Consider the following 277,568-nt stretch of genomic DNA (forward strand, 5'->3'; position numbering starts at 1 on the left):
CGCGTATATAATGTTATATCATAATAGTTTTAATACCGACAATACCATCTCCGTATTCAAGCCCGTTAGGATTCATGGCGACAGAATATTATGGATGCTGGTGTGAAATTTAACACGTGTTTTATATCGTAGATTCGTGATGAAAATGTTTCTTAGGTTTTAAGGAACGAAATCATATAGCACGCGAAACGATAACAAAGCTATTCAAATGCGACAATGCAAGTGCGGCCTAATACAACAAAAACAGCATTATTGTATCTACCTATAATTATATATGGAGCTCGATCGTACGAATTCCAATACGATACATCATTCGAAATTAATGAAATTATCTGTCTGTATGTACACGCCGCGTATTATGAGGTTAACGCATAACTATTCATTTTTTAACGATATTTTATAACGCACATAATAATATACTATATAGCAGTACCATTTACACCAAAACGTATTTTCATCTACGTGATATTTTCGATATTTTGCCGGAGAACAGAGATAATATCTAATAACATAATACCCATATAAATACGTCTGCATACGACGTGTTATGCACTAACCATAACGGATTTACTATACACACACACACATATTTATAATAATATCAACGCGACATTATAAATGTACCTATAATAATGTACAACAATATAGCTCGTTTTTCCATTTAAATATATATTTTACCTACTGGTAAATTGTCGTGCTGATCGTAGTATTATTATCTTTCGATACAATAAAATGTGTTAGATTTGCGTTTATTCGTATACCTATACATACTATTATAATATATAGGCTCGTGATAAAAATAAATAGTATAAGTATATATATATTTCAAAACCGTCAACACAAGGCCAAATATTTGATTTCGGCGGAGGTCATAAATCAATAATATAATTGTTTTTTTTTCTTCAAAATTATACACAGAATTGTGTTTTATCAATCTAAAATAAATGTACATTTTAAATATTTTGCCGATGGATGTGAGGCGATGGACCCCTGGATCTTCACCCGCAATCAATAGACGTGTCCTTATCACACAAGGCCCTAAAACAGAATGTACCTACATAATTGATTTGATTAATTAATTAATATATATATATATATTAATCGATTTGAAATATTATTCCCGTATAATCGCAATGATAATTTTGTACACTTTGAATTTTTTCGTAATTATATTATTGTTCATTAACGTGTATTATATACATAGGCCGAAAATTTCTTTCGACATATTGTTCTGCACTTTTACTCTGGGTGAAACTATAATGGGTTTGTTATCATCGGTTTCACGAGAAACTTGAAACACTTATTAATTTATTATATAACTGACTAAAATACTAAATATAAAGGCATATAATTCTCTTATACAACTATACCAGCGCGAATATAGGTGAAATCATTTAAGCAAATTTTATAACCTTGAAAGCGTACAAACAATTTTATAAACCATGTAATAATCACATCGATGTTGATTCTATTCCACTACACTGTTATTACAGTAATACGATATAGAAATTACTGTATTGCATCGAAATCTAAGCGAAAAATCAGTTGGCTAATGTAATTTCTTAAGAAGAATAAATTATACATATAAAGTCCGTGTTTATATATACGTACATAGAAATACATAACAGTAAAATGTGATAATAACAATTATTGTAGAACAAAATATGCAGTTTCATTATCGAACAATCGCGCTGTAACGTTTCAGCTTATTCCTAGATCACAGTTGTCTAACAAAACGTTAAGTATTATAGAACATGCTATTTTATATTGATAGAATAAAGACCGAATAATGTTTTACATTTGAAAACTACTCGATGAAATCGGCAATGACGTTTACCCGTACTACGCTATAGTAAGTACCTAGTCGTTATAAAATCAGTTTTATTTTATTTTCAATTAGATAAGTTTATTATTTTAGTGATTCTCACAAAATATCGAACAATATTGGAGTAACCAGAAATTAAAATAATAACAATATTACATAAATGAAAATAATATTTACATATTTGAACGATTTATATTTGCATTTTTATTTAATAAAAGTATATTTCACTGCCATACATAATGTAACTGCAAATAACATAAAACATTAAAAACCATCTTCTCAAATTTTTAAACTATACATTATTAATGTAATTAATGTATTAACATACATTGTTCTGTTTTTTTATAATTTTTTTTGTTAGTGTGATTTAATATAAAATATTAATTTTCTAATTTTCTTTAGAATGTAAAAACATATTGTAAACATTTTAATATAGCACATCGCTCATTGCATAATTATCATGCAATATACAAAATTAATAATACAACCCATAAATTATTTATAATAAAAAACTGTTAACTTAAAAATATACACTCAGCGTACAGAAGACATATATAAGTCATTTGACTAGTGACTAGTACCTAAATTTAATTAAATAATCAAATATGATTTCAATTATTTTTTTAAAATTTTTTAAATTAGTGTTGAAAAGTGTATACAATAAATGAGTTTAAATCATTGAATAACTTTTAAACAAATATTTTTTCTATTAAAACGTAGACAACAAAACCTCTTCCAAGATTCTTGTATCGATGCTTAAAGTTGTGTGTGACATACATAGACCGACTTTGATTTTCCATAACATCCTATTTTGTCAATGGCTTGTCACTCAAAGTAAACTTTTATCAGTTATATATCAGATAAAAAGAGTAAGGTAGATAATTTTCACAATATTGTATGGGTAATAGTAGACAAATCAAAACTGGATAAGTAAAAATAAAAATAATATTATATTCAAAAATATTGGGTTAACGGGTTATGCTTGAATATACTTAGGTAAATTTTATATTAAACTAAAAAAAAAACGACTTAAATATAATAATTGATATTTTTCCTTTCTAAATAAACTATAAGAGTTGTGTAAACATAAAAAATTTAAAATAATAACTTCAGAAAAAACAATGCAAAAAAAATGTTTTATAATATATAATTTTTATACATCTGAGATAATAATGTATAGAAATTTAACTTTGGTTTAATAATAAATGTATGAAATAAAATAGGTTAAACGTTTTTGAATAAAATACTTATACGCAGTTATTTCTAAATAACTTACGAAACATACTCTTATTTCCAATACAAACATTTTTTTAAGTACCGAATTACTATTTAATTACTATATTTTATAACTCGCATTGAAAGTTAGTTTTATTTTAATTCGAATAATTATAAATTAACTAGAGTTTAGTATCTAGCAATAACGAACACGACAATAATATACGTATATAATATAACAGATAATGTAAATACGTAACGATTGCTCCGAGATCGCATTATACTCCGCTCGAGTACGAAAACTTAACTACTGTGAAATGTATTTTGTAAATCAATGAATATATTTTATTATCATATAATACGATTCGTTTTTACCTCGTAGACGTGGCGTATATTGTCTCGACGTTTAATGGTTACATCTACCAGACAGACGGTAATTAAATAATATACTATATACATTGCAGTACAATATCGAACATCACGTCATGAATTACATTTTATTTACATAAGTCACATTTTAACGAACTTTTTATTCCGAATACTGCGCATGAAATAATTAAAATTGGCTTGTTTTTATGATGAACAGTATATAATATTATAATCTAGGTGTCTTTGAGTATTGTGGTTAAATATTGCTTTTAAACAGATTTCCATTGTTATAATATGGTATAAATGTTATGATTTTTAAATATACTTGAGGACCATTTTTTTATTATTCTTATACTTAAAATTCTTATTTATACAGTAGAGTCCTTTTTTTTACTATCAGTCGTAAATTATCAAGGAATTGATTTTTTTTTTCTTAATATACTTTTTTCTAAATTGATTTTTAAGCAACTCACTGCGCAAAAAACTGTTACATTTATGTTAAAACACAAGAAACTATAGGTATCTTCTGAGTTCATACTAATAATTAATGGTTCATGATAGTATATGAAGATTATGATGAATTAAATATTACTACAGTACTTAATTTATTAATTTGGATAAAAGAATATGAGCATGTATGTATTATGTGGGTTATTATAAATGCATTAATGAAAATAGTCAAAATATGTAAACATTATTCTAGTGTAATAATAAGTACTAGACTAAATAGTAAATATTAAATTTATACTTTTTATTTCAGACGAGTGAAAACCATTTAAAGTTTTACAAAATTATAGTTATAATCATTTGATTGTAAGCTATTCAAAAAATGTTGTTGATCTGCAATCTCGAGATTACACTTAAATAATATAATGTATTGATTACATCTTAAAATTAAAATACTTCGAAAAATACACGAAACTACATCTAAGCTTCTACGTCGTCATTTTATTGAAACATTGTGGAGATCAGTAAGTTAACCTTTAAGATACTTTATTGAAGTTTGTAATAGATATTAAAAATGTTTATTGTGTCCATATTTAAACATTTGTAGTTTAAAAATAATTGAATTATTTTTATTATTAAAAAGTTTTAAATATGCAAATAAGTGATGAAATAATGCATTTCTGTGTATATTACTATAATTTTTAATTTTCAGATTACCATACTAAATTAGATCACCTGTTACATGAATGCCCTCTCGTGATAGTATTTAAAAGGTATATAAAATACAAATTTTTTTTTAAATAAAATATAATATTAAAATGTTCTTAAAAAAATAAAAAAATCATCAGAATTTTGGGAAATACGTTATTAAAGAATAAAAAAGGTAAACATGCCTGTATTTTGATTATTTTATTGTTAGGTTAAGTATATTTTATGAAGAACAGAATTAACGTGATAGAGCCTCGTCTTTGAATAGCCCCTGCCTCCAAACCCGTTTAATATATTATATTATTATACTTAATTATTTAATGTACTATAAAAACGATAATTTTTTTTTATTCTTGACTTTGAAAATTATCATCTAAGCTCTTTATAAATATATATATTTATATATTATATAGTATAATATATATAATTTAAAAAATATTTTTAAAGCATGTTTCATAATATTTATCTATACTTATCTATAGATAAGTACTACTCTACTTATTTACCTATTATATAAATATAATATTACAATAATCTAGAAACGTGGTTACATTATATTAATAAGTATTTTTTAGTAGTATCAGTATTCAGTACCTACTGATTAACAATCAACATTTATTATTATTTATTTATTAAAAATGTTTTTAAGTTTTTATTATTTAGGACTTAGCTAGCTGTTAATATACATTTTGTTATACATTCATTGTTTTAATATTAATAATATTTAACAAAAAAATGAATCAAGAATTCTGTATAAAACCATCTTAATGATACAGAATAAAAAACAAGTTATTTGCATTTAAATATTAAACAGAACCTTTGATTTTTTTTCCAACAGGAAGTGTGTATTTAATTATAAATGCTTTTTTTCTGTTGTTATTTTTAATTATAGTAAATATGTTTTTTTCGTAAAGAAAATTTTATAATAATGGAATTGGATAAGATGATTTTTTTTTTAATGTACTGATAAAAAAAATCTAACCATGAAACTCAGAATAAACATAACTCATAATCCGTGCCTGATAATATATGATAAGAAAAATAATATTTTCAAATGGTCTTGATGTAATTTCTGCATCACACAAATTATGGAAATTATCATAAGTATAAAAAGTAGTAATAAAAACAATGGGTAAATTGTTAATTAAAAATAATAATTATATACGTAAATACATCAAGACTCACTCAAAAAAAAATTATAACGTTAAAACTTTTTTATAGCTAAATATTATGCATAAAAATGATATTATTTTTGTAATATTTTTTTCGGATCCATTTTTCCAATAACAAATATACATATCTAGGTATCATTTATATTTTATTTATTCATTTTAAATTACGATTTGTAGAACTAGTACAGAATATGTTATAAATTATTCGCCATAAGTAGAGTAATATAGTATTTATAGGAACATTTTAAAATAAAATACTTATCTAATGAATAATTGATGTATTAATTGTATTGTATTATACCTAATAACTAATAAAAATAAATAAACTAATATTATTTCGTCACCTTTTGAACAAAATTTAGTTTATTATACTATTATACTAAAAATAAAATCACATTTAAATAATCGTCATCAAAAAAAAATTCCGATTACTGTCTTATGAAATGCAATAAAGTACATAAGTACGTTTAAAAGGAAGTTGTACTTGCTGCGTTATCTCTGCAGTGACTCTGTCCTATTAATATATGCTTAACATAGTTAAAACTGTTTTTTCACGGGATGACTTTACTTCCTCGATATTTATAACAGAATTCCCAAAATTTTAGTTGGAAGAATTGTATCTGTATCGTAGCGTTTTAATTTTTTTATAACATGAATACAATTAAAGCAAGTTATCGACTTGAAAACTTAAGGTATTTTCAGGGTTTTTTTTCATTTATCTAGTTATTCAAAATATATGGTTATTACTATCAAAAAATTAAAAAACAACTATAGAGATAAAATTCTTGCAAATGCGATTTATAATTTTGGTAATTCTCATACAAACATATTATAGTGGGATTAAAGTCATCTAGCGCAAAACATTTTTTAACTATACATGTTATGCTTGAATGAGACGGAGACAACACAAACATATGAGTGTAGCGCCCTCGTCAATTTTCTGGACGATCGATTTCGGTTCATAAAAAACTATCAACACGGTAAGTATAAATACTCGCGAGTAGAATAATTGTTATAATTATGCATCTTTTATAGGTATGCTCTTCGTCTAAGGCACTACGCATATTATTATTAATATACTGAGTGTGTGATCTTCATAAATCGTCTATAGCAAACGATATAGGTAATATGCTTACTGTTTGGTTCTTATTTGATCGTAGATTACACGAAATGCGTAGACATCAACAACAGAATAACGAATTAACACAGATATACGTGTGCACGTAGTATTAATAAAATATTATTATGTTAAAGACAGTTTACCGTTCGACTCGGTGACTTAATATCTTCCTCTACCGGTTACATATAAGTACCACACAACCACACATATAATGCGTATTGTAAAATCACTTTGATCTCTAAATCGCAAACATCGTAATACGCGTATGATATTCTATAAAGGTAGAGTCGACTCGTAATTAATTTGCATATTATATACCTGCAGCGTTTCACACACACACAAGCCACTGAACTCGTTAAATACTCGAGGGATATCGTACGACGTATATATAATAAATAATAATATTTACGCGTGCAATAATAATAATGTTATTGTGGTGTTCTTTTGATTTCTGCAGACACTCCGAACCGTCGACGCTAAGTCAGAAATATCTCCGCGAACAACAAACGAATTACCTGTATGCATATTTAATAACAGTATCGCGTGTGGGTGGCGAGGCGAGTCTTTCGATAGTGTTTAATGTTTCCCAGCTTTGATCGTATCATAAGGTCGTATATTACTATAATAATTGTATAAATGATACATGTGCAGCATTAGAGTTCGACTTTTCGATATAAAATATTTATTTCTCGGTGATCGCGGTGGTTATTAATTGAACGAAAAATATATAAAACTTAGGACGCGATCGTAAGAAAAGAGATCGGTTATATTTGATTTTTCATTGAAAAAAATCAAATCGTATAATTTATTGCGAAAATAAAAATCCATGTTTTCAATTTTTTTTTCTCCATTATATTCATAATATGACCAAAATGTATAATATGATAATATACATTATATACCATCCGTAATGTTGGTGAATAGTATTGGACTTTAAAATAAAGGATTGCCAAGTGAAGTAGATTATAACTATAACTCAATCACAAAAATGTGTAATCAAACTTCATATTTTATAGTGTCTAACAGTATCTACAATATTTTGTATGTTTTTGATTTATCAACGATTAGCAATTATGAATTTTCAGAGTTACGAATATTTAATTTATTTAACTTATGTTGTATCTAGCTCATTTTTTATTTTATTTCTAAGGTCTTAGAATAAATATACGACATACCTCTGATTGCGATCACACTTAGCTATACATGCGATGTGTATAATATATTCTGATTTTTGTATTTGTATTATGTAATTTTAGAGACCAAATTCTAAGATTTTTTTTTTTAATATACTAACTGAGAGAATAGGTAATTTATGAATATTCGATAGGTACTTTACATCATACTTATCCTACTATCATTGAGTTTACTATTTGTTTTATATTTAGGTTGCACCTACTATTAGATACACAAAGATAAGTATAACACTTGTCACAGGTTTTCCCGGATTTTATAACAAATTATCACACTTAAAATAATATTTGTACAATGACATGAAAATTAAAATTTCAAATACTTAAAAAGTTATACGAATTAAACTACCTCTAATTAATGCATTAAGCCCTAAGTATTTTAATAACTATATTAACTATTATATTATTTGTTTATAATTTATATATACAAGAAATGTGAGTGTACTGTTTTAATTAATACCTATTTTCAAAAATTACTACATCAATTTTTACGAAAGAATCATAATTTTTTTTTTAAGGATATCAAAAAGGTTTAGAGAATTGTTTGAAGTACGTCTGATTGCATTTAACTTTTTTATCGATTATATATAATTTAAACTACTATAATCTCAAGGGTTGACTTCAGTAATTCTTGAAAGATATATATTCATTCTCCCAAATGTGTAATAACTTCGTTTTTACATTATAATTGTATTATCATAAATTAATTTTAATAATATTAACATACGAATTTTAAAAACATTCAAATAAATACATTATAATAAATAATTATATAAATCAATTTCTTTAATGTGAACTATAACTATAGTTGATATAAGTAATAATAAAATAGAAAACCATTGGTTAAATTAATAAAACTAACCCAACCATAGGTACATTAAAATTGTATTTACATAATTATATGAATATAAAATATAATGTACAAATAAAATACATATTTTATTCGGGTATAGGTTACTGGTACATAATGTTAACTTGGGAGAGTGAAATAACTAATTAAAACAATTGGCAGATTTTATCACCAGCTACACTGACACCGACCTTTCCGTGAACTGGGGTACATTAAAACCAAAATATAACAAGAAGGTACTGTACTATATTTTATTAATTGTATATTGTTCATTTTTCTCGAAGAAGTTAGGTAATACCAACACATTTTTTGTGCATACTGTATAATATTTAATTTAATTATAGAGCTCATTCCGTTATTCGTTTTAGTTTTTTTGATTTTATCGGTGATTGATTTTAAGATGTTATATAGCTATCATAGTATTATAATATACACTTAATTAAATTTGTATGCAAATTACCGAATTAAGAGTAAAAGTGACGATTTTAAGACTAAAATAAGAAGGATTTAATTAGGAATACCAAAATATCATACCGGTTTAATTAAAACGTTGCAAATTTTAATCCGTAAACATATTATAATATATTTTGACTTGTGAGAGTGATATGTAAATAAGTAGGTAAGTGCATTTTGTCGTGCGCGCAAGATTCCTAAAGTTTATAGTTAATTAAATTATAAACAGTTCATTTTAGAAGATTGTGCCTATAATACTTGGATTTAACTTAAATATACTACTGTTAATTATAACCACTAATTATTTGGAAGTAGATAGTACAAAAAACTCGTCTCGATTTATACATACAGATAGGTTTCATCTTTTAATAAATGCATTTTTTTAGATTATGATTTTAAATGTTTTGAATTAAACTTAAAGATTAGATTTTTTAATTTTTAATACCATTTAAGGAGTATTTCATTTCGATATGAACTTTGTTTTTTAAACGAAAACCAATCTTGTTTTGCAGAGAAATGTTCAACAAATTAATTTATTTTTATTTTTATTTTTTTTTTGTTGAAAATATTGGTACTTTTATATTGTAATTCAAATTAGTTAATTTTAAATAATTGAACTTAAATATTAAGAATAATAGTAATTATTAATGGTTTTACTATTATATAAAATAGATGTTTTAACATTCTTTATAATTTAAAAATTCTAATATATTAATATTATTACTTTAATTTAAAATCATAATATATTTAAACTATTAATAGTATCATGAGCAATTATTGTAACCTTATAAAAAGTACATACAATTTAATAATTAAAAAGCTACTCATTTAAATATTTAAAATTATTTGACACAATGATCTGCCTAACTATTATTAGAAAAGAAATAAAATCATGAATAGGGCTCGGATTTTAAAGCATATGTTTCTTTTTTTGTATATGAGATAGAACTTTAATTTTTTTACATAAATTTGTTTCGCGCCATTCTGATTCCAAATAAACCAATTTATTTTTACTTTATTTCAATTATTCTAGCTGTACATTTTTATATGTTTATTATTCTATTGTAATAAATAAAAATAATTAAAAAAAATGTAAAAACCCTGAATGCGGATAATGAATTATTATTGTTTTCGTTATCGGGTTGTTTATTAAGATATGTATATTAAACTTTAGATTATCGATTTACAAATTATAGCTTGCAGTACTTATACGGTCAGTATGTCTGCAACATCAATATCGATCGTTTCAAAAATTATTGATTTAATGTTGTAATTTGAAATCTCTTGTGAGATGTATGCACCAATCACTTCAGTTGATATTGAGAGTTCGTTTTCTACGTATAAAAATATTCTATCGGACAATAGTCAGTTTCACTACTGGAAATCTAGGTAAATACATGGTAATTAATTATTTTTTAAATTTAAATTAATATTTCAAATTTTTTTATTCATTTTTATAACTAGTTCATGTTAATTTTTGATCAAGCTTAGTTTACTTTTCTTTATTTTTAAAAAATTTCTTTATTTTTAAAAAATGTGCTTTTTTAGTTGCTAATTATGCTAAAAAAATCCGAGCCTTAATCATAACCAATGACTTTTTAATTTCAAGGAATTCAAAAAATAATTTTATTTAAGGTTATACATTATTTACTTGTTTGTAATAATTCATTTTAATGAATTATATCAGAATATCAACTCATAACAAATCACAAGTGCACCGAAAAAAATTTCAAATAAACCCTCAACAAAACACATTTATTCATTAAAAAAAAAATAATACATCTACTTACTTAATAATTTAAAAAATCAAAATTTTAAATAAAATGGATGAGAAAATGAGATGGCTCTGCTTGGAAAATCACTCTACTATATCACTGGTTTTTCACGTGGAAATCATTATCCAAGGTTTTAATTAATTATTCTCCCTCCTCACGAGTCATACTACATGAGACAAATATAATTAAGGTCAGTACCTAATATTGAATATCAATACAATATTATACTGTTTGACATTTATATGTTTGTAGTTTGTTGAATAAAAAAATGCACAGCGTTTAATGGTGTACATTATATTAAAAAAGTGCATAGAATTTCTGAAGCTATACAAATATAGCTAATATATATCTATATGTTTTTGCGTTACTTTTATTACTTACATTATTATTTCATGGTCTCGAAGTCTTATTTTTACATCGCTATATAAATGCACACACACTCCAGTTTATATCAATAGAATTCGTAAAATATTAGGTACTAACCGTAAAATGTATAATGAACAGATCTGAATACGTATTTGGTGAAAACGTTTTTAGAACTTGTGACTCCGAGAACAATTATTTAACGATGTGATTTCCTCCTAAAAGGTCAACAGTTATTTTCTGAAAAATTATTATAATTCTTTTGACAGACCGATTTTTTTCTTTTTATACTTCCGTTTTCCATCATAGTCATAACAAAGCAATTCCCTTTAAGCAATAAAAACATATAATATATTATAATATATTACACGTTATTGAAAATTCGACGAAAGTACATTACATTCATTAAAAAAATCTGACGTAAATGTATATTATATTATTATGTGCTATTCTAACGACAGTTACAATACATATTGTTAATTTCTTTAAAAAGTTTCTATTATTTTTAATAAGAAATTTATATTTTATTTTCTTACGCGTAATATTTTGCATTGAAGTTATATAGTATTCAAATATGGTTTTATAGTTTCAAGTACGAATGACATACTCTATAACTATATGGTTTTTCGTCGAAATGTTTTAGTTCTGTACGTATGTATTAAATAAATATTTTTCTACAAATCATAAAGTAAAAGATATTTTAATATATGTTAATGGGTTGTTGTAGAATAACAGGGGTGTAGAAAAAAGAATATCGAAGTTTACTATAACCGCCAATTTCTCAGTTTCCTATGATCCCATCATAAATTATCATAAAAAATATAATAGATTTATAGTATCATTATAGTACGAATATAGTTATTTTATTTTTTTCAATAATTTTTTTTCGTATAATATTATTGCTTATTTTTAGTATAGCGTTCATTATATTATATTATGCAAGCTTTGCAGCACAGTAATAGTTGTACCTTTATAATATATCAATTAGTTAAATGCATACTATTATATGATCATGATCTATGGTTAAATGTATACTTTACAATATTCTTTTGTTGTTTTCAATTGTAATTGGTTACATATTTGCGGTTGATAAGAGGATGTTTTTGTTTTCACTTCACACTTAACCATACTCAATTATACACGTCATTTAGGTACATATTATAGTCTTGAGATCGACTGTGACCGTGATAAATTAGTGCAGTATTGTCGTATTGACACACATATTATTCGTTTATGAACCATAAACGGTAAACAATAAAACACGTTGACCTAGTTTACATAATTTGAACGAACAGTGGATTTAAATATACTTTCGAGTAAAATTTAAACGGTACAAATCAAACTGTTATTATTAATTAGTCGCGTACAATAGCGTGTTTACCAATTAATACGATTTGCGTCTAAATAACGTCTAGCTCGACTTTAAGTCTTTAAAAGGGACCTAGTTACCACTCTCGGACGATACGTTTTTTTAGACATACGTTATTCTATATTATATTGTATTGCGCGTATCTTTATTTTTTAGTCATTAACAAAAATGTATATTACAATATTAAAATAATAATTGCTAATATGTATTAGGATGTATAGGTATATTCTTGTAATAATAATAATATTATACATGACCTAAAATCGTTTATGTGCTTTTAGCGTATAATGATAAACCACGTATTATGTACTAATGCACTTAAAATTTTAAATAATATGATTGGGTACGACACTTATAAAGTATTCACTTTCATTGAATAAAAATAATTTTACAATTATTATAATTTATTTTTGTTTCTTAAATTCTAAATTGGTCTACACATTTACGTTTTATTTTTTTATTGGGTATTGAAATGTACGACTAATTTCATCTTTGTTTTGAAGCTCAAAAATTATGTGCAATTAACCATGATACTATATGATAATCGTTTACACTACAACATAAAAGAGTGGTAGAAAAAAATAACAATGGATTGATCCCAAGAAAACCTAATGATGATTTGATAAATTACTTTTCATTTATTCGAGTACTAATAATAAAACAATTTTTAAATCACCACTCTCGATTAAGTTTCAAACACTTTCTATCCCTTCTACTTATAGATATATCACTACTATTCTCACTATTTCTCATATTGAAAATGCTTGGTAAAATTATTATTCACCGTTGCACACGTAGACTTTATTATTATTATTATAAAACTTAATGTCCTTTAATTTTTGTTTAGAAATTAAAAAAAAAATACATATCGAATCACCTGTTATTGTGAAGAATCAGTCAATCACTGCAGTCTCTCGTGTACCGTTATAAACTTACTAGGGTTGTAAAATTTATGTCTCCAATCACTTTTTAGTCTTTCTCTTTCGAAAGACTATTAAATTTTTTTTTCTTTTTACACCAATTTCTCATACATATCAATGCTCTATTATCTGCCGTCATATCACACATTCTAATTTAATCCATTCTAACTATAACCTTCGTAATTTAAAATATATAATAATTAATAACTATATGGACATATACTTGTCATACATGACTGCCATCTCTAATCTACGTGTTCACTCTAATAGATAATTATTATTGAAGCATATTAATTTATTATTAATATTTCATTAAAAAAAAAAAATACATACAATGTACAATAATTGTAAGTTTCTATAATACTAACTATACAGTGTTTAGTATACACTTTTCTTATTCATGATCGTGGTAAATTATATTCTGTCATTGAACATGAAATATGAAGGATAATCGTTTTGTGTGTTTTTTTTTAATTGTAATGACATATCATTGTACATGTCAAACCTGATGATAATTATTAGACTGTTGTTTTTATTGGAATGTTGAGAAATGCATATTACCTAAATTGATTTTCGACGATAAATACACTATAATATACTTATCGTATTCTGTTTGCATCTTAATTCATCGTGTTGTGCAAATATTGAAGTAACATATATTATAATATATATTACACAGTTTTGAATACAATCTGAATTCATACCAGTATAGTAATGCCATTTGTATACTTAACTGTTTGTAGTCAAAAACAATTCACCTTCGAGTAATTTTCAATTAACAGATTATAATAATTATATTGTACACAGTAATAATTACTAACCATCAGCGTCGGAATCAAATTGGATATAATAATTAAATACTGTTTTTGTACCTAAAATAGTACAATATAATATAATATGCTTAGTTTTACCCAAAATCCACAGTCATTACATTTACATTCTCATCGTTTGTAATTAAATCTTTACTCATAATCGTCTCTTTATCTGAGTACAATACAATGTTATACGGAAGTTGATGCTGTATTATGTTCTATTTTGCAATTACATCGTACTTGTTTACAAAAGATCGTTTACGTTATTTTGTTCCGGTGCAATTATTATTAAAACGATTTGATTCAATTCAAATACATTCTACGATACTATAGGTATTTAAATTGATAAAAATATCCATTAACGCAGTGCAATTGTAGTACTTTTATTGTCTATCAATCGTTAGTTCTACTCATATTATCTATTACTTATATCAAAAAATTCTTTAAATATAAGTTAAAATAGTATAAAAATAATTTTGAACAATTGTCTAAAAAAATATAATATAATTATAATTGAAATAACATTTTGTTTAGAGATAAACTGAAGACATCTAGATTTTTTTTTCTGTTACCTAGGGGCATTAAAAAATTGCATGGAGAATTTAATAGGTTTATAATTTAAAAATTGAAGAATAATAAAAATATTGTACATAAATTAAACATATTATATAAACATATATACAAACATTGCATGTATCAGTTAAACACTAAGTAAAATTATATACTGTTATTTCCATTTCATGTTATTGTTAAGCAATATTATACAAGCTGCAGCTTTAAAATAAAATAAAAACATTTTATAATAATTATTACGGGCTGAGTTCTTATAATATTATTATTTAGTTCATTATTTTTATGTTAGAAGTAATGGGGTTCCTGTTGTTGAACTCGAATCTTTACATTCGTCCTCCGTTGTTTTTACAGGATTTTGGAGACATTAGAACAGCGGGGAAAAAATTTATCTTTTAAGATAATTTCGATTTTGATGTACCAATATGGTATATAAATGTAGGAATATACGTGCTCTGTATAATACGTACATTTCCATATTTATTAAAAAAAGCGTAACTTTTGAAATTACAATGCGTTGTTTTCATTTGTAATAAAGCAATATCAAAACATTATTATCATAAATAAATAAAGTCTGTGACTAAGGATAATGATATTTACTGGCTAAATTTATAATTTCTCACGAAAACTCACGTAACGGTCGCGCACGTACCTACCTGTGTAATATATATATATATCATATATATTGTATATATTACCATCGTATAGGCCTCTGCGGCGTTATAACGAAATCAAGTAACTCGAATAATGAGTTTGGTCGTGTTTTTGGTATTCCGAGTGTACGATTATTATTTACAGAAAATCCATCTCGAAGATATAGCATAATAGAATAATATTATATTCATCCTGCGCACCGCATCGACATTGTTATTTATGAAATCTCGGGCCACCATTATTCCTCTGTGGACTGTAGTATACCGCGGTTATATACCTACAGTGAATTGTATATAAACATATTATTATAGACTAGCGTTTCCATTTTCACGAGGGGCATCACAATAGAAATATACGACGTATACCAAAACTTTATCGTATTGAGCGAATTTTTTAATTTAATAGAGCCCACGGTAAAGTCCGATATTAGCGATGATCATTGGAGGAAATATAATATAATTGTTTTATTATTTTATGAAATAAATAATGATATAGGTACATGCGTATACATTATAGGAACTCATTAGAGTTGAAAATAACTTAACTATATTAAGTATGCATATGATTATATAATCACAACTTTCGTAAGTCAAATGCCGAATTTTATTATTGGTTTGGTAAAAATCACCCTATTTTTTCAAAAACCATAAATATTTTTTGTTCTTATAATTTAAGAATTTGCAAACTAAAACTTCCGTTGTTTGCATAATGATAAATTGATAATATTATGTCTTAGATTTAATATAATATGATTGTTAGCATGTACAACTTTTATATTCAATACAATATGTAAAATTTCACTAGACAACCTCAACCAGAACCAAAACCGTGTCTGAAATTATTAGAAATGACAATTCATTTAACTTTTTACTTAATCAAAACGTGGCAATTAAAAAAAAATTGAGTTATGTTATCATTTTATAAAGTGATTATACGAGCACAGGATACCGCTAATCACTTGGCAAAATATTCAATTTTTCCAGCTAACTAATAAATAAATAAATTATGATATTATTATATTATAGTATATCAATGCTATACTATCATCGCATAAACGAAATAATCGATACCGCGTACGAAATAGGTAACTCTAGACAGTTCATTGTAGTATTGCGTATAAGATATTATACAAACAACAGAATTTAATATTATATTGTAGCATATTATTTCTTTGCCGGATACAATATGAATTCTGCCACATTATTATATTTCGTGAAAACCGGCACAGCGCGGCGCCGGAATAATATAAAAATTCAGAACACGCGTTCGATGACCAAACATCGCATATTGTTATTATTATATGATCATATTATTATGTATTAAGCCGAGACACATACAAAGATGTGTGTTTACCTTCCATCAGATATCATAGCATTCGTAGCACTCGGTATGAATAGCAACAGGTGGCAATTGTTGCGATCTCCACTGTGCGGCGGAATGATCAGAAAACTTCTTGGAAATTCGTTTCACGTGCCGATACACCATTGTCGTAGTACTATATTAAGATACCGTGCTACTTGTGTGTGATTTACACATAGGTTTGTTGTGGCTTTGAGCACTCGACGAATCCTTTTAAGTTTCAAAAAATAAATAATGACCGATCGTCAAAATGTCCTGAACAAAAAACATCTCTTGCAAAAATATCTTTTTTTTGTGAAAATATAATATAATCAACAATTTCCAATTACTGATCACAGTGTGAAATTTCTTTGATAATATAATACTGAACGATCGTTTAAAGTGATATTCATTTCTATTTTCTTCTAAATAAAATATATTATAGATGTTTATTTAAATGTTAATTCAATTTTTTTTTTTTATTTGTTAACAAACTTATGTTTTTGAATCGTTTAAATTTAAATTTATCAATAAGAACCAACAAACGGTATAATAATGATTTATTAAATACCTAAAAGATGTTCTTATTCTTATATATATAATTGTTTTATTAAAACCTATTGCAATATCTATGATTTTCAATTTATATTAATGTATTAAATTAATTTAATTTTGTATAATGGCAATAATAAACAACTAAACAACTCACCGTACCATTTTTTCTAATACTTATTTTCATGAACTTAAAAAATGTAAACGATTAAATATTTAGTGACTTATAGATTATGAGGTTTTGGGGATAAATACCACAGTTCACACCCGAAGGACAAAACAATAAAAATAAATCACTTTTGAAATAGTTAGAATGAAAAATAATAAATATACACTTCATGAAAATTTCTATGTGTGCTTAAATTTTAGTATTTATAATACTAAAATAATTTAATAATAATAATTTAATTCCTTATTCATTTTTTAAATGTTTTAAAAGATGTTTTGGCGTAGTACAATTATAGTTTGAAAGGTCAATACATTTTATAGTTTAATTAGTGTAAGACTTACTTTTTTTTTTTTTACAGAGAAGACTTGACGCTTAGCTATCCATAAATTGTAATTACTAAATATCAGCAGATGAAATTTTTGTTGAACTATCAAACAAAAAGCGAAGTTTGAAATTTTTATTATAATATAATAATATAAAATATTTAATATGTCTATTTGCTTAATTATTTTATATAGGTGAGTTTTTAAATTTTTTTTTTTTAATAAAAGTACTATTAAAAGTATTTAAGTATGATATGTGTGAACTGAGTTACTGAACTCTGAATATTTTTTTCTGTGGAGTTTAATAGAACTTATTGGTTTCGGTGAAATACTCCAATTAACATGTTTATAACTTAATGCCCCCCCCCCCTCACAATAAGATATTGGTGCGTACTGTAAATGATGAAATATAAGTAAATTTACTGACGGGAGTTGAATTTGAAACCCTATTTTTAACTTAAAACATGTATCTTATGTTTAATAATAAAAATGCAAATTCATTTTCAAAACTATGACTATCACTAAACGTAATATTATAACGTCATTTAATCTATATCATAAATACTTTTTAATATTTGCACACTAAATATATACCTATATTGTTTATTATTGAATGGCAATCTATCTCTAATAACCTAAAATGTATGGTTTATAGTACAACTGCTTTGCGAGCATTCTAAATAAAATGTATATTATTGATGTAAACAATAACATAATCATATTATATTTTGGTCTGAGTTTGACTCACCAAGCGACTTACAAAGACTCTGTATACCACATACTCGTATGTATACATAGGTATTATTTTAGGCACCATATCCTGTAATAAATAAAATGTGAATCATTTTCAATTAATAAACTAAACACATTTAATAGAAATAAAAATTATTTTCTTTGGCCTAATATTGTATTTTTGAATTTTTTATAACAAATTAAAATATTATCTTATACTTGTAATACTAACATTTTTAATCATGAACTAAAATCAATATAATATTTACTAATATATATTTTATTTTGATAATTTATAATACAAATACGTAAATTGATATATTTGCAATAATGTGCATTTGATCCATTGCAAATAATAATAATAATATATTATTAGTTTTGATTAATTTAGATAACTAGTTTAACGTATAACCAGGTTTATAGAAATTTATTTAGATTTGTTTGCAATCTTACAACTAAAGCAAAATCAAAATAAGATTTAACTAAATAAAAAAAAAAAAATTTATTTATTTTTTGTTTTTATATGATTTATTAAAACCGATGTTATTGTATAGCAATCACTCATTGTCTGTAATAAAAAAAAAAAAATAATAATAATAATGTATTATTATTTTCACAAAATTCAATAAAAAATATATTATTGCAATTCATAAAATACCGTTATAATTATATCAAATATTTACATTATTACCTATATTATTATACAAACTACAAGGATGTGCAGTATATATTTATTTTACAACTTGAGCTTGGTAATTCAATCCAAACTTCCTTACATGTTTTTTTTATAAGCAATTCAAACAAAATATAGCACTTAAATTATATGAACATTTTTTAACATAATTACATTCTCTAAATACTTATAATATTGTGTTTTTTTATTAAATTTAAACTAACATAAAATTAGTAATTATTTTAAACAATAATTTAGGGATTATAATTAAAAAATTCTAGTTCTATTCAACTGGAATTTATAATATTAGTTCTATAATAATTAAACTATTACTTACTTTAAAAAACATTTCCAAGTTTACAATTTTCGTTCTAGTAAATTTTAACTTAATGTGGTTAGCGTTATTCATTTCCATTGTTAATAATATCAATTTTTTACACCTCATACACATTTCGGTCCAATTACTGCTGTATAATGCGAATATTACTGAATCTTTCTTTAATAAAAAAAAAAAAAGTTAAAATACAAAAAAATTTCACTACCTATGAACTTTTAAACTAATGATAACTCATTAAGCAAAATTATTTTTACGTGCATATTAAATATTAAATTATTAAAAAAAAATGTATAATAATTAATAATTCTTAATTGTTCAATCATACTTTTATTAACAATACAAATTTAACTTATCAAGAATATTATCATTTCATTGATTCTCTTCGTTTATTCTAATAAAATAATAATTCTTAAAACATACAAACTAAATTAACAAAATAAAATATAATGTATTTCAAATTACTTGATTGTGTAAAAGTCCAAATAAATAACACTCCATATATATTTGATACGATAGTGAAGGAATTAAGAAAATCATTTTTTTTACTATAATATCTGAAACTACAAATCTATCATCGTTGGAGAAACTCTGAAATAATTTTAAACCAAATATTATTTTCTAAATTTAAGTTCAAGAATTCTTCACAACCGTCAACTTCAATAAATTTAATATTATATTTATTTTTTTTTTTATAGGTATATATTTTATATAGTAACCATTAAGATTAAGAAAATTCATGTAAAAAAATTTTGTTTCATAATTTGATAGTACCACACTAGCATAATATTATAAGTGCACTTATTGTTTCAAGGTAATTTGAAAAAATGCAAAGATGCATGTAAGAACTGCAGTTTGTTTGATAAAATTTGTAAAATACACTATGAAAGAGCAAATATAATTTCTTTGATGTATTAATAGCATCATTGGATATCAATGTTAACTTATAATAATTGAATCCATCAAAATAATTATATAAATTAATATTTATATTTGTATACCTAATATTAAATTTTTATAACAATTATAATCAAATATAAGTATTACGTAATATTTTACCATTATAAAAATAAACCAAAGAATGATGAGTGTAATTGACGAGACAAAAATTTGTAACAACATTGCAAGTTCAAATAAAGATAAAAGATTTTCGTATTTCCTGAAAAAAAAAACAGTCTCAATTCATTAATATATAAATAATATAAAAATAGGGTGATTTGATAACCGTTCTGCTATAATACCTAAGTACTTACAATGGAATTTACCTCGTAATTGAATAAGTCACTGCAATGTATGTGTTTAATTTTAGTTTAGTGATATATGATTGTATACGAAAAACAACTAAAGCCGCTATATTATTAAGTATATTCTTATGATAATATATTTATATTACTATTGATAATATGATAAGTTGAATTAATTTTTACTGAAAAATTAATTTTTTTTCATTATTAATATTTACTTATTATGATAGTATGCATCTACGAATAATAAGATAATAATAAGATGTTTAAAAAGTTTAGAAAGAGAATTTTTTTTAGAAATAATTTTTTAGTATCTCTTTGTTTAAACAATACTATTGTTCATATTATGCATAACATATATATTTTATAATATGTAATATGTTGCCTTACTCATATAATCCTTAGTATGAACACTAAATAGATACCTAATGATAATTTTCATGCTTATTATTTAGTTAATTAAGAATTATCTTTCAATTGAAATATTATAATATTTCATGATAATTTAATAAAAGAAAAATTAACTTTTACTTTATAACTGCTTGATGATCCAATACAATTGTTTTTAATTCGTCATAATACATCGAAACACGTTCCTTAAATACATTTTTTCTTTCATCTGTGTAATCTAAAAGTTAACAAAAAAATGTTTACCGTTCACAAAATGACAACACAAATTATATAAATATATAATATATATATAAGTAATTACTATTCAATAATTAGGTATGATAGATGTAGACTATAGTACGAGTATATTATATACCCGATAGTCTTATATAGTACTAGTCAGTGTCAGATCTAGAAAATTTGACGCCCGGGGCTAAAAAAAATTTAGCGCCCTTACATAGTATTAGTGTACGGGTTGACGGTTGTCAACACTTAAGAGCACCCTTATATCAACAGAACTCTAACCCGTGTCCCCCTCTAGATCCGTCACTATAGTACTAGTACTAGTAAATAGTGAGTACTATGTATATTATTATTAAATAAAAATAAAAGCTCCATTGGTTTTTATTTGGAAAATTAACAATTAACATAGGTACCTATCTACTTGGTTGTATGAGAACCTTATCTATTGAGTTGTAAGTTATGTTTTAAAAAAAAATATTAAATATTTAAATGTTCCAGCAAATCCCACCAAACAATTACATGTTACAATCAGTAATAAATAAAAATCAAAAAAAAAAAAAAATGTGTAATTAAAATATAACCATTTTAATCATTTTTTTATAGTCGTACCAGGGTATATTATAAGGCACTATTGTGCATTGTTTGAGAAAATTTGTTGCACTGTCGGAAATACATTTTTATGTTGTTGCTAATGTTAAAAGTTGTAACGATAATATTATGGGTGAGAAGGTTAGTGAAATGGTGTGTATTTTAGTGAAATGATTTTCAAATTTAAATATTACATGTTAAATTATTTTACCAGTTGTAGGTACCTATGTATTATTTTAAAGATTATTTTTCGGAAGTTGATTACCTTATCGGTACTTGCTTACGCCGAACATAGACATAGTTCCCATGTACTTGTAAGTTTTATATACATTATTTATGCGTTATAAATATAACATTAAAATAGATAGCGGGCCTTGGTTTCTTTCAAATCGATTCCAGTAATTTCACCAATAATTATTTTACAAATCGTTGGCTTTCTACTCGTTGTACCTACTGGTATATCTTATTCATATTTGAAGTACAATATTAGTTTGAAATTGTACTTATAATATCTAGCATTCTAGCGTAGTGTTTATATTATTCAAATGTACAGATTACAGGCACATTTTGATAAGTACCAATATATCCTATATGGCTATATAGTATATTATATGTGAAATGTACGTACAGTTTTTGTCAAATGATCCAATTGGATTTTAATCATTTATTTGACTTTTATATTTTTCATATTTCATAGTAAGCTGCAATAATAATACATTTTTTGGTCGATATATATTCATTTTTGCAACATTTATTAGTTATATTGTTATAAAATTATGTTTTTAATATATTTTTATAAAGAATTACGTTTTATTAGAGTTAAGAGTAGATTTATAAATGTGACCTATGACAGAGGGGTAGAGGGAATTTAATGCGTTGTTGACAAAAATCCTTAGAATAGACCCTGACTCGTGCTATCAAATCTAATTAGTAATTACCAATTTATAATATATATTTATGATTTAAGTATTAAAACAATAGTACCGATGTGTATGAAATTAAACATATTTCATACACCAGACACCTACGTGTTTTACATATTAATAAATAATACATAGTGTTTTTTTACACATAAAATAACAATAAATTATTTATAGAAAGTATAGCTAAATGTTTAAATAATACAAAACGTTTGATTTTTATATGATTTGAAATAGATATTTAGTCAAATGCCTAAGCGGATAGTGAAATCGCATAGAAATTAAATCCTTTAACTGTACGCCTGATTTGACTATACATGCCTACGACATAGGATACAATGTCGATGACGTGTCGTACATTTGCATACGAAGGGTTTAAAAATAAATTAACTCGGTGTACTTTAAACTTTCTACGGTGACTAAATCAAGTTAACGCGTAGGTATCACTATATTATATATTCGCCGTACAATATAATACGTACCCGAAAATTCGTGCTCGCCAATCGGGGACCGACGAGGATCGTCGCCAAACGGTTTATCGTGTCCGAACGATTCAAACTCACAGCCGACCAATTGCATCTGACAGCACGTGGCGAAGCACATCGTGATCAGAAGTATATCGAATATGAGGAACAACATGGTCAGCAAGACGGCGGTCGCCGCCTCGACGAAGAAAAACGTATTGTAGTGCGCGTTGTACGTCGAGTCGGACACGGCGAAATAGAAATTCATGACGTTCTGGTGATAGTAGCCGACCGATCCGTCGTGGTTTTTTACCAGGATCACGTCTTCGCGGAACGCCAGGGAACCGGCCATGTAAAAGACCAGCGACGTCAAGTATATGACGGTAACCGCGGTCGTGAACCGCACCGAACGCTCTCGCCAACGGTCCAGCGTCCGCGTGTTCCGGTAACCGAACGACGTGAAACCGTACCGGGTGATCGACAGACAGTCCCAAATGTCGGTGGAGCGGTAGACGACGATCCACATCTTGAAGAACACGAACAGCCAGGTTTCCGCTTTCCAAAAATAATCTATGCTTATGGGCATGTTGTCCTTCCAGTAGTAAATACCGCTGACGTTCATCATCGTCGCGATGACGCCCAAGTACAGCACTATGAATGTCAAGGCGATGTGGTAGACGTTCTTGCCCCGATATCTCGCGGTTCCGGGATCGAACATTTGGTATAAGCCAACGCGTTTCGCCAACCAAATGTTGAAAACGTGCTTATTCTCTTCCCGGAAGTCCATATCGGAATAATAGTTATACCGATGCAGAACAAGTAACGATTTAAGAATAGGTACCTGCTACGTCATACATGTTTTTCGGCCGTCTGTCGACAAGTATAACAATATAAGTACTTATGTATTACTTTTAATTTAATTTTTTTTTTTTTTTATGTACATGATATAGATATCTAAACATACGTTTAAAGAAAATTATCTTTTCCTCGTTACATATTAAATATATAGGTAGGTATACACACATCATGGTCATAACAAGGACTCGGATTTTAAAACGTATGCTTTTTTTTTTATCTAAATTCTAAAAAATCTAATTTGTATACTGCATAAATTCGTTTCACGTAATTTTAATTCTCAATAAACCAATTTATTTTCCATTTTTTTTTTATGTAAATGCTTTTTTTGAATTATTACAGCTGTGAAATAAAAAATATGTTTATTATGCTATTGTAATAAAAAAAAAAAAATTAAAAAGAAATGTAAAAACCCAGAATGTGGATAATGGATTATTATTGTTTTCGTTATCGGCTTGTTTATTAAATGTATATTAAACCTATAGATTATTGATCTACATATTATAGCCTGCAGAACCTATACGGTCAGTATGCCCGTAACATCGATATCGATCGTTTCAAAATTTAAGATTTAATGTAGTGATTTGAAACTTCTTGTATGAATCCGATCACTTCAGTTGATATTCAGAATTCGTTTTCTGCGTATAAAAATATTCTGTCGGACAACAGATTCAGTTTCACTACTGAAAATCTAGAGAAATACATGGTAATTAATTCTTTTTTAATTTAAATTTAATATTTCAAATTTTTTTTATTCATTTTTATAACTAGTTCATGTTAATTTTTAATCATGATTTTTTAGTTGCTTATTATGCTTTAAAATCCGAGTCCTAGCCATAACTATAAAAAATATTTTAAATTCTAATCAAATTATCATAAACACTAATTTGTGTATGTTTTATTACAAAAAAAACTTACACAAAGTTGGTGTGCGTAATATCGTACACCTAAAGGTATTCATTTAGGTTGTTCGCCGCTTAATACGTGAAATGGACTAAGGAAGTACATTTATTTTATAGATATTTTCTCGATTGGTTAATATTATTAATTATTCATAACGGTTATATACGGTTACATTTTAATTGTTAATCAATTAATAACTACTTATCATATATTGTTATGTTGTATTTATACACTCCCCAACGTTAAATTTTTTGTCAGCCGTGTATTATACCATCACATATATATATATATATATATTATGCAACTGCAACTGCAACTTAAATACAGTACTAATGCATATATATGTGTATTTAATAAGCGTTTTCCCTGCGATGCACCTATCATAATTCACTGTAGTATGCATAACGATTGCGTGTAGAAAGTAGGTCAGGGATAATATTATGATCGTTTCCCTCGGCCCTCACGGCCACACCCATATACTATATTATGTGACACTGACCAGCACCCACATAGTATATTATTTAATTATTATTATTATTATAGTATTGTAAATTCGCACCAAATGCGAACGGATGACCTGCTGCAGAGCTTCGACGACAACTTGTAAGTTACATCCTCGAGGTTTAATCAAACGGCCGGCGCACAATTCGTTATCTCCATCCCGGTCGTGCGCTATTATCGTCATCAACGTCATAATTCTTTTTTCTCGTCGTATTCTTCTTCTTCTTCTACTTAACATTATTAAATATCAATTCGTTGTACGTATTATGTAATATTATTTTACGGCACGACTCTGCGACGCCAGCTCATCTTCCCTTTTGTCTGCTCGCCATCGCATTGTATCATTATATTATATACTTTGGTAACGTAATGACGACCATCTATGTCTCTATTCTATATATATATATGATTGAGCGGTATATGTGAACTACTCGTAATACGATATTAACGCCGAACAATAGTCGGCACAAGCTCTTAATTGAAGTAAATGTGTGTGTGTGTGTGTGTGTGTGTGTGACACGTGTCCAGTCCGCGTAGAATGACTTCTATATTATTACATAGCCTTCTGCTGTGGTGGTATTATACTATGTACTTAAAATCGGTTGGAAATCGGAATTACCGCGTATTATTTGGTATCTGATATCTACCCCGTTGACGAGACCCATGCGGTGCGTTAACACTGAACAGACATCATGTATAGAGTGGTAAAGCAAATCTACCCCACGAGTGATTCTTATTTTTTGTATTCGTGATTTTTTTTTCACCCTCCCCGATAACACGTCATTATTATAAGACTTTATAGCGTGTATACACAACGTATCTCTGTATGATGACATTTAAATTTCTCCCAAAAGACCAACCGCTATTGAAATTGCCCTTTTTTTCTTTACTATCGTATCGGTTACATAGTCCAGTTTCAATGATTTGCTGTCGGAATAACGATTTTTAAACATATGCAATAATTATGCGTATGTACCATATCCTATAGTAATATCGCAGTCTTTGCAGTTCTATAGACATGATACACGATTTCGATGTAAATTTCCGCCGCAATAACACTACCTAAATGTAATCGTGTGGAGATCATCGTGTAAGTGCTGGGAATGAGCAATATCAGAGTGTAATTCCGGTTACCAAAATATTTGGCGCGTTGCACCACCAGCACCACACGCCGACCCACCGATTCAAATTGTATGTTTAATATATCTATAACAGTAATAGCGCTCAACTAAAACTATAAAAAAAAATAATAATAACAATATATGCCATACAATTTGGGAGTTTATTCGCCGTAAAAATATGAATATAATAATAGTTTTAGCCTTCTTGGTTTAACACAGTATAGAAATAATATAAAATCTCTGCGACCTTTCTGGTCCAACAACTAAAATTGTTTAATAAATTAATAAATTGCCTATTTGACACAACTAATATACACAAATAATAATAAAACATCAATAATATTACAAGAATTCACAATAATGTCGGTGCACTACTGGCCAGTTAAGTTGTCACCTACAGTACCTATATATACAATATGCACGACTTGTGACATAGATGATAATAATTAATAATAAAATGGTATAAACGTGGCGATCAGCTTACACATAATACGTATAACATAAACAGCGACGATTTTCGTACGCAAAATATGAAATATATAAATATAATATAAATAATTCAACGGCGATTTTCGCACACGGTTCGGTAATCTAAAATAGTGTATATCATTTATTTTTTTTATTATAAAACGACATAAATTTATAATAATTAATAATCAAATGAGCGTGTCACGCATGCGCATGTGTGAGACGGGTCGACGACAAATTACAATTAATACAGACCTCACACCCATATCTTTTAGACTTAGTTGATGGTATAAGGATGGTTTGCGGAGCAGTTACATTCCCATATATAAGTCGTAAGAAATGATAATAAATATAATAATAATATATATAATATAATACGTATATACATAAATGTTAACATAATAATAATTCGTAACACATAACATATATTATCTTAAGTTCGATTATAAATATCGTAGATAATAATTGATAATAAATTAAATAATAACATTGCTGCTATATTCATCACCGGTTGATGCCACTTATGATATAAGTGCCATATAATAATATAGTAACATTGTGTCGATAATGTTTTTTTTTTTTTTTTGAAACACTACATAATTATTAAACCGCACTACCGTTGACGGAAGTCAAAAAACTCGAGTCGTAGACCATAATATCATAATAATTGGTAAGACAAACCCGAAAACATATTATACCCAGTAGCACAGTGTATTATATATATTATAGTACCCATACTTACCGTATTATAACCACAATATTTTAGCGACTTGATTTACCTCACGTCCTCGATTTCGATTCGAATCGTGTTATTTACACTCAATCGTATTATATTCTTGTGCACGCGTAGGTGCGATAAGTCGCTAGGTACATGCAAATTTCTCAACGATTCCGCCCGGTAAAAATAAAAAAAATATACATAAATATTTCAAATATGCATTCGGGTGTTTAGATATGGTAGATATATTTTATATAAAAACGGGTTAGGTTAGGTTAGGTTTAGTCATTTTGCACATTTTGTGCACAATATGACACTGTAACACCAACACTGTAACGATACAAATTCAATGGCGATAAAGCATATATTTTACACACTGATTAGATTTTCTAAATGATAACTCCCCTTACCAGCTCACCGCCTTAAAACATATTATACTCCGTCAATTCGCATAATGTGTTCGACGTTCGTCGTTAATTTAATCAATCAATTATTATAAACATTGATTAGCTTTAAGTATAAATATAATTCAACTATATAGATGGATCCCATGTGCTGTGTCGAAATTGCCACGAATAATGATACGATAAATACAGTTGGGGGCCGATACGCTTTTTTTGGAGGGGGAGGGTAAAATTTCGATATCATTTTTATTGATAAAATATAGTAGATTAAAGTGTTTGAAAGCCTGTCGGTATTTCATATAATGTTTCGTCCCTTAATATAATATCACACGCTTGTTTGAACTAATAGTTTTTCAATAATTTTTACGGACTTGGTTTATGTGCAGGCAAAATCGCGTATTCTATATGTGTGTGTGTGCCGGATTTTGTAAATATTTACTTGATTTTTGTTTGCTTTTAATATGTGTTGATGTTTGAATTTCCTGGCCCGATGCTGTGGAGAAAATGTTACCCCGAGGCTCTAATTCTTTGGCTACGTGCGGAACTGCCCGTTGGGAGTTATTGATTTTACGACGATACTGTTTATTTCTTCGGCAAACACTCCTATACGTGCAGTATACGGTGACATTAAATTTGCTCCGATCATTGGACGGCGCACAGCAAGCGTATATAGTCAATCAATCGGCAATTTATTGCAATGTACACAGTGTGATACTGTAATGTACATAATATATATATATAAATATTGGCCACGTGCTCTTCAGAACTATAATATTTAACAATAAAACATATTAAAAATAACCTATTATTATTATTATTAAAGTAATTGAATCAAAACTTATTCCGAATTCGGGTAGACTATTAAATATATTTTACATTTTTTTTCGTTTTAAGCACAATTCGCAACGGTCGGTATTAACTTGTTGAAGATTTAATTTCAAGTTAAATAATTTTTTCGTTTTACAATATTTTCATTAGCTAGTCAAGTAATTAAATCAAAACAACTTAAAAACAATTTAAAATAAATAGTTATAAGGGGCGGGAGAAGGGGATGCTAAGCTAGTTAAATTCAGAAAACATCTACATACCTATTATATTCTGCAAAAAAAAAAAAGAAATAATGTAATTATTTTTTTCTGGGGGTGGATAGTTGTTATTAACTTAGTTATTACATCACTATCGAATATATAATATGTAGCAACAACATGATTTTACTCAACCACAGCCAAAATGTCTATCCCTAACAATAACATTTATTAAAGTTCACTATTTCTCGATTTCCGTTTTCATTTCATCACAATAAATTGTACTCGATTTTCATTAAGCACCTATATTTTACCAAACCTAACTTGGACCTTAAGGTAATGAATTTATAAATGTTTTAGTATATTTTACAATATGTAGGCAATGTACCACGTATTATAAATCGAATTCGTTGCCTAAAAAATGAAAATGAAAATTTTTGTTTTAATCAAAAACTAGTAAACTTGAGTAAATTTAAAAACAGTTTTTAATACAAAACAGTAATTAATTATTATGAGTGTTTTACTTAGTTATTTATAACTAATTTAAAATAAGATTTTTTTTTTAAATGTACAGTAACGTGGAAGAAGTTATGAATGAGTATTATATAAAACATTTAAAATTGTTGATCCGGTAAAGAAATAAAAAACTGAGAAAATTAACAAAATTGTTTTCTAAGAATTTCGTACGAAATATATATATTATATTATGATGTATAATGTATAGTATAATGTCCTTCACATTGTTCCGAGGACCAAGACTAATGATTTAATTGTTCCAACCTTTCAATTATTATTATTATTGTGTATGATGCATCTGTGTAGGTGTTTATCAGTAATAATATTATTGTTAATTATAATATAATATTATAATTATTAAAATAATTACAATGCACAGTTGCGGGTAGAAAGAATTGTTACACGGAAATCAACGAGTCACGGGGTTTATAGGTATGACGTCGCATGAGTATATTAATATAATATTCATATCGAAACAATCATTAAACTTATTTTATATCGTTTTATTATTGAACATCAAAATTAAAACTATAAACCTATTATTATATGCAAGTATCTTGATAGAAGTCACACACAACCACACAACTGTGGTCTAAAATATAATAATATTCTAATTACGATAATCGTCAATATTACAGGTAAAAAAAAGTTTCTTTATTATTGATTACAGTGATTACACGATAGACTAATAAAAAAGAATGAATCATTTTATCTTATCCATTTAGTTTTACTCAAAATTCGGAATCAACATTTAAAAACACCAAACTGTTTTTTTTTTTATTTCTTAATCATAATTTTCCCATTGTCTGGGATTCTATATATTTCAATACGTTTATATTAATATTTTTAAATACGTGTTAAAGTTTCATTTACGGACTAAATAAATGAATATAGAAATAATAATTATTTATATCAGTAGTAAACTTTTCATCAATTATTTTATTCTTACTTTTTTTCTGACTTTTTCCAAACCCACATCAGACGTAAGCAATCGCTTTTAGGTAAATACAATATTTATTTTAGTTTAAAAAGTTTTGAAAATCGGACACGCTTCTAGAAAAATACGCCACCGTTATCGCATTATATACGTCTTAAACATAATGTAATACGTACTAACCTTTATTTTGTTTAAAACCGAGACAAAAACATGAAAAAATAAAAGAATGATATAAGCACTCAAATTTTGGCCGATAAGTAATAAGTACCTACCATACTTATGTTATTATATTATTGTATTGTGCGTAGAAAAACACCGCCAACAAATCGGCTTATAATTCTCGACAAAAAACGACAAAAACACGATGTTAAGAGTATTATTTCAACCCCCGCCCACTACTAAAATGTATGCGAAGAGACCTTCGGCGACGACGAACAATGCGAAACGGCGACGAGGTAGTTCCATACAATATTTATAATAAGTAGCGACAATTCTACAACGTTATGCGCAATTATAAGTAATATTATATAGCGTTCGGGTCGCAATATCTCATTAACATATTATACACCTAAGTACGCGCGCACGAACGATTACAAGCAATAACCTTTGCGCACGAGTAAATGCTTCGCACGAGTATTTGACACGTATCTTTAATACACGCGCAAAGCCGGTGTACGCGACAATAATTACAATATAATTGCAGAAGACAGGACCCAAGCGAAAACTGTCCCTTCCTTTGTGCTCGGTCGCTTCGAGGAACACAAAGTGTAGCCGAAAATGTTTTCCGGAGCGAGTTTCCTCTCAGTCAATAATAATACGACTGTTGTAATAATAACGACAAAAAAAAAATGTATACAGAGACGTTTTAATCCGTCCGCCCGACCTCGAGCAGCTGCTTCCCCGGTACATAATGTATAATACCTACCTACGTTTCTTTTCGGTAAATATATAATATTATAATACGTCAAATCGACTAAAATTGCACAGACATTCGAACAACAACAATACCATTACCGAGAAAAAATCGTAACCATCGTTATTTTCATCGCGGAGCCACCGGACAAAAAAAAATATTAAAGCTCCTTCAATCACCGACGAGACTCGCGGAGAGAAAGCATTTTGTTTGGAAAAACTTTTGTGCCGTAAACTCTCATAAAAAAAATATAAAATGACTTATTAATATTTTACTTAGGTTTGATTATAAGTAAAATGAGCGTAAAAGCGTTTTTTTAAGTTAACCGGAAAAAACTAAAATTCGGAAACAGAAGGGAAAAAATCACTTTAATTTCCTACAGTTGTGTATGAGTGGTGACTCGTTCATTACCATAAAGTATATCATATGTAAATGCCGTGATGTACTCTGTAGTTTAATTAAAAGAGACAAATAAATCTGTAACTATGATTAGTAGTTTTTTTTTTAAGTCAAATTTGATAAACATTTATATTTTAAAACTAGATGAACAATATTGAAAATATTTATCTTCAATATTCTAAAGAAAAAAATATGTTGGCCTTTTGTGTGATAATTATGGTAGTAATTAAGGCGTATGTTATTAGGCAAATAGTGGGCGTGCTTTAATAGTTTTTTCGATAGGTATAGGAATCGTCTAAATTTTTATATGTTGTCACGAAGCGTCATTTGTATAATAATGTCAACTCATAAAATATACAAATTATGAATACCATGTGTATTATGTATTACGTTATGAATTTTTACAAAAATATTATTACGTTTTATTTTTAAAAAAAAAGAAAAGAAAAAAGAAAGTAAAATTGGTCGTGAATATCCTAAAAAGGGAATGAAAATAATTTACATTACGCGCACAGTTTAAACAATTGTGAATGTACTTAAAACAACAATAGTAATAATAATTCGGTTGATTCACGTGTAATAACTTATATGTACCTACCCACTATATTTTTTCGGTATTTTTTCAATTAAATATTTTTTTTTTACAGCTATCGGTCTTTTTATTTTTGTTGAAGTGATTCTGGCAGTAAATTTCTTTCGTGCTTTTTTGGCGAGAATATATAATAATTTTCGACCTGTTGAAACGCCTATGTATTTATTTCGTCAAAGGTAAAAAGTAACGAGATTTCCTTTGAGAAAACCGAAAAACTCACCGTAGTTATTCCTAAAAGCAATCTGTTTTTCCATTATACGAGTTCAACGAATGTATATTTTTTAAGATTCTTTTTCATTCAATATATTATAGACTTTTGACATTTTATTGGAAAAGCAACCAAAAACGGTAGGTATATCGTTATTCTTTTTGCGGGTAAAAAGTTACATTAGCTTTTTAGATTTTTGAGAAACAAATCTAAGAAAACGTATACATTTATAATGCCGCATCACAGTTCTTATTATAGTGTACAAAATATAATATAGTGAGCAGCGCCTAGTAATAAATAGTGATGACAAAATCAGAAAACATATTATATTATACTTGCAGTATATATGTATAAAGTCTCTGTATATGAATAAACATATTTTACGAACGAACACTAATTAAAAATGCAACACATGCGTGTTTCGATTACACTAATTGTTGTTAAACTCACAAATTATTTACATTTTGGTGAACATTATGTTACGAGTATAATAATATATACTGTTTTATAGATATGTATACGTACTTAATAATGTTTCCCCCAAAATAATAAAAAAAAAAAAAAATCCGATAAGAATGTACATTGTACAATTATACCTACATTTACCGCCGCATCCGGGTTTTTTTTTTCTTGACAAACGAATAATATACAATCGGTAAAATTTTACGAATGTCACTTTGTCTAATTAATTTTAGATTAAGAAAGTTTGTGGGGCCCATAAGAAAAACGCAGTGCGCTTCGTTCTTAAAACATTTTTTTTTTTCATTGACACGACTAAGATTTGTATAATCTATTATGAATAGTACCAGTATTGCAGTCTGTTGGTATTTCGAAATAAAACTAAAACCGGTACAGAAACAAAAAAAAAATAAAAAAAAATAATAAACCATCAATATAGGTAATACCTTTATTTGTATAAATTATAATACTCCGTCAAGTTTTCTATCATTGACCACACGGCTAATAAGGTTTAGTTATAGTATATAAGTACAGACAGACAGATACTCAAATTTATATTTCATTCAATCACAACTATAGAACTATAGAAATTTTAAATAAGCTTTGATTATATCGTAAAAATAAGAATATAACTAATTATTGTCAATAAATGATTGACCCGTCCCATTATTCAGACAATCTTCTAGAGTCTAGACCACTAGTTGTACTAACTCTTTTATACCAGACTCGTATTATTTTTTCGGATTTACGTTTTTAGTACTGTAACGCTGTACGAATAACACAATATATTAATATATGTACAATTTTGTAATAGAATAAATTTTATGAAAATTCTTCGAATAGATAACTTGCGTATTATTGAAACATATCTTATTATTACTATACCTACTTACAGTTACAATCAATATGTGTACAAATCACTGTTTTTTAAAATCGACTAGTAAATTAATAAAAAATCTCGTAATTTATATCTTAACAATAGGCTAAAATATTTCTAAATGTTGAAAGCGTTAATAAACGGTACATTTCACAATGGATTGGGATGTATTGTAATAATTATATTTTTATGTCGTATTTCGATGATTAATAATACGATTTTAGAAGTTTTTGAGCATCGACCCAATATCTCCGAGGCTACGGTTTTAAAATCCCGAATTTAATTACACATAGTAAATACATCAGATCGGCACATATACGACGTTTTTAATCAAAAAAAAAAAAAAAAAAAAAAAAGAAGAAGAAAAGTGATCCGGATATAAGTTTGCCGCTGGTCGTCGTGTGGTTTTCGGGATTTTCTTCGGGTCCGTAACACGCGCGGAGGCATTATCAGATCAGTATACGAGATTTCGAACCAATAACGAGATTAACCTATACCGACCGGAATTACACGCTGGTCGAGAAAATATCTCCCGGAGCCATACAATTTCCGGCCGTTCCGAAATCAATTTATCCGGAAGCTACAACAGAAGTGCGCGATCAATCACCATTATAGTATGTACCATCAATATCATTCTACTATATACGAGTAGGTCTCGTATACTATACTTACGGATTGGGTGGGCTTATCCAATCATCACGTTATTACATTTCAAATAAAACACACGACGACGATCTGTTTAAAAATGTATAAATATTTTTTTTAGCCGTAAGGTTAATAATTACAAAAATGCCGTGTACATGCCTGGCTATACTTAAAAAAAAAAAAACAAATTATTTTTTAGCAACCTTCGGTGGTTTGACGTTTGTTTGAATTCGTTTAATTAAATGTAACTGCGGCAAGAATAACTCCGCCGTGCTACTGTATCGATAACTTTTTTTAACGAGGTTTCGAAAAAAACGCTGTTTCTTAAAACAAAATAAAGTAGGTAATATAATATTAATTCTGTACATTATGAAAAAAAAAACATAGAAATAATAAATATTAATGCATTTTATATTATATTTGCACTGCCGAGTATATTAATATTATTTTTCGTTGTCGAAGAAATTTTAATATAGGTGCCTACAACATCAAAATAATTGAACAAATAAAAAATAATAATTATAACAGATTAATCATGTCGCTAAAACAGAAAATAATATCGAATCAAGTCAATATACGTATAAACCAGCAATAACTTCAAAAGAGTTATCATTAGGTACATAATATTATTGTAAATAATGAAAACCATCATCGATTTTCAAATGCAATATATATTTATATTCATTATGCACATAAAGAGATAGCTCTGAAGTTCATTGCTATACCGGCGAAATTGGTATATTTTTTTTTTTTATCAAAAACGTCATGTCACGTTTGAAATTAATGTCACGTCATCCGGAAGGAAATTCGGTGATATAATGCCTATACATAGCAGCAGGTGGTCTATATATTATATGTTATACATATATACGGTAAAAGAAAATATACATGAAACATGAGGAGACTTAAGGTTTATACGTACGATGTGAGGTTACATGGATATACGTTGCTGACGACTAATAATAGGGAATCAAACGAATTCCCTCGGGACATTATTTTATTCGGCCTTAGGACATTTCGCACCCCAAATAAAATTGCATTTAAAGCCTGTGAACATAACACTCTATAGACGTACCTAATATATATAAACGTAGGCCAAGCCGACTCCGACGTACCATAAATCTCGAACCGGGATTCGTATGTGTATAAATAATTATGTGAGTAAATTATTAGACTCGAGTCGAATCTGCCCTTAAACTGACGTCACGACGGGAAACAAAGAAAACGAGAACGTTTTTAGGATATTAAAAAAACTTCTTTTCTCACTTTCTATCTTGATACTGATTTTCGTTATTTATCTTTTGAATCATAAGTATTAACGTTTCGAATTGACGATTTCAAACTAGTCGAGTTCGTTACACTGTATATAAATATGACTTATAGATATTATAAATGTTAATCTCGATTGAATATCATTATGTTGTATTAAGTATTATAATAAATGTATAATATTAAGTTACATAATAAAGATTGGACCAGTCTATTACAATAAGATGTAAATCGAAGATTTTAATACTATGAATTATGATGTTTCGTTTTATAGTGTACTAAACTTATCGATATAATGACATATTATAATATTAAGTACAAATTGATAATTTTTTAATATCCAAATGGTTTTACGGCATTCGTATACAAATACAAACTTAAAATATAATATTGCTTTTATCTAATATTTAATCTTCAAAAACAAAAAAAGAAGTTATACCGTCGTTGTATTATTAAGCTAATTGGTTTTTACTTACAAAATTTATATACACGAAATGATTTTCTCCCGTAGCAATCGTCCGATGATTTTCTTACTTAGTATAATCTATTCATTAAAATCAATCTAACATTTAATCATCTATATTTATTCATGCATTGGAAGACTTAATACTAGTGTGTTATAAAAACTGGTTTAAAATCCTACTCAAAAACGCTTTTAACATTCGATTTATAAACACGATGAAAAAAAGATAAAGAACATAATAACACATTTTAAGTTTATTTCATTTCAGATTTCTACATAATAAAACTTGTATCAAGTTGAATAAATGCATAAAAATTGTTTTTAAAATATCGGTGAGATATATATTCATACGAATATGAAACGTAGTTTTCAATTTCATATTTGTTTATTTATTTATATTGGGCCATTTATTGTTAAATTTATCCAAAACTACGAGTAATTGGTTTCAGTTTAGCTTTTTTTTAAACATTGAGAAATTTTCAATTTACTTCGAGTATATTTATATGGTATCAAATATCAATTATAGGTACGGTACATTATTATAAGTGAAACAGTAATAATTTATTTTCATCACTGAAAATATTACATCAATATTTACTTTGGTTGTACGTAGCCGATACGATGTAATTTATTATAATAATTTCATATTAATGTAAATGTTTGCAAATGTTTGTTGATTAAAAACCCTATAAATGTAAATGGTCGAATAACGTTGTTAACGAAAAAGCTTTGAAAAAAAAAATGTCCCACGATCAGAGTGTAAATTAAAAACTTATAAAACGAGACTTTATTTAATAATACTTCGTTTATTTATTGATACGTAATATATATTCCGTATGATTTGAGTTCATGATGGATGGAACGCATAAATGCGAATAATAATAATCATACACACGCGTGTTCGTGGTAATAATAATCAAGTGATTCACATATTACACACATATAACAGGGTCAGCAATTTTACAAATATTCGAAAAATATTTAATAACCTCATCGTATCATATCGATTATGTCATACAGCATAATAAATTATGACATGATAAGAGTTTTACGTTTTTTTAATTATTTCTCGGCGAATATATCATCGGTATATATCCTACACACACACCCCAATAGATAAGTACTCTTGTGTAACGTAGACCACGTGCGATACGTATAACGCTATTGTAAATAAAAATCGGTTTAAGATCGTAATGTGGTTTGAAAACTCTCGATGTGCTATTCTATTTCTTGATATTTTATTCGTAGTTTAATATTGTAAAATGTTGTCAAAGTGGCCCACTCCTTTCACCGATCAGGAATAAAACACTTAACAATCAATATTGCTATCAATCTATATCGTTTAGAAGGTCCCCCGGCACTCGATTACTGATCTTCAACACTGCAGTGTTTAAAAATACTTGGCTCGCGATTACAATAATTATAGGAGTAAAAACGATAATCGTCAGGGTCTTAACCGAGTTCGTATGTCACGGGAAATACGGTTTGGTGCTGACGACGAAAACTGTGAATAAAATAATTATTCTGCTATCAAAATTTTTTTATTAACGAGATTTTGGAGATGGATTGCGACCCGGTATACTATACTCCAGCCATGGATTGCCTTATTATATTCGTATAATATAAATAATAATGGTTATCTAACAACACTTATTAAAATATATTCATTTTTTTTTTCTTGACTTAATTACTAATTACATTATTATTATTTCCTGGACTGTGCGGAAATGACGGTTCGTGTATAATATACTTATTAAACCTGCTTCCACACTCGACCGTGCAGCACTATTTCACTATTTCTAACCTAACTCACTCTTGCCCAGCTCTCAAACTGGTCCAACGCCGGATTCTCCCTGTGGCTATCAATAAATCCACTTCCTAAATGCCTACGTTACGATTATTTCTCAATTCTCTCGGAATCTTAAAAAAAAGTATAATCTCCGGCATGTAAAAAATACATACATAAATCAAGATACGTAACAGTTTTAACAAAAAATGGTTTTCATTTTTCAATTTTTTTTTGTATTTATTAGAAATTATTTCTCGAAAGACCCAACCCTCACACGCGGTTATTGTATTGGTTAATGCCTTAATGGTGATTACTTGCTGTTCCGAAAATTCAAAATTCCTAATGGTCCACCAGTGAGTTCTACAATAAAATAGTCAATGATAATATCGTGTACTTGTTGATGAACAACTTAAAATCAAAAGAGATCTTCTCGGGGCTCAGTTTATCGATATCGTGTTCGGAGATTCATTATTGTAAATTAAAAGTGCCCAAAAACCTAAAAAAAAGCTCAAACTATGTTTAGTGTAATACGAGATATCATCGTGCCCGTAAGAGCTTCAAATAAGTACGGTTTTTATAGATACAAATGCGACCCGATCAAAATAGTCGACGGTGCAATAATCATACATTCCGGCTGTTAAGTGTACACGAGGTGGCATTTGTCTCGAAAACGGTTTTTTGAACAACCGACGTGTCCGTTTGGTGCAGAATCGCGCGATCAGAGGAGGACGCTGTACCAGCAAACTGATTTCTCCGAGTGTAGACGACTAGCGCGAGATCGGTTGTTTTTTTTTTTTTTGCTAGACCGCGACTTTGCTTATCGATTTTACGTCTGTGAAAGAAGTTCATTCTTCCGTCAGCTACTCAGCTATACCAATATATACTCGATCGGACTCGAATCGGAAAACGGAATTGAACGTTACGAGAGCATATTATAATAACATACGATTACAGCTGATATTATATAATATTATTGTAACGTCGGTTGACCTACAAAGGCGATGTCGCTTATTTTTAATAAAAATACACACAACACACAGTATAATGTCACACACGCACACACACACACACACACACACACATGTACCTACACTCGTACACGTAATATCGTTTACAGTGCGTTTATTACGTATTATCACTACATTATATTACGCGTATTAGATAATACGCGGGCGGGCGAGCTGCACGACAACAATAATGATAATAATAATTATAATATTATATATATAGCGCCTACGACGACGTGGTGGTAACAACAATAATAATAATAATAATCTGACGGCGTAACCTTACCGGTCGGCGCCGTCCGTTCAAGGCTGCGCTCGCGTGTGTGTGCGCGCGTGTTCTCCTCCGCGGCCGCGTTATCGCGCGCGCTAACGCGTTTCCAACAGTCGCGCGACGGCCGGCCCGAGCGTATATAACACCGGTGCCGCCGATCCCGTGCGCCCGTGGTCCGCTTCGTCTCGTCCTCTCGTCACGTAATCCGCGTCTCAGCCGCCGCCGCCGATTCCGTAGACGAGATCGTACCTGTACCGCCGGGACGAACCGACTCGTGCGCCGACCGCCGACCGACTTTACGCCGAACAACCGTTTTTTGAAAATTGTATACGATCGTCGTACGACCCGACCGTATAATCGAACGCGATTAATATAATATATATTGTAAAACTTCGTCGTCATCGATCGGTCAGACTCAGTATTATAGTGCAAACGAACGCGAGATGCTCCCGACCGTCGCAGCCGCCCTGTTGATCGCCGCCGTCCAGGTCGTTCAAGTCGCCGGCGCCTACACACCGTGGGTCAGTATATGACGTTATTACGCGACGACGTAGTGTACCTACTTTTGGTTTATGCGCACTTTTTTTTTTTTATTATTATTTATGTACTCCGCCGTTTCTTTTTCTCTCGATAAATCATTACGATCCGTTCGTTACACGCGATAATAATATTATAATATACTGTACGATAAATAATATTACTTATGTTGATTGCGAATACTGCAGTGACGGGGAAAGCACTCGGCAGTGCCCACCTGACTGTTTCATCTGTTGGATTTCTGTACGGCGAGGCTCTCTCGGGTACCGGAATTAGAACTGGGACCTAGCCCAACCGCCTCCGACCTGTGAACGGATATTATTATTTTATCGATAGACGACTTTGCTGCAATACTCCTTTGGTGGATCCAATATAATATTTACCTTTTTTATTTACTCAAGTACCTAATAACAATTGAATTATTAGTAGTCATAGTAGGCTCGTTTTCGTGATTATTTCCTTAAAAACAGTGAATTAATTATAATTTTGGACGATAATGTCATTATCTAGTGACGTTTATGACCAATAACACGATTAGGTATTAGAAACATCGTTATAATGCACCCGAATAAGTTGTTATCAGGTTTTGATACACGCTAACTTGTAAATAATATAAACAAATGACATTAAAAACTACACGGTTGATCGTTTTCTAACGTGCAAAAATATACGCTAGTGTTTAAATAAAGCTATTTTTATAGAGACAATTGAGTATATAAATATATAAAATACAACTTTTTACAACGCATGTCAACCAAGCGTTTTTAAATGCAATTTAAATATTGTACTAAAACTTAAAACATTTAATATTTTACTTTGATCTATTAAAACGACTTTTATTTGATCTTACGTTTTAGATATGAAGTTGATATACTTACTCCAATATTTTGTTTTACTAATTAAAAAATATACTTATAAACATCGCTATTTATGAAATCTTTATCTGCAATTTTAATAACCGGAACTGTTTGTTTTTTTTTAGAACCATTTGAAACCTATTGTGAAAAAATCATAAATTTTTCAATTCCTAATCTCTAGTTCACGGATGATTCTGGGGAAAATGTTACGGGAATAGAGTAGATTAATTAACTGGTTTTGATGACGGATTAACTTTAAATTAAATAAAAAATATAATATACTAGAGGTACTTAATGGGATTTAGTTGATTTTAGATAGAGCTCCATATCAGAGAACGCTTTGTAAAACTACACCGTGGTTGGTCTGATAATGGTTGTTTTTTTTTTAATTTAGTATTTATTAACTATTGTTGGATAGCTTAGATTGGAAAATTGGGCAGGTAGCGAATATTCAGATTGAGTGAACTTATTTTTTCCTGAGGTGACGGGTTTCGAAAGACGATTTTTTTCCACATTGACGAATCGCCAAATCAGTGTACCTATGCGCTATTCAAATTCGACCATTTCGAAATCACCTGTTGCGCGGCCGCGGGCCGGGTCCGTAGCGTGTTAATAGTACTGCAGCAGTATAACATGATAATAATATAATATTATGACATTATAACGATCGCGACCTCGGCGAGCATTTTTAAGGTCCTCCCCGGGAGTCGTATGCATGCGGCCGGTGTGCTGAAAATTAAATAATATTAAAATTTATCGAATTGATTTACGTTTCGTGCGTTTTGTTTTCAGGATCATTTATTCGACTACCGAGATGAACAGGTGCCTGACGAACGGCCGACCAAATATTGCGCGGCGTGTGGTAAATATGATATAACAATAAAAACCGACACTAATCGCGAGTACAGACATTATATTGTTAAAAGATATGTATTATATTATATTATTATGTACGAGTATAAGCACTTGAGTTTCTGGATGCAAAGTTCATTTCTTAATATATTTTTTTTTACATTGCTTTACGTTATTTTGGATTTTTTAAAACAAACATTCTCAGCTTGATAGATGTAAGCGATATGGGGTCTATAATGATTCGAAAATTTAGTAATTTATATCAATCTATCAACATTTATAAAAAAAAATGTATTGGTCAATTACTAGATCCAATATCAAATCGAATTTATATTTTTATAAAACCATTTTTTTAGAATATTATAATCATTATCCTTAATAATAAATAATAATTTTAGTATTTGAAGAAATACTTTTTCGAATTTTGAATTAAATGCAACACAATATTTAAAAAAAACCATATTTTCACTAAATAATTTACAGTAGAAAAGAAGTTTTCTGAAAATGCATTGTTAAAAGAAAAAACAAAGATGCTCGATGAATTACTCCGCTCCATTTAAAACTATTTTTATTGAGTAAACACTAGCTACGCAGAATAACATGAAAATCACGTCGTGAAGGAAAAACACACGTCATATTTACGCATTGTTTTTCTGTACACAAGTAGGGCGAAACATAAAAGGCTATACCGACGGTCTTATCTCCTGAAGCGTTGAAACATTTCGATAATAGTTCAGCTGTTTCGGACAATAATTGTGTTTGTTTTTAAACGGATGGCTCTTAAGGCTATAACTAAGTACGCAAAACCATATCATACACGCGACGCACTCCGGATGACGTGAACCCGACGGTCCTGAGTAGATACACTTACGTATAAACAATAAAAAGAAAATAATCCTAGTGTTGTTTTCGTTTCCATTTGGTAAATAATATTATTTTAGTCCTTCTCCCTTACCCGCCTCAGCTGCAATCACGACCCATTAAAGCAAATTTGTTATTTTTTCGACCGAAAGGAAAGAACAAAATAATATATCATCTCGTATACATATAATGTTTAATGTATATGTATACATAGTATATAAAATATTGTCCCCTTAAACCTCCGAAACAGACCGAAAATCGATTTACGACACGCCGTCACCGGCACGTGTCATTCTGTTTTCGCTGCAAATCGACGTTTCGCGCGTTACGATAACACCGCGGCGCAATCGAACGAGTAGCGTTCAAAATCGAATTTCGTACACATCGCAGTTTAATTGACCCGAACGGCGGCCATATACGTAAATATTATATACCGATAACCTTAACCTAGATACGATTTTCGAAAAATTATTCGCCTGTCTGTCGTACGTTTTTCGTAAATTATTATTTATAGGCCCTTCGAATTTCCAAACGTCCCGCGTCAGCACTAGTAGTGGGTAATAGTAACCAGTAGGAGATACCTACCTACTATGTTTTTTATTAATTTTGTTTTTTAATACTAATTTCAATCGTTAGCTATGGACGTACATGATTTTCTAAGGCTTTATAAGCTTTATGCATTACAACACTATTGTATATTAATATGATTTTATCATTAGAGTAGAATTTAGTAAAAAATACGAATAATTTGACAAGCTTCGTTATACTAGTTTTGCTTCAATTTTTCACGAATATAATTCGCAATTTTCCACCATGTATAATCATCTAATTTCGGAACGTTTAAAAATATAATATGATATGCACAATATTTAACTTTTATTTTACAATTTAACCAGATAATATATTTTATAAATTTAAACTATATACAATATGTGTAGGTGTTATTAAGCGGAGCCAAATAATTTTAGACACGAATTCGTTATTCCTTAACACGCCTATATTTTTAATTGAATTCGTGTCAAGTTCTAAACTTAAAGTATTATTCATTTATTCTTTTTAATGCCCTATTATTATAACTTTTTTTTTTGTTTTAACAAAAGATTTTTTGGACGTGTAAATGTTTCATTAATTATAATGAGAATCCACACCAAATCTTCTTAACCCCTCAGGTCTTCAATGATCACGTTTTGAAATATTCTTACGCTCAATGTTGATTTTTGTCATTTGCCGTTTAAGTTAATTATACTAAGTAATATCATAGCGTACTTACTATAAAGGATTAAATAACGGTAAATCGTTCCTAATCGCGATTTATCGAGTTCACGGAATATATATATATATATACATATATATATATATATGTAATAATGATAATATAATACATCTAACTATAAGCAATAATAATTGTACATAATCCTTTGTTGCGCGTAGTTATGAGCAACGATGTTATGGCTAGGCGGCATACATCACTACCATTATAATTACGATGATACTATGTGTACTATAATACCTACTTATGTGTACATATAAGCTTTCGGTTATTAATTATACGTCGTTAATCAGTGTAGGTACCGATTAAATACGCGTTGCTACTGTCGATGTAATATCGTTTAAAATCGATTTAAGAATTTTCATTATCGAACTACATATACACACACAAATGCGTTATATGTTTGTGTATACGCGTATACGGATAACTAACCATGTTGGATCTATCAGGCACCAAAACAGCAAACACTAACCAGTAGACGACTTTCAACTCTTAAACTTCAAACTTTTCACTTCGAAAAACAAATGTAATTACCAAACGGTAATACCTTGTACTACATCGAACTAAAATGTTCACAACTTTCATCTTCACTGATATTTATAATTTTATAAACTTTGTCATAATACGCTGTTTTCCAATATCGATTTATTTAGAATTTATCATATAGCAATACATTACAATGATTTAAACATTTTTATTTTATTTACTTTTTGAAATATCTTTTGAATTCATGCATTAAATTAATATTTTGTCAAAAGAGGTGAGTTCCTAAAGAATTCGCCCCCCCTCCCCCAAACACCCTTTCACTTAATCCAGGCTTCACAATTAATCTTTTATCTAATAATTGCTTTATTATTTAACTTCAATTGAGATATACTATTGAATCGACATTTAATTCAGTAGGTATTACTACGCATATTGACTTTAGGATATTTTGTTACATTAGACTGTGTTTAATAATTAATATTATAAAATATCATAATGCGTGTAAAGTATAAAAGGACAGATCGCGCGTAAAAGAACGAATCACTATATTATATACCTACTAATATTAACGAATGTTCTGTCCAGACACGGGTCACGGTTAAGTACCGAAAAATTGTTGCTATAAATAAAAACAGCTATTGACTTGAAATATATTTCAATATTGAAATATTGCAGTGTTTGATTTATGAACATTTTATCGTCGTAAATAACAGTGATCGTCATTACGATTAATGTAAAACGTTTATGCGGAGGTAACTTTCTTCGATCGACTTATTAATCAATAAACGGTATTTCACAAACGACGACATTTAATATTTAAATATGAATAGAGAGCGAAGACATATTATAATATAATATATATATATATATATATAGTTTAGGAAATAATTTACGTATGAAAAAGAAACACGAAATCTCGTCAGTTGTCGCTGCACCTTTCCAGTGGCATAATATTTAACTGCGCGTTCCATTTTCAGTCGTACATGCCACATTAATCGCGCATTGTAACGTTAATTTTAACGACTCCTCTAAATTTTCGAATACATTTGTACAGAAACGAGCATAGTTTTAACCACATATCATAAAGCACGTCATCGGTCGCGTATTACACATTACATATTATTCTTATTATTTTATGTCGTACACGACGATAACATATTTTACGTCGTACATAGTTATGCTAAACCGTTTTGTTTTCGGCAACTGCAACAAAATGTTTACCTATTTTACATATGTGGAGCTTGTCTACATTACCCGTACCAACTAAATATTGTCTGTTATACGGTGTATCAGTACATAACTCGAGAGCTATCCGTGAACATTCAGATTTTATTAATAATTCGATATTTTTATACCCGTTCGACGGCTTTTATCAAAAAAAAAAAAAAAAAATGCACAAATCGCAAATACTCTAAAATGTTTAGTAAGTGACCAAAAATTCGAAAATTCGGAGCTTGAATCAACAAACACACATAGCTGTTAACGATTAAAAATAATCATAATATTATTACACACGCATAACAGTTTAGTAGGTATTAAAATATTACCGTTGATAGATTATGACGTTAGTTCGGAATCATCCGTCACGGAATCCCGACCAAAAAGGGAAATTCGAGGAAACGTTGTGTGTACTACTTAACTGCTCGTAGATTCGCCAAACGATATCATGTCTGGTAATGTCTGGTAATGGTTAGCACCGTTTTCGTTTTAATTGATGGTTTTTTGGGGGGAATTTATCGTGCTTCCGTATAACTACGATCGCTATGATCTCTGTGTACACGCTATACTACGATCTTCCGGAAACACGGCTGTAGATTACTCTGTTAATTATATCACATTATTAAATTATTATTCAGACACGAAATATGTACAATGATGTAAGTGTAAACTTATAAGTATAGCAGTGAGCAGATAATAGTGGATTTCCATTATGAAAAATGTACGAGCGTGAACACTGTACTAATAATCGTAGCCTATATAGGTAGACATTATCTTTGCCATACAACATATACCTACACAATTATAATAGCTCGACGACTTATCATAAAATTCATATATTCGTGATCAATTTCGTAAAAAAAAACCTAATGGTATCCAACAATAGAAATGAACAGATGCACCAGTTATGACACATTGAAAAGGACCTGATAAAAAGTTTCATATTAATTAAAATTAAGACGAATGTATAAATGAGGTTTGTTGTATAACTAAATATTATAGAGTCATTTATGATAACTTAAAATCTAGCTCGTGGACGAGTAACATATTATTTTCTAACACAACATTGAACTTATTACGTCACAAATGCATTTTAGCCGTGTAATAATGTGTTGTGTAAACCGACGTGATCATTTTCAACATAGTTAATCGCTGTTTTTCTTATAGCTAGTATACCTAAATATAATAATTATGTGACATTTTATGTTTATATAGTAGCGAATCATTAATTTTGTAAAAACAAAAAAACGAACGCAAGACGCGTTAAAAAAAACAAAAATCACCGTATATGCAATATAATTTACAATATAATATTACAGCAAAGTTATAGGCGACTACATTAATATGTTTATATTAATTATAATACCGTCTGATTGTGATTTCGTTTTCGATTTATAGATAAGCCATGTGGGACCCAACCGGAACGGAGGTCGGCTTTCGCGAAAATCGTTAACGGCAAAGACACTCGGGAAAACGAATTCGGTTGGGCGGCTACGTTGGCCCGTCGCGGTCAGTTCTATTGCGGCGGCACGCTCATCACCAAGAAGCACGTGCTCACCGCCGCCCATTGCGTCGAGAAGTGAGTACCAAGTGCACAGTGCCATTTACATGCCAATATTATAGCGTATAAGTCACAACTTTGTTAAATCTATCGTGTACAAAACACGATTACGTTTTTAGCACTATAATAATTTATCTGATATTACCTCATTTAATCTATCCTATAGGTTAGGTTAATACATGTAAAAATATATACTTTTAATCGGAGGATTCGTATAGTCTGATATATTTTATCGAATCACGATGCGATTTATTACAATTTACGTCTCGTTTTTCCAGTTTCAGCCCTAAAGATCTAACCGTGACCATCGGTGAACACGACCGGAAAGTCGACACCGGTCGCAAGTCCGTGCACCACGTGGCCCATATACACCGGCATCAAGACTTCCGGCTAAGCACATTCGACAACGACATCGCCATCATAGAACTTCGTGAAGCCGCGTCCATCAACAATCCGTGGGTGCGCGTCGCGTGCTTACCCAAGTCCGGTGAGTGTCTTTACCAAATAGGCAATTATATTACATAATGTATACTAGTCACGTGCGACGTGATTTACCTTTATATATATACTGAACTAAATGAAATGTTTCCACGCGCAGCTGAAACGTCATACGAAGGTATCAAGGGCACAGTGATCGGATGGGGCAGATTGGGCGAGCGCAAAAAATCATCCAACATCTTGCAGAAAGTCGACGTACCGATCATATCGAACGCGGACTGCAAGGAAATGGGATATTCACCAGAGAAGATCACCGGTAACATGATATGCGCTGGATATAGGGAAGGACAACAAGACGCCTGTCAGGTATATAAACCGTATTAATTCGATAATAACATTTCCGATGAAATTTTTTTTTCGCGAAAACTTGGAACTCCATGCCCGTGAAAATGTTATTATTAAATACCTAGTATAAGTAAATCGAGTAAATTTATTATTGTTTTTTTCAGGGTGATAGTGGCGGACCTATGCACAGACGTGTAGATTCTTCTGATATCATGGAAGTCATTGGTATGCATAATAATATACATAATAGTTATGATACGTAATCGTGCTATATTTATAATATATTAATCTATCGAGTAAATCTCTTTCTGTACACAGGAATCGTGTCTTGGGGCAAAGGATGTGCCAGAGAAAACTATCCAGGAGTGTATACCAGAGTGGCCAATTACCTGGACTGGATTATGGATCATACAGGAGACGAATGCATCTGTGGAGCCGAAAGTTCCTGAAACCGTTTCTTCGTTACCTCATCTACTTCACCGCTTATACATTTGAATATACCACACTTAAAAATATTATAATTATAATTATAATTATTATATTATTATTATTATTATTATTATTACTCTCATGTGCATAATTAAGTATAAATCTAAACGTATATTATATTTATATAATGTTACTGCATAGCTTATAATTTTTATTAACCACCGAATATGATTAACTACATTTTAATATATTGTTATGTATTACATACTATAATATATATTATATATATATTTACGATGTAAATTACGTAAAGTCTAGTCAACACACAGCTGTATAATTATATATTATATATATATATATAAATATTGAATTTTAGATAGCATTAATTATAATACGATGATTTTAACATTGTTCTATATTATTATATGTATGTTATACAATATACCTTATATCTTTATACCTACTACTATAATAACCGTATGCGTCAAAAGCCAGTTTCCGGTATCGGTTGGTTGCGCAGACGCCTGCAGCGCCATTATTACTCCGAATATGAGACCGTGACAACCGAGCCGTTTTATTCTTTAATATCATATATTGTTATATAGCCGCGTTTCCGCGGCGATAACAAACTCTAAACGGTGTAATTAAAAGCATTAATTGTTATATGCGCGCATAGGTTAAATCCTCAAACCAGAGTGAAATATGTTTAATCCGGAATAATTAGTGGTCGTACAAAAAAAAGTTATACTTATGCCTACAATTTAAAAATCAGGTGAAACGTAATCTGCACTCATCACGTCAAATTTCTGTGATATATCCGATGTCTCATTGATCGCTCGAAACGTATAGCGCGTCAAGTCCGTTTGTTCGGATAAAACGGAACGTATATAATATAGTAATATATTACTATTACACGTGTATCGAATATTATCCACACATATTAAACACGGTTTTACGGATCACTATGATTGTTTTTGATTTATAAAATATCAAATCGTTTTGTACATAATGATTATGATATAACGCTCATTATAGATTGTCGGCCGTATTTTTGTTAGACGTGTGCGAGCGATGTTCGCTTTCGAGCGACGGCGTAAACAAACTATATACGTATATTATATTTATTATTCGTCTTTAGCTGATGTATCGAATTCGGAAACAGATTACTCACGTGGTTTTCTTGCTCAATGTAATAAACGTCGTGCAACGTGTTAAGTCTTGTTTATAGTTCGACTACGTTATAATATTTATATTATACGCGTTCGCCGCGAAACGTTAAGTGTTTTTTTATTTGATACTCGACGCACACATACACTCATCATTGTTCCGAGTCCCCGTCACCCAGCACGTCACCGCCATAGAATATTCGTCCTATGATAATGGTAATAAAGCTGTCTTATCGTTCCATCTCGTTTAAAATAATATGTGAAGTGTAAACGAGCCGCGCCCTACCGTCGTCTGCCTCCCGATATCGTTGTAATAATATAATATAGTACTATTACTTACGTATCGGAAGTGGTATTTTCACGTGATTATAATTTACATATTATCATCCGCACGAGTACCTAATAGTGTTATAGACGTACCTACGTGTATAACTATAAATTATAATATAATAATGTCATTAGAAATCGAAGGCGTTTTATTCCACGATACTATTGTCTTACTCGCGACAACGCGTATAGAACGTCGCATATCTCTCAACGAAAGTGTATTATTGTGCGCGAAACTATTGTAGATGATGTCGACGTGTATTGTTAGCAATTCGACAATCGTCGCTCAGATCGAATCTCCTAAAACGTGCAGATTCCTACTGTATTATGTAATAAATAGTGCTAAAACATAACCGTACAGACATTTGTTCGTTTGTGACTATTCATTTTATGTGATTCTACAGCCGGAAGATTATTGCACCTAGTAATTTTAAAACTAAGCTTAAATATTATTGGACACGTCCTTCAGTAAATTTCTAAAAAAAAAGAAAATTTCTGATTTTTACTAGGATATAGGTATAGATGGAAATACGTGTTCGCGGGTATTACGCGTAATTATGATTTTACAGAAGCGAAAATTGTTGTGTAAATTTTAAAACTTACAGTACATGCAGTTTCTTGCGGCATTCGGCAGGGGACCATCACGATATTTAAATATCGACCATACCAAAATCCAGTGTTTGACGCTAAATGTCTCGTCCAGGTATTTCGTGGAGAAAAGATATTATCATCTGAAATTATTCAAAAAATTGTTTTTTTAAATAAATTGTATTAAATAGTATTAGGCAGGGATCAACTTGTTAACAGTATAATATTTAAATAACATAAACTAGAGTACAAATAACCAGCAAGGTATGATAACAATAAATTATAGTACACTTGTATTGTAAGAAAAAATTAAAATATATTTAATTAATAGTTTTAATAAAACTTTATTAGAAGAATAAAATTATGGAATGGTAGATTTGATATTGTACATTACTTGGAAGTCGAACCAAAAAATATAATATGTTCGCATATTTCAGATGGCGTTATAGATAGGCTATTTCACTACACCACTGCAATGGGTTAATTTTTTCAGTATCTTACAGGAATGATAGTGATCTAATAAAATACTTACGGATAGATCAACAATCGAGTGTGAAGAACCCAAAAACTTTGTTCCTTAAATTTTTCGGTAACATTTAGTAATTTTACTATTTAGTAGTATATACTAAATATATATATATTATACATAGATTATCTACCTTATTTATTTAACCATATTATATAATGTATATTATTGTATATTTAAAAATCTAAAAACTTATGATTTAGTATCTTATTAATTTAGTTATATTCACAAAAATCAAATTCTTTCGTTAAAATATATTCTCAGTAAATAATATGATTTTAATTCTGCTTGATAAAACTTGCTTAAACCTTTGCTCTTTATAAAATTCATTTGGTTATGTAAAAAAGTTTTATTTATAGCTATATTAGCTATATAGCCTTATATTATTTTCATATTTTTTATTTGTTCTTAATATTTAAGTTATTTAATGTAAGAATAAAATAATAAAATCGATTATTATTAAAATAAAACGTTTGTATTAATTACAATGAATATACTACCTTTTCTTACATGTTCCTAAAGTTATAGCTATTATGCGTACCTATCTTTATTTCAATTATTTCAAAAAGGGAATATAATAAGTTACACAATAAATGACCTGAATACACTAAAATTTAAGTTCTTTTATGATTATTGTAAGCTAAACTTATAAAAAATCTTGTATTACATTTTCAACTCTTAGCTACCTATACAAACATTTTTTTATGAATTATACCTACAAAATAATTTGCAAATATTCATAATTTTGACGAATTTTCGTCAAAATTTGAACTTCAAATGCTAATAAAAATTGTGCCTATGTATTCTTATAATTTTTTAATCACTATAAGAATAACATATGAGGAACTTTGTATAAAATTTTCAAGTACTTTGATTGCGCCAAAAAAATTTTATCGACACTTCAAAAAAAAATTTTCAGAAAAATTGAAAATTTCAGTTGTCTATAAATAGCTCAAAAAAACTCAAAATATTTTGAAAATTAAATCGTGTAAGGAATATGCCAATCTAAATAACTGGTAAAATTTTCAAGTATCTACTACTTATACTTTTTGAATAATAACAAATATTTAAAATCGTTATCGTTAAGCGATTTCGTAAAAAATTAAAATTCAAACGCACTTAACATTTTTCCTATAATGATATTTCGAGTTTTCTCTAAAGCTGCTTGAAGAAAAACCTATGGAAAACTTAGTGTTGTATTTTTAATCCTTAGTTATAAACACAAACAGTTTTATGAATTTTCAACTTCAAAATTACTTGCAAATTTTCGCGTTTTTGACAGATTTTGTAAAAATTTGAACTATAAACGCTTATAAAAAAAAAATTGAGACTAACGATTTTTAATTTTTTTTAGCTACAATAAGAACAACTCATAAGGAACCTTGTATTAAATTTTCAAGTTTTTTTGGTCATCCAAAATTTTTTTATCTACACTTCAAAAAAAAATTCGCATAAAAAACAAAAATTTTAGTGGTCTATAAATAACTCAAAAAAGTCAAAATTTTTTTAAAAATTTAACTGTAAATAGATAACACAAATATAAACATTTGGTGAAAATTTCAAGTACTTATAGTGATTATTTTTTGAATTACAATTATATAAAAAAATCGATTCGGTCGAAAACTGGTTTTGCGTAAAAAATGTTTGTTTTTCTCGATTTTTTTGAAAGCTGTTGGAAAATATTTACTTTTTACCTCTATAATGCACCAAGGATATTCACTTTTCCATCGGAAACCACCCCCGAAGTTTGAAATTGAAGCATTTTTTCGACAAGTTATGCTTTAAACAGACACAAAAACAAAAACAAAAAAAAGCGGGCAAGTGGGTACCGTTCTGCTGTACATTAGGGGGTGGGGTGGATCTCGGACTAGGGTAGGTTAAATTTAAATGTAATGATAGTTATCATTGTATACGAAAAACGATTCTGAACGAAGATGATTTGTCAGCCTAGGATATAATTTCCAGTGGTTAGTGAAAAAGGTGGTTTATGTTTTAATGACCTGAATACACTAAAATTTAAGTTCTTTTATAATTATTGTGAGCTAAACTTATAAAAAATCTTGTATTAAATTTTAAACTCTTAGCTACCAATACAAACATTTTTATGAATTATACCTACAAAATAATTTGCAAATATTCATAATTTTGACAAATTTTTGTCAAAATTTGAACTTCAAATGCTAATTAAAAAAGAATTGTGCCTATGTATTCTTATAATTTTTTTATCACTATAAGAATAACATATGAGGAACTTTGTATAAAATTTTCAAGTATTTTGATTGGGCCAAAAAAATTTTATCGGCACTTCAAAAAAAAATGTTCAGAAAAATTGAAAATTTCAATTTTCTATAAATAGTTTAAAAAAAACTCAAAATTCTTTAAAAATTTAACTGTTTACGGAAAGCGCTAATATAAACATTTGGTGAAAATTTCAAGTATTTACATCGATTAGTTTTTGAGTAATAGCAAAATAAAAAATTCGATTTTGACGTAAACTGATTTTGCGTAAAAAATCCCGTTTTTCCCTCATTTTTTGGGGGTTTTTCTCGATTCATTTCAAAAATATTGATTATTTTTAACTTTTGACCCCCCAAAGTACCAACTAGATTCAATTTCCTTTTCAAAGAGGGGCTGAAATATAATATTACTGAATTTGTATACCAACATGTAGTCAACAATTTCATGGTTGTGGCCTTACACTACTATAAGTGGTGCTACTAACATTCAAATGTTTTTATTATATATTTCTTTTTGGTGACATTCATAATTTTGTTTTAGATCTGTGATTGCGACTTGTGTTAAGGTAATTTTCAAATTGATTCTTTTATAATATTATATACTCTAATTATCAGCTAATTTTGTATTTTGTTTTTTTTGGTTGACAGAGGAAGCAGTTGTTGTTGTTATTTTTTTTTTTTAACTTTTAGTATTAAGGTTTTTTGTAGCTGTAAGTTTATTTTTATTTATTATTTTTGTCCTATATATAGATATATATATTTTTTTTTTTCATAAAATGGGACATCCGAGTAAACGTACACAAAATAAAAAAGAAGCAATACAAATATCACGCGAAAACATTGTTCTTAAAGAGGATAAATTTAAAAAATAATTAAGCCGTGCGTCTGATGATATTGTTGCTTCAAATCAAAGAAAATTGTTAAATTTAAAAAGTACAATAAAGCGATTGAAAGACCAAGTTTTAAAGAAAGTTAATCAAATCGCCAGTCGTAAGAGCATGTTGAAACGACTGCAAGATCCGGATATTAAAAAAGCAAACCAGATCACCAGTCGTAAGAGCATGTTGAAACGACTGCAAGATTCGGATATTAAAAAAGCCAACCAGATTGCTAGTGTGAAGAACAGATTGAAACGAATGGAAAATCCAGTTTTCAAAACAACATATCAAATTCCAAATGTTCGAAACATTAGAAAGCGAAGATTACCATCAGATAGTAGCCTATGTCAAAATGTATCTACTAAAAAGAAAACACCAAATTCAATATCTTATAAAAAACGAGCTCAAAATCAAAGGTAACGTTATCAATGTTCCAATAGATCTGACTAAGACTACATCTATTTTGCCAAGGCGTGCCGAAAATTTAGCTGCAGTTAAGATGATGAAGGTAAAATTAAAAAGAAAATCGTGTTTTAAACAACATTATCTTTATCAAAATGTCAGACCATCATAAGTAGTATCAGCATTGAATGATATGATTAAAAAACCTCTATATATAGATGCTGAAATAGACAAAGATTGGCTGGCGCATGTGTCAGAAACAACAAAAAGTTTGGAAAACAGCTCAGATCACGAAAGTAAAGAAACAGACGATGGAGACACAAATATTGAACCAATCAATTCGGGATCAATAGACACGATGATTGAAAACTGTAATTTTGTTTCTTTTGCACTAGGCGAAGGCATGAAACCGGTATCTATTCTTATTGATGACCATGCAGAGGAAAAAGCTTTTCCTGATTTATTTGGTGGGCATCCATGTACAAATAAATCACCTTTAAAAAATTACTCAAAAGTAGTAAGGTCTGAATTGCTGAACGTAGATCGAAGGTTTGCATCAGACTCATCTAACTTGTTTTTTAAATGCAAAGTATTAGTTCAAAAACTAATTACAAGCAATGTGCAAATTGTTTTACGAAAAACAAAAAAGGAAACACAACTGCGAATGACGTAGCAAATCCAGCTGTTCTAAACAAAATTATAGATAACGATTAAGGATATTACACAACGTACAAAATTCACCTTCATATCTTGCAGCGATGAGAAAAAATGTTTTTGCCATGGTGCGTCAAGATGGTCAACCGACATTATTCTTAACATTTAGCCCTAGTGAATTAACTTGGACTGATTTGTTAAAGATTTTGTATAAACTGCGTTACTCCAAAACGTTGTCTAATGATACTGTCCTAACTTATGCACAAAAATCAGATTTAATTCGACGAGACCCAGTTGTTTGTGCTACTTATTTTGATCATAGGTGTAAAGCACTTTTTAAATTGATCAAGTCCAAAAATGTTATTTTCAAAGAACACAGTGTGAAAATTTTTTTTTATCGTGTCGAATATCAACATAGAAATAGTCCACGTGTACACATGTTATTGTGGTTAGACAATGCACCTGTTTTCGACCCAGCCAAACCAGAAACTTTTGGTGCATGTGTAACACTTATCATCAAATACATTACGTGTATGGTAGACGACGGCAGTCAGGCCCACGAGTATTTGCATAAAAATACTCATAGCCATACACACACTTGTTACAGAACTGACAAAGACAAACAAATGAAAAAGTGTCGCTTTAACATACCATATCCGCCAATGAATGAAACCTGTATATTGACTCCGCTAACTGAAGACATAAGTTATCCGATCACAAGAAAAATTAGTACACTACAATATGAAAAACTTCTGCAATACCTCAGGGACTTCAAGGACAGTGATTCATCTTCAGATCCATCATTAGAAGACATTTTACAAAAATTGTCAATTAAAGATGTTAATGAATATAAATCCATTATTCAAACTGTTATCAGACGGCCAACAGTTTTTCTAAAACGTACAATAAAACAACGAATGGTTTCTGGATTCAGTGAAGAATTATTTCCGTTATGGCAATCTAACATGGATATACAGTTCATATTGGATGTTTATTCTTGTATTAGATATGTAATCGAGTATATTAGAAAAAGCCAACGTGGAATATCAAAACTAATGAGAGACATTGTCGAAAATCTTAATTCTTCTACTGATTTATCGGTTAAAGAACAATTGAAAAAGATAGCGTCAACTTTTTCAGGGAGTCAGGAAATTTCTGCACAGGAAGCAGTGTACACTTGATTAGGTATGAAGCAATGAATACTTCATCTGGGTATATATTTATAAACACTAGCCATCCTGATAAAAGAACTCGAATGTTGAAACCAATGACAGTTAGAGGAGAAATGGATCCAAAGTCTGATGACATTTTTTTTGACGGTCTCAATGAATAGGTACTATTTATGTAGACCACACAGTCTTCAAAATGTAACTTTAGCAGAATTTGGCTCCAATTATGAAGTTCGCGGTAAAAAAAAACCAGCTAACAACAGTTCTGATTCTGACACTGATAATGAACCTAATACCACTTATCCGATTGACTCCACTCTAATCGGAAAACCAAACAAGTATATACATAAACGTAAAATCAAAAAAATCATACGGTATGTTAGGTTTAATGTGGATAAAAATGAACAAGACTTTCACAGAGAAAATATTATGTTATTTTTACCATGGCGCAATGAAAAAACCGATTTGTTAGATATTAACTGTAAACAAGTGTATGAAACAAATATTGATCAAATAAAAAAGTTGTACCAACAGTTTAATAAAGTAGAAGAAACCCAATTAGACGATAATGAAATCCAAATAGAAGGAGAACAAGGCCGTAACAACAATCAGCTTGTAGACGATAAAGATTGGGTACCAGACGATGTACTAATAAACGATGTTGGAGATTATATTGAAAACACCAATACATTAGATGTAGATTCACCTAAAGATGGTGGTAAGATAATAGTGCACCTGATAGACAATGAACAGTTTAAAGACTTAATCGGATGTCTAAACGACGGTCAACGCCAACTCTTATAATCATACAACTAATGTTATAAGAAGTCAATTGTGGGGGAAAGGTCATCCTGCGATGAAGGTATTTGTCACTGGACCAGCGGGAGCTAGAAAGTCAATGCTTATACGAGCATTAGCACAATCTGTAATTCGGGTAGCAAATCTTAGACCAGATATAGATGATCTGTCACTTCCTCCCGTATTGATGAAATTTCCATGGTTGGCATAAAAACACTGGGATACATTGATCAACGATTGAGGTTTATATTAAGAATAAATAAACCATTTGGTGACATAAATGTAATAGTGTTTGGCGATTTCTTTCAATTAGCACCGGTATTAGCAACACCATTGTACAATAGTTTTGAAGAAATATTGTCTAAATTTCCAAGTGCTGTAGAAATGTTATCGATTAAATCTATTTGGGATACATTCAAGTTTTATGAGTTGACTGAAATAATGCGCCAAAAAGATGACAAACAATTTGCAATAATGTTAAAAAAGTTGGCCAGAGGACAGTTGGAGGAAGCTGATGTGAAATATTTCCAAAATCTTATAACCCACCTAGACATTACTTTTCAACCACAAGTAATGCATCTTTGGGCTACTAATTACGAAGTCGACGAAATGAACAGGAGAGTGCTTAACTCTATGAATCAAGTTAGTTTCATATCCGAAGCCATTGATACGTCTGCGAAACGATCAGATATTGAATCTGCCAAGAAACTGCCACGACAAAAGACTATGGGTTTAGCTTTAAGGTTAGGTTAAGGTTAGGCTAAATACATGGTGATAGCAAACATTTCAACCGAAGACGGCATAGTGAACGGTGTAATCGGAGAACTCATGCAAATAAACAAAGGACAGACTGCAGGAGGTAAAGAAGTTGCAAAAAGAGTTTGGATCAAATTTGATGAGCCAGATGTGGGGTCACTAACCAGACAGAAGATAAAAAACAAACTAAAACCCGAAGGCGAACACACAGATGATATGTGCAAGTGGACACCAATTGAAATTGTAAAACTAGAAATTCAACTTGGTAATGCAGAGCACCATAAAGTAACTAGAATGCTATTGCCCATAGTGGAAGCTTTGGCATTGACAGTACACAAAAGTCAAGGTGCCACATATCAACCTATAGCATTTCATATACCTTAAAAACTCTTGAAGTGCAATATGTTATAAGTAGAATGTAGTCGAGCAACTTCGACTCAAGGTTTGCGTATAGACTACTTTCTTGCAAAGCCACCAAAACCTTCTGCAAAAGTTGAACATGAAATGTGCAGACTTAGGACACCAAGTTGTGCTCTTATTCCACACTTTTCTAAAATTATGACACACAACACGCCACTCTCCTGCATGTCACACAATATAAGGTCCTTAAAAAAATATGAAGCTCACATTAATGCGGATATCGTTCTTTTACAATCTAAAAAAATGTTCTTCTAAGAAACTGGTTCAAAATCAACTGACACATATACCATTAAGAACCATACTGAATGCTGTAGAATAGACAGTATACATGAAAATGGTAAAAGTGGTTCAATTTGTTTTGTTGGAGAATCCATTAATCATAAAGAAATAACCTGCAGCACAACATTGCTTCAAGATCAAAAGAAAAACACACACTTAGAAGCAATTGAAGTTATCATTGAAAATATTACCTATATTTTATTTATTTTATTTATTTATATATATATATATATATATATATATAATATATACTAATTAACGCCAAACGGCTTTTATAAAAGTATGGATAAAGATACAAAATAGAGTATTATGGATAACAAAAATAAGTAAATATAGTAATAATTTGTGTGTTAAAATTAAAAGCTAACGTGATGTGTGAGTCTAGGTACGAAATTATTGTTTTTTATTAAATATGGACATCATTCTTGTTATAGGTGCGTTTTTTGCAAAATTGCTTCGGCCTAAAGGTACATAAAAAAAATCTTTATTACGGGTAATACCAGGGATACGAATGCTTAGTCGTTCCAATAAACGAGGTGCGTCTATCTTGCCATCAATCAGTGATTGAATAAAATGACAACTATAAGTGATGTGACGTTCAGAAAGTGACTTAAATTTAAAACAAATAATTAATTCTACTATAGTCATGAGGAGGGTGCGTAACATTGAGGCTATGTCCTGCGAAACTTAGGAAGCGGTTTTGGACTCTATCTAGTCTCTGCATGTTATTCATTGTGTAAAGAGACCAGACGTCAGCTCCGTACTCCAAGAGCGATCTTATATGGGAGTTGTAGAGTACAGAAAGGCATTTCGGGTTATCAAAGTTTGAAAAATGTCTTCTAATAAAGCCGAGTACACGTAGCGCTTTACCAGCAACAGAGTCAATATGTGGTCTAAAGTCTAGTGATGGAACATAAGTAAAACCGAGATCTTTTACTTGATTAACGCGTTCAAGTGGTTGCCCGTTTAAACAGTAATCAAAATCGAGAAATCTCCGAGAACGGTGGAAAGACATAATTTTGCATTTGTTTGTGTTCAGAGATAATCCGAAAATATTGCACCAATTTGCAAATTTGTCTAAAACATTCTGTAGGATAACACAATCTCCTATAGATGAAATAGAATAGAAGATTTTCGCATCATCTGCAAAGAGCAATGCCCGACCCGGTGTGATTATAGAGAAGACGTTATTGATGAAGATAAATAATAAGGGACCTAAATGGCTACCTTGTGGAACCCCAGATAACACTCGATAGTTTTTGGATGATGTGTTAAAAAGGTGAATAAATTGATAGCGATCGTGTAAGTATGAAGTTAGCCAGGATAAGAAGGGTTCTCCAACGCCAAGTCTGTCTAACGTATAAATTAAGGTACCATGATCAATCGAGTCAAACGCTTTTGAGAAATCCGTATAAATTACGTCGACTTGCTGCTTTCGCTCAAATGATTCATACACGTATGAAGTAAAATCAACAGCGCTTGTAATCGTCGATCGTCCGGGGAAAAACCCATGTTGGTCAACTGAAATTATTGAATTAAATTGTTTATCAATACGTTTTAATACTATGGACTCAAAAAGTTTACCTAGGAAAGGCAAGCCCGAAATTGGTCTGTAGTTCTGAACGTCAGCTGGATTCCCAGATTTCAAGATTGGAGTGACCCGACTTATTTTCCAAATGGAGGGGAAGGAACCTTCTATTAATGATTTGTTGAAAATTAAACAAATAGGCAAAGCAAGAATATCTTTACAATGATATAAAAATGATACTGCGATACCATCTGGCCCTGAGCCTCGGGTTGATTGTAAGGATTCAAGGGCTGTGTGGACTTCAGTAATGGTGACTGAGATTTTTGATGGAAGAAATGAAAATTCATTAGCGGCATATAGATTCGAGAGAGAATTAGGGATTGTACGTGGTTGAGAGTAGACAGAAGAAAAGTATATGGCAAATAGATTTGCAGCTTGGTCCCCAGAGGCCTTTAAATCACCAAGATGAACTTCTTTGGGAATTGAGGGACCACCTTGAATTTTGCGAACATGTTGCCAGAATATCTTGGGATTGTGACTCAGCTTTAGTTGGATGTTATGTAAATGAAGTCTGTATAGCCGTTTTGATTCAAGCTTACAACGTGCACGCAAGGATGAAAAATTATTATAAAGATTAGCACCACCAAGATTTTTATATAGTTTATGAGCCCGTTTTTTTTTAATTAGAAGATTCTTTAAGCTGGCTGAGACCCAAGATGGAAATGTTGATTTATGGTATGTTCGAAGTGGTACCCATTTCGAAATCGTATCCAACAGTAACTTTTGTGATAAATTGGCTAACTCGTTAGCATTCAAATTTAAATCATCCCATTTCGTGGATACTAGGTCCTTAAGTATATTTTCATAGTCAGCTTTTTTAAAATCACGATACATATGTAGTGGGTCACGCATGGGCATAGCTGATAAACATGGAAAAGTTATAGATAGTGGGGGGTGATGAAGATCGAATGGGATTAGAGTATCAGGGGAAAGAGATACTTGGGCAGCACTATTGCTGGAAAAAACTAAGTCGAGAAGGGAACCATTAGCATTGGGGACATTGTTTTTTTGTTCCCAATGAAGTAGGCTGTATTGATCTCCTATTAGACGAACTTTATCAGTGATTTGGCCACAATATTCAAGACCGGAAATACTATTTGTCCAAATTACATTCGGTAAATTAAAGTCTCCACAGACCATACCAAGATCAAAATTATTAGACTGCCATATTTGATCCATGGACATTGTGTGAGATTCATATTGAACTGTCTCTGACCCGGGAGGAAGATAAATACTACAAATAAGAATGGAAGTTTTGCCTAATGAAATTGAAACAAATAACTGTTCTACATTAACACATGGTGGGATAATGAACGTTGGTTGAAATTTATTTTTTATGGCAATTAAAGTGCCTCCTCCAAGTAATTTGTCGCTGGTATCCTTACACCTATCGCATCTAAAAATGGTGTACCCTGTAAGGCCCAACTCAGCATCCGTAATATCACTAGTAAGCCATGTTTCAGTTAAAATAAAAATATCGTAAGATAGTAATACAAAGTTAGTGTGGACTGTGGAGGGAGTGTAATTTCGTACGTAAACCACGAACATTTTGGTAATACAATTTCAAGCAATTATTTGCAGGATTGAGTACTAACTTTGAATTCGAACATTGATTTTTAGTATTAAATTTAATTTTAAAATTAATAAATTCAGAAAGAAATGATTTAAGACTAGAATTAACTTTACAACAAAATATACAATTATGCTTAAGGTTATTATGATCATGCAAGCCTAATGGTAGAAAGTAAGATGAAGATGATGACATTGACTTGTCCCCTTTGAGACCATCAACGGCTAAGTATGATTGGCAGGATGATGAGGCGGGGCAATCCGGTTTTTTGAAGTTTCTGATGCTATTTTGGGCGTCCCGTTATGAAACTTGATCCGTAGATTAGCTTCACCATTTTTAACACGCCGGTCAAGTTCAAAATGGCATGAACGCAAAAGTTTGCGTTGTAAAAGAGTCTTATCACTTCCTATTCGAAAACCATTCGGAAAAATTGTGCCAGAACGCTTAAGAGCATTGAATTTAGATAAAAGGTTGGTTGCTGCTTCATTAGAATCAAATATAATTTTTATTGGACGAGCTGAATCGGAAGGTGCTTTCCCGAGGCGAACTAATTTTGTATTGAGTGGAATGACATCACCAATAGCTTTTAAAATATCGGTAATAGTCGATCTATCATAGGAAATTCGCTGAGCGATAGCTCCAAATGTGGATTCAGTAACTCCATAAATAATCAGGTTGCTCCTACACTTATCTCGTTCAATAGTTTCCTCTAAAACTTTACTAACAACTAGATCTGACCCGGCGGCTACATTGGAATTCTCTAAGGTTGCAACTTTCTCCTTCAAGAAGTCAATTTCATTTTGGAGCCTGGCATTCTCTTTCCTCATTTCGGTCATTTGGGAAGACACTTCTGCTAAGTCTGACTTGAGATCTTTATACTGAGCGGCATGGAGGTCAGAGAGGCTTTTATTGGATGCTAATACATCGCTTTTAAATGTCGTCAGAACAGCCATTAGGTCTGCATTAGAGATAGAATCAGAAGAAGATGATGCTTTATTTACGGTTTCAGGGCGATGACTTGAGGCGGCTTTAGATACTGGTTTGATATGGGTATCGAGTTTGGGTGGCATATTGAGAAATGTAAGTGAGTAATATTAACTAATTAATACTCGTGCCCCTTAAAAAGTATCGGATAGACAAAGAAAGTACAGTGGCTTCGTGGGTCCTCTTGCCTTAAACGTAAGGTAGGTAGGCAGCGTAATTTGCACTAGTGTGGATGATGATAGCAGAGTGTGATATATGGATGACCTTGACACGTGCCGGATTCAGGTGATAGTGCGATAACCCAATACAGATAACGTCGAAAATCCCGGACGATAAAATATAATAAATTTTACCTTTTTGTTCTGAAGTTAGGGATAAACTGATTTTGGGGGAGAATTATTGGGCAGACTGACTCGAAATCGACACCAGTCTGACACACGCACTTTTTATAAACTTTTGAATGTGAAGACGCAAAAAACGAATGATTATTTCCGGAGAAAACTCAAATAGAACACGGAGTAATTATAACACTTGTACACAATGTATTTATTCTTACAACGAGACAATATATTGGGATATATTCATCGCCAAATTTTCCTGTATAGAAGCTTTGTGATTTCATTGAAACGGTAGCTTCCGCCAAAAACAATGTTATCTTTATTGGTGATTTCAATATAAACTTCAACAAACCGCCAAAATAACAGTTCAAATATTAAAACATTTCAATTACAAAATATTGGTTGACGGTATAACTGCAGATCACGGAACAACCATTGACAATGTCATTACAAATGTTGACATTGCAGCTTTGGTGTAAGAGTCCCTCATAAGTGATCACAGACCTATTATTTTGGTTATGGACATAGATACTTTTAAGGAAACAGAAAAATATTCTGAGACTTGTTGATGACCAAATTGTACAAGAAGAAGTCAAAAACAATTTTATTAAACCAAACGTTCCTGCAATCGATGAATTTCCTGTGGAAAAATCTAAAAAATCGATTAAATCAACTAAGGTCCTGAATAATAATAACTTGGACGATATTGAGTTCATACAGGTTGATAGTGACACTATTTTGGTTCCAGAAACTAAAACTAAATCAACCAAAATAGTTGATTATAATATCATAATTGATGATATTCAATTTATTCAGGTCAATAGTAATACTCTCAAAGTTCCAGAAAATTACAACATAAGGTCAGATTCATTATTAGAAACAATAAGTGATAATGCAACTGTGTCCAAAAATCCAAAAACAATAAAAATATCAAGTATTAAGAATAAAGTTGACATAACATCAAGTAGTACATTTTGTGGCTTTACTAACACTGATGGTGTATCATGTTATGCTAATTCCGTCATACAGGTTCTTTTTAATTGTCAATCTCTTGTAAATGAAATTTGCAATAATCAACTCGGACCAACACTTCAACATAGCCTACACGAATATACAAGTAACAGTGGATCATGTGATACTCGAACAATCAGAGAATATTTGGACAACGAGACAATATTATATACTCTGCAACAGCAACAAGATTGTATAGAATTTTTAGAAGCACTTATGGACCGTAGACCTACATTTGAATCTTTATTTGGATTTCAAGAATTGTGTTACCATTCGTTGCAATACTTGTAAACATACAACGGCCAACAATGCACCTACAAGTTTGATTCTACATTTTGAGATTCCACAGCACAGATCACAAACTTTGCAAACATTATTTACAACAATTCAAAATGTTTGGAATACATTAGATCAGAGGTTCCCAAACTTTTTATTGTACGACCCAATTTGAAAATTTTTTAAAATATGACGACCCACAATATCAATGAATGACCTTTTTTTTTTTTTTTTTACCATACAACAAAAAATTTTATGTAGTTACGAAAAAAAAGTATAATATATTAGTATATAATTTATGTAATTAAATATTAAATATTATTTAAAAATATAGCGCGACCCACCAAAAGTATAATCGCGACCCACAGTTTGGGAACCTCTGCATTAGATGACTACAAATGCAATAATTGTAATAACATCGGAAGTTCTGAAGATAAACATCAAATAGGTAATAGTGGCAAATGAGTATATAGTAATTCAACTAAAACTATTTATTCCAACATTTGTAAATGGTCAATTTGTTCCCAACAAGATAACAGATCTAAAACTTAGTGGCGTACCCACCTCTATTTTGGAAATTGCTGGAGCACAATACAAAACTCAAGCTGCAATATTACATATGGGAGAAAACACGAGTTCTGGCCATTACATTGCATACCTGAGACAAGGAACTTCCAATTGGGTTTGCGCCAATGACACAATAGTTGCAGAAAAAAGATGGCCAAACAACAGCAAAGATGTATATGTTATCATTCTAAAAAGAATGTAAAAATATTTTCCAATTGGAAAAAAACAAAACATAACACAGCTAAAAATAAATTGTGAACTTAACCTGTAAGTATACAATCTCACTGTGATAGTGTTATTGGATTCAAAAAGAAACATGTAAACCACCAACTATCCACTTACATAATATTATGTATGAGTTGCCAGTCCCAAGCCTGGATAAAAAGTGTGAGGGTGCTAACCTTATAATAATTGTTATTTTTTAACATAAGCAGAAACCTAGATTTTATTTTTATTTAAATAATATTAAACTATATATTATTATCCTCACTTTTGACCTTAATACCTTATACTATGTATGTTTGTATTCAATCCTCCAAATACAAACTACAATTTTAATTGTGCGGTCTTAAGATTATCAACATTCATTATGTATTCGCCTAGGATCATAACATATTTTAATAACTTATATAATATTAGTTATACAGCAAAGCTTATCTTCCAGTGTTAAGTATTTAGAAGACTTTAGCCTGTATAATAAGATGTTATTTTCCATACATAATTTAAATTGTTTAGGACATATTATTTTGTAATTTTGTGCCAAGTATATAATTATAATACCTATACAGTGACTAAAAATAAGTAATCCGATTTTATTTAAATTTATTTATTCATAATACTTCATATTTTACATTGTACATTTAACTATGATACAACTCAAATACTAACAATTTATTGAATATATTATAATACATATAATACATTAAAGGTAAAAAGTAAATATTTAAAAAGCCACTTATTATATATGTTTATACTAATTTATTACATTAAATTTGTTTTTTTTACAGATTCAAAATATTTAATCTTAAGGGTTGAAGGTATATGAATCTTTCAATGTCCTTCATTGGGTTTATCAGTGCAAACTTTTTTATTAGTTGATATCGTTGATGTACTGTGAACTATGAATCTTAGAAACAATTTGTCATTACTCAATGTGCTGTGTGATACAAAATTCTTACACAGTTCTGTATCTATTGAACTTAGAATTTAAGAAATGTATTAATCCACTGTTAATTTTATAAAATATAAAAAAAAAAATCTTTTATTTAATGGTTTAATTTGAATTGTTAATATTGTAAATATTCCATAGTAATCTGGTCAAATTTATTTGGAATACCTCTATACTAAAGTCTACCAGTTGAGAAGAAAATAACAATTTGTACTAGTTCACTGAGTATAACAACAGCTAAGCTTGGTTACATTATAATATGCATATTTGATGATAAAACTTAGCCATTAGTAATATCTAAACAATAAACAAAATACATAATTATAAGTAAATATTAAGTAATTTAATGTGATAGGTACTTATTAAACTTACATAATGAAATCTTTAAGAAATGGCTCGTCTTGATGTTAATATGTAATTGTTACATAAGGAATCAACACGACGTAGAATCATATTAATTTAAAACGATTACAATTAATACATGGTTAATTCATAATAGAAATAAAATTTTAAAAACCGTAATCAACCAACAACGTCAACATACGGAATGTAAACAAAACATAAAATATCACATATATAGATAAAGTTTATTATCTATATCAGCAGCACGGTCTACATTGTCATATACTCATATAAATCAAAAAAAAATAATATTTTATTTTTAATATGTTTGTAAATATTCCTAGTTTATTTTATATAATATAATTTTTATTTAATTTTTGAACTCACACACTCGAAACTATAGCCATTAAAATCATTTTGAAATGTAGTGTAAATATTATATAACTTATCGAATAGAATTATCATATAAATCAAAAAAAAAAAAATATTTTATTTTTAATATGTATGTAAATATTCCTAGTTTATTTTATATAATATAATTTTTATTTAATTTTTCAACTCACACACTCGAAACTATAACCATTAAAATCATTTTGAAATGTAGTGTAAATATTATATATTTTATCGAATAAAATTATAATATAAATCAAAAAATAGTAATATTTTATTTTGAATATGTATGTAAATATTCCTAGTTTATTTTATATTTGACAATATTTATTTAATTTTTCAACTCACACACTCGAAACTATAACCATTAAAATCATTTTGAAATGTAGTGTAAATATTATATATTTTATCGAATAGAACTATAATATAAATCAAAAAATAGTAATATTTTATTTTGAATATGTATGTAAATATTCCTAGTTTATTTTATATAATATAATTTTTATTTAATTTTTCAACTCACACACTCGAAACTATAACCATTAAAATCATTTTGAAATGTAGTGTAAATATTATATAACTTATCGAATAGAATTATCATATAAATCAAAAAAAAATAATATTTTATTTTTAATATGTATGTAAATATTCCTAGTTTATTTTATATAATATAATTTTTATTTAATTTTTCAACTCACACACTCGAAACTATAGCCATTAAAATCATTTTGAAATGTAGTGTAAATATTATATATTTTATCGAATAAAATTATAATATAAATCAAAAAATAGTAATATTTTATTTTGAATATGTATGTAAATATTCCTAGTTTATTTTATATAATATAATTTTTATTTAATTTTTCAACTCACACACTCGAAACTATAGCCATTAAAATCATTTTGAAATGTAGTGTAAATATTATATATTTTATCGAATAAAATTATAATATAAATCAAAAAATAGTAATATTTTATTTTGAATATGTATGTAAATATTCCTAGTTCATTTTATATTTGATAATATTTATTTAAGTTTTCAACTCACACACTTGAAACTATAACCATTAAAATTATTTTGAAATGTAGTGTAATTATTATATAACTTATCGAATAGAATTATCATATAAATCAAAAAAAAATAATATTTTATTTTTAATATGTATGTAAATATTCCTAGTTTATTTTATATAATATAATTTTTATTTAATTTTTCAACTCACACACTCGAAACTATAACCATTAAAATCATTTTGAAATGTAGTGTAAATATTATATATTTTATCGAATAAAATTATAATATAAATCAAAAAAAATGTAACATTTTATTTTGAATACGTATTATAAATACGCCACTGATTCTGTATGAGATACTATAAAATTATTAGGTATATTGTAATACTATGAGAAATGGGTCACAAATATTATAGGAACGTAGGTAAAATGAAGTAGATCGTTGTAGTAAAAATGTAGTATGTAAAATCTAAGATTTTACAATTTACCTCCCCAGCCATGGGGTTCTGGACATGCTTATGGTTAGGAATAACAATATTTTGAGGAGTAGATCACCTAAAATTGCCTTAACACCATTATTATTTTTTTTTTTTTGTAGCTACTTACCACTGAGTTCACATTATTATAATAAACATATTAATGATTATGTGACAGATTTTTATTTACAGTAGTAAAACGTCTAAATGTAATATACATAGAGTAATAATATAACAGTCACCTGTATATATTTGTATGTGTTGAATGGAAAACTGAAAAGGCGATTCCATTCAACACATACAATTATACAATAATTTATTCCACCCGGTATGTAAAAACGAAGTTCAGATCTTTATTGGATATATTCTATTTTTGATCTGCAAAACTAATTACCTTTTTAAGTTAAAATATTAAATAGTGTATAAATGAGCACAAAGCAAAGCTGAAAAAAATACAGTACTGGTTTTAACGCAGGTCCATTCCAATAAATAGCAGCCTTCACCAGCTCCGAAGGACGCAGACCTCTTGAGCAGCAATCCGCAGGATTTCCGCCTGAGCTGACATGAAACCATTTACAATTGGGGATCGCCAATTTAATCTCATGAACTCTGTTAGACACGGAAGTCTTAAAGGAGGAATGAGGATAATTCAACCATGTGAGCACAATGGTTGAGTCTGACTACGCGAACACCTCTCGTATCACCAGCTGCTTATACAGTATCCGCTTCAACCTGCACAGCCAAAGAGACAACAACACTGCACCGCTGATTTCGAGCCTTGGAATGGTCATGGGCTTTATCGGGGCTAAATTCGTCTTCAATCCAATAAGAAAAATACGAATGTCTCCTGACGGATTGATCACACGGAGGTACACCACTGCAGCGTATACATTTTCGAAAGCATCGGAAAACCTACATATCTCATAGTTGCATCCAGTGGAACAACCAATGTAGCGATGGATTTTGATTCATGTGAGCCAACCTAGCGAGTGGTAGAAATCAGTCCACTCTTCAGCCAAGTCCGAAGGAAGCTGATCATCCAAATGAATGCGTGCGAACCACACTCGCTGCCTGATCGACTTAGCGTAGAATATCAATGGAAGAACTTGTTATGCTGGAATTAATAACCAAACATTAGGATCATTAGTTACAAAAAAATATGAAAACTGGAAACATGCATTAGAATATTTCAAAAATTACTCGCAACTAAAATACCATAAAAAATGTATATTAGATTCAGAAAACTTTTTAAATATTATTAAAAATCCCACTTTATCAGTAGACAAACAAATTGATATTGGAAGGAAAAAAAGAAATAATAGAAAATCGTAAAAATATCATTCCTGTTATTGAGACAATTATTTTGTGTGGTCGGCAAAATATGGCACTAAGATGTCATCGTGACTCTGGAAACATTTTCAAAACTTTCTCAGATGACAAACAAAACAATGACGGTAATTTTAGGTCAGTTCTTCGATATAGGACCCAAGGTGATAGTGATATTAGATCGTATCTTGAAAGTTCTGGTACCATTAAGTATACAAGTTCTACTAGTCAAAACGAAATAATCGATTCCTGTAACAAAGTATTATTAAATAAAATAGTTTCAAGAGTAAACGAAGCAAAATGTTTTTCTGTTCTCGCTGACGAAACGGCCGATGTGTCGGATAGAGAACAGGTATCTTTGTGTGTCAGATATGTCGAATTGAACACCCTTGAACTTCATGAAGATTTTTTCAATTCGTTCCTGCTGTTGACATGACAGGAAAGGGATTGGCAAAATTAATAATTGATAATCTGCATTAATTTGGCATAGATACAACATATTTATGTGGTCAGGGGTATGATGGGCCTCTATGTCGGGTAAATTTAATGGCGTTCAAGCACATATTAAAGACATACACCCATTAGCATTTTATTTGCACTGTTCAGCACATGTGTTAAACCTGGTAGTATCTAAATCATGTAGCGCGACACAAAAATGAGACTGTTTAGCAAATTTGGGGAAAGTTTGCGATTTCTTTATTTTTCCGAAAAGAATATCAATTCTTCGATTTCATATTAAAAATTCATCAGAAACGTCCATTAAAAAATCATTGAAAAGAAGTTGCGAAACTAGATGGATAGAACGATTTTACGCAATAAACGATTTTATGGAACTTTATGAGTATGTCATTGAAGCATTAGATACAATTTCAGAATGGTACGATAACGATATTTCGAATAAAGCAGGACGTCTTAGAAGTTCTATTTTAGCTATAGACTTTGTGATATCATTATTCGTATTGAACAAAGGTTTCAGTATAGGTTTACCACTTTCAAAGTTCCTACAAAAATCAAATATCGATCTTAAATTAGCTGTACATTTAGCAAATGATACAAAAAAATAATTACAAGAACTTCGAACACACGCCGATGATGTTTTTCAAAAAATATTTGAAAAAGTAAAAGTAGTAGTCGAAAAATTCGATATTGAAATTAAAATTCTGAGATTAACAATAAAACAAACTAATAGAAGCAATATACCATTAAATACTCCGGAACAATATAATCGAGCATCAATTTTAATTCCTTATCTTGACAAATTTATTACAGAGTTAGAAGAAAGGTTCACTGTCCATCGATCGATTTTATCAGGTTTCGATTCTCTATTTAGGGAAAATGGTCCCATTGAAGATATTATAATTCTTTCAAATAAATGCATTGAAGATTTACAGAATGATGAAACTCAAAAAGAAATTATTGAAGCAGAGTACACATTATTGCAGAGAAAACTCATGCAAACAACGGAGAAACTAAATAATGCTTTAGAGGTTATAACTATGTGTGACCAGTCAATTTATCCGAATATATTTAAACTTCTCCAAATTTTAGTCACGCTTCCTATTTCCTCTGCAACAAATGAAAGAACATTTTCAAACTTGAAACGAATAAAAACATATCTAAGGAATTCCATATCAGAGGTAAACTATTATTATAAACTTAAAACTTCTTTTAATTTACAATAAATAAAATACTTTGTTTATTTTTTTGTTTGTAGGGAAGATTGAAGGGTTTAGCTATGCTATCAATAAATAAAAACTACTCAATAAAACCTGAAGAAGTTATTGAAGAACTGGCGAAACAAAAAAGACGTCTACCTTTTTTATTATAAAAACTTATAACTTATAAACTTGACATTTATTTATTCATAATAATAGTGAAATATAATATAATATAAAAAATAATATCATTATTAAATTATAACTTGTATGTATTTTATTATAACGTTATAAACTTATACTTAATATTAAGACCCCCCCCCCCCCAAAAAAAAAAAAAAAAAAATTGAATATACGACACTGTCATTGTGACGTCGGTTGACCTATACAAAGGTGATGTCGCTTATTTTTAATAGAAACACACATCATATAGTATAATGTCACACACACACAATATGTACCTACACTCGTGCACGTAATACCGTTTACTACGTTTATTACGTATCATCACACATTATTATGCGTATTAGATAATACGCGGGCGGGCGAGCGCGCACGACAACAACGATAATAATAATAATTATTATTATAATATTATTATATAGCTCGCCTACGACTTCGACCGCGGCGGTGGTAACAATAATAATAATAATAATCTGACGTCATACCTTACGGTTGGGGCCGTCCGTTCGAGGCTGCGCTCGCGTATGTTTCCAACAGTCGCGCGACGGCCGGCTGGAGCGTATATAACGCCGGTGCCGCCGATCCCGTAGACGAGATCGTACCTACAGCCGGGACGAACCGACTCGTGCACCGACCGACTTAACGCTGAACGTCGTTTATTCGTCACCGTTTTTATATAGATTATACGATCGTCATACGACCCTACCGTATAATCGAGCATCGATCGGTCAAACTCAGTAGTGCAAACGAACGCGAGATGCTCCCGACCGTCGTAGCCGCCCTGTTGATCGCCGCCATCCAGGTCGTTCAAGTCACCGGCAAAGTACTTAATAACAATAAATTAAATTATTATAGTAGTCATAGTAGGCCCATTCTCGTGATTATATCCCAAAAAATAATGAATTAATTATAAGTTTGGACGATAATGTTAATATCTAGTGACGTTTATAACCAATAACACGATTAGGTATTAGAAACATCACTATTATGCACCCGAATTAGTATTGTTATCAGGTTTTGATACATACTAACTTGTAAATAATATAAACAAATGACATTAAAAACTACACGGTTGATCGTTTTCTAACGTGCAAAAGTATACTCTAGTATTTAAATAAAGCTATTTTTATAGAGACAATTGAGTATATAAAGATATAAAATAAAACGCACAACTTTTTACAACGCATGTCAACCAAGCGTTTTTAAAATGCAATTTAAATATTATACTAAAACTTAAAACATTTAATATTTTACTTTGATCTATTAAAACGACTTTTATTCGATCTTATAATAACCGGAACTATTTGTTTTTTTTTTTAGAACCATTTGAAACCTACTGTGAAAAAATCATAAATTTTTCAATTCCTAATCTCTAAATTCTGTAGGAAATGTTACGGGAATAGAGTAGATTAATAAACTGGTTTTGATGACGGTTTAACTTTAAATTAAATAAAAAATATAATATACTAGAGGTACTTAATGGGATTTAATTAATTTTAGATAGAGCTCCATTTCGGAAAACGCCTTGTAAAACCACACCGTGGTTGGTCTGATAATGGTTGTTTTTTTTAATTTAGTATTTATTAACTATTGTTGGATAGCTTAGATTGGAAAATTGGGCAGGTAGCGAATATTTAGATTGAGCGAACTTATTTTTTCCTGAGGTGACGGGTATCGAAAGACGATTTTTTTCCACATTGACGAATCGCCAAATCAGTGTACCTTGCGCTGTTCAAATTCGACCATTTCGAAATCACCTGTTGCGCGGCTGAAGGCCGGGTCCGTAGCGTGTTAATAGTACTGCAGCAGTATAACATGATAATAATATAATATTATGACATTATTACGATCGCCACGACGCCACCTCGGCGAGCAATTTTAAGGTCCTCCCCGGGGCCGGTGTGCTGAAAATTAAATGATATTAAAATTTTTAGAATTGATTTAAGTTTCGTGCGTTTTGTTTTCAGGTGCTGGACAAACAGTTGACCAAATTTTGCGCGCCGTGTGGTAAATATGATATAACAATAAAAACCGACACTAATCGCGAGTACAGACATTATATTGTTAAAAAGATATGTATTGTATTATATTATGTACAAGTATAAGCACTTGAGTTTCTGGATGCAAAGTTCATTTCTTAATATATTTTTTTTTACATTGCTTTACGTTATTTTGGGTTTTTTAAAACAAACATTCTCTGCTTGATAGATGTAAGCGATATGGAGTTTATAATGATTCGAAAATTTAGTAATTTATATCAATCTATCAACATTTATAAAAAAAATGTATTGGTCAATTACTAGATCCAATATCAAATCTAATTTATATTTTTTTAAAACCATTCTTTAAGAATATTATATCATTATCATTAACAATAAATAATAATTTTAATAATTGAAGAAATACTTTTTCGAATTTTGAATTAAATGCAACACAATGTTTAAAAAAAAAACCATATTTTCACTAAATAATTTACAGTAGAAAAGAAGTATTCTGAAAATGCATTGTTAAAAGAAAAAACAAGGATGCTTGATGAATTACTCCGCTCCATTTAAAACTATTTTTATTGAGTAGACACTAGCTACGCAGAATAACATGAAATACACGTCTTGAAGGAAAAACACACGTCATATTTACGCATTGTTTTTCTGTACACAAGTAGGGCGAAACATAAAAGGCTATACCGACGGTCTTATCTCCTGAAGCGTTGAAACATTTCGATAATAGTTCAGCTGTTTCGGACAATAATTGTGTTTGTTTTTAAACGGATGGCTCTTAAGGCTATAACTTAGTACGCAAAACCATATCACACACGCGACGCACTCCGGATGACGTGAACCCGACGGTCCTGAGTAGATACACTTACGTATAAACAATAAAAATAAAATAATCCTAGTGTTGTTTTCGTTTCTGTTGAACGAGGATTATAAAATGGATCGACAAAAGATTAAATATACAACACAATTAGTTGTAATAAGAATACGTAATATTTCACTATAACTAAAACACATAACTAAGTATGAAAAGTAAATTGCCTTCTAACAATGTAAGTTCTATGCTTACGAGACATACATAACGTACACCTAGACAATACTAAAATGCCGTGCATAGTACACCAATACACAGCCTTATATACTAATGATCTATTGACCCATGGCTCACGCCATCTTATAAGCTCTCTTACTTGCTAATATAATATCACGCCATATGTAGTGTGATTTAACAGATTGTAATAACAACTTACTATGTTGTTGTTATTGCACATTATAATGCTACTTTTATACAATATTAAATTATATTCAACACACCCCCGTAATTAATATTTTATGTAATCATGAAAATTAAAGTAATTTTAACAACGATAATTTCTGCCTTAATTTTTCAAACCTATCCTTCGGAAGTGGTTTAGTGAAAAAGTCTGCATATTGTTCTTCTGTATCTACGTACTGTAGTCGAAATAAGTTTTCTTCAAATTTTTCCCTAATGAAATGATATCTGACGTCAATGTGTTTAGTCCTCTTATGAAACTCTGGATTTTTCACTAGTCGTATTACACTTTGATTGTCCACATATAATGTCGGTTGTTCATCCGTTGCGTTGTTGCAGATTTCTTTGACTAATCTGTCAATCCAAATCAAACCTTTGATTGTTTCACATGCCGAAATATATTCTGCTATTGTTGAACTGAAAGTTACTATGGGTTGCCTTTGCGCTTGCCATGATACCGTAGATAATCCTAGCATGAACAGATGACCTGAGATTGAACGTCTTGTTCCTTAATCTCCTGCGTAGTCTGAATCTGAATACACACTTAAACATAAATTTACGTTAGATTTGTAATATAGACCAAATTTTGTTGTTCCTTTTACGTAACGAATTATTCGTTTTACCATGGTCCAATGTACCGTCGTTGGATTGTCTAAAAACCTACTAACATAGTTTACAGCGAATGCTATATCTGGCCTCGTGACTTGAGATAAAAATAATAAATTTCCTACAGCCTGCCTGTATGGAAATTGATTATCACTCGTCGTTAAATTTTGTTCTGCACCATGCGACCTATCAATTGGTGTTGATAACTCCTTCGCATCTAATAAATTAAATTTACTAATAATTGTATTTGCGTAATTTTTTTGATGTATATATATTGATCCGTCAGTACGTCTAGTTATTTCCATACCTAGAAAATAATCTAAATTACCCTGTGTAATCTCAAACTGTTGTTCAAGACCTTGCAACAATTTATCTGTTTTTATTTTACATATATATCAATTATTACCCTAATACAGCAACGCTAGTTACCACATTTTGTTTTACCATTTTATTATATTAATAGTTACCCTTTTTCTTTAGTATTTAAGTACACACACCCACAATCATACACACCTACACACACCACCACCACACACTAGCACTCTCTGGTCTTGCTCGGCGACCCCGTCCACTTTCTTTGAGTCGCTATAATACACGTATACACATTTACACAGGTCGGTCGGTGTGTGCGTGCGCTACGAAGTAGTTGGTGTCCGGCGCGCGCGTATTACAGCTTTACGCTCCCGGCCCGAACAACTATAATTATATTAATACGATTTTATCATTAGAGTAGAATTTAGTGAAAAATACGAGTAATTTGACAAGCTTCGTTATACTAGTTTTGCTTCAATATTTCACGAATATAATTCACAATTTTCCACCACGTCTGATCACCTAATTTCGGAACGTTTAAAAATATATTATGATACGCACAATATTTAGCTTTTATTTTACAATTTAACCATATAATATATTTTTTATATTTATATTATATATATAATATGTGTAGGTGTTATTAAGCGGAGCCTAATAATTTTAGACACGAATTCGTTATTCCTTAACATGCCTATATTTTTAATTGAATTCGTGTCAAGTTCTAAACTAAAAGTATTCTTAAACTAAAACTCGCTATTATTATAATTTTTTTTTTTTTTGTTTCAACAAAAGATTTTTTCCTACGTGTAAATGTTTCTTTAATAATAATGAGTATCCACGCCAAATCTTCTTAACCACTCAGGTCTTCAATGATCACGTTTTGAAATATTCTTACGCTCAATGTTGATTTTTGTCATTTTCTGTTTAAGTTAACTATATTAAGTAATATTATAGCATACTTACTATAAAGGATTAAATAACGGTAAATCGTTCCTAATCACGCTTTATCGAGTTCACGGAATATATATATACAATATATATATATAGATATATTTATATATTAGTAATAATGATAATATAATACATCTAACTATAAGCAATAATAATTGTACATAATCCTTTGCTGCGCGTAGTTATGAGCATAACGATGTTATGGCTAGGCGGCATACATCACTACCATTATAATTACGATGATACTATGTGTACTATAATACCTACTTATGTGTACATATAAGCTTTCGGTTATTAATTATACGTCGTTAATCAGTGTAGGTACCGATTAAATACGCGTTGCTGCTGTCGATGTAATATCGTTTAAAATCGATGAATTTTTATTATCGAACGACATATATACACACAAATGCGTTTTATGTTTATGTATAAGCGTATACGGATAACTAACAATGCTGGATCCATCAGGTACCGAAATAGCAAACACTATCAGTAGACAATACTTTCAACTCTTAAACTTCAAACTTTTCACTTCGAAAAACAAATGTAATTACCACACGATAATACCTTGTACTATACATCGAACTAAAATGTGCACAACTTTCATCTTCACTGATATTTATAATTTTATAAACTTTGTCATAATACGCTGTTCTCCAATATCGATTTATTTAGAATTTATCATATAGCAATACATTACAATGATTTAAACATTTTTATTTTATTTACTTTTTGAAATATCTTTTGAATTCATGCATTAAATTAATATTTTGTCAAAAGAGGTGAGTTCCTAAAGAATTCGCCCCCCCTCCCCCAAACACCCTTTCACTTAATCCAGGCTTCACAATTAATCTTTTATCTAATAATTGCTTTATTATTTAACTTCAATTGAGATATACTATTGAATCGACATTTAATTCAGTAGGTATTACTACGCATATTGACTTTAGGATATTTTGTTACATTAGACTGTGTTTAATAATTAATATTATAAAATATCATAATGCGTGTAAAGTATAAAAGGACAGATCGCGCGTAAAAGAACGAATCACTATATTATATACCTACTAATATTAACGAATGTTCTGTCCAGACACGGGTCACGGTTAAGTACCGAAAAATTGTTGCTATAAATAAAAACAGCTATTGACTTGAAATATATTTCAATATTGAAATATTGCAGTGTTTGATTTATGAACATTTTATCGTCGTAAATAACAGTGATCGTCATTACGATTAATGTAAAACGTTTATGCGGAGGTAACTTTCTTCGATCGACTTATTAATCAATAAACGGTATTTCACAAACGACGACATTTAATATTTAAATATGAATAGAGAGCGAAGACATATTATAATATAATATATATATATATATATATAGTTTAGGAAATAATTTACGTATGAAAAAGAAACACGAAATCTCGTCAGTTGTCGCTGCACCTTTCCAGTGGCATAATATTTAACTGCGCGTTCCATTTTCAGTCGTACATGCCACATTAATCGCGCATTGTAACGTTAATTTTAACGACTCCTCTAAATTTTCGAATACATTTGTACAGAAACGAGCATAGTTTTAACCACATATCATAAAGCACGTCATCGGTCGCGTATTACACATTACATATTATTCTTATTATTTTATGTCGTACACGACGATAACATATTTTACGTCGTACATAGTTATGCTAAACCGTTTTGTTTTCGGCAACTGCAACAAAATGTTTACCTATTTTACATATGTGGAGCTTGTCTACATTACCCGTACCAACTAAATATTGTCTGTTATACGGTGTATCAGTACATAACTCGAGAGCTATCCGTGAACATTCAGATTTTATTAATAATTCGATATTTTTATACCCGTTCGACGGCTTTTATCAAAAAAAAAAAAAAAAAATGCACAAATCGCAAATACTCTAAAATGTTTAGTAAGTGACCAAAAATTCGAAAATTCGGAGCTTGAATCAACAAACACACATAGCTGTTAACGATTAAAAATAATCATAATATTATTACACACGCATAACAGTTTAGTAGGTATTAAAATATTACCGTTGATAGATTATGACGTTAGTTCGGAATCATCCGTCACGGAATCCCGACCAAAAAGGGAAATTCGAGGAAACGTTGTGTGTACTACTTAACTGCTCGTAGATTCGCCAAACGATATCATGTCTGGTAATGTCTGGTAATGGTTAGCACCGTTTTCGTTTTAATTGATGGTTTTTTGGGGGGAATTTATCGTGCTTCCGTATAACTACGATCGCTATGATCTCTGTGTACACGCTATACTACGATCTTCCGGAAACACGGCTGTAGATTACTCTGTTAATTATATCACATTATTAAATTATTATTCAGACACGAAATATGTACAATGATGTAAGTGTAAACTTATAAGTATAGCAGTGAGCAGATAATAGTGGATTTCCATTATGAAAAATGTACGAGCGTGAACACTGTACTAATAATCGTAGCCTATATAGGTAGACATTATCTTTGCCATACAACATATACCTACACAATTATAATAGCTCGACGACTTATCATAAAATTCATATATTCGTGATCAATTTCGTAAAAAAAAACCTAATGGTATCCAACAATAGAAATGAACAGATGCACCAGTTATGACACATTGAAAAGGACCTGATAAAAAGTTTCATATTAATTAAAATTAAGACGAATGTATAAATGAGGTTTGTTGTATAACTAAATATTATAGAGTCATTTATGATAACTTAAAATCTAGCTCGTGGACGAGTAACATATTATTTTCTAACACAACATTGAACTTATTACGTCACAAATGCATTTTAGCCGTGTAATAATGTGTTGTGTAAACCGACGTGATCATTTTCAACATAGTTAATCGCTGTTTTTCTTATAGCTAGTATACCTAAATATAATAATTATGTGACATTTTATGTTTATATAGTAGCGAATCATTAATTTTGTAAAAACAAAAAAACGAACGCAAGACGCGTTAAAAAAAACAAAAATCACCGTATATGCAATATAATTTACAATATAATATTACAGCAAAGTTATAGGCGACTACATTAATATGTCTATATTATTATAATACCGTCTGATTGTGATTTCGTTTTCGATTTATAGATAAGCCATGTGGGACCCAACCGGAACGGAGGTCGGCTTTCGCGAAAATCGTTAACGGCAAAGACACTCGGGAAAACGAATTCGGTTGGGCGGCTACGTTGGCCCGTCGCGGTCAGTTCTATTGCGGCGGCACGCTCATCACCAAGAAGCACGTTCTCACCGCCGCCCATTGCGTCGAGAAGTGAGTACCAAGTGCACAGTGCCATTTACATGCCAATTATAGCGTATAAGTCACAACTTTGTTAAATCTATCGTGTACAAAACACGATTACGTTTTTAGCACTATAATAATTTATCTGATATTACCTCATTTAATCTATCCTATAGGTTAGGTTAATACATGTAAAAATATATACTTTTAATCGGAGGATTCGTATAGTCTGATATATTTTATCGAATCACGATGCGATTTATTACAATTTACGTCTCGTTTTTCCAGTTTCAGCCCTAAAGATCTAACCGTGACCATCGGTGAACACGACCGGAAAGTCGACACCGGTCGCAAGTCCGTGCACCACGTGGCCCATATACACCGGCATCAAGACTTCCGGCTAAGCACATTCGACAACGACATCGCCATCATAGAACTTCGTGAAGCCGCGTCCATCAACAATCCGTGGGTGCGCGTCGCGTGCTTACCCAAGTCCGGTGAGTGTCTTTACCAAATAGGCAATTATATTACATAATGTATACTAGTCACGTGCGACGTGATTTACCTTTATATATATACTGAACTAAATGAAATGTTTCCACGCGCAGCTGAAACGTCATACGAAGGTATCAAGGGCACAGTGATCGGATGGGGCAGATTGGGCGAGCGCAAAAAATCATCCAACATCTTGCAGAAAGTCGACGTACCGATCATATCGAACGCGGACTGCAAGGAAATGGGATATTCACCAGAGAAGATCACCGGTAACATGATATGCGCTGGATATAGGGAAGGACAACAAGACGCCTGTCAGGTATATAAACCGTATTAATTCGATAATAACATTTCCGATGAAATTTTTTTTTCGCGAAAACTTGGAACTCCATGCCCGTGAAAATGTTATTATTAAATACCTAGTATAAGTAAATCGAGTAAATTTATTATTGTTTTTTTCAGGGTGATAGTGGCGGACCTATGCACAGACGTGTAGATTCTTCTGATATCATGGAAGTCATTGGTATGCATAATAATATACATAATAGTTATGATACGTAATCGTGCTATATTTATAATATATTAATCTATCGAGTAAATCTCTTTCTGTACACAGGAATCGTGTCTTGGGGCAAAGGATGTGCCAGAGAAAACTATCCAGGAGTGTATACCAGAGTGGCCAATTACCTGGACTGGATTATGGATCATACAGGAGACGAATGCATCTGTGGAGCCGAAAGTTCCTGAAACCGTTTCTTCGTTACCTCATCTACTTCACCGCTTATACATTTGAATATACCACACTTAAAAATATTATAATTATAATTATAATTATTATATTATTATTATTATTATTATTATTACTCTCATGTGCATAATTAAGTATAAATCTAAACGTATATTATATTTATATAATGTTACTGCATAGCTTATAATTTTTATTAACCACCGAATATGATTAACTACATTTTAATATATTGTTATGTATTACATACTATAATATATATTATATATATATTTACGATGTAAATTACGTAAAGTCTAGTCAACACACAGCTGTATAATTATATATTATATATATATATATAAATATTGAATTTTAAATAGCATTAATTATAATACGATGATTTTAACATTGTTCTATATTATTATATGTATGTTATACAATATACCTTATATCTTTATACCTACTACTATAATAACCGTATGCGTCAAAAGCCAGTTTCCGGTATCGGTTGGTTGCGCAGACGCCTGCAGCGCCATTATTACTCCGAATATGAGACCGTGACAACCGAGCCGTTTTATTCTCTAATATCATATATTGTTATATAGCCGCGTTTCCGCGGCGATAACAAACTCTAAACGGTGTAATTAAAAGCATTAATTGTTATATGCGCGCATAGGTTAAATCCTCGAATCGCATGTACCAGAGTGAAATATGTTTAATCCGGAATAATTAGTGGTCGTACAAAAAAAAGTTATACTCGTACCTACAATTTAAAAATCAGGTGAAACGTAATCTGCACTCATCACGTCAAATTTCTGTGATATATCCGATATCTCATTGATCGCTCGAAACGTATAGCGCGTCAAGTCCGTTTGTTCGGATAAAACGGAACGTATATAATATAGTAATATATTACTATTACACGTGTATCGAATATTATCTACACAGATTAAACACGGTTTTACGGATCACTATGATTGTTTTTTATTTATAAAATATCAAATCGTTTTGTACATAATGATTATGATATAATGCTCATTATAGATTGTCGGCCGTATTTTTGTTAGACGTGTGCGAGCGATGTTCGCTTTCGAGCGACGGCGTAAACAAACTATATACGTATATTATATTATTATTCGTCTTTAGCTGATGTATCGAATTCGGAAACGGATTACTCTCGTGGTTTTCTTGCTCAATGTAATAAACGTCGTGCAACGTGTTAAGTCTTGCCGATCGTTCGACTACGTTATAATATTTATATTATACGCGTTCACCGCGAAACGTTAAGTGTTTTTTATTTGATACTCGACGCACACATATACACTCATCATTGTTCCGAGTCCCCGTCACCCAGCACGCCACCGCCATACAATATTCGTCCTATGATAATGGTAATAGAGCTGTCTTATCGTTCCATCTCGTTTAAAATAATATGTGAAGTGTAAACGAGCCGCGCCCTACCGTCGTTTGCCTCCCGATATCGTTGTAATAATATAATATAGTACTATTACTTACGTATCGGAAGTGGTATTTTCACGTGATTATAATTTACATATTATCATCCATACGAGTACCTAATAGTATTATAGACGTACCTACGTGCATAAATTATAATATAATAATGTCATTAGAAATCGAAGGCGTTTTATTCAACGAGACTATTGTTTTACTCGCGACGACGCGTATAGAACGTAGCATATCTCTCAACGAAAGTGTATTATTGTGCGCAAAACTATTATAGACGTGTATCGACGTGTATTGTTAACAAGTTGACAATCGTCTCTCAGATCGACTCTCCTGAACGTGCAGGTTCCTTCTGTATTATGTAATAAATAGTGCTAACACATAACCGTACAGACATTTGTTCGTTTGTGCCTATTCATTTTATGTGATTCTACAGCCGGAAGATTATTGCACCTACTAATTTTAAAACTAAGCTTAAATATTATCGGACAAGCGTCCTTAAAAAAAATTTCTGATTTTTACTAGGATATAGGTATAGATGGAAATACGTATTCTCGGGTATTACGCGTAATTATAATTTTACAGAAGAGAAAATTGTTGTGCAAATTTTAAAACTTACTGTAGGTACATGCAGTTTTTTGCAGCGTTCAGCAGGGGACCATCACGATATCTAAATATCTACCATACCAAAATCCAGTGTTTGACGCTAAATGTCTCGTCCAGGTATTTCGCGGAGAAAAGATATTATCATCTGAAATTATTCAAAAAATTGTTTTTTATATGAATTGTATTAAATAGTATTAGGCAGGGATCAACTTGTTAACAGTATAATATTTAAATAACATAAACTAGAGTACAAACAACCAGCAAGGTATGATAACAATAAATTATAGTATACTTGTATTGTAAGAAAAAATTAAAATATATTTAATTAATAGTTTTAATAAAACTTTATTAGAAGAATAAAATTATGGAATGGTAGATTTGATATTGTACATTACTCGGAAGTCGAACCAAAAAATATAATATGTTCGCATATTTCAGATGGCGTTATAGATAGGCTATTTCACTACACCACTGCAATGGGTTAATTTTTTCAGTATCTTACAGGAATGATAGTGATCTAATAAAATACTTATGGATAGATTAACAATCGAGTGTGAAGAACCCAAAAACTTTGTTCCTTAAATTTTTCTGTAACATTTAGTTATTTCACTATTTAGTAATATATACTAAATATATATATATATATGTATATATTATTCATAAATTGTCTACCTTATTTATTTAACCATATTATATAATGTATATTATTGTATATTTAAGTAATATTTAAAAATCTAAAAACTTATGATTTAGTATCTTATTAATTTAGTTATATTCACAAAAATCAAATTCTTTCGTTAAAATATATTCTCAGTAAATAATATGATTTTAATTCTGCTTGATAAAACTTGCTTAAACCTTTGCTCTTTATAAAATTCATTTGGTTATGTAAAAAAGTTTTATTTATAGCTATATTAGCTGTATAGCCTTATATTATTTTCATATTTTTTATTTGTTCTTAATATTTAAGTTATTTAATGTAAGAATAAAATAATAAAATCGATTATTATTAAAATAAAACGTTTGTATTAATTACAATGAATATACTACCTTTTCTTACATGTTCCTAAAGTTATAGCTATTATGCGTATCTTTATTTAAATTATTTCAAAAAGGGAATATAATAAGTTCCCCAAACAAATTTTATGTCTCTCCTATAAAATTTGAATTTCGATGTATATTTAGTATATAGGGTGTATCTTATGTCGTTGTACGCGGTGTTTTTTTAATGATTATGGATTGATAACTTAGAATTTTAAAAAAAATAAGAAAAGACATGTTTCTTTATTTTAAACGGCCAATTTTTGTATGCTTATCAATTTAAAAAATTTTATGCAAGCAGTTATACCAACAAAAAATCAATTTTTTTTCAAATGGTAACAACTATATTTTATAATGGATTCATATAGTACTTTTTTTTTTTTTTTAAAAAATGTTGATATTAAAATCATACATTTTGTTTCTCTGGTTTATTTACTATGGGGACCTTAAACTTTAGTAAATTGATTTAAAATTTTAATGAGTTGTATTTCTAGAACAAAATAAATTTTTTTGAACTATCTTTTAATACAATTCTAGTAATTTTACACCTTTTTATAAACTTAAATTGAAAATCTTATCAGTCACACGAAAAAAAAATATTAGTAGGTAGGTATTCTATAACCCGTGTTAGTTAAATATTTCCAATGTTATTATAATAATTGCATATTATGATAATTATTATCTATAGTATTAAGTATCCAAATTTAAACTATATAAAAAAAAAAAAAATGACAATGGAGAAAAATCTAAATTAATCAATTTATTATGATCATACAATAATAATAAATATACACGTACCTATTTTATAATTGTATTTTAAAATACGTCCAACAGTTTTGTAGGCAATTATCTTAAAAAAATATTTTTCTGTGTCTGATAACATGTTCAATTTAAATTTATAAATAGGTGTAGAATTAAATTAAAAGTTAGTTAAAAGAATTTATTTAGCTTTAGAAATATGATTCATTTAAATCAATTTATTAAAGTTTAGGATCAACGTAGTAAATAAATCAGTGAACCAAAATATTTGATTTTAACATCAATTTTTTTTTTTTAGTTCCATTAGAATCCATTATAAAATATAGTTGTGACCATTTCAAAAAAAAAGTTGATTTTGATGTTGATTACAATTGCTCGCTTAAAAATTTTAAAATCGATATACTCAAATTGACCGTTCAAAATAAAGAAGCGCGTCATTTTTTTTAAATTCCATGTTATCAATCCATAATCATCAAAAAAAACCACGTACAACGGTTTAAGATAAACCCTGAATTTTATAATATATTAAAATAATTTTTAAAAACGTACCTATATAGTTAAGCAATCGCCCATGACCACCTCAGAATGCGTACATAGAATCGACGATGAATCAACATTATCGAAGTATAATATGATCTGTGACAACAGCTCGGTGCTTTGAACGGTCCTAGGGGGAGGGGGGTTGAAGTATCGATCACTGCATTCTGACTACGACTGACGAACTTAATCTTGAGACTGGAGTAGTTAAAATAAGTTAAAATGCATTCAATAGTAATGATAATAAGTAATAACCAATAGAAAAGTAATATAGTAAGTCAATAAACGCGCTGATTGGCTGTATGATGAGAAGACCCACAGAATGCCATACCCAATGTTGTTATTACCTAATAATAATCATTATTATTGTTATTCATTTAACGCACGTATGTACACTTTATAGCATTTTATGATCGAAATAATTATAAGACAAAGAAACAGCCCCACAATTTGCAAAAAACTATCCATGGGGGAAGCACACTAGTGACATTTAGTAACTTTATAAAAAATATTAAAAATACATTGTCACAATTTATTTCATATTCATTTCAAGTTAAAATGTTAACGAAATTTGTAAAACCCGTAAATATTTGAAAACTAAGAAATTTAATAATAATTACAATATTTTTACATCTAAGATTTAAAAATGTATTACTAAGTTTCTCATAAATAATTCATACTAAAACTAAATAATATACAAATATATATATATATTTTAATTATGCTATTGGCAATAAAATTTTGAAAATACTTAAACGTAGATTAATACTATAGATAATTTCTAGGAACTTATTTTATACCATTAACATTCATCATATCTTACAATAAGGTGATATTAATTCAAAAATGTATAAAAACTATACAATTTGGTATATATATATAATATTATCATACATTCATTAATCATTACAGTAACACACTCAATACTTACTGTACAGTAGAGTACACATTTTTCCACTGAAATTTGTGAAATGACTCCCTAATTAATTACTTTTTTGTAAGCCAATAATCCGGTCATTGACTGGCTACAAACATCATATTGTATTATACATATATTTTTTTTTAACCTAATCTAACCTTTAGTTTCTAGTCATACATATACTTATTAAAGCGTACGGTGAATGGATCCGAAAATATTAATTTTCGTATACGTTCGTAACGGACTCTAATACAGAATTTTATTAGATTATATAAAGCGGATTTCGTTTTAATTGTCGGTCTTCCTAGACAGAATACTATTTACACTTCCGTAACGGATAGCGACTACAATATAACTACTTAAAGTATATACATCACGTATTATAAATTATAATGATCCGGATAATTTACGAAATATATAATATATCATAATAATACAGGTAGAAGACGATAGCGATGAACGACAACGATAATAATATAATATTATACCAAATGGGCGTACTACAAATAATAATATATAGTTGTGCACTCCACGAACGATGTCTCGTCATTAATAATAGCATAAGTAATAAGTATACTTACATTGTAATATGCGCTCATAAACGATGCTAACTGTAATATTTATAACATTATAATAGATACCTATCTGTTGTATTATACACGCAATAGCAAATACCAAATCATGTTATACAATATAAATAAATAATACAATTAAATATGTATAAGTTAATCATAAACAAATTAATGAAGTTCATTCGTATAAAATATAAATAAATATAATTATTAATACGTTTTTCAAGCTCTTTATTATTGTATTATATAAATATTGATTTAATTTGATTATTAACTAATTAGTTAAGTCTTTTAACTTCATTAGTTACTTAACACCTTTTTGATGTTTTTTAAACATGAATTTTTTTACTAGTTACCCTCTACACTTCTGACAATAAGGTAGAATATTATCTTTAATATATGTTTATTATACAACAATGCACTATAAAAATATTCTCCTGTATCTTTATTCTCATTCATTGGCAAAGATAAATGTCGAGTTTTGTTTGTCATAGGTATCCTAATCTTGTATTACAATACGAAATAATACAATTCTTTGTAGCGAAACTTAACGAAATTGGACGATAAATATGCATAAGCGCTAAAAGCGACAATATAACCAAGATAAGTTATGTAAATATAATAAAATATATATGGATATGAGATCGGTAAATTTATTCGTTAAATTGACGAATAAAAGTAAATTTGCCTACATTAATTTAACAAAGCTTATTTTTTCGGATAAATTTTTCTTAGCGTTGTGAAAATAGAGAGGATTCATCATTTTCAATTTTTCTACAAGCATTAAAACGTATTTAATGTGGGTACTGATTTACTATTATATATTAGTTATTCTATACGACCTTCCATAATATTATACTAAAATATATAGAATATCTTTTGTCTCGTATATGAACTATTCGAGAGTTTAAGCCACAAGATATTATATCTAGGTCAACAAAATATAAATATACAAATACCTATTGTTGTACAAACGAGAAAAACCTTTTTTTCAATATCTTATTACGAGAAGGGTAGAAGAGAATGAAACGTTTCCATCATCGGCTTCTTTTCCATCTCACGGTGTACTACCAAGAAATTATTACTATTAATAACATATAATACAATAAATGCAATTAAAATATTGTTTATAAAACATATAATAATAATAATAATAATAATAATAATAAAAATATTTACAATAATAAGCCAATGCAGCAATTCTGATACCAGGAATACAAAACCATATTTAGTATTTCAATATTTCAGATGGATTTTTGTAACGCGCTCGGAAGCTTTGAACTCGTATTTCGCAGAAAAGACGCGCACAAATGCACAACACAATTTGTTATACCACAGAATTAATATAAATATGTTTTTTTTTGTACTCAAATAAAATACATACCGGCCGTTACGCAGAAAAAACGTTTCCGATCCTTTTTAAAATTGTGGTTTGATGTTAAAAGCTTGAGGCGTAACTGCAATAACTGAGTTATACAATTTTACATATAATATATGATTGTACATATTTATTTATGTATACCCATTTTATATCCATCGCAGAAAAAAAAAAAAAAATAGGAAAACAATCCTTTGATTTCTGATATTATTTTTATTATTAATTATTATCATCATAATCGTTCTCGTAGTACATCGCAATAATTTACTGTTTAATTTTTAAACAAAGTACAACATTTAATGTTTTGCGAAAGAAGCACGTGTGCATACACGTCATAGTAATTAAACAACAACAACAACTTTGTTTTAAACTTCCGTTTCAATCTCGAGGATATAGACGCGACGTGTTGAGCTTTATATAACTTACAGCCTATACAGCTATTGCTGCAGAAGTAATTAATATTTATAAATGCTGTTATCTTGCGATATTCTATATATTGAGACATGCATGCATAATATATTGTGAGCAAAGCAATATCTCTTAAAATACGAACGCACCATACATTACATTCGTAAGTTTTATAATTGGGCGTAGGTATCTAGGGAATATTAATTTACGATTCGAATAACAAATCTCTTAGCGAACAATAATTATCATATCCTTCGGAAACCAAAAACTTACGGTTTAAGTCTACAAAATAATACGTAATGGAACATCAAAAGACTGACACTCAACGCCGATAAATATAATATGTTTTGACTGTATACGCGTTCGCGTAGATGTTAAGCCATTTTAAACGTTACATATGTATCGTAATGTCATATACACTAGTGTAGGCAAAAGCGACGACATTTATAATTCATTATTTGTAACCGTTGTGTAGGTACAACACTCCCATAACCCATTTAAACACATGTTTCTATTAAATATTTATATTTTCACTCCTTATTCGGAATTACGATTTCGGGTTTTCTGATTTAGCTTGCTGAAAAGTCGTAGAACAGTAGAACTACTCTTAAATATTCTGAAAACTTTTTCAAAAACTAAGTCTGTTTATTTTATTGTTATGCGTACCTATTTAAATCATAATTAAAATAAAAGTAACTACATTTTAAACCAACGACTTGTTAAACGAATCACATAAAAACGTATAAGTGTGTGTCAATTTCTAACCAATTATTATTTGTAGTTCTTCCCGACATAATTTTAAAAAAATAATCAATTTTAATTTTTACTATTGCGTGAACATTTTTAAATTTGTATTAATAATTATTTATATAATAATGTATTGTATTTAATTTGAAATTTCACCTTTCGCCACTCAGAAAAACCTTTTATCCAGATTATAAATAATATAATATTACTAACAAATAATATATTATATTATTATAGTTAATATAGTATATACTATCATCATACATGTAAATCGAACGGTTTTAAAGATTCGTGTTTACTTTGCGGTTTGCATAGAAATCGTCGATGCTGGTTTTTATTCGATTTTTTTTTTTTTTAGTGTGCGTCTTGATTTGAGTAAACGCACTTCTATCGACGACGAACACTGTCTGCAAAGTAAACATTTTCACTTTCATAAAGCCGGTCTGACGCCATTATCACGTTCTATTAAAAATGACAGTACATACCTACCGATTTCCAATTAAATCAAAGCTAAACATAAAATATCTATTTATATAAATATATCTATATATAAATGTATTATTCTATATCACAGAACTATCGTAAATCATAAACGATTTATTTGTCTGTATTTCACGGTTAATGTCGGTTAAGGTCATGGTTTAAGATATTGATATATATAGTTAAGGTATAAGCAGAAAAATGTCAGAAATAATATCATAGATAACATTTTTCAATTATTAAATTTGACTTCCATAAAAAGAAATAAACATATAATCTACAGAATAATAATTTTATGTTAAATTTCTTAAACAATTTTTGTGGTTGTGAAAAATAGATTTAGTTTGTCTGAATTAATTATAACTAATACTATTTTTTTAATTAATTGTTTGAGCTGTGAATTTTTAAACTTCTTAAAATGGTAGATGCTCAATTATTGACTATAATATTTATAATTCATCAATATTTTAAGTTCAGACAAGAGAAGTAATGTAACAAAAAGGTTGTAGTAAAATTAATATTACGCAATATGATCTATAACTTTCGAAGCTTCGTAATGAAGTTTTATCGCTTGGGTATAATAAATAAATATTGAAATGTGTAATTTTATTTTTTAACATAAATAATATAAATCTGTTATTTTACTATACCATCATAAAAATACATTTTGCTTTCTTTTTTCGTTTTTAAACTATACTGCACGTGTATTATAATAATATTTTGTAAAAAATATTATGATTAATTTAATCGTCATCAAACTCATAACCTATAATAACAAAAATCATTAATATCTAAATAACAAACTTTATTTATTATTCAATATGATTTTAGCAACGATTGATTTACCTGGTTAAAACAGTTTTTAAGTCTGTGTATGTTTTTACCATAACTGTTTAGCTCGCCGAACAAATAGATTGATGAAAACATTACAGATGAATGCACCTATATGTGATTCCAAGACCTTCCATAAAAAATATTAAATGCTACTCGGTATCATATATTACATAAAATCATGTATGAATATTTAAAATTAAATTTACTTTACAGTTTTTCCACACGTTCTACGTAAATTTAATGTCAACAATTTTAAAAATATATACGTATGTTAAACTACAAATATTATATATTTACTTATATTATTAAGTAATATATAATTACGTATATAATTTTGTTAAATCACAATGCGTCTATGTATTAAAATAACAACTATTTATTAATTCTTATAGAATAATATCAGGTTTCTTCGAAAGAAATTAAATTAATTTTTTTTCGTATAGGCAATTTCTTTACAGATGCGCTCGTATTTTAGATTGCCCGGCTCGTATCGTTATTATAGGAATGATCGGTAGAAGGGGATATCCGTGTTTTATGTGACATTTTGAAAACGCTATGCCGAGCGCTTATCGATATTTTTTTTTTTTAAGTCTTTACTTGAAATTTTATTTTAGCGCTTACTAAATATAAAATATCACCGCCATGCCACTAATATAAACATAGTAGATACATTAAACATAATTTATAATAGTTGGAAATTAATGAAACGAATAGCAAGTAGGCGTGAGCTACAATCATTTGTATGGAAGTACTCGTAATAATTCACTTTTACTCGTTTGAATCTTATTTGTATATTCTCCTTGCACGGTCATTTTAGGACAGTAGAAAAGTGCTACTATAGTCGTTTTTTAACCGATCTCCTTGTACCGAATTATTCAAATCCATCGAAAAGTTATTCCACGTTGTGTAACAACATAGGTAATATTATATGTGCACAGATAATGTATACGTTAGGAAACGGTTAAGTAAGCTATATGTTAGTTACGTGTAAGTATATTGGTAGGTAGACAAGAAAAACATGAAGACGGGCAGGTCTGGCGGGTATAGTTAGGGTTGTTGCAGACCAACTCACGTTTATTTAATACGCTTTTGCCAACTTTCTGGTTGTAAGTCAATCAAAATTCGACGATCGTCTTCGCAGAAAAGTGTGCACGTGACATTTCTGCAGTAACTTGATTTCCGACGAATTTCATTGTTGCGAAATACATTAAAACTTTGGTACTATAATATATGGCACGACGACGGGAGCTGCAAACACGAGTTATTAGTTTTACATTTGTTGAGTGCGTAAAACTATTTTGGGAACTGCGCAAGTCGAACTCTTAATGTATTATATTATTCTATACGTGTAAGCAGGTAATAATATAACGCGCTAAAAGCCTGTATTATTATTTTTATTATTATCGCATGACGGAGCTTTTCCTTTGGAAATTTAATGTCGGTTAAAATTTTTCACTGTTTAATAATGTTTTATCATAATATAAGTGTATAGTATACTTTGTGTAATTAATTATTAACGGCATTAAGATGAAATAAGACGAATATATAATATATTATTATACGAATCTTGCGAGCTTTTACGAAAATTATTACTAACTATAATTTAATATAATGTGAGGAGTAATGCTACATACCAAAATACTATAATAACATATAATATTTATATAATAAGTATACATTAATTTGTAAAAAAAAAAAACATACGAAAAATTAACTTCTATATAGTCTATACTCTATAATCTAAAAGATACAATATCGTTATATCCTAAACACGTGATGAAAAAAAAAATTATTTGAATTTAAATTAGCTAATTTATTAATTATTAACAATTATGCAGGTCTTCAATAATAATATATATATATATATATATGTTGTATCGTATCATTTAAAAATTAAACAAAATACATAATTCTCAGAAATCTATAATCATTAAACCTACCTAAAAATAACGTTCATACATTTTTATAAAAAGTTTACGAGATGACTAATAAAATATTAAAATTAATGTAGATTTCGATACTGGTATAATTAATGTAAACATAAAATGTTTCATAAATTAAAATTCGTTCCAAGAAACCCTAGGTATAATACAGTGTACACTAATTATAACTTAAGGTAATGGGTATACTCTACGTAGGTAGGTATATATAGATTAATTTCTTTTTCAAACCAAGTGATTTTAACTTCCATAACTTGTTATTTCGTTTTTTTTCAACCCACTTCATAACTTTTACTTTTAATCGGAGAAAAATAATTAAATATTAAATACTAAGCACTCATAACAATAATTAAATAATTTCATTAAACAAAGTTGTATAGGTTTTCAAAATATTTAAAAGGTCTTTATATCACTTCAAAAATGCTATACAAATTCCACAGTAATTAGTCACCTCTGTATTGACATATTTTCATTTATTTTATTTCATAAAATATATCACAATTTATAATAAACATAATTATTAAATAACACTAATGAATACTGATCTAGTACAAAATGAATATGAAACACATAAAAAGTGAATAATTCAATGGTAGGTAACTAATCTGTAAAATAAAAGTTTTTGGCACTAAACGTTTATGATAATAGGTATCTGGGCCATTTTCTTAAAAGTCGACAATTAATATTTTAAAGTAGTGAGATATACCTAAATGTTTAAATAAATGAGAAAATTTAAGTGGTTTAAAAACTTGAATTGAAACTTTTTACACAAATCATTAACTGTTTATTATAGTTTTAGATCGCTATGGGAGGTAATATTTGTTGTCTATTATTGAAGATAAAAATATTAGCTATATACTTAGGTGATTGCCTAAAAGGCTTGTATAGTACAGATATTTGATGGTTTGGCAGAGCTTCATATTTTGCTTTTTAAAAAAGTATTTTATTTTTTAGATTTGAATTGGGTGTAGGATATTTATTTCTTTAAGATGAAATTTAAATAAACTAATTTTTAATTTTTCTTTGATGATTTTAAATTTCCAGTGTTTTACAAAGACTTAATGTTATTGATTATTTAAATGTAATTAAATAATTATTTGAAAAAATATAAGAATTAGAGTTTGAATTAAGTAATGTTTTTTGAGAAAATGTGGCTAAGAGAGCGCGTTACCGGAGTTGAAATGAAATAATAGATTCATCTAAACACGAATATTTTACATAAAATAACGCCTTACTATACGATTATACAAATATAATAAATTACAAATAGTGACGTGCTGAATTATATTGGGGAACAATTCAAATGGCTTTATAAAGCATTAAAACAAAACGAAAAAATAGTGAAAATGAAGTGAGAACCATTGTTCTAAAAACTATAATAAGTGATGTCTATAATAGGTGACTAGACAATACTAAGTCTGAGAGATAAGTATGATTTAATTAGTTATAATCATTTATAATCATATCAGCTGCGAATTGAATTTGTGCGTTAACACCCAACTGTAAGTATAAATGTGGGGGGAAGTAAAATATCGAATTGGCCTTGTCGTTAAAAAAAAAATCGTCTCCAGCACGTCACTGCGGGGTTATTGAATACAAAATAACCTAACGATAAACGGCTGCTCGAAACGACAGTTTTCGGTCCCGCGACAATCTGTTTCGGTGAGATTTGCAGTCTACGACATATTATTATATTTTACACGTATTATTATATATATATATATATATATATATATATACATCGAATTCAGGATGTATTATATTATTGCAGGCTTGGGCCACGGTCGACCGTCGGTGGCGGGGCGCCTTCAAGGTCGTAGCGTCCGCAAGAAAGTGAGAGTAGGTAACGAGTAGTACGGATACATATAATAATAATAATAATAATAATAGTAATACGAAATATATGTATATATAAGGTACATACCTCGACCACAATACCAAAACGATATTACGCACAGCTACCGGTACCTCGCGCGAGCACGTCCGCTTTTACTCGCGTCCGGTCCGCTGGCGGGTGCACTTTCTTTCCGCCGCCGCCACCGCCGCCGCAGTGGTCTCCGTCTCAGTGGCAGTACGACGCGATAACTCGGTTTAGTGTGTGCACGCGGCTCGCATAGAAGGTAACCGCATCACTTACCAGCGGTTCTGGAACATCGGTAGGTCGGCCGCACGACGCACTCGCGCAAATCCAAATCGATCGCTCTCGTTCGCTCGCTCGGTAGTACGGACGGACGGACGGACCGCGGCCAACGCGCGTGTATGGTGCTGGGCCGCCGTCGACGATGCGGTCGCAGCAGCTGCAGCTGATGGTGGTGCACGTGTGCATGCTGACCGCCGCCGTCGCCTCGACCGTCGGCCACGGGTCGGCCACCGCACCGGCGGCCGCGTCCACGGTAAGCTTTTGAGTGTGATGGGGTGAGCGCTGTAGTCGGACGCGCCTCGAACCGTTTGAGGCACCTCGTCGTGGGTGCACAAATGCCGAACCGTTCGGGAAGGGATCGACTCTGCAGGGCACTCCGAAAAACATCTGTTGAGCTCGTGTGTCGGTCGGTGAACGAAAAAAAAACGATTGGGATTACTTGTTGCTAAAATATTTTTCTTTGTGATGCGACTTGATTTCGTTTGCAAAGTAAATCGTGTATATACAACACAATTATATTATTAATCACAATACGAAGTTTTCGATTATTATCTTAAATTACAATAACTGTTATTTTCAAATTTTGAGGCGTTCTAGAGTGTAAAGGTTAACAATAAAAAAATCCAAATTTCTTTGAAAAAATCGTTATTACGAGTCATCGACACAAAAAAGTATGATGGCGATTTTAAATATTAGCTATTACTTATTATACCTACGTTATGTTGTATATCATCTAACTACTTTTTTGTTTTGTTTTCTCATGCCGTTAAGTATCAAACAACAAATATAGTCACCGCAGTGTTATTACTTCAATACTGAAAACTATAAAAGCAAAGTTAACACTGATATAATATCATGAGTTTAAATGGTAGGTCAAATTGGCTTAGATTTTGAGAATCTCTGTGATTTTTTTCGTGCCATGATAATTAAGAGACATTTATTTTTTCACGGTCCTGACAAATTCTAGGATTTCTATGCACTAATAAGTAATTAATACGATCGTATCTCGAGGTCGCCACTGTCGTTCTCTCGTATGACTGGTTCGAGACCGGGACGGCATGTTACATTGCTGTGGTAAAAGTAGCTCTGCCGCCTCCGAGAGAGAAAGAAAACACGTAGGTACGTCGTGTGTTTAAGAAAAAGAAAATGACAACGACAAACTAAGGTTTTGATTAAACGAGCACTTTAAACAGAGAACTATTATTATTTTTTTATCATTAAACATCTTTAAATTCCAATTCGATGTCAAGTGATCACCCAACTATATAATTTTAATTGGGTATAATATCTAACCTACCTATATACATATGGGTTTTATCAAAAAGTTATTGAGAACGAATTTTAATGTGTCAGGTCCTTGTGGTTTATCCTTTATGAGAGTATGTGTGTTTATTGTTTGTACTTTCTTTCCACAGGACGGCGACGACGATGCCACTTCCAGACCCGATAGGCAGGACGACAAGCGGATATTCTTTGACGACATATTCGGTTCGGTCAGCTACGAGCCTGAGGAGAAGTTACCGGTGTCCAACTGCACTTGTAGTGAGATACAAAAAATATTATAATATCGTTTAATATTATCTACGGATTAAATTATTAGTTATTGCATATTAACCTGACACAATAAATCATCATAGGTATAATATTATTGTGTCAAAATATTATTAGGGACGCCGTTCGACCTGGTTACCGATTTCCGGACGCGTTTCGGAAACTCCTCCCATACCTACCGGCTACAGTGGCGCTAGTGCGCTACACGGTTTTCGGGTCAGAATGTAAATACATAATATTATACTTTTACCGTCACGACGAAATGCGTTTAATAAATATTATATTAAAGCATATTTTAAATTCGTAACGGAAAGCGTTCGAAATACTTCCTGACAAGACGGCTCACCGTTTCTTTCACACATTCAGCACAATGTATAAAATCAGTTTTATTCAATCGACACCGACGTTTTCGATGTATTATATCGTTTTATAATATCACACGTCAATATAGCTCCCACGTCGAGTGACGTTTATAAATTTAAATTATTACACATGTACATCGGACGGGGATTTTCATTTAGCATTATCATTGCCTTTTTTCGGATGTTTATATAACGTGACAAATGTTTGTATACGATTGTTAAAGTCACTCCCTGATTTCGAATTGGTTTTTATATGGATTCTGTATAATTTTGGCCGTACTTTATTTTGTTTTTTCCGAGCATATAGACTTCACCGGTAAGACAAAGTACATCGTCAAAATCGTCATATAAAACCGCTACAGCCACCCGTTTCCTTTTTTTAGATTAAAGTCGTAAATATGACAAATATATATTATAGTTATGTTTTAAAATTACCAAAAATAAAATAGAACCTCTAATACTATTATTGTTTATTACAATTCAGATAAAATAGGGAGGTCATATCCAAATTTATGAAAATCAAATCATATTATTAAAACTTACGGGTTGACAAAATTTCACGAAATTCAAATGAAAAGTGATAAATAGCCCTTCCATTAATGCCTTTACTCAATACTGATTAAATTTCTTTGATGTAACTTCCATAGCAATCTATAATTGCTTCAAATCGTCCAACATTTTAAACGTTTATTTGTTTGTAGATTGCGGTGTGCCCAACCAAGAAATCCGCATAGTGGGCGGCCGTCCCACTGGAGTGCACAGGTACCCATGGGTAGCGAAACTCATGTACGAAGGCCATTTCCACTGTGGTGGATCACTCATCAACAGCGATTACGTGCTGACCGCAGCTCATTGCGTTCGGAAGTGAGTGCATATTATTGTTGAATACTATAATAAATTAAAAAAAGATTTTAAAACATTAAAATAATATATGCAAATCAAATGAAAAACTAAACTATGATTTTTAACGATTTGATCAAAATCTGAAAACAATTTAATGAAAACAAAAACTATTTTATTTTATTTAAAATAGTATTAGGTACTATTATCCTCACATACTCACAACTCAGTTAATAAAATTGTAATTGATTTAATACTTTTTTTTACCAGTATGAATACTGCATTATACTATTTATAGTAAATGTATAATATACCAATAGTATTGTGACAATAAATGACAACCAAATACTTATTTTCTTATCAAACTACCACCTCCACTATAATTCATTAAAAAAATAACTAGTGAATGATAAAATATACGAATATTAACACGTATTTACCTTTGTATCTGTGAATAAACTCACGTAACCATATGAGTACTATATAAAGAGAGGTAGAGTTATTAAAATGACAGTAATGTAATTTAAGCACCAATAAAACAGTTCATTAAAATAATCACATAATACATCAATCAGAAAATTAACTGTATATTTTACGTCCTCGGAGGTTTTGAAGCTCGTTATAAAATAGAATTTCGTTTAGAAAATCTAAAACAAAGATATAAAGAAATATTGTTTAAAAAGTGCGAGTGTACCTAAGAGAGAAAGAGAGAGATAGAAAAACCTGTTGCTACTCTTATATGCGCGCAACTAGTGAGCACACATAGAAAGTTTTAAGACCCTCAACTCGTGCAACGGTGTCCAATAGTCGATAACATTTAATTACGATATTACCATAATACACAATATAGTATGTATACGCTGTACGAAATTAATTTTTAATTACTTACGATCGATTATCGGTATGTTACACGGTACTCGAATGCATCGTCGTCGTCATCGTGATACCAGTAATATGCGATACAGACCTCGAATTTGGGGTTTTCTAACTTTCTATACACTCGTACACATGGACATCGCTGTTTGGTTTAGTGGTCTAATACTATTTATGTATAATAATAATATGTTGGCGTCCGCGTTTTGTAAATACATCATGAACCCATACTTCATACTAGGTACGCGTGACACCGATCCATTATTATTTTTATTATCATCATTATTACTGTTCGTCTCTGATTTCGGAACAACCGTTATTGAACTAATAATATAGGCTCCTGCACTGTACCGTAAAAATCACTCAAAAAAAAACCGCTAACGCGTGTGGTCAGATATGTCAATATGTATGTGTATGCTAATATGTATTTACTGCAGTAATGCTGTATATGGGTTGATTCAATTAAGTATCGACAATATTTCTTTTTAATCTGTTTTAATTTTTCAAAAGCAAAGTACACAGCTTGGAGAATAATTTATACCACTCATTTTTTTTTTCGTTTGTGACGTTTAACCTTCAGTGACTGCTTTATTTTAAATTTAATAATCTGAAGCAAAACGCTTTTCTAAAACTGTTGTATGCTTTGTGTATAAATATAATGCTAATATTATATTATAAATTTAATCTTATTATAATCGCATCTTGAGTACCTACCTATAATAATACCCAAAACATAATGTACTGATCAACTACTGCGTTTTAGGTAATTATTTTGCTTCAGATTTTTATCAAATCACCAATGTAAATTGCGTGAAAACATATAAGTAACGATAATACTTTAAAAATTGTGTTGCTGAAACACATACCATAAATGGACTATAAAAATTAGTGAAAAAACGTAGTAAATAATAATAAGCCACATATTATGCGGATCACTCCGAATGTGTAGATGATACCCGCGGTATTTGTACCGGCCGATTACGGTATATACCCGTATATTGCCGTATAATATTACAATACTTAACGCGTAAAACCGTAGTATTGCATTTCCACTATCGATTCGCACCGTCATTATATATTAATATACGTTTATTATATACCTAACATATTTCAATTCGCCGTCGTCGCACCGAGAGATTTCGTCCTAAATTGTTGCTTTACCAGCGTGGAGTAAACAACGAGGTTAAAATATGCATCCGATAGATAATATGATAGCCGCGGTACCTATACGCGCGCATAATAACTTTCCATTGCGAAATTATTCATAAAAACAATTTCGAATACGCGAAACGTACACATTTTCATTTCACGAACACACGCGCACGAAACGCGAACATCGTTTACACATATTATGTTCATTTGTGTGTGTTTGTCAATTAAAATTTAAAACGTACACAGGTACTCTCGACGACGGATGTACTTATAACATTGATTGCGATCGGAATATTTTCTACGATATCATTTTATAATTACATAATAATAATATATTAAATATTATATTATATTAGATCGAATACAATAGGTAATTAAAAATGTAGTTACGTACCATTGAATATAATATATTAACATTTAATGTGCTTTTATCGATGTAAAAATCGCGTCATGTTGAATATTTACAATTTTTTTTTTTTTACTCTTACTGGTACTCGTTATAAAACACATATAGCTAATAAAATATATAATAATATGTAGGCAGCGTGATTTCGAGTTTGTACCAGTTATTGTTAATCGAGGACTTGGAGAAAGTTAAACACACATTCACACTTGTTTTCGTATTATAATGATAAACAAGCGTATATCATCTGATTAAGATCCATAAATTTAAAGAAAGAAAAAATACTTCTATTTTCCTCCGGACAGCAGCAGTTTAATGTTAATGGAATAACATTATATAGTTGTCTACACACGCATTGTCGTTATAACCTAAGCATAGTATTATAATACTATGATATATATTAGCATATTATTATTATACATAGTGATTCGGCGTTTTATTCTTTCTCGTCCTATTATGCATAAAATATATATGCGTTATCGTCTTTTAACGAGCATTAACGACTGTATAATATATTATAATGTAACAAACGATTTATAGATTGAAAAAATCCCGTATACGTGTGATATTCGGCGATCATGACCAGAGCACGTCGACCGACGGTGAAACGATTACCAGGATGGTATCTTCGATCGTGCGTCATCGGAACTTTGACGTGAACTCCTACAACCACGACGTGGCTCTATTACGGCTACGGAAGGCGATACCGTTCACTAAATCAGTGAGGCCGATATGTTTGCCGTCAGCCAGTAAGTATACTTGGTTACTGTATTCAATTCGATAAAACCGAATGAACTGCGATGAAATCGTTGCCGGTGGTTAGGACTAACGGACTTTGAAAATTCCACACGTCTTGTTCATCGTTTTCCACTGTCTTCTATCCTACAATTACGACACCCCGACTTACTCTGGGACGTCGACAAATCATATTATAGATTTCCTTCATTCCTTGGTAATTTAATCTTTTTAAAAACTTGTATTTCGTGGTAAAAATCTTACCTAGATTGTGTTAAAAAATTATATATAAATACAATAACGGTCCACTGCTCCATCTTCTTTGTAATATTATATGTATATTAATAACTTGTCTTTCTCAAATAACTTGACTTTTCTTTGAACATTGTGTAATCCACTGTGAAGAAATATCAAATATTATTATAATGATTTTATGGGTTTCAGTCAATAACTTTATTTATACTTCGAAAACTACACTGCAGTTTAGAAAATACAAAACTTAAATATCACCTACTTTTGTATGAAAATAAAATAAACATTTTTAATATTATTATAGTTATATTACACATAATACTATAATGATATAAAAAAATCGCTATAAAACGGCTTTTCCAAACACTTGTCATACGCATACGTTAAATAATTATCCTTATAATTTAATAGTTTATATTATGTGTAGCTCGCGAACCGTCTGGAAAAGTGGGAACCGTGGTTGGTTGGGGACGTTTGTCGGAAGGTGGAAATCTGGCGGACGTCGTGCAAGAAGTTCAAGTACCGATTCTGTCGTTGGCGCAGTGCAGAGCTTCAAAATACCGACCACAGAGAATCACCGCCAACATGATTTGCGCCGGAAAGGGTGTTGAGGACTCTTGTCAGGTTAGTTATTTTAATTTTTGAATAATCGCATTTTGATCTCTAGTCCGTTTATACTAATCCAAGTCCAGCATCGCAGCAGCCCATCCTATTGCCATATATAAATACACTTAACTATATGTTCGGTTTATATGTACTCGTATTTTTTCCTACCTACTATTTTTTTTTTTAAATCATTATTGTTAATAAATCGTTATATCGTTATTATATTATTCTGGTCTAACGATTGAAGACCGTGACTCCAAGAATGAGACGTCCGTTTCTGACGAACGATGATTCATAATATAAAATTATATGCAACGAGCGAGGTCACAATAACCACTACCTTTACATATAATTATTATCAAAATTTCCTGTCACAATCTAAAGTCTATAACATGAACACCCTGTTATTTTCTAAAAATAAAAACCCAGCAACTTTCTAATGAACAACTAAGTTTATAGTTTTATACTATTTGAAAAACGTCATCGTCATGTAATATATTTTAATTGAATACTTTACATATTTTACCCATCGTCATCATTTTACGTGGAAGATGAAACGTGTTTGAAACGGTTTTAAAACGCAAAAACAATTTGATTTAATTTTGTACACGAAACCGAACATTTTTAACACTCTACCCCCGATTTACAACACACTCCCTTCGCCCACCAATCTATATAGGTGGTTCAGTAATGTTGAATCTTGTCATTGCAGGGTGACAGTGGAGGTCCTTTGTTAATAAACAGCGAAGCCGATGACAAGTTGGAAATAGTCGGTAAGCATAATGTATCATTATATTATACTATTTTATAATCCATTCATGAAGAATATAACCATAATGGTACAGAAGAGTGATTCTTTTAATAGCAAAACAATCGTTGTCTCGATAAGTATTAACGCTTTAAAAATATTGAATTTCTAATGAGTAGATATAGTTAATATTTTTAAATACTTAAATTTTAAATAATTTAATAAAAAAATATTTTCTTAACTTTTTGAGATATTCACTGTTCAATGAATCACAAATCAGTATAGACTACAATATTTAATTAGGTCTAACTTTCGGTTACCTATAATCGTATTTTTAATAACGTGTTCATTGTTCTAGGCATTGTCTCTTGGGGCGTCGGTTGCGGTAGACCCGGTTATCCGGGCGTGTATACCAGAGTTACCAAATATCTGGATTGGATTCAAAAGAACATGCGAGACACCTGCGCATGCATTAGATAGCGGCCAGGATTGTAGTATAACAATGGCATGTTAATGACAAAAAATGTATAAATTTTTTAGCTACGAGTATTATAGATGTATTGTGTATATATATATATGTATCGTATTATTACTTAAAATCTAAGTATTTAAATTAAATTATTTATTTGATCTTATATTTTTTTTTTGTTTCATTTCATCCCGTGTTCACAGACATTATTAATAAGCGTTTTGTTAGGAAAAAGAAAAACTTGAACGAAACGTTATATAAAACTTACTATATAATAATAGTATAATTTACACATCATCGTGCAGACCGTCTATTATATTTTTATTTGTGCTCGTACCTATATACATAACCGTCTGCAGACAAGAAACGTCACTGCCGCAGTCTCACTTTCAAGTTTTGACGATATAATAGTGAAATATGACGAACAATGTACAATCGATATTATGTTTTGGTAGGCGTACATTGTGTACAATAGTGTGCAGCTCTGCGATATCACAGCGTGTTCGCGTATGGTATACGTTACGCGTTCCTGGTCGTCATCGTTTCCGTCGTTCATATTTTCATCTTCTTTCACCGCCTCGCGGTGCGTACCTATATGTACGTGCAGTAATATAATAATAATAATATGTATGACAGGTACTTCCGTCAGACGCATTTCTTAAATTCCGCACAAAATGCACACGACGTGTCTATTAGCCTCGCGGACGCATTACACAATCCGAACACGTTTTAATAATACACACACGCATACTCGCACACACATGCGCACATTATTATATATATATTGTATACCTACTGGACCCGTCGGTCGGTCTTGAATTGGCGTGTAGAAAAGTGGATTCCCGTTTATTATGTCCAAGACGTACGTGTGTGTGTGTATTTAGTGTATTTATGTGTATTAGTGCGCGTGTATAAATTTTAACGATGTCCGATACCGTTAAACGTATAATACTCGTGGCCGCTTCGGGTCACAGTCATGACACCGAGTCGCCAAGGTTCGTTCCTCGCCAGCGTTCTGCTCGTAATAGCATGTGCAGCGCAACAGGCAAGTATACCTAAATATTACAAAATTTAATAATACATTTTCTCGAAATACTTTGTGATAAATCCTCGGTTTCCGCATTGCACGGTGCACAATAACATTATACGTGAAAATCGTTGATATTCGACTAATCATATTTCGCGGCGATTTCTGCTGCAGGGTCATGGCGGTATAAAAGATGTATTCGCAGACTTCGGTTTTCGCAGACCTACGCCTCAAGTGGCCGCGGATTCGATCTCCAAAAACGGTCAAGAATGCGACTGTAGTAAGTAAATCCGAATATTTCTAGATACGCCCGATATCCTCATATCCAAATAATCTATCTAATATCCACTTTACGTTTAGACTTGCACATGTGCAATTGCATGTCTTTTATTTTAAAATACAATCAATTTGTGTGAAGATAAAATCGCAATGTAGCCAATAATGTTAGAAGAGTTGGTTTAAGCTTGTTTTTCGTTTTAACAAAACAAAATCTGCTAATATACGACATCAGTAAACTCCGAAACGTGTAAATAGAAAATTTAAAAATGCAGTTAACTTTAATTGAATTTTATATTATTTCTTTTCTCCAATACCCTAAGTATACATTATTATTATATAATTAAAAGATTGGTTAAAATTAACCAATTTTCTTTTTTAATTAATGGAGGGAAACATTCTACAGATCACATTTACCTCTGTTTTCCAATATTTTAATCTCAAACTTTATACTATGTCCACACAAAAAAACAATTTTAAACCTTATTACAAAGTTCTTTATACCTTTGTTTGAAATAAAATAAAAATCAGAGTTCAATGTGTATTATTAAAAGTTTTCTTATTTAAGACAAAAAAAAGACTTGTCAAAATTTAAAAATTCTACAAAGCTTTTCCCGTGAAGTAATTTTTTTAATATAATGCACTGCACCATAATAATCCCCAATATAAATAGGTATTTTATTATATTAATAATATATACAGGTTAGTAATGCGTATACGATGACAAGAAAAATATTTTATAATGTGTAAAATATTTGTATAGGTACCTACATATGCTTATAATTCTGAGCTTTAGAAGAAAACATTATATTATGTACTAGGTAGCAGACTCGGTAGTCGGAACCCGTTCTTTTGCCCATTAATAATTTTTATATTCTAAACATTAAACATGCATATAGTCACGACTTGGCGAGTTTAAAATAAAATCTCATAAAAAAAGCACTTCAATTTTTTCCAAATTTTTTAATTTTACAACAAATATTTTCTACCTGTAAACCCTTATTTGAACTATAATTATGAAAAAATAAACCCAATCGGTTCATCAGTTTTTAAGTTATGCACATTATGAACAGCATTTCATTTTTATTTATGTATAGATTTAAATATATTCTAGCCCATTGGTGATAAAACAACTACATTGGTATAGTGTGTATTGTAATGTATATATCCATAAAGGTATACCAATGTTACTTTAATACTCTGTATTATACCAGGTATTATTTATATTGTATACTTACACTACATCATGTCTGCATGATAATATGAAATAATATGTTCTAGAATATGACTCAAAATGTATAATTTGATAAAAAGAATAACCCAATCGTTTCATTACGCAGAGTTAGCTGATGATGAAAATAAATTGCGAACTAAGTAAACTAATATACTATAAGTATATTAGTTATTACTAATTTATAATATTAATATACTACTAATAAAACACTTATAATCTGTTTAATTTTAAAATAATAAGCAACTAACAAGTATAAAAATATAAAATACATGACACTTGTTGAGTTATGAACACGATAAAATGTTTTTAATTTACTATTTACGACACGAAAATAAATCTTAAGTGCACACGATGTTCGTTCATACTAAAAATGCTTAATAATAAAATAAATTTCAAAAATCGTGATCACCAAATGAAATGTTGAAAATTGTTCGAAAATACATTTTGAAGAAAAAACTGATAATAATTAACGTTAATTATATTTTCGGCGTCACAATAATCCAAAAGTAAATTTAATTTTTGTTTTAATACATATTAAAATGTTTTACACTTTGACGTTTACGATATTGAACTTTGCATATTTAAACTGTTTTGACATTTATTTAATCAAAGCCGCCGTCCCGTGTCGGTACGATGTTTAATAACCGTAGAATGTATAGATATTACTATGACATGTGATAAAATATAATGGTCATTTATGTGTTGGCTTAGGAATATGCGTTATAAATAAGTACTTACTGCTTACGTATTACGTATAATTAATAGTAGTTCTCAAATACCTTTTTATAATAATATTTTTATGTTCATCGAGTCGAGCAAAATATGATCATTTATCACATGACAGCAAATTATAATATAAGTATAACGGTTTTACAATATATTATAAAAAATTTAATATTTTAAACATATTTTTTTTTAATTTAGTTGAATAAAATTATTAAATTGAAATATAAGATATAAATATATTATCTATATTTATATATTAAAATATAAAAAATAAACACTTCCTTATTACACATGTTCCATGTTCCAAGCATGTAAGTATTAAAAAACAAAATTTAACGTAACTACACACTTTTACAATGTTATATATTATTCTCCCGTTTTCTGGCGGCTAAGATCTTAGCCGCCATTATATCCATTGTGTAACGAGCAGTTAACAGTCAAGCGCATTATCGTCCATTATCCGTATTGTATATATTGAATAAAGGTTAGAAAAGAATTCTCTATAAGAGAGTACGACCATGCCGGAAAATCTTTACAAAACAATAAGAATCTTTAAAAAAAAACTTAATTTCTTATTTAAAAATAATAATAATTAATAATTATATGTATAATGACGAGCAGCCCGCACAATTTTGGTGCATTTCCACTAAGAAGACAAAAAACGATTGTAGAATATAAATTGTTTTACAACTGCTAGCTTTTATTTAAAAAAACTACTAATATATACGCATGAATAATTAAAATTAAATCAATATTATTCGACAAGACTCGTGTATAATAAAACGTATACCTATACTTGATACCTAATTAATGAAAATATATATTTGCATTTTAAACAATCGAGTAATATAACGAAGTATTCTATATAGAGTATAAATAATTGTAATAATTGTTAACTTAAATTCACACATCGTACTTAACACCGTAAATCATAATATATTGATATAAATCAAACATTTTATTACACAATATGCAAAACATTATAGAAATATTAATCAACAGCAATGTGTTTTTATATAATACCTATTTTAAATTCGAATTTCCACTTAAATACTATATATTTTATTATAGACTCTCGCTATATTTAAGCACACATTTAATCTCTAAAACATTTAATACCTACACGTGTTTTTATATGATAAATCGAAACAGGTTGCGGATCTCCGAATGTCGACACGAAGATTGTGGGAGGCGAACCATCGGGCGTGCACGAGTACCCCTGGATGGTCCGTCTGTCGTATTTCAATCAATTCTACTGCGGCGGAACACTGATCAACGATAGATACGTGCTGACAGCAGCTCACTGTGTCAAAGGGTACTTATATAATACATATTTTGTACAACGACGATAATGATGATATTTATAATTCATCGTAAATTTAAAGCTAAGGCTTTTTTTTTTAGTATACAATATGGTCGTAACTCGTAATGAGCGTATAATCATAAACCTAAATATTTATATTATTAGAGGCTGTATTTTATATTTCCGTGACATAACTCGAAAATAAATAATTACTATTATTAGGTATTATAAACGTTTTAAATTCTAAGCGGAACAGTGAATGTATTGATTCTACAATGGTGTGTGTTTTTTTATCTGTCTATCATCACCTTTTGGAGTATAAAAAATGATTTGATTTTCAACTATAAGAGTGGTAAATTGGAACTAAATAAGAGAGGGCAGTTAAAAGTAAAAAACGTCCAGTACTTTTTACGATAACAGAAATTGTTTCGCGCAAAACAACTTTTTGATAAAGTTTTTAATTGTAACAAAAAATAAATAATTGAAAAGATTTGAAATTTTCACTGATTATTCGTGTTAGCATTAGACAAAAAATCATTTTGAAAATAATTTAGCTGGATTCGTAGGTATTTTCGATTTTTATGTTTTGTTTTGTCATACATTCCTAATATTCTTTATAATAATTTATTAAAGAATAATATTTAATGTTATTTACAGAATATGAACAAATTAAAATTAATTTTACATAATATTATATATAGGTACTTACATTTATACTGGAGTATTTCATTATTTCAATTTGCTACATACTATTTCTCTGATTAAGAATCAGTTGAGAATTTTGTGTTCTGTGTTGTAATATGTACATTCCAAAAGCAAACTCTATAAACTCCAAAAGTTGGTTTTTGCCTTTCGGTTATTAAACTGATGTTATAAATGTATGCATAAAACAATAAACACTAAACACAGAGAAAGTTCACTTCAGATTAAATGCAAATCGAGAATATTTAGTTTTACATGCATGTTTGAATTCTCATTATTTGTTTTGTAAACCAAAAGTTCAACCCTAAATATAATTCTTTGACAAAAGAAGATCTTTAATGTATTAAAACTGTTTCGTACCACATTACAATTAAAAAGCGGAAATAAAATACATATTATTGTAGTTTGCATGCCTATTTACATTGGTACTGAACGGGTTACTGGTAACCTTTTTATAAGGTATCATTCAATTTAGTTACCTCCAGTTGACCACGCAAGGTATATTGAGCTACCAGTTACAGTGAGATTATAAATAAAACACAATTAAAATATAATAAGTATAAATAACTACTAGTACTACTTTAACAAATAAAAAATACTTTAACTTAGAAATTATCTAGATACTTACTGTAATGTTATTGTGTATTTTGTGTATATATTATATCTAAAGAGTATAACATCAATGGTTATTTTCTCTTATCGTGTAATCTCTTGTTATTTTTTCTTCTATGATAAAAATTACGTACACCTAGGTTTATTAATAATTAATGTAAACTGTAAATAGAATAAATAAAAATTAGAAAAATTTACAATTTTCGTTTTCGAATTCATAATTTATACAATTTTTTATTTGTGCGTTTATTTAATAATCATCGTATGTGCGGATAATAACAAACATAACAAAATTACCTAATCCGTTTGCAGTACATTTTAATATTATAATTTCTTATTTGTAGATTCTTTTGGCCACTGATCAAAGTCACCTTTGGCGAACACGATTATTGTAACGCCACCAGAAAACCAGAAACCCGATTCGTCTTGAGATCCATCGTGGGCGAGTTCAGTTACCTAAATTTCCAAAACGATTTGGCGCTCTTACGACTCAATGACCGAGTGCCGATGACCGCTACTATAAAGCCCGTTTGTTTGCCGACCGATGCAAGTACGTAGTATTAAATATCCATTTATAATAAATCAGTACACAAATATGTAATATATACATATTATTCAGAGTAGGTACACTGAGTTTAAAAAAAAAGTTTTCAAACATAACGTATGGAAGGTCGCCCACAGTGGTCTGTAACAAATGTCAGGAAAATAATTCAATTCCAATACACAAAACTCCCTGCAATTATTTGTGCGCTTATTAAGTCTCGCAAGCCGGATATCGGTTTAAATATACATATACATATACGCCGTTGCTCTGTAGTTTTATATTAGTTCGACCGACGTTTAATTTCCGCAGAGATTTGTTTTCGACGTGTATAGTAAATACAATACGTCATGTATGTATATAAATACATACCTACGAACATAATTTATCTGAGATGTAGTCCTAATTCCTGGATCTATACGGTGGACATTAGCCGGCGGGAGACTAAATTGACTAACGACGAATAAATCCCTTTCCGTGGATTGTTTTACAGAGGGAAAATCACAAAAATAACCTATGCCTAGGGAACCACGGTCGACTTAAGAATTGAATTTTATAACATAATCCCATATTATGCGGTGGTATAATAGTTGTGGCAAAATTACGACTAACCGTCAGTTGTCAACCTTTGCGATTCGTTAAAAACCGATACTTAAGCGCGTTTATATACCTACGTACAATTATATTTCAACATAAAGAATTAAATCGCCATAGTAAACAAATTATGTTTTAATAATACAAACTCGTGTGGTTTGCGTACATACCAATACGTCCTGCCATAGTAAATTGTTTTACCGTTAATATGAATAATGTTTACAGACGACACGTACAGCAACGGTGTGGCGAAGGCGGCCGGTTGGGGTACGCTGTACGAGAACGGAAGTCCGTCGTGTCATCTGCGACAGGTGGACGTGCCGATCGTTGACAACGAAGAGTGCGCCAAGACCAATTACACGGGTGACCTGATCACGGAAAACATGATTTGCGCGGGTCACGAGATGGGCGGCAAGGACTCTTGTCAAGGCGACAGCGGAGGACCGCTGATGAGACTCATGGAAAACAAACGGTTCGAGATCATAGGTACGCATAATATAGATTATGATTACCGTCATATTAATTTATGAACATCGACGCAGCGTTTGCTATCGCGTACCTATCTTAAAAAAAGTGCTCGATCACCCCTTTCACGGATAATTTAAGTATGGATAAATATTATTCACACATACTTAGTCTTAATACATATAATATAACGTATGTGCGAAATGAATGCGTTTTAAAACTCAATAGTTTTTTTATGGCCAATTCTAAAAAAAAAAAAATCAAAAACTGCATTAAAATAAACTTTTGAATGTCGATAGGTTGAAAAGTTTTTTTGAAATAATTATTTTTTGCGTTACTCAATGCCCGAAATGCTGGTACGGGACACTATAGTTCTTTTAATAGTGAGCACCTAAACAATTTTTCGAAATAGCCGCTACTGAGTAGACATAACGTCTTATACATCGTCTTGCCGTCATAACCGCGCCAGACGGCCGTGATTGAAATTTACTTTTTGACGAAGGGCGGAAAACCGCGACCGCCGTCACACAACTCCCAGCAGGTAGCAGCACACGACGGAAATAAAAATTAAATCTAACGACATAAACGTGTTTCCTCAAAACGGCATCAAAAAGTAGTTCAGAGTAAAATTACCTATTATAAAATGTATAGAGAACAATATTTTTGAGGGAACCTCAGTGGGGTTTTGTAATAATCTAAATACACAACTCATAATTAAAGGAACAAAAACCTTTTACTTTACATTTTTAAAATAACTCTAACTTCTTTAATAATTAATATTTCAAAACACACATTAAAGAATAAAATTCCTCCTTAATATTGTTCTCCGTACACTTCATAATATACTTTTTTACTCTAAACCCGCTTTTTGATGCCGTTCTGTTTATTTTCCGTGGACAAGTTTTTACGGCTGAAAATTACCTGCAGTGCGGCGTCCTCTCAATTAATCCTATTCATCGTGCAGATCGATAAATAGGTGTAATATAATTTATTTGATTTTGTTTGAGATTTCGACACATAAAAACCGCTTCGAAAAAATTCATCATACTTCAGTTTATACCTACTACTACACAGTATAATTATGCAACAGTATGACATTAATAATGTCGTAATAATTATATTAATATTTAGTGTATAAAATATAAACATCGCTATTCGCGTCGACAACCAATATAGACATATATAATATCGTAAATTTAATTCAATTGATTGTACTGTGGCCTGAGGTAGTGGTGGTAAGAATAAATTCAAAAGTCAACTCTGTCGCTATTGATACAAAATCAAAACAAGTCGATAGGTACCAGAATTATATTTTTCACCATCAACCAAATTGTTAAATTTTTTCAGCACTTTTTAATTTTCTCGAATTGAGAATGTCATGGAGCGATGAAATAAACAACAAATTATTAATGACAAAATTAAAAAAATCTTATATTAAATCTATCACCCTACGGTGCCGTTTTCTACGTTTAATTACGGTTTGAACTGTTTGTACTTTTGTAGACGGTTAAAGTATCAACTTTTGTTTGTTTTCTCATTAGGTAGGTAATTAGAACTAATAAAAAAATATTGAGATATCAGCACCGTATGGCGCAAGAAAACATTGATGTCAAACGATGAATTTTTGTTCCGTATTTCTAAGATATTTGTAAGTAAGGAAAATGGAGAAACGCTTAAGCATATTTTTCATCAAAAAACACTTGTTGTGCTGGACATCCTCTTTAAAAAATAATAATAGTAATAATAGGATAATATTATTATACTACTATACTATAAGATATAAGATATATAATATCTATAAATAGATGTAAGATAACCCTGTTCGTAGACTTATAAGTCTATGCCCCTGTTACAGGAGACAATATAACTGGCGCGCTCTACCCCTAGGTATTATTCGCTTCGCTCCCGCGACCAGGGTTTTATTTTATACATATCTGTATTTTAAATATTTTTTTAAAAATACAAGTTTAAGGCTGAAATAGACAAAACGTTATTTTTAAATAATATACTTTTACGTATATATCCATAATTAATTAATCATAACTATTATTTACTTATTGGCTGCCATGCCGTCGACAATTATTATGTGGAAGATAATAATTAAATATTTTGAATTTTAATAACTTTACAGAAATAAATTTAAGTACCCATCGTTATTACAAACTATAAATTACACAGTGTCAACGACCTGCACGGCTGCAGCACAAATTAAATTATCGGTACACGCATATACAGTCCAAGTACTTATTATAGAGTTAAAGATATGTAATATACTAATATCGTATTATCGTTTATATTGGTAGGTATACTGAAACGAAAAAAATAAATTTCTATTACAATTCTTTCTCTTTTCGAAAAATTGACGTGAAAATAAAATAATTCCATTATCGTTTAAAAACCTTTCCATACAAATCGATACAATAATAACATAATGTAATAAACACAGCGTCGGACTTTCATAATTATATTACATGATCGTTAAAATAGAATTTCCGCGATGCTCAGGTTATAAAGACAACTTAGCCACTTCAGCGTTAGTATAACGTCGTTAACTCCCTAAAATAAATTTTCAACGGATATAACTATTGATAATTATTTTAAACATAGTAACGATCAACATCTAACGTTTGTTCTTTGGTCTAACTAACCGAATATAATATTATGAAAAAACAAATCGTTAAACAGGGAAAAAGTTGTTCAGTGTATTACTGTTTAGGTGTAGACTATAGACTATAGAGTGCACTAAGTCATTTAAGAATAGACCACTACAATTTATATGTTAAATTTGAAAATGTTTTTTAAAAAAAAAAGTGAAAATAACATGTACTCGTGTAATAGTGAACGCTGAATAGTTCAAAAAGATTCAAAATGTTAAAAAAAATTATAATAAAAACATTTCAGTGAAAATTGCAAGTGTTTACAGTTAATTTCTTTTTAAACTATCAACATTTAATAATATTTTAATAATTGTATAATGATATCCGTGTTGCATATAGGAATTGTGAGCTGGGGTCACGGATGCGCCCGTCCTGGATATCCTGGAGTGTACACAAGAGTTGCTAAATATTTGCCTTGGATCAAAGATAACACCAAAGAAGGATGCTATTGTTCACAATGATAAAGAATGAGAACACAGTATTCTATTTACAACTAGAAATTACAATACTTACATAATATTACCTACCTAATATTATAGTAATATTATGTTCGAACGAGAACACATAATTTATTATAACTAATTTAATAAAATATCTGATGACTGACAATTTGAGATTTAAAATTTAATATTAAATTATTTAAACATGTCATTCGACATTCTATAAAATGAATACAGTATGTAATATTAATTTTAGTTAATAACCTTTTTTACTTTTACAATTTTTATTTTTTATTTTTGTAAATCATGGTAAAAAGAAGATAATAAACCATATTATGCATAAAAATGTATGTAGTATGTTTTTATGTTAAACTTCCAGAAAAATATTCCAACAGTTTGTGGGCATTTGGGCATTGCTGAATAGTAAAAAAATAATTTGTAATCATATCAATCAATAAATGAAAAAAACAATACATGAAACATTGTAAATTTGTAAATTGAATAAATGCAAGAAACTTATAAAATATATAAAAACATTGCAAAAGTAAAAAAATAAATAGAAGTATTTTATTTTTAAAATAGTTTTAAATGTATTAGTTATATAAAGCTACATACAGTTTATTGTTTTACTACAAAATTTAACACATACCTAGATACAATGTCAATTTAATTGAGAAGTGTAATTTTAGGGCCAATGTAATGTTTTAATTTTACTTTAAGTCATGAAATCATTATTTTACAATACGTACAAAGCAGTTCATTAATTAAAACTATTCATTATTTTATATGCCTATATAATTATGTAAATAACAATTTAATTTCAAATTTTAGGTAAATACCCAATACAATTATCAAACAAATGTGTAATTGCAGTACCAATTTTTTTTTAGTACATATTTAATGAAAGTCTATAAGTTGGTATTTTATAAAAATAATTTCATAAAGATTTAACTCTTTTTATGGGAATAACTAGGTATTATTCACACAATCATATTGCATTAATAATTTTTACATTAGGTTAATATTTGAAGAAAAAAAGTATTGGATACAAAGAGTTACAAACTTCGTGAAATTATTTTATAGTTATATGTATAATTCTAAGCACAATTTAAAAAATAAACAATACTCTGAACATAAAATATTTTATAATAATGTACATAATATATTTAAAAATTTGTGGGATTTGAATAGTATGAATATATAAAATAATAAAATCTAAATTTAAAAAATAAACATACATTTTATTATATGACTGAGTTTAATTGTATAAATACAAAGTGGTGGAAATTTAAATACCTTAATATAAATTTAAAATAAAATAATGTCAGTTCAATTTCAAATGGATTCAATCGAACTATTCGAACTCTCCGAGATATACAACTTTGTCACTGGATCCAGACATAACTAAAAAAAAAAAAAAAAACATTTTTAACAAATAATTACTATCATAGTTAAAAGTACATGCTATATTGATTATTTACAAGTTAAGATTTTGAAGTTGTTATCATTAGTAACATAATGCCGCAAGATAAAATGATTTATCCTCATTTATACTTGAATAACTATTAATTAAATATTTAATTTTAGAAAAACAATTTTAGTACTAACATAAACATTCCTAATATGTTATCATTATTATTTTTTTTTTCATCTAACTCATTGAACATTAAGTAATTTGTTTCCAATCATTACTTTAATGAACACGTAATATACTTTTGTCATTTATAAGTATGGTTTTATGCAACAATAGTATGGTAAGACATGGTTTATGCTTATCATAAGATACTTTTAATTGTCAGTCAACTCGCAACCCATTGTTGTAGAGTAGATTGTGAAGTCTCAACATATTCTTGCACCTAAACTTTAGCACAAGGTATAGATTATATTAAATCGTTGTACTTGTTATTTTACCATTTTAATAAAATTGTAATATTTATTAAAATATTATCAACTAAAAGTACATTTTGAAGGAGGGGGGATTGTCTTCATCAATCTTACTCAATCAAAAGTAGATGGTCACGATGAAAAAATGTCTATTTAATGTTAAATGAATCATAAATTCACAACTCTTACAAGAGTATTTTAAAATTTATAAAAGTTATGCTGATTAAAATTTTTTTTTAAAAAGAAAGGTATTTAAAATTAAATAATTTCTTACACTAGAAGCTAATAAAAATAATAATAAAAAAAAAAATTAAATTATGTTTAACTATAACTACAGTAGTATACAATTTATTATTTACTCTTGAAAATTTGGAAAGTGACAAGTAATTGTATCATCAAACACTCACGATAGACTCAATAATATTAAAGTAATGATAGCTTATCTTGTAATGGTAAAAAAATACTAAAATTTAATATTAAATTATCACTCGTATCAGTTACCAAAAACTTTGATTATACATATAATATAGCATTTTATAAGTTGTCCTATTTCACAATGATATCCTATGTTATTACTTCTTCCATAGGACAGCCTATGACCTTAATTTTTTAACTTACTTATTGGTTCTTTTGGATGGAAGTCCACATCATTTACACTTCCATTATGACCTGGCAATTTGTATAATATTCTACGAGTATTAGCATCCCAAATATACACATATCTATCAGCTGAACCTGCCGACACTTTTGAACCGTCAGGTGACCATGCACACCGCAATAAGTTCTTATAACAAAAATTAAAAAATAAGTTAAAATAAGAAATAAATAAATTAAACAATGTATGATTAATATAAACTTTTTAAAATCAAATACCTTTTCAAAATTATGAGTATGCCCTGAAAAGACTTTCAAACACCTATCAGCGGGTGCATAAGGTCTCACATCCCATATTCTCAAGCTATTATCCATTGCATTTGACAGTAAATAACAGCCATCGGGTGACAATTCAAGTCCAGTCACTGTATCTGTATGGCCAGGTAAACGATGAAGTAGCGCATTTTTACGTAAATCCCAAATCTAGTATAAACAATTATATTAAACATTGACAATACTAAAATATATAAATAATAATATTACTTTTATTTCGTTATCTAGACCACCAGTTATAACTTGATCAGCTGTGTCATTAAAACATACAGACATCACTTGATAGTTATTATTAAAAGTAGTTACTGCATCGCCTCCTCGTTTTCTAGGATCCCATACTTTAATGGTGCAATCATCAGAAGCACTTGTGATCATTTGAGGTCCACGTCTTGCAGAATCACACGAATTAACAAACCCAGTATGTCCTATAAAAACAAATTGTGTTAGAGAGAACTATTTTGTATTTCATCAAATTTAAAACAAGTTCACTTAGTGGTTGGGTCAGAAAATATTTTTTTTAAAGTTCTAAATTTATATTCAATTTTTGAAATAAATGGAAACAAAAAAAAAAAGGAAATATAGAAACTATGTACCAACATATTGTTTTGTATCCATATAGGTACTTATTATATTAATATCATAATTAGGAAACGTCAAATTAATAGTTAAGTATTTGTTGAGTTTGGTTACATGCAGTAGTACATTTCGAAATATATTCCTGATACGTGACTTTTCTTATTATACTTTTAACACTTAAAATAACTAATTGCCTATAAATAAATTGTTCATATTATGTATATTAATAATAAACAAATACATAAAATGATCAAAAACCAATTTAGATACTAAATATTGATATTTTTTCTTTACTTAATTATTTAATGTAAATTGGTCAATACCCTTTTAAGTATTAAGTAATCAATAACAACTGATTATCATAGAATACCTTTAAGTTTCTTGACTCTTTGACCCTTGTACATATCCCAAAATGAAACCGTCATATCAGTACTACTTGTGTATATTAATGTTCCGTCAGTGGAGAATTTCATATCTAAAACAGCTCCAGAATGGCCAGTGAGGACACCCAAGTTTTCACATTCACCATACACACTCCATATGACTGAAACATGTTAAATCAATTTAAATAAAAGTAGGATACAAATCTGACTCATACATATGCTATAAAATGATAAACATGTTATACTTACAAATTTTTCTGTCGAAACCCGAAGAGGCCAGATATTCGCCTTCAGGATGAAATTTTGTGGCAAATATATCACCATCATGACCTTCCAGTGCCATGATAGGCATAAAAAGACTGGATGTGCGAACATTGGACTGCATTAAAAGTCACAGAATTAAAATCAACAAAATCGACATAACTAAATGTTAATGTCCAAAACTCCAAACCTACTATAAGATTCACAGAACTTACCTTGTCAGTTTTCATATACTTTTCTCTAACCGATTTATTTTGTTCGGCGTCAGCCAGAGCTACTTCGCTCTTGCGCTTAACCATTTTATTCTTATTTAAAATTCGACTTACTCCTTAAATATTTTATATACAATAGGTATATACGAATACCATAAACGAACAGCACTAAACTATTCTGAACATTACGGCTGACAATTTAACAGTTTCTGTTAAATTTAAATAGCAGTAAAAGCTAATCAATTTCAGTTATAAGATTAAAAAATGTATTACAATATCTTGGTTCGCACTTTTACGTATTTTTTTTCGCGTATAGTGTTTACTTACGATGTTGTTATCGAGAATTAAAATTTGAAATGTCGTCCATCGTAAGAGTTTCGCCCGGACAGATGATTTAAGGTTATGTTTACTGGCATGAACGTAAAAACCAAAATAGTTACTGATAACAGGACCGATGAACGCTGCTACCAACTTCAGTGCCTTAAATATGATAGTATAAAATGTTCGGCATTCAGCATTCGAGTTTACTGTTTGTTTTGTTTTGTACTTCAACATGACGACATGACATGACGTTCAGTACCTAGTTTTTACCTAATTCAGTTAGTATACGTATTTGTACAGGTTTTTTTTTTCAAGTTAATTTATGACTCACAACTCGGCTCGGAATATATTTATTATTAGTTGACATTGGATTTGTTGAGAGTCAATGAACTGGTCCTCATAAATTTCGGTTTTTGTTTGAAACTTGTTTAATTTTTGGAAACTGTGTTCACTATATAATGTGAGATCGAGAACGTTTGACGGCGAAACGAAAAACGATAAAATGATCACGATCGGGAGACGGTTGATGCTCGCCGGACTGATCGTCGTCACGTTGCAAATTTGGAATGTGTCGATGGCACCGACTGAGAAAATTACTAAAACTATTGGTCAACTTATGATGTCATCTAACAAAGTCGGTTTGGTCAACTATTTTGAAGAATTGAAACTTGATAAATTTTGCAATTTTCCGTTACTGGATGTCAAAAATTTTACAATGGTAGAAAATGAATTCATTTTTCCATGTTTTTGTACGGTAATGTTCAATGTTAGCAATGAATTTGAATACGGTCATATAAATAGCTCGGACTTAGAAGCAGCAAAATTTGTGACCGATAATCACAAAGTGAATGATGAAATCATGTTTAACATGTGGACAAACATAACCAAAAACTCTCAATCAATGAAGTTATTAATGGATCCGTTGAACAGTATAAGCAAATGGAATAAAGTCTGTTATAATTTGAACAACGAATTACATACATATTGTAAATTTTTAAATGTAGAGGTGTTGCTGTTTTATAATGTTGTCTTAGAAAAATCTACTAAATGTAAGTAATATTATAAAGTATGCTGTAAATGAACAATACTGTATTTAGTTTACTTTTAGCTATAAAAAAAAATATCGACAATCCACCAAAAGACCTAAAAGAACCAATTGATACTAGTGCTGTTGTTGCAGAGCTGAAAACCCCCGAAGACCAACCTCAAATTAAAGTTAATAAATCTCCTGAAAATGAGAAAAACGTAAGTATACCTAATATTATTTTTAAAGATAAGTTAAAAATAACCAAATCTTATAAAATTTCTAATCATCAAGTTTGATATATCATAGAGTTGTAAAGATCAATGATAAATGATAATTTATTAGTTGTTTGATTTATTTTATTTTAATAAGTTTTTACTACTTTTGAAATGGAATTAATAAAAGTTAGGTATAGTATGGTACTCAAAAAATATTATACTTTTATGTATTTGTTTAAGAGCTGTATTGTATAGAACATGTAGCTTTGTGTTGATGAAACATTTTGTTTAATTTAATGTGTTTATAAGTCAAATCAACTATTCATAAATCACATATATAAACACACAATTTTATATGGATATAATTATTAGGATTCTTTTAATTTTTATAATTACTGTATAAAAAAGTTACATATTATCTCACCTTAAAAGATTATCATACATTTCTTATAAATTGCATTTCTATTTTGATCTGTTTGGTATAAATTTTATATCATATAATAACAATAGATTATTCATTATGCATCAGATCTAAAATAATCAAAAGTTGTAGACAATCATAAATGTATCAATTATGCATTGCATAGACATAACAAAATAAACTATTGATTTTACAATGTGTATTTTTTTTTCTTGACAATATTTGTGGGTTCTTGAAACTTTTACCATTATATATGTTATTATATTTAATAAATGTTGTGAAGTTTTTGTCAAAATGAATTCAATCTACTGATTGATAATAGTAAAATAAATTATAATAACAATATAAATATATCATAAAATATATTTAGTGACAAAAGCTAAATTTTAAGACAATATTTTAACATATTTATTCTCAGAAACATTATTTTCTATAATTTTTATATAAGTGATTTAACTCCAAGGTTTGTTAATCCATTACAAAAAATAACAAGTTACTTTAATGCACTTTGTCTATGTTAAATAGGTTAGATAGAAATAAATAATGCACTGACATATTATAATTAAAGGTTCATAGCACTCGCATGTATTACCTCCGTCTTACACACTTATAACTGTAAATTTTCTTTCACCAGTTTCAATAGTGCTACTTAAAAATTCAAGTATCATAAAAAAACCAATGAGAGAACACAGATATTGTTCTTGCCTTAAAGTTTAATAATTGGTCAATTCACTCTAATAACAAAATTATAAGCTCAATATTGAAACTGGTGAACAAAAATTTTCTGCCGTACATGTGTAAGACGCAAAGAACACATGAGGGTGCGACGTTCTCTTAATGTAAAAAAAAATTACTAATAAAGACCCTATATCAATGTCACCCAAAATAAATTGTTTCAGTGAAATACAAATTTTCAATATTGTTTTCAAACAAGATGTACTTGGATAGTGTTTTTTAAAAGTGAATACTTTTTTAGAACCAATTATCCTATTGTTTCTTGCTGCCTAATTAATAGAAATATAACTATATAATTTATTATTATATTTTAATAAGTTATATCAATAACTGATTAAAATATTATTTAGGTAGGTGATATTCCAAAAATAGCTGAAGTCAACATTGATAATAATAATAATAATAATAATGATGAAGAACTTCGTTCAGACGTACCAAAAGATATAAACTTTGATGAAGATGATACTACCATTGAAGATGAAAAACCAGTTGAAGAAACAGAGACCCAAACTCCAATTGATACTAAACCTGATTCAAGTTAGTACCTATTATCCACAACTATAAAAACATCTTAGATTTAATGTAATATTCATAATATTAAACAAATGTTATTTATTTTAGAATCTAATGATGATTATCCTAAAGAGGATGACGGTACCATTCACCGATCAGGTAAACTTATTTTTTTTAAAAAAAAAAAATTGAAAATTATTATTTTGTTCATACTTTTATTACATTACTTTTTAAAATAAAAATAATACATGTATCATTCTTTTGCAGAAACCAAAGAAGGTTTATCAAGATTAGGTCCAAAGCCTAAATTTGCAAATCGTGGGTTTGGCGATACAGAAGAATCACATTTCCTTTTCTACTTCAGCATAATGACTATCCTATCAATGATATTTTATTTAGCTTTATACAATAAGAAAAAAGTAAGCATACAATTTTTGAAACTATATGGTTTGATTTGAATTCATTCTCATTTGCTGTGACTTATAAATACATTCTAAGAGAAGAATAATAATAAACTATTCAACATTATCCAGCAAAAAAATACATATACCTATATAATATGTATATTGTATATGACATGTTTTATTGTAAATAAAAATGTTTATTTAAATATTTTCTTTTCTCTCTTTTTCTTCAAACTATTCATGTATTACACTATCTTGTTTCAGATAATTGCACTTTTAATTGAAGGGAGGCGAAGTACAAACCACAGAAGACGACCAAATACTTCTAGTTATTCAAAAGTAGAGACTGATGATGGATCGACTGTGTTTTGATGAAATTTATTACCTTTAGTGATTTCTATTGCGAAAACAAAATTAGTCGTAGACTCTCAATGTTGTGATGTTGAGTGGTTATTGATTGAAGAATTTCCTATAACAATAATTGTTGAATATGTAATGGGATATATATTAATAAGTTAGAAAAAAAACTGTGATGAAAATATGTATATATAAATTTTACAAATTTTTAGGAACCTTTAGCTTTATTTTGATATTAATTTTAAACATTACAAACTGTTGATCTTAACTTTGTAACTGTCCAAAAAACAAGTAACATAAATACTTAAATTTGTAATATAAACATAGTTTTGTTTTTTTTTTTTTTTTATTGAAAAAAAGAACATTTTGTACACATAATATACTTAATATATATCTATATATAAAAGTAAAATAATCACCTATTATGTTTGTTCTTAATGTATTCCTACACATTTAAGTTAATCACTCCAAAACTAGTCATCTTTAGCCTAAGGAATGAAAAACTTGTTATTTAATATGAATATGTTCATACTTTTACTTGAAATTTAAATGCACTTACTAAATTTCCTTCAATTAAATATGTATATTGTTAGTTTCTAAACCGAATATAAAATATAAAAATAAATTACAGTTATGGGCCATGATTCATTAATTACCGCAAATAGTTATTTATAAATTCTGATTGTTCCAATAAATGAAATGATTTTACAATAATGCTTTTGTATATATGTGTTATTAATATAGTATTGATTTTTGACTTAAGTGTCTCATCACAGGTTGAAATAGAAATGATGTATTAAACTACAACAAAGAGGATTTCTGGTAGCAATTTGAATGTAGTTCATACTTTGGAGGTAAATAAAAATATACATTATAAGTTAATTATATACCTTGAAAGCACTTATACTTTTGGTCATTGGTTTATTTTAAGCAATTTTTTTTATTTAGGTAGGTATTAGGAGTAGGCATTGTTTGCTGCAGTTAGGTAATGGAGTTTTAGTTTATAGGTTGGCTATTAAGTATTGATACTCTAATAGTGCATTCATAGTATTGAACTTTCATCACTAAACATATTACCTATAGTAAGGTTGAGATATTAAAACTAGGAAGATAATGATTAATTAGAATTCAAAGGTTCCCAACCTCTTTGGTGCTACGGACCACTGGAAGAACTTTCAATAAGTCACAGACCACCACGATTGTATTCTTTATTTGTCTTATACGGGTATAAGAATCAATTTTTTTCACACATTTTAGAATTTAGATTATGAATAGATAAAAAATGATGTTCCTTATAGCAGGCTTTTAATAATGTTTATAATAGTTGATCATTTTTTATTAAAGTTTAAAATAATTAACAATTTTACGCAAATTACTATTCTAAAAAAATGTACATCTGCCGATATAATCATCATATCTTAATGTACAAACAAGGTAAAATTATCGGTTGAAATAATAACATAAATTTCACTGTATAATGTAAATTTAGAAATAAACGACGTAGTATACATTATTCAGTATTTGTGTTATGCCTCAAAGGAAACTGAAATACTTAAAATATTTTTTAAATTTATAAGTATGGCTCGTGAACCATAGGTTGAAACCTACGCATTATTCAGTATTTGTGTTATGCCTCAAAGGAAAATGAAATACTTAAAATATTTTTAAATTTTATAAGTATGGCTCGCGGACCATAGGTTGGGAACCTATGCACTATTCAGTGTTTGTGTTATGCCTCAAAGGAAAATGAAATACTTAAAATATTTTTTTAATTTACAAGTATGGCTCGCGGACCTCCTCACAGTGTCTCGTGGACCATAGGTTGGGAACCTATGAATTTTTATTTGTTTCAGAAAAATTCGCGTGCTAGTCGGCTCGTATTATACAGGTATTTTACCGATATTATTTAAATACATTTTTATTATATCATTGTTTAAACAACGGAAACTCACATTTTTACAGCGATTGTAATAATCACGAAAACTGCATTCAGTTTGTACAGTGGCAACTGTCCTTCGTGTTTCTCATTATCCATCCTAGATACTTGTCGACCCTTGTGTACACTCCAGGAAGTTTTGGAGCTCCGCACCCGATACCCCACGATACGATTCCTGAAAAACGAATCATTTTGCACGATCACTCGAGACGTATTTAACACTGTCATATAGAAATTGGAAGATAGGTACCTGTATTATATAAGATATTAAGTCGCTATAAGCTCACCTGCTACTGTTATTTTTTCGGTATTATCATAGAGCATCAGAGGTCCACCGCTGTCGCCCTAAAAAGATTATTTTGTCAACATCTATAATGCGATTAATAATATATGCAAAAGCACGTGGCAGTCTTAAAGACTGGTCAATATTGGTGAATTATTGACAGCGGCGGCTTTACGATAAAAGCCGCAGCGTGTCAATCGTCCGCTTATTGCGGCCTAAAAGTTCAAAACATTTCAATCTCAATTTCGGATTTGTTTATACTTGTATTCCGTCCAATAATTGGTATACCTAATACCCAATAGGTAGGTAAGTATAAAAATAAATAATTTTAATAATTATTTGATTATTTAAATGAGCTTTGTATTTGTGCGCATTACATCTAATCGAGTCAGATAAAATGGCTATAGTTAATATTTGATATATCTATATTTATCTTACGTCATTTATAGTACAGGTTATACGAAATGAATAATTAGTAAGTATTAAGTACACCGTATATGACGAGATGACTAATATTATTTCTAGTACAAATATAAATCGATGGTAAGTCGATCGTCAAAACTTATTTAAGTAGCGACGGTACTTGTATTTTACAATAATAATAGGTAGTTAATAGAAAAAAATCAATCGCAGTAAAATTCACGTGTACGTGTAATTTAATCAGTTATTAATATATTAAGTATTAAATAGTAATTATATTATTTTTTAGCATTCTAAAACTATATAATTTTTTGATATTGTTTATTGACAGTTCGCCTAAGCCTGTAAAATATTAGTAAAATGGGTATTGTTTTTCGGATTCGATTGGTTGTTTTCGGGACTAAATTAGGCTTAAATTTAAGTCCACGGGATTCGACCTTATACGTCACTTGACGGCCTCACATCCAGTAGAATACAATATACCACTCCATTCATTTTTAATGCATTCACACATTTCATATCCCAATTGGATCGACTTATAAACACCTCCCCTCACTCGTATAATATGTATTCGTTTATGTGTATTATCGATCGCCCTACAAATAAAACCATGTTCCCACGTGACCACTTTACGCCTTACGTTAAGTATTCGAGTTTTTTAAGTTAATACGCCGCACTTCCCGATGTCTGCCAGCAGCAGCCTATATTTTGTACCTTTGTACGTATAGATTATATATTTATATAAAATTACTTTTTTATTAGATTTTTATACCATGACCTACCTATTATAGGTTTATATCAATATCGACATCTCCGTATAACATATTATCATTAATTATTAAATGTTTACATGTTGGCGCTAAGGTACCTGACACGAATCCGCTCCTCCTTCCCGGAGTCCGGCGCACATCATGTTGGGCGTGTATCCCGTTTTCTCGATCTCGGGTACGGCGGCACATTCCTTTTCGGTCCACACGGGAAGCGTCACGTGCCTGAGAGTCAGCGACGTGCTACTGAATTCGTCCAACTGTCCCCAACCGGCCACGGCAGCGGTCAACCCGCCGTAGTCGTACCCTGAGTCATAATCGTGACGAAAATTAACGGTTTATGTCGAGGCAACGAGAAAACCAAAAAAGGAGGGGGCAATCGAAAAGTTACTTATAGCTTTTAGAGATTACGCAGTTGAACTCGACTTAGACACATAGCATTATGGAATACAGTTTATTGATAGGCATTGGTTAAAATTATTTAGTACCTAATCTAATTAGTATTGTTCGGTTATATATTGACTACACGAAAACAATGCATTTGTATCTTTTGAAGGTACCTATAGTGATGTTTTAAGTGTTTTAACATTAACTATAATAACTAAATTTTATATTATATGATATATAGGTAGGTGTACATAGTTGTTAATTTCCAATTAGGTAATGTAATACGTAGTTGAATTCGCTTAATAATATAGCTTTACTACGAGGAATAACAGGAATCACTAAATTGTTACTTTATATTTTCCCAGGACAATTAACTGTTTGTTTCCGCTTCCGTATACGTAGAATTCAAAACGCAAAAATCAAACGTCATAGACATCAATTATTGTAAGCACAGTTTCAGCCACCCCTCCCCACCCTTAGATGTGATAATTGTCACGATTTTGAAAGTATATCATTAATTCTAATAAATATACCAAATAAACCTTAATGCTAAAACACCTAAAACTAAATTCGTAGATTTTTTTAAAGAAAAAAAATTTGCTCCGTACTCCAATTTCAGATTTTTAGATTCGCGGCTGAATGTAAGTATAGTTTTTTTTGTTTTGTTCAAACATAATACATAAAGTTTATATATTATACAACTCTATAGTTCCTTTACTTTAGATAATAATAAAAATATGTTATCCACTATTTTTATAATTTTAGTACAATTGAATCTAGCCATAATAGTTAAGTCTTACGTTAAATGTGGGAATTATGCAGTGCAGTTAAAACGGTGGAAAAGTCAACTTATTAAATAATTTAAATTGGTATGTACAAAATATTAAATAATATTGTCAATAAATGTTCCGCGGAATAGTTTTGAAAAATAATTCGCTTACTGATCATAGGCAGACAAATGGACTGGGTGGTACGTTCGAATTTCACGGGTCTGACCATCTTGACCAAAGCTATGTCGTTGTCGTGCACGTTCGTCCCCAGTCGATTATACTTGTGGTGTATCTTCACCACCGAAGCACGGATGACGTGCGGTCCACCCGGAAACAGTCTGCCGGGCCTTCTGGTCTGCCCGAGCACGACATGAATTTCCCGATAATTAGTTGCCGGCACTTCGCTTTTAATATGTACAGACGATTATAATTTGTTATTATTATGGTTAGATAGTAATATAGTTTCCATATCATATTTTCATGTCGTTTATATGTACATATAGTAGGTATTATATAATACATATATATATATATTGTTTTTATAAGTTAAAAATTAATTTCATGATTTGTATATGAATGGAAAATTAAAACTCAAAAGCTATTAGTTCAAATTCTTGTAATAGTCCGATAGTCGCCTTATATATTTTATAAGTAATAAAAAGATTTTATTTAATTTGTTAACAAAACCTATAAGTGTTCACTGTTTCAAGACAGTTTGATAGATTTTATAGATACTTTACTTTTTAGGAACCATAAATTAAATTTCTATATTTATACCAGTAACATGTGGAAAAATGGAGAAAGACTTTGGAAAGGTCGTGATTTTTTTCTAAAACTATTCATATATAGGTACTACATATACTTTGGTGAGGATTGTATACTTAAAGGAAAAATCGAAATTCTCCTCTATGGCAATACAATATAGGATGTGGCAAAATACCCTCCATAGTTTATCTACTAGTTTCACCATACTCTGTTGTTCATTTTCAAAATTGGTACGGTTGATAAATCACTTACCTAAAACAGTGGGCGGCCGTTAGTACGTACTGATCGGTGACGATGGAACCGCCGCAAAAAAACTTCCTCTTAGTATTCCACAGCGACACCATCCAAGGATATTCGTTTTCTCTGACTTCGCTGCCGCCCACGATCCTCGTTACAGGATATCCAACACCACACGCTACGAACAATAAGTAATAAAATACGATTAAACGTAACTTATAATAAATAAAGGTATATGACAAGCGGATTCCCAAGTATAATGCGATTTACGTATACTATAATATGTCTAGAAAATGTTAAATAATGTCTAAGAAAATTTACGTTTCCGAAAAAAAAGAACGCAATGTCGACGTTAAGAAACAAAAATACAAAATTAAACGCCGAATATTTTTTGTTTGTTTTTATTTTAATGTGATGAGATGAATATGATCGCGAGTGTGGAGTGATCGCCACACCTGCATTTTTGTTGTCTCTCCGTATATAAGTTAGCTAGTAGTAAAGTCATAATACGTGAACAAATAAATAAATAAATGTCCTTATGTACATAACATTAAATTGTAAAGCAAATAGCGATTAATAAGGATTTTTCTATAGATGTAAATAATATTTTATATTTTATAAATGCTCATAACATGCTTCAAAATCAAAATATCGATAAATAAGGAAAGATAATTATACAAGTAATATTGTTATACCTTTTAATTTTGAAACAAATAAAACTAATCGTGTTCTGCTAGACCTGGTTTTATTTTATACATAAATGCCAAGACAATAAGCGCGTGTGTGACTATTAGGGGAGGGGTGTGTGGGTAGTTTAAGTAGCACCTTTATAACATTTTTAAATACACCTGTAAAACTAATAATGACAAGATACATAATAGATGTTTATTCTTTCAACTCCCTATACCACTAGTATTATCAAATATCCAGCACTTATGAATATACCGTCCTCTTAATAATAATAATGTACTATAGTATATATCTCACTACACGGTTGACATCTCGAATCCACTGCTCCATCGTCGGACTTTTGACTACCATAGTGATACAGCAACTATAAAAATAAAATAATGATAATACATAATATTATATTTCCAATAAAAATAATTGTAAAAATGGATTTTTCACCTCATTGTTCGAAATACATCTATCTCAGAAACCCGACTTCATTGATTCATACTAACAATTATTATAACAAATTGTAAAAAAGGGGGTCTTCGCAATTATATAATAAATCATTGTGGTTCGTCAGTTTGCCACAATACGTACTATGAATATATATTAAACTGTCTCCAACTAATTGTTTCATCATTCACCACAAATATTTTAAGTTTTGTTGTGTTTATCAAACCGTCAAAAACGACTATAAATGAAATGTCCTTATGTACCTAAGCTCGTTTTATGGCACAGTACTAGGTATACAAAAATACAAAACACTCTACTGCAATACATATGTAGGTAAATGACACAAATAATACACTCTTCTCTCTTTATATCACAACTTTGTTTTAGACTTTAGTTGACCACGAAATAAATCAAAACTGATTTTAAAGTAAAAAGTTCTCTGATTTTTTCCTACTCGAGTCTCCAAAAGAATCACTTTATACCAAAGCCTCCACAACATCTATACCGATTACTCTAAAGTATAAAAAATATCATAATGGTAAAGTATAAGAAAAATATTCAACCGATTCACGATAAATTTATGAAGACTGATGCAGTAGTAAAGCAACATATTTCAACCTATACTACCTATGTAAAATATTGCTGTAATTACTTTTAAGTTATTATCAAAGTTTATGGTAAGAAAGTTATCAGTGATTTCGTTGACTTTTGTTCTATACTTCTATACTTCGATCTTTAAACTAGATAATACGAGCATTTTAATATTTTACATATTCATATCTCGCTCGATCTGAATCAATCGCCGGTGATTTTTTTTACCTATAACTTTGATAATAGGTCAATTAATTCTAATATTAAAACTAACTACACATAATGAGTTCTAATTAACCTAAATTCGCTACGTCGTAGCTTATAAGACGGAGACAGCACCACACGTGGGTTTGGAGTCTTCTTGAAAACGTTTAAAGCTAAAACGATTATGACGATATTACCTATACACTTTATACCTTCGTCACCCCGTGCATTACAAACATACGACCCACTCGCAAAATTCGTCATAGCCCGAAATTTTAATTATTTCACTCGATTTTGATTTGCCCGCGTTATTATAATTTATTATTAAATCGATACTTACGTGTCTAGTGACGTTCCGTCGGGCCGACACCTGAAAAACGACAGAGTGACACAACAGCGATGCGATCAACGAGAAAAACTGCAGTGGCGATAGCTCCATCACGAATTATTATATCTTCGAGTGTAGTTTATCATAATGACGTACGTATCAAACAATACACTGATCGTAACAGTACAGATGATACATTTTTTTTCGTCATAAATAAGCCATAATATAACAATACCAGCTATATTGGATACAGCGGCGGAACTGCCAAACGACCACACGAGTACGGTCGTCTATAACCCGTAAGTCACGAATGCGGTGCACGTATACATGCTGCGGTCATCGCAATGCCGTCGACAGTAATGACCGACAATTAATAACTCATTAAACAGTAAAATCGAAATATTACATTATTGTAATATTAGGTATATACCGCATCGTCATTTACCTGTCGTGTATTAATTTAATTAACCATTTGGAAAACGGGGTAAATGCATGTAATAAGTGTAGTACGAGTATGATGGCACGATGACGATTAATGTTAATATATATACTTACTATATATTACGTTTTAACAAGCGGTTGTTCGATGTCATTCGTTCTCCTCGTCATCGCCGTTTTTGAAACACGTATTTATGTTACACCTGCAGTTATATCGTTATCCAAGCCGATATAATGGCGGATCCAGAAGTCACCCGAGGGGGGAGATTTTCAAAAATGAAATATCAGCTCTCCGCCACTGAGCCGATACTATACAAAAACGCAATCTTTTTTTGTTAATTTAAAAATTTATGTTATTATTATACTATTATTACGACCGATCGATTAACCCGCAACAATTATTAGTCAACGGCAATATTTTCGAGTCGATTGACACGAACATTTCACCTGGGTCCAGTTTATTTTATTTTATAAAATGTGTTTTCTTAAAAATCCGCTGTACATTATAGTATTTTTTTTTTATCAAAGTGGAACTACGTTCACTGTTTTAACTCAGTGGAAGCCATCTTCAAAATCAATAGTGTTACCGGATGAACGTTAAAGATTAATTATTAGAGATCGTCCGCTCTTAGCCATCGACATTTTAAATTACTTAATGTCATTTCTATAAACTTAACTATTATAGTAACCACTTATGTTACCTACTTTTAATTTGTTACGTTCAACTATTATACGAAATAGTCAATCAAGTTTATATTATATATTGTGTGATGCTGAGTAGGATTTTTGCTTGCTGTATGTGAATACCAAATGCTTAAACGATTTAATCTCATAACATTATTTGTATTTCTTCAATTTTATTTCGCGATATTTGAAGAGTGGACTACAAATTAACAACTAATGTTATGAAAAACCTATAGGTACCAATTATTTTTTTCGTACCTAGTCATATTTTATCTCGTTTCAATACATATCAATCGTCGTCAATGCATTAGTATTTATAATTATCGTTAAGTATCTATAAATCATATTTATTAACGTTTATCAATTAAAAATAATATAAGCTGACGTATTCTTTATAAACTTAAATATCAACCAAACTTTGGTCATGGGCGATATATTGATCATATACATAAACTGCTGCATAGGTGAGGTAACCTAGCTAGGCTCACGTTGTTTTTTAAACGTATTAATATGCACACTGGCTGAGTATTACTGACCAACAATAATACACTTAAAAAATATTAAACAACCGACCGTGCTACACATAATATTATAATATGTAATACAAGCCATATTGTAAAATATTATAATTGGAAAAGGAAGTGATTTTCAAGTATCTACTTATCGTACAGCGTCAGCGCTTAAACAACGAATTTACATATTATATGGTTTTGTATTATCGAACACGAAACGGAATTATACTTTACGGGTTCGTTATTATACACTTAATTATTTATACGCATACATATACATAATTGATTGACAACGGTCGAGATTGTGATCTGTAGAAGAATCGTTTGGATATACTCGTGGCCATTATATATTGTATCGTATTCATTATAAATTATAATACATTTTTTTTTTTTTTAAGAACTACGACAATATGAAATATATATTAGTATGTAGATCCGGGTGGGTTTCTTTCCCATACAGCAAATATGTAATTGACGATAATATTCAGGTTTAAAAATTCTGATTCTGTACTTGCTCAATTGTAGTATAGTGTTTCTATTTTTGGGACGTTTTTGTCCATGATGGTGTGTGGAATGCGAGAAATCACGATCTTCATTTCACAATCACGAATACGTGATTCGTATTTCGAAATATTTTTTTTTCAAAGTCATAAATTCGTATTTGCGTGTAGTTTATGAACAACGTATTAAAAATAATCATCTAAACGTAAGTTTTTCACAACATCTAAACATCTCGAAAACGTAGATATATACGATAGTTGAAAGTCATTAATAATAATGTAATGATTATAGACTATACAGAGCACGTATTTCTCAAAAGAAAATCCATATAGGTTAGTGAGAACACAAATACTGGCTTAAAGACATGTATGTACATGAAAAAACGGCTATATTACTATTAAACGATCTACATATTTTATAATTTCAAAAAACAACAACAACGAAGATTATTAACATTATAATATAATATGGTACGTATATATTATAAATTTTTTTCGGATAATGACTGCAGAATCTTATTACCTATTTCATATTTGTTACTATGTTATATTCAAAGCCATATAGCGTTTACCTGTTATAATTTTTTAGCATTAAAATAAGTGGTAAAAGCAGAAATTTCATGATATTGAATAAGATTACGATGTACCTATACACTATACACATATACACATATTATATTCAGTTGGCTTGAATTGGCTAAGCTTCTCCGCTATATTTATTTTATTTTTCGAGAGCATTATTTTAATAGTTTGTATTTCATAAAATTAAATTGAATAAGGTATTCAAATTTAATTTATTATAATTATGATACTGCGTCATAGTTATGGTATTGTATCTAAAAAATATAAATTAATATACCTATTAATTATTATAGTGCATATTATTATATTAAACATTTAAATATTTAATAATTAATGTAGATAAATTACTGTTATTCAAATTGATCATAAATAGTTATTACTGGTTTTCTAGTGTGTATCGTAAAAAGTTTTTAGTTCAATGATTTTTTGGTGTGATGCCACGAGGAAGGGGGAGAAGTTAGATTGAGTTCAACAACTTGAAGGATGCTGATTTTTTTTTCAATTCAAAAAAGTCTTCCTTGTATTTTTCTAATTTGATCACTGCATATATTATCATCATCAACATTATTATTATACAAATTTTCGTGATTTCTATATAGCCATCATATACATACTACGTATACATGCACAGAGTGAGTGAGAGAGATATAGAGACAGAGAGAGAGAGAGAGCCACACTTAGTCGCCGACTAGACTGAGCCGATACTATACAAAAACGCAATCTTTTTTTGTTAATTTAAAAATTTATGTTATTATTATACTATTATTACGACCGATCGATTAACCCGCAACAATTATTAGTCAACGGCAATATTTTCGAGTCGATTGACACGAACATTTCACCTGGGTCCAGTTTATTTTATTTTATAAAATGTGTTTTCTTAAAAATCCGCTGTACATTATAGTATTTTTTTTTTTTATCAAAGTGGAACTACGTTCACTATTTTAACTCAGTGGAAGCCATCTTCAAAATCAATAGTGTTACCGGATGAACTGCTCAAGATCATCAGCACTTAGCCATCGACATTTCAAATTACTTAATGTTATTTCTATAAACTTAACTATAGTAACCACTTATGTTACTTTTTAATTTGTTACGTTCAACTATTATACGAAATAGTCAATCAAGTTTATATTATATATTGTGTGATGCTGAGTAGGATTTTTGCTTGCTGTATGTGAATACCAAATGCTTAAACGATTTAATCTCATAACATTATTTGTATTTCTTCAATTTTATTTCGCGATATTTGAAGAGTGGACTACAAATTAACAACTAATGTTATGAAAAACCTATAGGTACCAATTATTTTTTTCGTACCTAGTCATATTTTATCTCGTTTCAATACATATCAATCGTCGTCAATGCATTAGTATTTATAATTATCGTTAAGTATCTATAAATCATATTTATTAACGTTTATCAATTAAAAATAATATAAGCTGACGTATTCTTTATAAACTTAAATATCAACCAAACTTTGGTCATGGGCGATATATTGATCATATACATAAACTGCTGCATAGGTGAGGTAACCTAGCTAGGCTCACGTTGTTTTTTAAACGTATTAATATGCACACTGGCTGAGTATTACTGACCAACAATAATACACTTAAAAAATATTAAACAACCGACCGTGCTACACATAATATTATAATATGTAATACAAGCCATATTGTAAAATATTATAATTGGAAAAGGAAGTGATTTTCAAGTATCTACTTATCGTACAGCGTCAGCGCTTAAACAACGAATTTACATATTATATGGTTTTGTATTATCGAACACGAAACGGAATTATACTTTACGGGTTCGTTATTATACACTTAATTATTTATACGCATACATATACATAATTGATTGACAACGGTCGAGATTGTGATCTGTAGAAGAATCGTTTGGATATACTCGTGGCCATTATATATTGTATCGTATTCATTATAAATTATAATACATTTTTTTTTTTTTTAAGAACTACGACAATATGAAATATATATTAGTATGTAGATCCGGGTGGGTTTCTTTCCCATACAGCAAATATGTAATTGACGATAATATTCAGGTTTAAAAATTCTGATTCTGTACTTGCTCAATTGTAGTATAGTGTTTCTATTTTTGGACGTTTTTGTCCATGATGGTGTGTGGAATGCGAGAAATCACGATCTTCATTTCACAATCACGAATACGTGATTCGTATTTCGAAATATTTTTTTTTCAAAGTCATAAATTCGTATTTGCGTGTAGTTTATGAACAACGTATTAAAAATAATCATCTAAACGTAAGTTTTTCACAACATCTAAACATCTCGAAAACGTAGATATATACGATAGTTGAAAGTCATTAATAATAATGTAATGATTATAGACTATACAGAGCACGTATTTCTCAAAAGAAAATCCATATAGGTTAGTGAGAACACAAATACTGGCTTAAAGACATGTATGTACATGAAAAAACGGCTATATTACTATTAAACGATCTACATATTTTATAATTTCAAAAAACAACAACAACGAAAATTATTAACATTATAATATAATATGGTACGTATATATTATAAATTTTTTTCGGATAATGACTGCACAATCTTATTACCTATTTCATATTTGTTACTATGTTATATTCAAAGCCATATAGCGTTTACCTGTTATAATTTTTTAGCATTAAAATAAGTGGTAAAAGCAGAAATTTCATGATATTGAATAAGATTACGATGTATACACTATACACATACACACATATTATATTCAGTTGGCTTGAATTGGCTAAGCTTCTCCGCTATTTATTTTATTTTTCGAGAGCATTATTTTAATAGTTTGTATTTCATAAAATTAAATTGAATAAGTATTCAAATTTAATTTATTATAATTATGATACTGCGTCATAGTTATTGTATTGTATCTAAAAAATATAAATTAATATACCTATTAATTATTATAGTGCATATTATTATATTAAACATTATTTAAATATTTAATAATTAATGTAGATAAATTACTGTTATTCAAATTGATCATAAATAGTTATTACTGGTTTTCTAGTGTGTATCGTAAAAAGTTTTTAGTTCAATGATTTTTTGGTGTGATGCCACGAGGAAGGGGGAGAAGTTAGATTGAGTTCAACAATTTGAAGGATGCTGATTTTTTTTTCAATTCAAAAAAGTCTTTCTTGTATTTTTCTAATTTGATCACTGCATATATATTATCATCATCAACATTATTATTATACAAATTTTCGTGATTCCTATATAGCCATCATATACATACTACGTATACATGCACAGAGTGAGTGAGAGAGATATAGAGACAGAGAGAGAGAGAGAGCCACACTTAGTGGCCGACATAAGTAAATTGATATATAATAATATACATGTTCACACATAAAATTAAGAAAAAAAAAAGGTTTCTAAAAAAAATTATCCTCTGGTGACTTATATCACACGGATAGGTATTATAAATAGTAATTAATTATTATTATTAAATTATATTATCGTGGCGACGTTCAGCCTTTCTGAGCCTCGGCCGCGCGCTCGGCGGTCACGGCCGACCGTTCTTCCAGCCAGAAAAGCTCCTCGTAAGAGTCGTCTTCCGGCACCGGTTCCGACTGTTCACCGTTCTCCTTCGACTGCGGCCGGCTGTACTTGCAGTGCGTGCCATCCCCGCGCTTGGTCACCCGGCTCCGGACCATGGCCGGCGTCGCGTACTTCTTGTCCCACACCCAGCCCATCTCTTCGAAAAAGTCGATCACCATGGTGGTCAGATTGAAGTACTGGCCGAACTCGGCGGCCCGGTAGTCCCACGGGAACGAGTGGTGATAGTTGTGCCAGCCCTCGCCCAGCCCGAACATGGACACGTAAACGTTTTCCACGGGCATAATGTCACTGCGCGCCGAGTCAAAACCGACAAAAACGTTTGAATGATTACAATTATAATATATTATATGATATTATATTATACGTTTAAACTCCAACCAATACTGAACGTGGCGTCGTCACGGGATGGAATCGGTGAACATTCCGAAAAATATGAGGGATTTTTACACCTTTTTTTTCTATAATAGAGTTCGATAATTTATAAAACGAACCAAAAGACCTAAATACGTCGTCTCCGTCTTACAAAGCAGTATATTCACTCATTATTAGATCAAGAAATTTATCGTATTAATTGCACGTTGAAAATAGGTAATTTAATTGTAAGCAAGTTTGAGTACTTTTTTACTAAATTGTATACAATGTATATAGTTGTACGTTTGTAAGGTGGAAACTAAACAGCGTCGGGACTGTTAGTAATTATTCTAGAGGTTTTTAGTTCATTTAAGTAAATCACCACGTGTACGGCATCATGACAAAATGACAATAAAATATGAAAACGGTTTTAGTGAACGGTTGGAGACTACAATAATGTACTCACTTGGTAAATGGTTTGTTGCCGTATAGATGCGCAGCACTGTTGACCAGCCAGGTCAAATTCAAAACCGCCATCAGCCGAAACAGGAAGCACACGAAGAAGCCATTCCACAAGGTTTCGCCCCATAAGACGAATGGCACGACCATCGGCATCAGCATGGCCAAAATCGTGAACAGTATTTTGTAATATCTGTGAGCAGCAACGGTATTACATGTAAGTATAGGCGTATAATCGAGGACGTTCAATTTAAAGACACCACTATATATAGTGAATTTTTTCGATTTTGTAATTCTACGACTATTTGTGAAACGTTATCTTAACTTAACATGGTTTGGATTGAAAACTATATTTAAAGCATATATATAAAAATCATGTCAAGTCTAATTTTATTTCAATCAGCAACAAACGCGTAATATGTTTAATTAATAAAGTGACCATGTATAATATTTACTATATAGGTATCATTTTAATTGAATATAACAGTTTATAACTTACTTTTTTTGAAACATTGCGTACGGATCCATTTCAATGTCGGTCATGTCAATATTTTTGCCTTTTGCGATGACTTCCGGATGTTTACGCACCATCAACCATCCGATGTGCGAGAAAAAGAAACCCCGCGACGCGTTGTGCGGGTCAGCCACTGTATCACTGTACTTGTGATGCTGTCGGTGGTCTCTGATCCAAACATACAAGCAATTCTGAGGGACAACGGTAGAACGCATTTAAGAAAAATATGATAAGCGCCAAAAGTCGACAAAATTCCTCAAAAATACTCATCTGTAATAATATTATATATGTAGACTTACCTGTCCAGCGACGGTCTGCCCAAACACCAACAGGGCTTTCACCCAATCGTTACACTTGAAAGTCCTGTGCGTATAAAGTCTGTGAGCACCCATGGTGACGGAGAACGCACTCGCGCCCGCTACCAGCAACGCTAAGCATACCGAAACATTTTAATTAAATTCTTAACACTAAAAGTGTACCACCCAGTGGTATTTTTTAACGTAAGACACTCATTATTTTGAAAATGTGTTTTGTAATTAATATGAAGGTATAATTTAACGTAACATTTTTGAAAAGTAATTAGGTACCTATTTAACTTTATTTTCATTACATATTATGTTTAAGGTCTTTACTTTTGTTAATAAAGATTATTGACTTACATTTTAACAAAACATTATTTAAAGTATTTAAAAATTTAAAGATAATATATATAAAACTAAATTTTGAATGTGTAGTAAATTCATCAAACATAAAATTTAACTTAACCAATATTTACAGATGATTAATGTAGTTATTACAATATATTTTGTGGTGTACTCGATTCATAATAGGTACTATAATAGTTTTAAAAAATAACATAAAATTCAGCCCGAACAATAAACTCGAAAAATGGTTGTAAAATGTTAACGCTTAAAGTCAATGTTCGTACAAAGTACTAAATAATAAAAGAGTACTATAAAAGTTAAGATTTTTAAAATTGCATTTTTACTACTTTTATAATATTATCCTTAAAATGGGACAATAATGGCTTAAAGCGTCGGTCAAATTAAGAGTTATGCTCAACAAACTAAACATTGTGTTGGCCTTATTTAGGAATATAGAATCGTAAATTCAATTTCGTTATTGTTGTCTTGCAGTAAAATGTAAAGAACAGTTTTAGACAATTACTAAATAAACTATAATTATTTTAACTAAAAACAATAATTTTCTTGGAATATTTCTTTAAATTTGAAGTGTTTTTTTAATGAAAACTTATATTATTAATTTTGTGATTGGATACACGATACATTTTTCAGTAATATTTTTAATGAACAAATATTACATATTTAATATTTATTTATTTGTTTTTTTATTATTAATACATTTGAACTTAAAACTTTAGGTAGGTATGCACAGCTTTTAGAGGGTATCTGCATATTTTACCAAATTCAATTTAGTTTATCTAAAAAAAGAATACCTAGGTTAATTTAACCTACTAATTAAAAAAAATTCTATTTTCCAATGAGATACAAATCATATAAAATTAAAAGTATAGTTTGTCAATGAGTTTTTTCGAAAATAAACCTTAAAATCACAAAATAGATAGATAATATTTATTTTCTTAAACAGAATGTGTCCAATTATAAGTATGTGGATCATCTCGTCATCGATTGAACTTAGAGTTTACACTATACTACATATACTAATTAGTTATTATTCATTTTACTCACTCCACAACATGGTGAGCACCATCGACGATGTCAAGAACAAGTACAGACCGTAAACGGCGCCCAAGTGGAGCACAAGAAACCCGATGGTGTTGAACCAGACGATCTGCCTACGGTACACGTACTCAGACTTTTTCGAGTCATTTGACTGCTGGACGTCGACATCTTTCCGGTCCTTTTCGGCCGCTTCCAACTCTCTGTCCAATTTATCCATGCTCTTCAGCGCCCAGTTGTCGCCGAGCTGCCAATCGAAAAACAATTTCTTGCCGAACAGAAGTTCTTGCGCCGTGGTCAGCAACGTGTAAATCAGCCTCTGCGAATAATATCGATATTGATCACGAATAGATCACTTATTTATCATGATAAAACGCGTATTCACGCGTGTATGTATTTATGCTTGCGAGTGTAACAAACGCGATCGATCAGACGGTTTATTAATTGTTCCACCCGCGCTACGCGTTCTTATTTATAACACCGGCTTCGACAACAGTATGCTAATTAGACAGCATTTGTGGTGGCAGACCATAAACATTTTTTTTACCATAATACCCATGTCCCATTGTTGTTTTGATCGGTCACTTACGTTTGTAATAACATTAATATATACACGATACGTATAAATCGCGTATGTATTATACAAGTATATAGGCACATGCTTAAGTGTATAACACGGGATCAGTAGACTTTCACGACATTCAATAATTGCTCGACACCTTAATTGCCCGATACCATTTGCCCGACAATGTAAAGTTATATTATAAATAAATCTGTGCCAAAAATTCAATAAAATATTATATTATTTACTATTTAATGTTATATTTAAAATTAATATTACTAAAGGTTATAACAATTAATAATAAAAAGAGAATGAATTAAAATATTACGTAACTTACAAATTAATTTTATGAGCAAATTCCCTTTAAAATAATAAATTTAAAAGATTTTCTCTGTCATTTATAATTGCACTAATATGTTTTTCTCGTTCAGGGTATTCTCTGAGAGTTGAAGTATGTGCCCTTCCACGAATTATAACTTCAGATCTCCATTCCACTAGAATTTGCTCTTTTTTAATTTCTTCAGTAATTGTATATAAACACCAACATGACATTTTTTTAATAAGAGTTTCAAAACGGCAATGTCAGCCCTCTACGCGATTTTGAATTTTAGGAATTCTTAATTCCATTCGCTCAAATATGAAATAAAATGTTGATAGATGTTGATAAAAATAAACGAGCTTTACGACTTACATTATTTCCTCTCATTATCCTTTGAATACTACCAAGCACATAATTGTTCTCAAAACACTGCATTATCTCAGAAGCAAAATATTTTATTTATGTACTTTAATACTTCTGTAGAATGTTACTTAATACTTAGTACTTTTTCACATAAAATATTATCATATATAAAATAATTTTTTTTTTTTAAATTATTATTGTATATTAGTATTACGCACAGCAGAAATATGTAAAAAGTATTGTCAGGTATTCAAGTGTTGAGCAAACATATCATACCCATTTTAGTATGCAATTATGCAATATGCATAAGTATTTTTTTATTAATAAATAATAATTAAATAATTATTAGTATTAAAGTATAAATTCAGGCCATCTGCTCAAAAATTTTTGTCTCTATATGCGCATATGCCCCTAATTAGTAAATGATAAAATGTTATAATAACAATAGTATTACAATTATATTAAATATTTAAGTATAACGTGATCGATTTAGACCATAAACTATAAATTCCATGACTTTTTGTCTATAAATTATTGCCAATGCTTTTTAATACGCTACCAACATCATACACTACACAATGATCTAAAAGTCCCTACTATTAGAGAAACAGTTGCTAGATGCGATGACTACTTGTCTTTGTTTACACACACTTCCGCTCTAAAACGGAACATTGTGCCAATAGACTCATCGCTCAGCTTCACTCCAACCATCTTCTGGAAATCCAGCTAGATGCCTTAAACATGAATGGCCTAGAGATTTTTTTCAATTTCAATGCCTAACGTTTATATATGTTTTCACTCAATTTAATTTACTCATATTTAGATTCTTCTAATGTGAAGAGTCACTACATCTTTCACCGTTCCATTTATACTAAATAGTTTACGTCATAAAATGTACTTATTATACATACTAGTATAGTTTGTAAATTAATTTAAATTCAATGATGTAAAATTTCATCATAAATATAATGCCAGAAATAAGAAAAAATTGAATATTAAATCTGTTTTATATTCTACTACTCTTGATAAATGTATAGCCATTTCAAATTAATACACGTATAAAACATAACAATTAAATATTTGAAACTGTAAATCTTATAATAGTTTTAGGAGGCGTTGAAAACATACTTTAGATTTATATAATCATGCAGTATCAGTATATATATATATATATATTTATATATTTAAATACTAATATTAATTATCTTACTATTTTATACTATTTATGATTTATATTTTTTTAATTATTAAAAAAGTAACTGTATTATAACAAGCTCTCTCATTTCAGCACAAGCTTTTCTTTTAAAATAAAACCTAAAGATTAATTTAATTTTACCTACATTTATAGTTCTTCTATCACGTTGTTATTTTGGTGTCAAGAATTATAAAAATATATTTATTGCTATAATTATTATTATTATTAAAAATTGTATTGTGTACTCTGTAATTTTTATTATTTAATATACTTAAAAAAACCAGCTGTTTTTTAAAAAAATGTTCGAGTACTAAGAAATAATTTCGAATCCCTGCCTATTTTATAAAGTATATTAATCTATTTGAAAAACAACGAATAAATAATTTGCAAAAATATGATTTTTAAAAAGAAAAATTAAAAAAAAGTCGGTCAAAACATAATGATTATTATTTTTATAGATGTTTAAATTTTCAAAAAAACCGTTTCGGTATGCGATGTAGGTACTACAGTATTCATGCACTTTATACCACAGACGTCAGACACATCTGTGTATAATATATATTGTTTGCACTAAAGCCAGGTGTATGACCAATTTTACATCAAATAATAGACGAATCAAGAGAGGGCTTAATCCCCCACCCAAAAAAAAAAAAAAATCAAACATAATCAAGCTACACCAGACTGTAAAAGCATCTAAAAATGTATGTTTACACAAATGGATCAGACAAAAATGTAAAGCCCTCCTTCCCAGATATGACCAATCATCCATCTATACAACAAACGTACAGCACAGCAAATTATAACCAATTACGTATTGTTAGCTTATCAAAATGTATTAATCTAATATCAAACTTAAAGGTAACTGGTAAGGGTAGTACCTCATAGGTTTGTTTTATGTTTAAATCTTAAAGAGAGTAATAAACATTTTAAGATAATATTTTACATGGTAATAATAAATCTGCACTTCAAATAAAAACATACGACTTGTCCTAGATAATATTATTACCTTTGAATTTGATAATACGTCAATAATTTACTCTAATATTAAAGCTAACAATACAAAACTGGTTGGTTCTGCTGAACCGCCTGAACACGAGTTTTTAAAGTTGTACTTTGTAATACAGAACCATCCATGAGGATACAATATGTTCTCTTAAACGTTAAATAATAATTAAATAATATTATAATAATCATTAATCTACAGCCATTCTTAGATCACACTAATGTAGAGTAACCATATGTCTTATTTTAAAAACGATTGTTCCGTTTTTCGTAGTCTTTATAATACCTATATATAAGTAGGTATTGTATATTGTTTCGTGTTTTGACAATCGAAATATTTTTTACTTATTGCAAAAAAGTGTCCTGTTTTATTTTTTTTTTTTAATATGGTCACCCTACATAAGTGACTTATATATAACACGCAGAATACAAATATTAGGTAATTTAAAAGAACAAATCGTCTTTCTTACGTATCTCATGACTGCGGTTTGTGTTCAATCTCTCCAATCTCTCAATATAGTTGTATGGATCCTGGTAATTCAAATTCGATACAAAGACGAAAATTCACCAATTGTTTTGTTCTCCGCTTCGCACCAATAAAATATAATACAATGTAATGGCTTGACGTGTAAAATTTAATCTTAAACAGTAACGACTGTAGGATAGGAAAGCGAAGATCGTATTGCGTGGACCCAATTGTTGTTATCAACGCGTCGAAATTTACATGTCATTATGCTCGGAAAAGACGATTACATGCTTTGAATTTAAAAATTAGATTAAAAACTATTTCGTTAGTAATGTCGAGGTCTATTTAAATATATGTCTAGTAGTACAAATTGTGCAAATCAATACAAAAAAATCTGTAAACCTACAATGACAACCATTATATGTCCTATGCCTGTTGCCCAACGTTACTCACCGCTGTTTATGTTTTCGATTTGGAATGTTAATTATTTGATGAGTAGCTCTAAGGACTATATGTTCTAAAAAATTACTTAATAAACACCAAATATGTATTAAAACTTTTAAAAACAATGAAAATAATCTTATTTTTATAACACCTAAACGTCCTAATTTAACCTTCATTCTGGAAAAAACAATTTGTCTCGATTGTTCTTAATCTTAAATCTACAAAATATGTTAAAAAAATTGAATATTAATGTGGGTAATGTGTTTATCATTTAGCAATTTTCAACTGTTATATTATTGTCATAGTAATTTTTTTCTTAAGTACTCTCGACCTAGATAAATGACATTTGGCATTACAATCAAACTTTGAAGTATATGACAAATAACTATAAATCGAATGCTAATAAATAATTAAGCTCGTGTTAAATAAAAAAAAAAAGAATTTAGAGATGAAATTCTAAATTGAAAAAATGAACTGAAAACATGTATGTATGCTATACCTAAAATAAAAAAAAAGATATAAATAAATTAAGTGATAAAATTATAATATGATCTTAAAATTAATGTATTTATTCGTTTGTTTTGTATTCATAAAATACGATTTTACAGATTTTTATTTAATCTTCGTATTTTACTGAAAAAGTAGTGAAATTTGTGGTTATCGAAAATTTTGAATACATTAGCATAATTTATAAAAGCAAACTGCATAACGATATTTTATGCAATGTGGAAAAATGCTTACACGTGTATAAATCGTGTATAAAACATAGTTAAAATATGTAAGGACAAGTTGACATATTCATGCTATAAGCAGTATAAGGCATAAGCCATGCATTTATATGACAAAACATATATAGTACCAATAATAATAATAATCAATATTATTATTATGTCTATGATATTGCAATTAAATTTGCATGACTGTCATTTTCATATAAACACAACGATAATTTAATTTATGTTCCGGTATATTTTGTAAAAATTACAAGCACACATACACACACACGCACGTATAAAAGTGCAATGAACGTTTTGTGTTTTATTTCGTAATCTAACCTATAACCTCTTTAGTCTGTGTTTCGATTTCCATTTTACACGGTTATATTGTTAATAGTATGATCAAATGATATAATTATATTTTGGTTTTTTATGTGCCACTTATAGATATTTAAAATTATTGAATAATTTTAGTTTAAATTTACGTTTGATTAAATTTTTATTTGTAGCAAAAAATATTGAAAATTAAATACAAAATTCTAAGCTATCATTTTAGAAAATAAAAAATATCTAAAAAAATGCATTCAATTTTTTTTTTATATATAAGTTATCATTAAAAAAAAATATCGAAAATCTAAAGTCATGATATTTTTTATTGTCGCTTAAAGTTAGAATTTGACAAAATTTATAAAAGCTCAACAATGTACAAATTATTTTCTAGTTAGAAATTCATAAAAAAAAGTTGTATACATTAAGGTTGGAAATTTTAATACAAGAATACTCATAAGTTATAAGTGGGGTTCGGATTTTAAAGCATAATAAGCAACAAAAAAAAACATGACCAAAAATTAACACAAACTAGTCATAAAAATTAAATAAAAAAAAAAAAAATTAAAAAAAGAATTAACTATGTTGTGTATTTCTCTAGATTTGCAGTAATGAAACTGACTCTATTGTCCGACAGAATATTTAACATTTAACATAGAAAACGAATCTCTCTACATCCACTGAAGTGATCGGTGCATACTTCATATAAGAAGTTTCTAATTACAACACTAAATCTTAAATTTTGAAACGGTCGTTATCGATGTTATAGGCATACTGACCGTACAGGTACTGCAGGCTATATATAGATCGATAATCTATATGTTAAATACATTTAATAAACAAGCCGATGGCGAAAATAATAATAATCTAATATTACTATTTAGTCCGCATTCTGGGTTTTTACGTTTCTTATTGATTCAATTTTTTATTACTACTATAGTATCATAATAAATATATAAAAATTCTACAGCTGAAATAATTGAAAAAAAATAATGTTCACCCGACAATATTTTGTCGGATGAACTCCAAAACTAAACTTACATCATGATTACGCGTGCGTTGTACATTGTAAACGTAAGAAGCAATACGAAATCTTTATTGCTAATTGTTGGAAAAATGTATTTCTAGCCACTTCGTGTAATTTTGATTTCGAGAATAAAAAAGTTATTTTGTCTGAATTTCAAAACTAGGCTCGCATATTTAAAGGAACAGCGAGCTTTAATTAAGTTTATTGCTGATCGAACCTACAAATAGTAAAGAAATTATTTAAATGATTTTACAATAAATAACACATTGAGTTAAACTTTAAAGAATTCAAAATTGTTTTTTACAAGCTTTATTAAGAAATTTCATTTAACGTTATTAATTCTACTTGTTTGTTAATGTTGATTAATTTCGCTTTTTGTTCTTGGTCCTAATAAATGTTGATAGTTAATCAAATTCTTTAAGACTTGAAACAATCGGCATGGACGATGAGCAGGATACACTGTAACGTCTATAACTTCAGTTTTACCGGTAACCAATCTGAAGTGGCAGTGGCAGCAATGGAAGGGCTGATTGTCTGGTCAACTAAAACGATATTTCTGGCTTTACAAAATCGTCGCTATTTCTACAAAAAAAAAAAAAAACATATATTTACTATACATTTAAATTTAAATAGAAAAAATTTCAAATGTTTATAATTAACACAAAGTGGTTTTTTAATTTGTATTAAATCTAGAAAAGTCTTAAAATAGAAACTAGTTCTATTTTTTTTAATTATAAACAATAACCTTCTTAATGAATTACTGAAACATTTTTATTGTTTTGAAAGGCGACGATAAACACAAAAATAAATATATAAAAACACACCGACACACTTTTAAGTAAATCATAAAAACCAATGTAAAACCACTCAGAATTTTAAACTAAAAAAATTGTAAAAATTGATATTTTTCAAATTATGTAAAAATAATACTTTCAAAAAAATTAAAACTTTTCGAAACTATGAGTGTGATACAGACATCACTCAAATTGTCCACCACGGATAGTTCTAACGAACCATACTTTAAAAGAAGCCTAATAATATATATTAAATTTGTTATTACAATTAATTTAATTTTATATATTTAAATAACTCCCTACACCACCACAAACTTGCTTAAAGGTGTTAGGTAAATTTGTTATATTATTTATTATATACTTGTTATTATATGAATGATACAGAAATAAATGAAAAAAAAATTGATAAGCATACGCAATCTATATATAATATAGTATAGTCATCGGAATATCCAACTTTTGGAGGTGGATATCGGCAGGTCATTCGGATCGGAGACAGTGGTGGACGCAATGATCCAGAACATGGATATATCTGGAGGGCAATAAAGAAATTTGTGGATAATGACAAAAAGAGAAGAGGAGGAGAGGATTCGCCAGCAGTAGCAAGCACCAGTCTAGTCAGGTAAGTGGAATTTATTGAGGGCTGAAGGCCGACCTAAGAGGGGTAGGGCTCTCTCTTTTTTGTGGAACAAAGCTCGATATAGAGATATCAATGTATATATTACGTGAGTTAAGCCGTAATGATGTATGTATCATTGTATTATTTTTTTTATAATAAATGATACGGGTACAGGGGGGGAGAAGTACGGCCCACCTCGGGTGAAGTGCCCCCCCTCCCGTATCGCCGTGATACCGTCACAAAAAAAAAGTATAGTCATCGTGGATTACGTTTGTTACGGTTCTTTTTCTTGTGGTCTCGACGTATGATGGACTTGCAAATCCTTTGAACGGATGCGATTTTCGACTTGCATCTGTCCAACAGGTGCAAACACCGGCGGGATTCGCGCCGGCCGGCGGGGATTTCGGTCGACACGACGGCGATCACCTCCGAACCGAGCTCCGCGTCGTCGACCGCCGACTGCTGCGGCGGGCCGAACGCCGGAGACGACCTCCACGGCTGTTGGTCTTCCAGCACGTCGTCCGCGCCGACCGTCTGCACGTACGTGCTGATGGAACTGTCGTCCCACCAGTGGCGGTTGTGGCGGGCGACCGGGCGGACGCCCCGGGACGCGATCGTGGACACGCCGGCGCGCGGCCGGTCGGCCCTGCCGGCCAACAACTTGGACGCGGGGGACGTGGGCGCGGGCTCTGCGTACGGTCGCGGCGCGTACGGCGCGGCCCCGGCCGGCATCGGGCACTCGTGCACCATGTCGAACATGCCGATCCGGGCGGCGCGGCCGCGGCCGCTGTCCATCAGCAACTTGGCAACGCCGCGCGCCACGCTCCGGGCCACGACGGCCGTCGGCGTCGCCCGGTCGGCTTTCCTGCCGCCGCAGTCGGCGCCCAGACACGGGTCGTCCGACACGATGTCGATCAGCCACGGTCGGGTGTCGTCGCCCAACACGAACGTGCCGCGGAACAGCTCCAAGCAGTTGGGTCGCAGGCCGAACGAGCCGGCCGTCGCGGCAGCGGTCATCGCCGACACGACGGACCGACGGATCGCCGAGTAGATTTCGTCGTCGGAGTTGTCGTCGTCGTCGTCGTCGTTGTCGTTCTCGCCGCCTTCGTTCATCAGTCGCCGCCGCCGCCGCCGCCGTTTCTGTTGCTTCTGCTGCTGCTGCTGCTGCTGCTTGCCCGTTTTCTCGTCGTGCCGCATGGTCCTCACCAGCTGTTTGAGACCGCAAGTCAGCGCCGTCGGCCGCAGCATCCCGTGCAACCCGTCCGACTTGACCCGGTCGAAGTGTCCGGCCGTGGCGGCCTTCCGGTGCAGCGAGAACCGTTGCGGGTACGGTTGCACGGCGCACGTCCGGTGCAGCCACACCGTCAGCCGACCGTCGAGCGTCGAGAGCACGATCCACGTGTGCACGTCCGACTTGATGTTGTCGCGCAGCAGCGGCGTCTCGATGTACTTCTGTACCGTCCGATCGGCGCCACCCGACCGGCCGAAACTGTTCAGCAGATCGTCCATTTTGTTCGACATCACCGGACGGCCGCCGTGCAAGGCGGCCGTGGACTTGACGATCCACACGTTCTGATAACCGTCGATCGCCGTCTGCGGTCTGGCCGCGGTCAGCTGGTCGACCAGCTGGACGCTCGACGCGGTCAGATAGCGCAGCGCCGCTTCCCCGTCGTCCACCTCTTCCGGTACGGTGAACTTCCTCTGGTCGTGCACGACCTCGTAGTAATGTTGGAAAAACGTTTCCCAGGCGGCGCCCTTTCCCGGAAACGATGTCGCGAGTAGTGACTTGTCGCCAGTTAGATATTGGTGACATTTAAACGTCGCGAATTGGAGCGCCGAAAGAGGAACCTGCAGCGATATCGTGATATACTATAGAAAATTACATTGTCGAATCGTTTCAAATAAATTATACGTATAAATAACTGATACTGTAAATATTTATTACGTGATCACGTCTCATGCTAACCTATGTAATCATATAATATATACATAGTATATTTATACTGCTATATACTACGGGTGCCGAAAACAACATTTATGTTTATTAAATCGTATTGTTGATCTGTATTAATTGTTTTAAGTATACAATATTTTAGACTCTGAGCGGACCGATATTAATGTGTGTTTTTATTATTATTGTATCAGAAGACACTTTCTCTAGTTGCAAAAATGATCTAAACGGAAGAATTATATTATTTTGTTTAACTATATTATTTATAAATATGTAAAATAGTATGGAAACTGCGACATTAAACTAATATATTGTTTATAAAAACGGATGTGTTATTTATGAGATGTCCATGAAAAGGCATCCGGCACGTGTACACTCATATCGCACAGGATGATGTGGGCAACATCCTTTGACTGCAGGGTCGTCCTAGACCATTATGAGAAGAGATAGCGCACTATGAAATCATATCATTTCAAATGATAAAGCTACTCCACACGACTCACATCAACTTCACATCTCTCTGCACTCACAATATCTCGCTTCTACTATATTATTGTAATACAAGTTTAAATTGTATTAATGAACATTTTGTGATTGAATAAATTATACACATTATAATTACTACCATAAACTGTTTGTAATTTGTATTAACCATCCATCCGACCTGGTTCAAATATTGGAGTTCGTTACAAATTAGCACTGTGCACAGGGTCCGTTCAAAAGGAATTCAAGAGAAAGACATTTTAAAATTTGCAAGAAAATTTTTTTTCAATTTTTAAATTCTACTTGAAAACTTCAGGAGGCAATTCAGTTCAACGAATCACTGTTGGGAAAATTGATCACTTTTCCAGTGACTCCTAAGAACGACTCGACGTTCAACCAGTCGAAACCAAGTCAATCTAATACGATATGGAGGGTAAAGCAATTAAAACTGCTGAAGTATAAGTATACAGTTTTTTTAACTCTTCTCCTAAGGTACAAATTGTGCATAGTAAATGTTATGTGAGGTATATATAAATAAATTTTGGGAATATATCAGTATAAATAAAATAAAATTTAAGTAGGACTTAAAAGAGATAAAAATATATTAAAATAAATAATTGGAAAAATATAACAGGTTTGCTCTCGCCTTAGTCGTCTTATTGTGGATAAATAGAAATTTGAATGGCTTTATTGAGGCGAATTGAAAAATTTGAATTATCGAGATATTATTATATTCAGAATTTTATTGGAAATTTGTTGAAGTTATATTGAAGTTATTAAGTTGTGTGGAAATTAAATTGATAGTTTATCTATCGAAAAATTATAGAAGTATTTTATTGAGAATTTTATTGTGAGTTATATTGAAATTATATAGAAGCGAATTGTTTTTGAATCTTGAAGGGCTTGTGAAGTCTATTGTCATAGAATTTCATTAAAAGTGAAATAATGCGACCAATTAAGAATCAAGAGCCAAGGACAGCTGAGCGAGAGATAAAGAGAATTTTTAAATGTAAAATAGAATCAAGAGATGCGTGTTTGAATCAATTAAATAAAAATATTAATTCTAAGATAAATAATTTTACTGCAAAATATATTAGGAATTATGTTTTAAAGGGAGATAAAATAAATGTTTTGGTAACTTGGAATAGTCATTCAGACAAATATATACTAGAAAGATTAAATAATATAAGATATTTTCAGATGTTAAATATTACTTGTTATGACTTTAACCAAAACTCCACTTTACAGTTAGAGAAATTTAGTAATCATTTTTGAGATAGAATTAGGAACTTATAATAAATCAGGAAGACTACTAAATTTAGAGGAAACACATAAATTAGTTTGTTTAAGAAAGCATAGAGTTTAATCTTTACATGATCCAAGGACAGATGTGAAATTAAGTAAATGTGTGTTTGATTATATTATAAGAAAATTTAGATACGAAAACTTAATAGAGCACTTCAGATAAGTAAAATGGCAGAAATCAATTTAAAGTAACGTGAACACAAACGACCTATATATTACAAATTTACATGTTAAGTCAAAAGGATGGATGCTATCAATTCTTAAGGATTGGAAGACTTTGGTTAAGCAAATCAGAATGAATGATAGGAATTACAAATTTTGAATGTCACGCACTTATTATTATAGGATAAATATATATTATATATATATACTGAACTAATATTTACTATAATAACCATTTATTAAACTTAAACATCCTACTTTATAAAATATAAAATAAATATTATTGTATAACTTAAATAATCAAATTATCATTATATTAGAAATATTACTCACAAATTTGTATTGTAACTAAACAATCAAATATGTAAAACTAACAATTTTTTTTAACAAGGACAGTATGTTGTTTATTTTAGTAATCTATATTTTTAATTAAAATATGAATTTATTATATAAAATTGTAATGTATAACTTTAAATGAATATTGTAACATTGTGAATTAAAAGATTTTTGTCTATAACAAAAACTTTTTTTTCTGTGGATAGGTGTAGGGAACTGCGAGTATTTACTAAGATTACTAGTATTCACATATGTATACACTGTCCTCAAGAAGAATCTAATAAATTCATGTACATATATTAACCTTTTACTTATTTTACATGTAAGTATGGTGTTCTAATAGAGGTTTAAACGACAAAACAAGAATTATTTCTAAATATCGCGTAATAAAATCTCATATATTCTAAAATTGAAAAACCCGTAGACATAATAAAAACATTATAATCATGAATTGTAAAGAAGTCTGTGTTCTAAATGACACAATATCGCGGAAAAAGTTTTCTGCTAATCCGGCAATTTAGCGTCGCAATGTAAAATGGAATAACAAAAAAAATAAAAAACCACAACGAATGCTAGAAAATAGTTTATTGAAATCTGAAAACGAACGAACTAACCAAAAATACGACTAAACAAAAAAAAATGTCGATTTCGAATAAACAACGTACCATCATACGTATACTATTTATAAATACGAGTGCCACGAAACTTAGCTAATAACAAAAATAAACAGTTTTGCGAGTGCATATACTCACTTTGCCGTTTTTGGCGCACATGGTTTGATGACCGCCGTCCACAAATGCCCTCAGTAACGATATGCAAGCGGTCAGCGAGTAGTCCGCGACAAAACTGTCCGCGTGAATCCCTTCGGTGCGCGCCGGGTACGCCCTCGGAAAGTGGCCGTCGAACTCGGATTTTCCGGCCAGAGCGTGGCCGCACAGCTTCAAAGCGGCGTTTCCGTCCCTGGGAAACCGGTTGACCACGACGTCCGGGCGCAGCGTCATCCAGTTGACGCCGCCGCTGTGCGCGTCCGTCCACATCAGACCAGATTCGTAACGTTTGGCGACCCCTTTGACGCGCTGGGCGTTATTGTGCAGCGATATCACCTCGACGGTGGTATCTAAACACAGTATTCGTGTTATAAATAATATGATGACACAAATCGACATTTAATTGAGAATAAAAACGGCAGATCACGCACACTGAAAATCAGCTGTCGTCGATAAATGCAGTCGTTCTACAGTGACTGCAGCAGGCAGCAGCCCATTCCAAATACTTATATAGATTATAAATACTTTATAGAGTATATTATAATAGGCGTCAATAAACATTAATTTATAACACAAGAAATGTTTGCGTCCATTGTGCAAATGAAAATATACCAATCTATGTTGCCAGGTTATACAGTTCCAAGTCAAATCAAATTCGCTTCAAAGTGACAGGATCTAATATAATATGACATTCTATTTTACACATATTTTCATAGGTACTACTCTTCAAAGTTCCCGACATATTTTACTTAATTTGGCATAATCATTTTTTTTTTTTAATTTAAAGAACCATTTAAATTATTATTTCTATAATCAAACATTATTTTTCGGTTAAAATATTAAAAATAATTGTTAACTCATTTGTATAATAAAAACATAATATATACTATTAAAGCTATTAGTAATTATAATAATTACTTTTCATAATATACAAGTATAATAATAGTAAGAAAAATTACAGTTATTGCGGTGTATAAATAAGTAGTTTATAAATAAAATAAAATATTTTCTTGCGCGTGACTTCGTTTAAGTTGACTATAAGTATGTTGAACAGGACCGCCCCATGACCTATGGCCTATATAGAGTTAGACTAATTTAGAAGCGGCAAATTTTGAATAAAATAAATAAATTTTATTATTTTATTATCAGCTAGTATAGGTATTTAATATTGATGTTAATTGTTCAGCAAAAGCAAAAAGAAAGTATAATATTGAATCAAAATAGAAGTATAGGATATTATTTTCAAAACATTAAATTGTAAAAATGATGTTTTGTTACATAATGCTAATAAGAGAGAAATGACTTATTTGGTCTTTGAGGCAGCTGCCCACAATCAAGTATAATATCATGTTAAATAATATGCATTTATTTTTGTACAATATTTGGTAAATTAAGTATAAAATGCTGACACAGTATTATTATTTATTATGTTTCAATTATAAAAATAAATTATGAATAGGTCACGTAAACATACAAACATATTACCAAGATAGACAAAAAATAGCAACAGAAGCAAAAACACGAGTTATGTAGACTCTTATGTTATACCCTACCTAAATGATGAATGGTTTTTTTTATTACCATGCTGTCACTACTAAACCACAATTTCAGGCAAAACCCTTCAAGTGTTTAGAAGTTAAAATAATTAATTGATAGTTTTTAGTTTTATTGATTTTTACGTCACCAATTATCTTTGTTATACTTTATAAGTACCAGTTTGTCACATTCTTACTCGTCGAGAGTCGAGACGTTTGTAAATTGGTAATACGTACTTCATATTATTCGTAAGTGTAAAATAAAATTTAACCATCCTTAATTTCTTTAATAATAAATCAACAAATATGGAAATGTATTAAATTCATAGCTCTATTTCATACGTTCACGCATTCATTTATTTAACTTATTATACTCGTTAAATTTATATATTATACATTTTTACGAAATCGAATTAAAACTAGATTTATAAAAGGGGAAAGTAATCGCCAACCTGTTTGCTGTACAGTAGGAGTTGAGTTTATCTCCCCATTGAGTAGGGTAATGAAATGGACTAGTCAATTTTGAATTCAATGATATTTTTGCATTCAAAAAACAATTTTGAGTGACAACGGTCTGCAAGTCTATTATAATTTAACTTATAAGTATAGATTACTTATAATATTACTATTGATTATTATTTTATTAATGTATTTTACAATTAGTTCCTATATGATATAAAGTATAATAAACTATAAATAAGCAAGATCTAAATGTTTTATGAAACATAATAATAATTTACGTCAAAGTCTCAAATCCCCACAAAAATATTTTTTGTTTATATCAAAATAACTAAAATCATTATCCTATACATAAATATTGAATTTTATCCAAATTTAACCTTCAAATGTCTAAAAAATTATGTTTATATATCTTTTAGATAATTTGGATCAAATAAGAACTTCTTATGAGAAACCTAAAACCTTGTATTAAAAGTCGAACCATTAAACAATATTTAAGTCTTAGCTATAAATAATACAAAATTTTCATGTACTTCATAAATTTTGTCACAATTTGATTTCAAATGTGACATTTTTAAAATTTATATGGTTATATAGAACATTTTTTAAAAAAATTTAATTTATTAATTCTGTTCAATAGGTATTTAATCTAAAACCCATAATTAAAAATAATTTTTACTATTATTACGATTCAAATTAAATTTAAACAAATTTAAATATGTTTGCAGGTTGAATATAGTTCAAATATGGAATACCTAACTTTTACTATACTTTCATCTATACTGGTTATAATTATAGTGATACTTATACTTAAAAACAGTAATAATAGAACATTAGCCAATCGAATACCAGGTCCAAATGGATGGTTTCTTGTTGGTATGTTACCACTATTCTTACAAGGACCAGAAAAATTGATTAAAAATTTATTAAGAGAATACCGAATGTAAGTTTAAGTTTAAACTTTTAATAAAATAGATATTCTAGTTTTTTTAAATATTAATTCATTTATTTTCAAACTCGTTTTTTAATTGTACCATCCATATAAAATTACAATAATGAAATATTACAATTTACAATTAGTATAAGCACATAAACATTATCAAAATTGAAAATTTTAAAAATTTTAATTAACATGTATATTACATATAGTAGGTACTATGTAATATTGTAATATATGTTTAATGTTTAGATATTTTTTGTTTAAAATTGTTTTAGATATGAAAAGTATATAATTAAATTCTGGCTTTTTAATAATTTATATATTGTACTTACGAGACTTGAAGATATAGAATTAGTTCTTAGCAATCAAAAATTTTTAAGAAAATCCAAAGATTATATAGTTTTACAAGAATCAATCATGGGTCAAGGAATATTTTCTATTGACGACATTGAAAAATGGAAAAATAATAGGTAAAATTAAAATATATTTGAAATACTATATAGTAGTTGAATTCACTAATTAATTAAAGGATAATAAAATAACATTTAACCAATAATAAATTATTCGAAGTTAAATAATACAACAGAAAATAATATATATATATATTTCTTTTTTTTGACTGTATTTTTTAAGAAAAATAGTAGTTAGAGGTTTTAGTTTTGCATCTACAAATTCGTTCATACCAATATTTTACCAAGAAGCAAACGTACTAGCCAAAATACTCCAAGAAAAGTGTGTCCTAAAATCAAATGAATGTAATGTTAGTGGCCCTATTAGTATGGCCACAATGGAAATGATCGGAAAAACAGCTTTAGGTGTAACATTTAATGCTCAAACAGGCGGCTGCAATCAATTTGTTGAACATCTACAAACTGCAATGCATGTATGATATTATACTTTATCAAATACTTATTAAGTGTTAACATCAATAATAAGCTATTAAGTATAGCTTTAAATAATTTACCACTCATTTTAGGCATGGGAGTATAGAATTACACATCCGTGGTACTTAAACAACACATTATTCAGATTTTCATCGGTGAAACGTAAGCACGATCGAAGTCAAAAAATTATAAACGAATTTACAAATGAAATTATAAAAAAGAAAATCATTGAATTTACCCAAAATATAAAAAATAGTGCGATAAAAATAGAAAAAGATGATGAAGACTGTTGCCCAAAACCAAAAACTGTTTTAGAAATTCTTTTAGGAAGCTCTCATAAAATGAACCACGAACAAATACGAGACGAAATTGTTACGATTATGATTGGTAAATATTAAAATATATTATAATATTTAAACCAAAATCTTACTTATTATTATTGTTCCGATGAAATCAGACATCGAGAAATATTTTAAGTAAACTAGCTACCTACTACATCTAATCTAATCACTTTTATAAATTAAAAATTTTCAAATACTTTTTCATACTTACTGTTAATTTCTATTCCATAAATTATTAAAGAAAAATATATGCCTATACATATTTAATAATTATATAGATATATTATAATATGTATATTAGTATAAAGTGTACTTTTAAGTTTTAAGTGTTAATATAATACAATACATAATATAAATGATACTTATATCTTAATAATAACTAATATAAAAATTTGTTTTATTATACTTTCTATAATTTATACAAACTATAGTAAAATCACATGAAATACATTAATGATATTTCAGGAGGACAAGAAACAACCACTATGACGATCACTTGTGTTATTTTCATGTTAGCTCATCATCAAGACGTACAAAACAAGGCACATATAATATTATACTTTACTAATAGGTATTTACATTACTTATTATTAAACTCCATTAATTTGATTAAATTACAGGTATTTGAGGAATTACAATCAATATTTTTAAACGGAGATCATAATAGAATACCTACCTATAAAGATTTTCAACAAATGAAGTACGTCGAAATGGTAATCAAAGAGACATTGAGACTTTTCCCTCCGATACCATTTCTTGGCAGAAGATTAGATGAAGATAAGCAAATAGGAGAATACATGTGCCCAGCTGGTAATTTTAAAACGAAGTTTAACGAACATATATTTACGGTGTATTAAAAAAATGTGTATTACAAATTTCAAGGTGCTGCTCTAATTATTTGCCCAATATTTTTACAATCGAGTCCATTGTATTACACGGATTCAGAAAAGTTTAATCCAGACAACTTCTTACCCGACGTTTGTGGTAATCGGCATTCGTATGCATACATTCCATTCGGTGCGGGGCTTAGAAATTGTATTGGAATGAAATATGCTATGCTTCAAATAAAAACTGTAATTTCTACACTAGTGAGAAAAATAAAATTTTCCCCGTCTGACAGATGTCCTACACCAGAAGACCTAAGATTAATGTTTTTAATGACACTTAAATTAGTTGATGGTTGTTACGTCAAAATCGAACCACGAACGTAACTAAAATATGGTCATTGAAAGTACATTCAGTCCAAAGTCTTCGATTAAAATTAATAGGTACTCTATGTATAGAATTCAGATACTTTTATGTATAACAATATCTCAATATCAACCTATAATATTTAACGATTTCATTTATCTAGTACAAATTGTATTTAAATTATTTTTTATATGAAAATTATATAATTCTTATGTAGCTAATATGATAATAGTTAAGTAAATATATTTAAATATTAAAATTAATTAAAAAATCTTTCTTTTTTTTCTCTTCTTAAATATTTAAATATTTAAATATTTTTTTGTCTTTATAGTATCAAACCAGGATATTATCCTATCCCTTTATTATTTTAAAATGCAGTTATCAGTTCGTGTGCTGTAGCTTGTGTTATTTATGGCGTCGTAGTAATGCATACTACATGTAATGCTTTTTAATTTTCATATTACTAAAACTCTTAACTATTCTATCAAAGCAAATAGGTTAACCTACTTAATACCTATTTAAATTATAACTAAAAGTAAAATCTATAATATTGTTAGGCAGTGTTATATTAAAAACTGTTAAACAATATTTATGTAATACAAAATAATTAAGTTTTCAATTAAAATTAAGTGGTTTGTTAATAATTGTTGTACTAGAACAATTTGTTAGAATCGTTAGACGTTAATGTAATAATATAAACCATCACACATTTTTTTTGTGTAGTTTTTGACTAAAATTATTGCGTATTTTCTATTCAATACGGACCATTTATGTATTATGATAAAGGAAGTATCACTGAACTTAAATATAATATTCAGTTTAGTGTTAAGTCACTCACCGCTCCGACCGAAACAGTTGTCGTCGATCGTAATTTTGCCAATCCAGCCATTCTTAATCAACATCGTTTGAATCTCTTCTGGCATCTTGGCCACTGCGGTAAATATGTTTCTCTCGCGGATCGTCTGATCTAAAGTGCCAACCGAATTCTTGCCGCTGCCTCGTCCTGACTTTCCACACGACGACTTAACTTTTGAGCCCTTGATGAGCTTAGACGACTTTTCACTGCCGACGCCCGACGTGCTCGCGGTAGCGGTCTTCGCAGTTGCCAGGCCACTGATTCCGACCGGACCGATCTTTCGCTTCCGTTTAACCGTCGCACTCCCCGGTGACGAATTACCAATTACGCTATTTTTTGATTTCTTTCCACCGTTTTCTTTAAGTGCATCGTTGTTGTTACTGGCCATCGGCATGTATCCAAATAAATCACTAATTATGTGTTAAGTGTTGAAAATTTTGAATAAATTTAGTATTTAATGTTATACATTTTAATGCGTAAAATGTCAATAATAGTACGTAGTTAAGTATAATAAATAATATATTATGTTGTATTCGGCCGTAAATATGACAACGATACACAGAAAAAGAGGAAAAGTATAGGCAACCGCTTTTCTGGACAATAGACATCGAGTGTACCAGGATAATTGAGTAAACCACTATATAATTTACCTATGTTTTAAACTTGAATTCAACAATTGATCATATAGAATACGATTCTGAGCGATGACAGTCAGTATATACTGTCTGTATTTATGTGATAAATTTATGCTGCGAATATGTAACCTATACGCTGTACGTTTTAGTATAAATCTTTATTTGGAATTTTTTATTAATATTCAAAGAAAATTCTCGAGGTGTTCAATACTTACTAATGAGCGCCTACTATACCATATCTGAATTGTCAACATTGAACATACCATATATGTGTTGCAACAGTACAAATCCACAATAGTTAACACCTGCAATGTATCAAGAAGTTACCAAAGTGTGTCACTAAGTATCTCAAATCTTTATTATCTATCAAGTTTTAATGATTTTTTTAAAACTCGTGTTCAGCCATAATATACTTAAATGATTATTTGGAATAGCTAAAGAACATCAAAATAGACCAAATTTATGTTTAGAACATAATTAAATCTACGTGTTTTAATTGAAATAATATTCATTTGGTTTTTCGGTTTTCCAACTAAAATATCGACAAACTTAAAAATAAGAATTTTATTTTTTAACTGTTGCATAATATATTATTATCATTTATATTATTTTATAATTAATTTGTATCTAATACAAACAGTATTTAAAAAATTGTTTCCTTCAAATCATATTGTTAAATATTGTCAATTGGATCAAAATCGGTTTTCAAAATTAAAATCCATTCAACCTTAAAGGCATGTCGGCATACTTAGATTCTAAAGTTTTGTCAGATATTATTTTTATTTTAGTTAAAAGAGTCAGTCAAATCTCAATTACAATTATTTAAGTATTATTTATAAATTAATACATATTTGTGTATTATTTATTAGTTATAAATTAAACAGAACTGTAATACCTACATTATGATAAATGAGCATGCCTATACATCAGAGTCAGCATTCGCCACTGATATAACTATATAAGATTTCGATTCGTTTGAGTGAATTTAAAACAGTGATCACTGATCATAAATCATAATACTAATATTTACGACTCACTTACAGTTACACATATAGAAATACAACAACAAAAACCATTCATGTATTTCCGAGATATAATTTTGAAATTAGAATTAAATACACTTCGTTCGTTTTCATGTCCTAAACTGATACCTAATTAAAAAATTATAAAAATAAGTGTCAAAGCCAACAAAATAAAGGTTATACTGTACAATAATAAAATTGTGTTTGGTTATTAAAGTAGTTCCTTAATATTTCTAGTATATGCAATTTATTATCTCCATGGTATCAACCAAATCCTTATCAACGGTAACTAATACTAAATCATTCCTACCGCGATATTATGAACTTGTTTATAACAACAATAGGTACCTACTACCTTGTGGCTATTACCTATAATTACCTATATAAAAAAAAAAAATAGTTATTACGGTTTTTACTTTTATTGTAAAATTTAATTATAAATTATAAACAAATATAAGATATTATAGATTATAAAAGTTTAATAATTGCAAAAATCTTAATCATTCAAGTAACAGTTTCTCACTTTGCAGTTCGTTTTAAAATACCGAACTAGTAACTTGAAAATATTAGTATAAGATACAGGTAGGTACATTGTACTAATTATTAGTTTAAAATTGAGGTTAAAAACCGTTCATTTTTATATTTATGAATCTATGAATTTCGTATGTCGTTATTGTATGAAAATGTTGATAGATATATTGTAGTTATATAGACAAATCAGGAATTTTACAAAATGCTTAGGCAAATAATAGTCAAAGAATTTAATTTTTAAGCAATTTCACTATCTGCTTAGACATTCAGTTAAATGCCTATTTCAATTTTTAAGTCAGACAAATAATAAAAATGTAACATTTTGTATTATTTTAAAAGTTTAACCATATTATCTGTTTATTATTTATTGGTATTTTGTATAAAAAAAACTATTACCTAATATATGAAATACTTAGGTACCTATATAAAATAAATTTTTTAATTTTATATTCTGTGGTTTAAAACTTAAATTATAAATATATGAAGGTAATTACTAATTAGGCAAAAAAAAACAAATGAATGATATTAAACGATCAAATTAATGCAGCTAAATACCTTTTACTTGATTAAAATTTTAAAATAAATAACAAAATATAATACATGAAAACTAATGTTTATTTTTTTAGCATTATATCTACTAAAATGTCTAGCAATTCACCACCTACCAAAAAATTTAAGAAAACCAGTTCTGAAGTTGGCACTTCCAAAACCAGTAACTTCTTAAACGATATAGAAGCTGAGCGAAAGAAAGTAAGCTAAACCTGTGATGAATTAATACATATTATTATCTTACAAAATTAATTTTTGTAGACTGCTTCTTCTATAATGGAATTTAAATTCAATAAGAAACGTGTACGTGTATTATCTGAGCAAAAAGAAGTCCCTGAATGGGCCGAAGGAGTTATTTATTGGACATTCAGAGATGAACGTATTCATGGTAAATAAATATTTGGTGTAATTTCATAATGCATACCTTTTATATTGTTTAATTAAATTTTTTTCAGATAACTGGGCATTGTTATATGCACAAAAATTAGCAATCAAAAACAAAGTTTCATTACATATCACATTTTGTAGACTGACACAATTCTTAAACTGTAGTTTACGACATTATAAACATATATTCCAAGGTAAAACAATGAATTATAAATATTTTATTTAGATTTAAAACAAACTAGTTTCTAATGTATAATATTAAAATTATTTTTATTATATTCATCCTACATATATATTTGTATGTTATTGTGTACCTACAATAATCTAATAAAATTATTCAAGTATAATATAATAATAGATAAATGAAAATTTTCTATCACACATATTTATGCCAAAATCTACATACAATGTTTCTTTTTTACTTGCCATATTCACTAATAAAATGTTAGTGCACTACTTTCCTACTTATTTATTTCATGTCAGACATGTCTATAATAAAATAATATTTAAATATAACCAAATAAAATTAGATAATGAAAAAATGTAGTTGCTCTTAGAAATCTTGAGATTTATATTGATGACACACTAGTATTGTATTAATAAATGTAAAATTTAAAAAATATTATTTCGTTATTGATAGTGACTATTATATTATAGTGAATGAGCTTACTAGTATATGAAGTATGCAAACCAACCATCATAAAAAGTGTTCTGTGTAATTTTTTTTTTTTTTTTTTGTAACAAAAAAAATTGTATTAGGTACTCGATAAATATTTAACTTAATTTATTAAACTTATCATTAAATCATGAAATTAATTAAGTTGTTGTTATACTTTTGATAATATGTTATATTTTATAATTATATTTTTTCTATAACAAACAAAATGAAACATTAAATCATGTATTAATTAAACATTTGTTTTTTTTTTTAATAGGCTTGGAAGAATTAGAAACTGAGTGTAAAGATTTAAATATTCAATTTCATTTCTTAATTGGTTGTGCAGCAGACATACTACCAGAATTTGTAAAGAAACATAAACTGGGTGCAATTGTTGTAGATTTCATGCCTGTAAGAGAACATATGTCATGGGCTAAACAGTTAGCTGACCGTATTGGATCTGAAGTGCCAGTTATACAGGTCGATGCTCATAATATTGTTCCTTGTTGGGTAGCATCTGACAAACAAGAATATGGCGCAAGAACAATACGAAACAAAATCAATAATAAACTACCAGAGTTTTTAACAGAATTTCCACCAGTGATCAAACATCCATTTAACAGTAAATTTAAAGCTCAGGTATATAATAAAATTAATAAGCTAAAAATACCTACTTCAAATAAAATAATTTATTTTATGTTTTTGATTCAATACTATTAGCCAACAAATTGGGATGAAGCCGATAAAACCCTAGAAGTTGATCGTAGTGTTGTATCTGTGCCTGGTCTGAAGGCTGGTTTCAAAGCTGGCATGGCGGAATTAGAAAATTTTCTGAAAAAAAGATTGCCAAAATATTCTACAGATCGAAACAATCCAGTAAAAGATGGTCTTAGCAAACTGTCACCTTGGTTGCATTTTGGTAAGAACACACAAATAATATTAAATATTTTATTTTAATTAACACATTAATCATTTTCAGGTCAGATATCAGCTCAAAGATGTATTTTAGAAGTTAGTAAACTATCAAAACAGTATCCAGAGAGTGTGGCAGCTTATAGGGAAGAAGCGATTGTTCGACGAGAACTCTCTGACAACTTTTGTTTCTACAACCCAAAGTATGATAAGATTGACGGTGCGCCAAACTGGGCTCAAACCACTCTAAACGATCATAGGTAAGTTTTAATTTGTGTATAACACTGCTTTCTATTTTAATATATTTTATTTGTTTAGAAAAGATAAACGAATGTATGTGTATACCAGAGAAGAGTTGGAGAGTTCACGAACGCATGACGATCTGTGGAATTCTGCTCAAATACAGTTGGTAAAGGAAGGCAAAATGCATGGTTTTCTACGTATGTATTGGGCCAAAAAAATATTGGAATGGACTGATACACCAGAAAGAGCATTAGCTGATGCAATTTATCTCAATGACAAGTACAGCATGGATGGTCGTGACCCAAGTGGGTTTGTTGGATGTATGTGGTCAATATGTGGTATTCATGATCAAGGATGGAGAGAACGAGACATTTTTGGAAAAATTAGGTATATGAATTATGCAGGATGCAAGAGAAAGTTTGACATAAACGCTTTCATAGCTAGGTATGGTGGCATGGTTCACAAGTATACTAAAAAATAAATGTTAAAATGACAAGTTGTGTCAGTTCTTTTATTCGTTTTGAATTTATAAGCCTAAAATTTAAATGTTCACATCACAGTATTATTTTATTTTTTTTAATGTTGTATATGAAATTTATTGTTAAATTATTATAAACACTTAATAAATTATAATAATTTAATGAATTTTATTCAAAAATGCTATTTTATTTTTAAATTCATAAACCTCAACAAGGTTTTTGTGTTAGATACTAATAAATCAGAAATTTACAAAAATAACCTTGTGTGCATAAAGACATAGTAATTTTATACTTGATTAATTATAAAATAATAATCATAGTACCCCCTATAAAATACTCATAATGTATAAAATGTACTTAACTATAAAAAACACACTCACCTTTTGTAGCTTTTGTAGTAAAATGAACTTAAATGTTAAAAAAATTACTATTAGAAATGTAAATTTTGTAATTTATTATACTATCATAATTTGTAGTGAAGGTTAGGACAATATGATTGAAGCATTTATACTAATAGTATAAATTATGGTTACAAATATTTTGCTAGGATCTCTAACTTTGCAAATCCATAGATAAGCATGCCACTATGCCAGTGCCACCTCTGTGGGCAAATCGGTACATTGTCTGATTTCTAAATAAAATATGTTCAATTACTCAGCCTAATTTACTAGGTTCTGCTAGATACTGCTTATAATTTTTTTACTACTGAACAAATGTAATAAGCATAATCATATTATTTGACATTACTTGCTGTTTGATTAATTAAAATTTTTTGATACCTATAATACCTATCAATAAAAATATTTAATAGTTGGGTTAGCATGGGCGTAACTTGGGAAATTTCTATGAGGGGGGGACAAACTTTATTTTATGTCGATTCACCGTATACTTAAAGATACTTAGAGACTAAATATACCTAATAAACACATTTTACAAAATATCAAGGGTGGCAGTTGCCCCCTCTCGCCCCTTACCAGTTTACGCCTATGGGTACAGGATATACCTATGATAGTAGTAATAAAAAGTAAATTCTGTGAGATAAAGGTTAGGTTAGTGTCAAAGGTGCTCTAGAGAATTGAAAATGAGTTTCTAGAAAAATCACTTGACCTGAATTTCAAGATGGAGAATTTCCCTTAAATTGTAATGGTTCCTCTGAAGTAAACGTAGAATATACTACACTGGTTTCAGGATGATCCTAGCAAAACCCACTAAATTCCTAGCAAATTTTCGATACCAGTTATACATAGCCCTAGCTAAATGTGCCGATGTCAATTGGATGGACATGTCCTGTTTTTTCTTTCCTGAAATGCGGCCTTAACATAAATTCAAAATACCTTTAATACTTTTTGAGAAGCCAACTTAAAAATAACTACTTCCTCTGCACCGGCCACCGCTACATTTTAACTGTGAGATAATTGTCACAAAAATAACCCTTTCGCAGGAACTACAACAAACTATAGCTTACACTCGTACACTATAAAATATACTATAGTTAGGTACCTATTACCATTGATTATACATAGTGTAATGTATAGTGTATAGTATGTATATGTAGTGTCATATAATATGTATAATCAATGCTATTACCTATATAAAATTCGTGTGTTACTGTTATAGATACGAAATTATGTGAAGTATTTTATTATATAATGAAATAAATACCTTTTTCTTTAAAAATGTTAAACATACATAACCATAGGCGCCCGCAAGGGGGGAGGCAAACTGGGGCATTTGCCCCCCCTGGCTTTTCAAAAATATGTTTTAAATTGAATGTTTACAGATAAATTACTATTTATTATATAACAAATCCTAACATTGCCCCCTCCTAAAAAAACTTCTGCGGGCGCCTATGTACATAACGATATTATACTGTACAAAAAAAAAAAAAAAGTCCGTGAACCTAACCCTACGGCCTACGTCCTTCCACATCCTTCTATACATACGTCGCTTATACTGCAGATACTGATTGGTATAAAAACAATTATACGCCTCGTAGATACATAATAAAAAAAAAAAACACGGTCTGCTCTCGAGGGAAATGAAGAACGCCCCGCGACGATATTAAACATATTATAATAATAGCCGATTCACGCGAGCGTATACTCATTCCTAAAACTATATAATATTATTGTAGGATACGTGCGTCGGAGCACGTGCATGAAAATAAACGATCTGGCGAAATTTCAAATCGCGTCTCCTCGGTCTGTACAGTCGCAAACCGAATATTGTCGACGAACGTGTGACAAAAACCAATACAATCGCGACAATATCGGTTACAAAATACAATATAGTACAAGACAAGTACACGTTGCACAAGGTACACTTAGCGGCGGCCATCATTGCCGTGTTTTGTGCACCGGTAACAGCTGTTGCTGTGTATGTCGACACGATTATATCGTAAACGTACCTATGTAGTCATGGTCCTGCGAGTCCTTGACTGTTTTAACGTACATACGAATATGCGGGTTGTAGTGGTTACACGGACGCACGGAAATAATATAACAATATAATAATCTGTTGTTTCAATGTTTCTTTGTACGTATTCTTTTATACGTTCACGCACACACACACGTTGGTACATTATTTTTCAAATTTATCACACAGCTCTGACAGCAGCTTATTGGTTCCTGTTCATTTGATCTGCGCAGTCGGTGTGTTTCGAAGACTTCGCGTAACCAACGAAAATCGCATTGTCGTTTGTCGATCACCTTCGATTAATTTCAGGAACCGAGTTATAATTATATTAGTACTGTACTCTTATCGACCGCGTTCGAATGGAGGAAGGGTCCCCCGTAAGTTTTGTATAGGTACACTGATGCTGCGAGTATTTACCGTTTCGATATCTTACGGCAACTTTCGTACAAATTCGAAATTTCATTATATGGTTACGTGTACCGTATATCCGTATATGAACGTAGAACACGATAAGAACATTTTCGAATCGTCTCGAATTTTGGGGATGGTTGCCTTGCCAACCCCCCTCCTTTGACCTCTTTGGCTATTCCACCTTTTTTTTTTTTTGTGTTGTACAATAACGTGAAGAGCCTAACAAAAAATATTATTTTTAACCGTTCTCCTAGCGACAAACCAACGACACTGTCCTTATACGTCAGTGTCGATTGTGTTGCCTGCTCTAGGTGCACAACGACAACAATAACAAATAAAATGTTATAAAAAAACGAATATTATATTATTATAAATGTCGACCCGCCCGTTACAGTTTGGGCTCTCGGCATTTGATCGGGCCTTTTCACGAGAGGATCAAAACGCATATCGTGCGAAATCAACAATATACGTATATAAACGTCGTAGTTCGCGAGTTCGCCCCATATCGAATATAGCCTATAGGTACTATATGTATTGTTAATTGTTATAATGTCAATATTCGATATCGAACACGATCGGTCCCAAACGTTTTGGAGAGCGAAACATTTTCGGTATAATCGTCTCAAAAGCGCCCGCTCGCCACAATTATACGCGCATAACGTCGGTGATCTTCCACCGCACACGTCCACGTCGTCGCTCGCATCGCGATACGATAAAATTGTAGTTGACCTCTGCGCTGCAGCTGCGCCACTATATAATACATTTCCGCGGTGTGCTTTCGGTAGCCGTTAAACGAGAGGCTCGCGCGGGAGTGGGCGCGATTATATCGTAATACAATCAAATATATACATATATATGCACTCGCGATGATATATACTGAAAATGACGTTCGAGAAAACGTGTTTTTTTGACGTCGGTCCAACATTTTTCGACCGCGAGCGGACTTTTTTTTTTCTTCCTATCTCTCCCTCTCCGCCACCCGATATACTGCTCACACACACACGCGCCCACTCACGCACACCGCCGCGAGAGACCACCGACAGCTTTTTCGTCCGTTCGCAATAGCTATTGCTCGCATACGTCATGTACCTACGTCGCAGCCGCCGCCGTTTATAAGTTTATAAAAAAAAAATTGCAACTGTATATTATATCTAACGTGTTCCGTATCGCCGCTCGCCAAAACCGACTTATACCCACAACTACGCCTCGTATACGTCGTACTACCGATATAAACTCGATCGTGTTAAAACCGTATATTATTACAGTGCAAGTACGGATTTTACAAGCGCGCGCGCTGTATACAGTACCTGTCACTATATACGCGTACGCCAGCGAACCTATTGTAATCGAGCACGAAGGTGACCTTCGTCGTATAAGGTATACGCCGCCTTTACTACACCGTCGTCCTTACAGGGTGTGGGCAACGGTATTTTCCAGTACACACGCGTTTACAACTATATACATACGCGCATAGATATATTATAATATATGCGATATACGATATACGATATAATAATAATATAATATAATATTGTACCTATGGTCGGCGTATGCGCTCGAGTAAACGAGTTGTGTACAAACGTCGCAGAAAACCGGCAAAACGCTGTGGCCCACTCCGTACCGTATACATGTATATTATGTGCACATAATACAATATATTATATCTATATTATATTATTGTTACCTCTATGGGTACCTCCTAGATAGTCCGGTCGTCTGCGACTGCAACGCCGCGAACACTGCAGCGTATATACGCGCCAGATGATTACTATTACACAGTAGGTATATGGGTATACGTAGGACGAGAGAACGCTGTTTTTTTTTCGTCGGATGAAAATTTTTTTTATATTTTCTCCGAAAATTTGTTTAAATCGGTTTAACAGACCATATTATACTATTGGTAATTACCTATACATTATAGATACCGAGGAAAACAAAAAAAATCGAATCAAACAGAGATACATATTATATATATACGAAAAATACTTCATTTAAAAATAAAACGAACCAGAGTCGTGTTATAACTATTATACTAAAGTTTTAAAAAGCCGCACACCGCGAACTATTGAACGACGTTTCTACACCACCGCTTATAGCGTTGTGAACTTCTATTGTTTCTTGAAATTATTCAAACATTTTTTGAGTATTTTTTCTCATTATATTAGAGCAGTAAGCAAAAATGACGATATCAAAACAATCGACAATACGTGGACGAAAACACTTAAGCCGTAGAATGTAAACCCGTATTTGGACCGTATATTATGTGTTTGTATACTGTAGTACCTTAAAATTTATGTGTGACATTATTTGTGAGGATTGCATTTAAGAACGGTACCTACGCACCTAATCCTCGCCAACCGTACAAAAATTTGAAACCCTGCCTGGCTAGAGGAAAAAACACTATTATGTTTTCGAAATAATTCGCATAGATTATATTGTACATTTAAAACGACGCATTAAACGACTGTAGTTTGTAAAACTCGTACAGCAGACGGTTTTGTTTCCGAAAGGAAACTTTCCTGGAAGTCGCAGAATATCGATCGACTCATCGCACACGCACACACATAGAAACTATAATGTGTAATGTATACGCAGTACGCACGAAGCACTGTCCCGTGTCACGCCACTTAGTTTTGTTTATTGTTGACAAATGGAATAGTATAACTCTTACAGACAACAGGCGTATTATACGCGCACGCCCTTGAAATTGAAAATAAAAGGGAATCTCGTTGTATAATAATTATGCAATTTAAAAAAAGAGTGTTTCTGTATTTTTATCCGTTTTTTGACGTCGTTATATTATGTTAAAAATATTTTTATCGTCAAGTATCGGAGAAAAATATTCGTAGGCGGTCTATGTATGTATAAATTATAATATACATACGCGATGGTAAAAGAAAAACAAATTATTAATGATCGAAATACACACTATCATTACGCAACATCAGTTACCTACGAATATAAAATGTATCGTTGAAAACGTTTGGCATCTGTAAATTGTTATATTTATTTATCATTAAGCCCGTAGATAGTGTTTGTGTCTATATTCATCGTCCGAAAAAAAAACGTAGATACAATACACGTTGAGCCGCGATAATCAGCGTATGACTTTCTGTATAATCTATTTTTTTCATGTATATATATAGTTGAACGTGTTGAAAGAAACCAAAGTTAATAGTGTACTTATAAAAGTGTTTTTTATATTATTATATAATTATCTTCTCATTGCACATTCGGGAGTGTACGTAAATTGCCTAGATTTTACTCCTCGTTTTCATGGTCGCTTAAATATATTGTGCCACAGGAAATAATTGTTATGAACCGTTTAGATTAAGTACTAACGTGTTATTATTATGTTATTATTCTATTAACTTTATTGGTATAATTGTGCAAAGTAATGTGCATTAATATTCACACGGGTACGGCAAAGCAATAAATATTTACGTACGCAACTGACAAAAACATGGGTAAAAATTATTCTCGATCTGTATTTATATACGATTTCAAAGTTATTTTTTATTTGATTTCAAGTCTTTTCGACGAATTTTTATTTTGAAAACCGAATTGCGAATAAAGTTTTACATTTTTACAATAATAAAAGTATAAACTTTGACAAAACTCTGCACTATAAACTCAATGCCGCTATACTTGGCTTTAAAAATCCTCAAATATATTTTAGCACAGTTCTGCGTTTCGATTCCATTTGTGAGATTACGAAAACAAACAGCTGTATACATTTATTATGGATACTATTATACACCTTTACAATGGTTTTCGATTTGAAATAAATAAAAAAGAAACCTTTTGAAAAATTACTTTCTATACATAAATAATATTTTAGTCATCGAAATAAAGTTTTATATTTTTCATTTTCGTTTTTTACGTTATTGTATATCTTTAATGCTCACAATTCACTGATTTCTTTCGCGAATCCATTTATTGCGATTTCGTTTCGGCCGACTAATTTGTATTAATATTACTTTTTTTTTACCTATACTTTTACAGTCTTATACATAATATCATAACAATCATAAAATATATAAACGACGAGATACATTAATGTTTGTAACCATTGCGTATGTGTAATTATTTTGTTTTTTTTTACAACCGACTAGACATTATCGCATCCGAAGATTACAAGAGAATTTATACTCGAAAACGCACACTTTTAGGTTTTATTATTTATTGCAGCCTTACACATTTTTATTGCTTATCGCGTTTTTCATTCCGAAACGCGACACTCGATATATATTATATTATTTATCGAGCAATGCATGTATATATATAAATATAGGACATATTAAGTGAACAGATAATATTTCGATTCGATTATATACTTTATCCTGACGTGTAATATAATTACGAGCGAATAAGATGAACAGTTCAAACACTTCAAACGATAGCTATTCCAAATAATTTTAATCAGACGGTATCCATTTCGATTCATTTCAGCGTATTACACAAAGAAAGTATATCAGATTCACGACAGCTATCAAAACCATGACTTTCGGTAAACCGAAACGGAATTGAAATCATCATCAATGTTTCGATAAGTTATAATGATTTCTGTACAACGAAATCGGTTGATAAATTTTCGCACCGCACAATTTGCCACGCTTGATTTTGATTTAAACATTGATTATGTTAATTCCGTGACAGAATTTACAATATACACTACGATGACTGATGAATAGATACTGTAACATAATGATATTCGCACTGGCTCGTGAATAGTACCTAGTTATGATTTACGATACTCGATGGTTTGAGTTTCGAAAATGCTTAAATCATCATAACAAAATCGGAAGGCATGAAAAACCACATCACTACTGGTGCGTTTTAATCATTATAAATCAAAGATAAATTTGCGACAACGAAACTCGTTACCAATTCAAATCAACCTTCATTATTTCTTAACGGGCGATGCAGGAATACCTACTAATTAGTTTAGACGTAGGTTTATTGACAATTTGTCACAAATACATGTTTAGCGTTACATATTCATTCTTGTAAATAACTAAAAATATTGAAGACCCTAAATATATGTTTTATCGTCGGTGTATTATTTTTTAATAATAACAACAATAAATGTACCTATACAAACGCTCATGCCCGACATAAAGTGGGGCACGCCTAACGCACCGAAAACCCTTTATTATAATATACTAATAATATTATAATACGCAAAAAACGTACATCGGAGCAGTACTGCGCGTAGTCGTGTCGGGTACGTTACACGGGAAATTTCGAGGGGAACCAATTTTGTTTTTTGTCTGTGTGTGTGTATCAAATAACCGAAAATCCTTTGTACGTTATACTGCGCAATACACTATAGCGGTGGTGATGAGTCTGCGTTGCAGAGATCGTTTTTCATGCCGTTTTCATCTCTACGCCTCAAAAATATCCATATATTAAATTATAGCTACCCCGCCCGAGCGAAAAAATGACTGTACAAAAACGTGCGAAGCGAACTGCACGTCGCGAGTTATAGCTAAACGCGATCGAAACTATAATGCAATATTTAAATTGCAATTTACCACGCGTAGATGCTGCGGCTTATAGTAAATACGTTTATTGCACTGAAAGTATAGATGCTTATGATAAATACAATTTTTTATGGGGGTAGGGTTATTGGTAAAATGTAAAAACATTTCCCCTACAAACATGCAGACCAAATTACGCCACTGATATTATATTATGCGTATACCCTCGGGATTTTCGTACATATTTTCCGCGTCTATACGACTATACGGCACCTAAACGATGATAATTTATAATTTATTTAAATACAACACACACATATATTATTAATTTTCACTATATATATAATATATTAAACCACGTACGACAGACTCGTGGTTTGCGGCGGCGGCGGCGGCGGCGGGCTCATCGACGCCGCTCAGCTCGGACTACTACGCAAAAACCCCGCACGACCCTACCGCTCGTAAACGCCGCCGCCCGATCGATGCGTGTCGGTCCGCACGGAGGTATACGCAGTACACAATATGGCCGTGTCCTTGACATTGAACGAGATTCGTTTATTTCCCCTTCGTTTCGAACGCACACGCACATCTTACACACATATAGAGGTATAAATACGTGTACACCAGAGCACTGTGCCACTGCACATCGTATGCCTACATCGTAATGGCGACCGAGACGTATAATTATAATTTGTGTGTACGCACGAGACATGTCCGAAACTGGAATCGTCTTATTCGCTTTGGACGTCGATTTTTGCCATTATTATTATTTCCGATACAGCTATACAGTTGTTACGTATACGTTTTTTAGAAAATTATTGTCGTTCCACATCGTCTTCTCAAAACACTCTGTATTTAGATAATATAGTATAGATGCAGTGCGTCTACTGCACGGATGAGTATGAACTGAAGCGTCTGTAGCTTAAGTCGCCCTACCCCCTCTGTATATAGCCAACACTTATAAACGTTGAGAATATTTCATGTTTGGCTACAAGTTATCCACCTATACGACGCGTAGGAAGCATAAATAATGAGTAATGACGTACGTCATCATGTACGTCGTGTATACGATGAATATCTTGGATTCGAGTATATAGGTATTATACTTGTTTCCCCCCATCTTCATCTATGCGGGTACAAACAAACTATACAAGAGTTAAAACTTCCACCATCATAATATTATTGCAAATACAAGCGCTATATAGTGCCAGTCTGACTTCTATATGATTCAAGACCTTCGCGACTATACACGACAAAAAATCTACAAGTATACACTGCGAACATCGAATATGACTGCAGTAAACGATTGTCAATATAATATAATAATTATTGTAATGTACCTATGGGCGATATCATTATTATAGTTGTATCTATATATTGTAAATAAAAAATGTATAGTATGTTTTACAGTCGATAAAAACACTGCAGCACGCTTCCTATAATAGTATACAATCGAAATACCGAAAACTGCACGACATTTTACGTATGAATAATGTAAATAGTATAATTAATATTTATGTATAGCCATGCGATGGCTCAGTGGCACGAGAAAGTCCAATGTCACTTTTCAGTCAATAGTTTTGGAAACATTTTTTACTTATAAATCTCACTTGTATATAAGGTGATCGACGCATTTATTATTTATCACTGATTGTTTTGAAAATTACAATTTTTTTTTTTTTTTTTTTTAATTATTTTTGATTTCTGAAAAATATATGTATATATATTATATATTGTTTTAATATATTTTTAAGTACTAACATTTGTAATTTCATATTCTAACTAATTAACTACTCTTTCGAAATTTTAATTTTAGTCTAAAAAAGTAAAATATATATTATTATCATTCGATTTATATGTTATCTACCAGAAATATTCCGTTTCGAAATCGGCATACGTGCACCAAATCACGGAATTGTGCCTAAACATATATTCTACGATACGAAGGTATTATATTATGAAAGAAGGTGTGTTTTTCGGTGAACTTTTGTGCATTATACGTAAATTACACTTCGTATATATTTATTATTTTAAGTTTAAAGTTATATTAAACGCGCACGTCAAAATAAAAGGCCAAACCAGCCGAGGTCGTGGTTTTTTGTTTGCCGCAAATGTGTATCCGAGACTTTATATATTATTCAGACGGCCGCACGGTTAGTGTTATATATTTAGCTAATTTACTACATATTTATACGCGTGCTAGTGATAAAACGTGAACCCACGATAACAAATTTACGAAAAAAAAACTTAGTCGACAAAATATAATATAAGATTTAATTTCATTAAATTTCGTCGAACAAAAAACAGGAGCTAAACTCACGGCCATCGAACAAAAAAAAAAAAAACGCGTAGATATAATATTAAAAATTATAATTATAATCTTCTCAAAATCTATAGGTTATAGCTGTTGTAGTTACACGTAACGCGTGCATTTCGCGTGTTTCTCGTCTCGATTTACCTACAACTCGTGTACTATTTAATGGCAGTTGATAAACCTATAATATGTACGAGTTCATCATCGTGATAGGCGTAAAATTGATGAGACAGCGATTGACGTTCGCTGCTGGTTAGGGGTTCAAAAGAGGTGTTTACTGACTACTTTTATGGTACTGTAATTACACATAAACTTTTAAATTATTGACGAAAAATTATATTCCCTTGTTCATTCATATAGGTAGTTCTTCCCAGTTCATTAAATTAAATTGATGATAGAACAAAAAAACACAATACACATTAAAATTTTATACAAATTCATAAATAAATAAACATTCAATTTTGAAAAAAAACACGCATTTTGTGTTTAAAAATTCAACGGAAGTTGTACAACTCGAACACTTACTTATATCACATCCAAACCATAGACCTATTAACAAATTAAAAACATTTGCATTATAAATTTCAGTGTAAACAAATCGATTGAGATTGATTATTGTTTAACAAAAAACGTCGATAAAGAACTAGACATAAACAAAATCCTAAAATAATAAATATATTACATATTATATAGATAATTAATAATAATACGAGTAGTATAGACTTTAGGCAGTTCAGATCTATTAACGATATATAGTAGCGCCTGCAGCTCGTTAGATATACAATAATTTATTGTCAATTAAATTCGTTAATATGATAATATGGAAATTATATTATACATATTTAAAATAATATATAGTTGTTGATTAGAAATCACGTAGATTTCCATTAACGTGTGCCGTTTTAAAATTACATTAATAGATTATTATAATATTTAAATATATGAATATTATAAATAGTTATAACCGCACTAAACACAACTATAAAATTGTGTTACCTCAGTACCTGGCACCTAATGCACGTATTTTATGCGTCGTATTATATTTTATGATATTGCACTATAATATTATCATGTGTTTAGGTGCTTATAGGTGCAGAGGCTCTGCGCTCTGCAAGACGTATATTGTAGGTACGTCGTGCAAATAATATTGAAATAATTCTACGGTGTGAAATTCATACCGAAGGAGCCATTTAATGTACAACACTGTGATTATTTTTTGTCATCGTTGAAAATCGAGCAACGAGTGTTAATTATATTAATTTATCTGCAACGTCGATATGGTTTATAATGATAATCACATGAATTACAATAGGTATAATATTAAAACGTGATCATTGATCATTGTACGACCCCAAGATTAAAATCTCGTGAACTACTTGCATTACATGGTATATTTATAAATAATAATAGATAATATTATAATACATACAAATATTATAGTTACACGATTTGCCTATTTCATTTAAAATATCAATAATACCACCATTACATTTAAGTAGCGTCAATTTATACTACTTATATATTTTAACGCCGTTCAAATTTTTTTCGCCCACCACCGACGCTAACTTATTGTTTTGAATATCATAATTTATTTATGACTTTTATAATAATACTACTTTTGTATCACAACTGTATAAATAAAATATTATTATTATTATATTCCCCTGAACAATTATTATTCGCTGACATCATATAACATCTTTAAACAAAGAAGTATATTATATTATACAAACATTTTATAGTTTTATACACGTCGATTTTAACTTTTCACCAATTATTGTAGAAAAAACAATTATTAATTATTTGAATGTTATTTTCTGGAATAAGTAATCAGTAGTTGTTGAGTTGTGAAAATAAAATAAATTAATTTTAAAACTTGTCACAAGCGCATTTAGCAAATTACTCACGAATTGGATGTCGTTAAAAAAAAATTGCACGTTTAATTAAAACCGGTTGCGACTGCATCTGCAGTTTCAGTTTGTTCTGAACTCGTCAACAGATCGACTGAGTCATGCAAATTATGTAATGAAATTAAAAATGTTTAGGTGCAATAATCGCTAATTATTAATTAAAAATTACACTTGAAACAAATAGTGTATAAAAATAATATATATATATATACAAAACACTAAAACACTATAGTACTATACCTATATAATATATTATTGTATTTATACGCGGTGTGTACACTGAAAACATTTTCAGGTTCGATAGTCGGGACGATGAGCTATAGTTAGATACACTTCTTTTTTTATTTTAACTTCAATAAAAAATAAATTATAATACACAATGGACGTTTTAATTGCTATGGGCATGAACCCAAAACATGTAAATTATATATACATATATCGAACGAATTCTTATTTTTAACTCATATCTGCGCAAAAATTCTCCCCCGAGTGCAAAATCTAATAAATTTAAGTCATAATACAATTAATTATTAAATAACCGTATTATATTTTTTTATACATCCCAATAATGCATTCTTAGAGTTTACTCCAAAATTATATTTCAAAGTATAAAATAATATTATATTGAATACTCCTCAATCCGCGTACATATATATAATATATAGGTATGCATAACCTACACAGTACACATGCGCGTGTTTCCGAAAATATAATTTCCATTTTGACATGTAACATAATAATATAATTTATGTATCGGTCATGTTATAATATTACAAAGGAAATTTAACGAAAATGCACTGAATTTAAAATGCACATAATGACATAACTCATAAGTCATAACATATCACAGTTGCAAATCGTGACGATATAGAAAGACTTAACATTTTTAGCAATGTCTTGCAATGAACGTGTATATAACAGAAATTCATGTTAAGTAAATTAATTATTATCTATTTTGCCATTAAACAGTAAAATATCATTAAAACACATATTAAAAAACATATTTCTATACGTCATGCTACAATAAAGCAGCAATTTATTAAATCAAATGAAATATAGGTAAAACAATTAAATGTTAAACATTTTAAAAAAACCATTATTTTAACTGTAAAAATATAAAACAATGTTTTTATTATGTTTCAATGTTTTAAAAATAAACATTATTGTTTATTAAAATATAAATATATTAAAATCATTAGTTTATTAATCAGCATGTTTATACAAATCTAAGTATACTGGATAGAAAAAAAGAAAGACGGAGAAAAGAATCGGAGAAATCTTAAACTACTGCAATTTAACCGATGGGTATTTCAGGTATTTGTTATATATATATACATATTATACACATAATCCTTTCCAGCGTACGTAGCAATAAGTGCCAATGACTATACATAATAATATAAATAATATGATTATGATACACGATGGAAAATACAATTAAAGTGAGTGCCGTAATGTAGAAAACATAATTATTGACCCCTTTGCTCTTTGATAGACTTAGTTTCTATTAATAAACGCTATTCATTTGAGTTCAATCAATACATTTTTATAACATTGGGCATGATGTTAGCGCTATATATTTATGTGCATAACAGTCAACAGAACCTAAAGTAACATTGACGGTACCATAAAAACATACTTGAGAAACCCAAAATATCGACATCGAAAAACCGCATAAATTACATTAAAAAAACGACAGTTGAAAAGTAAATGAATATTAAATGTAGTAGGTATATGTACACTACGACTACAGTGAAAATATAGAATAAAGTTAGGTGATATTAGTTTTATTAAAAAAAAATTTTAACTAAATATTAGATAGATATAGTTTGTTAAAAATTCTATAAACAATTAAATTCAAACTTCGAAGGTACTTAAAAGAATATTTAAATATTTTACCTATTTACCTAATACGTCTTGTATCATTAAGTTATTACACTTATCGTAAACTCGTAAGTAGATCCATCATAAAAATATACTTTATTAAAAATAAAATGTTTTACAAGTTATAAGACCTACTTATAAACAGCAAAAAAATATTGTTTTACCATGTTGAGCATATTATTTTTATTAAAAATTAATTCAACACTTAATTATCAAGTATATTTTATAAAGTTTCTAAATGCGCATTATATTAAAACGGGATTTAAAATTTAAAATTTGTTCAACAAGTATTTCATAAATTAACGATATCTATTTATTTTCTAGGTACTGTACAGTGCGCATAGCGCATGCAAATATGCAATCATAAAAAAATGAATACTTGTTGCACTTTTTTAAATAAGATAAGTTTTATGCTCTACACACTATTATTAAACTAGTTTATTATTTAGATTTCAGTACATTAGATGAAATGTTATTAATAATTTTCTGCGTTACATCGATCAGGCGCTCTAATATCGAGACACAATTCACTGGGAGGGGGAATGATTGGACTCCCAAAATCAAAAGTATTTGGTTACATTCATACAAAATCATTGATTACATATCATAATATTATTATATAGTGTTCACTTATTAATAATATATATGCATTATTATTCGACGTACCTATTAACTTAACTTCAGTTTCGTAATAAACTTTGTGGATTGTTGAGGATACGTCTTATTTAAATCCCCTACTCTTCCTAAACAATAAATTATTTTCCCGATGTATAATTATTGACTTTTTTAAAATAATAAATCAATAATTATTTACTTTCACAATACAATGTGTATTAACTATATTATATTTCATTTATAACTTACTTACTTACAATTTTTAGTTTTTATCATGGATCACATATGAATTGACAATGTTTTTCAAAATTCTTACCGTATTGATAATAAAGCGAAGTATCTAAATTATGTTACCTAGTATCATGTACTGCAAAATGTCAAAATATAAAAATGCTAATCAGCACAATTTTATTCTACGGTTATGGCGATTAAACGACCTCACAAAACAACTTGCAATATTGTAACGATTTCATGCCGATAATGAATGTGTACAATACACTTTGTAGAATGGTCAGAATGGATATTTATTATTCACGTTATTTATTAATTTAACGGATATAATAAATATAAAATAAGAGTGCGTAGATATTTATTGAACTTAAATTTTGGTATAATCAATATTTCAAACTTTTTATATAACAATAATATGTAAACATTTATAAACGTTTTTTGAAACTAATAATTTATGAAACGAGGAATTTTGTAATACATCTTTAAGAAGTATCTTTTGTTGTGTATTTAATATTTATATAAACATGAACAATGAATCTAAAACAGCTAAGGGTTGTTTTGTAGCAGGAAAACCATCTGAAACCCACTTCACATTTACTATTCCAAAATAAGCTGCTCATGATTTACACCGGCACAATTTACTAGAGACTGTTAATAAATCGGATGTTAAACACGAATACCGATTTGCTACAGTATGAATCATATATTATTATAAATTTAAAATAATGGAATCGATTTTGTTTATTATGCAGCTCAAACAAATTTTGTCGACTGTCGTCGTTCTTTTTTCGTTAACTTATGCATGGTTTTATACATACGAGCGATTATGAATTCTCGCATATTAATGCAGTATTAGAATACAATATTTGGATATCATAACATTTATTCCTATGCATCTAGATGCAGTGGCGCATTTTGAGTACCTAGTCTGGAGTGCAGTCTTTCGGAATAGTAGTGCTAAAATATCGTAAATTAAACGTTTGCAGCTGTTGGATATCATATATTTTTCTATTTCAAGAGTGGATTTAATATTAAGTATATAAATTACAAATTACGTCCTTTACACTTCCGAGTTATGACTTGTTGGCGATCGTAAAATCATAACGAACGGCAATTTTTAATAAAAAAAAAAAATAAATCTGACTTTGTATCCCTAAAAACGTGCGACGAGAACATATTATACGCACGTATTTCGGCGGTAATAATACCACACGGCGTGCCACGCGGCGGCGGCGGCGACTGAGTTATTGTAGGTGATAGAGAAATAAAAAAACTGCGTCTTAAATATATAAATAATATTATTTGGTTGGTTACCCACAGAAGACACGACTGGCACACCCGAACGTCGCCGCCGCCACCACCACCGGTCCAAGGTCAACACGATCACATCGCTGCCTGGCTGGAGAGAAGAACAGAAACGCATACGAAGCAACAGACATTTTTAATAATAATAATAATGAAAATACCCCTAACGCGCATGCGTGTCGTCATCCGAGAGTATGGTACAATAATAATAATATTATGATCGTTATTATATATTATTTTTATTGTTGTTGTTGTTGTTGTTGTTCTTATTGTTGTTTTCATCGTCTCGATCAACACCCACGTTTTGTACAGAGCACAGACTGTTTGGCGAATATTTCGTTTACTCACAACCGCCCCCTTTTCGCGACGACCGTTTCGTCGTAAACACGACATCGTATCGCGTGATCGAAACGACGAATCTTCCGTGACGTCCGAAACACATATCCTTCGGCAGTCAATAATATGAAATATTAATAACCTCCGTGGTTAAAATTGAATAATATCCCTCCAAACACGAGTATTGTAATAGTGATATTAATAAAATTAATGTTTTTCTGATCGTGGAATGTTTAATACTGCACCCTCGGCACGGCGATACCTGTGAAAATTTATAAATAACAAAAAATTTAATAATATATCATAATACAATACGCCCTGTTAGGTAAAATATCATGCGTCATATTAGTAATAAAAACAAAATTACATTGTTTTAAATTGTAAATTTAATTAAATATTTAAATTAAAATAATTAATGCGTTCTATACTTTGTTTTTTAAACTCAAAATTGATATATAGGTACATCAGGTTAAAATTTTCACCAAAATTAGATATATATAATACATATAATATGTCTTTTTAGTTAGTCAATTAAATTATACATATGGATATAGAATTTTAAAATTGTTTCCTTCAAAAAGCAGTAAGAACAAAATACTTTGCCTACTGCTTGTACTTATACATGTACTCACGATTAATGAAACAATTTACTCCGTTTTTGTAATGAAATAAAAATAGTTTTAAATTTTAATTGATGAAGTTGAATATAGACTTAATACGTATATTACTAATACAGTTTTATGTGAAATTGTACACGCTAGAAAAAAAATGCAATAATTTCTTAGAGAGAATTAAGAAAAACGTATCTGCATAAATTTATCACAAAAATGTTGAATGTTATAAATTATGATCATATAATATACTACTTTCTTGATTAAACATGGCACATATAGGTACTGCAACTGTTTTCATTTTATAAAACTAGATATGTAATTACTGTATACCATACTATATTATGATTTTTACACAAAATGTATTCAGTAATTTTGCTAATGACACAGAAAATACGCCTCTGAATTCTGAATAAGCTGAATGGAAATGTCATTTTTTGATTTTTAACACAAACAGCCTTCTTGTATGGCCAGTTTAAGCAGTATTATATATTATATAGGTACTAAATAGAAGTATACGTTTTTCTGACACCTCTCCGTACAGCCTCCTGTCTGCTACAAAATCTTTAGTTGGTATTGTTTGGTACCGCGTTATATTTATTTCATATTTTGTTTGACGCCGGTACCGTAGAAAAAACAACGAACTGATGTCATAAAAATAATACAATGTTATTTTTTACACTATCAAAATAGTAGTTAGCATAACAGTCAAACGAAAATATTTTAGATAGGTACACTTGAAAACTTAATTTTGGTTGGACAATTTTAATCATAATATGGTAAGTATTATAGGTATACGCCAGTGTATTCGACGATATCTACTCGACATCGTATTTTGAAACAACCGCCTTGAGCTATTCATCATCAACTGCACACGTGAATAAAAATTAAGTATAAAATTATAATAAATTATTTTTTTCGTACGTTCTATTCTATCAAACTGATCTGAGCGTCCAGGGATAGAGAAAATTCACACAAACATAATAATTATGCATCACGAGTTTGCACGATGATAATAAATAATAATATTAATACCTTATAAAAAAATAGCAATAGTAATATTGAAAATGTGTCGCACGAAAACAATTTATTGTAATAAATAATAATTATACATCTCAAAAATCGATTTGAACACAGTTTAAAAACCAACTTTAATAGCATACATTTACTTGAATTCATACTTGATAATAAACTATAATATTATTAAAATACTTAAGTTAAATTTCTGCACGGCATTGCTCGTAGCAGATAAAAAGCTCATGGATTTATCTTTCTTAATTTCTGTTAAAAGTAAAATGCTCACAGATTTTTAGCACATTCATTTGGGTGGTTTTGACAAAGTATAAGATAAGTCTAAAATTATAACCAAGTATGATAAATTATAATTATTTTACTTTCTGTAACCAATGGTCACCCGATACCAGTAAAACAATATTCGTTTATCGTTGCCAACAAATCTATGTAAATCTTTTTTTAAAATGCAAAATTTAATATTGATTTCGAGGTGAAAACTCCGTATTTAGGATTATCTATGTATAGCCTTTTTTTTTTTTTAATTACATTGGTCCAAAACCATGAAAAAACCATCACGAGTGCGATAGACTTGATTGTGGATCTCAAATATTATTACCTTTCATTAAACTATATTATTATTATAATAATATCACAGGATTCGGTTTAAACGCATTTTCCTGCGCCAAAATTTCAAATTACAAATTAATATAATATAGTTACTATGCACGACACACTCAAGTTTTTCTGCGAACCTGTGCCCAGCATAATTTAATGATCTCCGTTTGATCTGAACACGTCAGTACGGCACACATACTATTATACAATATATATAATATGCATTACATTGAGCTTGTTCTTCAGAATTTCACCGAACATTCGACGAGCGCATACTGGTTGGTAAGTTTGCCGGTGGGTGGGTATTTCAGGAAGTGGGTAGGCATGTAACAAGTATCTAAGCATAATAATATGATAGTATGTATAGTGGGTACTCGTATTTATCCGGTGAAGCGTATACAATATAATATAATAATTAATCCATACAGCAAACCGATTCGAGTGTTTACCTTTCGATAATTGTTTCAGGAAATCGTTTCGAAGGCAAGTCAATGGCTGATATTCTATATAAACATAACATGATACTGTACAATAATAATAATAATAATATACGAGTTTAAAAATAAAACCCACACATGGTACACTGCATAATTTGTTTACCGACGAAAGTCGTTTGAAACATAATATAACGACGAGACCAACTTTTCTATATTACGGTGCGTGCTATACACGAATACATGTTGTAGAGCCTAGAGGGTAATGCTATTGCAGCATCCCAGGCTGTCTGTATTAACAAAATAACTATTCGAACGATCTTAGTGATAATTCGTACAATCAATGTTACAATTCAACTATAAATTATAATAATGAATAGTTTACGCATAATAACTCGACGGGCTAACTCAATAATATTCAATGGAACCGAGACGTGTAAAAAATAACGAGAAATTCGTGGCTATAACACTATAGTATAGATACCTTGTAACTATAAAAAAAATATATTCCGTTCCGTGACCAGTTTTTTGCGCCTATAATTGATGTGTATTATATTAATATAACGACGTATATATTTACACATAACTTTTCTACGACCTCAAAGTAGGCGTTCCTCCCCAAAATGTCAAAAAAAATGTAAAAATGCTTTTAGTTCACAAAACTAAAAGTACTAAATCAACTATCATTGATTATAAATACAGTCAAGCCTCTTCAAATGGACAGCTCCCAAAAGAAAACTTTTTTGGGGAACAAATTTATAACAGACACTTATTTTAATCTTAGTTTAAAAATAATAACAAAACGACGGCAGAAAAACGCACTTAATCTAGTATGATAACGGACTCGTTCAAAACCAATTTTTATCTCATCAAATTGAATTATATTTAGTATTTATTTATGTATGTATACAGTCTTTTTATGTATATTTTTACATTTATTTAAATATGTATTATTAATATATTAAAATGATTCTATCATTAAAGCATTAAATAACGATATTATAATTTAATTTAATTTAATTTAGCCCAGTGCTTATTTTTTCTTTTTACACATTTACCCGTTTAGAATTTCAAAAATGCATCCACTCTGAATAGCTGATACCTCTGATGACTCCGAATAGTGGACAAAATTTCAGTTACTAAGAGTCTCCGCTATTCAGAAGTTTCACTGAAGTATAATCGTATTTATAATCAATTATATTAGGTAAGACGTAACCTTGTATTACATTTTTTTATTTACATGAAAGTTAGTATTAACGTTTCAAATGTTTTTTACCTACCCATAATCCATGGCCAATGTCTTCAGCATATCAAACTTAAGAAAGATAATAAATCCTAATTAAGCTTTCCTATAAAATAAATTATCACTCCTCTCTCACAAATTAAAATCCTGGCTACACCACTTTTACTAATTATATTATAATATTTACATTTATATCAAATTCGAATATTTTCATTAAGTGTGTATTTTAATGAAATAATTAATTTTTTTTATTAATAGGACGTTATATGTATTGTCTCTGTCTTCCTAGCGTACATCATAACAAATTTATGTTAGGCAGAACACATTTTATGATGTTAGCTTTAATATTAGCGTAAATTAACGTATCATTAAATTTAAAGGTAAGAATATTATCTAGGAAATGTCATATGCTTTTATGGATATTATCATTTTAAAGTGAGTTATAGCTATACAAAATATTACAATTTTAAAATGTTTATAACTCACTTTAAAATTATAATACCAATAAAAACATAATATGACAATATTCCTAGATAATATTGTTACCTTTAAATTTAATAATATGTAAATTTACTCTAATATTAAAGCTAACATCACAAAATGTGCACATATTCCGCTGAACATAAATTTGCTATGATGTAAGTTAGTAAGATAGAGACAACACATGTGGGTATAACGTCCTCTTATATATGGACAACAATATTATACAGATAATCTTTAACTAAAAAAACCATTATTTAATAAAATCTCTATAAAAAAGATTATACTAAAACTGACTACTACATCCTCGTTTTTTTTTACGTCACTGTATAATATTATGGTAATAATGTAATATACTATTATAGTTTTGTCATTTATAAGTATATTGCCATATTAGACATTCGGAGCACTGAAATATGAACAATAATCAATCAAATTATTATTCCTATCTATAACATTCAACAATTCATAAACGATATACGAATTTCAAAAATTGTTTTTCTATGATTTCATGGAATTGAAATTTTTTATTAAAATATTCAAATCTAAATCAATAAAGTGACTTTATATACGTGAATAGAAATTACGTACATCCATATATAACTCGATACATAAGTAAGTGATACACCCAGTACTCATCATAACTGCATACCTACATATTAATATATGTCTACAATTCTTCATACCAAATCCTCTTTAATGTCACGAAATCCATGGCGTCGACAATTCGTTTTTATGAGAAAATAAAAGCATGGTTTTAAAGCTTAAAAGTATCCAAACGATGAATAGAATTGCATAGTTTACTATTTTTTATGAACCTTGGAGAAAAATAAAACGTAATCCCTACAAACAAAATAAGTAACTCAATAATAACACTCAAAAGAATATTTTTGACAATTTAGGAACTATATGGCACGATACGATAAACATTACTTCCGCGTGGGATTTACAATTTTAGCTTCTGGGTTGTTAACGCGGAAATCAGACAGAGAGGTACGTTTTTAGTGTTTTTTACTTTTCTCCCCTAGCACAAATTTAATAATAGACGGTTGCCGCAGACGACGAAACATGGCTTCGATAAATATCTGGAAGAAAAAAAGGATGTATAAAAACTATGACATGTTTGTATAACGCAAACGCGCTGCACTGCACAATACGAATTTTAAACTATTTACCACGAGTAATTTTAATATATATATATGTATATAGATACCTAATATGTTTATATCATTGTCAATAATATGAATTGTACACAATCTCGAAATCAATATTTAATTCCAAGCGGATGAGTTACGAAAATATTATATAAATAGTGAAAATCAGTAGCCCGGCAACACGTCGGAATAATAGGGTCGAGTGTATTATTTTGTTTGAAATAACGGCCTACGAAGTGTTATTATTATATGTTATACTATAGTAGCACATAATTAACCTATAGCCCACTCTGAACTGCTACGAGTGGAGAGGGATTTGTTATTGTTTTGTTTTTTTCGTTTTTAAACACCCCTCTCTTCGCCGACAAAACGACCGCCTCTTTCAGGTTTCCTCATTCACAACACAACAAATTATTTTAATATGCGTATAATATTATGTAATTGCACCGACAACGTCCTGTGGGGTAACTATGTAGTTTCGTTTTTACGTCGTAAGTATTTCAACCAAATCTCGTTCACGGGAATACCTAACATAATGCTTTTAATTTTAATAAACCAATTATATATGTCACGTAAGTTTTCGGCTGCAAGTACCTCAACTATAGTCTCCAAGTGCTCTGCGACGCAGTACACAATAACACTAAAATGGCCACGAAGATAATAATAATAATATTGCAAAGAATTGGTTGTAAAAAAACAAAATAGTTGAGGCCGTCACGGTTTGTATGCAATGAAGAAAACGCATGATTATACAATACCTGTATGGCTGTATAGTGTATGAGAATATTACAAACGAAATCGTGACGAAAGGGAGGTAGGGAAGCTGTCACGTGACTACCCCTTGTATTATTATACAGTTGTGTACAGGAAATGTGGAAATCGGTATCCGGAAATCCTACTACAAAACGGCGGGTCGTATATCATGCATTCATGCCATTAGCATGTCGGGTTCAAGTTTTAAATTTATCGTAACTTGAATATGCGAGTACCCCCGTGGTTCATAAAAAATATTATGACTCGCGCGCTTTTTTCATCATTTATTACAAGATGTCCGATAAAGATAAAACTCAAGAAGAGTTTACTATGGGGCAAAATGTCCTTCTTTTGTTTTTTATTGATTTTTCGTTATTTCGATGATATTTTTTACGTATACATATACTGATTATCGATACGACATGTTTTAATTTTATTTCAAATGACTTTTAAATAAATCAATTTATAAAATATAAAATATTACGAGGGAATGTACGTGCGAAAACAATGGAATTATCGATTAAATTATTTTGTATAATTTTTATGATTTTATTTTTCATCATTTGAAGTGTGCGAGCCTATTGGTCTTGAGCCAATAAAGTACCTGAGTATAATATACTGTTTACGAATAATACGATGTTTTTTTTTTTTTTGTTATGACTACCTACCTATAAACAGTATAAGAAGTATATAACACGTCCCTAACGACAGGATTTAACAATATTGACTACATCATCAAAATAGTATAAATAATATTGATTATCAGCTGTATGTAACCCGTAGCTTCGAAAAAACGAAACACTTTTGCACCACTACCTCAGCGGGAAATAGGAAATAGCCAATAGATATACGATGTATCCATTACCCGGCGGATTCGATCTCGACCGTCGTAAAACCTTGCTTATATTAAATATATTTCATAACAGTGTAAAACACCACCGTTAAACTATCATTTGATACTCGGTAATGTATATCATTGTACATCATAATGTGTCATACACACGCGATATAACATTATAAGGTACATTATATACTACGTAGGTACGTGTAAAGTATCTCGGGATATTTAAATATCATAATATGTATAACTACACACGTATTGATCGAGCGCAGACGTGTGAAAAAAAAACACCCATAAAAGCTAATTAATCCACCGAATGATATACAATAGTACGGTATACTAATAGTATACCTACCTACAATTTTACACGACAAATTTAACTTTGTTCTAGTAATGACGTGTTGATTTTATATATCGACGATAACTTACTATATTAATATTGTGTGTTATTGTCTTTGTCACGTTCAAAATTTTATTACCTATTTTTATTATACTATCAACAAAATAGATAAATATTATTAAATCGTCCAATTATCGAATACTTATAATGATTAAGGAGTACCTAATTATCCACAATTAACGATTAAAGACCCAACACTACGATTCCCATAGTTCTTTCAATTTCTTTGTTTTGTTTAAAAGCACGTTTAATTTGTTATGTTCAGGTTGCCTTACATATATTTACTATAAATTTATATACTATATCGTTGCATCATCATCATTATTTGTGTGTACATAAATACAATATTTTATTTTAGTTAAAACGCGACAACAATAAATTGCAGGATTTTTATAATTTTTAACTATCAAAACAGAATTTATTATCAAGCCACGTAGTCTGGGTCGTGGATACTCACGAGAGTCCCCCGATTGAGTCGATTTACCAAAACCATCCAAAAGTCAAAAATTAAGTTATGCTCAAACGTTTTAAATCTAGTCAAACAACAAATTGCGCCTATGTATCCAATATCCTCGTGTATATGGAATATCGGAAGTACCTATATTGACGTGATAACAAACAATAGTGATAAAAATCTATTTCTAGGACACGAAACACCTTATTGCAGACTTGAGCAGATGGTCCCCGTCACACACGCATAAATTTATGTACAAAGTATAATATCATCACTGCAAGTATCTATAATATCATCGTTGTCGTCTTTGGGAGTGATGCGCAACAGTCCGCATAATGGACCGAATATTTACAATCGGCGTCTAATTATTGTTGTATAATATGTTTTATTTGTCGGATAAAAAACGATAATTTAATAAATTGTGCGACAACTGTAGCCAAATCATGTGTCATCATCGCCGGCTAGCTGTACCAACATTAAGTCGTACACCGTCCATCACCCTACCACATCACACACAAAATCTCGTCACTGGTTTCATATACTTGATATACTCTGTGTATACATATACGAAAGGCCCACTCGTTAATTTAATATATATTTTATATACATATATGAGTATATGTGTATATAGTGTATACGCGTATGCGGACATACGGTTGACGAATTTATCGTGCGCGTAATATTAAACAGTGCATTGTACGCGGTCCGACCTTGGATCCCGACAAATTGTTTTTAATTTGAATAATCGGTACACATAATGTACTTACGTTCAAACAACAAATACTGAAATACTACATAATATTATATACGATATATATTATAATGTACAGTTGTCACAATAATAATGTCGATTATATATACACGTGTATATATTAAATATATATATCATTTTATATATGAATACGAGTTCGAGTTTACAATTATACCGACAAGCCGACTCGCCTTTAAAAGTTTAAACTGATGTACGTATACACTCCAACCGAAATACACCAATGGCTTCGTATTTTATGTCTGATAATTTTTTCTGCGGGCAAAGTCGAATAATACAACTAGTATATTATGTATACAGGACGAATCATCAAGTACCTATATGCGTATCCCATTTTTCTTTTATAACATATTTATCCAAATCCTGAATTTCTATAATTTTCTATTATACTTAAGGTCCATATTTTCAAATATTCAGAATATTACACCATTATTAACAAGTCCCTGTGTCAATGCAAACATCTTCTTTTTTTAATGAAACTTTTATATTTTATGTAAATTATAAAGTAGATGATGTTTTTTGAAAACCGTTGATTTATTTAAATCCAAATTCAAACAACTAATTTTTGTGTTATTAAAATGTATACATAAAAACAATAGTCCTCAAAAATATTTTTATAATACTATAAAATAGATGTAATGTTTAATCAAGTATGTGCTTATTAAACTCTGACAATTTTTAGAAAATATATAGATTAATATTAATTTATGTAATTTTAAATTCTTTGACGTCACTAAATCTTCCAAACATATTGTCCTTAGTAAACAAATTCAAATAACTATTAAATCTACTCGTTTGAATTTGAATTTAACATTTTCAAGAAAATAATCTGTTTCATGTAGATACTTTACAGTAAAAAGGTTGGTTCTTAGTTGAAAAAAAAGATTGTATCAAATATCAATACAGGACACTTCTTGTGATGTGAACCATCAGAACTTAAATAAATTTATTATAAAATGAAAAATGGGGATGTACAATGTACATGCACGATGAAACACTCTGTATAATATACTAGCATGACAATGAAAAACATATTATATATTCGAACGTAACATCGCAGCATCTCGTAGATGGGTAGATTTGCTTCTAGATATGAAAATCGATTGTCTGAAATCTCAATGTATATGAATAAAATTCATGCGTGTGTCGTCAATACAGGAACATATTTTACATAGAATATATTATTTATATTATAATTTATAATAATCATGGTGGAAATCGAGTGGCAGAGCTAACAAGGGCTTACAGGGGCTTAGACCCCGCAAATAATTTATTCGAGGCTAAAGCCTAAATTATTATTTTAGATTCTGAACCAAAAGATCTATTGGTTTTACAATGATATTTATTTATTTTTATAGATTTCAAACGAAGTGATGAATGTATAATAATTTTACAATGATATGTTGTTTTTTGTCTCTAATCACCTTTTGGAGAAATACAAATGCTTCAATTTTCAACTTAAAGGTGATTTGTGGATCCAGTAAATAGTATGTACTTTAGGCAGTCAAAAGTAAAATATTTACAGTATTTTTCTTGATCATTATTGGAAAATATAAAAAAAAATTAAGGGAAAACAGAAATTTTTATACTAAATCAGTTATAGACAAAATTTATTTTTATTTATTTTTTTATAGTTAAAAAACGAATAAGTAACCGTAAATTTTTCACCTGATGTTTACATCATTATTTTATATATACTATATAGTATAATTTTTAAAATACTTTCTCTTTTTGAGTTATTTATAGGAAATTGCTATTTCAGCCTTTTTTTTAAATTTCAAAAACATTTTTTAGCTTAATCTTTTGACTGAACTTTTAGTTCTGTAAAATATTTTATTGGTTCTGTTCAGGTTGGTCGGTTTTGTAAGTTTTACTATACCATAATAAAGAGTTTTATAAAAAATAAAATATTGTAACGGTAACACAAAATAGGGTATAAGGGAGAGGCTCCCTCGAATTTGTTTGTTACCAAATACTTAAGCCTCCACCAAATATTTTACAATATCTCCGCTTTTGATAATATAGTATATTATATAGTTCCACAACTACAATTACATTATATTTTATATTTTTATATTTCTATTGCGTATGACTACTGCAGAAAATAGTTAACTTGGCGTAAATCGTCGAAATTACTATAACTGTTGTAGTTCGTGAATTATTCTTCGTTATCTCAATTAGAAGGCAATTTACAAAAACCCAGAAGTTGTGAACGCTGCAGTATGAGTACGATATTGTAATACGATTAATGCTCATATGTTGTGAATATTATAGGTTTTACGTCGAATAATAATACAAGTATTTAAATTGAATGATAAAATAATCGACTTCGCCTTTTGTATACACTTTAAATAGAATTTTAATACATATATTATTGTATGAATAAAATAACAACAATTAAATGATAATTAATGGTATACACTTCATGACAGGGCGTAAACGACTTTATTGCATATAATATTAATTTTAGGTTCCAACTTCCAACAAAGACATAGTTTACTACAAACACACATGCATAATATATAACACGTATTTATGTGTTCTGTGGGCGGGCGATGGAAATTTGAACAACTTTAGGTACGTATATTGATCGATGGGATTTAAAAAATCTTAATAATGTTAAAATTTATATTAGCTAATTTAAAAAGGAATAGCACGTCTACCAGCTATAGAGTTTGATAAATTGGACAAAATGTATCAATATATTTGTGTATATCGGCGGTTCACCATCTGAGGTACGTAAAAAAAAATGGGTTAAATATTTTAAGAGTATATACTTATGTAAACATTTTTAAAATTTTTAATGAGGGTTACAATTTAGCAAAATATTAAGCTAAGGAGTAAGGAAAAAAAAAGGTTAGGAACTGTTGATGTATATTTGAACAGTAACTTTTAATGATATAGGTACCATAGAATGGAGAAATAACTCATAGTAAATAAATAACTTTAAATCGATTAAAATATTTCAAAACAGTTCAAAATACTGCAAAGTTATCATTTTTTCTTCTATTTAAATACGTTAACCGTATAATAAAATTCACCAGAAAAAAATAAACATATTTTATATACATTTTCATAATGTGATATTATAATTTATAGATTAAATAAAATGTTATGTTCGAATTTATTTTTCGTCGTCGTCGTAAACAGGAAATATAGTATCGTATCTGAATTCTGAATGATGCGTATATAGTATATACTACTTATATATAGGTACATACAATATAAATGTATTTATTTTCATGACAAAATTGTAAAACGTAGATTGATATTTTATATGGAATCGTTACCTACATAGTTTATTATTTAACATTATGTATTTAATAATAATAATAAATTATATGCAATCATTTAGTGTCATTTTTTTATTTCCGATAACGTGAAATAGAATTTTTGAAGCTAAATATTGATTATTATGTCCAAATATAACTTTGTATACAGGTAAATATTTTCTTCGAAATTTATAAGATGATTCTTAGTGAAAATAATATAATTTAAAAATTTAAAGTATTATAAATAGTACAAACTGTAATCAATCATTACATTATATGGTTGTAACCATTAACCAATAACTGTTGGTAAGGATAGGTTAGGATATAGTTATAACCAGGGGTGTTCCCATAGGGTATACTACATATACGCCGTGTACTCTCAAGATTCTTTTTCAATAATATGGGTAATGGCTATACCGAGTATGCTCTCAAGTCTCAAACGATTTGCGATTTTAACTCTCAAGATATTTTTACAAAATGTCAAAATTATAAGTATATTGCATATACTCAAATCATATACAAAAGAAAAAACAAAATTAATTTAATGAAGTAATTATCCCATATTCACGTCAATAATTTATGAGTTTATGACTGAAAGAGTCATACTCTTTACTTTTTAATATTTGTAAAGATTGACGAGATATAATATAAAGAGCATATTATGTAAAAAATCTGTTGAACATTTTTTCCATATTATTGACACGCTCTTTACCGGCGTTACTCTTAACCCATAAGAAAAATATTTTTATTGTATTAAATGTTTATATTTTGGTATTTGATGGTTTAGTATACTCTCAAAAAAATTATTGGGATACCTCTAGTTATAACTTTATAATATGGATCACTTTAGATGATATTTTTGAGATTTCAATAAAATGTAATTTTATCACATAGGACTTGGTATACTATATAATTGTTTTGATGTAATAAATATTATAGGGTATACGAGTATACAGTGTATGTAATTATACCTATCCTCTTTGATCAGGTACGTGTTATTACTAATCCTTGGCTAGTTAAATGCTGATGTACTTTCCAATGGGATTAGCGAAGGTGACAAATCTCCCCAATATTTAAGTACAATATAGAAAACAATATTATTTTGGATAATTACAAAAACTTATCTAGTTTGTAACGTTTAACTTCAACCTTACGTCTTTAACATCTATTTATCCATGTTGAAATGTAATAGAGATCAATGATCTCAGTGAAAGTAATTATATAAGTATAGATTATTGTTGGGGATATTGAGTAACAGCACTTATTACAAAAAACTGTCAAATACTATTTTAAAAACAATTTTTTGGAAATTTTAAACATAACACTCAATTATAATTAATAATTAATATAGGTATATATATTAGGAAGGTCGTAAGTATACAATATTATATATTGATATTTGGTACTTGGAAATATTTAAATTCTACATTTATCTGTATGCAAACCATAGTATATAAATTATTTTAAATCGTTTGATTCTATATAATACTAATTATTTTTCTGATTTTACAATACAAATATCAACATCCTTAATACTTATTTTGCTATGCATGTAAAAAGTATATAATTAAACCATCATTAAAATGAGAAAAACAACAGTCAACAAGTGCACACACGTCACTGTGAATCGAAAAAATAAAGCCAAGGATTTTTTCATACAAAAAACAAGGTAATGTGTTTTTGTACACCTTTTTTTTTTACTTTCAGTCAAAACAAACAACCCAATTTAGATATGGTTTAGTGTTTCAATATTTGATTAATAATAATAAATCTTATCAACTCCCTATAAATATATAGCCTATAAAGTTAAGCGATTCCGTGATATTTTTCTGAATAACAATCAATCGTCATTATAAATCTCAGCGAATAAATAGATGAAGAATATGTCGTAATTTATAATAATACATAATAAAAAGAAACCAGCCTAGTTATATTTTTTACTTAAATATACAGTATTATATAGTATATACATGCAGGCGACTCATCAAATAAAAATAATAATAATAGAAATATACCTATTTCATTTCAGAATAATACATTTTGACCTGCCGACAGCCTATTTATTTATTATAGTAAACGAACAACTCTACGTACCAATATTTAACTTAAAATAATCATTAAACAAATAACTCAACCATGATGAATGCTTTTTATTTATTTTTATTTTTACATAAATAATGCTCGTATTTTTTTAAATCTTGAACCGTAGTAGTAAATCTATCAATAACATTCGATATCGCGATTCACTTGTATCCAGAAATAACATATATTCATTAGATTATTATAACGCGTATGTTACAGGATGTCATGAATTGTTGGATACGTTTTAAATGAATTTAATTTATACTCTCAGGGGTTTTCCGGATGCTCAGCTTCTACGCTGAGTACACTAGAACACGTTAGCCTACACCTTCTTTTAAAGTTTCGGGAACTATCTCACAGTTTCAAATAATTTTCCAACACTAAATGTAAATACTAAAGTCAGCCTTTCCAAAATGTCTCATTTAATTTTGCACATGATTATTTTCATTGATTTTTTAAATTAAACAGGCTTTTATAAAATTGATTTGATAATAATATATAATATATTATTATGTACTTCATACAAGTTATACACTGATCGCTTTATAATGTCAATCGATCATTTCATCACATAAATTCAACACTTGAGAAGATGTTAGGGCACTTATTATTTTCTTCTAATTGATATGGCTCTCCTAAAACATCAAATTTTCATATTAGATTAATTCTTGTTAATATTAAAGTTAACAACACAAAATCGATTACTTAAAAAAAAATTGTCATGTCACGCATAATAATTCAGATAGAAATAAAAAACAGTTCACACATTTTCTTTAAATAACAAAACTTAAAGTTTTATGAAACTCGGTTATATTAAAAAAATATTGACGAAAATTATTAGGGAAACTCTTGAAATGCATTGATGGGCGTTGATCCAATTTCTGAAATACCAAAAAGTTAGTTTTAACACGAGTCATTTAATACAAATTGAATCGGAGTTAAAATTTCATTTCAATAATACAATTGCACGAAATTAAAAAAAAAATCAAAGACTCGAAAACGCCAGAAGAGACGTTTTTTATTTGTCCTCGACATAATCATAAACATAATAGTACACAGTATCTATAGAATTGCATATCCATGATTGTGTTAATTTATTATCATATTTGTTTTTCATTAGTAAATTTTGTTTTTGTTTTTTTGTTTACAAACAGCTGGAAATATTATATTAAAAAATAAAAACTATTAATTTGTATTCAATGAATAAGTACAATAGTACATTATATTTATAATTGTTATTATTGTTATTTTTACTATGCGTTTTATTTTTTACATTAAATTTGTCATGATAAATGACAAACACGAATTCAAAAGTATATACAAAAACTATATTATATGAAATAGATTTAAGTAGTTTATTTTATGACCTTTGAAAGTACGTCATAAATATATATTAACATATATTATGTCTATGTTATCATTTAATCGAATACTTGAAGAAAAAATTATTTAAATAACAAAATTTTTTATTTAAACAGCATTTATTTTGTTATAGGTACCTATGCATAAAATAAAAAAAGCCTAAATTTAGATATTGAAAATTCAACTAATAAAACATTTTGCATTCATGGTACAATTTAAACACTGATGATATAGGTATAAAATTAAATGAATAGAAATAATTTAATATTTAAATATTCTAAAATATAGTCGGTTTTATTATTTTAATTTTTAATAAATCAATCTCTACCATTTCTAACGACAAATATAGTTATTTTTAAATAAACGACTTGATATTGCTTTTATGGGTTACGAACTTCGATGTTTAGAACGTAATATGTGTTTATGCCAAAAACCAACAAATAAAATTTAATAAATAAACAAAGGAATGTTTTTAAGTTTCTCCGTATACATAATAAAGTTGTTGGTTGAAACCTATTTCATTCACAAAAATAAAAGAATTTAGTTATTTCTCATACTTTATTCAAATGTGAATTTAAAAAATAATCAAATAGTTTTCATCTCTGGTATTATTTGTTTTAAAATTACTACAAATTTATTTATACATAAAGTCTATATAGTTAAAAAGTTTTAAATATAAACTATTTATAAATACCTATAAATTAACAACAAAAAACCTTAGATACAATCAGAAGTAAAATGTATATTGTAAATTAAAACATTTAATGGTTTATCAATGAAATTAATAATTGAACTCATAAGTCATAACAGAACAATTCGTTCAAATATCTAAGAAATTGTATTTTCTTTGGTTTCGAAGAAATTAAAACAATTCTTATTATTATGAGAACAAATTACTCACTCTAATCATTATCCGAGCTTTTAATGTCGAAAAAAAATTAATAAGTAGTTTTATATTGATACAGAACCAATAGTATAACAATTATGTCCCTTAATAAGGTAGGTAAAAACTTTTTAAGATTTTTATATTAATTGTTAACAAATCAAATTGGCAAATTAATGATTTAATTTTTACTTTAAAATATTTAAAATATAAAATATAAATAATTTTATATTTCAATACAAAATCGCTTAATATTTAGTTGTCATATTAGACTTACACCCAATTATCATATTATTAAAAAATATATATTAATATTATCAAATAATTTTAAATAACATAAAATAAACATAATATATGTAATAAAATATAATATGATGTAATACTTTTAGAATTCATTTTGTAAATAATGATAGGTGTTAACAATAAAAACAGACTCGTGTACCTATAATTTGTATGTGGTGAAAATTCACAATAATAAGCATATTGCATGTATGACTATAATTAATAATTGAACAAGTTTATATAAATTGATTAAAAAATATGCATTTTTTATTTATTCTATGATATTTATACATGCTTAAATCATCATTAACTAACATAATATTTAGCACATTTATTTTAATACCTACATAAATCTATGTATTTAACTTTTCATGTTGCACTATTAGATGTCTAAAATCTAAATGCTTACACATCTTCATTCACTATTGTAAATTCTTTATCTCCAAAATTACTTATTATACATAAACAATATTTATGTTTAAAATTAAAATTATTATTAAAACTATATTGTTGTTATTTATAAGCCTAATACTCTATGAGAAATATAAGAAAATAGAAAAAGATTCTGAGGATTAATAGATTAAATAATACAAATAACTTTTATTATTAGGTTACTTTTTAACTAAAAAGTTTCATGGCACTCATAGCCCCTTTAAATGTCATAAATCGATTATAATAGTTGTATGCCTTTAAAAATGCTTTTATAACTTTCTCGACAGTTTTTCTAAGCGTGAGGAAATTTACAAACAACAGCCATAAAATTCGAAGAAATAAACGAGTGTCTTAGAACAGCTAGCTCAGAGTTTATAGGTACCTTTCAAGTTTTAACTATAAACTTCAATGAAAACTGTTTTTTGAAACTCTCCATAAATAAATATGTATTATTCAATTTGGTTTTTTATCAATGTAAATAATATTTAGATATAATAAAAAATTAAATTAAATAAATAAAATTAAGTAGGAATATAACAGCGCAAATAATTAGTTTAATATATTTATCGTTGTAGGCTTAATCATAATCTCACAATTTTCGAGTATGATTTTACAACAGTGGATTTTATGTAATTCGCATCTTGTTGTTGCGTTATTGCAATTAATAATTAACTCTCCAGAATTCACTGTATTAAACTTTTTGATTTAAAAACATCGCTCCAAGTACTAACATAAATATACCATCTCATATTGAGATAGATATTCAACATGAATAATCTAACGTTTTAATATTCTCAAACGATTTCAGACTGCAACAGTTTACTTTATAGCACACTTGCATCACATTTGTATTAAATGGTAGGTACACTTGCCTACAATATGGGTAATAATATGTGTATAGGTATACTGTATACTATAATATTATTAATATTACAATTTATATGCCATGTAAATAAATTCTAATCCCATTTGGATAATATTTAATTCATATTGATTTGTTTGTATAAATTTCAATGATTATTCTGGACAACATTAAATAGGCTTTGTATTACATATCTGAAATATGATTTAAAATGTAATTGTATTTTAATATTTACGATGTTTTAAGTTTTTGAGAATGATGCCTATCAATTTAGATTCTAAGCGAAGCGACGACTTGAATTTTTCACTAAATATTCATATAAGCATTACTATTTTCTAGACATGAAATAAATTATAATTTTTAAAATATTTTTGATACTTTTATTGATCTATGTATGATACAATTCTTGTTTATAATTAAAAAAGCTTGAAAAATTATTATAAAAGTTCCTCGTAATTTTTAAAATGGCGATTAAAAAGTATCAAAACTATATAAACAATATTTTTTTAATTACTCTAAGTTCAAAGATTTCTTAAAAGTTTTTTTTTCAAAAACATAAAATTCTCAAAAATACATATGCACTGCTTTTTTTGAAAATACAATTTTCAAGTATAACACCGAAAAAATCGATTATTTAAACTTCAAAATAATAATTTAATTTATTTTGTCACAATTAAAAATATATATATTCGTAAGGACTTAAAGCTTTTTACCACTACGTAAGTACAATTTTATTTATTTCAACTTTATAAGCCATAACAATTTTAAATTATATTGATATTTTTTTTTTTTTAACTATTTATAGTTTATACAATTAATTATACGAGCCTATTCTACGATACATTTCTATTGTTTTTAAAAAAATTAGATCAATCTTCTGTACCTATTACTAATAAAAATAATAATAAATATTAACTATTAATGTTATTTAATAGTAATATAAATAAATAATAAAATATTCTAAGAAAGATAGGCTGACAACCCTGGATGTCTCCTCTCAGAATTGTTTTCGTATAAAATTCTAATTAACACATCTAATTATACAGTGACCTACATATATAACGAAGTATGCTTGACATCAGCTATATTATACAATAGATCAACTTCGCTATTTTTTTATTACAATAATATAACACATCACACATGTATATTGTATACTATACATCTACAAAACGTACAAATTACCAAAATAATATTATAATACATGAAACAATGAGAAATATTTTTGTAAGTATTAAGCACCTAAATATTATAACTTCTTTATCTATTTTATAATTTAATAAAAAAAAATAATATACATTACATTATATAACATGTGGAAGTGGATACAAAACATCGTGTACTTTTGTAATCATTAGGTACACATAATATAAGCCTACGTTGGAATATTTGTAACCATTAATGAAATTAATGAAATCAATAACTATTATTGAAACATTTACAAAAATGTATAATACATTTTTCGACAGTTTGAAATTATTTTCGCAACATCCTGCAGAGAAAATCATGGGACTATTACAATGTTTACACATTTCCGTCCATTATTGTGTTGAATATAATCAACGTATTTTTTAAACTAGGGGTTATGGAACTTTCTCCCTCTCTATCTTTTTCTTTAAAACCGAGTTTATATAATATATTGAGTAGATTTATAATATTATAATAATCATAATACAAATCACAAATCATAGTTGTGTCCGTTTAGTTTATTATTCTTGTTAGTTGTTATTAGTTTAATAGTTCGCACATCCCTAAATATTTCCTAGATACGATGACCCTGATATTCATGGGTATTAAAAGGAAACGAAAGATATAAAACTAATATCGTTAAATTCGTGGTAAATATTTGTACTAAACTTTAAAAATCAATATGAATAAGGGTTCTAGGTCAGGAATGTAGGATATCGCGTTTTGGTTGGAAAATGTTGACATATCAACTTCGCAAAAGTCATAGGATGTTACACGTTGCATATTTGGTTAACACTGTATGTATTAGTATATTTTGGGTTTAACAATCGCATAAAAAATATATAGGTATATGGACTATTATACTAAGTACCAGTGTTCGATGATAATATAAGTTTTGAGTGTTTTTCGCCCTTCCCACCCGCTGTTATCTATGTGAAGTGGTGTTTATGTTTACACGTTCAAGGATTATTTTATTTTATTTTATTTTTTGTTATTTTTATTATTTATTGCCGCTTCGAGGTTAAATGGATTTTTGCATCAATAATCAATTATTGATACAGTTATACTTGTACTTGTTAATTTTATTTATTTTTTTTAGAATCTTTATTGAATTTTAAGAAAATATAATTGTCATACTTACCAGTTTACCTTCAAAAATAATCATATTATATTGTATTATATTGGATTTATTATGTAATGCTGTTAAAATTATTATAAAGCCGTTTACACTGGCACCGTTTTCAAAAAAAATAAATAAACAGTTATTCTATAATCATGATCGATTATTATTTATAATTGAGACATATTATGATACTTGCCTAATGTTTGAATTAAATAATTGCTTATTCGTAAACATTTTTGATTTTTGTTCTTTTTTTGCTAAATTTAACTATTTCTAATTTTCCAAATTTATTTTTTAAAAAAAAAATCGTAATTTTAACATTATTATATACCTTAAACATCTTAATGATCTATTTCTGTAATCCTCTATAACACAAATAAAAATGTTCATATTCATTTTAATATGTAGGAGATACTTACACACCACAAGTAAAAGTCGATTTTAACATATTATATTTATAGATAGTAGATACTATTTATTTTATTATACAAAATACTTTAAATTATACAAAACAAAATAATAACAGTAATTTCGCACTTAATAGAAAAAAAAGAAACTGCTAGTAATAGATTCTAACGCGAGTAAATGTAATTGAAATCGAAATCATGGTAAATGTATTTACTCCAATTATTATTAGAGCCTATATATATTATATTAAATAGGCCGTATTTCAACTAAAATTTTTAACGGGGACCGTCTGAGTTACTTTCGAACAGTTTCGACATAATGGAAGATAACCACGAGAATAACTTAAAAATGTAGAGGCAATCTGAGGCATTGATATTAACTATCTATATTAAAGTTCACAAGTAAATATTAGTAATTTTATAAATAGGTATTGTATTTTTAAATTGGCATACTTCAATTTAACATATTATATAACTATAACACTATAAAAATGGTTATCTAGAGTTATGATTTGTATAAAAAAAAATACAAAAGAATATTATAAGAGTTAAGTAAAAAAAAATCATTTTCAATTAAATTTTCTTATAGGTTTTGTACAATATACGATGGTTCAGTAAAATTGAAAAATAAATATTTGAAATCTTGCAATAATGTAGGTACTACGTGGCTATTACTACACGTGTCAAAAAATGCATTAATATTATAGGTAGTGTAGAGAACTCAGCATTATTTTATGAAATTTTATACCAGCCATTTTTTTTTTTTCATTGGCAATTGTTCTATAATTTAGGTTGCCCTATAATATTACGATATTGGTAATAATTAATAATAAAATATTAATGATTTACCTGTTTTTTTTTTTTAGTAAGTTTGTTTATATTTCTCTAAAATATTTAAGTGCTTATTTATGGACACGATTAAAATGTAGATATAAGGAACATTAGTCCTATCTTTTATTTTGTTGAAATGCCTTAATTATTTTGTAGCAACAACGTTAAAAAAATAAATTTCTCCAAAACGTATTGAAACAATAATAACAACAATTTAGTTTGTCACAATTCTTATAATTAAGAAAAGCAATAATAATATATACCTCCTAATAATCAATAATAATCGATGTGTCTGGAATAAAATTATTGAATTACTATTATAGCAACAATTTCATAATAATAATAATAATACAGTTTATTCAATCTTTCGAAAACTTAAACAACATAACAATAGTACCTAACACTAGTACAATATCAAATCGGTAGACCCTTTTTAAGGTATATAATATTATATTGTACCCTCTATACCAGGCGTGCCTAACTTTTTTCAACTTACGGGCCAGATTTGAAATGAATACTTATACTACAGGCTGTATGTACCGGTTCATTTTGATAAAATATACAATAGATATATTATATCATATTATAATATAATAATATTAATAATACCTACTAATCGAAATTAAGAATCTTATCTTGTGTGACGTGTGTTGAGTACTGTTAAAAGTACTGAAAATTTCAATGCTAATAGCTAGTAGTTTTCCATTGTTCAAAACTAAAAGTTCGTATTTATTGTTTGCAAGAAATAATAAATTTAATTTTAATTTTTTTAATGTTTCAGAATAAAAATCGCAAAATTGTTAGTGAATGCTGTAATACTGAATGAAATAGGTTAAAAAAAACATGCCCCAATTCCACACTAATTTATTTCTATTAAATACTCTAGAATCTAATACATTTTTTTCAATAAAATTAAAAATTGTAAGATATTTTATAATTTTCAATATGTGTGCATTTTTATTTTTATTTTATTATTTGTATCAATAAAAATTTTTAATTTTATAAAATGGTCACAGGCTAGTTAAAATACTTCCGCAAACCGCGGGTTAGGCACGCCTACTCTAGACTGTAGAGAAACACTACACACTTTAACTAATAATTTTGTGTACAAACAACAATATAACTTTTAATTTGGATATAGTAACTGACAAGTGATTTTTTTGAAATTTGAGATATACATTTGAGAGTATTTAATAATTAATTATGATCAATGCATGATAATTTAATATATTAATCATAATTAAAAAATATCAAATGCTAGGTAAATAAATATGTAAATTAATTATGTTATTCAATAGATAATACAGATAATAATATGGTAATAATATACTACACTCCTATTTAATAAAAATGCAAAAATAAATTATAGAGTTTCCTATACCTATTACCTATACTATATAAATTTCATAGTAATTATTACTCTTTATTATTAATTTTCGTTGAATTGATCTAAATTAAAGAACCTATTTAACAATTTATTTGATGATAAAAAAATATTTAATATTTAGTATTTACATTAAGTTAAATTAAAATTAGAATTTAAAAAGAATATAGAATATTTTTTTCTATTTGTTACTATAATTTATTATAAAATTTAAAATAAAACAGTATACATGACCTTGTTTTAAAGTGTAGCCTATTATATTTTATCATTACTCATAAAAATATGCCAATTAATAAATTGTTTTTAAATAACTGCAGTTTACATCGATAAAAACAATAACCAGTTTAAACAATAATATTTATTATGATTTTTTTTTAAAATCATACAATTTTATTGTTTTATCAATATTGAATAATACTATTAGGAAAATTCTATTGGACGAGAAACAAATTCGAGATAGAAAGTAGAAGTTACGAAGAAGTAAAAATAATTTTAAGCTTATAATAGTTTTATACTTTTCTATACGTACTAACATTTTCATACACACAATATAGTCCATATTTCTATACCTACCCTTTGTTCTTTTATCATAATATATAATTTTTAATTTTGACTGCAACAAAAATACATTTAAAACTTAAATATTAAAACAATACCCAATAAACAATATATAATATTATATTATAAACTATAATACATAGACAATGTATATTCTACCATTATTTAAAATAACAGGAGGAGCGGTCGTCTATTTGTAAACAGATGGCTAATAGTATACCTATTTATTTTTGAAGAAATTTTCAAATATTACTATGATAATTGGTATCTAAAATTCAATTTAAATTTTATTGATTTATGTAAATTTTATTTTCTAGTTCTTAAATTAAAATAATTTTCTTCATGTTTGAAATACCTTATGCCTTGCAAGTATTTAATTTATTTTTATTTTACACAATAAGCGTAATCGATTTAAAAACATTTTACTACTATTCGTCGATTCAAACCATGAACCTCTTTTAGTTGATTGTTTTCTTAAGTAAACATGTATAAATCGTTTTTTATACTTAAATATTTATAATTCCGATGAATATCAAATATGTATACTAATATCATTGTAATAATTTATATTTTTATTGATGAATAGTAAATATTTTCCTGTACATATATACCTATTATATAGTCTACTAAACTGTACTATATTATCTATATTAGTTAAAATATTACTATAGTAACATAATGCATTTGAAATATTTTTGACAAAAAGTAACAATAAGAAACGACAGGGTCAATATTTTCCCTTTCCGTGACTTTTAGAATATATTTAATATATTCGACGGCTTTACTATACATTTTATCTATTATATATTATACAAACATGCTTAGGTATGTATATTTTGTTTTATAAATATTCTCTGAAACCAATTTTTCATGAAAGACTCTTGTATCATATATATATATATTAATAATACTTGTTGTGGATAGTAATGATAGTTTATAGACTTATTATTGCGCGTATGGTACACTTTGTATCCAAATTCTTCACACAAACAAATTGGTCTGTATAAACTCGACTAGTTAATGTGTTCATTGATTTACAACATCCAAAAGTTTCAATAACATAAACTTCCGTCCAAATAAAATTATTTGGCAAAGTTAAAAGCAATACATTTTCTTACCGAAAAGTTCGAATACGGCGTTATCAATCAAAAGGTTTTCGACAACGTGATGTGAATGTTTATTTCTTTCGCATTCGAAAATCATATATAATTGACTACTAACCAAACTAACTTACCTTTAAGTAATATATGCGCGACGGTATGGCGTATTACTAAACCGCGTTATAATAACAATGTTTTCATGATGTTTTCCAGCTCGATTCCTGTCGATAAGGTACAAACCCTATACGTACTGCTATTATACATATACCTATGAAGAAACTATAATATAATGTGATACATAATATATTAAACTGCGACAAGATTCAGTGTGTCATTACGATAGCATTTATTTGATCCGACTATCTGATAGACAATAACGGTGAAGGAAGGACGCGCACGCCACAACTTTCACTCGCATCGGCAAGGACGGTGACAGTGTGGACACAGACCGTTGTTGTGAATTCGCTCTGCAAAACATTAAAATGTATCTATGTTTCCCCCCTTACCGACCTCCTATCTAAGGTCGTTCACCTGTTAAATCAAATATGATTGCGCCGAGTGTACGCTACTGCAAGTAATTATTAATCACATCGATTCGCGAGAGAAAATCGGTCAGTGTGCAATATATGTATATATAAATAAATACAATATGTGTAAACACGTCATGATATGATAAATAATAAAATAATACTGTATTGTTAAAAACCAATAAATCAGCAAAGAGTTTGATGTTACTGTATTATGTATAGTACATAGTGTGTACAATATAATTCACAAAATTCTATGATAAATATAAAAACGTGTATCGTATATTCTTGTAAACACATTATTATCATATACCTACCGACAGGCGTATATATGCATATAAATATTCGAGATTTTATACTTTCTATTAGTACCTATAGTGAAACAAAGAATATAATGAAAACAAATACCTATCCAAAAAAGGTTATATGATTTAAGTATCGGTCAACTGTTTACAAAACTGAGGTTCGTGCGTTTTACGGCTTTGTATAGTATTGTCAAAACAAAACCGCAAAAGTTCACAGTAATTTCAAAAGACACGAGTTACAGCAGAGCAAGCTGTTTGCATTTTATAAAAAATATATAGCTGTTGTTAATTATAAAATTATTATTTTCTAACTATTATTACGTAATTTTTTTTTTTTTTTACAATACAAACATTTCCTCTTTAAAGTATTTATATTAATATTTATATACTTATTTCCAATTGTTATTATATTGTTTAATTTAATACCATTGTAGTTATAAACTCAAAAGTAAATAATTGTTTTAAATAGGTAGTCAAATTCAAATACTAAATACATTTTCTACAATATCGGTTATATCATATAGTTTTTTTTTGAATTATATTATATTCTTATTTCGTAAAATCTCACCCACGAGTGTCGATGAACTCTAAAATACTGGTTAATTATTTCATATTAATAATTGGGAAATCTAGACAATATTATCTAACATGTTTTTTATACATTATGGCATTTATATAAATTATGAATTGTTCAACAATTCACGATTAGATAGCGGTATCGAAAGCTGTTGTAGTTTTAATTTGAACTCACAAATCTCACTGTAGATCTTAAGTTACAATATTTTCAAAAAGTTTCTATTTTGTTTAGAATTAATAAATAAATATTAAAACATTACCAAACAGTATAGAAAAATTATTTTTTTAAATTATAAATCATATGATTAATTTTAAAAATTATATAAACATATGATTTACATATCTGAAATATTAAATAAATTGTACTTACGTTCAAATCTTGTAGAAGTTATTTTTTATATCAAAAATTAAACCTATAATACGATTATTTTGCACTGATTTATAATTTATTCAAATGTCTAATATCAAAATATTATTCAGAACCAAAATTTAAAATAATAGGTAGTCTTTAAGACTTTAAAATGTTAGAATTTATATCGAGGTACAAAGTTGATACTGTTTTACCTAATACGAAAAGTGACTTTATCAAAACTATGAAAAATTAAGAATTTATCTCATATTATATTCTCCGATCCTCGACACAATAGATTTGCCATGAAATATGAATATGGATAAAAATAATACGTCCTCTTGTATTTATTTACACTATACATCTTTTATATTATAATTTTCACCGCACTCAATAGTCACTTTTCTTTTAAACAAAAATGTTATGTGTTCATCAATGGTTCTACTCTTTCACATTTACCGACTTATCGATTGACATTGTATATTATCATGTGTACATTATAATACTATTAAAAATTTATAAAAATCGTAAAAAAAAAATTAAAACATATTTTTATAAAATATTTTTAACGGTACCTATATGTCTTTATTCAAAATCATTTTTTTTCGTATATACATTTTATCATTGAATTCAAATTTGACACATCCATTACAGTAAACTACTCAATGGTGCGAGTTGCACTTTCACCTACAATATAGCAGGGAGAGTTCACCGATCTTTTAATTTAATACTCTCCTCCTTCCAAACGTTGTGCCTGGGCCTGAATAGTTAAATAAATTATAATATAGGTATAATAGTATGCTTAAAATGGCTTAATACTTTAATGAATAGTTAGGTATACTTTGTTAAACTATTACGTAATTTTGATAAATATCAAATTAAATACATATAATTACTATATTATTATGTTTATTCTTTTTTTGTATAAATAGTAAGCATACACACAAGAGTCGAATCGAATGGAGGTCAGCTCCATGGAAATGTGACGTTATACTACGTAGCATTTGTAACTTTAGATTCCTGCTCCTCCCGTTTCACCGAGCTTTTTAAATTGCTATTTATAACCGTTGCATTGCAGGTGTGAAACGTGAATGTGTGATAATAATGAAACTATATCGTACCTATATGTTTATTGTACACATGTATATTGTATTTATATACGCGGTATCAGTGTGTATTTTAACGTGTACCTATATATACTGTACACAGCCAGTGTAACCTTGACGGAATAAAAATAAGAGTGTGTACTGCGTAAATTTTATTATATTATTGTACTACTAAATAGATAGTTGGTCATCCGTGAACCGGCATCTATAGTGTGTTTTATTTTAGTATGCGAAATACGTACCTAACCTATAACACTAATCGCAGTCGGAACTCGACGAATACTATTTCTTTAGTACAAAAATAATAGGAAAATATTCACCCACATAATATGATATTCGTAACGATTTGTCGATATTATATACTGCAATAATATTACCATTAAAATAAAAAATAAACAATATCTACAAATGTTATACTCTTACAAAAATAATATTATAGGCATGTATAAATAAAGTAATGAACTTTAAATGTCCGCAGGTAAATAATATTTTAAGTAAATACCTGGTACATATTTACTCACTCATCTGTATATATTGTGTAAATTTATTTTGAATTCAATACACAGAAATATTGAACAATATTTTTAAAAAGGTATTTTCCATATTCATCAAATTTATAATCCACAACTAAAATATGGAAAACAAGACATCAACTGCTTATAATATAACTGTCAGTCATTACTTTTTAATAAAATGTTGTTGTGTACTCAGATAAATCAGCCAAAATATACAATTTAAACCACAGCTAATAATAATATTATCTATAATTTTATAAAGATAAAAATATATTTACCACGTTTTTGGTATATAAATAATCTGTTAAGTAAATAGGAGTTTTCTCGAAACGTCCAAGAAATTGGCCCAGCATCATCTAGTTGAAATTTAATTTGATTGTAGCAATGAGATTACTGACTAGCTAATTTTGAAAACCGACTTGTTATTATTTGCTATTTTTGGAATACTTTTGGAGTGTATTGGCTAAAGTGGGTGGGCCAAATTCGAGGACTTTTTCCCAGGTGTATCCCGGATAACCCTTAGTCCCGAATGTATCCGGAATAAGGTAATAAGGCATAAGTACCCAAAATATTTACTTCTCAAGTGAACACAGTATCATTAGGTAACATCAGATTTACTCACAGTTTATTTATAGTTAATAGTACCTATAAATATAAATATATATAATATATATAATAAATTATAAAAATATATTTAAAATAGTCTTTGCACAATACCAAAGGTGGTAATTCTTACGTACCTAAATGTTCTAATCTACAAAATGTTTAACAAATTCTAATATTCTATACAACCAGTATTAAGTTTGTAAGGTATCTAAAAATATTTTTTCCTAGGGGTTATTCAGTTGTGTATTTTGTTAGTCGCAAATGTTTTAATGAAACACAATCATCATTAACATCTTCTAACAATTTAATATTTCTCTACAATTATTATAAATAATTCATTGTTAACAAATAAACTTTTACATATTTTTTTATGATTGTTGAAGTAAATATTAAGTTTATTTTGAATGTGTCATTTTTTTTCAAAGCACAAAATATATATTTAGAATTAATTTATGACTTTATTTTTTAAGAAATAATAAAAAATAACATATTTACTATTATTATTATTATTATTAAATGTAATAATACAAATAACAATGAAAAAAATTATTTTTGAGTGCCATGAAAATTAGAACCAACGTGCAATCATGCCATACATCGTAATACCAGGCCTATAGATATGCGTCAACACTCAACAAACGATGTTTAAACAACAAACGCCATCAATAAGATTTTTGTTTTTATTATTATATAATTTTTCACGGTTATCTTCCATAGCTATTGACGTATTGTTATTACTTTTAAAAATTAAAAGCTATTAGTTATTTTAAATGAACGTCAAACCATAATATATTTTTACCATATTAATCGTCTTGCACGCACGTAACGTAGGTAGGTATAGCAAGAATAAGCTAACACAATTCAATTAAATATTATATATTTTAGAGATATGCTTTTAGAATTAAGATTATTATATTTAGAGTTTGAAAAACAATATTTTTAAAATATTTTATTATGTAACCTTTTTTATTATATTAAAACGTGTGAAAAATTTTAATTTTCAATAAATCAACTTATTGCTAACTCGTATTCGTTAACAAAATTTTCGGGAATACTCTAAAACAATTTATTTTCTTTAATTTTTTTATATAGGTGAATTGTTTAACTATAATTTATGAATTATATAACAGTTATAAGTTATAACATTTATCCGTGAAATATTACTTGATAATTAAGCTTTACGTCCTTTATTCTAGTACAAAAAATAATAAATTATAATTTTTTTTTATAATATTAATAAACCTTGAGGAGGTTAAACTATATTTTTACCCATACAGGCTATTGTTTATTCTACGGCTATTTTCCTATATTAGTGATTAACACAAAATATGTAAAATAAAATACACATCACTGTAAAACCAATACGTTGGTACATCCACTTTAGCGTTTAAAATAACTATAATATAAAAGACATTAAAACATATAATTCATAGCTACGTGAAGTTATAGCCATTCAATGTGACACTTTTGTTTCAAATTTTTTCAAAAATATGTAAGTAATTTGTAAGTTGATGTAAGCACAAATTTACAATTTATAAGTCATCTCTCCCCTATTTATCCCCAAAGAGAAATTTTTGAACTTTGACTTACATATTTTAAATTCGTACTAACATAAACTTACAAATGGCTCACAGTTTTTTGACAAAATTTGGAACAAAAATGTTCACATTGGGTAACCAACTTCACGAAGTTATATAATTCACATTGTCTGATGCAATTTAGTGTGTATTTTAAATAATGTTTCGGATGATACTATCAATAAATTCGTAAACATTTTCAGCCTAATCTGTTTAGTATATAATAATCATGATACTATCACAATGCCAGGTCATCTGAGTAAACACAATTTATAACATAATTAATATTGCACCAGTATTTATATACTTCAAGGATAAAATATATACCTACGTGACTTAGTCTTCGTATCTATGATTCTGTCGCTAAATTATATAATCAACAAAAATAAACATTTTTAAAATGTTTCATGTATATCATAAATAAATCAACTAGGTATTTTAACACCTATGAGACACTATATGTTTAATATTATAATAATTACATTCAGATTAATTATTAAAATACATTTTTAACTGATTTTGTATTATACCACTCATACAAGTATCCTTATAATTCTAATAATATATTTAAATTATATTTATATAATAACAAGTTGCTTGTTATAATTTTATTCAAAAATTGTATTATATTCATAAAGGAAACTAACAACTTGATTTACTAACTAAAATTAGGTGATAAGATGTACAATAGTAAATAAAAATTTTACCTCGCTTATCAATCATTGATCACTTCCAAAATTATTATTGGAATATATATGCTCATGGCCTATAGAATGTTTAAAGAACTTCATTGTGTACAATAATCTATAATCTATAATTGATATTTTATTTTTAAATTAATAAAATCTTTATAATATATAAATATAAGTATACTGCATGTAAATAATATATAATATATAAATAATATCTACTGTTTAAACTTTTTTAATTTTTTGCATAAATAATAATCATAATTGTCTAATAATATTAAAGTAATTAATTATTATACTTATAATAATTAATAAAACAGTTAGTATGTAAGACGTAGGTAAACAGTAAAATAAACATAAATCAATGACTGTATATTTTTTCGGAATAAAATCATTTAACATACGTTAATGATAATGTTATTTTTATTTTTATTTTATTTGTGTGAAACATCAATAGCGGGTTAAATGTTGACATTAATTAGTATTTAAAAATTTGAATGCAATCTTTAATTTTATATATGGATAAAATATTTATAATGTTTTCACAAATAATAAACATTAACTAATTTACATACCTACCTATTATAATATGTCTATCAATAAGTTATTCAAATCAAGTTGTATTCATTATTGGTCATTTTACTCTTGTCTTCACTCTTCAACGAGATTTAAATTTTAAAGTATTTCTGTTCTATTGACGTCATTAAGTAATTTTAATCGTAATGTGACTTTATCAGTGTATAATATAAATTAATAAGCAACAAAGGTTACGACTTTATTTCAATACGCTTTATATTAAATGGATTTTTTCTATAATCTTGAAGCATGTTGTCCCAAAACGTGAACTTTAAAAGAAGGTCATTCAAAACAATTATACAAGTTTATGAGGTTTGGATATCATTTACTAATGATATATTTATAAATGTATATAATAAACAATAGTATTCATCATTAACAAAAAATGCACAATAAGTACATTTTAAAGTTTGTGACGTATATAGAAAATAAAAATAATAAATTAACTTTATGAATTCGTATATTAATTTCATATTAAACGGAATATGAACATTGAGACACTAATTATTATATTAGTAGTTATTGCTTAGCAATTTACCAAAACGTAGGTACCATAACTATCTGAATAATTGTTTGTATACAGACAAATTACAATCTTGGATTCTTAGGAGTTATTACTATTAACGTCATCACAATTTTTTTTTTGTGATTGAACAAATTAACAATGATAATAATTATATGATAAATGTTTGCATGGGCATGCATGGTTGTGTCTCTAATCTTAGGGAATAGGTGTAATATAGCCATAATAATTACCTAAGTAAAAATAATAAGGTCATATTTTTAATACTTAAATATCTAGTTGAACGTCCAAGTTTGATATTATGTGAATAATCATTAATGTTCCGTATTAATATAAATAAATAATATAACCTTTAATACTTTTTTTTATTATTACCTAAATATTAAAGGCTCTGTTTAACTGATACAAATAATACTGGTGTAATTGGGACCTTCGTGAATGGCAATCTACGAATAGCAATAAATTATAATAAAATTTACATATTAATATATTCTATCTATATTCTACTTTAACAAACTATCTCAAATGTTTAAGATTTATTTAACCATCTATTTTTAGAGCAATAGGTATGTCTTTATTTCGTATCGTATTAAGTATTAAATATACCCACATATGCCAATACCTAAGTATAATAAATTGTATGTTATCGTCAAAATACTAGACACTAATATATTTTTGTTTATAAAATATAAATCAATTTTTGTTTATTTTGTTAGAAAAAATGTTTCATTGTATTTCTTAAAAACCCGTCTGTAATATCCATCATAATATACCTAAACGTATAATGGACGAAATCAAATTTTTAAAAAAATAAGCTCAAAAAATGAAAGTATAAAGAGAATACATGGTTTAAAATGTTTAAAGAATGAATCAACTTCTACAAATCTATTAAAACTAGTGCATTTAAAAAAATGATACATTTATTAAAATTATAATCGATTAAAATATTTAACTTTATGTAATGATAACTAATACGATCAATTTAACACATCAATAAAATTTTAAGTATCAAATTGAACATTATACCTACTAAACCTAATGACTAATGAAATTATTAAAAATAACAATCATCAATAAACACATATCAAAATGGTTCCGAACAACCTGGCTGTCAGGTATATACTTAACACTTTAACAGTAAATAATTTCACAGTAAAGTTTTATTGCTAAATGAGTATTTCGAACATTTAAAAATTATTTCTCAACTCAAATAGGTATATAATACCTAGTTTAAAAGTTTCAAATTGCTCGCATGGTTTATACTTCTTATTTTATTAGGATGCTAAATCATTTTAATTGATAAAATGAAATATTAATAAACATTAAATAAATTTATCCAAATATATGACACATATGTGTCAAATATTATCAGCGAATTTCATTTCTAAGATTTACTCTTTTCACCTTTGGTTAGTAAAAGTGGTCTTGTCACGCACTATGATATACATATACACGTCATATAATATAGAAGTTATATGTTATCATGAAACCAATTTACATGATAAGTACTGCAACCATAGATGATAGATATATAATAATAATATGCTGATTGACCGTGGCAACCATACAACTCTAATATTATGTATTGTGTTTATTAACCAAGGGTCGAATTCAAAAAGTCAATAAAAACATTTATACATAGCAATTAATATTTACCTCTGGTGTCGATAAAATAGCTAAAGACAGTCTTTAAAAGACTAATTAAGTTAGGTAACAACTTCATACTTGTTCATAAAACTGTTCATACAAATTTATCATATTTTATGACAAAAATTCATAAAACAACGGTAATTATATGTCAAATGTCAACAGTATAGTTCAAATTATTTATTATATACTTATAATTAGGACAATTAAAGGTTAATAGTTATTTTTTTTTAAGTAATATTAATTGTAATTACTAATAATTATCTTTCAATTATTATACATTTTTACGAATAGTATTAAAACATGAATATTACAAATTAATTTAGTTAATAATATTAATCAATCCCATACTGTACAGTGTACACTGTACACATATAGATATGTAATCCCTATTAGTTATTTCAAAATTTAATTTAATTCATAAAGATTTCACACGTGTTCCGTTTGCTAATCATTTTCTAATACTTTTAAAAGTAAATAGATATAGGCTTTAACCTTCAAAACATTGTTTTATGTACGTGTGTGTTTTATTGGGAATTGTGTATTTTTATTGACTTATGTTGACAATTTCTCGAATACGTCATAACAAGTAACTTTTTAACTAAATTACATACACCAAAACTCAAGTCTGTAATCTGTATAACCATTGATTATAGAATTGATTCTATAATCAATGGTTATAACTATTAAAATTATTTAGCTATATTAATCTTAAATCAAAATATTACGTATTAATAATTAATTTAAAAAATAGTCAAAAATTTAAAAATTATCACATCATAAATATACTATAAAACCTAAAACACATGTTTAAAATGTAAAGTTAATTTGAAATAAAATGTATCTATTTGTCATTTTAACATGATTTCAAGATATTTTCAACACAAAATTAAAATACTTTTTTTATTTGATTGGTAGATACCTATTACCTATAAACCAAATTACAGGTATCTTAATGCAAATATATACAGTTGCAATACAATATAAAACATATTAAGACAGTTGCAGACTGCCAGACTGGCAACTTAAACAGTAATGCATTTACAACAGATATTATGTGTGTGCATAATTTTTATTTTTTTATTGATTAAAAATATTCACTATCTATTTGTTAAAAGTTGCATAACATTAAGAAAATTGTATGTAAATTACCACAGTATCTTACGAATAAATCTAACATATTATTTATTTGTCACACAAATTTAATTTAATTATATCAACCATATTTAACAGTTAAACACGATTTTCGAAATTAAAATTTGTACTCATATTGAAACAATAAGGAGACTACTATTACGTACTTGATTTTTGCACATTTTAAATTATTTTATGATTTTAGCGGATATTAATTACACTGTGATATGTATTTATTTGCTTTTTTAAGTCAAATATCTTTATTATAGAAGAAACAAGAAATTTAGTGATGATCTTTATTTATTCGTGAGTTCAATTAATAGGTTTTCTAAATTTTGAATAGATAACTATTGTATGTATATTATTTAAAATTTAGTAAAAGTATTTAAAAAATGCAAAAAAATTACATTATTATAAATCAGTAAAATCTATTGTTACTCGTATTTAAGTATATATTTATGTATATAAATGCAAAAAAATGTTACACAAATATTTTTTAAAGTAAGTATAGTATAGGAAGAAAAATATAACATAAATTATAGTGGAATATTTTAGAATTTTATAAATAATATTTTTTAAACTAAAGCCAAATAACCAAAATCATTTGAGTTTTAGTTTAAATATCCAATTAGATAAAAATTTCTTCACTATTTGAAATTTTGAACCATTTGAACTATTTGACATACACAAAATATATGGTACTTTTTAACTACTTTGGCCTGTAAGTATTCTTATAAGTTACTACAATCTGACAACTAATTACATTGTCAAGCATTTTAATCAATAGTTCTATTAATTGATGAATGTCTACATCTATATAAACCATGGAAATTTAATTTTATAATTTTTAATTTAAAAAAAATGATTGTTTTAATTTCTACAAAAGTATACAATTAAAACTTATTTAATAATTAGTTATTTTTAATTAAAAAATATATAGATTATCCTATGAGTTATCGAACCACGTGATTTTAAATGATTCAAAAACAGTTAAACCTATTAACAAAAATTATAGCTTATTCGAGTTAATTTTGCTGACATAAATTAATAAGTTGTCAATCATTAATTTAAATAACTATATGTGATATATGTTTTTAGGTAGTTTTAAAAAAAAATTACCTTAGAAATTGTTTGTACAAATACATTTTTGGACAAATTCCAAACCTGAGTCCAACTGTAACGCATTGATTTTTCTACGACTCATTATGACATTGGTTGAACTTAGTTTTTCCGGAAAGTAAATAGAAAATAATCATTTTCATTTAAATTAACATTTATTTAAATTGTAATATTGTTAGAATAGTATAAATCTCCATTTATTAAATTTGTATACACGATATCCCAACAATATTCTTATTCAAGTAAATTAATCATATTTATTTAAAAATATCATAGTTAAATATAAATATTATAGTTTAACATTTTGGGTCTAGGTTTTGAATAAATATCAAATGAGTAAGTAATAAATAGTAAATATTATTACATTATAATATACACTATTATAGTATTATACACGCCAAATACTTATATTATTCTTTATTGTACGAGTTTAAGTACAATAAATCGGAAAATTATTTTAAGGTTGAAAATTGAAATCATTACTAATAAGTAATAAGTCAAATAAATATCCTTAAAAATAATGACTGTGATACTCGATTATTTTTCGCATTCAATTATTTATCATTTAATTTTTATTTATTCTATATTCAATGACGATATACACTCAAAACCTACTGTATAATAAAGCGAGTTCCGTGTTTTTTTATGTTTATTTTTATTAATGTATCAATTTATCTACAAAAAAAAAATAATGATTATTATTCTGAAACAAATACCTTTTGAATAGAGAAAAGGCTGATCTTGCAGTTTCAAAAACAAATATCAACTTTAAATTTATTAATTCATCCAATAAATACCCACAATGTAAATTTTAAACATTAAATCGTTTTATACGATATTATTTTACCAAATCCGGAAAATATTAGTGATTAGTCCATCTTCATCATAATGATGACGATTGGGCTATCTTATTCCGTACTTTTGCCGACCAAAGGCATTAAATGACATTTAGTTCAACAACAACGCAATATTATATCGATATCAAATTATTAATTATTTAAAAAAAACTGTCGTAAAAATATTTTTCAAACCGTTTACTGCAGTAATGAAATATTAACAACAGACAGTAATAAATATTTGATACACGAACTGAGTCATCTGACACGGAGACGATATACTCATCAGACTTGCGACGAAAACAAAAGCAAATCAAAAAAACACATGTGCCCAATATGTGGGTATCATAGTATTATCTATCGCAATATCGCACAGTAACGTCTCTTATCGTTGACGTTTGTTGTCTCTGTCTTACAAACACATTTCCGATTTTAAAATGCTCATCATTTACATTAAAATTAAAATATCAAAAAAACCATTTGTGGAACCTTTAATAATATTCTTACTTTTAATATGATACCGATAAATAATACTACAACACATCATTGTAATATTAAAAATAATAAAATTAAATGGATTATTTTGAACACAAAATGTAATATATTATGTATTATGTATTTACGGAGACAATACATACGAATACAAAGTTCTCCGAACAGTGGGTTTTTGGTGTAAAGATATTCCCTTACTCAAAAAAAATATTATTTATTTATTTGTTCCCAAGTTATTTATTGTATTGAGTTTTACTATGATATATTATAGAAATATAGGTCAAGTTAAGTACCCTCGTGTTTAGTGTAAGCATTTCGTAAAAAATATATTATATGCAAGACGTGATGTTTGTTAATATAGAGAGACTTCTGCCGAACCTCCGACCGTTCACTCAGAAATTTAGTCCTATAGATTCGACAAACTATATACCTAGTGTCGATACCGTTCATCAGGTATCGTGCACACTGTGTATTGCACGCCAGAGTTAAAAAAATATGTGCGATTTTTCGCAACCAGAAATTTATTTATAAATACCAATGCAATACTATACTTGAACTGTGGTGAGGACGAAAAATGTTGACGACCCCTGGCCGATAATAAACGAATGTTCTAGAAGGCTTACAAATACGTTCCGCACGGTGCGCGGCAATCGGCATGCGCCGATGCCGTATTCACCGCACGCCGCGTCATCGCTGCCAGTCCATCTAAACAAAGTGACCCTAGTCCCTACTCGGCCTACTCCCTACTACCCAAAAATCCGAGGGTTGTAAGCACGCATCCCTCTAACAGCAAAACCCTAGACCTGCTCAACGTGTTTTTTCAGATTCCACCAATTCATTGTTTCGATTTTAGAAACCGCAGCGATGCGGAAATATGTACAGAATATTGAAAATTTGAAAATCCATTAACACGGTTTGTGATGCGTTTGATAAGTATATAGGAACAATGATCGATAACATTTTCAAGAAAATGCTTATACAATTATTAATAATAATCCATTATGATGACTATAATGTAAAATATTAAATTTCCCTAACATAAAATTATTGTTCGTACTTAATAAGTACACTGTTAGAATTATGACGGATTTTCGACAAGATATTATGCTCTGCACGATATGAGTCGGTTACGTAGTAAGTTGGCAAGATAAGCCTAAGTAACCCATACACCCAAAGACCACGGGAAAAATAAAAAAAATAAAATAGCCACAGCAAGTCAGCAAATATTACAATAAGTAATCGACACAAAATGTATAATACACGATAACACGATGCTGAAAGTAAAATTGAAAAATGAATAACAGACGAGAGTAACAGAATTTTTAATCTTAAAATATTTTTTGCATCTATTATAATTATATAACAGCGCTTACCAATAAATAAAATATTTTAGCATGATACTGCTTTTTTTCGATTTTATATAATAATATATAATATATTAATATTATACTGTGATTTATTTGCCCAACTTTATTTAATTTGAATTCAAAACGATAAACTCAAAAATCTGAAACCTTTTCCTATTAAGAACTAAAATTAGAATAAACAAAAAAATATATCAAATATATTAATTAGTTATTTGAATTTCTATTAAGATAAAATAATAGTACCTATAGGTACATTTTAATTGAAGCTAAATAATTCATTAATTCAAGGTTGTTTCTAACAACTATGAAATTACCTATACAAAAACAAAAATATATTATATAAAAAAATAACAACGATTGCGCGTATAATACACCCTTGGTTTTCAAAAATATGAAGTCGATATAACTTCCTCGTCATCTGTATCAGTGGTGTATCGAAAGGGTGGCTGAGAGAATTTCAGTCCTCCCCAAAACTTTCGAAAATTGTAAAAATACTTTCAGATTTCTAATAACGTACAACGCACGTATTATGCATAACCATATATTATATATTATATATAAAGATATTATAATTTGATTACTTGAATTACTGAAAAAGTCTAAAATATATCCACGACATCGACATACCAAACTTATTTTAAAGGATCTAAATCAATCTAAGCTATTTAACAAGTTATCAGTTATCAAGTTATCTCCTGTCAAAGCGAAATCTTTGCTATCTGCAATTCCACCGAAAAATGAAAATTAATACTAATTACTTCTTCAAATCGTCATATTTTAATCTCTTGATGTAGCCGGGAAGCGTATACTGTGTAATAATAGTCAATTGATAGCAATAAAAGTATGACAGTATTATAGGTGTATACGAGTTTTTAAAAACATAATAATATTATCGTGTACAATTTTTTTAAATCGTTCACCCACCCCCACTGAAATTATATAACAAGTAATGTAGTATTATATCGTACGCATCGTTTTTTAATTGCAATCATAACATTATTATTACCGTCTGGAATAATTTTACGATTATTAATGATTATTAGTGTTTACGTTTTCAGCCGTAGAGCCGTAGAGGAGATCACTCTACCCTCCGCCCGTCCTCCGTCAAGACCACAAGCCGAGGGCCCAAAAAAAAAAAAAAATACTGATTTCTGTGTGTATATAGTACACCATACAGAACAGACACTTAAATTTGTTGTTATATAATACGCATCGGATACGGTTCTATACGACTTGTTTTTTTTTTCGGTTTTTCGTCTATCACGTGTGATCGGAGAGGGGGGGCACCGGTGCGTGCGCAATCGCTGCTGCGTAGTTTCTGGTTGCCGGCCGGCCGGTCCGTCTGCCCGCCGGCGCTTACGCACTGCGTAGACGCCGGCTCGGCGGCGGCGGCGGCGGCGTTGGGACTCGGACGACGGACTGGGAATAAAAAATTGACACTAAAACGACGAACAACGCCAAAACCACAACTATATAATAATAATATTAGTGGTAAAATGTGCTCTGTTCGACAATAATAATAATAATGATATTTTGCGCTATTTTGTCGGAGTTTAGATTTTTTTTTCCACGACGACTGATAATTTTATATCGTCCGAACGCGGCAACACCGTCTCGTCGACGCCGCGCACCGTGGTAACACGTGGTATTTGCGGCGATTACGTGTAGGTCAGGTGTGCTGCCGTGCGAGCGGCGCGACGAGGAGAGAAACGAACGCGTTGGCCGCCCGGGTGACTGTAATAATATAGAAAATATTATGGTATAGAGATTGAAACGATAATAAAAATTATTATTATTATTATTATTATCGACGAACGCGGTCTCGGTACAATGTATATTTTGTACGAGTGGCGAGTGTGCGATTTATACGATTTAAAAAATTTTAACGAGTATATTCGACAATATTATCGTTATATAATATTATAATGTCATTACAACTGCAGTAGCAAAGTACAATATCAAGGGATCTCCAGATAGGAAATAAAAACAGAAAAACAATACACTTCTATTAAGCTTTTAACATTATAAATCACGATTTCATTCGTTCAAGTTTCGAATAATATTAGGGTCGAGTATTTTGAAGAAAAAAAAAACACCATGTCTACGTTAAATTTTTTTCTGAGCCACTTATTAGTTATTACTTATACATATCTCGTCATTTATATCATTACAATTATATTGTGTATCATCGTATCAATTCAATAATTTTATTAAAATGGTATTAATGGTAAACATATACGTAATAACAATAAACTATAACATCAACATGCTATGTATTACAAAAACAATGCTGTATTAAACCGTTAAGACGTTAATCTCAATTTCAGCAGAGTATTTTAGAGTGTTATACACTTTACAATATTATTGTCAGTATTATAAATTATCATCAATAAATGATAATATACCATAATATGATTTAATTAAAGTACCTATTTCGAATCGGCAAAAAGTTAAAAACAATTTTTAAAATTTTAATTGATATACAAAACCGGTACTCAAACCAGAGATTGGATATAGTAAGAATCTGTGAATGTACAACCGTAGTCCGTAGTATTAGATACGAAAGTAAATAAGTTGGTATAGCTACCTAACTTTTCTAAAAAATATGCCTAAGCCGCTACGTTAAAATGTTACAATTTATTCGCCGACTACTGTATACATTTCAATTTTCAGTAATTATTCAAGTCATCGTGTAATCGTTAAATACCGCAATACAAGCTGCAAATTGCAATAGCAGCAGTAAACGTGATCGATAAAGTTAGAAAAAGAAGCCGTTTGTCGTTCATACCGTATCGGAATTCTTATTATTACTGATAGGTATATTAAATACCTATAATAATTTAATATATTGAATATTTTATCATCGCGGTATTAGTACCTACATAAATGGTTTTAATAAAATCGATTTTATATTTTAAATATACCTTATGGGCTTACGGCTTATCGGCATTTTATAATTTTGATTTGAAGGCGAATAAGGGAGGTTAAAATATAATATCGTGCACGACGACACGTTCTATTTCGGCGAATCGTCTTATTGCAGCTTAATTCAACCATCGTAGTCCACAAGTCGCGTCCTTACTATTTAATATAATATGTTATTAGGTACCACGATAATTGCCGACAATTAGTGTTATAAACTTATAAATAAAACATCTAATAGTAGTTCGGCTTATAAATTATATATAAATAAATAACATACAACCTGACTTCGTAACTCCGAACCTCCACATCTTAACAACCATTGAGCCATGCATAGGTACGCCAACTATTAGGTAAAATGTGAATAAATTATCTCGATGTTCCGGTATCGGGTATAGTGGAATTAGTGGATACAATATTTTGAACTTCCGATGTTCGAATGCAAACCATGTGCGAAAAAAACTCTTTCCAGTCTATTTATACTTCACATGTTCTAAGAATACGTTCAACGCGAGTTGCTTGTATTACAGCTTTATATGCAAAAAGTGCCGATCGATATTTTTTTATCGATACTGGCCACCTTCATAAACGCCTTCTCTGAATTCTCAAAAACAAAGCAATATTTTGTTTCGGTTAGGTAAAGTAATAATAAAACATGATACATTATAAATTATAATAATATTATGATAGGCTTTTACGACTCAATTTTATGTCGAATTACACTGGACATTAATTTTAAACCTAATGAATATAATATATTTTAAAATATTTAAAACATTTTTTATTCTAACCGATTTAATATAATGATATGTATAGTTTTAGGTATTTCAAAATATAATATGAAATCATTGGTTTTAAAAATGTACGTACTAAAAATCACTGGTGACGCTCCTCATAGTATATACATTATACATAGTAGAAACTAGCAATATTTTAAAACGCTAATCCACTACCTATACATTATATTTGTATATAGTATATTATCCACTTAATTATTAAATGATAAAATTTTTTCAGATGATAATAATCCTATTATATCTATACTTGTCAATTAAAGAATAAAGATTAAAGATTTCAAGTGTTCTTATTATTTATTTATTAGTTTTTACTACTTATATAGTATTTATACTTGAACGGCATACAGAGTTGTACAGTAACCCGTTAGACCTCAAAGGTTACCTATATTATATTTCGTTAGACACGACTTGGATTGTAGTTATTTTATTAAATTGCTATACGAGGTCATCACAAAACATCAAATAATTTGTCCAATGAACCAATATATGTGAATGTAACAACTTTAAATGTTTGAATATATATCCAAGGACTAAAATAACTTTTTTTCTTTTAGCATAAAATAGATCTTTAGCCTGTGTTACCTTTAAATACGTAAAATATTATCAATGGAAAATATACTCGAGATGTCATTTGAATATTGAATAAAAAAAAAACAAAATTTATGTAGTAGTAGATATAGTTTTATACATTATATGCGTATACAATAGGATACACGCATTTCCAATTTTTACCATTATAATATTATATATAATATTCAGTTATATAATACGTATTTTGCTAAAATATAATATTGTTTACTGTATCATAAAATAGATAAATTCATTTTTCATTATGATTAACAATCCACTCGACTCAACATATTTTATTAAATGAAGTATTTATATTTTATATTTTTGAGTAATCTAAATACTTACCAATTACCATTTATGTTTTATTCATTTTCTTCGAATTGTATTATTTTTAAAATTCAAAATTGAATTCTTATAAGTTATAACTGAAATCACAAATAAGTTAAAAGATAAATATAAAATGTTTCATTATTAAAATAATAAAAGGTTTAAATAAATAAATGTAACCCAGCAGCTAACCTATATGAATATATGATTAGCCTACATTATACATACAAATAAATAATAATACAAAATATACACATACTATATAATATCGTATTATATACGTTCTGTATAATGTGATCATAGAATTACAACCGAAACAAATAAATTACAAAATCTCAATTTTAAAATATACTACATCTTAAGAATAACAGATAATATTTTAACTTTCATTTGGCTTATTTCTGAGTATTTGAATATTTTTTTTACATTAATGAAAAACGTCTTCTTTAACGTTATATGTATAAACAGTATAATATTATAAAATTATTAAATAATCGTAATTTATCAGCAATAGCTGATATATTTGGAAATATCTTGGTTATTGTTACAATTACCTATAAAACCAATTTTATCCCTTAAAAACATAATATAAGATATAACATTTCAAATTATTTTATGTACAACCATTGATTTTTAATTATGGTATAATATTATTAAATCAAATGCTCAACGAAAACTTTTAAATATAGGTATTGCAAAGTAACATTCAAATTACAGAATAACTTTATTGTTCTATAAGACAATAAAATGAATAAATTATTAAGGTTTGTTAGGCAAAAAGCACAAAAAATCAGAATTCACTGCAATGTATAGGCATTATTGCGTATGTATTTAACATTAAATATAATTTAAACTATTTTGTGTACTTGTGTATGCGTAAATCACTACAAATTACGACTTGTGTTTTGATATTAGGTTATAATAATGCAACACGTGTAATTTAATCATTTGTATTTTATATTATTGCTTATTAATTGATAATACATTTATAATTATTTATTATACACTATAAATTGGCATTTGACGATAACGTTTCTTTGATTAAATAATTAAAACATTTAATAAAAATTAACAATACAGTCGTTAAATAAAATAAAAATTCATCTAATTTACCGAATTACTTACCAATAATAAAAGTATATTATAATTTATATTTATAACTCCTATCTAGTTTTAAGATAAGTTTTTGTTTTTTTTTTCCAAAAAATATTTTATCAAACAATCAAAGTTTAATTGTTTATGTTATAAATTCATATTTAATATACTATGAATATAAATTCGGTAAATAAATAATTTCATCTGTGAACTAATATAAACAGCTACCATTGAGTTTTCATTACTCTCAATTAGTCAAAATGTACAATACAACATTTAATTTTTGTCAATTATCATATAAATGCGTGTTTATAACGCATATTGAAAATAAAAATATAATTTCGAAAATGTAAAACTAAAAAGGGTAATAATGTTTTTGAAAAAAAAACAGTAAAGTGATGCAACTTATCAATACATTATAAATTATAATATTCGATTTCAAACGTTTTGAACGATCATGAACTCGTGTCGTACTATCGTGTATGAATAAAATATGAAATACGCTAACAACTATACTACAATATTATGGTTAGTAGATACCGTAGGTGGGTGGGTACACTATTCATAATATGTATAATATAAGGTACAATTCCTAGTAATTTTCTGTTGTGATAAAAATATATAAAACAAATAAATACGACTAATTTGAGTATGTACCTATTTGAGTATACTAAAACGATAATGTTGTAATGCCATAATATTATTACACTAATAAAATTGGAGATGTGAGCTAGGTAAATTTTGCGGGTAAAGTAAATTTATTTACTCAAATTTTTCATAATTTTTTTTCTATTGTTGTTACAAACGAGTGACTTTATTTTTTAAATGTTTTTACAAGCGTAAAATCTATAATATTTAGAAACCTACTAACGACTAACGTACTATGTATTTCGATAGTCCATAATAATAATAGTCTTAACTCATAAGACTATGGACTACAGACGTATTGTGTTTAGTCTTTTTACACGTTTTGAAAAGCTAAAAAACATCGTAACCAATAATGTTACTTATATAATTTACACGGTTTGAATTTTAGACATTATGTTAAATAGTTTAATACATTTACTATATTTTATTATTATATAATAATTATACTACCCGACACCTGTATATCTTGTATTATTTTAATATTTACTTATTCATTTATGTAAAACCGTGGTTACTTTATTTTATCAGTCGAGTACAGATGTCATCACTTACGGAATAAATTATAAATTATAACCATTAGTTTCAATATCGGCGTGAACAATTTCGGGAACACAAGTAAAATGACAAAAAAACCATTTAAACGTTTTTCAAATTTACCGAATTGTATGTGTTGCAACATTTTACCGGTAAATTGCACGTATTTTCTACAACCGATGACAAACGCTGTTATAATAATATTATCATTGTGTGTCATCCTCGCGGTAGACGCGGTAATATTGTGTGTGGTACATACTTTACGGTCCTATAAATTATTACACGTCCAATATCAACACGCGTGGAACACCTATGCCGGGTCTCTTGTATTATTTACCGCGTGTTGTATAAAACGTAATGCGTAGTACGAGGGCCCCAACCGAAATCGTGTGCACTTCTGAACGGCACCGTAGCATTAACTAAATTGGAGGGCGAGATATTATTTTTCGTGTCCATATAACACTCCGGACGGCCGAGAACAGCATAATAATAATTATTAAATTATTTCACTCGGATCTGCTACTAAATTTTAGAAATCACGAGAAGCAGTAAACACCACGAGTACCACCGTTCACGACGACGTTGTACGTGTACCATAATATTATATTATTTTAATCAGACTTAACGCTTTTACGGGAGCGTTGTTACTTGTTAGTTATTAGTTATTACTTACTATAATATAGTTGTAGTTGCTCGGTTATAACACGTACCTACCAATAACTAGCCCCTCGCCCCCTGTTCCCCTACACCCGACTGTGTCGGGACCGTAATAATCGAGATGATGATAATAATAATAATCAAAGTAAAAAAAAAAAAATAAAAAAATAAAAATAAAAAGCGATAAATTTACCTACGTCAAACGCGCTTATGGAGAGTATAGTATTATAGTTTTTTAATTTATTTAAATATAATAAAAAAAACCGACGGAACGGATGGGAGGGTAAAAGAGACGACGCTCTACGTCGCAGCAGCTATTACGGACACACATAATATTATTATTATTATTATCATCATCATCATCATCGTCGTCGTCGCCGTAGCGTGTGCGTTCCCTCTCCGAAGATAAAAATGTGACGTCAACGCAAATGAAGACGAGTGAAAAAGAGAAGAAAAAAAAAATTCGTGTGTAGAGTTCACACACACAGTCGGCCGAAAAAACAACAATAATAGTGACGGCGGCGACGACGACCACCACAACGTTTGAGCGTTTCCGCGGACGGAGGCGGCGGCTGTCGGTGTGTACGCCGCCTAAATAAAACGTGCCGGGACGGGCGGGCGCGGGACGCGCAGTGTCCCGCATAAACTATAAAAGGGGACGGGACGGTCGGCCGCGCCGGTAGTGTCGTCGTGCGCCGGTTTCCATCAACACTGCGCAACCAGCGGTAAAGCGTGTTTCGGTTTGTGTGACGTGTGCGTGTGCGTGCGAGAGAGTCAGCGACAGCGACAACGACAACAACAACAACAACAATAACAACAACAGCAGCACCAGGCCGGTCCGCCGTTACCTTGTGGCGTGTTTTCAGTTCAGTCAGTCGAGAGTCGCGTCCCAGTCCGTATCGCTCTGTCGTGTTGGCTCGAAGCGTTCGTCCCCGTTCGCTTTTGCATGTCTCGTGTGGTGTGTTGGCGGCGTGTTGTGTAGCGAAACGAACAGCGACAAATAATAATATTTTATTAATATTATTATTATATAACACAATCGTCGAAGTTGTTCTGCGTGTACCGTCGAGATCATCCATCGTGTGTGTAGTCGAGAACTGTGTGCGACCGTAACAACGCTCCCGGGATCGAATGAAATAATAATAATAATTATTATTATATCGTCGGTCGTGTTCAAAAGTATTACGAGTCGTCGTCGTCCTACGCGTCCCGGTTTTTGTAAATTATTTCGTTATTTATTTATATTGTCTTTTTGCCGCCCCGTATAAATACCGAGTAAAAACCCGCTGATAATTCTCGTCGGGTGGAAAACAAAGAAGAAACGAGTGTTGATAAAAGATATTATTATATTTATAGTCATATTATATTATACGGGCGGAGAAGCGTAATAATATTTAACTACCAATATTATTTTTAATATTATTACATTATTACGTTCGTCGACAGATAATTTATTAAGTGCTGTGATATTATATTGTTTTTTTTTTAAGTTTAAATTAAATATTTATTCGTTACTAAATTATTTTGTGACCGCTACGCGTTTGTCAACGAACGTGTACGCGTCGTGTTCCACTATTCACTCGCATAAGTATTATCCACTGATCTTACGAAACGCCGTCGTCATCAATCACAATGGTCGAGAGTATCATTGAAGAAGAAACCCCCGGACAAACCGAGAGCACCCAAAGTAAGTATATTGTGCCCTAACCTCACAGTCGCCGTGTGTAGAAACACGATTTATAATATGTTAAGATTGTAGTTCTAACGTGTGCGTTCCGATTTTGATTGACAGATGTTCCGGATGAAAAAAAGAACGAATCGCTGTCGTTGAGAAAAGAAGAGGCTCGTAACAAGCGCAAGAAGAAGAAGATCACCAACAGCCTCGTGACATCTTGTTTCCAAGGTATATATGCTCTACAAGATGTATTAGATATTATATTTTGCCCCTTATGACAACAATTACAAAACAATATTAATTTGTTATGTTTTAAATTTATTTGCTTGAAATGGTGATAATTGTTTACCTGACGGCCATTAGTAGGTCATTCTCTTATAATAGTTTTTGTTACGGTTAATAAAACGACTGTACATTTGCCAACATTTTAATACACAATGACTTTGCCGAGCAGTGACTAATAGGAATAAGTTTCTGAGTTTAATATTTCCTGTAATATACACTTGATGCTTAATTTTCTATCATTTTTGTTAACATCTGATTCAACCTGATCTTTTGCTTTTATTAAAATTTAATATAAATTAATAAACTATTAAAACTATAAATTAAAAATACTGAAGGTTAAAATGTCATTGGAATGTTATTGTGTTTTATACAGTATCATATTCTTACTTAAATTTGATACATTATAAAAATAGCACTTTTCAATTATTCCAAGAATACAATAATATTTATCTCAACATTTTAGATTCTAGCTCTTTTTTAGATACATAATAACAATAAATATGTCCTTAAAAATGTAAATTATTAAATCTAAAATTCTTTGTTTTCTCTTTAGTATAATTTGTAGGTAATTAATGTATAGAATAAGTAGTAAGAACTTAATAATTTAATGATGAAATATTGTAATATGTTATTATTATATAATTTAAATGAATGATAAGTAAATTATAATTTTAATTGTTTCTAAACGACATAGAATTTTATATGATAAAAATATTTTTAACATGATATCTATATCAAATTTGATATTTCAAAATAAAGAATAATTATTCAAAAATTAAATTGTTTGAGCTATAAAATATAAATATTTGTTACAATTTTATGAAAATCTAAATTTTCCAAGGTATTTTTACTAAAAACAGAACATTTAAACTTTTTTATTAAATATAATATTCACTATAATATGTGTTAATGATAAATAATTTTTTTTGACTATTGGATTGAAAAGACTGAGTTAGCTAAGATACATTTATAAATGTTATCAGTTATCGGTAATTTATTATGTATGAAAAAATGTATTGATAAATGATTATAACATATTTCAAAGTGCGCATAAAATATTTTATCAAATAGGTATTCAAATTTATAAATTAATCTATAAACTGATAAAGAATACATTTTAAGTTGATTTAAGTACTTGATTCTTGTAATATGGTTATTACCAATTAACAATACATTTTGTTTCCCGTATTACATAATTTATTAAATGCTGTGTTTATTATCAAATTATTAATAATGTATTATATTTTATTTATTTAGATGCTTATAAATTGACTGGTGAAGTGCTAGGACAAGGTGCTTACGCATCTGTTCAAACGTGTGTAAGTGTGTTAACTGGCTTAGAATTTGCTGTTAAAGTGATTGACAAAATTGCCGAACATGCTCGAGCACGTGTATTCCGGGAAGTTGAAACATTCTACCATTGCCAAGGCCACCCAAACATCATTCAAATGCTTGAATTCTTTGAGGCTGATGACAAATTTTACATGGTGTTTGAAAAGGTGGTAGGTGGACAGCTACTTGATAGAATTCAACAACGAAAGAGATTCACAGAATGTGAAGCTAGTCTTATTGTCAAAGATTTAGCAAGTGCATTAAATTTTCTACATCAAAAAGGTACTTTATTTAACAATATTTTTTGTTTGATTTTCTGAATTTTAATTAAATATAATTTGTTTTATTATATAGGCATAGCTCATCGCGATTTGAAACCTGAAAATATTCTTTGTGTCGATCCTGTAGCGTTAACTCCTGTTAAGTTATGTGATTTTGATCTTGGATCTGGTATCAAGTTAAATCCAGTTGATGGCAGTGCAACACCACAATTATTAACTCCAGTAGGAAGTGCTGATTTCATGGCTCCTGAAGTGGTAGATGCATTTGTTGGAAGTCCAGATTCCAATTACCATTATTATGATAAGCGTTGTGACTTGTGGTCACTTGGAGTAGTGGCTTACATACTTCTTTGTGGCTATCCACCATTTTATGGGAATTGTGGCTCCAATTGTGGATGGGAATCAGGAAATGCTTGTCCAGAATGTCAAGTAAGACTATCATGGAATGATAATTAAATATCAAATTTTTAATTGTGATTATTTGTTTTAGGGTTTGCTTTTTATTAGCATTCACGAGGGTCGTTATGAATTTCCAGACCGTGAGTGGGCAGACATATCAAGTGAAGCCAAAGATTTGATCAGCAAATTGCTGGTTAAAGAAGCTAGTGCTCGTCCAAGTGCTGCTGAGGTCTTAAATCATCCATGGGTGTTCAGACTACAACAAGAAAAACCCAAAGATCATGAACTAAATACACCAGGTGTTATAAGACGTAACAACAGTGCTCGTGCTCTATCTACATTTGCAGAGTCTGCTATGTCGGCTAATCGAGTGTTCCTGCAGCATTTTAGTTTGTTTTCATCAACTGATGTACCTCTTGCTGCTGCAAAAAGACTTTCACCGCCATCGCATTCCATGATTGTACAGCGTAGGTCACTTGGTAAACCACAATGTTCCAATGAAACAACTGGTAGCCGAGCTCCTGCTCAATTACCAATCATTGCATCTCCTAGCGGCTAGAGTTTAAGAGGCCTCCTCCATTCATTACCTCTCCACTTTTTTTATACTAATTAAAATCATTAGAAAACAAAAATTTGGAAATAATTTAAATACAAAATATAAATTGACAATTTTTTTTTTTTTTTTTTTTTTTAACCAAATAGTCATGTATCTGGTTTTTTTATAAAGACTAAAATACGCAATAAATATTATAAGATAACAACTTAATATTTATGTTATAACATAATATAAATAAAATACAGACTTATTTTTGTACTTTGAAAAAGCTCATAGTCTTCAAAAAAAAAAAAAAAAGTAATAATTAAAATTTGTGATAATTCCAATGTATGGCAACACGTTTTGTATTATGGTGCCATTAATATGTAAACTTTCGGGTATGGTTAACAAAATCAATAAGTTTGTTATTTTTTTTTTCTTATAGAAAACCAACAAGGTACCTATATTAATATATATTATATAATTAGACATAGGTTAGTCCGCAAAATATGCGAACATTTACACCAAAACTAATGTCTTATTTAGAATATAGCTCATCAGGTGCCATTTGTTTTTTTTTTTTTTTTTTTGTTAGTAATGGTATAGAGAAAAAAAAGGCTGTCATGCATAGAGTTTAAGTTAAAAACTTTTGTGTATTTTTTTATGAGAAGTATGGAATGTTTTTTAAGTAAATTATTTATACAAGCAATGCACGTTAAAAACTATTGTTAATAAAAAAAAATTTGATTTTTTTTAATATTGTGAAATAAGAAAATATTTTTGAAAACATTTTTACATAAATGCAAAATTGATTTTTTAAATTTATATACATAAATGTTTCATTGTGATAATATTGTATTTGAATACATGTCAGCAGTTGATGTTTGTTAAAAAATCAAAATATAAAAAGAACCGTTATAATTTCAAAAGTGAAAATAAAACAATTTACAATTTGACATATGTGTAGCTATTATTACTAAATTAAATATTGTCCTTTTTACATATTGATCAAGTATTAAATAATTACAGTTTGTCATGTTGAACATCAGCAGTAAATTATTTGAAGTGAACAACTCGTATAACTTATTATTTTGTTAATATGAAAATATATACATTATATTTAAGAAGATTCATTATATGAAAATTAACTTTGATTGATTTAATTTAACAATAGATAACACGCAAGTTCATTTGAAAATTAGGTAATATAAATGATGAAATGTTACAATAAATGGTTAGAATATGAGCAGATAAAAAATACGTTGACTTATGTTAATAGTAATCGTTAAAAATGTAAGTTTAAATTATACTAAAACTGTAATTTTTACAAATCATTGTTTGATATTTTGTAGATATCTTTCAATTTATAATTTTTCCAAAAGATAAATAATTTAATTTTTGATTGGATATTGAAAAAATAGTTTTGTAAATCTAACTATAAAAATTATTTAATAATTATACTTGTATTTTACTTATAACTAAAAATTTTTTAAACAGTATACCTAAATTTGATAAATTATTTTAATAACTCCAACTTTGAATTATTCATACTCTCCTTTCTGTTAAAAAATATAGCCAATAATAGGTAGCTCTAAATAATAAATAATAATCAACACAAGCCCACAAGGTTAATAATATTATTTAATATTTATTATAATTATATTATTTTCAAATTATTATCTGACTGTCCTATCGCCTTAAGTATTCTGAACAGACAAACAGTAGAAAATTTTGCAAAGTTGAAAAAACTGTACTTAGTTACTTTGATATTTCATATTTTAATACGTTAAAACGTGGTTAAAATAGTTCATTACAGTTAACAATTCAACAATTGTATAGAGCACAATGACTTGAAAAATCAATACCTAATACATTGTAGGTATGTTTAACATATGATATTGAAAAAAAAATGATGTAGAATTGTCTATAATTTTTATTGAATGGATACATTTTACATTTTTACTTACATGATAAATGTCCTCTTCAGATTTCAAGATGGCCTAAATATCTGGGTAAGCAAATGCCAGTTACCAACGTTTCTCGTGGTTTTGTTGATTGAAATGATTTGCTTTTTGTGATCATTATAAAAACAAAAACAGTTTTCAGATCTGGGCATGGACACGGTTGATATCCAAAAGCGCGAATCTAGCTTTTTTCGATAATTTAAAAGCGCAAAATGAATTTGAGCTTTTGACTTTTGTACCTTGGTAATGGTATAAAAATCGCAAAAAAATGTTTTCACCTGATACAGTATTTTACCCGTTTCACGACAGATTGCAACAACGGTTATTGCATTTTGTCAGTGTTTTATCATAACTATTCATAACAAATTACGAAGACAATCTGGTCATTTACTCATCACCAATATGCAAATATGGAACTTGTTACAAAAAAGAAAAAAATTGTCCAGATGGAAATACTTAAAAACTGTGGATTTAAAATTTAATTTAAAGTTAACTACTACTACTAGTTAAGGTAACTACTACTCGCTAAAATGGTAATCATGATATAACTTGTAAATTTAAAATAATATTCAAAATCATCGTTTTTGTTTTTTTTAATTAATTTTAACATCACTATAAATCCTTAATTAAAAATTAATAATAACTATTTGAATAAAATACACTCTATTTTTTTTTTAAATTGAAGGACTTGCGTTATTAAAAATGTTGTTCTCTTTTGCGTTTAAGGGCTATACAGCAGGGATGTAAAAAAAACATTTTAATAATTAATAATAATAATTATTTATTTTTTGCTTTAATGATGAATAATAAAATTGTTATCAACGTATAAAATGACCCGACCGAGATGAAATGTATTTTTTATTTATTCCCAATTTTTTTGACAAAATTAAATTTCCTTCCTAATACATTATTTTTTCTGAAACATAAACATTTCAATGAATAAAGTACTTTAATGCAATCAAAATTTATCCGAATTTTATTTCGAAGTCATATAGCTTGTAGAAATACAAAAAATCGGCTTTTATTTTTGTATTACAGTAAAGTTACTATCTGAAGAAATTCACTTTATTACCAGAGCATCAGGCACATTTTTATTATTGTTATTTATTTTATTTTTCATTTAAAGATTTTTAGGTTTCCGTTATAAAGCTAGACAATTTTATTGAACATCTCGCATTCATTTTTCTTTAAGCATAACAAAAAAAATTCGGAAAATAGTTTGTAATAAAAATTGATATAACACATCATATTAAAATGTTTTAATTTCAGTTGTAAACGGCAACGCCATCTACCAGCTAAAGTCAGCGGCAGTTGATAACGATAAAGAAAATAAATTCATTTAGATGGCGCGGCGTTACAAATTTGGACACATCTACGTGCGGATGACATAACGAATTTACTATTTCGTGGATGACATTAAACGAGAATGCACGATCTATAAGACACTAATATAGATGATAGTAAATACTTAATTCCTTTTTATATAATTTATATGTTCATACGTATGACCTCGAATTATCAACACATTACAATTAATGGCCCAGTATCGCGGTTAAGGAGTTTCGTTTTATCATTCCAAGGCCCCCGCATGCCACAAATATTCACAAACTTCTATAATACAAACTAGATAAGACACTCCGGGGGTTTTAGTTGAAGTTAGGATTATCCCTTGGCACCATTTTGTCGGTTGGCAAAACTTTTAACAATTTAATATTTGTATTGATTACCAGACACGTAACCGGGAAATTTCTATTAGTTGAACTAACAATTTTTAGAAAAAATTTTTTCTATCATCATACTCCCCCAAAACCCCTTATGCAGAATCCCATAGTAAGTCTTAATAATTTAAAATTTACCTTTTAAAATAATAATTTCCCTATCTTAATACTAATCAGGAATAATTTTTAATCGAATAGTTTTTTAAACGTCATGAATAAGTTTTTTCACACGCTACACAGAAAACTGGAATAGTTACTATAATAATAGCTAGTTAATAAGTTTCACTGAATGCAAATTCGTACTTTTCAAGTCCATCAATTCGTTGCTTTGACATTATTATAATTTCGATAATTTTTAATAGTAGTTGGTAAAGGTATCTATTGTTAATAACTTATGCTGTTCACTTTAAGGGTATTAGTAAGATATGATGCCAACAAACCAAAATTATCTGTGAATCTTCTTTCTAGTTCTTTAACTACAAAAACTAAAATACCCACGAAGTCCCAGGTATAGATCTATGGTGTGTCAATCATACAAGAAAATTCAGATGGATAGAGACGAAATCACCAATGCAGTATGTCCCAAAGTCCCTTATCACCCTTATATTTCCATGTGAAATCAATATATTTAAACGCGGTTTTTTTTACAATATTGAGTAAAGAAATTCTGATTGAATGGCATAAAATTCAAAAATTAAAAAAAAATTGTTATGCATTTAAGAATTTTCAACTTTTAAGATAGCCATTTTGTTGAACGTATATTTCAAAACAGTTGAAAAGAAAAAAAATATTAAAATTGAATAAAAATAGATCAACTACCAAGTTAAAGCAAGTTCTGTTTTTGAATACCTATACCTAATTATTATATTTTAAATAATATGTTCAACAAAATGGCTATCTTAACAACTGAAAATTCTTAAATAATTAAAGGCATAAAAACATTTTTTTTTTAAATTTTTGAATTTTATGCCATTTAATCAGAATATCCATACTTAGTATTGTAAAAAAAACCAAGTTTAAATATATTAATTTCCCATGGAGATATTAAGGGTGATACGGGACTTATGGGGCATAATTCCATAATGTATAGTCGCTGATTGGAAACAGCACGGAGTAGTTAAGTACTCGATACCGTTTCCCGGTAAGCGAGTCCGGTGCTTCTGGTTAAATAAACCGGGGGGCCGTGGGGGACCATTTTTAAGTCGATTTTTGTAGACTGAAAAAACGGTGAAGCAACATATTACCCCCTTCCGGATATGTATGAACAGTTGAAGTCATTGGCCGAAAGCTGTATGTTCACTCAACTCGAACTCATAAGCGACTACCTGAAGATACCAATTAACCTGCCAAGGTAGCCGAAAAACCGCTTTTATCACTGTTAAATGACCTGCCTGGAAGTTTATTTAATGACGTGCATTTAGTCCGACGATTTTTAGGCGTCATCGGATTTTTCGCAGGTTTGTGGTTAAATATTCTGTCATAGCTGAACCATTGACTGCTCTGTTGCGCGAGGGTACTGAGTTATAGACAAAAAGACAAGAATAGAGACGTTCTGCAAGTTGCATGACGCCCTTGCCGCAGACTGTTGACAGTTTTTACTCCGCACAAAGTTTGTTTTTTTAGTGGTAAGTAATTCCAAAGGCTGTAAACATTAGATATTTTTAAATTGTTTACAAAATAAAACATATTGTTACAGAATAAATACAGTGATAACTGATAACCCTTTTTAAAATGACGGATAACAATATCACGGTGGTAATAACAACAGAGGTAAGTCGTAAGTAGTTGGTACTTATACTGCATTATGCTATTATGTATTTATGTCTTTATCATTATAATATAGTACTTTTCCATCAGATAAGTATATTATAATGAATGCTACCACGTATTTTAAGTGCTGTAAAAACTACGCGCGAGGTATACAACCGTTCACGTTGTTCTTTTGTAAAATATTCATTTTTTATATCATTTTGTTGTAAACTAAAATTAGATATTATTTTAAATAATAATGGAATGCATTATAAAAACAGTTATGGTCTAAATAACAAAAAAAAAAAAATTAAAAAAGTAGAACCTTAACACACAAACCTACACAATACGTACACGGTACACATCTCTAACCGATAACTGATAATAATGAGTTATGAATAAAATTCATTCAAAAAAATATTAATAACCACTATCTTTGTTCGCGTGTAAAAACATATTTTTATTAAATAAAACATAATATACAACATAATACAATATACATAATACATTGATATGTAACTCAATTGTACGAGTACTTACATAGACATATAGTTATATAGTAGTATTATGTTATATTATTACAATGTTTTGATGTATTTTGCCACAAAAACGGACGGGTACCTAAATGTATTATTGAGCAATGAGCATAATATTATACCAACGGCATTACCATACTTATCCATGATAGTAGTCAATCATGTATTCCATTGGATATTTGGATCTTTAGTTTTATTTTTAAACTACATTCTTAGTTATACTTAAAATCATTACATAAGCGTAGTCAATATGAAACTTTACGTCTTTACCATCAATCTCGATAATTTCGATAATTTCGACAAATTTGTCTGTTTTGTCGTGCGTTTTTCACAGTATTTTAATTGTTAATAAACGAGTAATGAATATTTAGTACCTATACTATAATATTTTACATACTTATAAATTGCTAGTAAATTTGCTAATTGCACAAGTTGTAAATTATATTGCTACTTAAAAAACGATAGTCAATAGATAATATTTATACTTTATATTATAGGTTAGGTACCTATATATTGGACATATTAACTATGAAGAAGGTCAATTCGCTCTATTAATAAATCTCACTCAATGCAATTTTTTTTTTAAATTTTATTATTCAGTCACATTTATCATAATTTTATATATTCTTACGACCGTGACTTGAAATCAGTTGAATGAGATAGCACACAGCAAAAACGTAAAATTAAACGCATAGGGCGTAGGGACATATTATTACGTTTAATTAAGTATATATTTGCATTATATAAGAATAATATTAATAATATCGGCGAGACGAGGTGCTGCGAAAGAAAAATTAATATTTGGCCCGCGTTACCACTCGAGATCGTCTTTGGACAGTTGCTGTTTACTCCACACGTAAATGCCGCCCCGGTCCAGGAAAGCCTTTTCGTCGAAACCGGAACCGCGGAGCGCGTGCTGGACGCCGACGTCGAGCAGGGACGCGGACGGTTCCTTCTTGCCGTTGCGGCAGTTCAGGAACCGCATGTACTCGTCCAGGATCAGGTAGCTGTCCCGCATGGCGTCGTTGTTCTCCGGCACCAGCGTCCGGACTCGGGCGTGCCGGCGCAAGAACCCGTCGAACTGCTCGTCGGTGACGTAGAACCGGGCGGCGTCGCGCAACGCGCCCTCGCCCGCGTTCTCGCCATCCAGCAGGAGGCACTGGAACACCTTCCACCGGACCGGCCGCAGCCGGTCGATGTGCTCGGCGAACGTTTCGTTCACGTTGTACGTGTTGACCACCGTGTTGATCTTGAACGCGATCTTGTGCCGTCCGCACCACTCGCGCACCTCGTACAGCTTGGAAACGTGGTCGGTCCGACCGCCCTGCCGTCGGCCGATCGTCCGGTTCGTGTCGGCGTCGAACGAGTCGCACGACACGGCCAGCATGTCCACGTACTCGCCGTACCGGTGCATCCACTTCTCCTGGATCAGACTGCCGTTGCTCACTATCGACACGCTGATGCCGGCCCACCGGAGTTCCGTTTTGCAGTAGCGGATCAGCTCGCCCATGAACCGGCCGCCGTCCCGGACGAACGGTTCGCCGCCCGAAAAGTTCAGCTTCTTCATGCCGGCTTCCGCCAGCATGGTCAGACCGCGCTTGGCCTCGGCCAGCGGCAGCACGAACGACGTCTTGGCCGTGTGAAAGCAAAAGCCGCAGCTGTAGTTGCACTGCCGCGTGAAATGGTAGTTGACGCTGAGCGGCACGGCCTCGCGGGCACCGGGCGCAGCGGCTGCGGTGCCCGCGGCGTCCCGCCCGGTCCACGGGACGGCCGCGTACGCCTGCACCAAAGCCCGGCACACCGCGTCCCAAGCGTACCTCAGCACGTTGAAAAATCGCGAGTTCCACGCCTCGACGGCCTGCTGCATATCGCGTGCGTGTGGTCGGTTGCTGCGGTATATATGATGCGATGGTCTATGTGCAGATCGGTCCGCGGATCGACGACGTTCTCATCGGCAGCTGGACGCTATATAATAGTACCGTAAGTATCGTAGGTTAGGTGTGTTATAGTTCTCAGCATTATCGTCGACGTCTGTTGTAGTCGTGCAGTGAGTGGGGAGACTGATCACACGTTCTCACAGTACTTACGGTTTCGGCGATGACGTGGGAGGAGTGAGTACACCAATACTCAACGTTTTTTGTAAACACCGATTACATAAATTGCATATGTGCGCGCGACAAATTAATGAACACGTAATAAAGTTAGAGTGGTTACCTTTTTAACGCTACCCGATAAAAAAAAAAGGGTGAAAAGTGACTGCCAGCTGCCGATTAGGAATATTTTAAAAGTTTCAAACCCGAGTGACAATAATACCGTATATAGTTGTATCACTTATTCACTTGTATCATCGCGGTCGAAACGTCAATGATTATTACTATAGAATAGCTTATAATAATAATCAATACACGGCTAGATTTGACAAAAAATTTTCACAACAGGACGCCCACGTCCGTGTGTGCAGTTGCTACGCGTCTTATATACATAATGCATGTACAGCAAATTTTCGTTCAGCGGAATAAATGAGTTAGGAGCATTTCAAAATTTTAATATTTTACTATAGCTCACAAATTAAAATATGAATAAAAATTTATGAGAATCCTATATATAGTTTATATCATAATTTGAGTTTGATTATAGGTAAATTAACTCTAATATGAAAACTAACAGGCAACAGCACAAAACCGATTCCGTTGAATGAAACTTGAAAGTTTGTCATGTTCTATATGTATGTAAGACAGAGACAATAAATTATACATGTCGGTATGTGGTATGTCCTCTTGAATATAATTTTATACGAAACTTATTTTTTTAAATAAAATTTTTAGATTCTGAGCGAAGATATGAGGGTGGCTTTTGATAGTTAATTGGATCTAATTAGTACTTTACGGGTTAGAAGTGAAAAATTTTTAGTATTTTTTTACACGGAAAAACAAAAAAAAAATGAAGGAAAAACACGATTTTTTACGCAAATAAAATACTTAAATATATGTAACAATAGTGATCATTTTTATTGTGTGTATTATTAATATCGTTTTGTGAATAATTTCGACAAGAATAAATTGTATTTTTCAAATAATAATTCTCCAGATGCAATATTGTAAGATAAATTGAAAAATCTAAAATTAAATTTTATACTAATTTTTAAAAATTTTTATACAATATTGTACATAATATACCTATTGTGGCATATTAACATAAAAATAATGTTAATGTATTAATATTCTTATATTTTAAAAATATTCTAAATAAATAAATTAATAAATAAATAAATAAATAAATTCTTATTATTAGATTTAATGTATATTATTTTACAACATTTTATGCAACTTTTAAAAAATTATATAGCAGCAATTATTTTATATTTTTATATGTATTATATAAATTTTTGTTTTGGCCGAAAAGGGAATCAGTTTTTTTTTAAATTTGGTCGAAATATGAATCGGCTGAAAAGGAAAAGGTACGTTTTTGATCGAAAACGACTATGCCCGTTAAAATAATTCTGAGGCTTTGGTCAAAAAGGGCCAATGTCACGTTTAATCATTTTTGGGAAATTAAGGATAAAACACGTATTTTTTTTGTTTTAAAATTTTTATTAGTTTTTTTTTTTGTGATGAATATAAATATTGGTACCCTAAATGATTAAAATTTTAAAACAAAAAAAGTATGGGATTTATTCTTAATTTCCCAAAAGTGATTAAAATTGACATTGGCCCTTTGACCCTAGCACCAAAAATATTTCTCCTCAAACAATTTTAATATTTTTTTGTATTTAAAAAAAAAAATAATAATAGTAAATTCTTGACATTTTCACCAAAGGTTTATATTATCATTTTTATTATAAGATAACATTTTCAACATTTTAATATTAAATTATATTGACCAATTATTAAGTATGACAAATTTTCAATTTTTTTTAATTCTTGTTTTATAAATCTAAATAAAACGTTATTGACTGGGTAAAATTTCTCGAAAATTTAAATAATGCAAGATCCTATAAAGTTTGTTCTTATAACTGTATACAAATATTAAAAATAAACATATTTTTAAAAACATTTAATATTACCTATATAATATGAATTTTAACAAAATTACTTATTTAAAAAGACTTTTACGTATACGAGTATATATAATGGTATATATATAAATTTTTCTATACATAATAACATTTTTGATTTATTTTGAAATATTATTATTTATTAATACTATGAATCAAACACAGAAATACTATTGGTTAAGTATACAATATTATAATTTTATTAATAGTATAATAATAGTATTATTGTAAGTTTCCATCATAGACTTGGTTTAGAATATGGACTACGATTTCCATATTATACATCATTTTATTATACATCCATATTATTTTACTAGTTACTATTTGAAAAATAGTAAGCCATGGAATTATCACTACAAACAGTACAAACACAATAAAATATAGTATTTTTAGTATTTGGTGTCACCGAGACACTGTCAATTACGTCATTCAGTTATTGTTACCAGACCATTAACTTCTCAATAATAATATCATTTATCAATTTATCATACTGATTTAATACTAGGATTTAATTTATTTAATAAGAAATAATGCCAAATCAAATAATCCGAAGAATCTAATGATATAATTAGACTTTATTTTTAAGTAATTTAAAGAAAATATTTACGAACTTTCCATTAATATAAATATTTACTAATACTTGGTTGTACAATTAATGGTATTGTTATTATTAAACAAAAATAATTAATATTTAGGATAGGTTATATTATATGTATACACGTCTTTACACATAATAGATTTTAAGTGCCAAGTGGGTAACTAATAGCCACTTTTAATAATTATAGGTTTTAGTTATTAACTATCAAGATAATTAAATAGTTATTATATTTTACATTCCAACATTCTTTTCTACTGAACGACGGTAAAATGCATAAATCCGAAAGAAAACTACTACGGCATTATAACTTATAGTTTATACACATTCTCTTATCAATTATCATATATTTATGTTGTAATTTGTATTATATTAGATGAATTATAAAATTATATATTTAATTTTTAATTTTATTAAATTAACCACGCGCAATCATATTATACTCGTAGTATGTTTTTCATCTTTTATCAAGGTTTCACTGTGACTTTTTAAAATACAAAAACTTCACAACGTTCAAAAGCATGAAATCATCCGCGATAATTAAAGATCAAAATACTATATTAGATTGTTTGCACACATTAACTATCCTGTGTTATACGTATCAATTATCCTAACAAGTGCTAAGATGTTAAAAAACAATAATAATATAGTATATTATATATAATATTATAATATATATTTATTTTCCGCACAAAATATAAAATAAATTAAAACAAATAACGATAGGTTAAAAAAAAAAAAGGTTGAATAGTGATGTCTAATTTCGACTTTGGTCCAACATAATACATAATACGAGTCGAATTAAGTGTCCATTACATAAATATTATACAATTACTGTTTAAATAAAAAAAATTTTTACATTTTTAACTCGTATTACTTAACATCATAGTCTCCAGACTCGGAAGGCACAGTAGCCACTACTACAACCTCTTGAAGTTGGACCACTCAATCGCCAGATTGCTGTTGTTGTTCTTTCAATTCTTTAGGTGGCTGCGGAAACACAAATGACGCCGGCCGCACAAGTGGCCGTGGTCCCGGCATCACAGATGACGCCGGCCGCACAAGTGGCTGCGGACACACAAATGACGCCGGCCGCACTAGTGGTCCCCGCAAGACAGGTGACGCCGGCCGCACTAGTGGCTCCGACGACACAGATGACGCCGGCCGCTCTAGTGGCTCCGGCGATACAGATAACGCCGGCCGCTCTAGTGGCCCCGGCGACACTGCAGATGACGGCGGCAACGGTGACGCCCGTCTGGGCGTTTTGGGAACTAGAAAATTTACAAAAATTATTGAAAAATGTTCGACGTACGTATTATTGGACTATAAACGCTCACCGACGCAGTAGTTTATCAAGTGATCTTCACTCTGACACCGGTAACATCCTGAAACAACAATTCTACGTTATTGCTTTACATAATATTGACATAAGTATAAATCGTTTACTTACGTCGGTTTCCTTTCTTTTTGGTAACTTCGCGCCTCCGGACATAACGATCACGGGGTATCGGTGTATTATAATAATATGTTCGCTTATTACGGCAGTTATCAGCGTGAAACGATATTCGATTCTGTGTGTTCGTGTTCATGTCTAAAACAGATAAAGATAATATTATAACATTTGATGGTAGGTAGTAAAAAAAAATACAAGAAAAGTTATACCATATCATAATATTTATGTTTATACTATATGTAATTTACTCACGTCGTCTATTTTTATTTTTGACACCTTTGCTCCTTTGGACATTACGATCATGCCGATCATGGCGCATCGGTGTATTATAATATATACGACAGTTATAAAAGTTAAACGACATCGGATTCTGTTTGTTCACTTTTATTTCTAAAACAAATAAAAATTATACTTTAATATTTAATGCAGACCATATTATAATATAATATAATAAACAGGGGATGGTCCGGTCAGGGTCTCAGTCCTCAATGAATAAGACATTTTCATTGGAGACACCGACACCTTTAATCGGGCCACCGATGACTCTGGCGGGCTTGACCAAAATCGTCTTCTCTCATCAGTGCATGAGCACCTTCATAGCAATAAGTGCACGAGCACCTCTCAAACAGACAAGTGCAGAAACACCTACAACCATTACCCATAGCCAACACCTACTCAAAAGATCGTGCGAGCGACAACTGTGCCGTTTCATTTTTTAAATGAAATTTAATCAGTGTTCAGTCATTTATTTTTTGAGTATTTAAAATAATTATTTCTCTTCTTATTACGTCGACTGCATTTTCAGACAGCTACGAATAAGGTAAGGTGCATGCGCATCGATATTTATATAGTCATAATTTTATATAGGTATCATACTTTATTTATTAATTTATTAGAATTTAATAAATTAATAATTCACTTAATATTTTATCAACGGTATACTTTATCGTTCTCGAATCACGACCTCGAGAACCCTCCGACGATCAGGAGGAAGGTAATTACGCAAATTTAAAATAATAAGTCACAAGTTAAAATAACTAAAAATATCTAATAACTTATAAATTTATATAAGGCTTTCATTCAAGGCTTGTGTCCCTTGTGATTGCCTTACTTTTATTTTAACAACTATTCCACTCCCAATATTCTATATCACTATCACAATTATATTTATATCTTTTATTTATTTAATTTTCTTTTCTTTTATTTTTGCGTTATTACAGATATGCTAAAACTTTATAGAAACATTACCAGGTGGTTTTAAGTATTATTGTAGGTTACCAAAAATATTTGAAGATTTTGAACGGAGCAATAAATTTATTGATTTTATAGTGTTTTTTTTTCTTACTAATAATCTTTTGGGGTTTTAAAAACACTTCAAAAATCAATCTAACCTTGGGTGTTCAATTTGTTCTATTTAAAATACTTCAGGGGGACAAAAATTAAAACTTTCCCAATAACTTTCGTAATAATCGTGAAAAACAAAAATCAATTTAAGGAAAACCTGATTTCTACGCGTCAGTTTTTGGCAAACTTGAGATTATCATCAAGTGTTAACATTATCGTTTTTAAAATACCGTATAATTTTCATAATATTTTGACTTTTTCTTAATTATTTATAGACAATTGGAAATTCTTGATTTTGCTTTTAGTTTTTTTTTAAATACCAATAAAAAATGTATTTATGAGTAAAAATACTTGAATATTTTAATACGAGGTTTCCAATAAGTTATTTTTTTGCTAACTAAAGAATATAGAAAATGTATAGTCTATAGCAGTTTTTGTATGCATTTAATGCTATATAGCATTTTTTGAATGATCGTCGACCATAGAGTTACTAATAAACTAATATTAAATAAACGATATTACACCGTTGTACATTAAAAATTTTATCTTTTAGTACCTAACAATAAATAGAGTTGGAAAATACTAAACTATATCGGATACGGTAAATTATATTTGGGCTAATTTTATCTTTTATTGCTGCTCGAATATGGTATAAATTAATAAATATATATTACTATAATAATTACTTTCATATCTAATATCTTAAGTATTTTAAAAATCATCATGAAATACATCATGAACCTACTCAATGATATAAGTTGACGGACTGTCTCCGCACTCAGCTCAAAATTGTTTTTCGTATTCAATGATATATAAATATATAGTTAATGCAAATTTATCACACTTATTAGTGATTCATTAGGTACCTATTAGAGCTGAGCGGTACCCCCATTTAATAATCTTTCTTACTTAATAAATTTAGTTATAAAACAACAACAAATTAACCTCGAAGACAACAATACCTTAGCTAAACAATTATTAGGTAAGCAATTATTAAGCAATCACAAACATACTTACTAAATGGAGACAGGAACCAAAATGAAAAATAAATATGAAATATAGGGCCGCTACATGGGCACTTGGGGTCGGATTAGATTTAGATAACCGATAACCAGTCTTCGCAATTTATAATTTATATAATTCATCTCCCCACTATGTAACTCATAATACTTGACATAAAACCTGAGATAAACAAAGCTTTTGTGTGAGACTGTGACGAATATCCAGCCATTCAAAACGCACCTTTTAATATTATAATATAATATAATGGTTATTATTAAATTATTTAACGATTAGATAATACCAGAAATTTATTGTTGAATTTGAACAGACGATTATTCCGATAAAATTCTAATTATAGATACCTATACGTGTACGTATTAAATAAATACACACCTATTTAATATAATATACAGATTAGCCAATATTCCACTACAGAACTATAGCCGTTGTACGTGTAGTATAGAACTTATATTGAATGAACTATTCAAAACTTCTTATTTACCAAAAAAAAATAAAATTATATTGTTTATGTAAAACTATTTCACACTTCATTACTCATTAAATTACTAGATTCAATAATTACCTATTCGCATATTTTCGACTATTTAGTATATCTTGGTAAAACTTGTTAATTAATTGCACGGTGTAGGACTGTCGAGTTCGGAGCTGATTACCGTATAATGGAATGTATTCAATTTGAATTCAATGATAATATAATAATTATCATTGAAATATTGTTTTTAAGAGTAATCATTTATTCGTAGAAAATTAAAATTTAAAAATAATTTAATTGTAACATATTTTACAAGACGCACGCCCAGGTGCTACAGCCACAGTTGGTGTACGGTCACTGTAAACAATAAAATAATAATAATAATAAGTACAAAGAATAATAGTAGTAAGAAATGGTAAATCCACAAATAAAATAATAAATAATGATTACCACCCGTACGAATTGTGTACATATAAAAAAAAAAAAAAATGAAATACTACTAGTGTCGTTGTCGTCAAACACAAACAAAACTGGTAAATTATATTATAATATATAAATTAATATTAAGTGTAAGAAAAAATTATAATAAATAAAATAATAGAGAAAATTGGATTTTTATCGTTTTTAAAATTTCGGTAAATTTACTTTCTTTTACGTTTTTTCTCCACATGAATTCGGCTAAATATGATTTTAAATGATGACTAACTTTCATTAGATTAGACGACAACAAAATTACTGCAAAACCGTCTACTTTCCGTCACCAGAGAAACATCAGATTACAAAAACTAATAATTTCCAGAGTGAAATATAAAGTTCACTCTGAATTCCAAGTAAATTTTCTAATTACACAAAAATGTTGGAATAAAATATAAATTGTACCAAAACTAACATTCAATTTTGCATGGACACTTTTAAAACTATTTGTGGCACGATCATAGTTATTTTATTTTATATTTTATTAAACTAACACTTCTAGACTTGATACGTGCCAGACGCCGGTTAACTGACTACTAACAATTAGCAAGTTACAAATGTTACAATATGTTATCCGACAACAACTTTCCGAGTACACCGTTGAACTTGGGTCGGGTAATTAAGAAAAATATCGAGATAAAATATCTCCATGAACCTAACTCGGGTATTATATTTTAATAATCACCGTGAACCCAACTTGTGTTTATTTTAAGCAATCGTCAATCGAATATTTTGGGACCAACTCAGGTTTTCTCACGGATTGTATAATCAATGGATTTATTTTTATTAATCGTGTCACTTCGTGATAGTTAATTAATTATTTTCAATTTTTATAAAATTTACTAGTTGTACCCATTATAGGTATTATTTGTTTGTAAACACTAAACAATATAAAATGTTCAAATATTTTTAGTAATAATAAAAAAAATGTATTTTAAACTAAATACTTTAGATTCGCTGATATCACGTATTTACTGAAATCCATTCATTAAGTACAATGAAAAATAATTGTTAAATAATTTCTTAGTACAAACAATCTATACTATTTTGTTATCCATTTTCGCCATTTATGTATAGTATATATGATTTTATGCGTTATATAAACTTGAATCACAAATACTTTCATACAAAAAATGACCGACACTCCCATTACAACAGTAGTTTTAGTATATTGTAACTTTGTACAAAAGCCAATAGGTACAGTTTGATTAATGATAAGGTATGCATACTTAAAGCACTGATTTCTATACTAACTAGATAAGAAACTCGTATGTATTGACAAAATATTACATTTCCTATATAAAATGTATTAGGAATAACATCGTTTTTAATGGTAAAATATAGAATAAATGAAAAATGATTTCTATAAAATATTTTTAATTTTTTTTGAAACAATAGGTTTAGACATCATAAAATACAAAACAACATAATTAATATTTAGTATTTACCATTTAAAATACCATATAATGCCAACCGAAAAACCTGGCTTCGATTGATAGCAGGAGTTCACTATCTAGTTCTATATAGAAATCTATGACTTAAAGTTATGGTAAAAACAAACAAAACATTTAGAACAAATAATATAATTTCAAATTTGTACTTAACCACGTCTTTTATCAATTTTATTTACACAATAAGAAAACTTATAATTTATACCCTTCCGTGTAATATAATATTAATACTCTCATTTATACCTGTGTAGCTGTGTTTAATGTGTTAATTGTGTTATACATTTAGGTATTAGGTGCATGCATTAGTAATTTTCTTAAAGAAAAATGTTCTGTTTTTAAATATTGCTATATTTCAATATTGTATATTGAACATATTAATTGTGTATGACTAATGACTGTGGATATTGGATGTTTCATTTGAAGTTCAATGTCGACTTAAAAACATTCAATTTGTTTACTGTAGTCTGTAATCGTTAATTTTAAAATATATTATTTAATAATTTTAATATATAAAACGTAATACTTTTAATATATTATTATCGCGTAAAAACGACAAAACGTCATGTTTTGAATTTGAATTTAAACATAGTAAAACTACTAAATTCTTAATTTTTTCTAATTATTTAATTATAAATTTAAATAATTAGTTTTAATTTTTCTTAATTAAAAGTTTTGAAAGTATGTACGCGTACACAATACATTTTTAAAAACCCAGATTTGAGGTCTACTCTAAAGCCTGTATTATTTTAAAGATATTTTGTTATATTATAATATTATAGTAATATGTTCTGAAACGACCCGCACACCTGCAACCCATTTCATGACAAATATTATATATTATTTATTAATGTTTTTGATATAGCGTGCTGCACAGCACACAAACAGTTTTCGATACATAGTGTTTATTATTTAATGTTCAATTGACAATATTGTTCATTTACCATCATCTCGCGCACGATAAGACAGGACAGGACTGTACAATTTGTCAAAACTGGTTTTTCTGTTGCAGTATCCCTTGTGTATAGTTTATAAATACATGGTAAATATCCAAATAATATTTGTAGACCCACAAAATAATAATATTAATAATATTGGGAATGAATATTATTTAATTTTCTCCGAAAATAGTAGGATATTTTTCGATTAAATTTGTAATTGGATTTTCGATAAAAATAATTCAATTTAAAACAGTATAAATTAGTAAAAATAATAATAAGTATATAATAAAATTGTCTGAACGAAATCGTTGATTTTTGTGGGGCTATTATTATGAGATTGTCAGATTGGTATGATATTATTGAATATTGATATTTAATAAATATAATATTTGATAATTTTAGGTATCTACCACGATTAAAGATCTTTAGGTAGATACCACGGACTAAGATATACTATCTTATTCTATATCTTAGTCCGTAGTATCTATTACCTATAGCATGAAGAGAAACTCATCTTATCATTTTTGTAAATTGCGTATACTACTAAATAAAAATCCATATAGCAGTTTTATGATTTTCTATTAAACATAATCCAAATAATAGAGAAAAAAAAACAATCAATGATGTATTCGCGTATAAATAATGTAGTGCACTTCATTCGATACACAAAAAGTATAGAATTTAGATTTAAATGTCCTAAACACTATCAAAATATTTCTTTCCAAAATAGCAAGAAAAAAGATACAAGTTGTAGCGAAAAAATTGGAAATTATAATATTTTTGATAGTAAACCTTAATTTGAAGTATTTAAAAATTTTAATTTAAATTTACATAATTTATTATATATTGTATGTTAAATTTAATTAAAAAAAACTCAATAAATTAAAAGTGAACTATTCTATTTGATTTAAAAAAGTATACTGAAATATCTAAATATTATAAAACTAAAAACAATGTTATTATGTTTTGTTTTTACAATTAGTAATATAATTTAATCTATTTGTTTAATCCTTTATACTTGATAAACTCGAGAAGAGAATAATAATAATAATGTCATTGAAATTATTTATATAAAAGCGAAATATAAGACTAACTAATAAGCTAGATAATATGTAAATATGTTTTTAAATATTAATAAATAATAACTAACATAATTATAAAATTATAAAACAAATAGGAATATTCATAACGACTAGCCATAATAATTATAACCAAAATAAGTACATAATTATGTAATTATAGGAGCAATTATTATATTTACGAACTCGTTTTGACGCAGACCGTATTATTTATAGTCTGTATTTTAAATGAAAATTAATTCTATCTCATTTTTGTCAATAATTACTGCCGTGCTAAGCGAAACAGGTTTTTCGTTAAGTCGATATTTTTGTTTCTGTAGGTAAAATTAGTGGTTTTACACCGATTGTAGATGTAAAAATAGCGTATTTCTTATTAAACCCCGTCTTAAAATGGAATTTTAAATAAGAAAATATGCGGTAAGTCCAATATATTTGAGGTTTTGTAAGCGAAAACACGGTGAATCCAAATACTAAGCAAAACCTCGATATATCACATGAAAAATAATGGAGTTACCGTGTTTTGGCTGATGTTTATACGTTGAAAAAAAAAGGTATTGACATATTATCATAAACTTTAATCACATTATATAAATTAAAAATAATGATTATTTGATGTATTATTTTGTAATTTACTAAACTGATATTGTTAAGAATATTAATATGTCTCATGGTCATCACTGTATGTATCCTTATAATTTATAATTGTATGATGTCCATTTTCTCCCTAAAAAACTCAAAAAAGTTGAAATAAAAAGTGTTTAAACAATTCTAGATGTAAAATTAGATAAATCAGCACAAGTTTTTGATCAATTTTTGTATAAACTATAAACGTTATTTTTAGGCTTGGTTTACTTTTAAAAACTTTATTTTGCTGTTTATCAATATTCGTGTTGATTGGAGTTATCCTATTTTCAGTTAGCGTGGTAAAATAGTCAAGTCAATAGTTGATAATACGAATTATCGAGAAACAATTTTAATTTTAAATATTAAATTATCTATATTTTACTTAAATTGTTATCAAAATTTACTGAGCTTAACAGAATGGAAACTCCCGTGAAGGACCCTAGAGTTATCATTTTGTTGAACAAATGTTGCTATTAATAAACACATACAATTTCAAAAGCTTAAATTAAATAAAATGTTTTAAATAATATGAAAAATAATATAATTAATAATTACTATTTAAGTATTTAAACAACATAATACGCAGTTTTAAATTTTAATTGAAAAAAGCTTCGCACGTGCTTGTGTACACGGTTAAGTTTTCAAAATATTTAGCTTATTTTAAGACTATATATACAGGCATTTGAAATATTATGATTTATTATATAAGCACATTTTTTTTATTAGCTTTTAAAGTTCAAATATTGACAAAATTTGCCAAAACCATGAATATTTGCAAATTATTTTGTAGTTAAAAATTAAAAAAAAATTTTTTTTAAGTAGCTAAGAATTAAAAATTTAATACAAGATTTTCTATAAATTGTGCTTATTGATTTTATTATTTTCAAGTTTAAGTTATGACCTTTTTGAAACTACATTTCAAAATGATCATAATTCATAACTTAAAAATAATAATATCAATAAAAGGCTAAGTGGGGGCCGTTAATTTTAAATCTTATACTAGATCAATTAACTCTAATATCAAAACTAATAGCACACTATTGAAACGGGTGATCTACTTTTCCGCCAAAATCGACCTTTCCGTTTACCGCCAAGTCCGTTTACCGCCAATACAAAAATATATATTTCCTTTTACCGCCACCACAAATTTCAGTTTCTATATTTTGGTAACCCCTTGGTAATGATTTTTAAAATAACAAAAATAATCAATTTTTAATTAATATATGATTTTACAAAAAAAACATTCAAGTGATACTTATAATTAAATTATATAGAATATTGTATAATATATTACAAAAAGTCAATATTACGACGTAAAATAGTAAAATAAAATATCACAGTCAAACATTTATACTATTTATTTATTTCTTATAGTTATACGCAATTGATTTTACAAATATATATCGACATATTTCTCCTCTTTCATACTTGTCAATTAAATTCTGGTTTTTTATTTGTCTTCTTAAAATTTGTTGAGTTCTACGTGTGTATTAGACGGAGACAACACTTGTGGGTACGACGGCGGATCAGGGGACGTTATATTACGATATTTTCGTTGTGTACGCTAAAGGTCTTAAAAGTACTTGAACATTTTTGTTGATAAGGTTTATGTTTAACCCATCTATAGTATCATCAATCAATATGATTGAAGTATTAAATACATGGTTATGGCATGTACACCTTCATTAGAAAATAAGCACTTTATGTCAACATAACAGAGAGAGAAACGATAATTATTTCTCCCTTGCACAGAAGTTTCTGAGTTATAAAAACCAATATTTAAGCAACAGAGTAAAAAGATGTATATTATTTTATTTTATTGTTGTTATTATAATGATGTTAATATTTACATTTATAAAAAACCGCAGAAATTTAACTTATAATGATTCCATTTTTTCCATCTTATATTCTGATGCAAAGAGCCCAGGCCAACAATAGACAAAATTATATAGACAGCACCAATAGTGGGCCTTCAGTTCTGTAGTCGTATAAAAAAAATAATTACCTATACCTATATGATATATCTTTGTCTAGAATTTGTTTATTCTTAAAAACATATTCATTCGATTGAGGACAATTTGCTTTTCAAAAAATGTTTTATAGTATTTATTTTTTTTTCACCATTTAGATTATAAATTATAACTAAATACTGGATTTATGTGCTTTACGTATTGTTAACGAGTCTGTAATCTTATGAGAGTAAAAAATTTAGGACGATTAGTACAGTTCTGAATTCGAAGGGAAAAATTTTTTATGCATATTTTTTAGAATATTTCATGGGTTAGAGAATATTTAACTATATTTATAATATTTTGTAAATTGCGGGAAAAATTATTAATTTATTATAAAATTTAAAATTACGATACTGAACATTTTTTTTTGAACATTTGCAATTTTGATAAAAAGAAAAAAACACAAGAATATTGTTTAAGTATATGTTTTAATATTATATTATTATATTTATATTATATTTTTACTCTTACTTTTATCAAGTGCAATATTATTCCATTTTAATACGCAAGTGTAATAGTACCTAATACTTAAGTAACTAATTAAAGAATGTTGTAAAAAAAAGTTTTTAATTAAACCGTATTTTATGACTATAACCTATTGATTATTTTGGCATATTTATTGAATTTTCAAAAGAATTTTATGAGAACATTTGAAGGTTTTTTTTAGTGAAAATTAGCATCACATTCTAGGTGTTTTGAGAGAATATAAACCCAGTCTTTTATTATTATAATAATAAAAAAACAGTACATTTCTTATGCTTTATATTCTAGTTATTCTATTATACGCCAACCGACGTTACTATCGGCCAACGCGGATTCTGACGGATCGAATCCGAATAATTAATAATACTAATAATATTTATACATATATGTATATTATATATTCATTAATAATTCTAAACGTACTTATCGAAGTTTCCATATACCTAATAGGTTATTATCTTAAATCATATTATACTATGGATGGAGCAACGGCATATTATTTTGTTGCCGACTATAGTTGACTATTATATTATAGTCTCCGAATTAGGCGATCGATATGCGCATGCAACTCCTCGCATAATTATCCATAGGTTACGAGCAGACTCGGAGGAGTTGAATAAAATTAGTATAATAATATGATCTAAGGTTATTATATGTATATAGGTTATTATTATAGACTATTCCTAGAAAGACACTAAATATAATATGGGTATGCTAAGCCACCATTTTGCGACTCATTTATCACATGTTATAATATTATGGAACAACGAAGTTGCCGCGTTTATTTTATCATTGATAAACGAGTAGCAAAATGGCGGTCCAGCACACCCACATTATATTTAATGCCTTACTGTTGCCTTAGCATACCTCTAATTGTCTATTTGTCTGTAGTGCCCTATTCCTATATAGCAGGGGTGGCCAGCGAGAAGAGACTCGCGAGCCACCAAATGTATTAAAAAATATGGAAGAGCCAAAATAAATGTAGAAAAAAAAAAGATCATATTATTATATAATACATAAATTCATATTAAAAAAAATTTTTTATAAAAATTTCAGGTACGATAAGATGGGAGCCGCAGGTGGCTCGCCCAGACGCGGTTTGGCCACCCCTGCTATATAGTAGTATAGTACCGAGCGGAGCCGCGGCGGCCGGCGAGCACGATTTAAGACATCTTAAATCCTGGTACCGGGGACATGATGTTTATGGTAGGCAGTCCAGTCATGTTACGTATATCAGGTTGGTACCACCTTTTCTTCCCTTTAATCTAACACACTGTCATTCTGAAAATCTACCACCACCATCGACTTTTTCTTGTTCTCGAACACTCAAAGACGCTGTTACTTGTTTATCGTTTGTTAGTTCGACTCGTCACTTGTCTGTTGCACGGTGTACTTGACTCTCAGTCGTTTCAAAAGACAAACAGCAAAATACCGCGTTGCCGGATTGCCGCTTTAGCCCGCCATCGTTTTTCCAGTGGTCGGTCCAGGCCATAGTTTTCAATTTTCATTGATCTCGTTTCTTTGTCGAAACTTACCGACGCCGTACTTCGATTTTCGATTGTTACATTTTCAATCTCAAGTCTCCAACATGAATCCTAGGTGAGTATCGACTTGTATGTTATGCACATGGACGGGTGACTAACATGTCGTCAACTGATGTTTACCTGCCGTTTTCATTGTTTGTACACATTTTTTCCACATCGATCTATTATTTTTTGACGAAATAAACTATTAATCGTAACTTCTCCCGTAGAAGATACCATTTGTTGTTTATTCTAGGTTATGTCATCATCGCCGTTGAAGAAATATAATTAAGTGTATACCTAAAAAGTTACCTAAACTATTTCAGATCTATGATGGATAAATTATCGGTGGTACAATATTTTGATCTAGAACCGCTGGACGGTGTTAACTTAGTGTTAAGTGTTATGTCTCTCCTGAGTTGTAGTCTAAGGACTAAAAAGGCTGCTTTATATTAAATATTACTTGCCGTTGCCAACCTGTTTACGCGCGTCCATTGTTTCGTTGCCGCCCGCTTACAACGGTTTTTGAATCGATTTTACTTGCGCTCGTTTTTGTTAGTGTATACTTTCTACTTAGATTAATTGGCACACTAATGATCGTCCGTATCGATTTTGATTATATAAGATGAGCAAGCCATAATAAAAATAATTTTTTTTTAGAGGAAACTGTTGCGACTTATATTTCAAACGGCGAGTTCCAAGTATGTCGGAATGAATTTCCTACTGATCTTCTACAGCTCTTCTACAGCTAGTTAAATAGATTTCTATTTATATAATATATGTATAGTAAAGTCTCGTTAATCTAATCGGGCTTGAAAATTATCACCTTACTTATTTACACCCGCGTTTGGAAGTTTGCGGTACAAAGCATTTAACAGCATATTATAAGAACTACCGTTTTAAAAATATATATATAAATCAATACTTTAAATTAATAGGTACATATTGTGTTATGTGTGTATTAACTTGTTATAATATATACATAATTATAATCTTGATAAAATTAATTCAGTACCTATGTATAGATTAAAATAAATATAAATTTAAAAATTTTAATTACATAAAATTAAGTTTTTTTTAACTCATAGGTAATCTAAATGACCTCTCCCCAATTTCGTTTGGGTTAACCGAGACCTTACTGTATTACACATAACGCAATTATGCACACATTCGTTTTCATGTTTTCCCATTTGTAGTGTAGTGTGTGTTGCCAGCTTTGTATACTCTAAATACAGTTGGGACAGAAATAATTGGGGGTTCCTGTCAATTTGACTAACTCATTCTTACAATAAGTAGATTAAGTATTTATTTTGTTCTACTAATTAACAATTTTCATTTAATGATTTTAATCGTTGTTTTATGCCTAAATATTTAACATTGGTTACTTAAAGGGGTTAATCAATAATCAAATGAACAACATTTCATCTATAATATAAATTGTATCATACATTAATTATCTTATTTTAAAATATTAAGAAGATTAACTTGTTATTATTATTTAATATTTTATTTTATCTTTTCTAATGTTAGTTCTGTAATCATTTGTGCTTATTTTAAATCACTTTACAGATTTTATAATTTCTAGTTAAAACAAAAAAAATTATTGTTAGTATTTAATTAACAAAGTTCCTATGGTTTATATTTTTTTATACATGTATTAAAGTTGTTTTTAATATTTAATAAAATAAGAAAAATTATGTATGATTTCATTTTTGGAATAATGCTTTTAAAGATTACTTATGTATTAAAACTAAATACACTTGTTGGTGTCATTTGTTGCAAACTTATTTATAATTAACGATAAATCAATTTTGATGTATTGTTAATATATTAATGTTTTTTTATTTCAGATCCAAAGAAAGTGTACCACGTGTTGATTCTAATTCTGAAACCGAAGAACAGGAGGAGGAATACTCAGTTGAGAAGATCTTAGATAAACGCACCAGGAATGGAAAAGTGGAGTATTTCCTTAAGTGGAATGGCTACAGTGATGCAGACAACACATGGGAACCTGAAGAAAATCTCGATTGCGAAGAGCTTATCAAGGATTTTGAAGAAAAACTTAAACAAGAGAAGAAGAAAACTCAACCTGAGCGTGGCCGAAAGCGTACGTTATCCAATTCAACTGTTACTAGTTGTGCTTCTTCAGATGCCGGGCCATCCAAAGGTAGTAGGAAGAATTCTCCTCCCCAAAAAAAGGTAGAGAAGTCTGATAAATTGGACAAGTCAGATAAGTCGGACAAATCAGATGAGATGGAAGATAGTGCAACTGTTGATGGAGAACAAAACGGTGTGTCAGACGATCCGCCAAATCATGTTGAGGAAAACGGCCCTCCCCCTGAAAAAGTGGCTGAAAAAATTATTGGCGCCACCGATTCTAGCGGACAGCTTATGTTCCTGTTAAAATGGCAAGGAATAGAAGAAGCTGATTTAATCCCGGCTAAAGATGCTAATTTAATGTGCCCACAAATCGTTATCAAGTTTTATGAAGAAAGACTTACATGGCATGCTCCTGAAAACAAAAACGGTGTTTAACTGATGATGACAAGTGTTTATGAAGGGTTAACTATTATTTTATATTAAATCCTATTGTATAATATGTCTTCAATTATTTTATTTTATTATTACATGTGGCAGGATATGCCTTACAGTTTAAAGTTATTAGTTCATCAATTATTAAATATTTAACTGTTAGTAACTAAGTACTTTCATTAAATGGTATTTTTTTTTTTTTTTTATTTCAATGATACAGTTTCATAATAGTATTTTCAAAATTGTTTATATTTCATTTTATGTTATTAAATAACTTATTAGTTTTGAAAATTTTCATTATTTAATCATTAAAGTTATGATGTACCAGTTAAAAATTATATCATAAATACCAAAATAAGTAAACTTAAGTTTATCTAGTTAGGTATTTATATGTTTTAACGTTGGGTTTTAACATTTAATACTTCTTTATTTTATTAATTAAAACATTTATTCACCGAATTTAATTTTTTATTACAGACAATTAGTATCATTTAAAACCATCTATTTGATTTGAGTGTTGTGTTAGGTATTTAATTTTTTTTTATATTTTTATTTTTTATTACCAAGTTTAACAATTCTATATAATTAATTTTGCTCATGCAAATTTTAATTATGTGTAATTAATATAAATTATGCTGCTTCTAAAAATGTATTTTATTAATATGAGTATCTGAGGTTATTAAGTCTTTAAAATTATTTTCTGGAAGACCAATTGATAATTATAAAAATCCTTTGAAATAAGTTACATTTATAATATATCCTTTATTTTATGTTAACTTAAAATTTTAATTTTTAAATTTAATACTATGCATGTAAACATGTAGTTTTCTTCCTTTAACTTGATGAAAATCATTAAAGTATTTGATTTAAGCTATTTGCGTACATGTTTAACTTAATGATAAAACTTAAAAGTAATTAAGATAATAAATGAAATTGTTCTATTTTAATTTTTAAGAGATGTTTTTTCAATTTATTTTTGTTATGAATAAAAGGCTTAATTTTTCTTAACGCCTGTTTTAATAGAATAATAGATCAACTTACCTTTTGAAGTAAATTTTAGTGGGGTTGATTTGAAATTTGAACAGTATTACCACAAAATTATAATTTTTAAGTATAGAAGGAAAATTCATTATACCAATTTGGTGGTTTGTTGAAGCCTAATGATTGGACATACAATTGCTTAATGTAAAGAACAGAAATAAAATAAAATAAAAAAAACTACAGTTCATTGTTTATTCATGGTAATATTTTTTAATTTTTTTTTACAAAATAATGTATATTATATTATGGAATGTATAGATAAAATTTGTTAGTAGAGTTAGTAATACATACGTTTCAATAATTATTTATTAGTATACTTGTGAAGTTAAGCATAATTCAATTTTTAAATTATGTAAGTAGTACTAGTAGGAACTTAACTTAAAAATTCATTGAAAATAAACTGCATATTAATACTAAAATTTGTTTGGCACAAATCTAAAAAAATTTATATACCTTTTAAAAATAATACTTTCAAGATATTTTGAGCAAAATTAAAAATTAAATTGAATTACAATGACAAAATTCCCCCGAAAAGAGATCTAAGTATGGTAAATTTAATAAAGAAACTTTACAGATATGACAAAAGAGTGGTTATTTTGGGTCACTGCTTAATGTTTCTTTGAAAATGTTAAAATAAAAAGGATAGATAACGCAAGAAATATTTTAAAAAGGATAAAGCTACCAAACGGTAAAAATAAAAGTTTGATATCATAACTGTGCGTTTAAATTGTAGGCAATTTGGTTATGGTTATAAACATGTAGTTCACAAGATAGTTCAAGATAAAATACATATTAATACATTTCATATGTATTATTAGTTGTTAAAAAAAAATCTAGGTGACTATGATCTAATCTAATTATATGTGAGTATGTGATGTTAAAATAGGGCGTTAATGATACATAGTTATGAAAATAACCAATCAAACTTAATCAAGAACCTAAAAAATCAGAGGAATAGACTCAATATGCATGTTCACTTAATGTTACACTAAAGAGTAAGACTACAATCTTCTTATCACTATTTTAGGTATGAAAAAATATTGATTAGGCTTAAAAACCTCTTTTAAAAAAAGTATATATATTTATTAATTTTGTCTGTTTATGTCTTAAGATGAATTCCATCTAGTGCCACTTGCCTTTTTGTGCAAATATGTCAGCACGTAGATTTTGAGCAAAGCATATGCCTAAAATCTGAAATTAAAAAAAATATATTAGCTTAAAAATGAATTCAAAAATAAGAATGCTATACATTGGACTGATAATAAATTAAAAACATGCACAAACTTGATAATTTATTTTTTTTTTTTGTATCAAATATAGGCACTGCATTCAAATCTTGCAAACTAATTTTTAATAAAATTGATAAAAAAAAAAAGAGGCAAGAGATTTTAAGGTAATTAATGTATAAATAAGTTATAAGTTAATACAAAATATAATGATTAGCCATTAGCAACTACTAGAAAATTGATTGACAAAAATTTAGTCAAATTTATAAAGGGTATAATACTATATTTATCTTTAACTCAAGTTAAAGAATATAATTATTACAATAATTTTTAGTTGCAGTTGAAGTTTTTATTTTTGTGACATTTTCAAGTAAACTAAAACTATACATCCTTATTTTAATTTTCATAAAATTATTAAAATCTAATAAAATAATACTTCCTAATTGTTTAAGCTTACTTTTTAATTCAATTTTACAATATTTTTTAATAACAAAAAAGCATTAAAGTGAAATTTTAATTGTCAGTGGTGTTGAGTGTTGACTAAGACTAAATTATTTAGTATATTTACTACTTAATTAGTACCATGTAGAAATTATTTTATACTCATAAGGAAATAAAATATTAATTTAAAAATGACTATTAAGTGAATAACCATCTTTGTCTTACCTAATTTATCTCCAGTTATTCATAATATATATTGTTAAAGGACTGAAACAATTTTAATTAATCTAACTCACCTTACAAAATGCTGAGATAAGACATACAGTAGCTATAAAAAGCATGTTTCTTTCTAGCCATTCTTCTCCAGATTGTAAACATCCTTTTTCATTAATGATGAGGTCCACTCGTTTTCCGACATCGTCGGTCTAAATACAATTACACACAAGCATTGTAAAAGAAAAAAAAAATACTACTAAAAATGCAATACAAAACATGATGCACGCAAAAATACATAATAAATATACCATACAACCAAATACCGAAAAACAGAGTACATGCCTAGTTAGCAAGAAATACCTAATACCTGTAATATGGTGACAGTCATAACTGTTGTTAAAACTCCAATAAAATTATCCTCAACCCATTCCTCAGCAGCCCGCATGCAACCTCTTTCATATATATTTCTTTCACCTGTTTGCGTTGGTAAATTTAAGCTAGTCCATTTTTCAGCGTACTATAATCGTTACAATATGACAGATGTTAATTGTTAATAGTTGTTATTAAAAGCTTTTATTTAATTATATTAGATCAGTGGCGCCGGTGCTTAAACAATACCCACAATTTATCAAAAAGGGTTAAAGAGTTATTTAGATCAGCGTTTCCCAAAGTATGTTCTGCAGAACCTTAGGGTTCCGTGGGACAATGTCAAAGGTTCTGCCAGATGTATGTGATTTCTGATTATTGAGAAAATTATTTTATATTATATTGGAAAAAATATTATTAAAATGTTGATTGAAAATTGTTTTTTTTTTTTTAAATTAGAGTTGAGTAGTAATTAAAGACATAGGGGTTCCGTAAAACATAAACTAATTTTTAAGTGTAGCATGATCGTAGATGTTTGGTAATCGCTGACTTAGATAATATACTTATTACCAAGGTTTGAATTTTATAGCACTAAAAATTATTAGAATATGCTTTAAAAACACAATAAATAGCAAAAATGAAAATTTATTTTGTTCACAAATAAAAAAAACTTGTATCTATCAATTAATACATTAAATTTTTTAAAAACAATTGTAAATAATAAAAAATAAAAGAAATAAAAACTTTCTATTATAAACTTATTTTTTTTAATATTAGGTAATACTATTCGAATTTGTTGATTCATTAAACTATAAAATATAAACGCTTTTTGAGTAAGGCAACTATTCAAAATTGTCATATTGTCATGTTTCACACCATAAAATATATATTACTTTTATGAAAACACAAAATAAAAGTTATATTAATACAGCAAATTAGCTGAAAATGACACCAAAACTTAAAAATAGCACTAAAAGCTAAAAATCTTTAAAATATGCAAAACATAGCAAAATAAAATTTCATATTTGAAGTCTGGTGAACAAAACAATTTTATAGTTACTGTGCTATTTTATCTGTATTCAATAAAAAATTAACCAATGCTATAAAATCCAAGCCCTGCTTAATACTTAGTTACCTAACCAAGGACTCCCTTGTAATCTTTCCAATTTTAATTGATAGTAGCTGCTGGGAATATACAATAATTATTTATTATTTACAATTCTTATATCATATTTATTTATTTTTATTGTTAAAATTATGGATCTATGGTAGTGGTGGGTCGTTCATGAATGAATCGTTCCTTTGGAATGAGTCCTGAGAGGAACGAATCGGAACGATTCCACCTACTCGTTCCTTTTAGGTGCAATAAGTTCAAAATCAAATTGATCCATATTCATATCACATACCGATTACACCGGAATACCGAATTGAGACCACAGATGTATAAAATATCTGTGATTGAGACCGACAAGATGCGCGCGTGAATTGTGAATCGGTTCGTATAATACGAGTGGCTGAAACCAACAGTCCTTAGTAGTTTGGTTCGGTATCGGTACTAGTTAAATAATAATATTAAAAACGAACGATGGAACTAGGAATCGTTCCTTTTGTGGAACTGGAACGAAAAATCCCATCACTAATCTACGGCATGAATTATTTATTATCTTAATTCATGATCTACATTCTACAGCCAAGCTCCATTGCCCCAAAGTTGGTCTCCTACTTTTAAAATGTACTTTATATTTGAAATAGATAAATTAAGTGAACGGCACCACTGTTTAAATAATATGTTTTGTTAAAACTTTATGAATTGAGTATATTAATTTTAGGATTCATATAAATCAGCATTGTTTTAACTTAATCTAAGTCAGGTGCAGATACAAGAATTTATGGGAGCAATTACCCCTTGAATTTCCTAAAATAATTTAATTATATATTATTATAACATTTACTTTAATGGGGTGCCATTACTGGGTGACTTACCCCTTCCGACATTCAAATCTAATCCAATTTACTTATTGTATAACATGTAAATACAGATTTTAAATATATTACATTTTGTTTCAATAATAATAATAATAATAAAAAACATTAACTTCAAACAATAATAAAAAATTAAATAATTGAGTTTTAAGCAAATACCTTGGATCCACACCTGATATGAGTATGTATAAAAATGTTTATACTTACGAATCCTTCTTTCCTCACATCATACCCACATTGTTTGTTTTCTACTATTTCCTATAAATAATTTTAAAATTGTTGAATACGAGCATAGACTCTACTACTCTAGTTAACATTGATAAAATTATAAATAATAGCTTACATTAAGTTTACGTTTACAACAAGAAAAAGGTACTCCACATGCTTCTCGGCTGCCAACCTTTTGTGAAGAGCAGTTAAAATAATTGTTTAAATCCCAATCTTCAGGACCTTTGATTCCACAGCATTGTAACTTAAATTTAAAAACAATATTTATATTAATTAATAATGATAAATAATTTATATGGATAATATAAATGTATAAAACAATATAAGATACCCAGTCTTCTTGTATCCAATCGATAAGATTTTGCTGATCTGGGTCTTCCCTATAATGAACAATGAATGTTTGAAGTCCTTCAGTGGCTTGTGATTTAATCTATTATTTATAGTTTGTTAATACAATATTTTTAAATATTTACTTAAAAGTTTATTTATTATTAAAGAAAGAGGTAAACTTACAGAATCTTTAAATACAAATGTTAATACTCCTGCAGTTAGCTCAAGTATTAAAATTACAGCTAAGAGAACTGCATACTAAAATAAAATGTATATTATATTTATAAATAATTAAAAACAAAATATGAATATGCATTCATTAATACAATAATTTATATTTTATAATACTTACACTTCCAAGTAAACATGTGTTTTCACGCAATGCTCCAATGCAACCGGTGAAACCTATTATAAAAGTTATTCCACCTAAAAAAATTCAAAATATTGTACAAAATCTGAATTCCTTTGTGATAAATGTATAACTTACCAATTAAAATTAAAGCAAAAGCTGGATCTAGTGCTAAATGTGTGAGTTTACTTAGATTATTAAATGCATTTTTCTCCGTCCATGCCCAAACACCCACTGCCATCACAGATAAACCAAACATCTAAAATTATAAAGTTAAAAAATTGAAAAAAGAGTTAAAGAAAAGTGTTTTTTGTTTAATCTTACCCAAAATAACACGTTAAAACTGAATATGATGTACTTTAGGCAACAACTAACTTCGCTAACTTCTTCTCGTCTATATTTCTGTTGAACAGCCATATCGAACTACTTCGACTAGATTATGAGGATATAAAAAAACTACTACTGAAACAAACATAATATATTATACCAGTTAATATAATGCAAATATACAACAATAGATGTGAACATTTTTTAAATTTATTATTTACCGAAAATGTTTTGTCTATTAACTTGTAGGTTAAAAATTCATTAGCAATCAAACAAAATGAATTGCAAGGTGATCAGGTTTAAAGTTGACGAATAATTCATTTTAGTAAGTATTTATAAATATTTATTGAAATTAATGAACAATTAACTTAAGTTTTAAAAGAGTTTAGAAAAAAGTTATTGGACTCATACATAACGATTTGATAGTTGGCCACGAGTTATAACTAAAATAAAACAGTTAGCACTGGATAGCGGATCACCGAATGGACGCAATATTAACTATCAAGCTCTAAAGCAAGTTGAGAGCTCTCAACTTGCTGTGCAGTAAGCTTGAGAGTTGACTTTTTATTTTTTTTTTTTTAATATGATAAGAACAATATAATATTGTTATTGTGATTGTATTTATGAGGTCGAAACCAGTGCAATCATGTGCTGCATTTATTCGATACGTAATATTGGCGAACTGGAAAATGACGTGATAACCACCACGCACGATCACTGAGATAGATAAGAATACCTCTGCGATAATACAATTTAAATACATCATGTTTACTGATAGTGTTTCGTAAACACGTGCTTCGGTTTTCAATACTCGTATGCGACGTGCGTTTAAACGATTTTGCATAATTAATAAAAAAGTAATATTGTAATTTGTAATAAAATTACTGTGTAACGATTACCGATCTTAAAAGTGCTCACCAGTCACAAACACACAATTTTAAATTCTAAGTCGGTCTTTTCTCCGGTTAAATATAAAAACAATTTTAAAATCACTAATAATAAATATAATTCACGTTTCAAAGTTTTTATTAAGGAACTGCGTAATTTGAAAAAACAACTACATGCATTGCTCGGAGATTTTTTGTTCAAGTTGCTGGTATTTTTCCTTTAAATTACAATAATATGAATTTAAGTTTTAATTATTTTACAACATAATTTGCTGTGTTCACAACTATTTTATGGTTCATAACCTTGTATCTAAAAATTTGTTAGTCAAAACTGGTTGTTAAATATATTCTGGGAATATAATGAACACATACCATTATGATATGATGCAAATATTCCAGTATAATTTTTTAACATCCATATGTATTAACAGATTAATAGTATATGATATTTAAATTTTAGTATCTTACATTGGGAATCCATGAATCTTGTCTATATGAAATCTATTGTGATCAATTTGTATTACAGTTTACTAAGATTGAGATAATCTATTGATTTTTATAGAGATACTACATCTTGGATAAGTTATGCTAATATTTTTAGTTTTTAGACTTAAAAGATTATTTAAATTCATTTCAAGGTCAATACTAGTTTCTAGTATTCTATTAATTTAAATTAGTATCAATTTGAATAAAATGTTTATAATTATCATATTATTACTTAACATTAAATTTTGTAGTTTTGATAGAACTTAAAATTTGTTTTGCTTCTACCTAAATTTATTTTCTTTAGTTTTATAGTATGAAAAATTAGTTTACAAAAATAATGTTTCTGGTGTTTACTGGTTTAATTTAAATATTTATAATATTTATTTTGTATTTTATTTCAGATATCATTGAATTACATTCTTCCGACATGTATCGTCCAAATTGTCAATCAACTTACTCACCAAATGGGCCCAATCAACAATCACAGTCATATCATACTCCTAGACCCTTCCAACAGCAACAATTTGGTCCACGATTTCAATCACCTCCACAACAGTTTACACCACCAGGATCTTTTTATCAACCTTCCCGACAACATCATGACCATTCAATACCTGCATACCAAGTTCCTAATACTGCATTACCTCCACCTTTTTATCAACCTGCTAACCCTAATTTTGATCAAACAACAAAACCACTATATCAACCTCCTGTCCAAAATCAATTACCTGTTCAACATACTGAAATACCTATAAATCATTCTAAATATCCACCTCCATCTGCTGGTCCTTGTTTTAATCAACTGTCTGTACCTCCATATAGAACACCTGGACAAACATATATACCTCCTATTCAAAACTACAACCAACCTCCTCCTATTCAAAATTATAATAACTGTCCGCCGATTCAAAACTACAATCAACCTCCTCCAATCCAAAATTTTAATCATCCAAATACACCACCACCATTTCAGTCTATGAATTTAAATTGCAATCAACCAGTCGGATCTTCATACCAGTCTCCAAACCATGGTATGAGTGCAACACCAAATAATTCATATCAACCTCAAGTACAAAATCCTGAATCGTTGAAACAACCATACAAATTACCAGTAGATCAATGTTATCAACAACAGCAGTCTTCATTTAATTTACCTAGACATGAATTCAATCAAAGGCCTCCTTTTAGGCCACCAGGACAACAAAGATTTCCCTTTAACAAACAAAATCCAAGATATCAGCAATCACAACATGGTAATAGATTTCAATTTCAACCTAGACAGCAATTTCAAAATTATCGCCCCAGAGGAGGACCTCCTCCTAGTTTTAATAACCAGAGTAAAGAAAATTTTGTACCTAAAAAAGAGAAAAATCTAGTAGCATGCGAATTAGGTGATTGTGATTTTATGGGACATGCTAGTGCTGTTAAAGAACATCAAAACATGCATCATCGATTAGGATTGCACAAGAAAGTATTGTACAGTAACAACTCAGATGCTGTTAAAAATTGGATTGAGGAAAGAAAAAAGTGACTATCATAATTTTACTACAAATATTAATCTAGTTGACAAGTTTGTAATTTAAAATATTTGCAGAAAATGGCCAACTAAAGAAAACATCCAAACAAAAGTAGATGTAGAAGATGAAAAAAATAAGAGAGGGGAACGTATAGCAGATGAAGATTTTCAGAGGTTTAATAAAAATAATAAAGCTAATAATTCTGGTAATTAATAAATTATCTTTTATAATAAAGTTGTGTAATTGTTGATTTTTAATTATATAATAATTGCATGTTTTGCTTTTAGGAAATAAACGGTTTAATAATAGAAAACGACCCAGGTTTAATGGTGAATTTAAAGAACCTGTCGAAGAACCAATGAATGGAAACTTAAAACGTTTTGCTGGAATAGTTGGTAATTTATTTTACATTATATTTTGCAATATAATTACAAACCTTGAACAAACAACTAAGACTATATTTTATTCAAATTCAGAAACATAGTTGGCGCCAATTAGTACTCAGGTGCATGATTAAATTATATGTCAGCCATCAGGCTTATAAATGGTTGACTTGGTGGGTAGGAGAAATTTATGTTGCTTGATCTCAACCAGACAAAAACTGGTTGCTGCTGACTGTTTCTTAACTTGATACTTGAATAGAGTATAGACGCATAACTTTATTAATTCTAATCAAGTTGGTTAATTAATAAGCCAAAATAATGACCCAATTCACCACAAGGTAGTAACCCTCTAAATTAATATATAATAAATAATATTTAAGTGATATGAAATATTGTTTTTTTCAATATTATTTTATCACAATATATGAATATTAATTGACAAATTGTAGTTAATATTATTCATTTAATTTTTTTTAAATTTTATCTATGCTTTAAGATAAACATTTTTAGTATTTAACATTTATTTTTTTTAAATTTATATTTTAAATATAATAATGTCAAAATATTTCTCAGTTTTTGATTAGTGGTATTGATTACAATACTAAAATAGTAAAATGTCATAATAAGTTATGTATAGAAGTGTTTTCAAAAGTAATATTTAAACTTGTTCTTAAAAATTGAATTTGAAATCTGTTTATAATTAATAACCTGATTTTTACTTTAGGTTATTGTAAGTTATTAATTATATTTATATGATAGTAATTTTATCTTTATCAATGTGTAGTATATTATTAATTAAATATTGTGATTTATATGGTTTTATTTTATTTTATGTAGGTATCATAAAGGATGAACCGTTAGAAGATATAAATAAACCAGTTGCTTTAAAACTATTAGAGGAATATGATGAATCTAGTGATAATCAAAGTGACGGTGAATCACCTGAGGAAATTCCTATAGTTAAAACATCAGTTTCTCTAGAGAATAAAAATGTATTAGAACAAAATGAGAAACTATGTTCTACATCAGTAGTAGAAACTTCAATAACAGAGAAAAATGTAGAACCTGGTTTTACTTCTACAATAGAAGCTTTAATAACAGAGGAAAATGAAGAACCCAGTTCTACTTCTGTCATAGAAGCTTTAATAACAGAGGAAAATGTAGAACCCAATTCTACTCCAGTTGTAGAAAATTTAATAACAGAAAAAAATGAAAAACCTAGTTCTATTTTAGTAATTAAAAACAAAGAAGTAGATTCCACTTCATTAATTGATCAGAACAGTGAAGCAATTAGTACTGATGTGAAAATTGATGAAAGTTCTAAAATAAATGATAAATGTGAAAAAACCTCTAATGAACGTGGCCAAAAGCGTAAAAACACTTCCAAAAAAGAATCTAAACCAGCCAAAAAAATACCACCAATGAAGACACCGCGAACTGAAGTTGTTGAAAGGAAGGGTGCCCTGTTGGAAGCTGTAAGTTGATATTGTAAGTCTATCATAGGTATTATGTATTAAAAAAATATTTTACTGATTTTTAGTTGATGGGAGATTTAATGCGCAGTGAACGAAACACTATCACTCAATGCATTTGTTACATCAGAAACAATATGAATCGTTTCTGTAAAATTCAAGTCTCTTAAGAATTGGCATTTTGTTTTTCTTTTGAAGAAACATACAAGAATAAAATAATATGTGTATTATTCATTTTATATGCAATATAACCATAGATTTATTTGCATTTAAATGTGCAAATATTTAGCGATAAAATCTACACATACTAACGACTGTATAATAATAATTATGTTTTAATATTTGCTTATTACAACATTTTGACCAAAAACCACTTATCTGGGTGTTATAAAAAGTAAATCCAATAGTATCATAATTACAAAATACTGAATTTTATTGCATTTTATATGATTGATATTAATGTATAGATGTTAAATAAATAAAATATAATGAACAACATTTATAAGTTAAAAAACACCAATAAACAATAAATATAATATATTAACTTTTGGAACTTGGAATACTAAGAATTAGTTTGATCTTGAAATTATTTTATTTTGTAAGTGTATAATTATACAAAAGAATTTATAAAAAAACAAGAAAGTTAAAAGAATTATATGCTGTTAAATTTACTTAAAAATAATAAAGTTTTATACAATTTGAATTTGAATTAATAACTAAATAACAATTATATAAATCAATACATTTTAAGATAACATGTGTATAAATAAAAAAGTTTCCCTTAATACAACTTCCTGGTTTAGATGTTTTCTGGTTGAGGCAGTTAGGACTAGAATGGTGAATTATTTATTAATGTGTATAAATGTACACATTAATTGGTTACAAAATTAACAATTAGTTTTTTTAATTGCTTCATCATTGCAATACACATTTGTTGATAAAAAATCATCAGTTTCATCTTCTATATTAATATTATGTGTTGACATATGAAGTGTTAAATTGTCTCTTCTAGAAAATAGTTTTTTACATACCTCACATTGAAACGGTTTCTCTCCAGTGTGGATTCTTATATGACAATCAAGGCCAGATCGCTGTGAAAACCTTTTTTGACATACATGACAAATGAATGGTTTTTCCCCAGTGTGTGTTCTCATATGTCTTATAAGATATTGTTTCATAGAGAATTGTTTTTCGCAATAATTACAAACAAATTGTTTTTCTCCAGTATGAATTCTAATATGATTACTAAGTATATCTTTACGGCGAAATGATTCATTACAAAGCTCACAATTAAACGGTTTCTCACCAGTGTGAGTTCTAACATGGGATATAAGGTGATGTTTTAACGAAAATAATTTCAGACATATTTCACATTTAAACGGTTTTTCACCAGTGTGTATTCTATAATGAGTATCAAAATGGTACTTTCGGGTGAAAGATTTCTCACAAATTTTACATTTATATTTGTCCATCTTATGATTAGTTATATGAGCATCAAAACGGTATTTATAGAAAAACGATTTCTTACAAATTGTACATGTATAAGGTTGTTTTGTAGTATGACTTCTTATATGAGAATCAAGATTTTGTTTATTAGAAAATAATTGCTGACACATGTGACATTTATATGGTTTTTCTTTAAATTCTACACTGCAGAATGTCTCAAGGCATTTTACATCAGATTGAAATTCTTTAGTGTTATTCAGCATTTCATCATAGGGTTGATATGTTAACATGTTTGATGGAGACATTAGAATTTTTGATTCATCATCACTATTTTCTATGTTTTCATATTTTATATCAATGAGGTCTGTTGTCTCAATACGTTTGTCATTGTCAAACATTTCTAAGTCATGATTTAAATTAGTGTTAATGTTATTCATAATATTGGATTGAGGCTCGATTTGTTGACACAAATGACAGAAGTATTGTTTCTCTCCAGTGTACGTTTTCATAGAAAATTGTTTTTGACATTTTACACATGTTGAAAGTTGTTCTCCTATGTGAGTTCTAACGTGCTTGCTCAGAATATCTTTGCGGGTAAATGATTCATTACACATTTCACAAGTGTAAGGCTTTTCACCTGTATGAGTTCTGATATGAGATAAGAGATGATGTTTCATTGAAAACAATTTCTCACATAGTTCACATTTATATGGTTTTTCACCTGTATGTGTTCTATTATGGATGCTGATATGATATTTACGTGTGAAAGATTTATCACAAATTTTACACTTATATTTTTGTTTTTCAATATTATGACTTTGTATATGAGCATCGTATCGGTATTTGTAATGAAATAATTTTTGGCAAACAGTACATGTATAGGACTGTTTTATGGATGGTTGAATTTTCAGGTGAGTTTTAAGATTTAGTTTATTTAAGGATATTTGTTGACTTTTTTTTAATTTAAGCTTATGTTTCTTTGATTTATTATTACTAACATCTAAATGATCTATTTTCGATTTGTTGCGAGTATCTGTTGGAATATATTTTTGAACACTGGATGAATCTGATAGTATCACTTCATCTTGAGAACTATTTAATTTAATATTTGTTTCATTGAAAAATAAACCATCAACAATAATATTTGATCCAAGTGTAATCTGTTGAATACCGCATGTGTTCATTTTTGAAATTTCTGCACAGGCAAGCATATTTCTTTTATATAACTAGCAACTGAAAATAAAAAAAATGTTTTAACAGCTATTTACATATTTTATTAAAACAAAGACAGACAATAATCAAATATACATAGATCATGTTAATAATAGTAATAAGAAATGACATACCTACATTAAACAATATTAGGATATTAATTTTTTTATTGTCTTATCATACAGTCAATATAATTTAACAATTTAGTATAATATAAGCATAAATTATGTATAGGATTTAAAATAATTTGGGTAGATGGATATAATATTGATTTATTAAAAATTATACATCCTAACTCAGGAGCACTTATGTACTCTATGACAGAAACTACATTCCAGTAGAATATTTAGAGTTTCTTTGAGGGGGGGGGGAAATAAGACTAAAATCAACGATGCCAAACATCCCAATATTTTATAACCTACAGATAAAGTAATAAATCAAAAATACAACTATAAAAATATAAATAAAAGTAAAAAAAGAAGAAAATGGACCATGGGGAGATATATCTCCCTAATCTCCACCCGTAAATACACCACTACTAAATTCATACTTCAAATTATTACTAGGAAATAAAAAAATGAAAAGCAATAAACTATAATCATGATTAGTTTGGAAATTTTAAACTACTAATAAAATTAATTTTTAAATGTAGATTTATGCTGTGAACCTGTAATCTATAAAAGTTACTTTATAGATAGTTAATAGAACTTGTAGTTTTAATAGTTTAAAATACTAAATACGTTCAAAATTATTAATTTATGTAATAAAATACATACTTCCCAAGAAGAACTGATTACAAAGCACTGGTAAAATCAATTAACTGTAATAACTAAAGAAAAGGCAAACTTTTAGTTTACATTAAAGATGTTTATAATCTACAAGATAAACGTATCACATGTATAAAATATGTCTTTATTTTAAAAGCATTGGGTTAAATGGTTTAATGGATTCATTTGCTTCTAAAAATCATACTGTGATCAATGACATTTTATAATAATATCAAACTGTTGATTGGGCAATTCCCTGTTTTTATAATAGTTTATATGTAGGTATTCTAACAATAAAAAACTATTTCAATGAAATATGATAAAATTTGATCAACATAAATGTTGATACTTGATTATGATTTTAGATGTCTGTGTATAGGTTACATATTTTTTTTTCAATAGAAATAGTAAATAGTAATGGAAATTGGTGGTAGTAGACACCGTGAAAATTTAAAACAATCGGACCCAAGGCACTTAAAAAGGGGTAACAATGTTTTGAAACGCTGTGAGGAAAAAGAAGCAGTCATACTAAAAGTCACGTCGATTTCAAATAGGTACCTAAATAATATGATCTATAATAAACAAATAAACGATCACACACAAAATATACAAGACACACGGGTACTTACTCTCAAGTCTCAGCTTAACGTGATTAGATTACCTACAGATATGAGTGTTATTTCTAGCGACGGCATATAGGAAAAATAAAATGGGTAACCAACGGACTCGTGTATGAAATAAATTGGATTCTTTAAGCAAAATCATTTACATTTTAAGAAACAAAACAAACGAAGTCCGTAGTCGTAACCCTGTCGGACGGGTAAAATCGAAACGACTTGCATTGCCGTCGCCGTGAACCGTTCTAGTTTTCACTTTTCAACAGAAGACGGAAAATTTATCGTAGGTAAACACTTGACAGGTATGTTACCCACAATGATCATAATAATAATAATAATAATAATTGACGATATAGCGGTAGCCGCGGGTGGGCTGGTTGGTTGTCTTATGATGGGAAGCGGGTGGATGCCGCTTGTACCGCCGTGTCGGGCGCTAGCTTCATAAGTCTCAACTTACTTTATATTATTATCGTTTATCAGTTCTATATTCTAAGACCATGTTCGTAGTAAACAGTGTTATCACTTGAGATGATATAATTATTATTATGTAAATAAAGTCGTGTTACAACGCCATCTGGGTTTCAACCTGTTTTGTTGGTCCGTCGACTCGTTTTTCCCATAGAGTGTAGATGTGGTTATACATAGTTTGGAATGACAGTATGTCAACAGCCAAAAGCCAAATAGGTACGAGGAGTAACTAATAAGTAATAAGTATCATGACAAATTAAAATTTGTCATTTGCCTTTTGTCATGGCTACAGTACTACTGCACTAGGTAGGTACTTAGAACTTTGTAGCGAAGACGTGAATTGACAATAACTCAAGTTCGTAATACTTACTTGAATTATTTTTTTAAAAATAATATGTGTGTGATTGTGTATTTGTGTGTAGATATTAGAATACTTTTGGAAAGACATTTTAACGATTAACAAGCTTGTATTGCGTTGATAAGTAACTAAATAGAGGTAGGTACTCTATTTTTATAATTAAATTTTTCCCAATTCAAATACTTATGTTAAAGTTCAATACTTATGGCCTACATTTTAAAGGTGGAATCAGTTGACCGAAAAAGTACATAAGTACCTACACTGATACCGAATTACCGAAAATCTATTACATATTTTTATATTGAGCCACTCGTCGAGAATGCTTTTAGACGCACGAAAACATGGCGTGAATTAAAATTTCTGCACCAAGAAAATACAGACGCACATTTAGATTTTACAGTAGGAAGAGCTGAAAAAATGTAAGTTCCACTAGGTATATTGCGGGTTTAGTTCGAAAAATATATTTTATTGAATTAATTAAACAACTATAAATAATTTCAATACAAATCGATGATTAGGTACATGGGCGCCCATAGGTAACATTTAGGGGGGGGGTCAAAATAAAATTTTTTTCATATGTAAGATAATAAAGATATTAATAATATTATACTAATACTTATTGAGTTACAAGTTCATAATATTTTTTGTCCAGGGGGGGGGAAGTGCCCTATCTTGCCCTGGTACGATTAATGGTTAAGAATTATAATTTATAACAAATACTTCTATTATATAAATAAGACATTGTCAATTTAAAAACATAAATAAATTATACTTTTAAATTACTTTTAATGCGAGTCAATACAAATATCAAAGCATATTTTTCATAGATCCAAACCAAGAGTGCTTATTTATTGAAGGGGTGCTTTACAGTGTCCAAGCACTCCAAACCTAGTGAGTATAAGTACGGTATGAGTATGAGGCAGGAACTGGCAATACTTCATAGATAGCTGACGTTTGTTTACTTGACACTTACACTCGTGGACATTGATAACTACCGAGCGGCACACTACATTGTATTATTTAAGTTGAGTTGTTGAAATATATTCAAATGCTTGTAGGTAATTGGTGGCGAACTTGATGAGAGATAAGATATTGGTGGATTATCTTTGGAAAATAGGTTTTGGTGTTTTTATATTATTTATAATTAAAAATGCTAAATTTGCCAAATCATAACGTTATGGGTTTAAATATTAACTTTTCCTCTCGTGCCCAAGCTTTAGATGCGGTATAAATCTTTCTTACAATCACAATTTATTATATTATTATACAACCTATTGATTATTAAATAAGCACATTAGTCATTACGATGGCAACAAGTGTTGTAGTACCAAAAAAATAGTAAAATTGATTGCACTATTGGACTAAAAAAATAACAACGTATTGTTATAAATGTTTTAAATTTACTGTTATAATCTAAAATTCTACCAATATATTATATAGAGTATAATATATTAATAATACAACTATATTATACATCTATAATACCTAGTGTTTGTTTTAAATTTTCGAAATAGAATCCTTTTCGATTTGTAGCTAATAAGTTCGAATCTAGGATGTTTTCCTCGTGCCTTTCTCCCCTCACGATATAATGGACGCCCCCTCCCCCCCGAACGGGACAATTTTCCTCTGAACAAAAGAAAAAAAATAAATATTTGACAATAATAATATACAGTGCAAATAAATAAATGTACAAATGGTTTAATTAATATATAAATATAATTGTATAAATGTAAATAAATGTACTGTTTACGAAAATTAAATAATACAAATCAAAAATTTCACGGAATATCATAACACTGTTGATATAAAATACAAAATTAAATAATATTAATCAAAAATACTACTTTATTCTGGTAAGATAGCTCACAGAAAATAATGCTTTAAATTCGTCAAAAAATGCAAAAAAAAAATTCTTTAAATAATCAGTATCATAATATATTTCTGGTAAAACCAAAGTACCTATTTTTAAACCTATTATTATGTGAAAAAAAATATATTTTTCGATTCGGGGGGGAAATGTTTAATACCGCTAAAATTCCCGGGAAGGGGACGTTCATACACCAATGTTTAAGAAGTTCTATCTATACCTCCAAAAATTTCGTTCCACGTCGGTTGATGTAAGCTGAGTATATTTAAAATAAGCTATACTAATAAGCTTCAAGTCAAGTCTTCAGTTAGGTTAGGTTAATTATCTTCATTTTATAAGAAGCATTATTATAGATATTAAAATATAATCTTATCTATATTTCGACGGTCGAGAGTCGATTATAAACTAAAATAGTTGTACCTACCTATAAATGAGTTAATTCAATAAAATTGCACTTAAAAGTTTTAAATTTTATTTCTTATTTATATGATATGCATTTAAAATACTTATTAGTCATTACACATACATATAATTACAAGCATACACGACGTAAAAGTATTTTTAGTTAATTTAATCAATATAATTTTCAGCCTATGTAGGTTAGGTTACTTCACACATTTACAATTTTTCATTTTATTTATTTATATAGTCAAGTAGTTAGAAAAAAGTTCTCAGATAAAAAAATCCTCGTGCAGAGTGTCATAGTATGGTTGTATTAAATTCTTATCCTGCAGGTAGGTAATGATAATGTCTTGACGTTGACTAAGTTTAGGAGGTGTATACAATTATTTGACTAAATTGTCTAAATTTTTAGATGGATTAAGTTTGTTGGTTAGTGGGACGGAATCCCTGCTATGGCCCATGAAAACAATTTCTAATGGATGTGATTATATGAATAGTATGTCTAAAAAAGAGATGTTTTCAATAGCGTATGCCGTATATAGTTTGGTACATTTTTTTGCGTGCTAGAACAGCTGCTTTTTCGGCTATTTATCATTTTCTTTTATTATTTTATAAAATGTATTAAATATTTATTTATTATTATTTAGATATATTTTTTTTTATAAATATTTGAAGTTCAAATGCTGAAATTCCTCAATATTTAAATTACGAATAACAATTTTAATTATTTTGTTGTTATTCATATAATTTGTGAGGACTTGACAATTTTAAAACTTTTAAGTAGGTATATATATTATTGTATTTTACAATGACTTTTTCAAAATATTTAGTTTTATTTTAAATTATAGCTATTGTCTACTGTCAGTAAATTGATATATTGACACAAAAGTTGTATAGTATTTTATAATATTATAATTTATCATATTATGTCATAGGGTGACCGTTCGTCCTATTTTCCATGACTGTCCTCTTTCAATCCTGTTTTTCTTTTTATATTCATCAAAAAATGATTTTAGAAATTAATTTATAAAAATTAAAATTTCATCAATAATAAACTACTTTAGATACTTATATCTTTAATATTGATCGATGTGATGTGTTACACAATTAAAATGTGTAAAGCTGGCTACACACGGAGCGGTTTGGCTGCGCGCGGTCGCGGTTGTCGCGGAAAACCGCTTATAATTATAAACACGGGTTAATTCGCCCGGTCGTCCGCGGCGATCAGCGGCACGGTTTCGCCCGTATAAGTAGGGCGAATGTAAGTTCCCACACGAGATATGGCAGGTAAAAATTACCTGTGGGTATGCATACGTATAAGTTCCCACACGAAAAAAAATTATACTGAACACAAACTTCCTTCTCACTTTATTCAGACTTAGGACTGACAACTTAACGTAGTTGGTGTGATTATTTTTTTTTGTTTTTGTATTGCATAAAAAAAAAGTCCTATTTAATTTTTAATTGAATCTAGTCCGTTTAATATAAACAAAAAAATAATAATATAATGGTAGGTATAAAATAATATGTAATAATAATAATAGAAAAAAATCAAATTTGATTTGGCTTATTGCGATAGCTCAAACACTTCATATAGGCATACTGACATACTGTGTGATTATTTTAAAGTTATAATCTGATATTTTATTATTGATGTAGTTTTGTTTTTTTGTTTTTTTTACTTATTTCTTGAGGTCTATTGAAATCTGATGTTCTTATCTTTGTATATGTATTTCAGTATTTGTTTGAAACGTTTTTAAAACTTTTATTATCTTGAATATA

General features: G+C 29.1%; 19 protein-coding genes and 3 long non-coding RNA genes across 38 annotated transcripts; 12 read left to right on the forward strand and 10 right to left on the reverse strand.

The window, feature by feature from the left end:
- The first annotated feature begins 1,541 nt into the window (after positions 1 to 1,541).
- LOC126550094 (uncharacterized) lies at positions 1,542 to 18,316 on the forward strand. The gene is made up of 4 exons (XR_007604140.1): positions 1,542 to 1,852; positions 4,170 to 4,380; positions 4,569 to 4,629; positions 18,230 to 18,316. It is a non-coding gene; the product is annotated as an uncharacterized LOC126550094 (long non-coding RNA).
- A 571-nt stretch (positions 18,317 to 18,887) lies between these two features.
- Positions 18,888 to 67,355, reverse strand: LOC114129668 (uncharacterized). 2 transcript variants are annotated; one of them, XM_050200790.1, is made up of 8 exons: positions 67,051 to 67,355; positions 51,073 to 51,200; positions 23,801 to 24,652; positions 21,709 to 21,805; positions 20,993 to 21,092; positions 20,399 to 20,524; positions 19,937 to 20,095; positions 18,888 to 19,014 (listed from the first exon to the last, which is right to left on the reverse strand). In XM_050200790.1, the coding sequence occupies exons 3-8, from the start codon at positions 24,567 to 24,569 to the stop codon at positions 18,916 to 18,918; spliced, it is 1,350 nt and encodes a 449-aa protein (XP_050056747.1). In that variant the 5' UTR covers positions 24,570 to 24,652; positions 51,073 to 51,200; positions 67,051 to 67,355; the 3' UTR covers positions 18,888 to 18,915. The 2 variants fall into 2 exon arrangements, with proteins under 2 accessions (XP_050056747.1, XP_050056748.1); XM_050200791.1 differs by lacking the exon at positions 18,888 to 19,014 and adding an exon at positions 19,223 to 19,494 and having other exon boundaries at positions 67,051 to 67,354.
- On the forward strand, positions 40,204 to 82,105 carry LOC114121745 (trypsin-like). 3 transcript variants are annotated; one of them, XR_007604049.1, is made up of 8 exons: positions 40,204 to 40,643; positions 42,309 to 42,378; positions 47,602 to 47,782; positions 48,043 to 48,251; positions 48,363 to 48,568; positions 48,712 to 48,772; positions 48,866 to 49,288; positions 82,013 to 82,105. XR_007604049.1 is itself a non-coding variant. In XM_050200795.1 (7 exons), the coding sequence occupies exons 1-7, from the start codon at positions 40,566 to 40,568 to the stop codon at positions 48,994 to 48,996; spliced, it is 936 nt and encodes a 311-aa protein (XP_050056752.1). In that variant the 5' UTR covers positions 40,204 to 40,565; the 3' UTR covers positions 48,997 to 49,335. The 3 variants fall into 3 exon arrangements, 1 of the variants encoding a protein (XP_050056752.1); XR_007604050.1 differs by having other exon boundaries at positions 48,866 to 49,089; positions 81,810 to 82,105; XM_050200795.1 differs by lacking the exon at positions 82,013 to 82,105 and having other exon boundaries at positions 48,866 to 49,335.
- LOC114124066 (52 kDa repressor of the inhibitor of the protein kinase-like) lies at positions 70,757 to 72,054 on the forward strand. Its single transcript, XM_050200255.1, has 4 exons — positions 70,757 to 70,763; positions 70,977 to 71,201; positions 71,298 to 71,863; positions 71,941 to 72,054. The coding sequence occupies exons 1-4, from the start codon at positions 70,757 to 70,759 to the stop codon at positions 72,052 to 72,054; spliced, it is 912 nt and encodes a 303-aa protein (XP_050056212.1).
- On the forward strand, positions 72,822 to 81,719 carry LOC114123662 (trypsin-like). Its single transcript, XM_050200256.1, has 7 exons — positions 72,822 to 72,887; positions 74,032 to 74,071; positions 80,327 to 80,507; positions 80,766 to 80,974; positions 81,086 to 81,291; positions 81,435 to 81,495; positions 81,589 to 81,719. The coding sequence occupies exons 1-7, from the start codon at positions 72,822 to 72,824 to the stop codon at positions 81,717 to 81,719; spliced, it is 894 nt and encodes a 297-aa protein (XP_050056213.1).
- Positions 82,106 to 95,325: 13,220 nt separating the features above from the next.
- LOC114121743 (transmembrane protease serine 9-like) lies at positions 95,326 to 114,113 on the forward strand. The gene is made up of 13 exons (XM_027984192.2): positions 95,326 to 95,777; positions 96,940 to 97,066; positions 98,139 to 98,301; positions 101,246 to 101,454; positions 102,120 to 102,316; positions 103,011 to 103,071; positions 103,405 to 103,515; positions 104,466 to 104,560; positions 104,717 to 104,822; positions 107,931 to 108,093; positions 109,740 to 109,945; positions 110,756 to 111,016; positions 113,992 to 114,113. The coding sequence occupies exons 1-13, from the start codon at positions 95,667 to 95,669 to the stop codon at positions 114,111 to 114,113; spliced, it is 1,932 nt and encodes a 643-aa protein (XP_027839993.2). The 5' UTR covers positions 95,326 to 95,666.
- A 312-nt stretch (positions 114,114 to 114,425) lies between these two features.
- LOC114121722 (U5 small nuclear ribonucleoprotein 40 kDa protein) lies at positions 114,426 to 118,686 on the reverse strand. 2 transcript variants are annotated; one of them, XR_007604048.1, is made up of 8 exons: positions 118,339 to 118,686; positions 118,112 to 118,241; positions 117,850 to 118,023; positions 117,114 to 117,328; positions 116,850 to 117,053; positions 116,595 to 116,760; positions 115,389 to 115,496; positions 114,426 to 114,508 (listed from the first exon to the last, which is right to left on the reverse strand). XR_007604048.1 is itself a non-coding variant. In XM_050200793.1 (7 exons), exons 1-7 carry the CDS (start codon positions 118,420 to 118,422, stop codon positions 115,447 to 115,449), a joined length of 1,023 nt encoding a protein of 340 aa, XP_050056750.1. In that variant the 5' UTR covers positions 118,423 to 118,686; the 3' UTR covers positions 115,313 to 115,446. The 2 variants fall into 2 exon arrangements, 1 of the variants encoding a protein (XP_050056750.1); XM_050200793.1 differs by lacking the exon at positions 114,426 to 114,508 and having other exon boundaries at positions 115,313 to 115,496.
- Positions 118,687 to 118,837: 151 nt separating this feature from the next.
- LOC114121721 (uncharacterized) lies at positions 118,838 to 122,751 on the forward strand. Its single transcript, XM_027984167.2, has 6 exons — positions 118,838 to 119,705; positions 119,765 to 119,901; positions 121,405 to 121,591; positions 121,676 to 121,726; positions 121,835 to 121,986; positions 122,236 to 122,751. The coding sequence occupies exons 1-6, from the start codon at positions 119,159 to 119,161 to the stop codon at positions 122,341 to 122,343; spliced, it is 1,182 nt and encodes a 393-aa protein (XP_027839968.2). The 5' UTR covers positions 118,838 to 119,158; the 3' UTR covers positions 122,344 to 122,751.
- Positions 122,752 to 124,300: 1,549 nt separating this feature from the next.
- Positions 124,301 to 130,584, reverse strand: LOC126550026 (trypsin 3A1-like). Its single transcript, XM_050200794.1, has 7 exons — positions 130,154 to 130,584; positions 128,881 to 128,947; positions 127,909 to 128,071; positions 127,063 to 127,295; positions 125,836 to 126,041; positions 124,552 to 124,609; positions 124,301 to 124,439 (listed from the first exon to the last, which is right to left on the reverse strand). The coding sequence occupies exons 1-7, from the start codon at positions 130,250 to 130,252 to the stop codon at positions 124,318 to 124,320; spliced, it is 948 nt and encodes a 315-aa protein (XP_050056751.1). The 5' UTR covers positions 130,253 to 130,584; the 3' UTR covers positions 124,301 to 124,317.
- Positions 124,375 to 126,674, forward strand: LOC126550027 (uncharacterized). Its single transcript, XR_007604051.1, has 3 exons — positions 124,375 to 124,510; positions 124,584 to 124,853; positions 126,487 to 126,674. It is a non-coding gene; the product is annotated as an uncharacterized LOC126550027 (long non-coding RNA).
- A 2,137-nt stretch (positions 130,585 to 132,721) lies between the features above and the next one.
- LOC114121717 (acyl-CoA Delta-9 desaturase) lies at positions 132,722 to 143,587 on the reverse strand. 2 transcript variants are annotated; one of them, XR_007604047.1, is made up of 7 exons: positions 143,386 to 143,587; positions 139,484 to 139,793; positions 138,074 to 138,204; positions 137,760 to 137,965; positions 137,268 to 137,453; positions 135,454 to 136,738; positions 132,722 to 132,798 (listed from the first exon to the last, which is right to left on the reverse strand). XR_007604047.1 is itself a non-coding variant. In XM_050200792.1 (6 exons), the coding sequence occupies exons 1-6, from the start codon at positions 143,392 to 143,394 to the stop codon at positions 136,360 to 136,362; spliced, it is 1,221 nt and encodes a 406-aa protein (XP_050056749.1). In that variant the 5' UTR covers positions 143,395 to 143,587; the 3' UTR covers positions 135,377 to 136,359. The 2 variants fall into 2 exon arrangements, 1 of the variants encoding a protein (XP_050056749.1); XM_050200792.1 differs by lacking the exon at positions 132,722 to 132,798 and having other exon boundaries at positions 135,377 to 136,738.
- A 2,579-nt stretch (positions 143,588 to 146,166) lies between these two features.
- Positions 146,167 to 159,458, reverse strand: LOC114121742 (tubulin glycylase 3A-like). Of its 2 annotated transcripts, XM_050200788.1 has the most exons (5): positions 158,501 to 158,599; positions 152,744 to 152,987; positions 152,298 to 152,662; positions 147,578 to 149,156; positions 146,167 to 146,477 (listed from the first exon to the last, which is right to left on the reverse strand). In XM_050200788.1, exons 2-5 carry the CDS (start codon positions 152,871 to 152,873, stop codon positions 146,458 to 146,460), a joined length of 2,094 nt encoding a protein of 697 aa, XP_050056745.1. In that variant the 5' UTR covers positions 152,874 to 152,987; positions 158,501 to 158,599; the 3' UTR covers positions 146,167 to 146,457. The 2 variants fall into 2 exon arrangements, with proteins under 2 accessions (XP_050056745.1, XP_027839992.2); XM_027984191.2 differs by lacking the exon at positions 152,744 to 152,987 and having other exon boundaries at positions 158,501 to 159,458.
- On the forward strand, positions 153,934 to 157,682 carry LOC114121720 (cytochrome P450 4C1-like). The gene is made up of 8 exons (XM_027984166.2): positions 153,934 to 154,096; positions 155,035 to 155,249; positions 155,522 to 155,716; positions 155,880 to 156,129; positions 156,223 to 156,517; positions 156,937 to 157,013; positions 157,092 to 157,281; positions 157,354 to 157,682. Exons 2-8 carry the CDS (start codon positions 155,053 to 155,055, stop codon positions 157,680 to 157,682), a joined length of 1,533 nt encoding a protein of 510 aa, XP_027839967.1. The 5' UTR covers positions 153,934 to 154,096; positions 155,035 to 155,052.
- Positions 159,459 to 160,527: 1,069 nt separating the features above from the next.
- Positions 160,528 to 164,118, forward strand: LOC114121741 (deoxyribodipyrimidine photo-lyase). Its single transcript, XM_050200789.1, has 8 exons — positions 160,528 to 160,757; positions 161,333 to 161,456; positions 161,517 to 161,643; positions 161,711 to 161,836; positions 162,578 to 162,939; positions 163,021 to 163,219; positions 163,280 to 163,472; positions 163,531 to 164,118. The coding sequence occupies exons 2-8, from the start codon at positions 161,349 to 161,351 to the stop codon at positions 163,934 to 163,936; spliced, it is 1,521 nt and encodes a 506-aa protein (XP_050056746.1). The 5' UTR covers positions 160,528 to 160,757; positions 161,333 to 161,348; the 3' UTR covers positions 163,937 to 164,118.
- Positions 164,119 to 220,602: 56,484 nt separating this feature from the next.
- On the reverse strand, positions 220,603 to 224,050 carry LOC126550177 (uncharacterized). The gene is made up of 4 exons (XR_007604217.1): positions 223,951 to 224,050; positions 222,522 to 222,842; positions 222,241 to 222,397; positions 220,603 to 221,050 (listed from the first exon to the last, which is right to left on the reverse strand). It is a non-coding gene; the product is annotated as an uncharacterized LOC126550177 (long non-coding RNA).
- A 3,477-nt stretch (positions 224,051 to 227,527) lies between these two features.
- Positions 227,528 to 232,329, forward strand: LOC114121732 (MAP kinase-interacting serine/threonine-protein kinase 1). The gene is made up of 5 exons (XM_050200009.1): positions 227,528 to 228,553; positions 228,659 to 228,769; positions 230,084 to 230,440; positions 230,513 to 230,868; positions 230,930 to 232,329. The coding sequence occupies exons 1-5, from the start codon at positions 228,499 to 228,501 to the stop codon at positions 231,395 to 231,397; spliced, it is 1,347 nt and encodes a 448-aa protein (XP_050055966.1). The 5' UTR covers positions 227,528 to 228,498; the 3' UTR covers positions 231,398 to 232,329.
- Positions 232,330 to 238,043: 5,714 nt separating this feature from the next.
- On the reverse strand, positions 238,044 to 239,412 carry LOC114121715 (radical S-adenosyl methionine domain-containing protein 2-like). The gene has a single exon (XM_027984159.2). It carries the CDS (start codon positions 239,205 to 239,207, stop codon positions 238,152 to 238,154), a length of 1,056 nt encoding a protein of 351 aa, XP_027839960.2. The 5' UTR covers positions 239,208 to 239,412; the 3' UTR covers positions 238,044 to 238,151.
- A 3,522-nt stretch (positions 239,413 to 242,934) lies between these two features.
- On the reverse strand, positions 242,935 to 247,306 carry LOC114121716 (keratinocyte proline-rich protein-like). Of its 7 annotated transcripts, XM_050201137.1 has the most exons (7): positions 247,171 to 247,302; positions 246,372 to 246,638; positions 243,695 to 243,832; positions 243,440 to 243,580; positions 243,327 to 243,374; positions 243,183 to 243,260; positions 242,935 to 243,146 (listed from the first exon to the last, which is right to left on the reverse strand). In XM_050201137.1, exons 2-7 carry the CDS (start codon positions 246,379 to 246,381, stop codon positions 242,935 to 242,937), a joined length of 627 nt encoding a protein of 208 aa, XP_050057094.1. In that variant the 5' UTR covers positions 246,382 to 246,638; positions 247,171 to 247,302. The 7 variants fall into 7 exon arrangements, with proteins under 7 accessions (XP_050057094.1, XP_027839961.2, XP_050057091.1 ...); XM_027984160.2 differs by having other exon boundaries at positions 242,935 to 243,260; positions 247,171 to 247,301; XM_050201134.1 differs by lacking the exon at positions 247,171 to 247,302 and adding an exon at positions 246,988 to 247,135 and having other exon boundaries at positions 242,935 to 243,260.
- Positions 247,307 to 254,673: 7,367 nt separating this feature from the next.
- LOC114121714 (chromobox protein homolog 1-like) lies at positions 254,674 to 257,688 on the forward strand. Its single transcript, XM_027984158.2, has 2 exons — positions 254,674 to 254,941; positions 256,716 to 257,688. Exons 1-2 carry the CDS (start codon positions 254,931 to 254,933, stop codon positions 257,398 to 257,400), a joined length of 696 nt encoding a protein of 231 aa, XP_027839959.1. The 5' UTR covers positions 254,674 to 254,930; the 3' UTR covers positions 257,401 to 257,688.
- Positions 257,689 to 258,625: 937 nt separating this feature from the next.
- LOC114121711 (tetraspanin-5) lies at positions 258,626 to 264,477 on the reverse strand. 5 transcript variants are annotated; one of them, XM_027984154.2, is made up of 11 exons: positions 264,126 to 264,477; positions 263,902 to 264,036; positions 263,716 to 263,836; positions 263,581 to 263,654; positions 263,412 to 263,486; positions 263,230 to 263,328; positions 263,014 to 263,142; positions 262,878 to 262,928; positions 260,689 to 260,838; positions 260,402 to 260,530; positions 258,626 to 259,629 (listed from the first exon to the last, which is right to left on the reverse strand). In XM_027984154.2, exons 2-11 carry the CDS (start codon positions 263,992 to 263,994, stop codon positions 259,561 to 259,563), a joined length of 990 nt encoding a protein of 329 aa, XP_027839955.1. In that variant the 5' UTR covers positions 263,995 to 264,036; positions 264,126 to 264,477; the 3' UTR covers positions 258,626 to 259,560. The 5 variants fall into 5 exon arrangements, with proteins under 5 accessions (XP_027839955.1, XP_027839954.1, XP_027839956.1 ...); XM_027984153.2 differs by having other exon boundaries at positions 263,902 to 264,039; XM_027984155.2 differs by lacking the exon at positions 260,402 to 260,530 and having other exon boundaries at positions 263,902 to 264,039.
- A 197-nt stretch (positions 264,478 to 264,674) lies between these two features.
- On the forward strand, positions 264,675 to 269,352 carry LOC114121709 (FMR1-interacting protein NUFIP1-like). Its single transcript, XM_027984151.2, has 6 exons — positions 264,675 to 265,000; positions 265,679 to 266,804; positions 266,872 to 266,999; positions 267,082 to 267,189; positions 268,015 to 268,652; positions 268,718 to 269,352. The coding sequence occupies exons 2-6, from the start codon at positions 265,705 to 265,707 to the stop codon at positions 268,817 to 268,819; spliced, it is 2,076 nt and encodes a 691-aa protein (XP_027839952.2). The 5' UTR covers positions 264,675 to 265,000; positions 265,679 to 265,704; the 3' UTR covers positions 268,820 to 269,352.
- On the reverse strand, positions 268,971 to 273,111 carry LOC114121710 (zinc finger and SCAN domain-containing protein 2-like). The gene is made up of 2 exons (XM_027984152.2): positions 272,704 to 273,111; positions 268,971 to 271,328 (listed from the first exon to the last, which is right to left on the reverse strand). The coding sequence occupies exon 2, from the start codon at positions 271,304 to 271,306 to the stop codon at positions 269,537 to 269,539; it is 1,770 nt and encodes a 589-aa protein (XP_027839953.2). The 5' UTR covers positions 271,307 to 271,328; positions 272,704 to 273,111; the 3' UTR covers positions 268,971 to 269,536.
- Positions 273,112 to 277,568: the final 4,457 nt, after the last annotated feature.

Source organism: Aphis gossypii, chromosome 2 (genome assembly GCF_020184175.1).
Source record: "Aphis gossypii isolate Hap1 chromosome 2, ASM2018417v2, whole genome shotgun sequence".
Lineage (NCBI taxonomy): Eukaryota > Metazoa > Arthropoda > Insecta > Hemiptera > Aphididae > Aphis > Aphis gossypii.

What these genes read in the sequence shown, in the direction of transcription:
- LOC114121721 (XM_027984167.2), top strand. Translation starts at nt 119,159, where the DNA reads ATGATCACGATCGGGAGACGGTTGATGCTCGCCGGACTGATCGTCGTC. An exon ending in TGATACTAAACCTGATTCAA is followed by an intron (nt 121,592 to 121,675) that starts GTTAGTACCTAT and finishes TATTTATTTTAG; the next exon opens with AATCTAATGATGATTATCCT. An exon ending in CTTTATACAATAAGAAAAAA is followed by an intron (nt 121,987 to 122,235) that starts GTAAGCATACAA and finishes ATCTTGTTTCAG; the next exon opens with ATAATTGCACTTTTAATTGA.
- LOC114121722 (XM_050200793.1), bottom strand. Translation starts at nt 118,422, where the DNA reads ATGGTTAAGCGCAAGAGCGAAGTAGCTCTGGCTGACGCCGAACAAAAT. An exon ending in AGTATATGAAAACTGACAAG is followed by an intron (nt 118,242 to 118,338) that starts GTAAGTTCTGTG and finishes CTTTTAATGCAG; the next exon opens with TCCAATGTTCGCACATCCAG. An exon ending in GTCTAGATAACGAAATAAAA is followed by an intron (nt 117,054 to 117,113) that starts GTAATATTATTA and finishes TGTTTATACTAG; the next exon opens with ATTTGGGATTTACGTAAAAA.
- LOC126550026 (XM_050200794.1), bottom strand. Translation starts at nt 130,252, where the DNA reads ATGGAGCTATCGCCACTGCAGTTTTTCTCGTTGATCGCATCGCTGTTG. An exon ending in ACGGCCGCCCACTGTTTTAG is followed by an intron (nt 127,296 to 127,908) that starts GTAAGTGATTTA and finishes ACATATTAAAAG; the next exon opens with CGAAGTGCCGGCAACTAATT. An exon ending in CGAAAAAATAACAGTAGCAG is followed by an intron (nt 124,440 to 124,551) that starts GTGAGCTTATAG and finishes TTCGTTTTTCAG; the next exon opens with GAATCGTATCGTGGGGTATC.
- LOC114121717 (XM_050200792.1), bottom strand. An exon ending in GGTGCTCACCATGTTGTGGA is followed by an intron (nt 138,205 to 139,483) that starts GTGAGTAAAATG and finishes CGGTATGCTTAG; the next exon opens with CGTTGCTGGTAGCGGGCGCG. An exon ending in GGCAACAAACCATTTACCAA is followed by an intron (nt 136,739 to 137,267) that starts GTGAGTACATTA and finishes CTCGGCGCGCAG; the next exon opens with TGACATTATGCCCGTGGAAA.
- LOC114124066 (XM_050200255.1), top strand. An exon ending in CGTATTGAACAAAGGTTTCA is followed by an intron (nt 71,202 to 71,297) that starts GTATAGGTTTAC and finishes AATAATTACAAG; the next exon opens with AACTTCGAACACACGCCGAT. An exon ending in TAAGGAATTCCATATCAGAG is followed by an intron (nt 71,864 to 71,940) that starts GTAAACTATTAT and finishes TTTTGTTTGTAG; the next exon opens with GGAAGATTGAAGGGTTTAGC.
- LOC114121743 (XM_027984192.2), top strand. Translation starts at nt 95,667, where the DNA reads ATGCGGTCGCAGCAGCTGCAGCTGATGGTGGTGCACGTGTGCATGCTG. An exon ending in GCAGCTCATTGCGTTCGGAA is followed by an intron (nt 98,302 to 101,245) that starts GTGAGTGCATAT and finishes AACGATTTATAG; the next exon opens with ATTGAAAAAATCCCGTATAC. An exon ending in GATATGTTTGCCGTCAGCCA is followed by an intron (nt 101,455 to 102,119) that starts GTAAGTATACTT and finishes TATTATGTGTAG; the next exon opens with CTCGCGAACCGTCTGGAAAA.
- LOC114121732 (XM_050200009.1), top strand. Translation starts at nt 228,499, where the DNA reads ATGGTCGAGAGTATCATTGAAGAAGAAACCCCCGGACAAACCGAGAGC. An exon ending in ACAAACCGAGAGCACCCAAA is followed by an intron (nt 228,554 to 228,658) that starts GTAAGTATATTG and finishes TTTGATTGACAG; the next exon opens with ATGTTCCGGATGAAAAAAAG. An exon ending in AAATTTTCTACATCAAAAAG is followed by an intron (nt 230,441 to 230,512) that starts GTACTTTATTTA and finishes TTTATTATATAG; the next exon opens with GCATAGCTCATCGCGATTTG.
- LOC114121742 (XM_027984191.2), bottom strand. Translation starts at nt 158,912, where the DNA reads ATGCCGATGGCCAGTAACAACAACGATGCACTTAAAGAAAACGGTGGA. An exon ending in CAACTGTTTCGGTCGGAGCG is followed by an intron (nt 152,663 to 158,500) that starts GTGAGTGACTTA and finishes TACTGTGTTTAG; the next exon opens with ATACCACCGTCGAGGTGATA. An exon ending in TGTGCGCCAAAAACGGCAAA is followed by an intron (nt 149,157 to 152,297) that starts GTGAGTATATGC and finishes ATATCGCTGCAG; the next exon opens with GTTCCTCTTTCGGCGCTCCA.
- LOC114121716 (XM_027984160.2), bottom strand. An exon ending in CAAAAAGAAAGGAAACCGAC is followed by an intron (nt 243,375 to 243,439) that starts GTAAGTAAACGA and finishes TTGTTGTTTCAG; the next exon opens with GATGTTACCGGTGTCAGAGT. An exon ending in CTTGATAAACTACTGCGTCG is followed by an intron (nt 243,261 to 243,326) that starts GTGAGCGTTTAT and finishes TAAATTTTCTAG; the next exon opens with TTCCCAAAACGCCCAGACGG.
- LOC114121715 (XM_027984159.2), bottom strand. Translation starts at nt 239,207, where the DNA reads ATGCAGCAGGCCGTCGAGGCGTGGAACTCGCGATTTTTCAACGTGCTG.
- LOC114121710 (XM_027984152.2), bottom strand. Translation starts at nt 271,306, where the DNA reads ATGCTTGCCTGTGCAGAAATTTCAAAAATGAACACATGCGGTATTCAA.
- LOC114123662 (XM_050200256.1), top strand. Translation starts at nt 72,822, where the DNA reads ATGCTCCCGACCGTCGTAGCCGCCCTGTTGATCGCCGCCATCCAGGTC. An exon ending in GCCGCCCATTGCGTCGAGAA is followed by an intron (nt 80,508 to 80,765) that starts GTGAGTACCAAG and finishes TCGTTTTTCCAG; the next exon opens with TTTCAGCCCTAAAGATCTAA. An exon ending in GACAACAAGACGCCTGTCAG is followed by an intron (nt 81,292 to 81,434) that starts GTATATAAACCG and finishes TGTTTTTTTCAG; the next exon opens with GGTGATAGTGGCGGACCTAT.
- LOC114129668 (XM_050200790.1), bottom strand. Translation starts at nt 24,569, where the DNA reads ATGGACTTCCGGGAAGAGAATAAGCACGTTTTCAACATTTGGTTGGCG. An exon ending in TGGCGAGCACGAATTTTCGG is followed by an intron (nt 21,806 to 23,800) that starts GTACGTATTATA and finishes GTTAACTTTTAG; the next exon opens with ATTACACAGATGAAAGAAAA. An exon ending in TTTGGTTTATTTTTATAATG is followed by an intron (nt 20,525 to 20,992) that starts GTAAAATATTAC and finishes AAATTATTTCAG; the next exon opens with AGTTTCTCCAACGATGATAG.
- LOC114121720 (XM_027984166.2), top strand. Translation starts at nt 155,053, where the DNA reads ATGGAATACCTAACTTTTACTATACTTTCATCTATACTGGTTATAATT. An exon ending in ATCTACAAACTGCAATGCAT is followed by an intron (nt 156,130 to 156,222) that starts GTATGATATTAT and finishes CACTCATTTTAG; the next exon opens with GCATGGGAGTATAGAATTAC. An exon ending in AGAATACATGTGCCCAGCTG is followed by an intron (nt 157,282 to 157,353) that starts GTAATTTTAAAA and finishes ACAAATTTCAAG; the next exon opens with GTGCTGCTCTAATTATTTGC.
- LOC114121711 (XM_027984154.2), bottom strand. Translation starts at nt 263,994, where the DNA reads ATGGCTGTTCAACAGAAATATAGACGAGAAGAAGTTAGCGAAGTTAGT. An exon ending in GTTTTAACGTGTTATTTTGG is followed by an intron (nt 263,837 to 263,901) that starts GTAAGATTAAAC and finishes TTATAATTTTAG; the next exon opens with ATGTTTGGTTTATCTGTGAT. An exon ending in ATGTGAGGAAAGAAGGATTC is followed by an intron (nt 260,839 to 262,877) that starts GTAAGTATAAAC and finishes TAACGATTATAG; the next exon opens with TACGCTGAAAAATGGACTAG.
- LOC114121709 (XM_027984151.2), top strand. Translation starts at nt 265,705, where the DNA reads ATGTATCGTCCAAATTGTCAATCAACTTACTCACCAAATGGGCCCAAT. An exon ending in TAATAAAGCTAATAATTCTG is followed by an intron (nt 267,000 to 267,081) that starts GTAATTAATAAA and finishes TTTTGCTTTTAG; the next exon opens with GAAATAAACGGTTTAATAAT. An exon ending in ACGTTTTGCTGGAATAGTTG is followed by an intron (nt 267,190 to 268,014) that starts GTAATTTATTTT and finishes TATTTTATGTAG; the next exon opens with GTATCATAAAGGATGAACCG.
- LOC114121741 (XM_050200789.1), top strand. Translation starts at nt 161,349, where the DNA reads ATGTCTAGCAATTCACCACCTACCAAAAAATTTAAGAAAACCAGTTCT. An exon ending in TAGAAGCTGAGCGAAAGAAA is followed by an intron (nt 161,457 to 161,516) that starts GTAAGCTAAACC and finishes TAATTTTTGTAG; the next exon opens with ACTGCTTCTTCTATAATGGA. An exon ending in ACAGTAAATTTAAAGCTCAG is followed by an intron (nt 162,940 to 163,020) that starts GTATATAATAAA and finishes CAATACTATTAG; the next exon opens with CCAACAAATTGGGATGAAGC.
- LOC114121745 (XM_050200795.1), top strand. Translation starts at nt 40,566, where the DNA reads ATGCTCCCGACCGTCGCAGCCGCCCTGTTGATCGCCGCCGTCCAGGTC. An exon ending in GCCGCCCATTGCGTCGAGAA is followed by an intron (nt 47,783 to 48,042) that starts GTGAGTACCAAG and finishes TCGTTTTTCCAG; the next exon opens with TTTCAGCCCTAAAGATCTAA. An exon ending in GACAACAAGACGCCTGTCAG is followed by an intron (nt 48,569 to 48,711) that starts GTATATAAACCG and finishes TGTTTTTTTCAG; the next exon opens with GGTGATAGTGGCGGACCTAT.